The sequence below is a fragment of the Pelophylax lessonae genome (assembly GCF_965119305.1).
Source record: "Pelophylax lessonae genome assembly, chromosome: 8".
Taxonomy (NCBI): domain Eukaryota; kingdom Metazoa; phylum Chordata; class Amphibia; order Anura; family Ranidae; genus Pelophylax; species Pelophylax lessonae.
In genome coordinates, this window is record NC_138775.1 from 43,783,030 (window position 1) to 44,041,769 (window position 258,740).

The following is a 258,740-nucleotide window of genomic DNA, read 5'->3' on the forward strand; positions in this document are numbered from 1 at the left end:
AAGCCCGTCACCAAAAGTGTTGCGAAGCTCCAGTCCTGCCGCCATCTTGTTCCTCCAACAGAGGACACTGAGCAGGAAATGCAGACACGATTGGCCTGGACTGGTGTCTGAGGGGGAAGAATCTGGGGTGCTGCATGTGGGGGCAACCCCCGCTCTACAGGCACGCCAGCCAGAAGGTTGGCTGTGGCTAACAGGAACTAGCCTAGAAAATCGGCAGGGTCGCTTGCTCCAGGTGCGGTTTGGGGGGAGGGGGGGATGGTTGCATACCCCTCAGTAGAGGTGAAACCTCAGACGGGGGCCAGCTTGCCCCAATGTGCTGCACCTGACCTGCACTGCCAAAGGCTTGCAGAGCTGGATGGGAGGCTGACCAGGTAGCCTCCTGCAATTAAGCACAGAGGCTCCGGAGGAAACACAAACTGAGGCAGAAGGTATGACTGACATTTCAATAATGGTGGACTATTGGGTTTCCTGTTTCAGGTGGGAGAAGCCTCTCAGATGCTGCCCTGGAAGACTATTATGAAAGAAAGAAAGAAAGAAAGAAAGAAAGAAAGAAAGAAAGAAAGAAAGAAAGAAAGAAAGAAAGAAAGAAAGAAAGAAAGAAAGAAAGAAAGAAAGAAAGAAAGAAAGAAAGAAAGAAAGAAAGAAAGAAAGAAAGAAAGAAAGAAAGAAAGAAAGAAAGAAAGAAAGGACAAAATACTGATTTGAATTTCTCATTTACTTTCCATTCTGTCAATTGAAAAGTAAACTGTTTTCTATTTCTATAAGCATTCTTAATTTACAGCTCTTTTCACACCTGCCTAAATGTTTTGCACAGTGCTGTAAATCTTTATTTTTAGAACCAATTCTAATAAATGCTTAATAAAATGTTCATTTATGCACATATTGTTACCTTCTTACCTCACAATCAATCCCTTCCTTAGCCAGCACATTGGCAGCCTCTATACAGTGACCCACAGGGCGAGAGTGAGCGACCAGAGTGATCTGACTGCCTGTAGACACAGTAAAGACATGTGATACATACAATGTATACAGTTCTTTTCCTTAGTACTGCTAATGCTTAGACTTCCAGGCCACCAGCAACCTCCCACCTTCACAATGATCCAGATGAATTTGCAGCGGCGCTCTAAGCTGAGACAGCGATCTCCCTGATGATTGCAGGGAAGGACGCTAGTGCACCATTCAGGTGTGTAAGAGCAATATGAAAGAGAAAAAAAAATGTGCCCCTCACCACCCCAGTGCATTAGTATGTAGATGAATGTAGCCCCAGCCAGCGCCACTCCAGACAAGCACCTCTGTGACCAAACCTCAATGAGCAGGGCGAAACAAGTCAGAGGGCTTGGCTAGAGCCACATTCATCTACATGCTAATGCACTGGGTTTGTGAGCAGTGCCTTTTCTTCTCTTTGAAAATCCCACCACAAGACTGGAAGTGAATGCTACTGTAAATGCACACGGGACAGTGAGGTTACTATCCATCAGTTTTCACTTTTGATCTGGTGAAATTTTTCTACTAGCAGGAATAAGATGTAGGGTTCTTGGAGGGCAGCAGCTAAAGTCTGAGGCTAGAACACTAAGTGTCAAAAAACTGGACAACGCCTCTTAACAGCGCGCTACTTGAAATACATCTAGCACAGACTGCAATCATGCGCTTAGCAATCAGGGAAAAATATAGTGACAGGGTCTCTAAGGGTGCAGTTTATCCCTATTCCCTTCACAGTTACTGTGTCCCGAGTGACAGAAATGGCAACCATATTTAAGGATTTATGTACAATAATTAGTTACAGAGTTCATAACCCTACTGTTAAGGAAAGGTTTTATGAATCGGTAGCAGACACTGAATAACTTCCTATACAGGTATTGACATAAAAAGGGGGCAGCAATGCTATAAAAAAAAAATTACATCCAGAAAGAAGATGTGCATACCTGGCCGTTCAATCTTTGCTTTACCAATAGGAATAACAAAGTCTTTAGACTGAGCATCCTCTGACAGTTCAAATGGAACACCATACATCAGTTCATTCTCCATAAAAACCACTGTAAAAAAAGAAAACAAACATTACCTCAGAGTCTATCGTACTTGTCTGCCTGAATCCCTGTCAGTCTGCTCACCTGGGTTATCATCCCGGATTGCAGCTTTCAGCAGACCCTTAGCATCTTCGGCATTCCAGGGACTCAAGACCTTTAGTCCTGGACAGTGCCCATACCAGGCGGCGAAGCACTGAGAGTGCTGAGCAGCCACACCGGCCGATGCTCCGTTTGGTCCTCGGAAAACGATTGGGACAGGGACGAGCCCGGCTGACATGTAATGAGTCTTAGCAGCAGAATTAATGACTTGGTCGATGGCTTGCATGGAGAAGTTAAATGTCATAAACTCACATACTGGCCTCAATCCAGCCTGTAGGAATATAAAGAGTTAATATACAAATATCTGCACTAAAGCAAATGGAAGTCACTGAACTGGAATGGACACATACCATAGCAGCACCAACAGCAATACCTGCAAATCCCATCTAGCAAAAAGAAAAAAAAAAAAGTCAGCATTAATACATAACATAGAAGAATATTACTTTTTGGCAACATTTGATAAACCACCTACACCAACGCTATGACAGCCTAATTCAGCAGCTAACACAAATTATAGTTTTACCAAAAAGTATGAAAATACTTCTGCTGCAGACAGCTCTTGGTTATTCTACTTTATTTTAAGAAATTTAAAACGAACAATCTTTCCCTAATAATTTTCCAGGACGGCTGCCTAATTGATTCCTCAATCTACAAGAAACGTGATCAGAAAAGCAGATAAAAGCGCTTTCTGCCAACATCTTCCATTAATGCCAAGTGAAAGGAACTCCCACCAACTGAGTAAGAGAAACCAATGGCTGGGCTATAGGAATGCTGTCCTGGAACATTCCCGAAAAGACCTGTTAATGGTGAACTAAACGTTAAAGACCAAGTTTAGTAAAGAATAAATCAATCAGCACAAGGGACATTAGTTGCAATCAATAGGATGTGTCCCTTGTACTGCTGTCTGCTCGGTTAGCTGAAAAAGAATTTCAGCTAACCGAGCAGACAGCGATGGGGATTAATAGAACTGAAGATGCTGTGACAGTCACTCCAAGAGTCCATGACTACACCCCGTCCTTTCCATTCAGCTCTTTCATTCATAAAAGCCGTACTACAGCACCTGGGAATAAAATGTGATCTATGAATAGATGGAGCTTCCCATTAATTGCCCGTTCTCTATCGATCACTGTGACAGAAAGAAGTTCTACTTTAGCACAGGGAATGACATATAGAGGGGAATTATTATTACCTGTCTGAGACTGTCTATCTTGTATGGCGCCCCTACACATAACCACCAATGAGTTTCTTTAATTTCTTTAATACACAACTTAGAAAATGAAAAAGCTGATTGGCTGTGCTCCAGCTGAGAAAGTTGGTCGCAGACAGTTTTAATTTATTCCCTCCAGATATCTGTGAACATGGCACAAGGACAGGGACCCAGAAGTACTCAGATGGAATTTGACCTGAGCAAAAAAATGCATTATCTAGTATATTTTTTAACACAAAAGAATTACCTCAGATATAGGAGTATCCATAACCCGTTTGTCACCATACTTCTTCCAAAGCCCCCTACTGATCTAAAAAGAGAGGGAGAAACGTTACTGCATGGATTCTGAAAAATAATAAAACACTGGGCACCTTTTTAAAGTGAGCCTGAACTCAAAAAGTGCAGACAGAGGACATCTAGAAATGTTAATTGTGCCTTAAAAGATTTACCTTCGGTCTTAAATGACTCCTGAAAAAAACTTCCTGTGTCTAAACAAATTCAAAGCTGTATACCTGCAGCTTGAGATCATCAAGGCCTTACACAGAGAGTGATATATTTTAAGCATTTCTTTCTTTTAATTTTGATGATTATGGCTTACAGCTAGTGAAAACCCAAAATTCAGTATTTTAGAAAATGACACAAGACCAATGGAAAAAAAGGATTTTTAATACAGAAATGTTGGCTTACTGAAAAGTATGTCCATGTACAGTATAGTATAGTATGCACTCAATACTTGGTCGGGGCTCCTTTTGCATGAATTACTTCATCAATTTGGCGTGGCATGGAGGCGATCAGCCTGTGACACTGCTAAGGTGTTATGGAAGCCCAGGTTGCTTTGACAGCGGTCTTTAGTTGGGTCTGAGGTCTTATCTTCCTCTTGACAATACCCCAAAGATTCTCTATGGCATAGGTCAGCAACCCGCAGCTCTTTTAAACCTTTGCCACGGCTCCGGGGCGAATGAGGGGAGGAGGCGCACTGTGCGTCACGCAGAGCCGCCGATTGGCGGCCTTCTGTGTGTCATCGGTGCGCATAGCAATGCGCCCCGACACTCCCCCACTGTGGCGCTGTCCTGGCTGTGATTGGTCCAGGCTGGACCAATCATAGAGGACATCCCGGGTGATGTCGCGTGGGGGGGGGGGGGGGGGCGATGCGTGCATTAGTCACGCACCGTCCCGTCGTCCCCTTCCCGCCCGCCGTCAGAGAGGAGGGCAGCGGCGCAAATGCAGGTCGAGGAAGAAGAAGAAGAATAAGAAGACGTCCGCCCGAGACCCGACTCCAGTCAGCAGCATGCCAGGCACGGTGATGGCAGGTAAGTGAAGTGATGCTTTAAGGGGGGCACGCAAGCATGCTGGTCACTACCATTGAAAGGGGCATGTACGCTGGTCACTACCATTGAAAGGGGCATGTACGCTGGTCACTACCATTGAAAGGGGGCATGTACGCTGGTCACTACCATTGAAAGGGGGCATGTACGCTGGTCACTACCATTGAAAGGGGGCATATATGCAGTGTTATATTTGTTTTAAATGTCGCAATGGTTTTGCGGCTCCCAGTTTTTTTTTTTCCCTTCGGAAACGGGTCCAAGTGGCTCTTTTTGTCTTAAAGGTTGCAGACCCCTGCTGGGGTTTAGGTCTAGTTTGCTGGCCAATCAAACAGTGATGCCATGATAAACCAGGTATTTGTACTTTTGGCAGTGTGGGCAGGTGTCAAGTCCTGCTGGAAAATTACACCAGCATTTCCATAAAGCTGGTCAGCAGAGGGAAGCATGAAATGCTGTAGACCAACACCAGCAGATGACATGGCTCCCCAAATCATCACTGACTGTGGAATCTTCACACTGGACCTCATGCAACTTGGATTCTGCATCTCTCCACTCTTCCTCCAGACTCTCAGGGCTTGATTTCCAAATGAAATGCAAAATATTTCATAATCCTTGATAATTTGGGGAGCCATGTCATCTGCTGGTGTTGGTCCACTGTGTTTTATCAAGTCCAAAGTCATCGCAGCCCTCTACCAGGAAATTCTAGCGCACTTCATGCTTCCTTCTGCTGACCAGTTTTATGGAGATGCTGATTTCATTTTCCAGCTGTACTTGACATGTAGAGATTGCAATGATCAAACTTGATGTGTTACTTTTGGGTCGTTTCTGTCACAGAGCCCAAAACCATCTGTGTTTTATCCATCTTAGACTCTAATGTAGCAGCCCTTGACAGCGATTTTATAGGCAAGAGGCTGGGCCACCCGGTTACGTCACCCAGTGGCACCTCCCCCCTTTTGGCGTCACATGACGTAACCGGGTGGCCTCACTCCTTGCCTATAAGAGCTGTCAAAGCTCAAGAGCGGCATACGGCAGGACGCTTCTTTGAATTTTTTTCTATTTTTCTGGTGTGGCAAACGTTGTGATGGATGATGGATTTACATTGAGGGACACTTTTTTTAAATAAATGACTTGTTAAAAACGGACTTTTGGTTTTATTTTTGTACACTTTTTTGGTGAATGGGTACGATGTACCTGATACCCATTCACATGGGGAGGGGGGGGGGGGGCCTACGCTGTTTTTCCATTTTCTATCTGTATTGCTTGGAGCCGACAATACATCACAGCCCAGTTTAAATTTACACATTAATGGGTCCCCCCAGGCACAATATTTAAACAAATTTTTCATTTTTATTGTTTCACGTTAAGCATTTTTAAAATCTCTTCTCCTGTAAAACTGATCGTTTAAAACATTTTTTTTTTTTTTGCATTGATACATGTCCCCCAGGGCAGTACCCTGGATCCCCATACACTTTTATGGCAATAACTTGCATAGAAGTCTTTAACCACTTCAATACTGGGCACTTAAACCCCCTTCCTTCACAGACCAATTTTTAGCTTTCGGTGCTCTCGCACTTTGAATCACAATTACTCAGTCATGCTACACTGTACCTAAATGAAATTATCAGAAGAAGCGAAAAAAAATAAAAAGCGAAAATTAGAAAATGTTTTTTTTTTTTTGTTTTTATTGTCTGTCTTAAAAGAGATCCAATAAAATCTAATTTTGTCATACATTTTAGGCCAGAATGTATTCTGCTACGTCTTTGGTAAAAAAAAAAAAAATCCTGATAAGTGTATGAAAATAAATTTAAATAATGCCACGCAATATAAAGTGCTCCGAAAACGTGTGTATATGTGCAAAATATAATCAATGACTATAAATAAATAATTACATAAATGAAGTGCATTCAATATTAATATGGTGACAATAAATAGATACTAAAGTGCATTCAATATTTGTAGTGACAATTAATCAAATATAAAGTGCATAACGTGCCAATATAACCAACAATAAATAAATCTGGTGGGAATGGGGATCCTCTGTGTGCTGCTCCTTTCCTTCCTAGAATTGGCAGTGATACAGTCCGGGCCCCTCCCCTACGCGTATGACACAGGGTCAACGTGACTTCCAAGGGGGATAGAATATTATATGGAAAGGAGCAGCACACAGAGGATCCCCCATTCCCACCAGATTGCCATCACATTCAACCAATAGAGATTGCTATTAAAGATGTTTTATGTTTGGTGCACTTGAAGCACTCACTAAATGCGAATACAATACGTTTTTTTATTCAATAAATATTGTTTGAAAGTTATAAGCACTATTGGGAGTCCCCCCATTTATTTCATGTGACATTGCATGGTAATATGAGAGACATCAACTAAGGTGAAATAACCCCCGAGAGGCTGACATACCACCGACTCCGCGAAAGGCGACCCTAAAGCCTCGCACACACGTACCGATTGTGGGCCGTAAAGATTCGGCCGACGACCGATCAGCCGATTGTCGGCTTGTTAGTATGATGCTTCCGACAGCGCATTTTCAGCCGAACAGAATCTGTCGTGCAAGCATTAAAGTTTTTGTTGGCCAACACCAGAACGGCCGATTGTTTACCAGTCAGTACAGATTTCGGCCGACAGACAGCAGATTTGCAAGACTGGGCATGCTCAGAAAAGAAAAAAAAGACAAGGAAAGTTAACCATCACATGACATCACTTCTGCAGTCGGCTGTTGTTGGCCGACAAAATTCGTGTGCAGTCTTTTGCACTTTTCAACAGACAAGACAGCCCTTGGACAAAAGACGGCCGATCGTTTGGCCGACGATCGGTACATGTGTACGGGGCTTAAGAGGGTAATCTGCGGTGTATGACCTAGCTTAGCCCGCTAGGTCACAGGAGTGTAGGTGAGAACCCAGACACGCAGGGTGTTGCGGTGGAGGTCACTACAGAGGTTGTTATTGAATGCACAGTTTTAATGGACTATTCATAGAAGTCTATGGGAAGTGTAATATCCGGTACTGAAAATTAGCACCAGGCACTTTTTGTAGCTTTTATTTGGAATATGGTTTACACTTGGATAATTCACTTATATTTATTAGTTTTCAAAAAATGGATTTTTGTAAAATCTTACCGTAAAATCCTTTTCTCTTAGCTCATTGACAGACGTAGTCCTCGGTGATACACCACCTTCGGGTTATGTTGCCTCCACAGGAGCAGGACTAGACAGGAAATTAAAAAGCTCTGGCCACACCCCTAGGGGCAGTCCCAGAGGGTATATCCTCTCTCTCTCTGCCTCAGCAAATCAGTTATGTGAAAAAGCAGTCTTTAGAGATTTTAACCCAACTCAAAAAAACAGAGGGGCGGGGACTACGTCTGTCAATGAGCTAAGAGAAAAGGATTTTACGGTAAGATTTTACAAAAATCCATTTTTCTCTAGCGCTCATTGACAGACGTAGTCCTCGGTGATACACCACCTTCGGGACGTCCCAGAGCAGTATCACAACTGAGGGGTGGGAAAATGAAATCAAATCCCAATCTAGAAGGCCCAACCGGTGCCAACTAGAAGTTTACAATGCTCATCCTTAATGATGAGACTCAACAAACGAGAGAAAAAAATTTTTTTTTTTTTTCAAACAGAAAAAAACCCTCGAGGTAGACCACCGGTCTGCTCAAATTGCGGCCTGCAAAACCTTGCGGCCAAATGAGGCATCCGCCGATGCCGTCACATCAATTTTATAGAATTTTGTAAAGGTATGTACCGACGACCAAGTGGCCGCCTTACATACCTGGACCACTGACGCCTGATGGCGAAAGGCCCAGGAAGTACTGAGCGCTCGAGTGGAGTGCCCCCCCACAACAGGGAACGGAGGACTCTGACCCTTAATAGAATAAGCCTGTACCACCGTTTGTCTAATCCATTTGGCAATGGTCGCGGCAGATGCAGGCAAACCCTTTCTGGGGCCATCCGTGATCACAAAAAGTGAATCCGTCTTACGGAATGATTCCGTAGCTTTCAGGTATACCCTGATTGCCCGAACCACATCTAAGGAATGCAACGCATGTTCCCGATGATGCTTGGGCTGAGGACACAAGGAAGGTAGTACAATATCTTCATTCAGATGAAAATCTGAAACCACCTTAGGAAGAAAAGATGGCTTAGGATGAAGTACTACCTTATCCCTATGAATCACTAGGTATGGGGACTGGCATGATAATGCAGCCAGTTCTGACACCCTGCGAGCAGAAGTAATAGCCACCAAGAAGACCACCTTCTGGGATAAAGTAAGCAAGGGAATCTCCCTGATGTTTTCAAAGGGAGGTTTCTGTAGAACCGACAAAACCAAATTAAGATCCCAGGGCGGTAAGGGCGCGCGGACTGGAGGAGCCAGGTGCCGCACCCCCTGGATGAAATTCCGCACCAAGGATTTGGTAGCTAAAGGTTTCTGAAAGAAGATTGCTAATGCTGAAACTTGACCCTTGATGGTGCTCAAGGCTAGCTTCTGCTCAACCCCTTGTTGCAAAAAGGCCAATATTCGAGACACCGAATAGGTACGTGGGAGGAAATCCTAAAGATTCGCACCACGCAATATAAGTCTTCCATGTGTGATAATAGACTTTGCTGGAAGTCGCTTTCCTTGCTTTAATAAGGGTAGGAATGACTGAAGTAGACAAACCTCTGTCCTTCAGTACTTGGGTCTCAATGGCCAGGCCATTAAAACCAGCGACTGTAAAGCACGAAGGTAAATTGGTCCTTGAGACCACAGACACTCCCTGAGACGAAGTTCCCACGGAACGTCTGCGACTAACATGTCCAAGTCGGCCAGGCCGGCTTGAGGAGGCCAGCCTAGAATTTCTAGGACCACTGGCGCTGATTGGATCTGAACCAGGCGTCCCTAGAGCTATCTGGCCCCGACCATCCGAGAAAGTCTGGTCGTTTTCTGTTCCCACACATTTATCAGATACCTGATAGTTATCAGGAAAGGTGATCTTTTCTGGTTGAACCTCAGGGACCGAAGTCACCCGACTAGAGGCTACTTGGCCTATCTGGTCAATCAGATCCGATTCCTGTGAGGTATCGGGACTAGTCTTAGGAAAAGGTAAAGGAAAAGATCTATTCAGGGAACGGTAACTACCGCTTCCTGTGGTACTTAAATGTTGGAAGGGAAGAATCGCACCGGTAGTAGTGGTTGATGCTCGATCTAATGTCCTGAATACCGGTGAAAACGTCCCCCCACCCTGAAACCGGGTGGGGGCGCACCTTCAGGCTGTGTACTCCTTTACTTCGGGTTTGGCTGGGTTGGTCCTCTGCTTGTCCGACCAGCCCTTCTTGAACCCTCCTGGAGGAGTCTTGCCTTTGCCGGGAGTACCAGCCGGGCGCCCTTTATGGGCGGTAAAGAAAGGTCCTCGCTTGTTGCGAGGTCCCTTAGCTTTTGCAGCCTGTGGCAAAAAAGTGCTCTTGCCCCCAGTGGCATCCTTAATGATTTCATCTAGGTTGGCCCCAAATAGACGATTCCCCTGAAAAGGGAGATTGGTCAAGGTCTTTTTGGAACCTAGGTCAGCTGACCAGCATTTTAACCACAGCACACGTCTGAGGATCACTGCTAACTTAGATGCATGCCCTAACAAGGGAGTAGTGTCCAAGGCTGCGTCACAGATAAACCGTAGCCCTTGTATGATCTGTTCCATCAAATCAGATGTCTCCTGGGGAATATCTTTTCCCCTAAGATCTTGGCGTACCATTTTCGCCCATTCCGTAAGTGTCTGGGAAACTAGACCAATAACAATTACTGGTCTAAATGCTGACCCTATCAGAGAAAAGATAGTGCGGGACTCTGCTTCTATCTTTCGATCCACCGGATCCTTAAAGGACGAAGTGTCCTCCACTGGAATAACCGTGGCTTTATTCAGCCTGGAAATAGGCGGATCCACGACTGATGGTACCGTCCATTTCTTAATGATGGATTCCTCAAACGGATAGCGTCTAGCAATACGCTTGGAAATAGTAAAGGTACGTTTAGAATGCTCCCATTCTCCTTTAATCTGATTACCAAAACATTTAGGTACAGGAAAAGCCTTCGCCGTCTTGATGGGCTTATTAGTCCCAACAGGCCTCTCTGTTTCAGTTGCCTCTGCCGGTAAAGCCTCAAGTTTTAAGGTTTCTTGCACTGCCACAACTAGTGCGTCCACCAATGCTTCTTCCTGAATTATAGCAAGAGAAGAAGCGTCCTCCTCACTGTCTGAGGGGGCTTTACCTGGGATAACAGCCCTTGCAGAGGAACCTGCAACTGCCGTGACCATCTCTGAATCTGAGTCAGAGGTGTCAGATAGTATAGGGGTAGGCGGGGGTCGCTTCCTTGACCCCCGTCCCTGACAGGCCGCCTCCACTCGAGCCACCATAGACTCCAAAATTGCTGTAAATGACTCTATACTCTGTGCACCGGCGGGTCCCGAGGCCCCCTCGAGGGAAACAGGTGGGGGAATATGTGTGGCAGGGTCCATAATAACTCCAGTTACTTCCTGGATAATATAATTCAAAAGTAAAGAAAAAAACTTTTTTTTTTTTTTTTTCTTTCTGACCCCCAGCGCCACAAAAAGCCCCTTAGTGTTACCTGCTAGGGATCCCTATCGATCGAGAGAGAGAGAGAGATAGACCCCCAGGCTCACCACTTGATGCTCAGAGTTAAACTGCAACAGCTTACAGCGCTGTCTTGACAAACAGGAAGTCTTTTGGCTGGCTGCCCAGGAAGAAAGGAGGCGGCTCCGCCCCTCTGCACGCCTTCCGGCGCCTCCCCCAAGCTCCACGAGGTGTAGGATCACCTCAAACATGGCCGCCCCCATGCTGGAGACACGAGGCTACGCCAAAATGGCGGCTCGTGCGATCCAGCAAAAAAAATGGCGGCGGCCTATACTGAATAGCGGTGTGCTGCAGGGCACACAACACTCTCTCTGCATGGGGATATGGCGTGGTTGGCGGTACCGGCCCTGGCGGACCGCATGGCCGTTCGGGAGGCCTGCTAATAGCTGGAGATCCGATTTGGAAGGCAGTCTACATGTCCGTGGCTTCTGACTGGTAGGTAGCTTATACTTAACCCATAAGATTCCCAGAATGCCACAGATTACATCTTTAAAACATGTATACAATAGATAGTTAGCTCCCAAACCAAGCCTCCTGGCTTTTGCACACATAAAATCACACTCAAAGTAGGAGGATTTGTGACATGTTATAGGATAGAAAGGACTCTTTCTTACCATACAGAGAGGGGCCCGCGTTCACCACCAAACCCGTCAGGGAAAAAGGGGGAACATACTACTCACCATACCGGAACCAGGCGGGCACCAACTCCTGACAGTACCCCTCTCCACCGGGGCGGGAGGGCTGTCGACCGATACGGACGCCGTGACTCATGGTCTTTGGCGTTTCAGCGAGACGTTTAACTCGCGGGTTCAGTCCTTTTAATGGGACTTTGTCGCGGCCGACCCAGCGCGGAGCTATGGCCTGCACGCGCTCGTAGGCTGAACTGGGGTGACCACCGGATCTCAACATCCAGCCCGTCGCCCAGTTCAGCTTTCTTGCTTGAAGATCTCACAGGAACACTGGAGAAAAAAAGCTGTCTAAAAATCCTTTAAGAAAAAAAATTCTTGCCAGGACCTTAAGATCCCAGCAAGGTATCTAGGTCCTTACTCCTAACTAGACAGAAAATAACTGATTTGCTGAGGCAGAGAGAGAGAGGATATACCCTCTGGGACTGCCCCTAGGGGTGTGGCCAGAGCTTTTTAATTTCCTGTCTAGTCCTGCTCCTGTGGAGGCAACATAACCCGAAGGTGGTGTATCACCGAGGACTACGTCTGTCAATGAGCGCTAGAGAAACTATTTTTATATAATCACTTTATTGTTGGTTATATTGGCACGTTATGCACTTTATATTTGATGATTGTCGCTATAAATATTGAATGCACTTGATTATCTATTGTCACCATATTAATATTGAATGAACTTCATTTATGTAATAATTTATTTATTCTCATCGATTATATTTTGCACAAATATGTTTTTGGAGCACTTTATATTGTGCAGCATTATTTAAATTTATTTTGATCATATACACTTTAGAGAGAGTGCTGTGCTCGCTGCAATACCCATAGGAAAGTGCTAGACCTGTTTAGTTTGCAGGAATAGCAACTAATTTGAAGTGTATGAAAATAGGTTTGTGTGTAAGTTATAGAGCCTACAAGCTAGGCTATGTATAATTGAAAAATTGATCAGTCCTGATGTACTGACTACCCATCTCATTTCTTCAGGCCCTAAAAATGTCAGGAGAGTACAAATACCCCACAAATTACCCCTTTTTGTAAAGAGGACAGTCCAAGGTATTTAGTATGAGGCATAGTAAGTTTTTTGAAGTTGCAATTTTTTGCCCACAATAGTTTTGGTAATGAAGAAGTTTTTATTTTTCACAAAATTGTTAAATTAACAAGTTATTTCTCACACATGGCATACATAAACTTACAAATACACCCCAAAATATATTCTGTGATTGGACACAGCCATCATATGATCAGGAGGGCCCTCCTGCCAAAACTTGTTGCTATGTGTCCGAGGGACACAGGCACAGAGATCGCGCTACTGCGCGTACCCGCGGCGGCGTGATCTCGTTCCTTCCGCAGGACGTTCGGGAATGTCCGATCAGAAGGACGAGACTCCCACCCGGCCGTATATGTACAGTGGCCGGGTGGGAGGTGGTTAAAATTAGGACTTATGATTTTTCATGTTCCATAGACTTTAATCGAGTTTGTATGTTTGTTTGTTAGAACTTTTTCCCTGTTCAAGATGTTCTGGTGCGAACCAAACAGAGGGGTGTTCAGCCCATCGCTATTCCCAAATCCTAATACTGCCAACATCAGGAGGTTTTACTCACCTTCACTTCATTCACTTAATTTTCATTAATCTTTTATAATAAAGAATTGAACTGAAATATAAGTAAGGCTCTGAAATTGCAGAGCTCTCGTATATACGAGGAAAAGGGAGGGCTTGGCTATACCAATTTGGGACTTTTAACGGTACCAGTAAGAAAAATTTGATAAAGACAACAAAAATATAAAAAATTATAAATTTTATTCAAAACTTTAAAAAGTTCATCTTGTTAAAGATTTTTTAGAATGAATGTTGGTTGACAAAAAGACATACAAAAGACATAAAAAAGAGAGACCACATATATCTATGGACAATGAAAATATATCACATGAATGAATGCTTGTACATATATAAGATCAACTGGCTGATAATTGCTCAGAGTGAATAAGCGGAGGGTTCATCCACTATGGCAAAATTCAGCGCCCGCCCGACATGTTTCACCACAGGGGCTTCTTCAGGGGCATAGCGTACAATATATTGATGGTTATATTGCTATATGAGACATGGAACAAAAACAAACAAAAAGAAAATATATTAGCAACAAACCAACATCAAAAACATTCACATTGCTTATGGTGGTGCATGCCAAAGGTCCGTGCAAGTCTCCAGGGGAACAAGATTTCCTCTACTGCTAAAAGGGGCCCCAGACAACAAAGGAGACACCAAAGCATAGTGCGCATGCAAGGCAGCCAGGGGTGTGATACATACTGGCGGGGGACGGGTGCGGGAGCAGACATTGATAGACAAGAAACATGAAGATGTACGGTATAGGCTTTGTATAGAGTATCTTGGCTGCATGCAACATGCAAATGAGCCTAAAGAGAGCATATTATACCTCAAAAAGAACAACAACAGGACATCTTCATATGTAGTAGATATAGAGGTATTTAACATGTATGTTGAGGGTTGTGGGGAGAACAGTTGCGCAACGCCTGCTGCTCAGGTAGCCTCTCCATAAGGCAATTTATAATCGCATTATCTAAAATGGTAATGCCAGAGACAAAGCCATTAGATTGGATCCATGGAATCATGCTAGAGACGCATAAAAAATATAAAAAATAGTAACAGCTCCAAAATGCGGAGGATTAGGAGACTATATTGTATATATACCTGAAAACAGCTATATAAAGCTAAAGTAAGTATAGCGGTGTACCGTGCCATATATGCAGGTAACCTTGGGTCAGACTGCGCCAAATTTGCAGACGGTCCAGGTTCCTAGTTAGGGCAGTTATATACTGAAAGGAGATAAGAAACACAAAGAGTAGTGCTTAGAATTATCTCCAAGTTAAGTTAAGTATGTTCAAAGGCTGAAAGATGTGTAGAATTACTCACCGTTGCAGGCTATGTGTCCGAAATCCCCACAAACTAGCGCCATACTAGATGGCGTGGGTTTAAAATATCCGCTTCAACCCGACAGACATACTTCCGGGGAAGTGACGTCCATCGGGCCTGGTCTCAAACTGCGCAGTTTGAGACCGGGCCCGACGGACGTCACTTCCCCGGAAGTATGTCTGTCGGGTTGAAGCGGATATTTAAACCCACGCCATCTAGTATGGCGCTAGTTTGTGGGGATTTCGAACACATAGCCTGCAACGGTGAGTAATTCTACACATCTTTCAGCCTTTGAACATACTTAACTTAACTTGGAGATAATTCTAAGCACTACTCTTTGTGTTTCTTATCTCCTTTCAGTATATAACTGCCCTAACTAGGAACCTGGACCGTCTGCAAATTTGGCGCAGTCTGACCCAAGGTTACCTGCATATATGGCACGGTACACCGCTATACTTACTTTAGCTTTATATAGCTGTTTTCAGGTATATATACAATATAGTCTCCTAATCCTCCGCATTTTGGAGCTGTTACTATTTTTTATATTTTTTATGCGTCTCTAGCATGATTCCATGGATCCAATCGAATGGCTTTGTCTCTGGCATTACCATTTTAGATAATGCGATTATAAATTGCCTTATGGAGAGGCTACCTGAGCAGCAGGCGTTGCGCAACTGTTCTCCCCACAACCCTCAACATACATGTTAAATACCTCTATATCTACTACATATGAAGATGTCCTGTTATTCTTTTTGAGGTATAATATGCCCTCTTTAGGCTCATTTGCATGTTGCATGCAGCCAAGATACTCTATACAAAGCCTATACCGTACATCTTCATGTTTCTTGTCTATCAATGTCTGCTCCCGCACCCGTCCCCCGCCAGTATGTATCACACCCCTGGCTGCCTTGCATGCGCACTATGCTTCGGTGTCTCCTTTGTTGTCTGGGGCCCCTTTAGCAGTAGAGGAAATATTGTTCCCCTGGAGACTTGCACGGACCTTTGGCATGCACCACCATAAGCAATGTGAATGTTTTTGATGTTGGTTTGTTGCTAATATATTTTGTTTTTGTTCCATGTCTCATATAGCAATATAACCATCAATATATTGTACGCTATGCCCCTGAAGAAGCCCCTGTGGTGAAACATGTCGGGCGGGCGCTGAATTTTGCCATAGTGGATGAACCCTCCGCTTATTCACTCTGAGCAATTATCAGCCAGTTGATCTTATATATGTACAAGCATTCATTCATGTGATATATTTTCATTGTCCATAGATATATGTGGTCTCTCTTTTATGTCTTTTGTATGTCTTTTTGTCAACCAACATTCATTCTAAAAAATCTTTAACAAGATGAACTTTTTAAAGTTTTGAATAAAATTTATAATTTTTTATATTTTTGTTATCTTTATCAAATTTTTCTTACTGGTACCGTTAAGTCCCAAATAAATTGGTATAGCCAAGCCCTCCCTTTTCCTCGTATATACGAGAGCTCTGCAATTTCAGAGCCTTACTTATATTTAAGTACAGGGATGTTGGTACCGGATATTCTAAACATACTTACAATTAATTTATTTCATGACACACCTTAAACTTATAGAAAGAATTGAACTGAACTGTAGGAGTGAGACTTCAACACAGACATGAAGAAAAGTAAGAATTGTTAGAGGATGTGTTATTGGTTTACAGAAACAAAAATAATCCACAAATCCACTCTACCTTATAGGCTCCATCGTATTGTGCAACTTCCTCTCCTAGCATAAACACCCGCTCATCTCTCTCCAGCTCTTCATCCAGAGCCTGGTTCAGAGCATCCCGAACAGTGATCTAAAACAAAAATATGTTTTTCATGAAAATGATTTTCATCTATAAATGGGGGGACACCAGTTTCAGAGAGAAAGAGGAGGGTGGGGGGGGGGAGGGGAGGACACCGGTGTCAGAGAATGAGGGGGGGGGGAGGGGAGGACACCGGTGTCAGAGAATGAGAGGGGGGGGGAGGGGGGCACCAGAATATGAGAGGGGGGGGGAGGGGGGCACCAGAATATGAGAGGGGGGGGAGGGGAGGACACCAGTGTCAGAGAATATGAGAGGGGGGGGGGGGGGAGGACACCAGTGTCAGAGAATGAGAGAGGGGGGGGGGAGGGGAGGACACCAGTGTCAGAGAATGAGAGAGGGGGGGGGGGAGGGGAGGACACCAGTGTCAGAGAATGAGAGAGGGGGGGGAGGGGAGGACACCAGTGTCAGAGAATGAGAGAGGGGGGGGAGGGGAGGACACCAGTGTCAGAGAATGAGAGGGGGGGGCACCAGTGTCAGAGAATGAGAGGGGGGGCACCAGTGTCAGAGAATGAGAGGGGGGGCACCAGTGTCAGAGAATGAGAGGGGGGGGGGCACCAGTGTCAGAGAATGAGAGGGGGGGGCACCAGTGTCAGAGAATGAGAGGGGGGGGCACCAGTGTCAGAGAATGAGAGGGGGGGGCACCAGTGTCAGAGAATGAGAGGGGGGGGGGGCCACCAGTGTCAGAGAATGAGAGGGGGGGGGCACCAGTGTCAGAGAATGAGAGGGGGGGGGGGCACCAGTGTCAGAGAATGAGAGGGGGGGGGGCACCAGTGTCAGAGAATGAGAGGGGGGGGGGCACCAGTGTCAGAGAATGAGAGGGGGGGGGCACCAGTGTCAGAGAATGAGAGGGGGGGGGCACCAGTGTCAGAGAATGAGAGGGGGGGGGGCACCAGTGTCAGAGAATGAGAGGGGGGGGGGCACCAGTGTCAGAGAATGAGAGGGGGGGGGGCACCAGTGTCAGAGAATGAGAGGGGGGGGGGCACCAGTGTCAGAGAATGAGAGGGGGGGGGGGCACCAGTGTCAGAGAATGAGAGGGGGGGGGGCACCAGTGTCAGAGAATGAGAGGGGGGGGGGCACCAGTGTCAGAGAATGAGAGGGGGGGGGGGCACCAGTGTCAGAGAATGAGAGGGGGGGGGGCACCAGTGTCAGAGAATGAGAGGGGGGGGGGGCACCAGTGTCAGAGAATGAGAGGGGGGGGGGCACCAGTGTCAGAGAATGAGAGGGGGGGCACCAGTGTCAGAGAATGAGAGGGGGGGCACCAGTGTCAGAGAATGAGAGGGGGGCCACCAGTGTCAGAGAATGAGAGGGGGGGGGGGCCACCAGTGTCAGAGAATGAGAGGGGGGGGGGCCACCAGTGTCAGAGAATGAGAGGGGGGGGGGGCACCAGTGTCAGAGAATGAGAGGGGGGGGGCACCAGTGTCAGAGAATGAGAGGGGGGGGGGCACCAGTGTCAGAGAATGAGAGGGGGGGGGGCACCAGTGTCAGAGAATGAGAGGGGGGGGGGGGCACCAGTGTCAGAGAATGAGAGGGGGGGGGGGGCACCAGTGTCAGAGAATGAGAGGGGGGGGGGGCACCAGTGTCAGAGAATGAGAGGGGGGGGGGGGGGAGGACACCAGTGTCAGAGAATGAGAGGGGGGGAGGGGAGGACACCGGTGTCAGAGAATGAGAGGGGGGGGGGAGGGGAGGACACCAGTGTCAGAGAATGAGAGGGGGGGAGGGGAGGACACCAGTGTCAGAGAATGAGAGGGGGGGAGGGGGGCACCAGTGTCAGAGAATGAGAGGGGGGGGGGCACCAGTGTCAGAGAATGAGAGGGGGGGGGCACCAGTGTCAGTTTAGGGGGGGCACCAATGGCAGAGAAGGAGAGGGGGGGGGACGCCAGTGTCAGAGAATGAGAGGGGGGCACACCAGTCAGAGAGGGGGAGGGGGGGACACACCAATGTCAGAGAAGGAAAGGGGGGGGGACACCAATGTCAGTGTAGGGGGGACACCAGTATCAGAATGAGAGGGGGAACACCAATGTCAGAGAAGGAGAGGGGGGGGGGGGGGCACCAATGTCAGAGAAGGAGGGGGGGGACACCAATGTCAGAGAATGAGAGGGGGCACACCAATGTCAGAGAATGAGAGGGGGGCACCAGTGTGTGGGGGGGGGGGGGGGGGGACACACCAGTGTCAGTGTAGGGGGGGGCACCAATGTCAGAGAAGGAGAGGGGGGCACCAGTGTGTGGGGGGGGGGGGGACGCACCAGTGTCAGTGTAGGGGGGGCACCAGTGTCAGAGAATGAGAGGGGGGGGGGGGCACCAGTGTCAGAGAATGAGAGGGGGGGGGCACCAGTGTCAGAGAATGAGAGGGGGGGGGGGGGCACCAGTGTCAGAGAATGAGAGGGGGGGGGGCACCAGTGTCAGAGAATGAGAGGGGGGGGGCACCAGTGTCAGAGAATGAGAGGGGGGGGGGCACCAGTGTCAGAGAATGAGAGAGGGGGGGGGGCACCAGTGTCAGAGAATGAGAGAGGGGGGGGGGCACCAGTGTCAGAGAATGAGAGAGGGGGGGGGGCACCAGTGTCAGAGAATGAGAGGGGGGGGGGCACCAGTGTCAGAGAATGAGAGGGGGGGGGGCACCAGTGTCAGAGAATGAGAGGGGGGGGGGCACCAGTGTCAGAGAATGAGAGGGGGGGGGGGCACCAGTGTCAGAGAATGAGAGGGGGGGGGGGCACCAGTGTCAGAGAATGAGAGGGGGGGGGGGGCACCAGTGTCAGAGAATGAGAGGGGGGGGGGGCACCAGTGTCAGAGAATGAGAGGGGGGGGGGGGCACCAGTGTCAGAGAATGAGAGGGGGGGGGGGCACCAGTGTCAGAATGAGAGGGGGGGGGGGCACCAGTGTCAGAGAATGAGAGGGGGGGGGGGCACCAGTGTCAGAGAATGAGAGGGGGGGGGGCACCAGTGTCAGAGAATGAGAGGGGGGGCACCAGTGTCAGAGAATGAGAGGGGGGGGGGCACCAGTGTCAGAGAATGAGAGGGGGGGCACCAGTGTCAGAGAATGAGAGGGGGGGGCACCAGTGTCAGAGAATGAGAGGGGGGGGCACCAGTGTCAGAGAATGAGAGGGGGGGGCACCAGTGTCAGAGAATGAGAGGGGGGGGGGCACCAGTGTCAGAGAATGAGAGGGGGGGGCACCAGTGTCAGAGAATGAGAGGGGGGGGGCACCAGTGTCAGAGAATGAGAGGGGGGGGGGGGGCACCAGTGTCAGAGAATGAGAGGGGGGGGGGGGCACCAGTGTCAGAGAATGAGAGGGGGGGGGGGGGCACCAGTGTCAGAGAATGAGAGGGGGGGGGGCACCAGTGTCAGAGAATGAGAGGGGGGGGGCACCAGTGTCAGAGAATGAGAGGGGGGGGGCACCAGTGTCAGAGAATGAGAGGGGGGGGCACCAGTGTCAGAGAATGAGAGGGGGGGGCACCAGTGTCAGAGAATGAGAGGGGGGGGGCACCAGTGTCAGAGAATGAGAGGGGGGGGCACCAGTGTCAGAGAATGAGAGGGGAGGGCACCAGTGTCAGAGAATGAGAGGGGGGGCACCAGTGTCAGAGAATGAGAGGGGAGGGCACCAGTGTCAGAGAATGAGAGGGGAGGGCACCAGTGTCAGAGAATGAGAGGGGGGCACCAGTGTCAGAGAATGAGAGGGGGGCACCAGTGTCAGAGAATGAGAGGGGGGCACCAGTGTCAGAGAATGAGAGGGGGGCACCAGTGTCAGAGAATGAGAGGGGGGCACCAGTGTCAGAGAATGAGAGGGGGGCACCAGTGTCAGAATGAGAGAGAGGGGGACACCAGTGTCAGAATGAGAGAGAGGGGGACACCAGTGTCAGTTTAGGGGGGGCACCAATATCAGAGAAGGAGAGGGGGCACACCAATGTCAGAGAATGAGAGGGGGGCACCAGTGTGTGGGGGGGGGGGGGGACACACCAGTGTCAGTGTAGGGGGGGGCACCAATGTCAGAGAAGGAGAGGGGGGCACCAGTGTGTGGGGGGGGGGACGCACCAGTGTCAGTGTAGGGGGGGCACCAGTGTCAGAGAATGAGAGGGGGGGGCACCAGTGTCAGAGAATGAGAGGGGGGGGCACCAGTGTCAGAGAATGAGAGGGGGGGGGCGCACCAGTGTCAGAGAATGAGAGGGGGGGGGCGCACCAGTGTCAGAGAATGAGAGGGGGGGGCACCAGTGTCAGAGAATGAGAGGGGGGGGGGCACCAGTGTCAGAGAATGAGAGGGGGGGGGCACCAGTGTGTGGGGGGGGGGGGGGACGCACCAGTGTCAGAGAATGAGAGGGGGGGGGGGCACCAGTGTCAGAGAATGAGAGGGGGGGGGCACCAGTGTCAGAGAATGAGAGGGGGGGGGGCACCAGTGTCAGAGAATGAGAGGGGGGGGGGCACCAGTGTCAGAGAATGAGAGGGGGGGGGGCACCAGTGTCAGAGAATGAGAGGGGGGGGGGGCACCAGTGTCAGAGAATGAGGGGGGGGGGCACCAGTGTCAGAGAATGAGGGGGGGGGGCACCAGTGTCAGAGAATGAGGGGGGGGGGGCACCAGTGTCAGAGAATGAGGGGGGGGGGCACCAGTGTCAGAGAATGAGGGGGGGGGGGCACCAGTGTCAGAGAATGAGGGGGGGGGGGCACCAGTGTCAGAGAATGAGGGGGGGGGGGCACCAGTGTCAGAGAATGAGGGGGGGGCACCAGTGTCAGAGAATGGGGGGGGGGGGCACCAGTGTCAGAGAATGAGAGGGGGGGGGGGCACCAGTGTCAGAGAATGAGAGGGGGGGGCACCAGTGTCAGAGAATGAGAGGGGGGGGCACCAGTGTCAGAGAATGAGAGGGGGGGGGGCACCAGTGTCAGAGAATGAGAGGGGGGGGGCACCAGTGTCAGAGAATGAGAGGGGGGGGCACCAGTGTCAGAGAATGAGAGGGGGGGGCACCAGTGTCAGAGAATGAGAGGGGGGGGCACCAGTGTCAGAGAATGAGAGGGGGGGGGGGGCGCACCAGTGTCAGAGAATGAGAGGGGGGGGCGCACCAGTGTCAGAGAATGAGGGGGGGGGCGCACCAGTGTCAGAGAATGAGGGGGGGGGGGCGCACCAGTGTCAGAGAATGAGAGGGGGGGCACCAGTGTGTGGGGGGGGGGGGGACGCACCAGTGTCAGTGTAGGGGGGGCACCAGTGTCAGAGAATGAGAGGGGGGGGGGCACCAGTGTCAGAGAATGAGAGGGGGGGGGCACCAGTGTCAGAGAATGAGAGGGGGGGGGCACCAGTGTCAGAGAATGAGAGGGGGGGGGCACCAGTGTCAGAGAATGAGAGGGGGGGGCACCAGTGTCAGAGAATGAGAGGGGGGGGCACCAGTGTCAGAGAATGAGAGGGGGGGGGGCACCAGTGTCAGAGAATGAGAGGGGGGGGGGGCACCAGTGTCAGAGAATGAGAGGGGGGGGGGGCACCAGTGTCAGAGAATGAGAGGGGGGGGGGCACCAGTGTCAGAGAATGAGAGGGGGGGGGCACCAGTGTCAGAGAATGAGAGGGGGGGGGCACCAGTGTCAGAGAATGAGAGGGGGGGGGCACCAGTGTCAGAGAATGAGAGGGGGGGGCACCAGTGTCAGAGAATGAGGGGGGGGGGCACCAGTGTCAGAGAATGAGGGGGGGGGGGGCACCAGTGTCAGAGAATGAGAGGGGGGGGGGGCACCAGTGTCAGAGAATGAGAGGGGGGGGGGGGCACCAGTGTCAGAGAATGAGAGGGGGGGGGCACCAGTGTCAGAGAATGAGAGGGGGGGGGGCACCAGTGTCAGAGAATGAGAGGGGGGGGGGCACCAGTGTCAGAGAATGAGAGGGGGGGGGGCACCAGTGTCAGAGAATGAGAGGGGGGGGGCACCAGTGTCAGAGAATGAGAGGGGGGGGGCACCAGTGTCAGAGAATGAGAGGGGGGGGGCACCAGTGTCAGAGAATGAGAGGGGGGGGGCACCAGTGTCAGAGAATGAGAGGGGGGGGCACCAGTGTCAGAGAATGAGAGGGGGGGGGCACCAGTGTCAGAGAATGAGAGGGGGGGGCACCAGTGTCAGAGAATGAGAGGGGGGGGGCACCAGTGTCAGAGAATGATAGGGGGGGCACCAGTGTCAGAGAATGATAGGGGGGGCACCAGTGTCAGAGAATGATAGGGGGGGCACCAGTGTCAGAGAATGATAGGGGGGGCACCAGTGTCAGAGAATGAGAGGGGGGCACCAGTGTCAGAGAATGAGAGGGGGGGCACCAGTGTCAGAGAATGAGAGAGGGGGGCAACAGTGTCAGAGAATGAGAGGGGGGCAACAGTGTCAGAGAATGAGAGGGGGGCAACAGTGTCAGAGAATGAGAGGGGGGCACCAGTGTCAGAGAATGAGGGGGGGGGGGGCACCAGTGTCAGAGAATGAGGGGGGGGGGGCACCAGTGTCAGAGAATGAGGGGGGGGGGCACCAGTGTCAGAGAATGAGGGGGGGGGGCACCAGTGTCAGAGAATGAGAGGGGGGGGGGCACCAGTGTCAGAGAATGAGAGGGGGGGGGCACCAGTGTCAGAGAATGAGAGGGGGGGGGCACCAGTGTCAGAGAATGAGAGGGGGGGGGCACCAGTGTCAGAGAATGAGAGGGGGGGGGGCACCAGTGTCAGAGAATGAGAGGGGGGGGGCACCAGTGTCAGAGAATGAGAGGGGGGGGCACCAGTGTCAGAGAATGAGAGGGGGGGGGCACCAGTGTCAGAGAATGAGAGGGGGGGGCACCAGTGTCAGAGAATGAGAGGGGGGGGGGGCACCAGTGTCAGAGAATGAGAGGGGGGGGGGGGCACCAGTGTCAGAGAATGAGAGGGGGGGGGCACCAGTGTCAGAGAATGATAGGGGGGGGGGCACCAGTGTCAGAGAATGATAGGGGGGGGGGGCACCAGTGTCAGAGAATGAGGGGGGGGGGGCACCAGTGTCAGAGAATGAGGGGGGGGGGCACCAGTGTCAGAGAATGAGAGGGGGGCACCAGTGTCAGAGAATGAGAGGGGGGGCACCAGTGTCAGAGAATGAGAGAGGGGGGCAACAGTGTCAGAGAATGAGAGGGGGGGCAACAGTGTCAGAGAATGAGAGGGGGGCAACAGTGTCAGAGAATGAGAGGGGGGCAACAGTGTCAGAGAATGAGAGGGGGGCAACAGTGTCAGAGAATGAGAGGGGGGCAACAGTGTCAGAAAATGAGAGGGGGGCAACAGTGTCAGAAAATGAGAGGGGGGCAACAGTGTCAGAAAATGAGAGGGGGGCAACAGTGTCAGAAAATGAGAGGGGGGCACCAGTGTCAGAATGAGAGAGAGGGGGACACCAGTGTCAGTTTAGGGGGGGCACCAATGTCAGAGAAGGAGAGGGGGGGGGGGACAACAGTGTCAGTGTAGGGGAGGGGGCCAGTGTCAGAGAATGAGAGGGGGGCACACCAATGTCAGAGAAGAAGAGGGGGGGGGGGGACACCAATGTCAGAGAATGAGAGAGGGCACACCAATGTCAGAGAAGGAGAGGGGGGGGGACACCAATGTCAGTGTAGGGGGGACACCAGTATCATAGAATGAGAGGGGGCACACCAATGTCAGAGAAGGAGAGGGGGGGGACCAGTGTGTGGGGGGGGGGGGGCACACCAGTGTCAGTGTAGGGGGGGCACCAATGTCAGAGAAGGAGAGGGGGACACACCAATGTCAGTGAAGGAGAGGGGGGGCACCAGTGTCAGTGAAGGAGAGGGGGGGGCACCAGTGTCAGAGAAGGAGAGGGGGGGGCACCAGTGTCAGAGAAGGAGAGGGGGGGGCACCAGTGTCAGAGAAGGAGAGGGGGGGGCACCAGTGTCAGAGAAGGAGAGGGGGGGGCACCAGTGTCAGAGAAGGAGAGGGGGGGGCACCAGTGTCAGAGAAGGAGAGGGGGGGGCACCAGTGTCAGAGAAGGAGAGGGGGGGGCACCAGTGTCAGAGAAGGAGAGGGGGGGGCACCAGTGTCAGAGAAGGAGAGGGGGGGGCACCAGTGTCAGAGAAGGAGAGGGGGGGGCACCAGTGTCAGAGAAGGAGAGGGGGGGGCACCAGTGTCAGAGAAGGAGAGGGGGGGGCACCAGTGTCAGAGAAGGAGAGGGGGGGGGCACCAGTGTCAGAGAAGGAGAGGGGGGGGCACCAGTGTCAGAGAAGGAGAGGGGGGGGCACCAGTGTCAGAGAAGGAGAGGGGGGGGCACCAGTGTCAGAGAAGGAGAGGGGGGGGCACCAGTGTCAGAGAAGGAGAGGGGGGGGCACCAGTGTCAGAGAAGGAGAGGGGGGGGCACCAGTGTCAGAGAAGGAGAGGGGGGGGGGCACCAGTGTCAGAGAAGGAGAGGGGGGGGGCACCAGTGTCAGAGAAGGAGAGGGGGGGGGCACCAGTGTCAGAGAAGGAGAGGGGGGGGGCACCAGTGTCAGAGAAGGAGAGGGGGGGGCACCAATGTCAGAGAAGGAGGGGGGGGACACCAATGTCAGTGTAGGGGGGACACCAATGTCAGAGAATGAGAGGGGGCACACCAATGTCAGAGAAGGAGAGGGGGGCACCAGTGTGTGGAGGGGGGGACACACCAGTGTCAGTGTAGGGGGGGGCACCAATGTCAGAGAAGGAGAGGGGGGGGGACACCAGTGTCAGTGTAGGGAAGACACTAGTGTCAGAGAAGGAGAGGGGGCACCAGTGTGTGGGGGGGGGGGGGACACCAGTATCAGAGAATGAGAGGGGGCACACCAATGTCAGGGAAGGAGAGGGGGGCACCAGTGTGTGGGGGGGGGGACACACCAGTGTCAGTGTAGGGGGGGGCACCAATGTCAGAGAAGGAGAAGGGGGGGGGGACACCAGTGTCAGTGTAGGGGGGGGCACCAATGTCAGAGAAGGAGAGGGGGGGGACACCAGTGTCAGAGAAGGAGAGGGGGGGGACACCAGTGTCAGTGTAGGGGGGCACACCAATGTCAGAGAAGGAGAGGGGGGGACACCCATGTCAGTGTAGGGGGGACACCAGTATCATAGAATGAGAGGGGGCACACCAATGTCAGAGAAGGAGAGGGGGGGCACCAGTGTGTGGGGGGGGGGGGGGACACCAGTGACAGTGTAGGGGGGGACACCAGTGTCAGAGAAGGAGAAGGGGGGGGGGGGACACCAGTGTCAGTGTAGGGGGGGGGCACCAATGTCAGAGAAGGAGAGGGGGGCACCAGTGTGTGGGGGGGGGGGGGGGAGGTCACACAGAAACACACAGTACCTGTAGGGCGGCGGGCGTGCTCCTGTGGAAGTCTCTTTGGAAGCGGACGGACAGCCGGCTCTGCAGAGACAGAACACACTGAGTATCCCTCATATTACCACATCCCGCTCCCACACCGTACGGCTCCCCGCCTCACCTTCCCGGTACACAGCAGTCTCCTCAGCGCCGCCATCTTGCCTCTGTCCTCTGAGTAACGTCGCCCTTCGCTGAGCTTCCAGCCTATCACAACACAGAACACGCCGGTGTAACGTGAGAATTACCTACCCGTGAGAAAAACCTACCCTCGTCACTTCCGGTTCACGGGCCCGCCAGCTGACTCATTGCCACCAATCAGATGCAAGCGAATAACGCACGCCTTGGTCACACCCCCTCACGTTCAGCCCGCATCCAGGCAGTGGGCGGGATGCGGGATGGGTTGCTGTGCGACCACCAATCAGCGACGGCGGACGGCAGACGTGTACGGAAAGCGAAAGGGCTCATTGGTGTGATCCGCGCGTTGTAGTGGGAGGAGATCCGGGAAGAGGCCCGCTGTGCTAATTACACTGATCGGATACCGAGCCCGGGGCGGATAGCAGGTAAGGGTGCTGGGCCTGGCTGTGCAGCATCATAAACACGGGCTGAGGCCTGACACCGGCCTCTCACATCTGTCACTAGGCTCCTACCAGGGGGCCTCACCTGCTGAGGAACCACAAGACCCAGCAAGCCCAGACAACCAGATTGTACATGTGTGCATTTAGGGATGGAAGGCTGCCATCTCTGGCCTCCATGAACATACCGGGTGCCTGGCTGTCACTCCGATCGAAATCTATTCAAACTGCAAAATACAGAAATCTCCTACATAGAGAGGAGGGGCCTCCCCTGCCAAAGGAGTCCCATTTATGTCCATCCAGTCCTGAAATTTACACAGCACAGCTCTGTCTGCAGGGGAGGAGACCTGATATTATCTGTGCTGTATTTCACTAACACTTCCGGGTCTTGTCCCTCCCCCAGCCTGTGATTGGACAGTGAGAGGAGAAGCTGAACACTGATGAGCTCATCTCTCTATCACTCTGCTCTCTCCTCCCATCACCTTTACACAGCAGCACATCGATTGGTTCCTTGTGCTGCTGTTCCCTTCCCCAGCCTGAGTTCTGCTGCACCGGGATTGCAGGAGGATACCAAGTTAAATCCAGGTCTTCATTTTGCATAAAAATGTATTTGATGATTTATTAACCACTTAAGCCCCGGAAGATTTTACCCCCTTCCTGACCAGGGGGTATTTTGCGATTCGGCACTGCGTGACTTCAACGGACAATTGCGCGGTCGTGCGACGCTGTATCTAAACGAATTTGGCGTCCTTTTTTTCCCACAAACAGAGCTTTCTTTTGGTGGTATTTGATCACCTGTGCGATTTATTGATCATGCGCTATTAATAAAAAAAGAGCGTCAATTTTGCAAAAATAGCAATATTTTTCACATTTTTTTAAATGAAATTCCCCAAAAAAATGTAAAAATCAAAATTTAACATTTTCGGCCAATTTGTTTTATGCTACCTATGTTTGGTAAAAAAAAAAAAAAAAAAATCGCAAAAAGCGTATTTTAAATGGTTTGCGCAAAAGTTATCGCGTTTACTAACAAAGGGAAAGATTTTTGTCATTTTTGTTGTTTTTTTTTTTTTAATGCGTAATGGCGGCGATCTGCGATTTTTTTTTTTTTTTTTTTTTGTGGTACTGCGACATTGCGGCGGACAGATCGGACCCTTGACTGACATTTTTGGGGTTACCAGTGACATTACTACAGTAATCAGTGCTATACATATGCACTGTTACTGTAAAATGACACTGGCAGTGAAGGGGTTAACTTTTTTTGAGAGGGAGGGGTTAAGTGTGTCCCTAGGGGCGTGATTCTAACTGTGATTGGCTGTGGCTTGAGGTGTAGGAAGAGTGATCAACGGTCCTATATAGTAGAACCGTATGATCACTATTCATACACAGGGGAGAATGACAGGCGGCTTGTTTACATTAGCCGCCTGCCTTTCTCCTGCTCTAACGGACAATCGTGAGTGACCGGCGGACATCGGGTCCACTGGGCACTCGCGCAGGGGGGTCCGTGACTGCACAGGAGCAGGCCCGCTCCCTAGACCCTCACAGGCTAGCGACGTAGCCCTACGTTGCTTTGCCTGTGAGGGGCTGACTGCCGACGTAAATAGTCGTGCGGCAGTTGGCAAGCGGTTAATGACCAGGCCATTTTTGCAATACAGCAATGGAAAAACGTTAGTGCATTAATCCGTTCAAAAAAAAAAAAAAAACTGATGTTGACAAAAGCAGATGTAAAGGATGATGATCTGTTCACATGTGTTTTTCCATAGAGATGCATTGATGCCGGTTTGTCATCCATCAACAGATGGATGAAAAACAGACAAACGGTCCGCATGTGTGAAAGGAACCGGAGTCGATTGTAATGTGTGTTGTCATTGGACAGTTTTACAGAATGTCTGTGGATGGCAGTTGGATTGTAAAAGGCAGTTGGGGTGGAGAGTCAAATCTTTGTGCCGGATGATCATACTGTCTTCTATAGAAAACTGCCATCAGGATGTACAGTTATTTTTTATAAGCATTGTGATTCAGGAAAAGATCTTACTGGCATAATAGAAAAGATTGGGATTTGTCAATGAAAGTTGTAGTATGTTGATGGAATTTATCATTGGGTTGCTTTTTGTTTCTTTTATTAGATTTAAACCTTTTCCTGACAGGGATCAGTGAACATATTGATGCGCAGGGAATCGCAGACACCATCCTGTAACCCTATTCACAAGGTAAGCACAATTTCTGATACCTGTCCCAGTATTTTGGCACCTTTATGCACAGGGGGAAGGACCACATTTTGACTGACACAGCACACAGGTGGGTTGAAGTGAATGTTTAACCACGTGCCTACTGGGCACTTTCACCCCTTAGGCCCCTTTCACACTAGCGGACCGTTCAGATCCACCTGTCAGTTTTTTTTGGCGGATCTGAACGGATGCCCCATGCATCTCTATGGGGCATCGGATATCAGCGGAGACATGTCCACTGACATCCGATCCGTCAAATCTGGACAGATGGAAACCCTATTTTCCATCCGTCCAGCGGATCAGATGAGAACGGACAGGCGGTCCATTCTCATCCGATTTCCCCATAGAGAACAGCAGGGACCTGACAGCTCTGTCTCTGCACACAGCGCAGAGACAGAGCTGCCATCTGCCTGCTCAGTGGGGGGATCGACGGATCGATCCCCCGCTGAGAAAAACGGAGTCCGCCAACAGACTCTACAGTGTGAAAGGGGCCTTAACTTACCAGGCCAATTTTCAGCTTTCAGTGCTTTCACACTTTGAATGGCAATTGCGCATTAATGCAACACTGTACATACAGTATATAACATTCTTTATCAGTTCAGACAGATAGAGCTTTCTTTTGATGGTAGTTAATCACCACTGAATTTTTTATTTTTTGCTAAACATTAAAAAAGACCAAAACATTTTTGAAAAAACCCTTTTCTTCACTTCTGTTATTAAATTTTGCAAATAAATAATTTTCTTCTTCTGCACTGGTGGATACCAATAGGCAGCACTGATGGGCACCCATAGGCACTCATGGACACCAATTGGCACTGATACAGCTGCACTGATAATCAGGGCACTGATGATCAGACAGTGACGGCGCTGAGGAAAGGCAATCCCGCTAATCGTTTGTTTAGATATGATGAGCTGTGATTGGACACAGCTGATCAGATAGTAAATGGCCGCTGTGATTGGCCCTTTACCTCGATCTGTGATCAGCTGTGTCCAAAGGACACAGCGATCACAGAGCACACCAGATGCACGCCCCAGGGCAATGTTCTGAGAGGGAGTCAATAGCCACTCCTTGGGAAATGTGGGACTGCGCTGTAGCCATCATTTGGCTATAGTGTGGTCAGCAAGAGATTAGGCTGAACTCCAGCTAAACAGCTAAGGGCCCATTCCCACTTGTGCATTGTCGCAACACACGAGTTACTGCCTGTTTGTGCAAACAAGGCATGGGCAACACACCTCTATGTGTGGTGCCATTTATTGTAAATGGGAACCCAATGCATTGTACAGTACAGCGCATCACAATGCACAATTGCACGTGTTATTGTGCGTTGCCAAAAAAGAATCGTATTCTTCTTCTTTTTTTTTTTTTTGTGTACATTGGACAGCCCATTCATAATGAATGTGCTGTCATAACACAATGCATGCTAACATGTATGCATTTACACAATCAAGGGAACACGGCAGTATTAAACCTAAAAACGGTTAAAAAAAAAAATATATATATATATATATATATATATATATATATATATATATATATAAATAATAATTATTGTAGCTTAAAGCGGTACTAACCCCTCCAATCCTTTTCAGCCAAGGAAGCTGCCATCTTGGCCTCTGATTTGCAGATGCCATGGTGCTGAACTTGTGATCAGTTAGGGCAAATTCACACTGCAACGCAGAGCAGCAGAAGCGATTCACCACTCCACATTGCCGGCTGTGTTGCAATTCATCGCATCACACAGCTCCCCTTTTTTTTTTTTTTTTTGTATGAGCTTTGTTTGAAGTGTACAAAACACACATTCATTGCAATGTGGGGCAGAACGTGTTTGCATTTTATCGCAGCACACTGCAGTACAGTGTAAATGGGACACGTAGAAAAACAATTGTTTCCTGTGCGTCCCTGCGGTGACAGACGTTTTACCGTGTGGTAAAACATCTGTCACCGCATCTAGAGTGAATTGGTCCTTGTGACTCCAGCCATTTGATGGTTTGGCATTTGTGTTTAAAGCACAATCAAATGTGACTGCTGGCATTAGCGGCTTCCTGGGAATGTACCTTTTTTTGTTTTTTAAACCATTAAATTGATGGGTTTAGTTCCGATTTAATTAGTAAATGGGTGGGTGCATTTGTTTTCACCTTGGAATCGAACCAGTAACTCTTATTTTTCACCTTTCTCTAATGCCCCATACACATGTGCAGATTATCTGCAGACTTTTGTCTGCAGATTTACCTTTTCTATGTAGTGCAAGGGCCTGCCGGATTGCATACAAATTGAAAGTGTTTAGGTTTGACCTCATATTATATGGTTTTGGTAAGTCTGCAGACAAAAGTCTGCAGATAATCTGCACGTGTGTATGGGGCATAACATACCATGCTGTCCAGACAAAGTGTCAGAGCAGTGGTCCTCAACCCTGGCCTACAGGGCCCACTAACAGGCCAGGTTTTAGGTATTACCTTGGGAAGATGCAGACTAGAATACTGCAATCACTGAGCAGCAAATGATATCACCTGGGATGTATTTCAGTTATCTTGCAAACCTGGACTGTTAGTGGCCCTGTAGGCCAGAGTTTAAGACCACTGAGTTAGAGGGATGAGACAAACTATTTGCCTCTGGCAGGGGTGCTTACAATGGTCAGCTTTTATATATTTATGAAAAACTTTTATCCCAAAAGGGAAAGGAGTCTTAAAGTCAGAAGGTATTTTATCTCAATGCATTCTATGCATTAAGATTAAAAGCCTTCTGTGTGCAGCGGCCTCCCTCGGCCCTCCCTAACACTTACCTGAGGTCCCACTGGGAGACCCGAGCAACCAGCTGGCTTGTCCGCCGCCTGGCAGAAGACCCGAGCAAAGCCACACTCGGCTCTGATCGGGTCTCCCATACAAAAACCTGCAAGCCATGTAAGGACATCACTTCTGGTTACCGAAACCTTAAAGGTGCCAGATTTAAAAAAAATACAGCATTCAAAACAGCCAAACTTGGAATTTGGAATTCTTTTAAGTTCAGAGGAGGGGTTTGGGGTCTTCCTTGTGACCACAATAAAAGTGATAAAAAAAAAAAAAAAATATTTTTAAAAGGACTGTAAAAAAAAAAAAAAAAAAAAAAAAAAAAGAAACTTTAAATGTGCAGAATATCGGCTATCGGCCTGATGGGTGGCCGGAAAATCGGTATCTGCCCTGAAAAAATCATATAGGTCGATCCTTAATACAGGTAGCACCAACACCTTGATCCAGTCACTACCGAGAAGCAGACACAGAGTCATCCATTGTATATATGCTGGAATGTCAGAAGGATCTGTAACGAATATCACATTTCTGTGTCCTTCAAGACCAGCAATACACACCTAGACCAGGGTTTTATGGAACCCTGGGGTTCCTCCAGAGTTTGCTAGGGGTTCCTTAAAGCGGAGTTCCACCTAAAACCAAAAAAAATACATAAAAATACCCCCGGGACAATCAGGGCTAGTGCATTCCACAATGGATAGCCTCTGAACTGTCCCGGGTTGCACTTACCTGCAAGAAGAAATACTTACCTTGAAAATGTATTGTCCAGCGCTGCCATCTCAGTTGTGGGCAGCTTGAAGCCAGCGCAATCCTCTTCTGTCTCCTCTTCCGTCGTCTTCGGTCCCACGATGCACTGCACCGGCCCCGCCGTCACTTCCGGGGGGCTGCAGCGTCATCCCTGCACAGCTTCTGGGCATGCCCAGAAGCTGTTTAGCAAGGTATGATGCGCCTGCACCGGAACTGACCTCGGGGCCGGTGCAGGCGCATTGATTCCTGGGAGCGATGACGTTCAGCTCCCAGGAATCATTGCAAGCCAGGAAAGTGATAATGGGCCGTGGCCGCTGAGGGAGGAAGAGGAAGTAAGGTAAGTATACTATCTTCTAAAACAAGGAAAGTAAAAAAAAAAAAAAAAATTGCTATAATCCATTTGTTTTTCAGGTGACCCGGAGCAAGAAGATGGACGGAAGTGTAATTTTAGGGTGGAACTCCACTTTAAGCAATGAGCAACTTCTGCCTCTAGAATAGGTTCTCACTGTCACCATTAATCTTTTTAACTATCTGTAAGGGGATAATTATTCCCAATCACCACAAGTGTTAGGATCATTCTTCCCACTGACCATCACTCTGTTTAATGATTTGCATATATAGTAAATATTAGCAGGGGTTCCCTGAGACCAGAAAGGTATTTCATCTGTTCCTCTGTGTAAAAAAAAAGGTTGAGAAAGGTTGACTTCGACATAAGCTTGTACGTGCAAAAGACCCACCACCCAAGCAAACTAACTTGGGCATACAAAACAACCTCTCGATAACGAATAGCCCAACATAGGAGAACAAATTCCAAATACTCAACAGTTTTCCTTCACTTTAGGGAAAGGGGACATTCTTTCAAGGACGTGGAGGTGCGCATTTTGGACAGAGGAAAACTGGTTGGCAAGAGGTGTGAAAGAGGCTATCCTATGTTAAACTGTAACAACTAGGGATGCATTAACACCAGATTTTTAATCGGCAAGTATGAGTACTGATACTTTCAGTCAAGTACTCTCCGATATGGAGTACCGATACTTTGCGATGCAAATTGCTTCCATACAAAATGAAGGCAGTTATTTTCCTGTCTGAATTGCATACAGTTTCCCTACCGCTCCTGTGTGAACCCAGGCTTGTCATTGTGATTTCAGCCTGGGAGCAATGCGGGTAATTCCCCCCCCCCCCCCCCTTCCTCCTTTTTCCTCCTTCCCGTATTCCCCTCTGGCCCTCACCCTAAAGCTGGATACACACTATACAACTTTTGTTGTTAGATTTCCTTTAGATTTACCTTCAACTATGTAGTATAAGGCCCTGCCTGATTACATACTTATTGAAAATGTTTAGGTTTGACCTCATATTATGAGGTTTTGGTAAATCTAAAGACAATTGTAGTGTATCCAGCTTTACACAGTGGTGGCTGTGTATCTATGCTATACCCTTCCTACCTGCCCCCCCAAAACCCCTTTTGGCAATACCTTCACTCCCGATACCCCCCCCTCCCACTGATGATGGAATACTAAACGCGGATAATCTGCAAAATAGTAATGGTAACGATGGGAAATGCACAGTATGGGAATCCAAAAAGCAGCACTGTAAAACCAGTTCACTATGCACACACTGAGGTGAGCCTGCTGTATGCGTGGGTGAGTCCTAAGTAACTACGGTAACTTGCATCCAGATGAATGTTAGGCTGGATGCAGCAGATGGTTGTGAAATGACACTTGATAGTACAAAGTTCATTTGCAGCTGATATGTTATCTGACTGTCTGGGACCCTGGCAGCTCAATGCTTGCCTGTGTGAGCCTGGCCATGTTAAAGTACCTTGAAAAGTATTCATACCTCTTGAAATTTTCCACATTTTGTCATGTAACAACCAAAAACGTAAATGTATTTTATTGGACTTTTATGTGATAGGCCAACACAAAGTGGCACATAATTGTGAAATGGAAGGAAAATGATAAATGGTTTTCAAAATTTTTTACAAATATCTGAAAAGTGTGGCATGCATTTGTATTCCGCCCCCTTTTACTCTTAAACCCCCAACTAAAATCAATTGCCTTCAGAAGTCACCTAATTAGTGAATAGAGTCCACCTGTGTGTAATTTAATCTCAGTATAAATACAGCTGTTCTGTGAAGCCCTCAGAGGTTAGATAACCTTAGTGAACAAACAGCATAATGAAGGCCAAGGAACACACCAGACAAATCAGGGATAAAGTTGTGAAAAAGTGTAAAGGAGGGTTAGGTTATAAAATAAAATATCCCAAGCTTTGAACAACTTACGGAGCACTGTTCAATCCATTATCCGAAAATGGAAAGAGTATGGCACAACTGCAAACCTACCAAGACATGGCTGTCCACCTAAACTGACAGGCCGGGCAAGGAGAGCATTAGGCCCCTTTCACACAGACGGACCGTTCAGATCCACCTGTCCGTTTTTTTTGGCGGATCTGAACGGTCCCCCCATGCATCTCTATGGGGGATCGGATGTCAGCAGAGACATGTCCGCTGACATCCGATCCGTCAAATCTGGATGGATGGAAACCCTATTTTCCATCCGTCCAGCGGATCGGATGAGAACGGACCGACGGTCCGTTCCCATCTGATTTCCCCCATAGAGATGCATGGGGAACTAACAGCTGTGTCTCCGCACACAGCGCGGAGACACAGCTGTCATCCTTCTGCTCAGCGGGGGATCGGCGGCTCGATCCCCCGCTGAGAAAAACTGAATCCGTCCGACGGACGGATAGTGTGAAAGGGGCCTTAATCAGAGAAGCAGCCAAGAGGCCCATGGATGAGCTGCAGAGTTCCACAGGACAAATATTAGTCATGCACCACAAATTTGGCCTTTGTGGAAGAATGGCAAGAAGAAAGCCATTGTTGAAAGAAAGCCATAAGAAGTCATGTTTTCAGTTTGTGAGAAGCCATGTGGGGGACACAGCAAACATGTGGAAGAAGTTGCTTTGGTTAGATGAGACCAAACTTGAACTTCATGGCCTAAAAGCAAAATGCTATGCGTGGCGGAAAACGAACACTGCACATCACCCTGAACACACTGTCCCCACCTTGAAACATGGTGGGGGCAGCATTCATGTTGTGGGGATGCTTTTATTCAGCAGAGACAGGGAAGCTGGTCAGAGTTGATGGGAACATGGATAGAGCCAGATACAGGGAAATCTTAGAAGACAACCTGTTGGAGTCTGCAAAAGCCATGAAACTGGGGCGGAGGTTCACCTTACAGCAGGACAACGACCCTAAACATACAGCCAGAGCTACAAGGGAATGGTTTAGATCAAAGCATATTCATGTCTTAGAATGGCCCAGTCAAAGTCCAGACCTAAATCCAATTGAGAATCTGTGGAAAGACTTGAAAATTGCTGTTCATCGACACTCTTCATCCAATCTGACAGAGCTTGAAGTGATTGTAAAGTCTTTTTTTTTTTTTTAGGTAAAATAACAAACATGTTATACTTCCCTCCTCTGTGCAGATGGTTTTGCACAGGGCAGCCCAGATCCTCCTCTTGTCGGGTCCCTCTTGCTCCTGGCCCCTTCCTTCTGTTGAGTGCCCCCACAACAAGCAGCTTGCTATGGGGCACCCAAGCCGAGCTGCAGCTCCATTTGTTCATTCAGACACGGAAGTGCGGTTTGGCCCTGCCCCCTCTCTGTACTGATTGGCTCCCGTTGCTGTCAAAGTCAGTTAGCCAATGGCGCCAATCAGGAGGGAGAGTCCCAGACGGTCGAGGGACTCATGGACATCGCTGGCTAGACATGGGGCTTAGGTAAGTATTAGGGGGTGCTGGGGAGGCTGCTGCACACAGATGGCGTTTTATCTTAGCGCATTTAGATAAAAACCTTCTGACTTTATAAATCCTTTGAGCTATTTTGCAAAGAATGGGCAAAATGCCACTCTTTAGATGTGCAAAGTTGGTAAAGACATCACCAAAAATACTTGCAGCTGTAATTGCAGTGAAAAAGGGGGTTTCTACAAAGTATTGTATCTGAATATAAATGCATGCCACACTTTTCAGATATTTATTTGTAAAAAAATTTGAAAACCATTTATCTTTTTCCTTCCACTTCACAATTATATGCCACTTTGTGTTGGTCTATCACAGTGATGGTGAACCTTGGCACCCCAGATGTTTTGAAACTACATTCTAGGGCTGCACAATACTGTAAAAAAAGTTCATTGCAATATTTTTTATTCAACTATATATATTGAGATATTGAGAGGAAATCATGGAAGTATTGCAGCAGCGCAGCCTTCTTCTGATTGTAATTGCAGATTGCACCATACAGCCAGGGCAGGCCAGGGTTAATGTTATTGTAGAGATTGACAGTAACAGTTAGTGTGGATTAGGCACAGTCGGGACTCAGTGGTGGCAGGAGGTAGAAGAACACAGCCTGACATGACATCCGTCGAGTCCCACACGTACTGACTCGACTCTTCACTCTGAACTGTTACAATACAAGCTTGTTTCCAGTTCTTCAGTGTCAGTGAGCTAGGAGCCGCTGATTGGTTACAGGGAGGAGCTGAGCTCCTCACTCTAGGATCATATTACCATCAGCTGGAGAACTGGCTAGCTGCAGGCAGGCAGACTGAACGTGTGGGACGGATGTCGGGCTGTGTTCTACTACAACCACTGTGAGTCATCCCGACTTCTCCCTGCCTAATGCCTATGCCTTACATTGTATCTTCGGCAATGTGACTATCGTCCACGCCCACAGCAGGATAGTCGATATCACATCGACTATCGTTCAGCCCTACTACATTCCCCATGATGCACATGTACACTGCAGTGTAGTTGAGCATCATGGGAAATGTAGTTCCAAAACATCTGGGGTGCCAAGGTTCACCATCACTGGTCTATCACATAAAATCCCAATAAAATACATTTAGGTTTTTGGTTGTAACATAACAAAATTTGGAAGATTTTAAGGGGTATGAATACTTTAAGGCATTGAATGTCTCCTATGCTTTTTACTAAATACCTTGAACTATCTATTTTCCAAAAAGCGTTCATTTGGGGATATCTGTGCTGTCCTGGCATTTTAGGACCTCAAAAAATGAGAGGCCGTCATTACATTAGGATAGATCAGTTTTTAAATCTATATACCATAGTTTGTAGATTCTAGAACTCTCACACAGGCTAAATAATATACACTGGTTTGCGTTCTTTTACCAAAGAAATGTAGCAGAATACACTTTGGCCTAAATTTATGAAGAAATTCAACATTTTATAACCAATTTTATACATTTTTTTATTTTTTTTTAAATCTAAATTTCTGGTATTTTTTAGTTTATAGCAATAAAAATAAAAATCCAGTGGTGATTAAATACCAAGCAAAAAAAATTATATAAATTTCATTTGGGTACAGTGTGGCATGACCGAGCAATTTCCAGTTAAAAATAGTACAGTGCCGAATATCAAAAATGCCCGGTCATGAAGGGGGTAAAACTAGGGCTGCACCGATACTGGATTGTTATTGACGAGTACCGATACTTCAGTCAAGTACTTGCCGATACCAAGTACTGATACTTTGGGGTGCGATTTGCGCCTATACAAAATGAATGAGCGCAAATCGCACTGCAAAGAATTGCATGCCATTTGAACAAGAATGCAGAGTGATTCCTGTCTGTATTGAATAAGGTTTCTCCACCAGGAAATTGAATGCGATTCAGACAGGAATCACAGCACATTCCTGTTCAAGTTGCATACAATTCTTTGCAGTGCAATTTGCATCCATTCATTTTGTATAGGCGCAAATCGCACCACAAAGTATCGGGAGTATTTTCACGCGTACTTGTGAAAATACACGGTATCGGCACTGAGACCGGTATCAGTGCATTCCTAGGGAAACCTTCCAGAGGTCAAGTGGTTAAGCAGAAACAACTCCATGAAAAGCAACAGTGTTCCTCCCACATTTTATGAATGCAGTCCTGAAGTAAAGGAACACTGCTGAGTCCTTTTGAAGAGCGGACAGTGGTGTCCCCCCTCTCTGGTGTATAAATAAGGGGCAGTATTTAGTGCAATAGGAAACCCAGTAAACTTTCTTCCAATTTCCTCCCAAAATAATGCATGGCTGTCAGGCTGAATCATGTCTTCAGTTCTTTGTCACTGACCCCGAAAAAAATGCAGATCATGCTCAGACTACACTTGTTATATATTCTTTGGAAGGAAGTCTGAAACAACATTTTAGCGTAGCAGACTGCGGGCAGAATCACCGCGATTTTGCCCGCGATCCGGAAATCATTGCAAATCGCGGGACGCCTGTGCGTTGCCGTTGATTTGCAATGGCACCCCAAACTCTGTGCGATGTTGCCGCGATTTCCGCCTGCCGAATCGCGGTAACATCGTGCAAACAAAATAGCGGGTCGCATGACGCCCCAAAGAAGCTCTTGTACCTTTTTTGGGCGTCATGCGACCCGTGATTTTGTTTCGGCAGGCGGAAATCGCAGCAACATCACACAGTCCCGTGATTTGCAATGATTTCCGAACCGTGGGCAGAATTGTGGCGATTCTGCCCGCGGTCCGCTACGCTAACATGTGAACGTAGCCTAAAAGAGAAGTATGGGGTTTTTGCAGATTTATACTTGCCTAGCTGGATGCTGCATCGCTCCGAAGCCTCCAAGACTGAGAACCTAGCGATCGAACACCGCCCCGAACAGAGAGCTGCTGAATGTCAGTCACCGGCTCTCTGCTCCCTCCTCGCTCACTGGAACGCTGGGCTGTGGAGGGGGTGGTAGTGGCCGGCTCAGGCTCTCAGCGGCTCGCTGAGAGGCTGAGCCGGGCGCCTGTCCAGGCATGTAGGCAGATCCCGACTCCATTGTTGCAATCTTGCCTGAGCCTGGACTGACCCTGTGACGTCAGCAGACAGCGGACCTCAGCCCCCTGTCTGCTGCAAACGGGTCAAAGGAGTGCAGAACAGACGATCCCACAGGAGAAGTACAGCCAAACGAGCTTTGGCTGTACTTCTCCTTTAAAGTCAGGGGACCGACATAGCAACTACCATTTTTAGAAGAGGTCAACTATAGCAACCTGTGTTTTACTCTTACTGTTAAGTATTTTAGATTTCCTATGTTCCCCTAATTTATGTTGGCACATTGTATTTACAGAAACGGGAGAACGCGATCAGTGTATGCATTCCTCGGCATTCAAACGTCGTATTCACTCCAAGCATCAGTCGTTGGATCAAATGGACAATGGAGACTGGGGATACATGGTGCGTGGGATGTTTAGCTCTCTTCTAATATTTATAGCAGGCAAGATGCATAGGGTAGATTGTGTATCTTCCAGCTGGATATTGACTTCCGCTGCATTAGAGTAGATCTAAGCCAAATCACCGAAATCTCTGATAATGTAATTTCAAAAGTAGATTGCAATCTTCTGAAATGGGCAGCTTTTCATTAAAGTAATACCTGGTGATCCTGCCATGAGGATCCTTGTTCAGACACTTCCTGTTATGGAGTGACAACTGTCTCCCAGTCGTGCTGCTGTGTTGTCACCCGGTCACCTGAGCCCCTGGTGGACACAACAAGTGGCCAAGCTGATACACTTTGCACAGGCATGGTCCACTATTATCACTATCGGGAAGATGGTCCAGCACAGGGCTATTCAGCCGATGCAGGAGTGGGTACAGAACACAGAAAATGGCTAAAAAAGTCAAGAGGGAATCAGCAGCACTGCGTCACATAAAAGGAGGCGTAAAAAGGTGAAAGATTGTTTTTATGGGGAAAAAAAAAAATGGCCTGTGTCTCAGCCGCCGATAATACAAGTCCAATTGTGGCTGGAGGAAATAAGGCTAGTTTGAAAGTCTAAGCTTTTACCTTTAATGCATTTAAAAACACACTTTTACATGCAGTATAAATGCCACTGCAGTGCTTCAGATGCCATGAAAAAAGTACAGCATGCTGTATTTTTTTTTGCACTGAACACACCACAAATGCTGTGTGAAAAAAAAAAAAATGCATCGCAGTTTGATTTACTAAAGGCAAATAGGCTGTGCAAGTGCAGTTGCTCCAGAGCTAGGTAAATGAGGTAAAGATTCACTTTATAAAAAATACCTAATCCCGTGCAAGGAAAATAAAAAGACAGCATTTTTGCTTGCACATGATTTGATGATGGAAATCAGCAGGGCTTCTGCTCATTTACTAAGCTTGGGAGTAACTGCACTTTGCAAAGTGCACAGTCTATTTGCCTATAGTAAATCAACCCCTAAAGCTGGATACACACTATCCAACTTTTGTTGTCAGATTTCCTTCAGATTTACCTTTTCTATGTAGTGCAAGGGGCCTGCCAAATTGCATACAAATTGAAAGTTTTTAGGTTTGACCTCATATTATCTGGTTTTGGTAAATCTAAAAGGGAAAAAGTCTTCAGAAAATCTTATAGTGTGTATGGCCCTTAAGGGTCCATTCACACCAGGTGCATCAGGACTGTTTTGGGGCAAGGCAAAATGCCTTGTCTCTGGTGTGGCAGATTTACACCACTGCATTGCGGTGGTACACAGGAAGTGTGCACTGAAAAAAGTACTGTGGGGAGTACTTTTTTTCCAGCGCAGAGCAGGTCATTAAATGCCAATCGATAGAACACTCTGAAAAACACTCTGAAAGGTCACAATTTAAAAAAGAAAAAGAAAATGAACTTTGGGAAGTGTCGGTACTGGGGCACCAACACTGAACTGGCCCAGCCAGTGTGCATTGCTCACCAGTCGCTGTGTTGAAATGCAGTGTCTGTTGTGAACAAGTCCTGAAGACAGGGTTTTGTCATGTAGATGAACCCTAAGGCTGGCCATACATTATACAATTTTCTGTACAATTTTCTTTAGATTTACCTTCAACTATGTAGTACAGAGGCCTGCCTAATTGGATGCAGTTGAAGGTGTTGTTTAGTTCTGACCTCATATTATATGGTTTTTGGTAAATCTAACAGAAAATTGTACAAGAAAATTGAACATGTATGGCCAACCTTAGTTTGCAGTAAGGACACTGCAATAAGATGACCATGGATGCATCCTGCATGTTTTTCTACCTAAAAGAGATAACCTATCTCATAGTAAAATTTCAAAGTAGCCCCCCTCCCCCTTTAATACTTACCTGAGCCCGATTCAGCGTAGTGCATGGGAGCAGCTGCTGTCCTGGCTCTCTGGCTCCCGCTGCTGTCAATCACAGACAGTGAGGAGGGAGTAGCGGTGAGGCATAGCCCTGCTTTGTGTGTCATAAGGACACAGAGCAACTCAGGAGCGAGCACACACGTGTGCAAGGGGGAGGAGCCCAGAGTGCAGGTTGGAGACCCGAGAAGAGGAGGATCGGGGCTGCTCTGTGCAAAACCTCTGCACAGAGTATGGCAAGTATAACATGTTTGTTATTTAAAAAAGAAAAAAAAAATCTATGCCTTTAACCTCTCTGGCGGTATGATTTTTTCCGATTTTAGGTGCTGAAAGGGGTACAATTATTTTGCATGTAATTCTTAAGGACGAGCAGCCCAAACCCACTATTTACAATGATTTTTTTTTTTTTACTGTGCGTTCTTCTTTATAATATCTCGGGTATGATAAAGTTTGAAACACAAAATCATAAATTATAATAATAATAAATAACACACACACACACACATATATATATCAGTAAAACTGCAGGCAAGGGCACTGGGGGGCAAACTAATGTCAATTTATTTTATTTAGTAATGTAATCCAATAGGATTACAATATATCAGTGTGTTTGACTTTTTTAATTTGCCGCCGGTTCCACCCCCTTGCGACGTGACGCTCGCAGGGAACGGAAGACCCAGCCGCTGTATGCTGCAGGGACACATCACGGGATCCCGGGGACAAGGTAACCTCTTCCAGGATCCAGCGATGCTCCCTGGTGGTACCCCGAGTGTGGCTCGGGGTTACCGCTAATGGCACTGAAATTCCACCCCGAGCCACACTCGGGAATACTGCCAAGGAGGTTAATATCACTTTAATGAATTCAAAGCTCCATTATTTTTTCTCTTCTATATATACCTGAGATTTAGCTTCAGTATACTCTTTATTGGTCTTGGATCATTTGCTTGCTCTGGAATAACTAGAACTCTTCTTCCATTTAGATGACTGACCCAGTCACACTCAATGTTGGGGGCCATGTATACACAACATCACTGTCTACGCTAACCCGTTATCCTGACTCTATGTTGGGTGCCATGTTTCGGGGTGACTTCCCCACTGCTAAAGACTCGCAGGGTAACTTCTTCATCGATCGTGATGGTTCCCTTTTCCGCTACATTCTAAACTTTCTTCGGACATCAGAGCTAACTGTTCCTGTAGACTTCAAAGAATATGACCTGCTTCGGAAAGAAGTAGATTTTTATCAGATCGAACCTTTAATACAATATCTAAACGATCCCAAACCTTTGTACCCCACGGACACCTTTGAAGAAGTCGTTGAGCTGTCTAGTACGAGGAAACTGTCTAAGTACTCCAATCCTGTGGCCGTCATTATTACCCAACTCACTATCACGACCAAGGTGCATGCATTACTGGAGGGGATCGCCAACCACTTCACCAAGTGGAACAAGCACATGATGGACACTCGGGATTGCCAAGTCTCCTTTACTTTTGGGCCTTGTGATTACCACCAAGAAGTCTCCCTCAGAGTCCATCTGATGGAATACATCACTAAGCAAGGCTTTACAATCCGGAATACCCGGGTCCACCATATGAGTGAACGGGCCAATGAGAACACAGTGGAGCATAACTGGACTTTTTGCCGACTAGCAAGAAAGACCGATGACTGAGGAGTTTTGACCATTGCCATTGATGTAGGCATTAATCGGAAGCCGTGTTCTCGAATAAACAAAGTGCTGTTTTGGGCACCCACTGTATTTATTGATAGTGACTATGACTGAATAGAACTGCTAAATTTACTCCTTAGACCTGTAATCCAGCACGCATGCATGTGCTTAAAAATGGAGGTCACCCGTTCAGTAATGTTCTCCATGCTTTCCTGTAGGCTTCCAAACCCTTAATGTACCATTGCCCTACTCTATTCATACCGAATGTTGATGTTTAAGTGGCTTGTGCATGTGTCGTGTAGGGTGAAGCTTAACGATTGTATGCTACAGGCATAAACTGGACTTCCAATCTCAAGTTGCTGATGAACCATGGCCAGTTTTTAGTTTGGTCGGTTAGTAGACTTGATGATTTATTCTGTAAATATTTTATCTTGCTATGCTAAAGTGAAAAGGACTGGAAGCCAATGGGTTGTGTATTGATTCCCAGGGTTTGTTTACTGATAACGTGCTAATGTGCAGTAACTTCTAGCGGTAAATCGCACAGTCCGGTTGATAATATGCCAACATCATGACTTCTGGCAATGCAACACCATCCTCTAAGCTTTAAATGGTGGCTCTGCTCTCTCAAAATGACCTCTAGGGCAGTTTAAAGTGAAAGGATGGTGTTTTTTCACTTAGTGGATTTTTTAAATGTATTTATTGCAGTGTTACCTTCACAGTTTACGTTTGCCCTCTTTTTTTGTATACTGTAAGGCCCCCTTCGCATTTGTGATTTGATTGGGTCCGTCCGTCAGTTTTTCAGGCGGACTTATTGAGATCCTCTATTTTCCTCTATGGCGTTGCAGATGGACACTGACTTGTGTCCATTGACACCCCCCTACCTCCAATCCGACCCCTCAGATCAAATGTAGAGGGATCCATTCCCCTCCGTCTGGGCGGATCAGGCCGGAGGGCAGTCGGGTATAAATGGACAGCTGGTCCAGTTACATCCTACTGCCTGTAGAGGAGAGAGGGGCTATGTCTGTGTCTGCTCTGCATAGGTGGAGCATCACAGACCTGTCATCTACCTGCTCCACACTGCTCAGCGGGAGATGAGCGGACTGATCCCCCACTGAGAAAGCGGCCTAATCAATATAGAGAGCTTTATTATCCACTAGAGGGAGCTCTCATTAGCTCGGTTTACAGCTATATTCGTGGATCATTTTAACCCCCCCAACCTTTCTTGCCATGCTTTTTGTTTCCTTACATTGTAAAACCAGCTAAACTTGCCTAAGCCCAGGTCCCTTAACACCACTGTTTCCAGATTTTTTTTTTTTTGGGGGGGAATACTAATCCAGAGCTATGATGGTGACTGAGACCACTAGTCCCCTCAACTCCCTTTTGGTGACATCAGTCCTCTCCTGGATCTTGACAGGACCCTGCTGCTGGACATCCAATAGGAAGTGTCCACCACACACAGGCAGTGACATGGACACTCTAAAGGAGGACCTATGCAGAAAGTAAACCGGCGAGGAGACAACTTGGGGCTGGATCATCAAGTCACTGCGGGTTTAGGTAAGTAAAAAGAGCTTTTAGATAGTTTTCTTTTTTCCATATTTAGCAATCAGGGGTTGGTTGAAAATGATCCCAGAGATGGGCTTTAACACATAAGAATATTTACATCAAGCTGATCTATCTGACCCTATTGTGGAATAGAGTTGTATCTGGACTAATAATTTGTGGTGATGCGCTCCAATCCTAGATTTGCTGATTTTGCATTACAAAGCAAGGAAATTGCAGGGATTGTTAGGAATGTAAAAGCTGCCAGTCCGGTGACCAAACAAACTTTACCTACACCATCATAATACACGTTCACTGACAACTTTTATCACATTCCAGCTCCTCTATTCAGTCATAGGTGGTGGTGCTTCTAGGATCTTTCACCCCTCTTCCTGATTAATGTATAAAAATAAGAAGCTGCACTCCATTTTTCTTTTGTTCTAAAAAAAAAAAAAAACAACTTTATTGTTCATGTTTCAGCACAAATATTGGCCATTCAACATACTCCTTACTGATGCATTTCACCCCCTTTTCTTCATCATCTTGCTCTACCTTTAAAGTGGTTGTAAAGGCAAAAGGGGTTTTACCTTCATGCATTCTATGTATGGAGGTAAAAATCCTTCTGTGTGCAGAAGCCCTATCAATGCTTACCTGAGCCCCCTCTTGATCCAGCAATGTCCATGAGAGCCTTGCCTCTGCTAGGACTCACACTCCTGATTCAATCCTGTCAATACAGCCAGTGAACCAATCGGGAGACAAAGGGGATGGGGCCTCACCACCATGGACACACACAGCGCTAATCAGGACTGCGCCCATTCCAAGCTGCTTGCTGTGGGGACACCCGGCAGGAGGGAGGTGCCAGGAGCACAGGCTTAGGACTCGAGAAGAGGATCGGCGCTGCTCTGTGCAAAACCACTGCACAGAGCAGGTAAGTATAAGGCTCCATTCACACTGCCGCGACTTGTCAAGTCGCGGTCACTCGCAGTCCATTGACTGCTACAGGACCCGTTCTAATAGGAGCGACACAAATCGCTCCGACTTAGAAAAAGGGTCCTGTACTACTTCGGGGCGACCTGGGAGCGACTTGCATAGACTTCCATTATGTGAAGTCTGTGCAAGTCGCACCGAAGTCACGGTGCACTGGACTTCACAGGTCGCCCCCGAAGTCGTGCAGGAGTCGTGCCGCTTCAGTGTGAATGCGGTCTAACATGTTTGTTATAAAAAAAAAAGAAAACACTTTACAATCCCTTGAGGCTCCACTCCCCTTAACGGAACTTAATTGTAGAGCAAGCTTATTAAGGAATGGGGGTGAAACGCGTCAGAGGTAAGGAGTTGGAGCTTGGGTGTTCATGCTGGAACTTAAACAATAAAGTTGCCTTAAGCTCAGAGGAGAACACAGTGCGGCCTCGTAATACCATCATAATATTAGTGGATAGCAATACTAATAGGACAACCCTAAGGTCTAGTGCTATCTTGCTGCTTTCCCAAGTACCTATTAGGACAGGAGAACTTGTTGAGTCCTCTGCAAGTTCTCACCTTCCTGAAAAGTCAAAACTTCATCAAACCTTTTGGGGCTTTAGCGACATGGGATAAGGCCTTATCTTTTCTCACTACAGAGCCATTTTAAATATTCCTTATTCAATATGGAGAATAGTCTATTCAAGGCAAACCTCTGACTTCAGTAAGCTATTGCACATTAGCACTTTTTTGTAAATATTTTTTTCCTCCAGCTGCACCCCTTATTTCCAGCCAAACTATCACAAAAACAGGTACAAGTCTCTATTGTGCACCCACCAGAATTCCTCCCTTCCTTTTGTGTAACTGGCTGTCCCCGATTGAGTTAAAGAAAAAATTCTGACCGCTGAACACTGGGGATATCCCATTTTATTTTCAGTGTAGCTGAAAACAAGGAACTACCCCAAAACTTGCTTTATTTGGAAAGAGACTTGCATGTAAAGATTTACTCTGCAGCACCATCTGCTGGTAAAACCTGGTATTGTTCTGCGACAACGGAATACGTTCATACTCCAAGAACAATTACAGGTCGGTAGTCGGACTTCAGCCCACCCAGCACTCCAGATGGTGTAACAAGGAACACACGGCTGTTTACACGAGGCCTACGGGTGATGAAGACCCCTCCTTGTTGGAATGCAGAAAGAGTCTTGATCAAGTTGAGGATTGCTATTTTTCTGCAATTTCCCTTTATATTTTTACAAGTCTTCCCAAATAGATATGAATAACATTTTATGACCAAATACTCTTCTCTTTTGCCAAGTTAACCAGATTCTTCCCCTTCAACTTTCCAGAAAGTTTTGATTTGCTTAGGTTAGTGACCTATAGCTTGCATGGGATATTTGTGTATCATATGCCATACTGTCATCTTATCGCTGTGTATTAACTTATTTAGGAATGTAAACATTTTATGGGTAGAATTATATCCTCTGTACATGACATGAATCCTGTATATTTATTTTCTTGTTTCTCCTTCCAGGGTATACGTTTTTAGCACTGTTGATAGCCCAGAAAAGATATAATGCATATATGGTTAGATTTGGGAAATGTTTGTTTACAGATTACTGTGGTCAATGTTGTGCATTGTATTCAGCCATGGGGACCCTTTATGATAATGAAAAGGCCTCATCCATGGTGATACCTTTATTACAAATGGGCCTCATTCAATCTCTTTGAATGGGAACCACATTTTAAACATTCCTAAGCACCAACTAGCCCATGGAAGAAAATGGATCTATATTTGATTTTGCTGTTTAGAGTAATAAGTTGTGATAACAGAATCCCAAGGAACTCCCTGCTTATGGTGAGCCAATGCACTGAAGTTCTTTGTTATTGGTAGTCATTGGAAGCACACATTGGGGGAGATTTACTAAAACTGGAGCACTCAGAATCTGGTGCAGCTGTGCATGGTAGCCAATCGGCTTCTAACTTAAGCTTGTTCAGTTGGGCCCTTTTCACACATCGATCTGATCAGGTCCTCTTGTCTGTTTTTCAGGCGTCCCATTCTCCTCTATGAAGCAGCGGATTTAAACGGACTTGTGCCTGTTTACACCCACCTACCTACCTCCAATCTGGCAAAAACAAATGGAAGAGGATTTGTTCCCCCTCCCTCTGGCCGGATTTGTTCCCCCTCCCTCTGGCCGGATCGGAGGGCAGTCAGGTTTAAACTGACAGCCGGTCTGTTTACATCCAGCTGCCCATAGAGCAGAGCGCGCTGTGTTTGTGTCCACCCTGCATAAGCAGAGTAGTCACCGACCTGTCATCCGTCCGCTCAGCTCAGCGGACATATCCCCCCTACTAAGAAAAACAGATTCGGTGTGTAAAAAGGGGCCCTTAAAGTGATACTAAACCTTCCATTTTTTTATTAAAAAAACAACACGCTATACTTACCTGCTCTTGGCAATGGTTTTGCACAGAGCAGGTCCTCCTCTTTATCGGGTGCCCCCATGGAAAGCCACTTTCTATGGGTACCCATGTGGGCTCGCTCGAGTCCCGCTGCTGCATCCATTAACACAGACAGTGGGACTCTGCCTCGCCCTCGCCCCCGCTCGGGTGCCACTAGATTTGACTGACAGCAGCGGGAGCCAATGGCTCCTGCTGCTATCAATCTGTCTAATGAGGAGAGTGACAGTGGCTGGAGACGCTGCGCTTGTGCACATCGCTGAATTGAATCGGGCTCAGGTAAGAAAAAAGGGGAGAGCTGCAACACAGAAAGTTTTGCACCTTTACAACCACTTTAAAGGAGTACAGCCTAAGCTTGGTGACTTTCACCTGCTCTCTTCTCACGGAGCACTGAGAACTGAGCGATCAGCTTGGTTTGATCGCTCAGTTCTCAGCCTTAGAGCCAGCAGGGGACAGACTGATGCTGCATCCACCTAGGCAAGTATGATTCTTATAAAAAAAAAAAAAAAAATGTATAATATATATACATACACACACACACCTCAGATTTTCTTTTAAAGTGGAAGTATAACAGTTTAATAAAATGACTAACCGCTGTCATGTTCACTGAGCCGGGCATGCGCAGCTCAGCGAACATTTACGACTCAATTGGCCCCTGATCCATGCCGCGGTGATATGACTCCTGTGTGAATGTGCGGGAGTGACGTCATCGCGGCCTGGTCTATCAAGTGGCTGAAGGCATGGGAACCGGAAGGAAAACCAGGCAAAGATGGAAGTGTCGTGGGCCCGCCAGATCGGTTTCAGCACTGCGCTGGAGGACACCATATGACAAGTAGGTATGCTATAGTGTACGAATATGCTGTCCATACTAGTACATTATTGCATAACCCACCTGGGGGGACTTTAAAGGAAAAAAAAAAGATAGCTGACTTTACTTTCGCTTTAAGCTTTGACAATAACACCCAGAAGCTAAATGGTTTGTATGCAAAGCTGCACCAGATTTTGCACTCCAGTTTTAGTAAATCTCCCGCCATTGTACACAGTAAGGGGATGAGCACAGAATTGTTAGCATCATGTTTAGATTTTTGCCAACTGTAAAGTTGCCGCTTGCTGCGGTTTTCTTTTAATACTGCAATCGGGAGTATTTTTACATTCCATTTTATTAAGCTTTCAGGGCTTGTTTACACCAAGTGCGGCACAGGAAGGTGTGCAATATTGTGCATTTTCCCACACCGCAAAAAAATGTGTTGCATTTTGCATTCGTTTGTTAGTTTCCTATAGGCACCCTCAAGCATCTAGCAAAGGAACATGCATTCGTGTCCACCAAAATACACGACACTATGACACTGCATTACCATTTGGTTTGGAATTTAGCAATTGTATTGGACTGTTTTTTTTTTTTTGCACATTTCTTACACATAGGGCTACCCATTGCAATAAATGGTTGGCCCTAAAATGCGACCTACGGGAATGCGCAAAAAGGCATGCACAGTCAGATGCACTTCATGGTGTAAAAGAGCCCTTCGTCCTCTGAGATTTGTACAGTGACCAATAAGCATCTAAAACCTATTTAGAATGCAAAACTTACATTTCAGTTTAAAATATTCTGCACTTTTTTCTAATCAAACATGACCATGCACACTGCGGTTGTCTGTACAAGTCCTAAAATGACTATTGTCCACAGCAGCCAATCAAATTCTTTCAATATGCAGAGTATAGAACAAAAAGATCTGCTTGGTTGCTGTGGCATCTGTACTTTTATTATCCTAACCGTTACGATTTCTGGACATAACACTAATTAGTTTTAAAAGCTGAACACCTTTTAATTAACTCTGAAGTTTTAGATTTAAGCTGGACATACATGGATCAAAATTCAGCTAGTTCAGAAGGGATCGGACTAATTTTGATCCATGTATGTGTCGATCTGTTGATTATTTGTGTACAACCTGTTGGGTTTTTCCCTGAACGATCGGTGACGCTGGCTATAGCCGGCAACACCGATCATTGTATTCTGATGGTGGGGACTGTCAGAATGCAATACCATAGCAGGAAGAATTCCCCTTTCCACATTGAATATGTGGATGGGAGAATCAAGGCAGGTTTTCGCATTAAACCCGCTGGTTGAAAGAGAGAGAAAAAAAAAATGAACATTGTAAGGGCTGCCTTAGTTTTAAAAATTTAACCGAATACATTAGATTAGTGATAATGTTAGTAAAAAATTACATACATGGTAAAAAGTGTTTAATGCGTTTGAAATATAAATTTTCCTTGCACATGAATCAGTGTTAGTCTAAAAAAGCTTTTATTGAGCTCTGTCAAGTTTGAGAGCTGTATCTATGCAGATAAATCCGATGACCAAAACTTTTAGTTCTTCTCAATTCATAATTTTTTTTAAATTTTTTTCTGTTGTTGTTTAAAGTAAAACTATTAAACCTATGGTGCAGTTATTTTTAAGTCTGAATAATTATTGAACAAAAATGTATTGCCTGCTTAAAGTATTCTAATAAAAATGATAAAACAGTTAACTTTTCCATCTGTTTATTGCGAATAACAGCAACAATAGTAACCACTCAGTAAATAAAAACTAGCAAAATGGGGAAAGGTGCACATGGACAGAGCAGTACAAACGTTCCTCAAGCTAGCCATCCAAAAAATTACATTGATTAAAATAGTCAAGTTTTTTTGCATCAATTGGCAGTTACATGTGAAGCAACATTTCCATATCAATGCACATCTGTAAACTATGGTGTGATTTTGGAAAGTTTAAGGTGAATTTAGCCACTTTTTAAAAAGTGAAGGCACACTATGAGTTGAAGCGGAGTTCCGGCCACAAAATCGACAGTCGATTTTGGGCCGTCCGCTTGCTTTTGGTCACCTGTAAAATAAATGGATAGTTACGATTTTTTTTTGTTTACTTACCTTGTTATTGAAGAAAAATATACTCCCCTTTCTTCCACTTCCTCCCTCGGCGGCCGCGGCCCGTGCCGTCACTTCCTCTTTGAGATGATTCCTGGGAGCTGAACGTCATTGCTCCCAGGAATCAATGCGCTGGCCCCGCTCATCCCTTCCGGTGCTTCGCCGCATTCCCTGTGAAACAGCTTCTGGGCATGCCCAGAAGCTGTGGAGGAATGCGGCGCCACACCGGAAGTGACGAGCGGGGCCGGTACAGGCACATTCTGGGAGAAGAGGATGCAGAAGAGGACGCGCTGGCTTCAGCTGCCCACATCCGAGATTGCAGCGCTGGAGAAGAAATTTTAAAGGTAAGATTTCTTCTTTGCAGGTAAGTGTGACCCGGGACAGTTCAGAGGCTATCCATTGTGGAATGTACTAGCCCTGACTGTCCCGGGGGTATTTTTATTGAAAAATGTTTTTTGTGGCCAGAACTCTGCTTTAAGTCCAAGGAGCTGCAGGACATCTCCTGGCTTATCTCTATTATTTATATTTGACAGTTTTTTTTGGCTCCACCTGAGTCTCTCCGGGGATCGGAGAAGAGAGAAACACACAGCAGCTATGCCCGCCCCTCCCCTCCCCATTCACAGAAACCTTTGTATTTTGTGAATGTGTTCACCTAATACCAAGACTTCTGTGATTGGGCAGGAGGAGGGGAGGGATGGGCATAGCAGCTACAGTGACTCTCCTGTCTGTTCAAGATGCAGAGCTCAGAAAAATCAGCATCACTTTTCTGGAACTACAGCCATAGCTGTATTCTGGGAGTACTATAAAGCGGTCAGATTTAAATAACAGAGTGAAGCCCAGGAGGAGTCATGCACCTTGATGGACTTAAAGTGATTGTAAAATCAGAAGGTTTTTTTATTTTTATGCATTAGGATAAAAAGCCCTGTGTGCAGCAGCACCCCTAAACTTGAGGTCTCTCTCAGTGATGATGCAGGAATGTCTCGGCTGCCCGGTACTCCCCCCCTCCTCATGGGCTGAGACAGCAGCATGGCTCCTTTGGCTCCCACTGTCGTCAAAGTCAGTCAGCTAATAAGGAGAGAAAGGGGACGGGATTGGGCCGCTGCTCCATGTCTGAATGGACACAGGGAGCTGTAGTTTGGCTCGGGTGCCCCCATAGAAAGCTGCTTGCTGTGGGGGAACTCAACAGGAGGATGGGGCCAGGAGCACCAAAGAGTGACCTGAGAAGGAGGATCTGGGCTGCTCTTGGCAAAACCATTACACAGGGCAGGTAAAAGTATAACATGTTTGTTGTTTTTTACAAAAACGAGACTTTACAATTATTAACTCGTACTGTGCTTTCATTTTTTACAAAGGAGCTGAATTTCTGGAATTCAGCTTTAGCGCAATGGTGTAGAGCTTTTTAGTGAGTTCCCACCAACTAGGAAGTGCATTTTCAGGGTTTAATGGTCTACTTTTATTTAAAAATAAACATAAAGTTCCTTACATCATGATTTCTCAAGCAGGGGTTTCAGCTTCATAGAGCATTGCAAGCAGAAACAAGAAAAAGGTCAAAATATTACCAAGCCTCCTGGCAGCAGTATTGCTCAGGCCTTATCCATTGGTCCCCCAGACTGACTAAGAGCATACATGTGCTCCCATATGACAGCCTTTATCAGCTTTCTTTAGTTCCAGTGTCCTGCTGCATGGGCCCACTCCCTGGCCTCACTCTCAGCTCACCTCAGACCTCTAAGTTGTCTCGGTCCTCTGGATTTCACTCAGCCTTCGACACCTTTCAGTCCTTTAGGAACAGAACCTCTCAGCTCCAGCATGGAGTATGGTCTCCTGAGTAGAGCACATCTGTCTCTTAGCAGGAGTCCTGTCCTGCTGCCAGGCCTTGAATTATAAGGGTGGTGGACACCTGCACACACACACACACACCCTGCTGGTCTCTGCCAAGACCTGGATACTGGATTATTTGGACTCCTGGTCCCAATCGGAGAATTACAAAACCCGGAGAAATGTCCCGTGAAGTAAAACCAACATCAATCACGATGAACGTCTAACCCGCACGACATTAAAAACCCTGCTGCCCGCCAAACACGACCATCCCATGTCCCATCACTCACCGAGTGGCAGGTAAATATGGGGGCACCCACCGGTTTTGTGCATTCATTGTGATTAATGTTGGATCTACTTCAGGGGACATTTATTTTTTTGGAAAAACTGTCTGTGTTTGTACTCATTCACATGGGGGGTCCGATAAGTCACCCTTCTGCACTGCCACAACCACCGGGCCAGGGTTGTGGGAAAGAGTCCCTTGTGGCCTGGTATGGTTCAGGAGAGGGGGGGGGGGTGCTCGCTCATCCCCCCCTCCTTTCCTGGCCTGCCACGCTGCATGCTTGGATAAGGGTCTGGTAAGGACTTTAAGGGGGGACCCCATGCCATGTTGTTATTTTATTTTGGTGTGGGATTCCCCTAAAATCCATACCAGACCCCCAAGGGCCTGGTATTTTTGGAGGGAACCCTCTCGCTGTATTTTAACCCTCCTCTTATGTTAGAATTCTGTTACTATCCATGATGTTAGGGTCGGTTTTGACCCGTGTTTTAAATCGGCCATAAAATACCCTATGAATAATTATTTATCATCAAATTTGTTTCTTACCTCTTGGTTACCTTGTTAGGCTTCTTTATCCTTGAAAAGATTGGTTTTAATATTTTTGGTGTGACCCCTTAGACCTTTCTTTTGATTGCATACCTCTCATTTTCAAATTTAAAAAAAATGGTAAAATAAAGTCAGCAACTCTGAAATGTATTGGTCCTATGTTTCTTCACTTTATTTAGAGAACCAGACAAGCAGGAAAAGAGATAGGCCCCTCCCTAACTACAGCTCACAGGGTTGAGAGGGGATTGGCTGTCAGTGTTACTAAGCAGAGAGAGTGTTTATGATTTCAGTTTTGAAACTTATTAGTGTCCTAAAATCCTATATTATAACTGGGTCAGAATTGACCCTAACACCATAAACGTCTTAATTTTCACCACAGTATTTTATAATTTAGTGAAAAGGATTCTTTTTCTATTACATTGTTTAAATAGAGGTTCCTGACAAAGTGAAAAAAATCTTGATGCAATAAACAAATTTATGTGATACTTATAGACATTCAAAACCTGAAAACGGGTCGGTTCTGACCCTAACATAAGAGGAGGGTTAAATTGTTTTGTTTACATTCTGCTGTCAGCAGGAAATCCCTGCTGTGTCATAGTTGTTAAGGACGCGGCGGACACCACAGCTATTAACAATTAATTCGGGTACATCTAAAGTTATACCAGTTTGATTAGAAAATGTTTAAAATGCATCCGTATAAAAAAATATATATGAAACGAATCCTGAAAACAAACAGGACCTAAAATGATCAACCTAATGAATGCATCTGAAATTAAACAAAATTTTCCAGGCATGCAAACATCTATTAAAGGGTAACTCCTTTCATGGGAAAAAAATAGCAAATAAATAAATATAGCATATACAATTGTGAGTCATTTTGTAATTGAATATTAAAACTGACATTTCCTTTCAATCTACAGTGCTATAATTTTCTGTAAAATGCAATATGGCTACCTGGAGGACTTCTGTACAGATTACCCCCAGATATGTCATTTCCTGCTTGTATGATTGGCTCACTGATTTTCCTAGAAGTCTGCACTAAGATACAAATTCAATTTTGAACATTCCCTGCAACAAAAATGTCATTTTTGGTGAGATACTCCCAAAGGGAAATCACATCTAAAAGGGATACAGACCCTGCAATTGTCCTCTTTAAAGCCCTGCAAGTGAAGTGCAGCAGCTTTTTGATAATTCTAAAACGACTCCCATACAGGTTTATTCTACACATGGACACAGACAAACAAACAGCTATTCCTTCACCATAACAAAAGGTAGGAAACTGCAACAAAGTTTGTTAAAAATCCCTACAATGTACATAGATCACCCAGAGGGGAATGTTTTTTTTTCTTTCAATAAAAGTGGATTTAGTGCCGGTTCACACTAGTACGACTTGTCAGGCGACTTGGTCAGCCTGACAAGTCGTGCACCGTCGCGGTCCATTGTGTGGTACAGGAACGGTTCTAATAGGAGCGACACAAGTCGCTCCGACTTAGAAAAAGGTTCCTGTACTACTTCGGGGCGACCTGGAGCAACTTGCATTGACATTCATTTTATGAAGTGCGCGGAAGTCGCGGTGCACGCGACTTCACAGGTCGCCCCCTAAGTCGGATCGCCATAGTGTGAACCGACACTTACGCTTTAAGGACTACATATTTCAGAGGTACAAACACACCTTAAATGTGCCTTTTTCTGGAAGCCCCAACATAGGTGCATTTCTTTAGTGCATTTGGGCGTCATTTAAAATGGTTGTAAACCCTTACGTATACCCAAAAAAAGGGGGGGGGGGGGTTTTGCTGCGCTTTTGAAAAATTAGACTTAATGTAATACAACAAAAATGATCCCTGTGAGGGGAATATAATAAACAGTATCATAAACAGTATCATAAAAGTTCGATCATATAATATGATAAAGTTCATGGGTATATCCCGTTGTAGATGGTAAGAAAGAGTTCATAGACGTTGATGTATCCACCACCAATGAATGAAGTGACCAGAGCCAGGTGCTGTCTAAATTATAGGACAGCCTTAGGGCTCTTTCACACGGGCATTCCGTATGTCCGTTTTTCATCCCATCAGTTTGCGGATGAAAAACGGACATAATGCATCTCTATGTAAATACGGATGTCAGCGGATGACCATCCGCTGACATCCGTTTTTCGTCCTTTCAGTTCAGTTCAGTTTTTTGGAACGGAAGAGAAACCTATTTTTTCTTCCGTTTAAAAAAACGGAACGGACGCAACAACGGATGTCAGTGGTGTCATCCGCTGACATCCGTATTTACATAGAGATACATTATGTCCGTTTTTCATCCGCAAACGGATGGGATGAAAAACAGACAGACGGACCGGATGACACAAGTGTCATCCGTGTCCGTTTCAAAAAAAAAAAAAAAAAGGACCTGATCGGGCAAAAAAAACTGAACGCCCGTGTGAAAGAGCCCTTAGGGTATGGTTCAGCAAGCCTCGTCGTTTTTGGACATAGAGCTATTATCTCAAACGCATAAGGTCCAGCCATCACTCCATCTTTTAGTGGTGGCTTTTGAAGGGAGTCCTTAAATTGTTTGAATGTCATTTTATTCCATATCTTCATGTACACTGTTTTTCATGTCAGTTTTACTTTTATTTTCGCCCATTAAATTTTAAAACACTTTTTCATACTGCACTATGAGCCTCTCCCCTTTTTTTCTATTCAAATATCACATGATGTGTTGAATGGATAATCTTTTTGGAGTTCGTTCCTTAGACCGGATGTTGCGGTTGCAGAATATTTTGATGTCCAATAACTACGAGGCTTGCTGAACCATACCCTAATGCTGTCCTATAATTTACACAGCACCTGGCTCTGGTGAGTGTGCACTTCATTCATTGGTGGTGGATACATCAACGTCTATGAACTCTTTCTTACCATCTGCACCGGGATATACCCATGAACTTTATCATATTATATGAATGAACTTTTATGATACTGTTTATTATATTCCCCTCACAGGGATAATTTTTGTTGTATTACATTTGTTTAACTTTTCAAAAGCGGCAAAAACCCCCCCTCTATTTGTATACTTTAGTGTATGTATATTTACGCTTTTTTTTTTGCTAGCAGCTGATACATTAGATCATTAGTGCTGAATCACAACTTTTGTTTTCCATTTACGTATACCCAGCAATGTAACTGCCTCAGGGGAAATACGGAGATGAAACAAATACTCCTGCCTGTTAATCTGCAGCCACATCTACAGCCCCTCAAAGTACAGAATTTACACAGCATTTGTGAGCTTCCATAGGCAAGGGGTGGAGATTTGAGGTCACACATTGCACAATATAGAGCAGGGAGCTGAGTGTAATCTGAGACCTGAATGGAAGGAAGGAAAAGCCCCCCCCCCCCGCCACACACACACACACACACACACACTCTCTCTTATAGAGAAACATGCATGGCTGAGGCTGTCAATCAACTGCTGTGCGCTGAAGTGGGGCTGAGCCGTCTCCCCAGATTGTCTAGTGTCGCTATAGACATAAATGACTCATGCAGATAGCAGAGGAATGGGAGAACGGACAGAAAGCAGACTAGGTGCTTTGGGTTGAGGAAAGTACACACTATAGACGGCTATGCTATGTTAGTTTTTCATTTCAGGGACTTATAACTTTTTTTTAAATAAATGGCACTGCAACAAACTAATGGTTGCACTGTATATAACATGTGAAGTAGACCTAAAAGGAAAGAATTCATGGGCTGCCAATAGCTTTATGAATACAAATGGCTCAGTTAAAGAGGTTGTAAACCCATTAAAAAAAAAAAAAAACAAACCCTGTAAGACAAAGGAATAATAAGCTAGCACGCATTGCATACTAGCTCATTATGAAATACTTACCTTAGATCGAAGCCCCCGCAGCGGCACCCGCACACCGCTGACACGTTCAACATCTTCCCCAATGTTTCTTCCGGGTTCGTGGGCTTCGGTGCTGTGATTGGCCAGAGGCGCGATGACGTCACTCCCATGCAAACGCCCGGGAGCCGCCGTTCAGGACACAGGGCTTTGAAGGAACGGCACAAGCGGCCATTCCTTCAGAGCGCATGCACCAGTGATGTCACTGGCTGCATGCAAAGTAAATATCTCCTAAACGGTGCATTTATCATAGGCTTACCTATAGATACAAGTTACAGAGGGAGCTTTACTTTCTCTTTAAAGAGTTTGTTACCACAACACTTCATATTCCTGATATGTGGCTGCTGTACCATGTACTTGTATGATAAAGTATCCTGTTCTCTCTGTATTGCTTCCTTTATGTGAAATCCCTGGGGTTCCTGCCAGTCCCCTTGCTTTCCTATTAAAAACTGACCACTCTAAGCAGGAGAGCACAACATGGTCAGTTCTCTAGCTATGTTGGAAACTCAGTTTACTCTCCTCCAATAATCAGACTTGTCCTGACACACCTCCTCTGCACAGCCATTCACTGGCAAGCTCAGTGTCCTGCTGCTTCTCCTCCCCCCAGCTCTTATGCAGTTAAGAACAGAGGAGATTTAATCACTTGTATTAAAAAAAAAATTATAAAATACCTTTTTTTCCTTTTTTTTTTTTTTTTTAAAACCGATACAAAAAATGTTTGCCCTTCATTTCTATTTTAAACTGATTGGGTTGTTTTACAAGGTGATCATTTACAATCACTTTAAGCCAGTAGCGGAACTATCAGGGTCGCAGCGGTCGCGGTTGCGACCGGGCCCTGGAGTTCCGCTACCTGAGGGGGGGCCCGCCAGCCCCTGTTTTCTTACAGCGGCCGCGGCGTGAGGGGGCCCGTCCGTCCGCCTGATGACTGTTCGCTAGTGGTGGCTGAGCTGAGTGAGTGAGAGACTAGGCTGGATGCAGCCTTCCCCGATCGTTGTGCGGGGGGGGGGGGGGCGGAGAGGAGAGGTACAGGTATGTCATGTGTGCAGTCAGTGTACTGTAAAGCAATCTACGAGTACCTGCATTCTGTGCATCCTGCTGCTGTGCTGCCTGCACCGCCCTCAGAGGTAGTGGTGACACCACATCCCACCCCTCCTCCACCCCCCCACCATTGCCCCCACTGATCCCTCTCTACCATCAACCCTTCACCACTGCCATTGATCCCACCCCCTCCAATCCATCACCCCCTCTCATAACCACCATTGATCCCACCCCAATATCCACCCACCCCCCTCACCATCGCCGCCACTAATCCCACACCCCTCCCCACCACCATTACCGCCCCCGATCCCACACCCCTCCCCACCACCATTACCGCCCCCGATTCCACACCCCTCCCCACCACCATTACCGCCCCCGATCCCACACCCCTCCCCACCACCATTACCTCCCCCGATCCCACACCCCTCCCCACCACCATTACCGCTCCCGATCCCACACCCCTCCCCACCACCATTACCGCCCCCGATCCCACACCCCTCCCCACCACCATTACCTCCCCCGATCCCACACCCCTCCCCACCACCATTACCGCTCCCGATCCCACACCCCTCCCCACCACCATTACCGCCCCCGATCCCACACCCCTCCCCACCATTACCTCCCCTGATCCCACACCCTTCCCCACCACCATTACTGCCCCTGATCCCACACCCCTCCCCACCATTACCTCCCCTGATCCCACACCCCTCCCCACCACCATTACCGTCCCTGATCCCACACCCCTCCCCACCACCATTACCGTCCCCGATCCCACACCCCTCCCCACCACCATTACCGTCCCCGATCCCACACCCCTCCCCACCACCATTACCGTCCCCGATCCCACACCCCTCCCCACCATTACCTCCCCTGATCCCACACCCCTCACCAGAAACCAGAAACATAAATGTTTTACTTTGTTATATTGCAAAAAAAAAATAGGGTCAAAAACATGCTTTTTCGGGGGGGGGGGGGGCCCTTCATGATTTCTTGCACCGGGGCCCTGAGAAATCTAGTTACGCCTCTGCTTTAAGCCTTTTTGTCCTATTAGTAACAGAACTATCTGCCTTTGCCCTGGTTTTATAGATGGTCACATTCAGATCTATGCATATACATAGAGGTAGGTTATTGTGTAGCTTTAGGCAGGTGCACTATCATGCGTCACCGCGCCTTTACTTTGTGTGTCAATGTGTTTTGACTCTTTGGAGTCAAAACAATTTCAATGTGTTTTAGAATTTGGAGTGGATAGGGTTAACAGCCATTGACAAGGCTTGTTAATACTGGCTGCCAACACTTTAAGACATGTTATGTGCACTGAGATGGGAACAGACATCGTTATTATGGAGAACCTCAACACTTGCTTTTGTGTTGGAATGCATGCATTAAAATGTAACAGTTGAAATGGTCCTTTAATCACTTCTGGACCAGAAGGTTTTACCCCCTTAACCACTTGCTGACCGCCCACCCGCCGCAGATTTACTGCGGCAGGCTGGCTCTGGTGCACAAAACGACGTAGCCCTATTTTTCCCACAAATAGAGCTTTCTTTTGGTGGTATTTGATTACCTCTGCAGTTTTTATTTTTGGCTCTATAAACAAAAAAAGAGCGACAATTCTGAAAATATATATATATATATATATATATATTTATTTTGCTTTCTGCTATAAAACATCCAAAAAAAATTAAACATTTTTTTTATATCATTTTAGGTCAATATGTATTCTACCACATATTTTTAGTAAACAAAATCCAAATAAGTGTATATTGATCGGTTTGTGCAAACGTTATCGCGTCTACAAACTAGAGGATGGATGTCTTTTTTTTTACTAGTAATGGCGGTGATCAGCAACTTTTAGGGGGATTGTGACATTGCGGCGGACAGATCTGACACTTTGACATTTTTGACACTTTTGAGGGAACCAGTGACATTACTACAGTAATCAGTGCTAAAAATATGCAGTTACTGTAATAATGACAAAGGCAGTAAAGGGGTTAACCTAGGGGTGATCAAAGGGTTAAGTGTGCCCCCCTAGAGAGTGCAGACAGAAGGTTTTTTGCATAGAATGCATTAGGTTAAAAAAATAAATAAATCAATCTTTTGCCTTTAGATACACTTCAAATAATGACTTTTGTTTTTGGTCCTGACTAGAATTAATATGTAACAAACCAATATACATTTATTTGAAAGTGGACATCTACTTAACCACTTGACCATTGGAAGATTTAAAACCCCCCCCCCCCCCCGTCCTAAACAGGTAATTTTTTGCGATACGGAATTGCAATAATTTAACTGACAATTGAGCAGTTGTGCAACACTGTACCCAAATAAAACGCATGTTTTTTTTTTTTTTTTGCGTTATAAACAAAAAAAAAGACAAATTTTGAATACATATTTTTTACTTTCTGCTATAAAACAAAACATTTAAAAAAAATCTAATTTCTTCATAAATTTAGGCCAATATGTATTCTGCTACATGTTTTTGGTAAAAAAAAAAAAAAATCCCAGTAAGCGTATATTTATTGGTTTGCTCAAAAGTTATACCGTCTACAAATTATAGGATATTTTTTTTTTTTTTTTTACTAGTAATGGCAGCGACAGCAACTTCTAGCAGGACTGTGATATTGCTGCTAACAATTTGAACACTGACACTTTTTGGGGACCTGTGACACTAATACAGGGATCAGTGCAAAACAAATCTACACTGTCACTGTACTAATGACACTGGTTGGGAAAGGGTTAACATCAGGGGCGATCAAAGCATTAAATGTGTTCCTAGCCAGTGCTTTTGTAATGTGGGGGGGGGGGTCCTTTTACTAAGGGAAGGCATAAATCCATGTCTCAGGAAAACAGGATCAATGCCTTACCTACTGAAAGAATGGCGATCTGCCTTGTTTACATAGGCAGATCGCTGTTCTGCCTGTGTACTAAATAATCGGTGGGTGACGGTGGACTTCGAGTCTACGGAACTTGATGCTGGGCTCCCGCTGTGCGTAATCAAAGCCGGATTGCGGGCACCCGAATCAGAAGACTCGGATCACGTATATATTTATATATATGTGATCCGGTGCACAGCTGCTGCCCTGTAGCGGTAAAACTGCGAGCAGTAGCTAAAGTGATTGTAAACGATCAGCTTGTAAAACAACTCGGTTTGAAATAGAAATTAAACGCAAAACGTGTATAGATATAAAAAAAAAAAAAAAAAAAACACAATACCTTTTTCCCCTTTTTAAAAAGTGATCACATTCCCTCTTTTCTTAGCAGGATAAGAGCTGGGGGAGAAGCATCAGTACACGGAGCTTCCCAGTGAAAGCTTACGCGTTTCAGGGGACAGACCCCCTTCCTCGGAGGCCAGGGATCTGTCCCCCGAAACGCGCATTCTTTCCCACCATGTGGCATCAGACGAGGTACCCATTTCACATTCTGGAGCTGTTTGAGGAGTTTGATTTTATTCCCATTTTGTTAGTATAACACTGTTGTGTCTTAATGGTTTTGGGGGTAATGCACTAGGCTTTTGTGCCCTCTTGTGTATGCTTTTACAGTCTGACTGCCCAGTCTGAGGAGGGATGCATCGTTAAAATCATTGCCTACTATTGTCTTCTTTGGGGATTTCACTGAATTGAGCGCAGGGTGGTTTCTATATATTTTTATAGATTTTCTGGTTAGAAAAGGAGGAGCATTTCCTCACATATGACTTTGCCAAGGTACACTTTGTTATTCTAGTCTCACAAGGTGCCAATCAGACATTTCATGTGCATACCCAGCCCACTCCTGCTTCCGATTACACAAGTCACATTTTAATTGAATGTTATTAAAACTACTATTCCTTTTCAATCTGCAGCTGCTGTAAAATTTCTGAAAATGCAATGCAATATGGCTGCCTGGAGCTGTTCTGTACACAGAATGTATACTGACTACATCCCAGAAACATTTCCTGCTTGTGTGATTGGCTCACTGATTTTACCAGAAGTCTTCACTAAGATATGTCAGATCCCTGCAACAAAAATGTCATTTTTGGTGAGATACTCCCAATAGGAATGCTTCTAAAGCAGTGGTTCTTAACCTTGTTGGAGGTACTGAACCCCACCAGTTTCATATGCGCATTCACCGAACCCTTCTTAATTGGAAAAATAAAATATGATTTTTTCAAATTCAAAACATAGGTATATATTTAGGACGGTATATATTTATACATAGGTGCACAAAATAAACAAAACCATTAAAGAACAAAACCATTGCATTAATACTGACTGCTGACCATTTGCATTAACACTGACCGCTGACCATTTGCATTAACACTGAGCACTGACCATTTGCATTAATACTGAGCACTGACCATTTGCATTAATACTGAGCACTGACCATTTGCATTACCAACCAACTAACCAAAAAAAAAAAAAAAAGGCTCTCCTAACTTAAAAAAAAAAAAAATGCCATACCAATACTGCACACTCACTCACTGTGTATAACTGTTATACACAGTGGGGGGGGCACCTTTTTAGTAAAACACTTCTCTGCAGAGAACACTACACCACCACATCTACCTACCTTAGTCCTCCTGATTCTGGGCTGGCTGCTGCGCTGGCCTAGTAGTGCGTGGCCTGCTCTGGCCTGGGTCTGGTGCCAGACTGGTGTCAGACTCACTCAGTGAGTCACTTGAGTGAGCCACCACTCACTAAGCCTCCTCCTAGGCCTAGGACTTGGACCTCTCTCCCCTCTAGTCTCCGAGTCCCCGCTCTCACTCTGCTCAGTCTGTCCTTGTCCTCGCCGTCAGTGCACTGACTCACAGTGTGTCAGTGTCACATGACATGTGAATCACTCTGCCAGGTCCGGTCTCTGTACTGTGGGGATGTTGTGTGTTTCCACGATGACCTGAAATTGGAGAAATAGTCCCTGACAGCGAAGTGGTACTAGCGGAGGGTGTGCGTGTCATCACGAATCATATGAGTCCTCCGCCGAACCCCAGAGACTTACTCACCGAACCCCTGGGGTTCGATCGAACCCAGGTTAAGAACCACTGGTCTAAAGGGATGCAGGCCCAGCAGATTTCTTCATTAGTGCTCTGCAGTTGTACAGCTGATTGATAATTATGAACCCACTCCCATTAGACCCCAGGTGCACTGAGGAACAATAGGATTTCTTCAGAATACTAAAAGGTAGGAATCTGCAACAAAGTTTGTTATAATCCTTGCAATGTACATAGATCACCCAGAGGGGAATGCTTTTTTTTCTTAACAAAAGTGGAGTTTCGCTTTATGGAGTGGCCAGAGCTGCGATGACGTCACTCCCGCGCATGCGTGCGGGAGTCACTTTCTCGCAAGTAGCCGGCAAGGAACTCTGAAGGTCCGCCGGACCTTCAGAGAGCATGTGCCGCTAGTGTCAGCGGCTGCATACAGGGCGAATATCTCCTAAACCGTGCAGGTTTAGGAGATTATTTGTATCTACAGGTAAGCCTTATTATAGGCTTACCTGTAGGTAAAAGTAAAAACATTGAGTATACTACCGCTTTAATTTGCCAGGTGATCTATTTTATTGCCTCCTTGCAACGTTTTCTGCAAACTCCCAAACCTCCCTTTTTCCCTTCTCACTTGACTTTGAAGGGAATAAGCAGTGCATGTCAGTATCCTATCCTTGCGTCCGGCCCCCTAATCTACATGCAGGGCGCCAGACGCATGGATTCCAATAGGGGTTTTTTTTTTTTTTTTTTTTTTTTAAGCACATGATTAGAGCCAGACGCTCTAATAGGCTTCTAAAAAAGGGTGGGCTCGGGGCACAGAGCACCACCCAATTGTGTCACAATAGCGAATAAATATTCGCTATTGTCACACGGATTCTCCTCTTGGCCGATCAGGAAGCGGGTCCTGAGACCCGTTTCCCGATTGGCCGAAAGGAGAAGCCATGCTATTGGCCAAGGAGGAGGAGGAGGGAGGAGACGCAGCGGAAGCCCGACCCACGGAGGAGACTGAGGGGGCAGCCGCCACCGCCGCCTGCCCTCCACATGTCAGTCCAGGGTGAGTGAGTCGGCAAAGGGGGGGGGGGTATGGTGTGCGGGCTGGAGCTGGTGTGGTCCGTCTACCGCTCCCCCCGGCCCATGGAGCATCAGCCGCCACTGGTAATTACATTCCTACTTACTGTGGGACCATGGAGAGCAAACATGACAGGGGCAAAAAAATAAATACATTTGGAGAGTTGGAGGAGAGAGCAATAGAAGGGATTTTTTTTTTTTTTTTTTTTTTTTAATAGATGCTTGAAAGGGATTTTATTAGGTCATTGACACATGCCCAAAGGCCATTGACAGCAGACCCCAATACTGTGCAATGGATGAAAAAGTGGGTATGGGCAAAAGAGCAGCTGCAGAATTCCTACTATAACAGCAGTATCATCCACAGCGGACTTATCTCAGACTGTTGGAAAGTTTCAGCTTTAATGCCGAACAGACCATACTATTGAGAAGGCATATCAAGTTATCCTCAATCTCATTGGCAGTGATTGGATTTGAAAGCTGCTATTGGATTGAATAATGGTTATTGATCCACCCGCTGCCATTTAAAAGTAAAGTAGACCTGATGGGGAACTAGTCTCAGTACCCCATCAAGCTCTGCCCACTCCTAGTACAAGACTCCCCGGCCATGCTTCTGTCTGTGTGATGGATGCAGTGGCCAGGAGGGCGTGCACTGAGGATGCAGGATCCAGTATAGATGCTCTGACCCCTGTGCAGGCACACACAGATGTATGTACCCATCACTGACACTTGTCATGTACCCCAGTAAGTCTCTTCTGCTGTAAAAAAAAAAAAAAAAAAAAAAAAAAAAAAAAAAAAACACAATCCTTCCAGCTCGCAATTTTTGCAATTAAAGGGCAAGTTTTATTTTAAGTTATAAGACAGTGTCATGTTATATAATACCAGCACTAAACTATGCTCCATTGCACCTACAACTTTCAGCTGTGCCCACTGCTAGAAAAATATTGTATTGCATTTGTTATAACCCATTTTTTTTTCAGTTCAGTATATGTACAATTTGTGCTTTCAATAAAAGTGTAAAGGTATTGTACACTTTCCAATTTTTTTTAAACTTGATAAAAGGAGTAGTTATATTCCCTGTATCATGTGTTTGCCTTAATTTATAAAGATGGGCTCACATGTTGCAGTTTGTAGTGTCATTGTTGAACCACGTCCATGTATTGCTGCAGCTAGCCTGTCCCCATTCACTAAAAAGGAAAAGGCAATGTCTTGTTTTGAGTCACACAGTGTCAAATGCAGGGTTTCTCAACCAGGGTTCCTCCTGAGGTTGCTAGGGGTTCCTTCAGCAATGGGCAATTTCTGCCTCTCAGATAAGTGCCCAATGGCACCATTGTTCCTTTTAGCTGTCTGTAAGGGGGTTATTCTTCCCAATGATGACAAGAGTAAGGGGCATTCTTCCCACTGACTGTCACACTAATGTGTCATGAGTTGTAGATTTTTAATTTTTAGCAAGGGTTCCCCGAGACCAGAAATTTATTTCAAGGGTTCCTCTGTGTTGAAATGGTTGTGAAAGGCTGATCTAATGCATGACTCGCCATTTCCTCTGTGTTGCATCACAAATGGGGGAGTACAAACTAGTGACCGATATTGGTTTTTCGTTGCCGATACTGATATTTTGGTCAATGCATATCGGTATCGGCCGATATGGGCCGATATTTTCTTACATTTAAAAATGTATTTTTTTTTTCTTTGACAGGTACTCTTGTGAAGGGATCTGGGGGTCTAAAAGAAGCCAAACCCCTCCTCTGCACTTAAAAGCATTCAAAACGCCAAGTTTGGCTGTTTTGAATGCTGTAATTTTTTTCATCTGGCACCAGTACCTGGAAGTGATGTCATGACATCACTGCAGGGTTTTTGCATGGAGACCCGATCAGAGCCGAATGCTGCTTTGATCGGGTCTTCGGCGGCCATGCAGGCTGGTTGTCCGGGTCTCCCGGTGGGACGGGAGACCCGGGCGAGCCGTGGAAGGTGGGAGGGGGACGTCCCCTCCCGCTCCTTGTAATGACAGCCGAGCGGCTTCTCAGCCGCATTAGTTGTCATTACAAGACAGCCGATCATCAGCTATGGATGCTGGTACCGGGGTCATGACTCTAGCTGCAGGCATCACTCCGGTACAAGCACTTTCCCGAAATATTGGCAATATCAGTCACCTTGGTGGCCAATTCCGATATATCGGGGAAAGTGCGGATCGGCACTCGATATATTGGCTTTGCCGATAATTGGTCGATCCCTAGTGCAAGCTATATAAAACACTGAATTGTGCGTTATGTGCTCTGCCTGTTTGTGGTTGTATCAGATCTAGTTACTGTATAGCTCTCACCTGCTGGACACTAGGCTGAGACTCAGGGATTGTGGGAGATGTAGTTTCTTCACAGGAAGTGTCAGTTATTAGACCAGACAGAGGTCATGCATTAACCTGTGCAGTGCCATGCTGCATGCCTCATGTTTGAACACAAACAGAAGCTTCTGACAACCGAATGTGATGACTACATCTACTATAGACTGTACAGGGCAGCAAATGACACCATGAAACTACATAATTAATGCACATCTTATGCTGGTGAAATACACAAGGTAAAGATAGGAAGGTTTATAATGCCTTTAGGAAAACGCCAAGTACACGCCTTGAGGTGCAAGAACTGGTGTATACATTTTTGGGCTAATTTACCCTTCTGCAAAGGGGTTTTGGTGCGTTTCCTGCATGAATGGTAATGTATACTGTGCATTTATGTATATTGCACCCATGCAGCACACAGCCCTATGTAATGATCTAACACTGGGCATGTTTTTCTCTGTTTCAAGAATGTTAAAACAGGATTACAAATGTGTGACAGTTTCAGTCTCATAGAAGTGCACATCTTAAACAATGTATAAAGGGTTTAAGGGTAGTAAGGCAATAGACCGTTATAACCAATCAAAAATTGGGTTCTGACCCCCTTGAACCATTCCACAATACATCCCCACTAAGTGGGACAGTCGGGGGAGTGAGGTACACCCAGGGGGTTTATGACGACTAATAAGGCGTGTCCCCTCAAATGTTTAAGTAAAATATTAGGGCTACACTCATCGAGGTGAGCGTCCAAAAGTCTGTTGGGAAGAACCCATACTGTGAGGGTACCAACTGTAAAATCCGAAAATCGTATAGGAATGAAAAGAAAAATATAGGGAACATAAGAGGGGATGCGCTGAAGAGGTGCAGTTGAGTCGGGCGCATTTTTTTTTTTATTATTTTTTTTTAAAATGGACCCCACCACAATGTGTCTGCTGAAACCCACATGGTGGGTTGTGGTGCCATTTCAAACTAATGGCATCCCAATGCACCAAAGATTTTGCCATAACACACAAAATAATGTGCGTTTTACTACACACATTACCACAATGCATAGGTGTGAGCCAGCTTCAATTTTCTCTGTTAAACATTATGAAAAAAGGGTCCTATAGGAATGGAAAAATCTAGTATGTTTACATCCATACATTTGTGTTGGTGCCTGCCTTCACATTAATCACTTTCCCTCTAAAAGGTTTTATTCCCTTCATGACCACAGCATTTTTTTGTGATTCAGCACTGTGCTTCTATTCTGGAATAAATGGAGCTAGAGATGCTATATTGTAATGGCGGTGATTAGCAACTTATAAAAAGGGACTGTAATAGTGTGGCGGGCTATCCGGCACAAACAAACACTGGCTGGGAGGGTCCCTGACAGTCACTAGTGACACTAATACAGGGATGAGTGATAATACTGTACACTGGCTGGGAAGGGGTTAACATCTAGGAGCAATCAAGGGGTTACCTGTGTGTCTAAGGCTCCATGTACACGGGACGCTGGAAATGGCCGTTTAGGAGCAGTTGGGCGTTTTTTTCAGAAGCCCCTGAACCCATCTACATTTTATCTTATCTGTCCATGTACACAGGGTCGTTTGCGGTCGTTTGTGGGCAGTTGCGTTCAGGGACTGTTTTTAGAACGCAATTATTTGCGTTCGAACGTGTGTTTCCCGGCGTTTCAAACGCACAAACGCGTCCGAACGCGTCTGAACGCGATGACCCGCGTTTAGCGTTCGCGTTTTTCCATTTTAAAGGGGAATCATTTTTTTGACCTCTAGGAGCGCTTCTAAACGCAAACGCCCGCAAGCGCTGCTAAGTGCCCGCTAAACGCGGGTACAAACGCGACCGAACGGACGTTTCAAACGTCCTAAAAATTCCAGCATTCAAAGGGACTTTTAACAACGTCCCGTGTACATGGAGCCTAAGTGTAAGGCCCCTTTCACACACTCCGTCCGTCTTTCTCAGCGGGGGATCGATCCACCGATCCTCCGCTGAGCAGGAGGAGGACAGCTGTGTCTCTGTGCGGGGCACAGCTGTCAGTTCCCCATGCATCTCTATGGGGTAAATCGGATGGGAACGGACCGTCGGTCCGTTCTCATCTGATCCCATCCGATCGGCTGGACGGATGGAAAATAGGGTTTCCATCCGTCCAGATTTGATGGATCGGATGTCAGCGGACATGTCTCCGCTGACTTCCGATGCCCCATAGGGATACATGGGGGGACCGTTCAGATCCGCCAAAAAAAACGGACAGGCGGATCTGAACGGTCCGTCTGTGTGAAAGAGCCCTAATGTGTGCTGCTTTTACTAATCTGGCTGTTTTTTCTCCCTGCACACAGATTTCTCTGTGTTTGTAAACACAGAACTCTGACTGGACATGGCCGGTTAGCAACTTACTGCGCATGCGCCATGCGTTCCAAAAGGTTTCCTAATGTGACAGAACACGAAGCAGAGGCGGACATCTTCTTACACCCACAAAAGTCTTGAATTTTACATTTATTTTACCAGTAAACTCACCTTATATACTGAATCACAGTATTAAATTTGTATTATTATATTCTACTAAGTATAGCGAGCAACCTGCAGGTAGAAGGTGGCGACGGCTATCTTGCTACACCCCGCACTTCTCAGCGACAAACTGATTATACAGTAAAATAGACTATTTCACTCGGTCGCGGTGAAATATTCTATTTTAGTATATAAGATGAGTTTACTGCTGAACTAAATGTAAAATTGAAGACTTGCGTGGGTGGAAGATGATGTCCGCCTCTGCTTCGTGTTCTGTCACATTAGGAAACCTAATGGAATGCATATATATGTATAGTATGGTTCCTGCCATAGGCGTGCGCACAGGGTGTGCCGGGTGTGCCTGGGCATACCCTAATCACCTAGGGCACATTAGCATTATCGCTCTGTTTGCCAGTAAGGAGATGGGAAAGATCTCCCTCGGACCTGCTCTGCCATAAGAGAAGTGCCACACACTTCTATTTCACTTTGCCAGCAGGGAGAGTAATGTACCGGGGCCATATACATGTAGGCAAACACATGCATGTGTATTTAAACTTTGGGGTGCACACCCTAATGCAATAGGCTGCGCACACCTATGGTTCCTGCGCTATCTTGGATTTATTCCAGTCACCCTGATGCTGCACCACGATACTGGTGCTGTAAAACCGTTTTAATTGCCAATAATTTAAAGGGGGTTGTAGTGCGCTTCTGGGTGCTTAAAATATATATATTTATATTAAAAAGCACCCAGAAGCGCACTACAACCCCCTTAAATTATTGGAATGCATAGCGGCCATGTACGGCACTTTCGGTAGCAGAATCTGATAGGTAGCTGTATTCTGACAGAACACATGCACCTGCCGCCCCACTTGCAGTATCTTTAGTGAGAGAAGTCGACAGGAGTTTTAAAAAGGGAATACCCATCACCTTGCAGAGATATTTTACTTTCTGTTGCATCAGCGGAACAGGTAGTGAACGCAGATCCCCATAACTGGAGACAAAATAGAGTTTTTAACCTTTCCCTACTCTATCCAAAATGACAAAACAAATGGTTTTATTGCAGCAAAATAGAAAAGTATCTTTATTTCATATGTAATTTATCAAACCTCTACCAAGTCATGGCAGGTATTGCACATACGTGAACATTAGATTTTTTTTTTTTCTCAGATATTTCTTTAGGTTTACTTTTAGGCACTTGTGGTTTCCAGGCACTGACCAATCTGTATGTAAAATAGGTCCCCAAGAAGTCTGTGTTCATAATTTGGACTGGTTGCTTTGTAAATATGGCTTCAGGTATTTCTCAAACACTGGGCTCACCTGTGAAAAATCAAGCAGTGAAATGCAAAACATCAAGTAAAACTGATTTTTGGTTAAAACGTACAAAAACATTGTAGAAGACATTCACGGCTACATGACCAATAGAGTTCTGTGCATATTGCTGCATCCAACTTACACTATATCACCAATAGGGACGGGCTGTGTGTTCGAGTTGAACGTAAGTTCGACTCGAACATCAGCTGTTCATGTGTTGGCTGAACGCACGAACATGTGTTTGCTGAACGCTCGAACAAACGGGGCGCTCGGTGGGACGTTCGCCCTCTGATGAGTGCCCCATAATGTGCTGTGCTCTTGCAGTGCACTGGCTGATGATTATTGGCCAAAGCATGCACCTGACCTGTATGCTTTGGCCAATCACAGCACAATGTACTGTGAGAGCTATGATTGGCCAAAGCCAGAGTGTGTTTCAAATCACCTAATGGATCAATCAAGAGAAAGAGCACACACACCTGTCACCTGTACAAATTTTTTTTTTTTTTTGTTCCACACCGGAACAATCGGTGACATGGTTACATCTCAGGGGTAATTTTAGGTGTGGGATTAGAGACTACTCGTAAATTGCGTGAATGTTTCCGAGAACATTTGAGTGATGTTAGAACAAAGAAATCAACCAATGTAGCAAGACATTTTAATAATCATCATGATGGGGATATGAGTTTAATACACAAGTCCAGGTAATAGAGAAGGTACATCTCCCAGCTAGAGGGGGGTCATTTATTCAGACTCCTGTGTAAAGGTGAAGTATACTGTATATTTTGCCTAGGTTCTCGTATTCCCCATGGCATGAATTATGAATGGGATGTGTCCCACTATTTTGAGTAGAGATTCGCAATATATGTGTGTCTTTATGAATGGTTTCTATTGTTCACAGCCCACATCTTTCCACCGGCCATTTTGGACAAGGATATAGCTCCTTTTTTCTATATATACCCATCTTTTTGATTCTTCTTTTGTTTAGTTAAATATATATATACATACATACACACACTTTTATCCTCTCAGAGGTTATATGAGTGCAATGGTGCTTATACCTTGTATTTTTTTGCATTATTGGATTGGTGTTTCTTGTTATTTTTTCACTCGATTAATAATTGATATCATGCATACATATGTGACTATTATACACTTTGTTTTTCATGATTTTTTTCAAGAGCACCATCCTATATGCAAAAATATTTTAATATGACATCGGTGACAGCCGAGAATTAGTGGTGATTGAACATGTGCAAATATACACATGTCTTTGCATGGGTTGTTCTCCCTCTATGGTTACAAATACGTTTTTCTGGTTTATGCTGACGTTTTTATTTTATATGTTTTTCCTTCTCTTCTCCTTTTTCATTTTTTCACTTACTACTGCAGTGTATGTTTGTTTTTTATGTTCCATTGTCAGGGATTCTAAAAATAATTTTTTTTTTATATTTGTCTTTGTGTATCCTTTTACGAGGTAATAGCTCAGATTGTATTGCATCTGTTTTCCTGATCAACTGAGGCTGACAACTTGGAACCTCTTCAAACATATGCTGGGGATTTGTACAGGTGTGTGTGCCCTCTCTCTTGATTGATCCATTAGGTGATTTGAAACACACTTTCATTGAGTTTATTCGTGCACCTTGACCTATAAGGCCCCTTTCACACATGCTGTCCGTTTGTCCGTTTTTCATCCATCTGTTGACGGATGAAAAACGGACATCAATGCATCTCTATGTAAAAACGGATGACCACGGATGAAAAACGGATGACCACGGATGAAAAACGGACGACAACGGATGAAAAACAGACGACAACGGATGAAAAACGGACGACAACTGACAAAAAATGAACAACAACTGACGAAAAATTAACAACTGACGAAAAACGGATGAAAAATTGATGAAAAATGGATTGAAAACTGATACATTTGACGTGACTGAACTGATGAACTGAACAGACCGTATGGCCACTTTCACACAGGCGGACCATTCAGATCCGCCTGTCCGTTTTTTTGGCGGATCTGAACGGTCCCCCCATGCATCTCTATGGAGTATCGGATGTCAGCGGAGACATGTCCGCTGACACCCGATCCGATAAATCTGGACGGATGGAAACCCTATTTTCCATCCAGTGGAATCGGATGGGATCGGATGAGAACGGACCGACGTTCCGTTCCCATCCGATTACCCCATAGAGATCTATGGAGCCGTGTCTCCGCACACAGTGCGGAGAACAGCTGTCATTCTCCTGCTCAGCGGTGGATCGATCCCCCTCTGAGAAAAAGTGGAGTCCGTTTGATGGACACAGTGTGTGAAAGGAGCCTATGTCTGAAAGGGGCCTAAAAGAGCACACATACCTCTCTAAGATCAGCAATGATTAAGCACTTTGTGTGAAACGTGTCTGCTGAACTGTGTGCTCCTGTTCTATGTCGATTTTTGGACCTGTGATTTTTCAATAAAATATAGTTTCTTTTATCGCTGGAGGTGCCACTTTCTTTGCTTTGACCTATGGATTTCGTGGGCTATGGACCCTAGCGAGCACCCAGCTGTGAGGAATACTGCAGTTCTTCATTGGAATTATCCACTACAGGCAGCCTCTGAGCGGTGTGTACCCCCTTCTCCTTCCAAAGGCAGAGCGCCCTTGGCCAATCATGTCTCAGGGGCTAAGTCCACACCCCACACTATATAAGGGTGCTGCTTGCAAGGCAGCCGTGTATAGTGTGTGACAATAGAGATTAGGCAGGTAGTTAGTGTAGTGTGTTCAGTAAGTGTAGTGTACAGGTTATACCCCACTTCTAAAATGTATAGATATGTTGTAGTCTTGGGTCCCCTCTCTGTGCTCCTCAAGTTTGGTTTCTCTGTCACTTATGGTTCGGGAGCATGGTTAAGCTGACCAATATTTCCCACAGACGCCAATGAGCACTGAAAGCCGAAAATGGGTCTGGGCAGGAAGGGGGTGAAAGCGCCCTGTATTTAGGTGGTTAAGGGTAACCCTATAAGAGAATAAAAAAAAAAGTATGTGGGATCCTCCCCAAAATCCATACCAGACCCTTATCCGAGCATGCAGCCTGGCAGGTCAGGAAAAGGAGGGAGACGAGCGCGAGCGCCCGCCCCCCCCCCCTTTGAACCATATCAGGCCACATGCCTTTAACATGGGGGGTGGGTGCTTTGGGGCAGGTAGGGCTCTGCCCACCCCAAAGCCACTCTGGTCCATCCTGGTGGTGCTGCACAGAGATTGGTGATTTCAAATCCCTTGACTGCCTGCTTTGGTGCTGGCAGCTGAGCATCCTTAGTGATAAGTACAGAGGGGACAGTGTACGATGTTGGTTCACCTTTTAATTTTTCTGCAAAAATGAGCACTTTAGAATGCCAATTTTATAGCTTGTGAGGGACCGCTGGTGGCCTTGGGTGCATTTCACATGTATGGATGCGTACTTGCAGTCCATTGGCTGAGCTGTGGTGGACTGTTCGGCCTTCGCTAGGTATGTGCCTTGGTGTCCACATCTCGGCCTTCTCCTTCCTTTCCCCTCTTTTTCCCCCCTATTCCTTCTTGTAACTTCCATCCCTTCCTCTCCCCTCTTCCCCTCCAGTGTCTTCCCACCTCCCCCTTTGTTCTCACGATGCTGTATATTCGTTGCCAGTTATGTTACCTGTCAATCATTGCTGTGTCAGGACTCGCCTCTCCTAGGCGATGTGTAAGGTGCCCACTGATAGGGGTTGGCGACACGTCTTCGCGCCTCCCCTGGCATGCATATGCACCGTCTGCACCTTCCTTTGCTATATTTTTGAAAATTGTTCTTATACAGCACCTGAATATGTCTGTACAAGGTCACTACGTGCCTGTCCTCACCAAGCGCACTTTCGTGCCTGACTGCTGCTGTATTTAACTGTTGACTTTTTCTGTTGACTGGAGTGACTTTGTGCTCGTCCTCCTACTGCCTTTTTGTACGGTGCTTTGTTCTCAATAAAGAAATGAAAAAAAAATATATATTTTTTATAGCTTGTGTATCATCCTTCGAGGCAAATTTAGCTTCCATTTGAGATGCTTATGACCTTCTTTGGAGCAGATCTTAGCTACTTTTGCATGTTTCGGCACTTATTTTGTGCAGAAAAGTAGTTCTGCTAAACCAATATACAGTGCCTTGCGAAAGTATTCGGCCCCCTTGAACTTTTCGACTTTTTGCCACATTTCAGGCTTCAAACATAAAGATATAAAACTGTAATTTTTTTTGAAGAACCAACAACAAGTGGGACACAAGCATGAAGTGGAACGAAATTTATTGGATATTTCAAACTTTAACAAATAAAAAACTGAAAAATTGGGCGTGCAAAATTATTCAGCCCCTTTAAGTTAATACTTTGCAGCACCACCTTTTGCTGCGATTACATCTGTAAGTCACTTGGGGTATGTCTCTATCAGTTTTGCACATCGAGAGACTGAAATTTTTGCCCATTCCTCCTTGCAAAACAGCTCGAGCCCAGTGAGGTTGGATGGAAAGCGTTTGTGAACAGCAGTTTTCAGTTCTTTCCACAGATTCTCAATTGGATTCAGGTCTGGACTTTGACTTGGCCATTCTAACACCTGGATATTTTATTTGTGAACCATTCCATTGTAGATTTTGCTTTATGTTTTGGATCATTGTCTTGTTGGAAGACAAATCTCCGTCCCAGTCTCAGGTCTTTTGCAGACTCCATCGGGTTTTCTTCCAGAATGGTCCTGTATTTGGCTCCATCCATCTTCCCATCAATTTTATCCATCTCCCCTGTCCCTGCTGAAGAAAAGCAGGCCCAAACCATGATGCTGCCACCACCATGTTTGACAGTGGGGATGGTGTGTTCAGGGTGATGAGCTGTGTTGCTTTTACGCCAAACATAATGTTTTGCATTGTTGCCAAAAAGTTAGATTTTGGTTTCATCTGACCAGAGCACCTTCTTCCACATGTTTGGTGTGTCTCCCAGGTGGCTTGTGGCAAACTTTAAACTACACTTTTTATGGATATCTTTAAGAAATGGCTTTCTTCTTGCCACTCTTCGATAAAGGCCAGATTTGTGCAGTATACGACTGATTGTTGTCCTATGGACAGAGTTTCCCACCTCAGCTGTAGATCTCTGCCGTTCATCCAGAGTGATTATGGACCTCTTGGCTGCATCTCTGATCAGTCTTCTCCTTGTATGAGCTGAAAGTTTAGAGGGACGGCCAGGTCTTCGTAGATTTGCAGTGGTCTGATACTCATTCCATTTCAATATTATCGCTTGCACAGTGCTCCTTGGGATATTTAAAGCTTGGGAAATCTTTTTGTATCCAAATCCAGCTTTAAACTTATCCACAACAGTATCTCGGACCTGCCTGGTGTGTTCCATGTTCTTCATGATGCTCTCTGCACTTTAAACGGACCTCTGAGACTATCACAGTGCAGGTGTATTTATACGGATACTTGATTACACACAGGTGGATTCTATTCATCATCATTAGTCATTTAGGTCAACATTGGATCATTCAGAGATACTCACTGAACTTCTGGAGAGAGTTTGCTGCACTGAAAGTAAAGGGGCTGAATAATTTTGCACGCCCAATTTTTCACTTTTTTATTTGTTAAAAAAAGTTTGAAATATCCAATAAATTTCATTCCACTTCATGATTGTGTCCCACTTGTTGATCCTTCAAAAAAAATTACAGTTTTATATCTTTATGTTTGAAGCCTAAAATGTGGCAAAAGGTCGAAAAGTTCAAGGGGGCCGAATACTTTTGCAAGGCACTGTATGTGTAGACCAGCCTTTAGAGATCAAATACAGTTTCCTTTATTGCAATCAAACCCAGTTCTATTCAGGTGTAATTGAGCATCAAGTAAGCCAGAAGGCCCGTACACACGTAGCGATTGTCGGCCGTAAATATTCGGCCAACGTCCGATCGGCCGATTGTCGGCTTGTTAGTATGATGTTTCCGACAACCGACTGCGACTTTTCGGCCGAACAGAATCTGGTGTGCAGGCTTTATAATTTTTGTTGGCCAACACCAGAACGGCTGATTGTTCCTCAGTCAGTACAGAATTCGGCCGACAAACAGCAGATGAGCAAGACTGGGCATGCTCAGAGAAGAAAAAACCATCACATGACATCACTTCTGCAGTCGGCTGTTGTTGGCTGACAAAATTTGTGTGCAGTCTTTAGCACTTTTCAACCGACAGGACAGCAACGGACAAAAGACGGCCGATCGTTCGGCCGACAATCGCTACGTGTGTACGGGGCTTTACATCCTAATTCTGCAATGATATAGCTAAGCAAGAGCATGGCTCAACCTAAACTGCCAAGATCTATTATACGGACATTACAGGTGCAGCAATTTTACCCTAAGACTGGACTACAGAACACCTCCCCTATTTTCTGTTACCTTAATGGAGGGCGGTGTTGGGTAGTTCATAGATTGCTTTGAACAATGTAACTGCAATCTAGGACCAGCATTAGAATTTTTTTGTCTGCTGGGGAATGTTTTTTTTTTTCAGATTTCCATTTCCACATCATAACTGACGTATTTCCTACTGACCTCCTTTATACCTACCTTTTTGTTGTCAGGATTCCTCTGAGCCCACTCAAGCAGATTGTGATACACATTCCCATCATAGGTCCCAAGAGCAGATATTAGCTGTTGATCTGTGTAGTCAAAAGCGTCAACCAACAAAACTGCATCTTTCCTGGAAGACAAACCCCATCATTGTAAAATCACACTACTGTGCATAATGGGGGTGGGGGGTCAGTGTCAACAAGAACTACCTACTGACAACACTATGGCCTTGTAAACACAATACTGGTGCAATCCACAACCACAGTTACCTCCATAGCTCCGCTTGTCTGCCTCTCCTCCCACCCCCCGCTACATTTGGCACCTTTTGTGGAAGGAGGGGGGGGGAGCGGGCACCTGGTTTTCACGTGGCAAACGTGGCGTCCTTTCCCCGCAGCCAGACCATTCATAAAAGCACAGCCCGCTTCATGCATTCGCAGTAGGTTACCAGCAGTGAAGCCTCGAAGCCCGTTTCCCTTAGTCAAGATGGCAGTGCCAGCACCTGATAGATTAAGGACACCACCCCATTTCTGTAAAAGTAAACGCCCCAATATTAAAAGTCAGCAGCTACAGAATTTGTAGCTGCTGACCCAACTTTTTTTTTTTGGGGGAGGAGTCTGGAGCGGTTTTGTTCGCCAACGTAATCTCCCATACCAGGATTTCCTGATCTTTGGCTATTTGTGCCCTCATGGCAACCAATGCACAGATATTGTATAAGTCATTAATTTAGCACGTCTCCTCCCTTAAGCTATACAGAGAAAGCAGTGTGAATTATATTTGTGATTACCAGTAGATTAAGTTAATCTAATATCAATAACTCCAGCATACAATTAACGGGAATGCAAAAGTTTCAACTTTTAAAGAAGAACTCACAATGTCACATTAACACAACTTAATGGGCGGCCCCCTCCGTTGAAACTTCCAGTATATATGAAGACACAGCAGGTTGTACGTCAACCTGACGAAGCTACGCTTGTACGTAAGCAAAACACGTTGAAGTTACAGACCCATTTCGTGACATCTGAAGTCAATGCCCCCTTGCGCCTACACTGTCAGCGGGGAATCCTTGGAGCCCATACCCAACCACCTCAGGAGTTTCGTGGTGTGGAGCGATGCTTTGCGGGCCCACAAGTGAGGAAGCAGCAGGCAGACAAGGAAGACCTGGGAACTTCCAGAGACTACTGCTTATGCCTTACAGTCTGGTGCATGGTCATCGGGTGCATTGTCTGTGTATATTTGGAGTGGGAGCTGATTGAGGACATAATTTCCTCTGGCCAACGATACAATCAGCAGTACCTCTGGTGGATCTATATGGGTATGGGAAGATTGGCTCGATCCCCCTGCATCGGCCATAATGATGCCTAGATTTGCTATTACTTGCATGGCCAATAAGGGATTATGCATGACTTTTCTACCATGGTACAGGCGGTCCCCTGGTTACGAACACTATAAAGGACTGTAGGTTTGTTCTTAAGTCGAGTTTGTAAGTTGAACCAGTGCATTTTTAAGTGCAACTACAGCCTTTGCAGGGATGTGGGATGTTCTGAGTGCTTCTAGGCATGCAGTCATGTTATCTGGGGCTCTTGTGGCCATGCAGTACTGCAGTGTGGGATGTGTCCGGCGCTGCAAGATGGCTGCTCTGCAGCATCCAGGACCAGTGTGAAGCACAAGCGGCCGGCATTGGTGTCAGTTCGTATGTACGAGACATTTGTAACTCGGATGTTCGTAACTCGGGTGCTGCCTGTATAGCACTTTTTTTTTTTCACTTAGCATTGCAGCTGGATAACCGGTGCATTTTTATATGAACTGTCTGTTACATGGCTCATGGATCATCATGGCACTGTTTTGTGAACATGGAGTTTCACCTCATAGCCTGGGGATATTGCAGTGGCCATGCATTTGATTTCAGTAGCAGTCCGACTATTACCATTAAACAGCCCATCTTATGAGCTTTGATGACAAACTACTAGTGCTACCTTAGGGGAACATTCCTCCGACAATTGCCAAACCCGCCTCCAAAGGTTTGTTTCGCCACCCAGCCTATATCACTTCCTACGGTCATGCATCTGACTTCTTGTCTCTTGCACTCTGGAGCTAGTCACAGCCCACTTTGCAAATGCAGGAAGGTTCAAGAGGTTCCAGACTATACAGTGTCTTGATAAAGTATTCATACCCTTTGAAGTTTTCCACATTTTGTCAGATTACAACCAAAAACATAAAAATGGATTTTTGTAAAATCTTACCGTAAAATCCTTTTCTCTTAGCTCATTGACAGACGTAGTCCTCGGTGATACACCACCTTCGGGTTATGTTGCCTCCACAGGAGCAGGACTAGACAGGAAATTAAAAAGCTCTGGCCACACCCTAGGGGCAGTCCCAGAGGGTATATCCTCTCCCTCTCTGCCTCAGCAAATCAGTTATGTGAAAAAGCAGTCTTTAGAGATTTTAACCCAACTCAAAAAAACAGAGGGGCGGGGACTACGTCTGTCAATGAGCTAAGAGAAAAGGATTTTACGGTAAGATTTTACAAAAATCCATTTTTCTCTAGCGCTCATTGACAGACGTAGTCCTCGGTGATACACCACCTTCGGGACGTCCCAGAGCAGTATCACAACTGAGGGGTGGGAAAATGAAATCAAATCCCAATCTAGAAGGCCCAACCGGTGCCAACTAGAAGTTTACAATGCTCATCCTTAATGATGAGACTCAACAAAAGAGAAAAAATTTCTTTTTTTTTTTTTTTTTTTCAAACAGAAAAAAACCCTCGAGGTAGACCACCGGTCTCCTCAAATTGCGGCCTGCAAAACCTTGCGGCCAAATGAGGCATCCGCCGATGCCGTCACATCAATTTTATAGAATTTTGTAAAGGTATGTACCGACGACCAAGTGGCCGCCTTACATACCTGGACCACTGACGCCTGATGGCGAAAGGCCCAGGAAGTACTGAGCGCTCGAGTGGAGTGCGCCCTAACAGGGAACGGAGGACTCTGACCCTTAATAGAATAAGCCTGTACCACCGTTTGTCTAATCCATTTGGCAATGGTCGCGGCAGATGCAGGCAAACCCTTTCTGGGGCCATCCGTGATCACAAAAAGTGAATCCGTCTTACGGAATGATTCCGTAGCTTTCAGGTATACCCTGATTGCCCGAACCACATCTAAGGAATGCAACGCATGTTCCCGATGATGCTTGGGCTGAGGACACAAGGAAGGTAGTACAATATCTTCATTCAGATGAAAATCTGAAACCACCTTAGGAAGAAAAGATGGCTTAGGATGAAGTACTACCTTATCCCTATGAATCACTAGGTATGGGGACTGGCATGATAATGCAGCCAGTTCTGACACCCTGCGAGCAGAAGTAATAGCCACCAAGAAGGCCACCTTCTGGGATAAAGTAAGCAAGGGAATCTCCCTGATGTTTTCAAAGGGAGGTTTCTGTAGAACCGACAAAACCAAATTAAGATCCCAGGGCGGTAAGGGCGCGCGGACTGGAGGAGCCAGGTGCCGCACCCCCTGGATGAAACTCCGCACCAAGGATTTGGTAGCTAAAGGCTTCTGAAAGAAGATTGCTAATGCTGAAACTTGACCCTTGATGGTGCTCAAGGCTAGCTTCTGCTCAACCCCTTGTTGCAAAAAGGCCAATATTCGAGACACCGAATAGGTACGTGGAGGAAATCCTAAAGATTCGCACCACGCAATATAAGTCTTCCATGTGTGATAATAGACTTTGCTGGAAGTCGCTTTCCTTGCTTTAATAAGGGTAGGAATGACTGAAGTAGACAAACCTCTGTCCTTCAGTACTTGGGTCTCAATGGCCAGGCCATTAAAACCAGCGACTGTAAAGCACGAAGGTAAATTGGTCCTTGAATGGACCTACGGATAAAAAGCTGTGCTGTGGATGGGATCCAGTGGCCTTAAGGTCAGTAAATTCTGACCTTATTGAAGCATACCCATACGGATAATTTGATCCGGGAACCCTACGCAACCAGGCATGTAACCAAAAACACAGAAATAGAGAGAGGGAAGGTACCCTCTCTGGAAGGTTGCTAAAGAAGAGCTCACAGGGATTGGTTTGTGCAAAAACAAAATATAACCTTTATTAAATTTGGGTGCAGTACATACAAAAAGTAATATGGAAATCAATAAGATAGATACAAAAAATAAATAAAAAACTACCTAGTTACAGATTGAGACTCGGTAGCTGATGGCCGACCCCTCGGGTCGGTGTCGGTTGTGCATGAAATGCAAATGCATCAACCTTGCCTGGCACCTGTGGCACCTACTGGGGTTCTGTTTTAGGAGCTTACTATGGGGAGCGGGTGACGTATGATAAATTCATTTGAGTCACCAATTTACTCAACCCTATGTGTAGAGGTGTCTACTGCTCTGTATCCAGTTTATGTAAAAATGGTGTGTACCTTGGAAAAGCTTAATGGTGAGTATGGTAATGACCGGCAGTGGGCAAACGGACCTGCTTAAGGTAAGCAAGGACTGTCCATGTTCGGGTGATATAGAATGCACATAATTGCAACCAATCTAAGATTTAAGGAAGTATATGGTATATCACAAATCTAAATATACACATAAAAAGGGTGGCCACCCGACATGTAAACAGTTGCTGATTCCCTGTGGAGATCTCAGGGACTGTTCGGCACTTCCATAGTCATAGGGACAGAGAGTCCAATCATGTGATGGGGGTGGTGTATGTATCACCCGGTAGATATGGGACACGGACAAGATCTTACTGGATCTACAGTTGGCGGGGGCAATGAAGTATTGATGGGACTTCAGTCTCAGCCCGTGGTGCACGGAGGGAGCAGGCCAATCCGGAACTGGGGAGGTATTACCAAAGCAAAGATAGGGATACAGGATATATCTGTCTTAAAGTGTGTGTAGTGATACTGATCAGGGATGGGGCCCACCTAGTCAGAGGAAAAAGGGTTTAATAGCGGTGATCCATCCATAATCCTGGGTCAGTCCATCAAGGATATGTAACATACAGTGTCTGTGTGTGGGGATCGTATCGCTCACCTTACCTCTCTGATTGACTCAAATGTGGGATGAAGAAGTCCAGTACCTCTGATCAGTCATCTACTCACAGTGGATGGTGTGTCTCCTCTTGTCCCTTGCAATGGGATGCTCACCCTGGCCGGTGCTCAGACCTCCGGAAGTGCAGCCGGGAAGCTCTCTCACTCCGATGCTCTGTATCAGGCAGTAAGATGCCGCCGCTCCTGCGGCGCTGCTTGCTTCTGGCGTCCCACGTGGGTGTGCCGTGCTGGCCGTGCTGGTCCTCTAGAAGGTAGGTAAGCTTCCTACTGTGCCTGTCAGGTGCTGGCGTCGACCAGTTGACTAGTTTCGCGTGCCCTGCGCACGCTTCTTCAGAACTTAAAATGGTGTAGTCTCTTTGGGCAGAATAAATAATAGTCCTGATTTTTTTGGCAATTGATTTCAGCTGTCCCATAATGCAGACTATCGCCATCTTGTGGTCAGACAATGATATCACATTTGTAAGTGCTCAGTGGCAAAGAATATTTAAAAACAAAACGAACATATAAAAACATATGTACAGATCTTGATGAGAGTATTCTGACTTTGTGGCTTGTCAATTTACAAAGATGGTAACATAGCTATTTATGTACTACGTATGCCGTCATTGATAAGCTGATAAAGTGCAGTCCCCCAGAGGGGATCAAATGCTTGACATTAGCATGGAGGATCGGTGGATCGAGTCTCTGTTTTTGGAAAAAATATATATATTATTAAGGAAATTTATTATTTTGCGAAATTCCCTATATTCTTTGTGGGAGGTACTTATACATACATGGAAAACAGCCTGAGGAAAATATACCATAGAGGAAGGAATTGTTAGAGGATATATAGGGACTAACCGAAGTATCTGACTTTGTGGCTTATCAATTTACAAAGATGGCAACATAGCTATTTATGTACTACGTATGCCGTCATTGATAAGCTGATAAAGTGCTGTCCCCCGGAGGAGATCAAATGCTTGACATTAGCATGGAGGATCGGTGGATCGAGTCTCTGTTTTTGTAAAAAATATATATATTATTAAGGATTGAGACCACCTTGAGACCACAGACACTCCCTGAGACGAAGTTCCCACGGAACGTCTGCGACTAACATGTCCAAGTCGGCCAGGCCGGCTTGAGGAGGCCAGCCTAGAATTTCTAGGACCACTGGTGCTGATTGGATCTGAACCAGGCGTCCCTAGAGCTATCTGGCCCCGACCATCCGAGAAAGTCTGGTCGTTTTCTGTTCCCACACATTTATCAGATACCTGATAGTTATCAGGAAAGGTGATCTTTTCTGGTTGAACCTCAGGGACCGAAGTCACCCGACTAGAGGCTACTTGGCCTATCTGGTCAACCAGATCCGATTCCTGTGAGGTATCGGGACTAATCTTAGGAAAAGGTAAAGGAAAAGATCTATTCAGGGAACGGTAACTACCGCTTCCTGTAGTACTTAAATGTTGGAAGGGAAGAATCGCACCGGTAGTAGTGGTTGATTCTCGATCTAAAGTCCTGAATACCGGTGAAAACGTCCCCCCACCCTGAAACCGGGTGGGGGCGCACCTTCAGGCTGTGTACTCCTTTGCTTCGGGTTTGGCTGGGTTGGTCCTCTGCTTGTCCGACCAGCCCTTCTTGAACCCTCCTGGAGGAGTCTTGCCTTTCCCGCTAGTACCAGCCGGGCGCCCTTTATGGGCGGTAAAGAAAGGTCCTTGCTTGTTGCGAGGTCCCTTAGCTTTTGCAGCCTGTGGCAAAAAAGTGCTCTTGCCCCCAGTGGCATCCTTAATGATTTCATCTAGGTTGGCTCCAAATAGACGATTCCCCTGAAAAGGGAGATTGGTCAAGGTCTTTTTGGAACCTAGGTCAGCTGACCAGCATTTTAACCACAGCACACGTCTGAGGATCACTGCTAACTTAGATGCATGCCCTAATAAGGGAGTAGTGTCCAAGGCTGCGTCACAGATAAACCGTAGCCCTTGTATGATCTGTTCCATCAAATCAGATGTCTCCTGGGGAATATCTTTTCCCCTAAGATCTTGGCGTACCATTTTCGCCCATTCCGTAAGTGTCTGGGAAACTAGACCAATAACAATTACTGGTCTAAATGCTGACCCTATCAGAGAGAAGATAGTGCGGGACTCTGCTTCTATCTTTCGATCCACCGGATCCTTAAAGGACGAAGTGTCCTCCACTGGAATAACCGTGGCTTTATTCAGCCTGGAAATAGGCAGATCCACGACTGATGGTACCGTCCATTTCTTAATGATGGATTCCTCAAACGGATAGCGTCTAGCAATACGCTTGGAAATAGTAAAGGTACGTTTAGAATGCTCCCATTCTCCTTTAATCTGATTACCAAAACATTTAGGTACAGGAAAAGCCTTCGCCGTCTTGATGGGCTTATTAGTACCAAAAGGCATCTCTGTTTCAGTTGCCTCTGCCGGTAAAGCCTCAAGTTTTAAGGTTTCCTGCACTGCCACAACTAGTGCGTCCACCAATGCTTCTTCCTGAATTATAGCAAGAGAAGAAGCGTCCTCCTCACTGTCTGAGGGGGCTTTACCTGGGATAACAGCCCTTGCAGAGGAACCTGCAACTGCCATGACCATCTCTGAATCTGAGTCAGAGGTGTCAGATGGTATAGGGGTAGGCGGGGGTCGCTTCCTTGACCCCCGTCCCTGACAGGCCGCCTCCACCCGAGCCACCATAGACTCCAAAATTGCTGTAAATGACTCTATACTCTGTGCACCGGCGGGTCCCGAGGCCCCCTCGAGGGAAACAGGTGGGGGAATATGTGTGGCAGGGTCCATGATAACTCCAGTTACTTCCTGGATAATATAATTCAAAAGTAAAGAAAAAAACTTTTTTTTTTTTTTTTTTCTTTTTCTGCCCCCCAGCGCCACAAAAAGCCCCTTAGTGTTACCTGCTAGGGATCCCTATCGATCGAGAGAGAGAGAGATAGACCCCCAGGCTCACCACTTGATGCTCAGAGTTTAACTGCAACAGGTTACAGCGCTGTCTTGACAAACAGGAAGTCTTTGGCTGGCTGCCCAGGAAGAAAGGAGGCGGCTCCGCCCCTCTGCACGCCTTCCGGCGCCTCCCCCAAGCTCCACGAGGTGTAGGATCACCTCAAACATGGCCGCCCCCATGCTGGAGACACGAGGCTACGCCAAAATGGCGGCTCGTGCGATCCAGCAAAAAAAATGGCGGCGGCCTGTACTGAATAGCGGTGTGCTGCAGGGCACACAACACTCTCTCTGCATGGGGATATGGCGTGGTTGGCGGTACCGGCCCTGGCGGACCGCATGGCCGTTTGGGAGGCCTGCTAATAGCTGGAGATCTGATTTGGAAGGCAGTCTACATGTCCGTGGCTTCTGACTGGTAGGTAGCTTATACTTAACCCATAAGATTCCCAGAATGCCACAGATTACATTTTTTAAACATGTATACAATAGATTGTTAGCTCCCAAACCAAGCCTCCTGGCTTTTGCACACATAAATCACACTCAAAGTAGGAGGATCTGTGACATGTTATAGGATAGAAAGGACTCTTTCTTACCATACAGAGAGGGGCCCGCGTTCACCACAAAACCCGTCAGGGAAAAAGGGGGAACATACTACTCACCATACCGGAACCAGGCGGGCACCAACTCCTGACAGTACCCCTCTCCACCGGGGCGGGAGGGCTGTCGACCGATACGGACGCCGTGACTCATGGTCTTTGGCGTTTCAGCGAGACGTTTAACTCGCGGGTTCAGTCCTTTTAATGGGACTTTGTCGCGGCCGACCCAGCGCGGAGCTATGGCCTGCACGCGCTCGTAGGCTGAACTGGGGTGACCACCGGATCTCAACATCCAGCCCGTCGCCCAGTTCAGCTTTCTTGCTTGAAGATCTCACAGGAACACTGGAGAAAAAGCTGTCTAAAAAAAAAATCCTTTAAGAAAAAATTCTTGCCAGGACCTAAGATCCCAGCAAGGTGTCTAGGTCCTTACTCCTAACTAGACAGAAAATAACTGATTTGCTGAGGCAGAGAGGGAGAGGATATACCCTCTGGGACTGCCCCTAGGGTGTGGCCAGAGCTTTTTAATTTCCTGTCTAGTCCTGCTCCTGTGGAGGCAACATAACCCGAAGGTGGTGTATCACCGAGGACTACGTCTGTCAATGAGCGCTAGAGAAATGTATTTTATTAGGATTGTATGTGATAGATCAAACACAAAGTGGCACATAATTGTAAAGTTGAAGGAAAATGATAAATGCTTTTCAAAATTTTTTATAAAAAAATTACCTGAAAAGTGTAGCTTGCATTTGTAGTCAGCCCCCTTTAAGCTGATACCCCTAACTAAAATCTAGTTGAACCAATTGTCTTCAGAAGTCACCTAATTAGTGAATAGAGTCCACCTGTGTGTAATTTAATCTCAGTATAAATACAGCTGTTCTGTGAAGCCCTCAAAGGTTTATTAGTGAACCTTCGTGAACAAGCAGCATTATGAAAGCCAAGGAACACTCTAGACAGGTCAGTTATAAAGCTGTGGAGAAGTTTAAAGCAGGGTTAGGTTATAACAAAAATATCCCAAGCTTTGAACATCTCAGAGCACCGTTCAATCCATCATCTGAAAATGGAAAGAGTATGGCACAACTGCAAACACAACCTACCAAGACATGGTCGTCCACCTAAACTGACAGGCCGGGCAAGGAGAGCATTAATCAGAGAAGCAGCCAAGAGGTCCATGGTAACTCTGGAGGAGCTGCAGAGATCCACAGCTCAGGTGGGAGAATCTGTCCACAGGACAACTATTAGTTGTGCTCTCCACCAATCTGGCCTTTATGAAAGAGTGGCAAGAAAGCCATAAGAAGTCCTGTAAAGCTTGTGAGAAGCCATGTGGGTCAGATGAGACAAAAAATTTACTTTTTGGCCTAAAAGCAAAACACTATGTGTGACAGAAAACTAACACTGCCCATCACCCTAAATACACTCCCCTCACCGTGAAACATGGTGGTGGCAGCATCATGTTATGGGGATGGTTTTATTAAGCAGGGACAGGGAAGCTGGTCAGAGTTGACGGGAAGATGGATGGAGCCAAATACAGGGCAATCTTTGAAGAAAACCTGTGAGTCTGCAAAAGACTTGAGACTGGGGTGGAGGTTCACCTTCCAGCAGGACAATGACCCTAAACATGCAGCCAGAGCTAGAATGGAATGGTTTATATCAAAGCATATTTGTGTGTTAGAATGGCCTATTCAAAGTCCAGACCTAAATTCAATTGAGAATCTGTTGCAAGACTTAAAAATTGCTGTTCACTGGCAATGGGCAAATGATTCACTCTCTAGATGTGCAAAGCTGGTAGAGACATACCCAAAAAGTCTTGCAGCTGTAATTGCAGCAAAAGTGGTTCTACAAAGTATTGACTCAGGGGGGCTGAATTCAAATGCACGCCACACTTTTCACATATTTAAAAAAAAGGTTTTAAACAATTTATCATTTTCCTTCCACTTCACAATTATGTGCCGCTTTGTGTTGGTCTATCACATAAAATCCCAATAAAATAAATTTAAGTTTTTGGTTGTAACATGCCAAAATGTGGAAAATTTCAAGGGGTATGAATACTTTTTCAAGGCACTGTACCTTTAGCAACGTCTACAAGGCAGTCCTGACCATTACATACAGAGCCTCACTTAGTAGCACCCACAATGAGATGGATTCTATTGTTGCACATTTTTGGAAATGTGGTCCTGTAGTAGAAGATTCCAAGTATTCGACTTAACACATCAGATTTCCCAACATAAAGCTATACATGAGGGCAACTTACTCCTGTTTATCAGCTTCGACCAATGTAACTACAGTGCATTCGGCCCCCTTGAACTTTTCGACCTTTTGCCACATTTCAGGCTTCAAACAAACAAAGATCTAAAACTATAATTTTTTATGAAGAATCAACAAGTGGGACACAATCATGAAGTGGAACGAAATTTATTGGATATTTCAAACTTTGTTTATGTATATAAAAAAACTGAAAAATTGGGCATGCAAAATTATTCAGCCCCATTACTTTCAGTGCAGCAAACTCTCTCCAGAAGTTCAGTGAGGAAGTTCAGTGAGGATCTCTGAATGATCCAATGTTGACCTAAATGACTAATGATGATAAATAGAATCCACCTGTGTGTAATCAAATCTCCGTATAAATGCACCTGCACTGTGATAGTCTCAGAGGTCCATTTAAAGCGCAGAGAGCATCCTGAAGAACAAGGAACACACCAGGCAGGTCCGAGATACTGTTGTGGAGAAGTTTAAAGCCGGATTTGGATACAAAAAGATTTCCCAAGCTTTAAACATCCCAAGGAGCACTAATATGGAAATGGAAGGAGTATCAGACCACTGCAAATCTACGAAGACCTGGCAGTCCCTCTAAACTTTCAGCTCATACAAGGAGAAGACTGATCAGAGATGCAGCCAAGAGGCCCATGATCACTCTGGATGAACTGCAGAGATCTACAGCTGAGGTGGGAGACTCTGTCCATAGGACAACAATCAGTCGTATACTGCACAAATCTGGCCTTTATGGAAGAGTGGCAAGAAGAAAGCCATTTCTTAAAGATATCCATAAAAAGTGTCATTTAAAGTTTGCCACAAGCCACCTGGGAGACACACCAAACATGTGGAAGAAGGTGCTCTGGTCAGATGAAACCAAAATCGAACTTTTTGGCAACAATGCAAAACGTTATGTTTGGCGTAAAAGCAACCCAGCTCATCACCCTGAACACACCATCCCCACTGTCAAACATGGTGGTGGCAGCATCATGGTTTGGGCCTGCTTTTCTTCAGCAGGGACAGGGAAGATGGTTAAAATTGATGGGAAGATGGATGGAGCCAAATACAGGACCATTCTGGAAGAAAACCTAATGGAGTCTGCAAAAGACCTGAGACTGGGACGGAGATTTGTCTTCCACCAAGACAATGATCCAAAACAAAGCAAAATCTACACTGGAATGGTTCACAAATAAACATATCCAGGTGTTAGAATGGCCAAGTCAAAGTCCAGACCTGAATCCAATCGAGAATCTGTGGAAAGAACTGATAATTGCTGTTCACAAACGCTCTCCATCCAACCTCACTGAGCTCGAGCTGTTTTGCAAGGAGGAATGGGCAAAAATTTCAGTCTCTCGATGTGCAAAACTGATAGAGACATACCCCAAGCGACTTACAGCTGTAATCGCAGCAAAAGGTGGCGCTACAAAATATTAACTTAAGGGGGCTGAATCATTTTGCAAGCCCAATTTTTCAGTTTTTTATTTGTTAAAAAAGTTTGAAATATCCAATAAATTTTGTTCCACTTCATGATTGTGTCCCACTTGTTGTTGATTCTTCACAAATAAATTACAGTTTTATATCTTTATGTTTGAAGCCTGAAATGTGGCAAAAGGTCGAAATGTTCAAGGGGGCCGAATACTTTTGCAATGCACTGTATGTATATACCATACCCGGCCAATCACCCCAGAAGATAGAAATCACTGCTATTACAAAGATCGCCTCTATCTTTTGGGTCCAGTGCCCACTTGGCATTGGTGCCAGAGAGTGCTTTGCGTTCTCAGTGAATAAAAAGCATTCTCTGTTTGGATGAGGTGGAGAGATGGAGTAGCGTTGCCCCGATCTCCATCCCATCCAGAGAATGCTTTACATTCATTGAAAAAATGCAAAACCTTCTCTGAATGGCACCTGTGTCGAGGAAGCAACCTTCTATGTTGAAGTATGCAGCAGGGCAGCTGCTCGGCATGGGACCCTGAAGCTAGTTAACATTCTCCCAGTAGATAGGGATGGGGGGGGGGGGGATTTGAAGTTTATGAATCCTAAATATTGTAAAAGAGAAACACAGGAAGTGAGAAGGACAACTAGCTCCATCCTCCCTCCCACCTCCTTGGCTATTGGTGAGTATACAGCAGGTCTTGTGACATTTGGCTGCCCTATAGTGGCTGAGAGCTACAAGGGTTCAACCAGAACTTGTGCAGGAAAAAGTTTCTGAAGCAACGGCTGCACTTACATATCCACAGGAAGTATGCAAAACTGCACCAATGTACTCTACTAATTCCTCAAAGTACAGTCCTGTATTGTCCTGGCACGCATTACCGCCATCACCCACTGCCAGTGCTGAATGTATATCTGTAGTCAGCCCTTTTATTGAAAAAGCTCACTTATTAGCTATTTGTAAAATGCAGACTGCATTGTAGAGCAACAGTACAGCAGTGTACAGTAGATAGCGGTATATGCTTGCCACTATATATAGGGAATTAGTATAATTACTTTGGATTGCAATCAGCAGCAGGTAAGATCTTCACTTTTTACTCACCGGAGGTCTGCTAGGAGGCCAAGGTAGGCTGTAGTGGCCAGGTCCAGCTGTTTCCCTGATAAGTAGCCATGTTGTAGAAAGTCGCCAGCATTCGTGAATATTCCATGCAAAGCATACAGGTCACAGAGGCGCTTGAGAACAGTTTTAATTTCAGGTTCAGTTGACAAGGAGCTCACAGCAGAGGTGAAAGTCTTCACAATGAAGTAATGTATGTGGGCCTGAAAGACAACACACCATGTTCTACAAATTTTTACTGTCAATTCCTATCATTAACGTTAGCAGTTAACACAAACCAATAAACGCTTCCGCATTATTTAATTTATGTAACCTAAAGCTGAGAGAGACATATTACATAAAGAGGTTAAAGAGATAGATCAATATTAGAGAGAGACGCTGAAGTGTAGCTGGGTGGGCTAGCATTTTTCATTGTTTGTTGGAGAAAAGCCCTGCATAGGAAATGTTTTGTTTTTTTTTTTAATTTTGTGTTGCCTTTATTAAAAGTAGGGCTACCAAGCCATTAAAAACCCCAGTTCGGACTGACACATCTCACAATGCATCTGCCACTCTAAACTAACCCTATGTCACAGTATATATATTCTGGTGTGTTAGCTTTGTATATTGAGCCTATTGTGTGTTGACCTCGGAAATCAGATGAATAAGCTAAGGATAGTAGATACTAACTATTGATGCCTTCACAAGCTCTACGGATGTGCTGTTCCATGCCACATATCGCTCAGTTCCAGACTGTACTAAATGGTGCAGCTTGCCAGCTGCAGCTGCGATAAGCCTGGGGGAAAAAAAAACAATTATTATATATATATATATATATATATATATATATATATATATATATATATATATATATCTATCACACACACACACACACACACAGTAAACCCCCCTCCATTGCGGGGGTTACGTTCCGGACCCAGCCACGAAAAGTGAAAATCCGCGAAATAGAAAAACCCTATTAAAATGCATTGTAGGCATGTTTTTTTTTTACTGTCACTGTACGTGTAAAATAACATTACAAAAAAAAAAACAATATACCGGGACCGCAAAAACTGAACCGCGATGGAGCGGAGGTTTACACACACAATTATAGAATACATTGCTACCAATCAGGTTTCAAGATAATTCACTTTGAATTAGCTAAACTCACCACGCATGTTAGTTTGTTTTACCTAAAATTCTGTGGTTCAACATTCATTACAGTTTAATACTAACACTAATAGATTGCCAGACAGAATGGAAGAGATCAATGCACAGAAGTGCCTTTAAGCAATGGCAAGTCTAATTTTACAATGAACCTGCTTCCATTGCCCATTTTGGCTAGAGAGATTTTTTTTTTTTAGTCCCAGAATTCATTGCCTCTGCAGAGAAGATGATATTAAAATAAGTTAGATTATATAGTAAGTTGACAGGTGGCAGGCTACCTCGCACATGATCCAAATGAGCAGCCGAGCTGACCCTCAACACAACACTGACCTTCTGGGCAATACAGAACCTTCCTTGACAACTTTCCCTGATGTGTCAGTGGCGGGCCAAGACTGATCCCCAGTCCACCTTCCTGATTGTGTGCTTCCTCCCCTTTACTCCCAGGGGTTCAAGACACTGGGCACCTTCTCCAGGCATGACAGCCAGGGGACACCAGTAAAACTCACTCTCACTCTGTTCAGAGCAGCATTCTTACCAAATAGAAAAGTTACCATGAGGCTGGATAAGGTTTATGTTTTTTATTGAAAGCCTCAGTCGATACATTGCCTCAATGGATCAACACAGTTCCAATAATGAATACTGTATGCAGGCGCTTGGTCCCAGGCCCTGACGGTTGCTGCTTGTGTCTCTGGAAATGGTACTTTCTCTAGGCCAGGTTCTTCCTTGGCTAGGATGGGAGGAACAGAGGGGTAAACCAGCATCAAAGTCCTCTATTCTCTCTTGGGGCAAGGATGGAAACCCCCAGGGCATCCTGCCCTCCCCGGTCTCACTCTACTCCCTCCCTGGCCAAGCCTAGACTCCCAGCTTTCTCCCAGGGGGAGGAGGCACCGTAAAGGGGATCTGCTCTACCAACTGCCCACAAGGTTACAATGGAAACCCAACATTTGAAGACATTTAAACACATTGGCATCCAACTCAATAGTTTTCCTTTTATCAGCTTCAATAGCAAGGTAGGACAACTGCTGTCTGTAAATTTTCAACCTTTTTACAGCAATGCTATGCAGCTCTGTAGGAATATTAAAAAAAAAAAAAAGGGGGAGGGGGGAGGATAAAACAGCAACAGTCCCCACAGGATCTGTCTCAGGCCTTTACCTACTGTGTCCCTGTATGCATGGATGCCTCCTTCCAGTATCAGCCAGACCTTGTACCGTAATGCCTGGTACACACTATCAGTTTTTTATTTTCGATTCAACCCAGCGGGCTGAACAAAAAAAAAAAAAAAAAAAAGGAGAAGCTCAGCAGGAGCTCGCTGTACTAACTATCCAAAGTTAGTAGAGTGATGTCTCCACTGAGCTACTGTGTTCTGACCGGAGGACTGTCCCCCCACCAGAATACACCGGTCAGCGCTCGCAGCCATTGATGGGATGCTGGTTTTCCAGCATACCCGGTTTCTGCCAGACTGGCTGGGGCATATACAGGCCGAATATAAGCCAGTTTTTGTTAAACCTGCCGATATTTGGCCTGTGTGTATAGGACTTTAGTCCCAAGGCAAGATTCATAGTAGAATTTACTCCAGACTGTGCTTTTAGCTTTAGGAGTCCACCCCCAGCTCTCCCCGAGCTGGGACAGGGTTGAACCGCTTGCAGGATCCAACCGGATGGCCCAGGCAAAAAAGGACCCTGCTGTTCTAGGTCCCAGATTATTTATGCACAGCTCATCCCCCTGCTGGTCATCCTCTTTACCAGGGATAGGCAGAGTCAGCATAAACATATTCATCCTGCACATTTGCTTATGTCATCCCTATGCTCCAGAACAACCCAGAGAGTTTAGTAATGCAGGGAGGAGCAATCAAATCTGCAGCCTGTGAAACCCAGAACAGCCAAAAGCAAACAACCTGCTCCACTGGCTACAGAGGAGCCAAAACAAAATTTGCCTAAATCTACTAGCACCGAACTAGAAGGGTGCCACAATGATCAAAAATTAGTGCAGTCTCGGACTCCAGCACAGCTGAATTGTGTTAGCAGTTCACACAGGGATTCTATTTGTTCTTTATGAATGGTACTTCACTGAGGATCTCATGCTGTGGAAAGTATATTTAAACCCTAACATTAAACTTCTATTTGTTCCCTATAGTTCCATCAAATATACAAGTGAAAGTGTTTTGGTATATTTCTCAATATATGGAAACAAATACCAGTTATTCCTGCCAGGACTCTAGTGAGATAACATCTTGTGCTCTCTGCCTATGCTGCACTCTTAGCAGTTACAATTTTTCTAGCATCTGTTAACTCCAGAACACCTCCTTTACTATGGAAAGAAACAGAGAGGGAGATCTTCTGTAGTCAAGGGGTGGGCAGGAGGGATGGCTTCCCTGGGCACTGTGGTATCATAAGTGGGAGGGCGCCATAAGGAGATTGAAAGGGAGGGGACTTGTGTTGGAAGGTAGAATTTGGAGGGTGGCATGCAGTAAGAATTGTTTGAGGAGGGGGTAATCTATGAGTGGTGATTTAGGGGATCTGTGTTGGGGGGGGGGGGGGGTGGAGGAAGAGGATTTGTGCTAGAAGAGGGGATTGGAGAGTATTGTGCTAAATGAGGATATATAGTGGGGGGTTTATGTGTTAGGAGGGGACATATTTTGTGGAGATTTGTGCCAATAGGGATGGTTGGGGGGGATTTATAGGGAATGTGTGCTGGGAGGGGGAGGGGGAATTGGAGTCGGGGGGGGGGGGGGGAAGGTGTACTTGGCGGGGAAATTTTAATGTTAGAGGATTTATGCTAGGAGGGGTGATTTTTTTTTTGGGAGTGCATTCACGCAGGGGGGGACTTAGGGAAAGGGAGTGCAAAGATTTATTCTGTGAGGGGGGGGGGGGTTCAGCAGAGGGGTGGATTTGTACTGGGAGGAAGGGGGATTTATGCTTAGGGGTTAATCATTTAAATTAGTGCTCATTTTTTTTTTTTTTGGGGGGGGGGGGGGGGGGGAATTGCAGACACTTAATGCACATACATCTTGCATGTTCCCCCTGGGCTCTAGATGAACTTGTACTGGCATTGCATGCAGGGTGAGTATTCTTACCCTGGGACAGGTAGTGTGTTGCTAGCATAATCATAGGGTGAATAAAACAGAAAGGAGATATATATTATGTATACACAGACACACATATACACACACAGTAGCTCACAAAAGGGAGTACACCACTCACATTTTTGTAAATATTTTATTCTATCTTTTCATGTGACAACACTGAAGAAATGACACTTTGCTACAATGTAAAGTAGTTAGTGTACAGCTTGTATAACAGTGTAAATCTGGTGTCCCCTCAAAATAACAACACACAGCCATCAATGGCTAAACCGCTGGCTACAAAAGTGAGTATACCCCTAAGTGAAAATGTGCAAATTGGGCTCAATTAGCCACTTTCCCTCCCGGGTGTCATTAGACTCGTTAGTGTTACAAGGTCTCCAGTGTGAATGGGGAGCAGGTGTGTTAAATTTGGTGTTATCGCTCACAGTCTCTTATACCGGTCACTGGAAGTTCAACATGGCACCTCATGGCAAAGAACTCTCTGAGGATCTGAAAAAAAGAATTGTTGCTCTACATAAAGATGGCCTAGGCTATAAGCTTGCCAAGACCCTGAAACTGAGCTGCAGCACCGTGGCCAAGACCATACAGCGGTTTAACAGGACAGGTTTCCGCTCAGAACAGGCCTCGCCAAGAAGTTGAGTGCACGTGCTCGGCGACATTTCCAGAGGTTGTCTTTGGGAAATAGAACTATGAGTGCTGCCAGCATTGCTGCAGAGGTTGAAGGGGTGGGAGGTCAGCCTGTCAGTGCTCAGACCAATATGCATCAAATTGGTCTGCATGGCTGTCGTCCCAGAAGGAAGTCTCTTCTAAAGATGCACAAGAAAGCCCACAAACAGTTTGCTGAAGACAAGCAGACTAAGGACATGGATTACTGGAACCATGTCCTGTGGTCTGATGAGACCAAGATAAACTTATTTGGTTCAGATGGTGTCAAGCGTGTGTAGTGGCAACCAGGTGAGGAGTACAAAGACAAGTGTGCCTTGCCTACAGTCAAGCATGGTGGTGGGAGTGTCATGGTCTGTGGCTGCTTGAATGCTGCCGTCACCGGGGAGCTACAGTTCATTGAATGCCAACATGTACTGTGACATACTTTGACACACTGATACAAGAGCAGGATCCCCCTCCCTTTGGAGACTGGGCCACAGGGCAGTATTCCAACATGATAATGACAAACACCTCCAAGATGACCACTGCCTTGCTAAAAAAAAGCTAAGGGTAAAGGTGATGGATTGGCCAAGCATGCCTCCAGACCTAAACCCTTTTGAACATCTCTGGGGCATCCTCAAACAGAAGGTGGAAGAGCACAAGGTCTCTAACATCCACCAGCTCCGTGATGTTGTCTTGGAGGAGTGGAAGAGGACTCCAGTGGCAACCTGTGAAGCTCTGGTGAGCTCAATGCCCAAGAGGGTTAAGGCAGTGCTAGAGACATTTTCACTTAGGGGTGTATTCACTTTTATTGCCAGTGGTTTTAGGCATTAGTGGCTGTGAGTTATTTTGAGGGGACAGCAAATTTACACTGTTATACAAGCTGTACACTCACTACTTTACATTGTAGCAAAGTGTAATTTCTTCAGTGTTGTCACATGAAAAGATATAATAAAATATTTACAAAAAACTTTGAGGGGTGTACTCACTTTTTTGAGATACTGTGTATACAGTGCCTTGCAAAAGTATTCACCCCTTTGCATTTTTCATGTTTTGTTGCCTCACAACCTGGAATTAATAAAAAAAAGTTAAGAAAACCCAATCATACCATCTCATATACACAATCCTATACCCGCAGTTGATCCAGAGGAAGACGAAAAAAACTCCAGCAAAGCATGATCCAATTTGCCACAGCAGGGGAAAAAAAAAAATCCTTTCTGATCCCCCGAGAGGCAATCGGAAATTCCCTGGATCAACTTTACCTATAAATATTAGTACCCATTTATTGTAAAATAAAAGAGTACCCATTTATATTCTATAAACCCAGGAAAGAATCTCTTCCTTTTTCACCCCACCCTTCCCCCCCCCCCCTTTCCCTCCTTCCCTCACACCATCACGACACCTCTGCACCAGCACTTCCCTCCACATCCCTCACTCCCTCCCTCCCTTCCCTCCCCCTTTCCCCCCCCCGCACCTTTCCCACCCATTCCCACCCATCCCCCCCCCCTTTTCTCTCCCCCCCCCATCCACTCCTTCCCCCCACGCCCTCCCATCACCCAGTTTGCCCTTCCCCTATCCCTTCAGTCATCCACCATTAAAATTGTTTCCAATACATACCCATAGGTTCGCATAATTCGTGGAAGGAGAATTCCCTCCAGTACCTATTTCCCTATTTCTTCGATATTACCTCTTCGACACCATAAAGAACCATATGCGAATCTCAGGTATTTGGTACTATGACATAATCACTTTAACTTCTACTATTACCTTCCATTAACTATAACCTCTTATATTAGAAATATTTTTACCCCATTCCATACATTTTATTCCCACCCAGATATCCATAAAAAACCTTTTGTCCACCTACTCTGTAAGATCCTTGCGGGATAGGCTACGGAGGGCTCCAGTACAATATCTTCCAATCAAGCACTCCAACTATTATTTGGCTTCAATAATATTGATCCCACCCTTCTCCTTCCATATTTTAAGGATGATGGGGGGACTTCCATGTAACAGCCCTCTCTGAACCTCTGGAAAACTGACACATGGTATGTATATACACTTTAATGCTTACCACCTCAGAGACAACATATATAATGTATATGCACACATATATTTTACTGTTACATTGTACTGTAAAAATGCTATTGCTATTATATATTTTGAACTAATTTATACTCTCTCTATTTACTATCAGAAGTGAACCCCAATTGACCTTTCAGATAAAGGGTTGTACCCGAAACGCGTCAGGTCTTTGTTTCTTTGGGAGATCCTTCATGCCTTTGTGGTTAAGTCTTTTTCATTCTTGATGCATCACTACCGCATGTACCATTATTGTTTTTAATCTCACATAGTTTGTAACTTTACATGATTTTTCTATACTTAAATAAATTGATACAATTAGTTTTTTACAATGTTGTATATACTCTTACTTTTTTGATGGTTCTTTGCCTATAAAGTCCCGCCCCCAGGGGAATTCTCGCTTCTCAGGAAAGAATCCAGGCCTTTTTAAATCAATCTAGTGAGCTGGCCAGAACCACATCTGAAGGGAATTTATTCCACAATTTCACAGCTCTTACGGTGAAGAAACCTTTCCATATTTGGAGACAAAATCTGTTTTCCTCTAGACCTTAAGAGTGACCTCTTGTCCTCTGTGTTGACCTTAAAGTGTTGACTCAACACCAAGTTCACTATATGGACTTCTTACGTATTTTTACATGTTGATCATATCCCCCCTTAATCTCCTCTTTTCAAGAGAGAATAAATTCAGTTCCTCTAGTCTTTTCTCATAGGTGAGCTTTTGCAAGGCAATATATATATATATATATATATATATATATATATATATATATATATATATATATATTATATTACACCTTTGTTCCTTGCTCTAGATACACTTTAATTCTTCATAAAAAGGAGCTAGACACTAATAATAAATATTGCAGAAAAAAATAATAAATCAATAAAAGTCCATAAGCAGCCACCAGGTATCTCTAACCAAGCTTAGATGGAATCTTATAAATTCCATCACCAATAAGTGAATATTTCTGTGTCTTCTTTCACCAACATTAGGTCACACATCCTACTCACCAGAACTGTATGACCCCCATTACAGGTAGTAACAGAAAGCAAGTTTGGAATATGAGAAAGCCACTCTCAATGGTCCTTTCGCCAGGCTCAGAAGCCGGTCATATCAGCCACCAGTAATAATAAACCCTCATGGTTCCAGATTCGATTTCATACAGAGAAGGAAAAGCAAATGCAAATGCAGTACAAAAGGTTTATTGAATTACATGCATAATAATTACACTTCCAGTATTGATGATCAGTAAAGCTTGTTTAAAATAGCAAGGGCGCCGATTTGTGTCCTACCTGCGTTCCTGAGATGGGAACAGTGACGTGTCATGCAAAACCCACCCAATGCGTTTTGTCAGCAGCATCTGACGTCATCAGGGGTCACATGATCGGACACATCCCTTCTTCGTTTATATTCTACCGCCATTTGCAGATACCCAATCTGGATCAATCCTCTCATAACTTCATTAAAAATCATTAAGGACTCCCTTACTATTCTTTACTTGATACCAATATTTTACAGCCTATGTTAAAAATGGGTTTTAAAAATAAGAATGAGTTAATATATTATTGAGGACTAATTACACTGCCCCCTATGGTATATTAAAAGATTTCACTGAATGTCAAGGAAAAACACACACACACGCACACACACACACCTCCCTCTTGTGGTGCAACTAAAATTATTATATTCTTGCACCATCTTGTGGTAGTTTATGATACTGAAACCATACATAACCAATGAGGGATTAAAAGGAATTGGCACACCTCCACATGGCTAATACAATCAATTTAATTTAAAACAATTTTAGTTGATATCCACGTTAATACCCGCCAGATTCAAAGTATTCAAATCGAATATCCATTCTGTTTCATTCCTTGGACCAAACTGTCTTTTTTTTATTTTTGCAAAATATGTAAAGCGTGTAGAATGAAAACGAAAAAAGGAAGTTAGACACATATAAATCTAATAGCACGGGAAGAGAGTATAAATTAAATTAGGTTTATTACTTGTAATTCCACCCATGTCATACACCTCATATCCTTCCCTTGTGTAACGCTCCTGCGTCTTTGTACTAGTGTGCTGGATTTGCAGCTGCAGAATCTCCACTCAGTAGTCGTGTAGAGATGTGTTGGATTACCAGATCCAACTCTCCAGACTCATCATTGTGGCCCGGTCTACTTCAGCATGCAAATATACATACACTCAATAAGATGTTCCTGGAGTGATAGGATGTATACGATAGTATAGAGGTGATGTGCTGAAGGACAGGCGTGAGCAGTGATAGCAATGATAAGCACTTGATAGTAATGTTCAGGAGAGTAGTAGATGGTAATAGGTAGAATGCAGATAGGTTAATAATCACGTATGGTAACAGGTGGTAGGGGACAGCAGATGATATATACAGGAGAGATTAACCTAGTGCAAGGATATAGATGGTAGTAGACTCAAGAGCTAGCAATCTATGTAACAGTGCAGATGATAGAATAGTAATGCATAGATAGTAACAGTCCTTAGTGTGCAGAAGTAGATAGTGTAAGTTTGTTATGGAGGAATCCCCTGTGGGGTACTTATCACTAGTGAGGTTAGTAAGCAGAAGGGTCCGGTAGTAAGAGAGTGATCCGGTAGCGAGATACGGGATCAATAGCGAGGTTCCGGTCTGTTCCAGGTAAGGGAATTAGCTGGAGGCTCCGGCAGCATAAGACAAGGCTGTTAAGCATGCGGTTTGAACGAACAACCTGTGAGAGAAAGCCGGCGATTGAAATAGCCGCTCAGAGCGGCGCTCAGTGATGATGTCATGCGGCTTAAAGGTATATGCGTTCCACTTAACTAAAAAGGTGGGACGCAATATGCAAAGGAAAATGGGCAATAAGGGTACCGAAGGTACCAGAATCTTACACCTTGTGGGCTACGGTATGTCAGTCACACAACAAGGAAGCTGGGAATTAGAATCAATAAACATTTAAATAATATTAAAAAAGGGGTTCTCAAAACAGATTCTAAATTGGTCGGAAAGACTATCGTAATAGAGACCCCAGTCTAGTGTTCTTTTGTGGGACTGATAGGGTTGAGCCGCATTGGAGAGGAGAAAATATGAAACAGAGGATATCAAGGAATGAAACAAAATAGATATTTGAGTTGAATACACTGAATCCGGCGGGTATTAATGTGGATATCGACCTAAAATAGTTTTATATCAAATTATTGATTGTATTAGCCACGTGGAGGTGTCCCAATTAGTGTTAATCCCTCAGTGGTTATGTATTGTTTCAGTATCATAAGCTACCACAAGATGGTGCAAGAATATAATAATTTTAGTTGCACCACGTTAGTTTCACCACTAGGAGGGAGGGGTGTGTGTGTTCCTTGACATTATGTGAAATATTTCCCCACATAGGGGCCAGTGTGATCAGTCCTCTGAAAAACAATATATTAACTCATTCTTATTTTTCAAATACATTTTTAATATAGGCTGTAAAATATTGGTATCAAGTAAAGAATAGTAATTGGAGTTTCCTATTAAAGTTATTCGAGGATTGATCCAGAATAGATATCTGCAAATGGCGGTAGTATATAAATGAGGAAGGAGGTGTCCGATCACATGACCCCTGATGAAGTCAGATGCTGCTGACAAAACACATTGGGTAGGATCTGTGTGACACGTCACTTTCTCTATCTCTGGAATGCATATCTGTGTCCCTGCTATTTGAAACAAGCTTTACTGATCGTCCATACTGTTAGTGTAACTTTTATGTGTGTTATTTAATAAACTTTTTGTACTGCACTATGAGAGGCATTTGCTTTTCCTTCTCTGTATGAAATCAAATCTTGAACCATGAGGGTTTATTAATTACCGGTGGCCGATATGATCAGCTTCTGAGCCTGGCCAAAAGTATCATTAATTCCCCATATTCCAAACTTGCTTTCTGTGACTACCTGTAATAGGGGGTCATACAGTTCTGTTGAGTACGATGTGTGCCTTAACGTTGATGAAAGAAGCCACAGAAATATTCATTTATTGGTGTTGGAATTTAATATTTTTTTCACTGTAATAATAAAGTAGAATAAAGCTCAGCCTATTTACTAACCAGTAAGCCCTGCTTTCATAGGCCTTTATATACACGTCTGAATTCAGGAAGTCCAAATGTGTGTTTGCTTGGCATCCACTGGAGAGCGGGGCCGACAGATAAGATATAGTGTGCGGTAATGGCTTTCCTAATTGGGCCGCACCAAAACACTTCATCAAAAACCTGAAAAAGTACAAACAAAAAAAATGTTTGCTAAATGAGCAGTATAAAAAACTACAAGCTTATAGGAAAAAATATATAATTTAATATTATATAGGAGTAATGTATCAAAAGTATAACCACACTAATATCTGCAAACTGCAGCTTATAGTGAGACAACACCAAAAATCAACAAAAATAGAAAAGCTGCGGTAAATGTGACCAAAATACAAAAAAAAAAAAAAAAAAAAAATCTATCTGTAAACTATATAAACATACAAAAGTGAAGTAATTAAGTGAATAATTCCAACTTAATAAATAGTCCCAAAGATAGTGATAAAAATTATGATAGTCCCCAAGAATAAGTCACAAAAAATGATGAAAAATATATAATAAAAAATGCTGAAAGGTATAAAAGTGCAAAAGTGTCGTCCTCCACCACGGTGCATCGATCACCAAAGCATGCCAATATGCTTATGAGATGCCGTAAGTAATGTGCCAACAAGCAACCACTACATATGCGTCCGGATGGCGATTCCTGCAAAGGATCCAGGCAGCAGGGAGACACCAATAGGCAGGCACAGAACCACAGAGCAGCTAGCACTCTCAAGGCACACTCAAAAGCACCGGTCTGGGATTTCACCATAAAAAAGACAAAGGTAGCTCCATAGTGCAAAATGTTTTAAAATTGCTTTATTAAATAAAAGAAAATAACTCGCATAAAAAGTAGAACAGTAACCGCTAAAAATCACAAACAAAGCCGGCCGCCTTCCGTATTAGCCCGTCCTTCCGGGTTGAGTGGTGACGTCAGCACGCCGGTCCCGATGCGTTTCGCCACGCAGCCCAGAAGGACGGCTTTGCTTGGGATTTACTTGGGGTTACTGTTCTACTTTCAGGTGTTATTTTCTTTTATTTAATAAAGCAATTTTAAAACATATGGAACATTACTTACCGGCATCTGGTAAGCATATTGGGTTGTGGTGATCGATGCACCGTGGTGGAGGACGACACTTTTGCACTTTATACCTTTCAGCATTTTTTATTATACATTTTTCATCATTTTTTTGTTACTTATTCTTTGGGACTATCATTATAAGTTTTTATACACTGAATATTTTTATCACTATCTTTGGAACTATTTATTAAGTTAAAATTATTCACTTATGTATATTTATATAGTTTATAGATACATTTATTTGTATTTTGGTCACATTTAGCGCAGCTTTTCTATTTTTTTTCTTTTATATTATATAGGAACCTTTGTTGATTAAACTGTGAAATTTTCAGAGATTCTTAGAACTGATAAGATCGAAGCTAAGGGCAAATGGGAAAATTTTACCATAAACACAGCTGACCCTCTACCTAGTACTATTGTAGAGGACTATGCCATTTGTAGCCTAAACTGGTTGGGCATTGCAGCAACTTAAAAAAACAAATGACAATTAAATATTTATGCCAGTATATAGAGACTTCTAAATCTAAACTCCACTGAAATCGCTAAATACACAGTTAATCACTTGACTACCAAGCCAATTGTGACATCTCAACAATGTGACATGTAAACATTTTTTTTTTAGAAAAATAAAAAAAGGACAAATGAAAGAAAGGAGAAAAAGAAAGGAAAAAACTTTCTGCAGTCATGATTCTAGTAGAATCACTTAAAACTATAGAAAGTAAGGAAATATCCATGTGAGTCAGGTGGATAACCATATATGGGAGTGGTTTTACTTATGAAAGGATTTGTGTTTCTGTCTAATCCGTCCTGAGTGGTGCACAGAAAAACCATCCTGGTAACCGGATTTCCCCAGTCGTCTTCCAGGACAGCCCTTGAGAGATGGAGCTCCTCCTACCAGACTGGAAACACATTGCCATCAGCTCTTTAAAAGGCGGTCCCTCAGGCACCTGGTCAGTTTTTTGTGTTTCCTCACTCCGAGGAGACATGTTGCCAGGAGGAACCACCTTAGAGGGCTGGATGAGCTCCATTTCTCAGGGCTGTCTGGGAAGACAACCACAGCAGCCTTGGACCCTCACCTTCCAGGATCCTTCCAGCAGGAGCAGCATGGCCTCGGGTTCCCTCCACAGACGTTGGGAGTTCCCCGTCTCCCCTCTCTCCAGGGTCCAGCGAGGGAGAGGGCAGCGATGACCGCACACCAAGCGGTGGATGCGGCGGGGCCGCTCGGCGGCCTCACTGTATGCAGTCGTAAACCGGAAGACGCGGGGCGTCACTTCCGGCGGCGGTGACGTCATCGCTGTGCACCGGAGGTCATAGTTCCGGCCTCCGGGCGCAGAGAGGAAGGGGAGGGCCGGAGCCGGTGTTAAAGGACACAGAGAAGCCTGCAAGAGATGCCGACTGCAGCAGTGATCCCACGGAGGTCCCTGACAGGATGGAGGCTCCACACACCGCAGGGGAAACGAACACCGGCTCAGCACAGGTAGGCTGGCACCTGCCAGTATCTTTTTCCTGTGAATGCTATGCAGCATAGTGGTGGTTGAAGGGGGTGAAGCACTGAAGAGTCCTTAAAGGACTTTTCAGGGAGGCACAGAGAGGACTTTTTATTTAAAAAAAGGTTTTTTTTTTTTTTCTTTTTCTTATTGTTGGTATCATGTGAATCAATTCCTTTTTGCCTATGTACCCCTTTCTTAGAAGGAACCCTCTAAAGGAACTTCTAAAACTGAAAGAAAAAGTGCCCCTCCTATGCCACAAAGCTTTCCTCCAATTATTCCAAGAACCTATGCCCAGCATGCATCTCGGCTGTATTAAAAGCCGAGGAGGATTCACCTTTTTCAAAGTTTCTCTCCTCATTTAAGGACGAGGTACAATCTACCTTTGCGTCCTTCAGGAAACTAATTGCAGATGTGCAAATACCTACCCCTACCCCACCAGGGTCTTCCTCCCCGCCTACTCCCGTAGCTTTGGGTTCAGGGGAACCAGTGATGAGCAGGGAAGACCCCTCTAGGGTCACGGACCCCGACTCCTTCCAGTCAGGTTCTGGGCAGGAAGAAGGACAGGGAGAGGCCGTCAGACTCCCCGGATACAGGCTCTCCATAGAGGAAGTCGATGACCTTTTGGGAGCCATTTATGATACTCTGGAAATAAAAGGAAGAGGAGACCCCCTTATCTAGACACGATAAAATGTACCAGGGCCTGAACAAAAAGAAGGCTAGGGTATTCCCAGTACATACGATTATGTCAGATTTTGTACTGAAAGAGTGGTCAGAATCTGAAAAGAGACCATTCTTTTCAGGTTCCTTGAAGAGAAGATTCCCCTTTGACGACGACGAGGAATCAGTATGGAACCAGTCACCAAAGTTGGATGCACCCTTGGCTAAAATTTCCAAGCATTCGGGCTTGGCCTTTGAAGACATGGGACACCTAGGGGATCCCATGGATAAAAGAAGCGATGTCATCTTGAAACGCTCATGGGACACGGCTATGGCCAATTTAAGACCAGCCTTAGCTACAACTTGTGTGGCAAGAAATTTTGAATTTTGGCTAAAGCAGCTACAAGAGCACCTAACGGCAGGTACCCCGAGAGAAGAGCTGCTAAAATCCCTCACTATGCTTTTTAAAGCAGTAGGCTTTATTTCGGATGCTTCAACGGAAGCAGTAAAGTTGTCAGCCAGATCAGCGGCACTTTCTGTCTCAGCCAGAAGAGCACTATGGCTCAAAACCTGGTCTGGAGACAGCCTCAAAACTGCGATTATGCAGCGTCCCCTTTTCGGGAAAATTCCTTTTTGGCCCACAATTGGACGAAGCATTAGAACGGACGGCAGATAGAAAGAAAACCTTTCCGTTCAAGAAGAGGGCTTTTCAAAGGAAGACTTTTCGTCCCTATAGGGGACAAGCCAGGGAGGACAGAGGTCGCCCGGATACGGGAAGGCCGAAGAAGCATTGGACAGGTCAGAAGGGAAAACCAAGGGCAAATGTGCTCTTTAACCCTCCTGGCCAAAATCCCAAGACCCAGTGACCCTGGAGGCCGGGTGGGAGGGAGGTTGGAGAGATTCCTCCCCCAATGGCTAAAACTAACCTCCAACAGTTTTTGTCAGGGGAGTCATCGAGAAGGGTTATGCTTTGGAATTCAGCAAAGAACCCCCCTCGAGATTGACGATTACCCAACTACCCAGAGACCCGGCGAAGGCACAGGCCCTGCCACTACTTATAGGAGAAATGGTAGACCAGACGGTCTTAATTCCTGTACCAAAGCAAGAGGAAGTTAAGGGTTTCTATTCACATGTGTTCCTAGTGCAGAAACCCTCAGGAAAATTCCGCTTGATATTGAACCTGAAGCCTCTGAACACCGCTATAAAAAAAAAGGTACAAAAAATTCCGCATGGAGTCAATTTACTCTAAGGAATTTGCTCCAAAAGGATTGTTTTATGGCAACTATGGACCTAAAAGATGCCTCTCTCCACATCCCCATAAGGGAGGGATCCCAGAAGCATCTACGCATAGCAATAAAGATTGGGGAAAAAAATCCACCATTTCCAAAGCAGAGCTCTTCTGTTCGGACTCTCGTCGTCTCCAAGAATTTTTTCAAAAATCCTAGCAGAGGCTCTGGCTCCCCTAAGACTCAGGGCCATAACTATAATCCCTTATCTAGACGACCTGCTGTTCATGGCTCCCACCAAGGAAAAGCTGATCAAGGATCTAGTAGTGGCTCAGGAATGGCTTACCCATCTAGGATGGATAATCAATATCGAAAAATCAAACCTCATACCTTCACAGGAGATAGTGTTCCTGGGATATATCATCCGCTCAAAAGAACAGGTAATGATACTTCCAGAGGAGAAGATCAGGCGCATAGATCAAAGAACAGCAGAACTGAAGACCAACCTTCCAAAGTCAATAAGAGAGATTATGTCGGTACTTGGGCTCATGACAGCTTCCATCCCAGCAGTTGGGTGGGCCAGATTCCATCAGAGGCCACTTCAAGCCTTTCTCCTACAGAACCTCGGGAACAGAGACCTAGAAGACAAGGTCCTTCTCCCAGTAGGAGTAAAACAAGAGCTATGGTGGTGGAGGAACCAGACCAACCTAAGCAAGGGACTGTCATGGACAGTTCAGATTTCATGCATCCTACCAAAGGATGCCAGCAGCTGGGGATGGGGAGCCCATCTAGGGAGTCAGTGGACACAGGGAGTCTGGTCTTCTTCAGAGAGACACAGTTCGTCCAATTTCAAGGAATTGAAGGCCATAGAGAAGGGAATCGCAACCTTCCAGGAGCAACTCAAAGGCCAGCACGTACAAGTAAGATCGGACAACATAACTTCCGTGACATACCTAAACAAGCAGGGAGGAACCAGAAGTCCCACCTTAATGAAGGTAGCACAGGGAATCTTTCTCTGGGCAGAGAAGAATTTGGAGTCCCTCTCAGCGGTACACCTCAAGGGTACTCAGAACAACCTTGCAGACTTTTTGAGCAGACAACTGATCTCACAGGAGGAGTGGTCTTTAGACCCTGGAGTCTTCTCACAGATAACATCCAGATGGGGTTATCTGGAGATCGACTTATTCGCCAACAGAGCGAATGCCAAACTGCCAGATTTTTGCTCGCTCAATCCTCGAGATCAGCCGAGGGCAGTAGATGCGTTTCAGACAGCATGGACTATCAGACTATGCTACGCCTTCCCCCCAATCCCAAGGGTCCTAGCAAAATTCAGGACATAACACACTACGTTAATCCTGATTGCGCCATTTTGGCCAAAGAGGGCTTGGTTCTCACTACTATTATCCCTGACGGATCAACAACCATTGATGTTACCCTTCAACCGGAACCTGCTGTCGCAGGGACCAGTAATTAATCCCAGGCCAGCCATGCTAAACTTGGCAGCTTGGTATCTGAATCAGACATCTTAAAATCTAGAGGGCTCTCTGACAAAGTGATCAAGACCTTGCTACAGAGCCGAAAGCCGGTCACAAGAGCGATTTACCAGAAAGTCTGGAGGAGGTTCAACTTGTGGCTGGGACAATCCAAAAAGGAAGAGTAAGACTCGCCTACAATTCTAGAATTTCTACAAGAGGGTATCAACAAGGGCCTGTCCTTAAGCACTATTAAGGTACAAATTGCTGCCCTATCAGTTTATTTACAGTTTTCCTTACAACAGGATCCCCTCATTAGCAGATTCTGCAAGGCAATCTCTAGACTTAGACCAGTACCTTGTCGTAAATTTCCGACTTGGGACTTATCTATTGTATTAAGGGCACTTATTAAGGAACCCTTTGAGCCATTATCAGAGGCTTCCTTAAGATCGATTACCCTGAAGACAGTTTTTCTTGTTGCTATAACCTCCGCTCGCAGATTTAGCGAACTACAAGCCCTTTCCGTTAGAGAACACTTCCTACAGATTCTTGAGGATAGGGTCATTCTCAGGACCGACCAGACGTTTATACCCAAGGTCGCCTCTACCTTTCACAGAAGCCAGGACATAATACTACCCTCCTTCTGCAATAGACCATCCAATGACAAGGAAGAACAACTACACCATTTGGATGTCAGAAGGTGCCTCATTGCCTATCTAGAAGCGACAAACGGCTTTAGAACATCAGAGTCCCCGTTTATCCTGTTCTCAGGAAAACGCAAGGGGAAGCAGGCTTCCAAAGGGACCACATCCAGATGGATCAAGATGGCTATTTCAGAGGGATACAAAATCTTGCACTTAAACCCACCAGACGGACTCAAGGCACACTCCACAAGGGCATTAGCCATATCTTGGGCAGAAAGAGCCGGTGCTACCCCTGAGCAGATTTGCAAGGCCGCAACGTGGTCAAGCATCTCAACATTCATCCGACACTACCGTCTGGATATTTTGGGTAGCCAGGATCAGGTGTTTGGAAGGAAAGTCCTCCAAGCAGTGGTCCCCCCTTAAAAGGAACTAGGGTGAGTACTTGTTAATCCTCTCAAGGGCTGTCCTGGAAGACGACTGGGGAAAAATCAGAGTTAGAACTTACCAGTAACTCTGTTTCCAGGAGTCTTCCAGGACAGCAGGTTCCCACTCTTTTTTCTCCATTAATAAAATGAATTGATGTACTGTTCCGTACTATGTTTAACTGTTTTTCAGCTCTGTCCTTCGGTTCTTGGATAAAACTGACCAGGTGCCTGAGGGACCGCCTTTTAAAGAGCTGATGGCAATGTGTTTCCGGTCTGGTAGGAGGAGCTCTATCTCTCAAGGGCTGTCCTGGAAGACTCCTGGAAACAGAGTTACCGGTAAGTTCTAACTCTGATTTTTCTCTATGCCCCAGATATGCAATACAACTAACCCACCTAACCTCAGCCTGTGACCGGACAGGTAATGAGTAGCAGACTGAAGAGGTCATCTTTCTGCTCTCTCCTGTCAGCATGTTCCTAATCAGGACATGTGAATGCAGGACACCTGCCTGGTAATAGGTTCTGACCAGGGGCATACCAAGGGGTTGGCCAGATTGGCGCCCGCCAGGGGCACAGGCCGAGGGGGGGGGGGCGCAAAAAAAAATTGGAAGTGTTAGCAGTGATTGTTGCGCCCTCCCCACAGCCTGCTCCCCCAGGCAGCATGTGGCTTCAATCCCAGAGCCCTGTGTCCACTCCAAGCGGCAACAGTGTGGGCTCTCCGGAGCTCTGTCTCCGTCCACACATGAGAGCGGTCACATGACCGTGACATCATCAATCGGCTCAATCAGATGGGGATTACACTGAGGCTGTCAGAGGAGCACATACCGCCGACCAGCAACCTCCTTTCCACTCCCAGGACAAGCTGACCAGGGGACACCTCTCTCTCCCTGTCACCCCCCAATCTTATTCTCTCCCTGTCACCCCCACTCTCTCCGTCACCCACCTCTATCTCCCTATTGCCCCCCCTCTCTCTCCCTGTCGCCCCCCCACCTCTCTCTCCCTACCACCCCCCTCTCTCCATGTCACCCCCCTTCTCTGTCTGTCACCCCCTCTCTCTCCCCCCCCCCGTCACCCCCCCTCTCTCTGTCACTCTCTGTCTGACACGCCCCCTCTGTCACCCCCCCTCTGTCTCTCTGTCACCCCCCCTCTCTATCACCTCCCAATCTCTGTCATCTTCCAATCTGTCACCTCCCCCTCTGTCTCTGTCACCTACCCTCTCTCTCCCTGTCACCCCCCACTATCATTCTCTCCCTGTCATCCCCCCACTCTCTCCCTGTCATCCCCCCACTCTCTCCCTGTCATCCCCCCATCTCTCTCCCCGTCACCCCCCATCTCTCTCCCCCCGTCACCCCCCTCTCTCTGTCACTCTGTCTGACACGCCCCCTCTGTCACCCCCCTCTGTCTCTCTGTCACCCCCCCTCTCTATCACCTCCCAATCTCTGTCACCTTCCAATCTGTCACCTCCCCCTCTGTCTCTGTCACCTACCCTCTCTCTCCCTGTCACCCCCCACTATCATTCTCTCCCTGTCATCCCCCCACTCTCTCCCTGTCATCCCCCCACTCTCTCCCTGTCACCCCCCCACTCTCTCCCTGTCACCCCCCCACTCTCTCCCTGTCACCCCCCCACTTTCTCCCTGTCACTCTGTCTGACATGCCCCCCTGTCACCCCCCCTCTGTCTCTGTCACCCCCCTCTCTCTCTGTCACCCCCTCTCTCTCTCTGTCTGTCACCCCCTCCCCCCTCTCTCTCTGTCACTCCCTCTCTCTGTCACTCCCCCTCACTCCCCTACCCCCTCTGTCTGTCACCCCCTCCCTCTCTCTGTCACCCCCCTCTCTCTCTCTGTCACCCCCTCTTCTCTCTCTGTCACCCCCTCTTCTCTCTCTGTCAAACCCTCTCTCGGGGGGGGGGGGGGGGGCACCGATACAGCTCCTTGCCAAGGGCGCTGGAGACCCAAGGTTCTGACACCATGCCCCCCCCCCCCCCACACCCGAGTACAGCTACACAGAAGATTTTATGAAGTCAAAATCAAGTATTTAAACTAAATAAAAAATGAAATGTAATATTTAAAAAAAAAATAATTTAGATTAGCATTCACTGGATGTTTTTGTTATTATTCTACAGCCATAAAGCTTTAAGATCTCTTTAAAGAAAATATTCTAAATTTGTAATGCAGCATTTGTTTTCAATTTCAGGAGACAATACATGGTAATACCTTGCAGCTTGTAGGTGTAGGATGGTGGTTTCCCCTTCATAAGTACATGAAGCAACAATCCAGGTGTAAAGTGTTGGTAGTCCGCTGTACAGAGAGTAGCCGTGACCTCCGCAGGCTTTGCGGCACACCTCCACACCACTGGAGCAATGCTCTGTAGCAAAACCTTTAAGGCCTGAAGCTATAGCGTGGAGCTAGAATGAAAGACACCGAGATGGTTTATTTATCATGTGCATGTTATAAGCAGAACATATCCTAGAAAAAATTACTGTATAATTTATAATAAAGACATTCTAATACAGCATTAAAATTTAAAAAAAAAGTTTTCTGGTTTGCCAGAAGCTTAAGTGTAAGTGATAGAATGTACTAATGTACTTATGTGATTAAACTTCTACTTACAACAAAAGATATGCATGTCAGTCATTCAAGTACATTATAATGTGTATTTTCTGCATTAACTGAATTAGGCAATATAAAACAGAATATCAATCATGTATAAATCCTCATTATAAATATAACCAAAATTATTATATTACTGTAGCCCCCCCAACCTCAAGAGGCCTGGTGGTGACCCCCAGAGACGGGTAGGACTGACAATTTTCCCTAGGGTGCAGGTTACTAGCCATTGTGTGTGGGGTACAAGGTGGAAAGATGGGCGCCAGTCACTTTTATGCTTGAACAAAGAAGTTTATTTCTCACAACAGGAAAAATGTGGCAGAAATTCAGGAGGAATTCCACCTGCCAGTAAACCGCCTGATTTGTGACATGCCCACCAGGTGGAACTGGACTTGGCAATGCTGCAGCTGCTGCACATGCAGCAGAGGGCCGTTAACGGTATCCGAGTATGGCATTACAGGCTCAGGCTGGCTCGGCTTTTTCCCCCACGCCAATGGCTGCTGATCAGGGATGCATGTACTGTACTGTCACCATTTGAGGAGGCTACAAGGATGGTAAGCCGTTAAAATGCATGCATCAGTGACACAATCCCTGTTGTCTTCCTGCTGGAGCAGACTCTGCGTGGCATTATGGACAGGGCACTCGAAGCAGAGCAGTGGAAGGAAGACTTACACCTACCTACACCACAGAACACACAAGAGGAGGGGGGGGGGGGGGAGGAGGTGGTTTCTGGCAGTTTTCTAGGGGCGAAAACAGATGGGAGAGCTTTCCAGTTGACCATCCACTGGGTTATTGGGTCATGAGAATAGACCACTAGCCAGAACTTGCCCAGTATGCAATTGAGCTACTGGGCTGCCCTGCATCCAGCGTGCTTACGAATGGGCATTCAGTGCTGTTGGAGGTTTTTTTACTGATAGTAGAAAGCGTCTGTCCACAGACTCTGTGGACCGTCTGACATTTATCAAAATGAATCAGTCCTGGATTACCAGCAGCTATGAAGTCTCTGATGTCGATGTCTCTGATTAAGTATTTTTGGGATATGGAATCTCTGCAAGACTTCTAGGCTGCCTAGAGTTGTGGGTTTTAATTTCATCTGGAAGAATTTTTTTGTGTGTAGGTTTCATGGGCACAATTAACACCCCAAGACCAATTTTTCTGCACCTGTTTGACAGGTGCATATCATTTAAATTTTTTACAGCAAGGCCAATTCTTGCTTTCATCAAGGCACCTCCTTCATGAAGGCACCTCCGACACCCAGAGACAAATTTTTTCTGCACCTGTTACTTCTATCCAAAGTCTGCCAAAGAGACACCAGAATTTATCTCTAATCTTGTTCCCAGTGCACTACATTATGGCCTCATCATACAGACTGGCTCCCCAAGCCATTGTTTACAAAATAAAGAAAGCTTACAGGGACAATGTCACTTTTTTTGGCTTTATAAATGTAAATATTGCTGCAGCAGCTTCTATACACTGTACAGATGTTCCACTTTACAGGTAGACTAAGGGGACCTCCCAGGCACTATATTGAAAGGAATTTCTTTTTCATTGTTATTTCACATTTTTATGCTTTCACTTTAAGCAAAAAAAATTGTGTTTTTTTTTCAAACTTTTTTTTTTTTTTTAATTGATACATGTCCCTCAGGGCAGTACCCAGACCCTCAACCATTGTATGCCCAGTTACTTGCATATAAGCCTTCAAAATGGGCACATTTGATTTTTACAGTTCGGGTCCCATAGACTTTAATGGGGTTCATTTTACGGTTCCGACCTTTCGTGATGTTCAAAAGTTCTGGTGCAAGCCAAACAAGGGGTCGTTCAGCCCATCTCTAGTGCAAATATTAAAAGTCAGCAGCTACAGTATTTGTAGCTGCTGAATTATTTTTTTCTGAAGGAGCCTGGAGCTCCGCTTTAAAGTTTCCATCAACTATAAATTTTATGTACTTATGTACTGTTCATACACAACATCCTAAAGCTGTACCTTGGCACATGAATTGATAGGCACACCTGGCAACAGCTTTGTGATCTCAGAACATAATTTGTCTGGCGGTCAGGTGAATGGCATGTTTAAGAATGGAACAACCATATACTTACCTCCGCTAGAGAGTTAAAATTCCCCACCCGAATCTCTTTGAAGGCCTCGTTGTAAAATGCAGTCATCTGTTTGGCCATAAAATGAATGGAATAGCAAGTTGCCAGGACAGGCAACAGCTTTTGTTGCTGGGTTTGGTAATCAAGGACTTTAGCTTCTTGGACTCTATAAAAAAAAAAAAAATAATTAAATTTAAATGATTTGCGGTTTTCCTTCTATTTGAAGAGCTTAGCTGGTTTGCACATGACCCCCCCCCCCCCACCCAAGTTAGTAAATACAAACATGGGAAAATAAAGCAAGCCCCCACACCTTCCTCCATCACATGGTGATCTAACCAGTAATACACATTCCCATCCTTGGGGCAGCGTTGTTACTCAAGAACAGGAAAGTTTTAGAAATACAAAACAGCTCCATAAAAAAGTTGGGTTGGCTTCCCTGTAGTCCACAGAGAAGAAATATTACTAGATAGTCTGTAAAAATCGGTGTTGCATTTATTTGGTTAGGCTTTGTGGCAACACACATTGCTTAGTGGGATTTCTCTTTAGAAACCACTTCCCAGCTGCAGGACATCCGTAGGTTGAAGTGGACTCCTTTTTTGTAAAAGTCATCCTAACGGCTGGATTGCTTTTACAGTCAGGGGGTGCGATCCCGCTCTTCCACCGGGTTAACAGAGCCGGCCATGGACCAATGGTCCCCAGGCCTTCTCGGTGTTCCTGGGAGGCCAGGAGCGACATTTCCGGTTTTGGCAGATGTAAACACTGCAATTATTTTTTCTGAAAAGCAGAGATCAATTTTTGTTTTTGATCTCATGGTTTGTCAGAGGAAAGATTGTGAGATGTTATAAATCCCAGATGTCTCCATAAAAAAAAAAGAGGAGGACTTGTCTTTCATTATTTCTATCACAAGGGATGTTTACCATTTCTTGTGATAGGAATAAAAGTAATTAAAAAAAAAAAAAATTTAAAGCGCCCCATGCCCTCGTGCGCAGAAGCGAACACCTATGTAGACTAATCGCACCACACGTGAGGCATCACCGTGAACGTTCTAGCGAGAGCAATAATTCTAGCACTAGACCTCCTCTAACTCTAAACTGGTAACCTGTATAAAAAAATTTTAGGCTTTGCCTATTGAAATTTTAAAGTACCGTAGTTTTGCACCATTCCACAAGCGTGCACAATTGTTGGATATTTTACTGCCTAACGTCTTTTGTATCCCTTACAAAAAAAAAAAATGTATATTCACACACACACACACAATATATATATATATATATATATATATATATATATATACACATACATACATACATACATATACACACACACACACACATACATACATACATACTAAGCTAGTACTGAGTTGGACCCCCTTTAGGCTTCAGAACTGCCTTAATTCTTCGTGGCATAGATTCAACAAGGTTTTGGAAACATTTCTCAGAGATTTTGGTTTGTCGGCTGCACATCCACGCTGCGAATATCCAGTTCCACCACATCCCAAAGGTGCTCTATTGGACTGAGATCTGGTTACTGTGGAGGCCATTGGAGTACAGTGACCTCATTGTCATGTTCGGTAAAACAGTTTGAGAGGATATGAGCTTTGTGACATGGTGCATTATCCTGCTGGAAGGAGCCATCAGAAGATGGGTACACTGTAGTCATAAAGGGATGGACATGGTCAGCAACAATACTCACGTAGTCTGTGGCGCTTAAATGTGCTCAATTGGTACTCAGGGGACCAAAAGGGAAAATATCCCCCACATCATTACATTATAATCCCCCACATCATTACACTACCACCACCAGTGTGAACTGTTGATACCAGGCAGGATGGATCCATGCTTTCATGTTGTCTCCGCCTAATCCTGTCCCTACCATCTGAATGTTGCAGCTGAACTCTCAGACCAGGCAATGTTTTTCAATTTTCTATTGTCCAATTTTGGTGAGCCTGAGCGATTTGCAGCCTCAGTTTCCTGTTCTTAGCTGACAGGAGTGGCACCTGGTGTGGTCTTCTGCTGCTGTAGCCCATTTCTTCAAGGTTTAATGTGTTGTGCATTCAGAGATGGTATTCTGCATATCTTGGTTGAATTGAGTGGTTATTTGAGTTACTGTTGCCTATCATCTTGAACCAGTCTGCCCATTCTCCTCGGACATCAATAAGGAATTTTCGTCCACACAACTGCCTCTAACTGGATATTTTCTTTTTCGGATCATTCTCTGTAAACCCTAGAGTGGTTTGTGTACCTGCAAATCCCAGTAGATCAGCAGTTTTTTTATATATTTAGACCAGCCCGTTTGGCACCAACAACGTTGCAACATTCAAAGTCACTTAATTCTCCATTCTTCCCCATTCTGATGCTCGGTTTGAACTTCAGCAAGTTGGCTTCACCAGGTCTAGATGCACAAATGCATGGAGTGGCTGCCATGTGACTGGTTGATTAGCAATTTCTGTTACCAAGCTATTGAACAGGTGTACCTTATAAAGTGGCCGGTGAGTATATTATTTATACAGTGGCTATAAAAAGTCTACACACCACTGGTAAAATGTCAGGTTTCTGTTATGTAAAAAAAAAAAAAAAAGAGAAAGAAATAATTTCAGAACTTTTTCCAACTTTAATGTGCCCTTTAAACTGTAAAACTCAGTTGAACAACCAACTGAAATCTTAGGTAGAGGGAAGTAAAAACTAAAATATGGTTGCATAAGTGTGCACACCCTTAAACTAATACTTTGTTGAAGCACCTTTTGATTTTTTTCTACAGCATTCAGTCTTTTTGGGTATGAGTATCAGCATGGCACAGCTTGACTTATCAATATTTGCCCACTCTTTGCAAAAACACACACAAATCTGTCAGATTGTGAGTGTATCTCCTGTGCACAGCCCTCTTCAGATCACCCCACAGATTTTCAAATCGGATTCAGGTCTGGGCTCTGGCTGGGCCAATCCAAAACTTTAAAGCGGCGTTCTGGGCACAAAATCGACCTGATCGATTTTGTGCCCATCCGCTGGCTCTTCTTCACCTGAAAAGGAATTGGATAGTTAGGTATATTTTTTTTTTTTACTCACCTTGTAATTGTAGATAGAAAATACTCACCTATTCTCCACTTCCTCCCTTTGTGCTGCGGCTCCGCCGTCACTTCCTCTTTGCGCTGATTCCTGGGAGCTGAACGTCATCACTCCCAGGAATCAATCCGACGGGACCGGCCCCGCTCGTCACTTCCGGGGCGACGCCGCATTCCCTGCTAAACAGCTTCTGGGCATGCCCAGAAGCTGTGAAGGAATGCGGCGCCGCACCGGAAGTGACGAGAGGGGCCGGTCTGGGAGAAGAAGACACAGAAGAGGACACAGAAGAGGATCGCGCCGGCTTCAGCTGCCCACAACAGAGATGGCAACGCTGTAGAAGAAATTTTATAAGTATTTCTTCTTGCAGGTAAGTGCGAACCGGGACAGTTTAGAGGCTAGCCATTGTGGAATGTACTAGCCCTGACTGTCCCGGGGGTACGTTTATTTAAAAAAAACTGTTTTTGTGCCCGGAAACTCCGCTTTAATCTTCTTCTGTTAAAGCCATTGCTTTGTTTATTTGGATGTTTGCTTTTGGTAGTTCTCATGCTGAAAGAGGACGTTCCTCTTCATGTTCAGCTTTCTAGAAGAAGCCTAAAGGTTTTGTGCCAAAATTGACTGGTATTCAGAACTGTTCATAATTCCCTCTACCTTGACTAAGGTCACTGTCCAGCTGAAGAAAAACAGCCCAAAAGCATTATGCTGCCACCACCATGCTTCACTGTGGATATGGTGTTCTTTTGGTGATGTGCAGTGTTTTTGTGCCAAACAGATCTTTTGGAATTATGGCAAAAAGTTCAACCTTGGTTTCATCAGACCAGCATCAACTCTTCTGGGAATGCTGTCCACAAGGTTTAGGAGTTTGTCTATGGGAATGTTTGACCATTCTTCCAGAAGAGCATTTGTGGGGTCAGGCACTGATGTTGGAGAAAAGACCTGGCTTGCAGTCTCCTCCATAATTCATCCCAAAGGTGTTCTATCGGGTTGAGCTCAGGACACTGTAAAGGCCAGTCAAGTTCCCTCACATCCATGTCTTTATGGAGTTCGCTTTGTGCACTGCTGCGCAGTCATATTGGAACAGGAAGGCCATCTCCAAACATTTCCTACAAAGCTGGGAGCATGAAATTGTCCAAAATGCTGACGCCCCAAGAGTTCCCTTCACTGGAACTAAGGGGCCAAGCCCAACGCCTTGAAAACAACCCAACGCCATAATCCCCCCCCCCCCCCCCCACCAAATTATTTGGACCAGTGCACAAAGCAAGGTTCATATAGACATGAATGAGCGAGTTTGGGGTGGAGGAACTTGACTGGCCTTCACAGAGTCCTCAACTCGATAGAACACCTTTAGGATGAATTAAAGTGGAGACTGAGAACCAGGCCTTCTTTCCAACATCAGCGCCTGACCTCACAAATGCGCTTCTACAAGAACGGTCAAACATTTCCACAGACACACTCCTAAACCTTGTGGACAGCCTTCCCAGAAGAGTGGAGAAGCGGTTATAGCTGCAAAGAGTGGGCCAATTCAATATTGAACCCTACGGACCAAGGCTGGAATGCCATTAAAGTTCTTGTGCGTGTAAAGACAGGTGTTCCTATAATCTATATTTTTTTTTAATTTTTGGGGTTTCTTAATAATTTTCAAGTAAAAAATACAATTATTTTTACATGTAGGAAAGAAATGCCACAGTCCGTCAAGTAGGTTAGTAGTTAATATAGTCTCTGTAAGCAGCATGGTAATGTACATACCCGGGTTTCAACTCTGATTGGCGTCTAACTGCGGAGTACCTCACCGCAATAGTACATGCTTTCATCAGGGAATCCAAAACACCACCGATCATTCTAACCCGGAACTCAATCATGACAAAATAATTCATCTTGTCTGTCCCATGTTTCACATAGGAGCCATCGGGCAGAACCTGTCATAGAAGGATTCAAACAGTATGGCCTATCAGTGTTATGCAAGTCAATATTTAACCTCAACTGCAGATAACAGTCTAGTACAATTCTGAAAATTTTACCTGCCAAAAGATTTGTAATTATTTTGTCCTGAGATTTGCACAGCACAACCCTGTCTAACAGGGTATGGACCTGATCTTGCTCTGCTGCTTTTTCACTTTCACTTACACAGACTTCTCAAGCCCACCTTGTGACTAGGCAACAAAAGAAGCAGCAGACTGACAAGCTCATCTCTGTCAGTCTGCGCTCCTCTAATCAACATGTTCTTTGCACTGTAGCACGCTCTATTGGCTCCTTGTGCTGCTTCTTCCAGCTGTTATATCTTTGCATCTCAACACAAAGGGCGGGGCCAGAAGTGCCTAGTGAGCTTTGAACATAGGAGTATTTGAGCAACTGTAGCAGTCTGCCTTTGTGAACTCCTACTCCATTTTCAGGAACAGCCTCTTCTGGGGGACAAGTTTATTTTAATTTTGCTACCAGGTCTATTATGGACTTCATGGCCAAGCTTCATTAGGCAGCGTATGAAAGGCAGTGGAGCTTAGCTAGGTTATCTAAAATGCTTAGCCCAGCTAACAAAATAAAATCAAATCAAGGTTATGTCTTTCAGCTTGATTTTCTAGCCTGGATATATTTAAAGTGTTCAAAACTTGTGTTTTTTGTTAGCCGTGTAGTCCTTGGGAGACTTCCCACCACATCTTGTTCCATACACAGAGCCAAAGTAAGATGAAAACTCTTCAAGGTAAGAGAGATGCCCTCCTGGAATGAGTTTACCCATTGGAAGAATTGTCTCATTTCCAGTTTTGGCGACAACCCAAAATTTTGGATCTCTCCACTTTTTGTCCCCATAACAGAAGGCACATGGACAGGGGTTCTTAACCTTCCCTACACTATTCAACATGCACAGGGCAGATTTGTTTTGTGTAGTTTAATTTACTTGTGTATGAAATATAAGATGGGATCATCGGGAGCATAGATTATTAGGAGAGAAGGTCAAACCCAAATTTCCAGGATTGAAGAGTAAGACCAAAATTTATGAAGTAAATCTCTTATGCTATGCAGGGTAATTTTTTTTGTGGAGATTATATTATATATATATATATATATATATATATATATATATATATATATATATATATTGTGTATCTGGTAGTTCACAGTACCTATTAAAAAATCATGTTTATGAATTTCTACAAGGCCCCACTTAATCAGGGCTTAAAAGCCTTACATCAAGGTGTTCTGAAGCCCTGATGAGGACAGGCCCTCAGAACACCTAAAATGCATTGACTTAACACATCTTTTGAAAAAGAATATCTGGATTCCAATACCCACCCAGTGCTGTCCTTCCTAGATTTCCAATACATCCATCAAAGAGCCAAGGAGTACCTGAGAGATGCCTCTTGAATGCCTTTACAAGACTATGCCTCCCCCCTATATTCCCACTGGGGAGCAAACCTATATGAGCTTGTTCCTCTCATTCTTAACTGTAAGCATGGTTTTTAAGGTGCAAGGCAGCCCCCCTTGCTCTTTTGCAGCTATAACAGTAGCCATCACTCTAGGAAGGTTTTCTACAAGATAAGGAATGTGACTGCGCACAATCTTTCAACAGATCTTTGTGAAGTCAGGTTGGCTGAGAAGACCTCACAACTGGCATTCAAATTCATCCCAAAGTGTTGAATAGAGAGAGGCCCCTTTCGCAAGGGTGCTTCTGTGTAGCGGATTCCGCTTGCTCAGCAGGGAATAGCTCCGCTGATCACCGCTGAGCAGGCGGATGACAGGTCCTGTCCGCTTCGCTGTGCAGACCAGATGCAGACACAGTCCCACTCTTCTCTATGGGAACCGCCTGTCTTCCATCCATCTGGCGGATCACATCGGATGGAAACAAACAGTGGCGGCTGGTGCGTTGGGGGCGCAGGGGCGCCGCCCCCCCTATCCAATGCGTCCGGCCCCCTAATCTGCATGCAGAGCACCGGACGCATGGAGCTCAATCGACAGGGGGGCACACTGGTCACTCTGCATCGACAGAGGGGCACGCTGGTCACTCTGCATCGACAGGGGGGCACGCTAGTCACTCTGCATCGACAGGGGGGCACGCTAGTCACTCTGCATCGACAGGGGGGCACGCTAGTCACTCTGCATCGACAGGGGGGCACGCTAGTCACTCTGCATCGACAGGGGGGCACGCTAGTCACTCTGCATCGACAGGGGGGCACGCTAGTCACTCTGCATCGACAGGGGGGCACGCTAGTCACTCTGCATCGACAGGGGGGCACGCTAGTCACTCTGCATCGACAGGGGGGCACGCTAGTCACTCTGCATCGACAGGGGGGCACGCTAGTCACTCTGCATCGACAGGGGGGCACGCTAGTCACTCTGCATCGACAGGGGGGCACGCTAGTCACTCTGCATCGACAGGGGGGCACGCTAGTCACTCTGCATCGACAGGGGGGCACGCTAGTCACTCTGCATCGACAGGGGGGCACGCTAGTCACTCTGCATCGACAGGGTGCACGCTAGTCACTCTGCATCGACAGGGTGCACGCTAGTCACTCTGCATCGACAGGGGGGCACGCTAGTCACTCTGCATCGACAGGGGGCACGCTAGTCACTCTGCATTGACAGGGCCACCGTCCATCTGGGTTTTGCGGGCAGGATCGGATCAGATAGCTGACAGATGGACCTGATCGGACAGCCCATGTGAAAGGATCCTTAAGGTGAAGGCCCTGTACAGGCTGCTCAAGTTCCAACCCACCAAACCATGTCTCTTTGGGCTTGGCTTTGTACACAGGGGCACAAACATAATGGACAGAAAATGGCCTTCCCCCAAACTGTCAAAAGGCTGGATGTAAACAATAATCCAAGGAGGTCTTTGCATGCTGTAGCATTAACAATGCCCTTCACTAGAAACACCTGAACCCAATTTGGAGGTGTTTTGGACATGTGCAGTATTTAGGTGTGATGGTCAGACGACTATAAACATTTGGCCATACAGTGTAAACATTTAAATTAAGTAAAGTCCTTAGCAAAAGATGCCCTGCTGGGAACCATTTTGATTTCTAACAAATAAAACTACTAACACTTTCAGTACCTCAGAGAATCTGCTTAGCATGTTTTCCTTTGGAATACGAATGTTTCTCATCATGAGGTATCCATTGTCAACCTGTTGAAAGGCCATCTTGGGCCCAATGTCACCAACGGTTATTCCTGAAAGGAAGTGGCAACAGCTAAATATTTGGAATTCATATACATTTTCATACATAGCATACATAGCAGAGAGGACCTTATTGATCAAAGTGGTTCAAAAGGAGGATTATCTGTGGTGCTTAAAAGTCACCCGATTCAAATCTACACTAGAAACAGACAATTGGGGGGAATTTTACTAAACCTGATGGTTGCAAGTCAGCTTCTAACTTCAGCTTTGGCAACAATACCTGGAAGCGGATTGGTTTCTGTGCAGAGCTGGACCAGATTTTGCAATCTCTAGTTTTAGTAAATAACCCTGATGTAGACTGTGGGTGGTTGATCTACTATAGGCAAATAGGCTGCAAGGGGACTACACTTCGCAAGGCAAAAGAAAAAAAAAAGAAAAGAAAAAAAAGGAAAAAGGGCAAAAAAAAAAAAGTATTTTGCTTGCGCACGTAGCACGGTCCCAATAAGGCTTGCTGTGTGATGACTTCTTAGGCCTCCTCTGATTACCTGCAGACAGCCACTTAGGGGTTTATTTACTAAAGCTAGAGAGGGCAAAATTTGTCACAATTCTGCAGAAAAACGAATCAGTTTCCAGGTTTTATTGCTAAAGTTTAATTAAACAAGCTGAAGATAGAAGCGGATTGGTTTCTCTGCAGAAATGTGACTGATTTTGCACTCTCTATCTTTAGTAAATAAACCCTTCACTCATCCATCCTTACTCCCAGTTGCTCGTTACTCAATAAACAGTCCAGGGGTTTTGGTTTTATATTTATTATGGAACTTGGATGGGAGAAGGGAATAGTGGGATACTCCAACTTGAACTATTTACAGTCAAGGACATTTCTCAGTTGGCCTCACCAGGTTATTTCTGGAAGCAGACACACTGCTTTAAACATACTGCCACTTGTATGGAAGATTTAAGGATCCTTGCTCTCTCTATTGCAGTAGACTTGATGCAACTACTTTATCATTAGGACACTCTAGCATCCCCTTGACTGACACACATCCACTTACTCTTCCACAGAATGGGTGGCCCTCTCAGAACAGGCCCCACGACACAGATCTGTACTCACTGTAGGCAGAATCAGATCCTCTCCAGTGTCTCCCTTCCAGTCAGCTCTGCAGGACATCTGGGTTCAGCTCCTTTCTGCCTCTCAGGTCGACCACCTGAGGCACATGGCAGCTTATACAGAGCGGCAGCCGCCCCCTCCCTCAGAGACCCCGGTCTGCAGCTGAAAGACCCTGAGCACATGTGCCTTTGGTATTTATACAGTATCCCAGCATGCATCAAGGCACTTTCCTCTGCCAATCACAAGGGCTGTACCAAACGCCTGTGCACTGATTTGTCAGGTTTCCTCCCACTGTCCAATAAGCCTTCCTATTGGACCAGTGTGAAACACTTCAGGCAAACTGAGCTGCACCTGAGCACCAAGAGCAGACCTCACTAGCAGATCCTGCTCTCTGGTAGGCAGAGAGCAATATAAAATGTACCTGGCAAAGGGTAAACTACCCCTCCTAGGGCTACCTAGGAGGGTGCTACATGCATGATTGGGTGATGGAATTCAGCAGAACTTCACCTCATTTTTTAAGGGAATGGAAAATTCCAATGCAACGTAAACAGCCTATTTGCCTTTATTTATTTAATCCCTGAAAGTCTTGCAGGTGTCTATGAGAATAAAATAACTGTATAAATCCCATGCTTAGACAATGATAACTGAGTACTGATGCTCACGCCAAACCTTCTGTATAAAAAAATCGGTTTAAATAAAGACTGTTCTGGTTTATTCTGGCATGCACTGGAATGATGGAAGGGGAGTGTGCTGGTTTTTTGGAGAAAAATTAATAAAAGTAAAACTGCTAGCATATATAAAAGGGCAGGCACATGTCTGCAGTAACTTTCTATACACTTGAATTCCAAGCCATGGTACATAGAGCTCACCTGTTCCATCCATCTGCCCCAACCATTCCTATTGGCCCATGATTATGATGGGTTCATCACTGTGTGCAAGGAGGGAGGATGCAGGCAACCTTCTTTATTAGCAGCAAGTGTCAAAACTTTGCCCGATTATGGCCAGTGGAAGTGTAAATGAAAGCTGCTGCATGTGTCAATTTAAAAACAGATTTATAAATTAAGCAAACAATGCTAATAAAAAAGGAAAAATAGAGGCCAATTTATATTTGAGAGCAAAGATTCCCATTCGCTATCTGCCCTCTGTCATACTCTGCTAACTCAAACAAACACACACAGCATTTTACAGCCCATTCATAAAATACAGGCCACGGTGTGGATGCATGGGGCCTTCTGTTTATGGTGGCTAGTCATGTGACCAGGCTCTCCTTCAGGCTTCTTTTTCTTCTATTCAGTTTTATTTCACTCTGCCACTCCGGACTTCCAAAGCCAGCACAGCACAATGCACATCACTTTGTTGTGCTTTTTAAATGGGCAGTAGTTTTTGTTTTGTTTTTTTAAGCACTAATATGGTTGAAGTCTAGCCATTTTGCGTTTTTTCTTTTTTTTTAAAATGAACCCCATAGTGACTTTGAATCTGAAGATGTAAGTTGTTACCTGGAAGTGGAGAGTGGTCCTTCAGACTCCGGATGGGAACAATGAAAGGATGCATGCCATAATTCTTTCCATTGCTACGTAATTGGGCCAGGACAAGAGCGTGAGTGCTGGTCTTTCCTACTGCGCAAGTCATAGAACATATAATACCATTATATAACATATTTCTTATCATTTGTTTAAACATTACGTAACATTGCATAGGAGAACATATATGCACCAGCTATGGATTAATAATACATAATAATCTTGGTTTTCCTTTTGGAGAGCCATTTATTTAAAGCGGAACTAAACCATCCTAGCCTTTACAGCCAAGGAAGCTGCCATCTTAGCTTCTGTCTTATCTGCTGTTGCCTTGGTGCTGCACATATGATCAGTTATGACGCCAGGCACACTAGTAAACTGTAGGGGCTTAATTTGCACCGGCAGAAAAAACGCTGTGTTTAGCTGCATTTAGATGCATACTTTGTGCATTAAAAAGATTCTGTGTAAAATATGCATCTTAAGTTTCAGACCTATGCATGCAAAACCTGCTGCAGTGTCCTACGTTTTTTTTTTGTGTGCGACTAAACACAACGCACAATTTTGTATGTAGACACAGTTGTGTGTATGAGCTCATTGATTACTTTAGTGCTGCATTTAGATTTGTGCAAATCTGTTGTACACATCTAAAGGCAGCATTTTTTCTGCCCACATGAATGAGTCCTAAATGTGCACAAAAGTGCATGAACATGAGTACTTTAGAAGCGCATTTCTCAAGCTCAGGATCTTGTAGCTCAGCAAGAACCTTCATGATAAAAAAGGTACTACAGGTGCATACCCACCATATTAACCAAGCTGCTATCTAAAAACCCTAACCATGGACAAATAACACCAGGCTGGAAGAAATTTGGCCGGGTCGGCCATTTATTACAACTGAACAACAAACATTTCTTAACCACTTTAGCCCCGGAGGATTTTCCTGCTTAACGTCCAGGCCACTTTTTTCAACTTGGCACTGCGCAAATTTAACTGACAATTGCGCGGTCATGCAACCCTGTAGCCAAACGAAATTTATGTCCTTTTTCCCCCCTCAAACAGAGCTTTCTTTTGGTGGTATTTGATCACCTGTGCGCTTTTCATTTTTTACGATAATAAAAAAAAAAAAAGCGAAAAAAAATTGACATTTTCTACTTTGACAGTTAAAAAATATCCAATATATTAAATTTTTGTCATATTTAGGCCAAAATGTATTTAGCTACATGTCTGACAAAAAAATTCTCAATGAGCGTATTTTTAACCACTTTAAGACCGGAAGATTTTACCCCATTCCTGACCAGGCCATATTTTGCGATTCGGCATTGCGTTACTTTAACGGACAATTGCGCGGTCATGCGACGCTGTACCCAAATTACATTTATGTACTTTTTTTTCCCCACAAGTAGAGCTTTCTTCTGGTGGTATTTGATCACCTGTGCGATTTTTAATTTTAGAAAAAAAGAGCGACAATTTTGAAAAAAAAAATATATATATTTTTCCCATTCTGATATATAACATTCCCCAAAAAAATGTACAAAAATCAAAATTTTTTTAACATTTTAGGCCAATTTGTTTTCTGCTACATATTTTTGGTAAAAAAAAAAAAAAAAAAAAAAAAAAGTGTATTTTGATTGGTTTGCGCAAAAGTTATCACGTTTACCAACTACAGGAAAGATTTGTCATTTCTATTGTTTATTTTTTTTTTTACTAGTAATGGCGGCGATCTGCGATTTTTTTGCGGGACTGCGATGGGCAGATCGGACCCCTAACTGACCTTTTTTACACTTTTGGGGGGGACCAGTGACATTACTACAGTAATCAGTACTATAAATATGCACTGTTACTGTAATAATGACACTGGCAGGGAAGGGGTTAACACTGTTGATGATCAAGGGGTTAAATGTGTGCCTCATGCTTACTGACGTGTGTGGGGGGAGGGGGTTGTGTGACACAGACGCAGATCGTAGGTTCAGCTATGCTGAATCCTGTGATCTGTCCCTGCCTGTCACAGAGGAGATCCGCCTGCTTTGTTTACACAAGTCGGCGGATTTCCTCACTCTTTCCCCGACGATCGGGGAAGAGCGGCGGGGATCACCGCCTCTCCTCCCCTGGCCCGACTCCCTCTGTGTCTGAATACAGCGGTAGCGCGCTGCAGAGAGAGGGAGGAATCCAGCGACATAGGTCTATGTCGCTGGACCCAGTCGAGCCGCTCTGCTGCAGTAGCAGCAACGTGAGCGGTCGGCTAGTGGTTAAAACAGAAACAAAACCTAAATCAGTACCCGTAATAAACAGGTTGCCAGTCTTGGGAGGCACCGAAACCAAATTAGAATTGTGTACCAGCGTTAATACTCAACGGTCCCCAGCCACGCAACACCATCTCGGGGACAAACTCACATTTACCAGTGATACCTCAATTGGTACCACTTTCCCGTTAATCCCCATTAACTGGGATCCACTAGAGGGCTCCATACCTTAGATGGGTCACCCCCCTCTGAACTTTGCAAGAATCTTAACGCTTTCAAAGACCCCAACCACCACAGCGCACAGGTGTAAAACCTTACACCTGTGGGCCCCTTCACAATCGCTGTGCTCTTTGAATACCATCCTGAATGCCCAGAGACCACAAATCTGTCCCAACCGCATTCAAGTGAACTCCTTCACTACAAAGGTAGCGCCAGGTATCAACCTCCAGGTCCTGGTGCAAAACCACGAAGTCACCGTTGCGCATAACAAAACGACTCCCTTTCTTGTTGACCTTGATTCTTACTTTGTTCAGCTTCTCAACCGACCTCGCAAAATGCCAAGAAGTACGGCCGACTATCTCTGACCAAATCACTATCTTGTCCGGTAAGGTCGTGCGCAATCTAAGGAAGTCAAATTTAATGTCACGTATGAGGTGACGCATAAACCGGACGCCTAAATCGTTACCACCGCGTGCAGCACCAATTTGTCTGGGGCCCTGTCAAGCCAGGCAAAGCGGTGCACTTCTGGAAGAACCTGACGCCAGAGCAAGCCCGGAACACCCAACTACGGCTTCTGATCTAGGAAAACCCAGCTGTAGCCCATTGGTGCGATCCTCTCCCCATTTGGCCCCCTAAAACACAAAAGAGTTCCCCAGGATCGATACCAGGCAACTAGCAGCATCTGTAAAGAAATAGCAAAAGGCACATAGCATAAAAGAAACAAAAACCCACAACATAAAACACAAACTGACCAGACCAAACAACCCATTAGGAAAACTTACAGCAAGTCAGGAGTCGGATGTACATATATCCGAAAGTGGTTAGATTCCCATCTCCCAATACGCTTCAAGACTGACTCCTCTAAATCCCATCTCGCGGCCTCCGTAGCTGCTCCGGTACAAAAAGAGTGAGAGGAGTAACTGAGCCTCATGACCCAGGGCTGACAGACAACGCCTGAAAAAAGTCACAAACTGAAATTTAGACATCGCTGATCCATCCTGATGCATGAGAAAAGACCCTGGTCGATGAGGATGAACACGCTCAAATTCCCCCACAACCCCCACCGGGCATGTAGGAGATCCCTGGATTAGATACAGACGAACATACATACCTCTACCCGCTACGCACGCCCGATGAGCTCACTAGCTCGCTGATCCTGAAGGCGCCATAAAAGGCCAGAACCAACGCCCTCTTGAACAGAAGGGACTCGTACTCCGAGGCACATATAAAACTCACCTGAAGGCATAACTCCTGAAGCAGACCAAACGACACTGGACGGTGCCTGTCCAAACTACGGGAACCCTTCCTGTAACCTTTCAATGACTGCCGAACTGCAAAGTCTTCGGTAACATCCTGAGCACCTGTCAATTTGAACAAGAACGCCAAACCCGCCAACTTCCGATTGGTGGCAGATACCGACACAAAAGAGCGAAAGTCCATACTCACCATGCCCGCCTCCCTGCTTGCTAAAAAATCCCACCAGTCCTGCCATACCTTCGAATATGCTGACCAAGTGGATGCACTCAAGGAGTTCTTCAACAAGCCAGTGACAACCCCGACGCAATTCGCCACAGCTCCAGCGGACAAGGCTCTCCATGTTTACCTGCAGCCGGTGCCAACTCTCGGAACCTGTCCAACTAAAAATGAGACAACGAATCAGCCAAGGTGTTAGTCACCCCTGGCAAGTGTACAGCGTATAAAAACCACATTAAAAACTGTAAACAATGCAGAACAAGGGGACGCAGCAAACGAATAGCTGGAAGTGAAGCAGCCAAAAGCCGATTGACGACCTGAACTACTCCCATGTTGTCACAATTCAAAACGAATCTTCCTGTTACGAAAGGAATCCCCGCAAAGCTCCACTGCCACAATCACTGGAAAAAGTTCCAAGAGCACCAGGTTCCGCAAGAACCACGCTTCCTGTCAGTCATCCGGCCATCGCTCCGCACTCCACCCCCCCCCCCCCCCCCAAAGACAAACCATAGCCCTCAGAACCTGCTGCATCCGTGTATAGGTTTATGTCAAAGTTGCTGACAGGGCCCTGTTGCCAGAGGAAACGCCCATTAAAAGGAGTCCAAGAAAATTTACCAAACCTTTAAATCCTCCCTAAGTTCCAAACTCAATGTGATAAAGTGACGCGGCGACTAAACCCCCGAGGTAGCAGCCGACAAGCGGCGACAGAAAATTCGACCCATAGACATAATGCGGCATGCGAAATTCAGCTTGCCCAGGAAAGACTGCAGCTGCCGAAGCTGTATTTTCCTTTTGCCGACAGCCGGACTGATATCCGCTTTAAGGGCGTGCAGCTTGTCCTCAGACAAGTGACATTCCATGGCTAGCATATCAATAATGATCCCTAAAAAAATAACTAACGTTCTCTTTAGGACCCTCGGTCTTATCCGCCGCCAAGGGGATGCCACAACGCTCAGAAATGTGCTGGATTGTGGCCAGAAAAATACAGCACAGGTTGGATGGAGGGGGGCCCACGCACAAGAAATTGTCCAAATAATGGATGATAGAATTGACCCCCGACACATCCCTGAACACCCATTCAACAAAAGAGCTGAATGTTTCAAAAAAATGCACACCAGATTGAACAACCCATGGGCAAACAGCCGTCAACATAAAAAGGAGTCCAACCCCCTACAGCCCAAGCGGTGAAAACACTGTGGAGGTACCGGCAATAACCGAAAGGACGCCTCAATGTCCGTCTTGGCCAAGAGAGCGCCACGCCTGTAATGCCATACCCAAAATAATGGCCATATATCAAAGGAGGTGGAAGATACCGCACAAGCCCCCGGGTCGATCGCATCATTGACCGAACCACCTTTTGGGAAGGACAGATGATGGATAAGACGGAACTTGAAGGGCTCCTTCTTGGGAACCAGGCCCAAAGGTGACACCACAAGCTCAGCAATGGAGGGTTGAATGAAAGGCCCAGCCATGCGCCCCAAAGCCACCTCTTTGGCTAGCTTACCTGAGACTACTTGGGGGTGCAACCTGGTCAAACGCAAATTATCAGCCATTGGGGGATTGAGGCCAATGAACATGGGATAACAAAACCCTCAGAAAAGCCAGATTCCAAGAACCGAGCAGCCACCTAATCAGGATACCCATTTAGGAAAGGCCGCATCCTTTCCACTTTCACTGGTGTTCTCCCTTTTGTTCGCAGTATCTCTGGAACGACCCTTGATCTGTTTAAAGCAACGGGAGAGGGGGTAGGAACCTCCACATCCGAACATTTGTGTCTGTAGCGACACCCACGTTCCATCATTGAATTGCCAGCAGAACCCCCTGCACTTTGCGGCCGACTATCCCCGGGTGTTCGGACCACCAGCCCTGCTTGGAAAAAAAGGACCAAAAAGCCCACGCCAAAGTCATGAGATGCATCCATAAGCTGATGTCCTTATGATCCCATCAAGGCTGGGCGGATAGCTTTCCGCTGACAGAACTGCTCATCGTAACAAAGCCAAGCGACTCCCCCATACACCCTGTGGGCCTCGCTGATGACATCCAAATAGCAGAAAAGCACTGAACAGTGATCTGGGTGCTTCTCCCCAATCACGCTAGCTAAGATAGCGAACGCCTGCAACCAGTTGCTAAATGTTTGCGGAATTAACCGAAATCGATGCTTCTCCTCGTCCTCCTTTTGATTCCTTCGGCTTTAACCTGTCTAAATTACATTTTTCCAGTGGGAGCAACGTGAATATCTCCATTTACTCATCCTTCCAAAGCTTCTCCCGCACCTCCGTCTTGAGATGCGCCCCCAACAGGCTCTCAAAGCACACGTATAGCTCGCATTTCGCGGAATCCGCTAAATGGATTGCCTCCGCCAACTTATCTCCATTCCCGAGGGCGTCCACCTTGTCCCCCGCCGTTGAAGCCTAAGAGGGAACTGCCTGAGGAGCCACCTGGCCCACCCCCTGGGAGGACCCCCCAGACGCCACAGGCATAGCAACAGCCCCGGGTCCCGCATCCTAACACTGCACCAGCGACTAAGCCGGAAACAGGTCAAGCAGGCCTTGCACCCCAGACGCAGCGGACCGCTGGTCCACCCCATCAGAAACAGAGGGGCCAGTAGGCCCCAACACTGGACTCCCTGACCCCACACAAACCCAAATCCTGCACAGCAGTTGCAGCAACATTTTTAGCAAGCACATTAAGGGACTCACAAGGCTGACAAGAGAGGTGCCCCTCAGCTGCCGATCTGGACTCCACTGCTGGCGATGGACCCGAGCCTTCTCCTTCCTCCGAGCTGGTTAGTTCTCCCTCCGATCGGCCAGGGGATGATGCCTCACTGCTGTCCTGAAGAGTGTTGAGCGGCACCCAAGGACCCGGGCACGTGCCCGACCTGTCCCGGCGCAGTGAAGACCTCGACCCACCACCAGACGTCCTGGGGGTCTTCCTCCCTGCTTGCAGGGCTCTGCCTCCGGAGACATCATACGAAGGGGACACCTGCATGCGCAGTCTAAGGCCGCCGGCAGCTCCACTTGACTGGCTGGTGCCCGCCGAAGTCTCTCTCACCCGCCAAGCTGCCCTCCTAGCCGGAGACAAACAGGCAGGCGCAGCTGCACATCCGGCACTCCTGCAACGAGCAGGCGGACCTGGGGACAGAGGAGAGTGTCTCCGCCTGCCAGAGCTCCGCCGACGGCGGGGAGCCGACAACAGCAGGAGAATACTGTGTTGGCTTGCCTGGAGGGTCCAAGCCTGGGCTCCCTGTTGGCGCACAGCTCTGGGGGACATTGAAGGGCTAAACCGCTCCAGGGGCTGTGACCTCTGAGCGTGTGGTGAAGGCTGTGGCCCCCCCCCTCGCAGAGGGCTCACCCCTCATTATAGCGGCAACTTGGCGTCGGAGCCAGGCCTTACCCCGAGTGGCAGTGGCCGCCCGGAGCTGCCCAAAAATGGAATCCACGTCCCCCATGGGGAAACAAAATGACCGGGGGCAAAAAAATAAAAAATTAGAAGGGATACCTGGAAAAGGCAGATTCTCTCTCTTTCACTCTTCTTGCGACCTGTCTCACTTTCTGCTCCGCCCACAGTTACTCGAGACAGCCACCCCCCCCCCCCTTGCCTGCTGGCCAATCCAAACCCCTGACCTCTGAGTGATCCCCACTAATTAACCCCTGCAGCTGAGTATGCACAGCACACCTGATCATGAGGCCCTGCGCTTATTTTTATTTTTTTCATTGCTTGTGGCGACTTATGAGAAAGACAGGCCCGGAGCAAAACAGTATAAAGAGTATACTTACAATCTCCTGGCCACCATTTTGTTGCTGTAATGGTTGGAGTGTCAATGATAAATTCCTGGGTTGTAGAATCAAAGGTGGCAGTGGTTTCTAAACCTCGAAGAAATGTGCCTGAAACAAATTAACAAGCTAGGTGAATGAACTTGGATCTTTGGTTTTTAACTCATCCGCTTTACAACACTTTCCTTATTCCCTATAAATGCACCTGGTGTTGACCTGTATATTGAACTTAACAGCTGTCAAAGTTCTTTGTTTAAAGGGCAGAAAATCAAAAAGTTTCAAATATCAGTTCACAAAACATAAAATTTTAAAATGATCAACTGAGAAGATTTCTGCACCTGACCGTCCAAGAAGTCCACCAGTCATGGAGATTGCAACGAGATCAGCAGTCTCCACTTTTTTCTAAATTCTTGGGCTTGGTGTCCGCTGGTTTACAGCAAAGATACAGCCTAATACTTTAGAGCCATTTATTTCAAAGACAAAAAGAATGATTTGCTGGACACTGCTTATTATCTTAGAATTGGGAATAAACCCATTATTTTTTGGATTACGGTGGAAGCGATGGCATGCAAATACTTTGTAACCCTCCCTCCCCCCACCCCTCAATTGTGGATTTTAGACTTCTAGAAAAATAATAATATTTATCTATAGTAACACTTTTTGTCCTAAAAATATGCTTTTTATGTTCATACCAAAGTTTTCACTGAATAAATCAACCAGCTTGACCAAAGCCAAATAAAAAAAATAAACAAACAAACATACATACATTTACTGCCGGTTCACACTACCGCGACTTGTCAGGCGACTTAGTCGCCTGACAAATCGTGCTCCATTCTGTGCTATGGGAAGCGTTCTAATAGGAGCTGCTCAAGTCGCTCCAACTTAGAAAAAGGTTCCTGCACTACTTTTGACCGAAGTCGGAGCGACTTGCATTGACTTCCATTATGTGAAGTCCGTGCAAGTCGCGCCGAAGTCGCGGTGCACAGCGACTTCACTAGTCGCCCCCGAAGTCGTGTCGCCATAGTGTGAACCGACTCTTAAGGGAGCCAGGTGGAAAATTATACACCAAGCAGTGACTGTATCCTATCAGACACAGGATAGAGGAATTGATTACATTTTCTTGTGTTCAGCCTGTGTTTGGCCCAGCTTTAGTTTTTTGGACATGATCCCATTCCCCCCTGTGCTGATAGACTATAATAGATATACAGTACGTTTATAGATATACAGTACTTTTATACAGCATTTCTGATTTCGTATATATTTTATATAAATTAAAAGCGACTTAGGTGATAATACAATAGATAGAATTGTACATTGTACACAATACAACCAATTTTGGCAAAAAAGTAGTACCCTGCTAGGTAAACGTTAGCCATTAGCTCTACTGTAATCAGTTTCCTGGCTTGTGATTATTTTGGGCTGTTCTGTGTCTCACTGGTTGCAGGACTGGCTGCTTCCCCCAGTCTGTCATAGTGTTCTAGTATGTGGTACATACCAGCACATTATGGCATTAACCACCTAGGGGCCCAGCCAGTTATTTTTACTATGGGTTTAAAAGAAGAATAGTTACATTTGTCTAGCTTTATGTCACTGCCCCACCTTTCTACTTTGTCCAATCAGAGAATGCTTTGCATTTATTCAGAAAATGCAAAGTGGCCGACCTATGTTCACAATGCATCCCAGCCTTCCCAGAAGAGCTGAAGCGATTAAAGCTGCAAATGGTGGGCCAACTCAATATTGAATCCTACGGACTAAGACTGGGATGCCATTAAAATGTATGTGCGAGTAAAGGCAAGCGTTCCAACACTTTTGGTAATATAGTGTGTATACTGCACAACAGATGTACATGTTGAGCGGAGGAGGGGGTGTTAGCCGTGCATCTAACTATTTCTTTACAGACAGACCATTAGCGCTCTGTGTATGGTCAGATTTAGATCTTACAAATCACTATAGATGGTGGTCAGATTTAGATCTTACAAATCACTATAGATGGTGATAAAGTGCTAGGTATTTTTCCACAGACACAAAATACAGAATTATTATAATAAAACATTACGCAAGTAATTAATCTGTAATAACATACCATGTCCCAGCTCAGTCTGAGCGTAGGTTCCTAAGATTTGATAGTTGTTGGCAAGTGGCACCCACTTGGCGATTTGCTCATCTGTACCCAGTGCATTGAGAGAATGTATAAAGACACCATGGTTTTTAAGAGAAAACTCGTCGCTGAGTGCCCTGAAAGAAGAAAGCTAATGTGAGTACCCAAGTTCTTGGAGAATTGCCTGAAATGGGAAAAGGATAATATTTGCAGTTTTAGCAATCATTTAAATACTCAGACTGCATGACACCAATGAGCCACCAGCAAACACACCATTCTAGGTCTTACCAGCGAAAGAGGAGACAGCTAAATTTTGTAACAAATTTTAATTTGAAAAGCTACTAGTGTATGGCTAGCCTAACCCCATAAGCAGACCTCCCCTATGTTAATGGCAGCAATATATTGGACAGTCCTCTAAAGGCCATTGTTGGAAATCAGAGAGGTCAAACATGTAGGCACATTAACCACTTGTCTGCCAAGGTACATTTATAAATGGCATTGTAGACAAAAATGGTTAAATTAAGCCCACAGCTGGGTTATAAAAATATAATAAAAATTACATTTTTTTAAAGCATCCCCTGTCACCCTCATACACACCCTATTGTCAGGGTCATGTTCAGAGACCAGTAGCTATAACAGTAGAGAAGGTCCCATAGACTAGCAGGATTAGTGCATGAGCAGATCACCCTGGCAGATGACGCAGGCGCAGGGTCTAAGCACTAACAAGTATTCACCAGTCCTGATGAAGATGGGTTTTGCTGCGTGCTAGTACCAGGTCGTGGTCCTTAGGATCACCTCTCTAGGAGATGAGCAAGGCATGGTCCAGTAGAAGATATACAGTCAGGTCCATAAATATTGGGACATCGACACAATTCTAATCTTTTTGGCTCTATACACCACCACAATGGATTTGAAATGAAACAAACAAGACGTGCTTTAACTGCAGATTTTCAGCTTTAATTTGAAGGTATTTACATCCAAATCAGGCGTAGGAATTACAGTTTGTATAATGTGCCTCCCACTTTTTTAAGGGACCAAAAGTAATGGGACAGATTAATAATCATAGATCAAACCTTCACTTTTTAATATTTGGTTGCAAATCCTTTGCAGTAAATTACAGCCTGAAGTCTGGAATGCATAGACATCACCAGACGCTGGGTTTCATCCCTGGGGATGCTCTGCCAGGCCTCGACTGCAACTGTCTTCAGTTCCTGCTTGTTCTTGTAGCATTTTCCCTTCAGTTTTGTATTCAGCAAGTGAAATGCATGCTCAATCGGATGAAGGTCAGGTGATTGACTTGGCCATTGCAGAACATTCCACTTCTTTCCCTTAAAAAAAACTCTTTGGTTGCTTTCGCAGTATGCTTCGGGTCATTGTCCATCTGCACTGTGAAGCGCCGTCCAATGAGTTCTGAAGCATTTGGCTGAATATGAGCAGATAATATTGCCCGAAACACTTCAGAACTCATCCTGCTGCTTTTGGCAGCAGTCACATCAATAAATACAAGAGAACCAGTTCCATTGGCAGCCATACATGCCCACGCCATGACACTACCACCACCTCGCTTCACTGATGAGGTGGTATGCTTTGGATCATGAGCAGTTCCTTTCCTTCTCCATACTCTTCTCTTCCCATCACTCTGGTACAAGTTGGTCTTGGTCTCATCTGTCCATAGGATGTTGTTCCAGAACTGTGAAGGCTTTTTAGATGTTGTTTGGCAAACTCTAATCTGGCCTTCCAGTTTTTGGGGCTCACCAATGGTTTACATCTTGCGGTGAACCCTCTGTATTCACTGTTGACTTTGACACACATACCTCCTGAAGAATTTTATTGATCTGGCCAACTGTTGTGAAGAGTGTTTTCTTCATCAGGGAAAGAATTCTTCGGTCATCCACCACAGTTGTTTTCCGTGGTCTTCTGTGTCTTTTGGTGTTGCTGAGCTCCCCGGTGCGTTCTCTCTTGTTAAGGATGTTCCAAACAGTTGATTTGGCCACACCTAATGTTTTGATATCTCTCTGATGGGTTGGTTTAGTTTTTTTAGCCTAACGATGGCATGCTTCACTGATAGTGACAGCTCTTTGGATCTCATATTGAGAGATGACAGCAACAGATTCCAAATGCAAATAGCACAATGGAAATTAACTCTGGACCTTTTATCTGCTCCTTGTAAATGGGATAATGAGGGAACAACACACAGCTTGTCATGGAACAGCTGAGCAGCCAATTGTCCCATTTCTTTTGGTCCCTTAAAAAGTGGGAGGCACAAATACAAACTGTTATAATTCCTACACCATTCACCCGATTTGGATGTAAATACCCTCAAAACTAAAGCTGAAAGTCTGCAGTTAAAGCACATATTGTTTGTTTCATTTCAAATCCATTGTGGTGGTGTATAGAGCCAAAAAGATTAGAATTGTGTTGATGTCCCAATATTGATGGACCTGACTGTAGCACGTATAGATCAAGCAAAAGCATAGTCTGTAAACAAGCCAAAAGGTTCATAACATGTGGTTGTAGGTTAGGATCAAGTAAAAGCATAGTCAAGGAACAAGCCAAAAGGTCGGTAATGTATGGTAGGGAAGATAAAAACAGCTACAGGTACGCAAAAGGAGCAAGATATTGGCTGTAGAGAGCACAATATTTTGGCAAACAGAAAGTGCAAAGGCATGGCGGAAATAGGAAGCTCCTTGGAGACGCAAAGAGTTCAAGGTTCACAAGAAACAAGGTGTGAGACCTGATTGTCTAAGGGAGGGGTGTCAAACTCAATTTCATCAAAGGGCCGCATAAGCAGTATGATTGCCCTCATAGGGCCAGTTGAAGCTGGGGTGCGCTACATATAGAGTGCAGGGTTCAGGAGTGCAGAGTGCAGGGTTCAGGAGTGCATTATGTACAGAGTGCAGGGTTCAGGAGTGCATTATGTACAGAGTGCAGGGTTCAGGAGTGCATTATGTACAGAGTGCAGAGTTCAGGAGTGCATTATGTACAGAGTTCAGGAGTGCATTATGTACAGAGTGCAGGGTTTAGGAGTGCATTATGTACAGAGTGCAGAGTTCAGGAGTGCATTGTGTACAGAGTGCAGAGTTTAGGAGTGCATTATGTACAGAGTGCAGGGTTTAGTAGTGCATTATGTACAAAGTGCAGGGTTTAGGGGTGCACTATGCACACCGTGCAACCCACTCCCCCAAAGTTTTCTCGCATTTCTCTCTCCTACCTGGCCTGGCTCTAGTACCTACCTGTGTAGGCGGCTCTGCCTCGCCTTGCAAAGCGGTTACTCATTCACTCAGATTCCCGAGATCTGTCCCTGTCATGAGTGTGTGCAGCGATCTGTTACTTCCGGGAGCCGCTGTGCTTGAAAGTGACAGCAGGAAGTGGAGGGCCAGAGCTGGAGGTGGTGGAATGGAGATTTCACCATGTTCCGGCTTCAAAATAGGTTACGAGGGCCACTTGACAAGGCCTGGGGGGCCATATTCAGCCCGCGGGCCTTGTGTTTGACATGTGTGGTCTAAGGGGTTCCATCTATATCTATAAGCACCTAGCCCACCCACACAGGGGCTATGACTGGCGACATGAAAACATATTCACACTCACAGTAAAAAACGAAGGAGGGAGCGTCACCTTCTCAAATAATCACATTAAAAACTTAAAACATTACATATGTATTTTGGGGAAAACCCCCACATTTTGCCAAAGTAGCCAGGAGGTATGGTCAAAAGACCCCCTGTGGGTAGTCCTGGACAACTAAAGAGGGCTAACAAACCCATCAAAGGAGAGGAAACAAAGAGCAAAGACAGGAAAGAAAGATTAAAGCGAAGTGAAGGGGAGAAAGGGAATGTAAGGACCCGGGATCGCCTGAGACACCTGTTAAGTTGACCCACGCTTGTCAGGGGAGAGATTAGGGAAGGCATACGTTAACTACGGTTCCCAAATTTTTAAGAACTTAGCGTGCGAGTCGCAAAGGATACTAGACATTCGTTCATTAGGCATCATGGCCATCAAACGATGTCTCACTCCCTAGAATGGGACTGTAGGTTTCTTCCAGGCCTGAGCAATCGTCCTTTTGGCTGCTATGAAGAAAAAAAAAAGATGGCAGTTTTTGTGACGACCAAATAAGCCAGGGATGGGACAATGCAGCAAAGCAAATTTAGCCTCCTTTCAGATATTGAGGTGGAACAAGAAATACAGCAGAGGAAACAGTCGGGACCAAAAGCCCAGGTTGAGGGCAGGTCCACCAGGTAGACAAAACATCCCCTCCCCCCGATGGCCACACACCAAAAAACAGCGATCATTAGAGGTCGGGTTAGTATGGGCGATACGGGGTGGAACCCAATACCACCGCAACAACACTTTATGCTCCGTGTCTAAGGTGGCAGTATTAAATGAATATTTAGCAACTGAAGACAAAGCCTTGCTCAGATGAGATTCATGTTGGTGGGGACAGAGCAGTCAAAAAATGTCGCACATATGTAAGGCCACGGGAAGGCCACCAAGTGAACATTTGGAGCTGGTCAATATCAGGGGGAAACAAGGGGTTGTTGGTAATAGGCAGCAAGGGTAGAAAAGGGAGACATGAGGGAGCTCCAGTACCTTACTAAGTGCCGGTTCACACTATAGCGATGTCAGACATTACATGTGATTCACACCGCACTGCAAGTTACATGCGATGTCTGTGCGATACCGAATTCAGATATATAAAGATCGTATGGCTGAATTCGCATTGCATTTGAACAAAGTCGTGCAGGACCTTTTTTTGGTGCTCACCAGAATCAGATTGCATGGGTGTTCAGTTCACACCTATGTGATCGGATTCCTGTCCGAATTGACAGTACGCACTGCGATATGCAAACTAATCTGGGGGTGTGATTAACTTTGAACTGACACTACCAGCAGTTTGCTTATGGCAATGTGAACTGCCTGCGAGTCGGGTGCGATACAGGGGATTTGCAGGGTGAACCGGCCCTAAATCACATAGTTCCAAGCTTTGTTGCAAGAATGGGCTTAAAAGGCAGCAGTACGTAGTTTATGTGGAAGCCATAAAAAAGAGCCTGTACAGAAAGAGGAGCGCAGTTAGGGAGCTCCAAAAACACCCATAAGGGAACTTTGGATGAGATGAGGCGTGAAACACGATCACTTGAGAGATCTAGGCAGTCAGATAATATCTGGAGACATGGGGAACCAACAGTGTAACAAAAGGGGGACAGTCTTGTGTAACAAAAGTGTAGTGGTGCCACTGAAGTGTTGGTGTATATACAACACAACACGTCTGTCACCCCACTGATCCCATTTTTTTTTTTTGCATCATCAGGTTCTGTTGCTGCATTATTTAGTACTCCCCCTTCTGTGTTGCAGGTGCTATTCCTTCTGAGTCAGTAGTGATAAAAAAAATAAATAAAAAAAACCTTAGTTACTTACCAGTGACGGTATTTCTAAGAGCCTTACAGGACAGCACCTGGAGAGAGCGCAGCTCCACCCAATCCACAGGAAACACTGCAAATAAAAACTCCTCCTCTTCCACCATGCCTCAGTCATAGAGTAGCCTCCGACATGCTGGAAAACAAACTACCACAGGTTAAACATTTACAAATTATATTATAAACAAAACCAAGGGGGGGTAGCTGCTGCTGTCCTGAAAGGCTCTTAGAAATACCGTCACCGGTAAGTAACTAAGGTTTTCTCAGGTCGCCTTTCAGGACAGCACCTGGAGAGGATAAGCGAGTAACTTACACTTAGGGTGGGACCACTGCCTGCAGAACCTTTCTGCCAAAGGCTTGATCCTGAGCTGACAACAAATCCAACCTGTAGTGTCTAATAAAGGTTGAATAGCTGGACCAGGTAGCTGCCTTGCAGATCTGATCAGGCGAAGCACCGGCCCTTTCAGCCCATAAGGTTGCCACAGACCTTGTAGAATGCGCCAAGATGCCTTCTGGAGGTTCTTCTCCTTGAGCTACATAAGCCTGTTCAATTGCCCATCTGAGCCATTTGCCTAAAGTGCTCTTTGATGCTTTTTCTCCTATACGGGACCCTGAGAAGATGACAAATAATGCATTTGTCTTTCTAAATTCCTTAGTTACCAGGAGGAACTGAAGCAAGCATCTCCTCACGTCCAAGGTATGAAAGGATTCTTCCCGAGTATTACTAGGAGTTGAGAAGGTTGGTAAGACAATTTCTTGTGATCTATGAAAAGATGAAGCAATCTTTGGAAGAAAGGCTGGGTCCATTCTTAGGACTACTCGATCTGCAAAAATTGTCAAAAAAGGGTCTGAAACTGAGAGGGCCTGGATCTCACTGATCCTTCTGGCCGAGGTTATTGCTATCAAAAAGATAGTCTTCAAAACTAAATTCTTCAGAGAAGCCTCTTTTAAAGGTTCAAAGGGAAACTTAGTCAAACCTTGTAACACAATGGTCAAATCCCATTTGGGAAATACCTTAAGGGCTATTGGCCTATTGCGGGCTAATGCCTTGAAAAATCGAATGATTAGAGTCTCTTGGGACAAAGTTTTTTCGAAAAAACCTGAAAGTGCTGCAACTTGCGTTTTTAGAGTGCTCGCTGCTAGTCCTTTCTCCATTCCCTCATGGAGGAACTCAAGCACTGAAACTAAATTTTTTAATTCAAAATTTTTGCTGGAACACCAGAAGTTATATTTTCTCCAGACTTTTAAGTAAATATCCCTAGTCACCTTCTTCCTGCTGGAGAGAAGGGTGGAGATCACTTTTTCTGACAGGCCTCTGGCTCTTAAGAGGTCTTCCTCAGTAACCACGCTGTCAGTTGTAAGCGGTCCAGTTCTGGAAACATTAGGTTCCCCTGTGTCAAAAGATCTCTCCTGTACGGAAGTCTCCAGGGAGGTTCTGAGGCAAGATTCAGCAGGAGAGCGAACCAAGGTCTCTTTGGCCAATAAGGTGTGATCAGAATCAAGTTGGTCTTTTCTTCTCTGAATTTTTTGAGAACCAACGGAATCAGCTGGAATGGAGGGAATGCGTAAGACAGATGGAAGTCCCATGGATAAGCTAGAGCATCCAAGCCCCAATCCTGATCCTCCCTGTGTAGGGAAAAGAATCTTTGGACTTTGGTGTTCTGTTGACAAGCGAACAAATCTATTTGGGGAAGACCCCAAACTTCCACAATCTGCGAAAATACTTCTTGGATCAGACTCCATTCTGATTCCAACACCTTTTTCCTGCTCAGCAGATCTGCTAGAAGGTTTTGTGACCCCTTCAGATGCACCGCTGTCAAAGAGGCTAGATTTTTCTCCGCCCAGGAGAGTAGCTGTATTGCCAGGTCTGACAGTTGTCTGCTTCTTGTGCCTCCTTCTTGTGCGCTGTCATGTTGTCCGACAGAACTTGCACATGATGGCCCTTGACTGTCTGTTGAAAGGACCAAAGACCCAGAAGGATGGCTTTCAACTCCCGCCAGTTGGATGATTTCCTGGACTCTGCCTTGGACCATGTTCCTTGCATTGTCCGACCTTCCAAGTGGGCTCCCCAGCCCCACGAACTGGCATCCGTGGTCAGACGTTTGCTCGTCTGGAAAGTCCATTGCAGACCTTCCTCCAGAGTTCTGGAATTTCTCCACCACCACAGAGATCTTTTTGCTTTTGTGGCGATTCTGATTGATTTCTCCAGATATTCCGGGTATGACCAATTCTGCAGAATGTCTCTCTGGAGAAGACGGGAATGCAGCCTTGCCCACTGTACTGCAGGGATAGCGGCTGTGAGCAAGCCCAGAGCTGCCATGGCCGACCTAACAGTAACCTGATGATTGGTTTGTAATCGAGCAACTGCGTTCTGAGTTCTCTTGATCTTTTCTTGAGGTAGAAACACCTTCTGGAGGACCGAATCTATTCTGTATCCCAGAAATTTTATCTGCTGAGATGGAATCAAGCTGGACTTCTCCAAATTCATGAGCCACCCCAGACTTTCTAGGTGGTCCTGAGTCTCCTGAAGGTGTACCAATGCCTGGCTCTTGGACTCTGCAAAAATTAGCAGATCGTCCAGGTAAGGGACAATTGAAATACCCCTCAGCCTTAACGGCTCTAGGGCATCCGCCATTACCTTGGTAAACACCCTTGGAGAAGATGAGAGGCCAAAGGGGAGGGCCCTGAATTGTAGATGCCAGACCGATTCCCCCAGATTGACCGCCAGCCTTAGGAATTTCTGACACTCCTGATTTATTGGGATGTGCAGGTAAGCGTCCCTCAGATCTAAGGATGCCATGAAACAGTTTGGGGACAACAGTTTGGTCACTGAATAGATGGTGTCCATCCTGAAGTGCTTGTACCGAATTGATCTGTTCAGGATCTTTAAATTTAGGATCATTCGGTACTTGCCTGAGGGTTTTTTCACTAGAAAGATTTGAGAATAAAACCCACAGCCTTGTTGCCCCTCGGGGACTTGGATAATCACTTCCTGTTGAATAAGCTCTTGTAAAAGAGACATCATTGAGGAAGCCTCTTTCGGGTCCCTTAGAAGGGGAGTAACATGGAATCTGCTTGGAGGTGTCTCTGAAAATTCCAGTCTATCCTTGAGCCACTATATTCCTCACAAAGGGGCTTGCGGATACCTCTTCCCAACGTGGGAGGGACCATAACAGTCTTCCTCCCACTGGAAGACTGTTGTCACTTGCTTTTATTGGCCTGGTCAGGTGGTCTGAAGAGGACTCCACCTTTCCCTTTGCCTTTTTGGGAGGCCCATCTTGATCTCTGATCTTGTTCACGACCTCTGTTGGTTTGCTGAACAGAACGAAATCTTTTTTTAGGAGGCGATCTCTTTTTTGACGGAAAGGCCTTCTTATCCGCCGTCCTGTCAAGGATTGCTTCCAATTCTGGCCCAAAAAGCAAGTCACCGGCAAAAGGTAAACTACAGAGTTTCACCTTAGAAGCTGAATCACCTGACCAGGTTTTCAACCAGACCGCCCTCCTGGCAGAGTTGACAAGGGCTGCTGACCTGGCGGACATTTTAATGGATTCAGCAGAAGCATCGGCCATATACTTTACTGCCTTTAGGAGCAGCGGAAACGAATCCAGGAGATCTTTCCTTGCTGTTCCAGCCTCCACATGCCCTTTAAGTTGTTCGAGCCAGCACTCAAGATTTCTGGCTACCACAGTGGAGGCCATGGCCGGCTTAAGGCTGGACGTAGAGGAATCCCAAGCCTTTTTAAGGAGAGAATCTGCCCTTTTATCCATGGCGTCTTTCAGAACACCCATGTCTTCGAACGCCAAATCCGTGCGGCGAGACACCTGAGAAAAAGCAGCATCCACTCTGGGCTTCTTGTTCCATAGATGCGCCGTATCCTCTTCAAACGGAAATCTCCTTCTTAGGGATTTAGAGAAAAAAGGGGCCCTCTCTGGGTCCTTCCACTCTTTTTCAATAGATTCCGTAAGGACTTTATGAACAGGAAAAACCCTGTGTTTTGTCTGTTCTAGGCCTTGGTACATTTTGTCATGAAGTGAAACTTGCAACTTTTCTTCTGCGATTTCTAACGTGGTGTGAATCGCCTTCAGCAAATCATCAACTTCTTCCAAGGATAATTTGTATCTGGAAGATCTAGCCACCTCTTCCTTTTCTTCCTCCTCTGAATCCCTGAGGGAACAGAGAGCACTCTCCCCCTCATCTTCTGAATCACTTGACACTGCAGACTTAGAAGTAGACGGCTGGGAAGATGTTCCACCCGTTTGTTGGGAATCTGATAGAACTTGTGGCGTCCTGGATAACAGGGAACAAACTAAGGACAGGGTGTCTGTGAGTTCCTTGAATGAGGATATGAAGTCACTATTCTGCTGACTAGACTCTTCCTTCACCAGATCAGCAATACAGGATTTACAAAGTGGCTTCACCCAGGAATCTCTGAGTGGATTTTTGCATTAAGGGCATTTCCTTGATGCTGGGGCTCTTGTCTTCACTGTGGCTTTAACCTAGTAAAGAAAAAGCCACCATGAAACCCCAATAACCACTAATAAAAACCACCACCTAGTGATTTTTTGCAAGGGAGAAACAGTGACCCACACCAAAAAAAGGATCAGAAGAAAGACTCCCAGATGCATACATATCCTGTCAGGCTGGGAACAGTTACTCAGTCTACAGGGCAGGCTCCAAAGGAGGGAAGGAAGAAAACCCCAAAATAAAAGCTCACATGGTAAAGAAAAAGAGGCACCACTGCACCTCTCCTACCTGAGCTTGGCCGGCGCTGGCGGTGCCTGCTTCCACCGTTGCTGCAGACCTTGCCTCCATGCTTGTTTGAAAGCGCAGCTTGCTGGCAGATCTCTCCGATTTAAATACCGCTTCCCGCGTCCTCCTCTGTGGACCAGAAGCGCCGACCTTGCGACCTGCCTCTGACCCCTGCATGCAGTGCGGTTGGAGCTATCGCCGCCACGCCCCCACCGAAAGTCCCGTCCACCGGAAGTGACGCCGCGCGTCCCCGGGATCAGAGTCCGAAAGTGCGGGAGATTTGAATGCCAAAAGCGACTCCCCGCCTGCCGACCGGCCGAAGCGCGGACCTCTGACACCCGGACCGGACCTCCGATGGGTTTCAGCTCCCCTGAGCGAACGAGGTGAGATGGCTCCGGAGCATACCCCCTTTGACACTCCAGGGAGGGGAGCTGGGATGGTCTCTGAAACAGCAAACAAAAAATGGGCAACAAATCCCTCTCTCCCCCTGGAGAGAGTGCAGCCCTTCCACATCGCTCCTGCAATGCTTCCACCATGGCGGAGGAAACACAAATGACTGAGGCATGGTGGAAGAGGAGGAGTTTTTATTTGCAGTGTTTCCTGTGGATTGGGTGGAGCTGCGCTCTCTCCAGGTGCTGTCCTGAAAGGCGACCTGAGAAAAATTTGTGTCGCAGCAGCACTAATATTTAGGGCATAATTGCTGCCCCCCCTTCTGCGACGCAGGTGTTGTTCCTTTTGTGTAAGCAGTCATTTTATCATTCTTTTTGTGGTGCAGCAGCACAAATAATATTTAGGGCATAATTGCTGTCCCCCCTTCTGCATCGCAGGTTCTTTTCCTTCTGCGTCAGCAGTGTTTATTTTGGCTTTATTTATATATATATTTTTTTTTTTTTGTTAAATAACACACACTATAATAAAATTGTTTATAGTGCGCAAAGCACATAAGTATTGCACCCAAGCACCATATTTCCATTCCACGATCTATAATAAAACATTATACAAATCTTCCCAAAAAATCCCCATAATGTCTGAAAGGCCAACAATGAGAGGCAGACGCTCACAGGCCACTAAAAGAGGGCAAACAGCCTCTGTGCCCACAGTGAAAAGTGGTGGTCACAGACATGGTGCATCCTCTACAGGCAGGGCACACTTGACCCTTTTTTTTCCAGTGCTGGCCGTGTCATTAAGCCACAACATGCAGAAGAGTTGGTGGAGGGGATAACTAAGCTGTCCTCATACTCTGTCATCCAGGCTCATACTAGTTTGCCTTCCACTGCAGCTGCCAAAGCGGCCTATTCCACAGGCTTCTTGTCCACAGCTACTCCTTCCATAGCCCCACCATCATGCACCGAGGAGTCACCTGAATTATTTGATCATAGTGTCAGTTACATGCTGCTGGAGAATGCGCAACAATTTGAATGCTCTGATGTTGGTTCCCAGGTTGAGGAAGTGCGTAACGTGAGCCTAGAGAGAGGGGGTGCCAATGACGGACAAGAAACTAGCAGTCATGCTCCCCCAGCTGCAGCATACTGCCAAGTATAAATAAATTATATATAAATATATAATAGCCGCGCTCTCCAGTGAATAATTCTCATAAATAAATTAAAAGCCCTAAATCTTATTGAATTAATAACAATCAAGTGAATTTGGTGGATAATTGAATTCCCAATGTGTAATTTTTTTCACTTATGTCCAAGTGCCACCTTAAATTAAATGCAAATAAATTATCAAAAATTAGGCCTCAATAAGTGGCTTCTAACGGATCAAAATTAAATATATCGAATAAAATAATAGATTAATTAAAAATTAAAGTTACTTACTGGCAACGTCTTTTCCAGTAATCTTTCAGGACAGGCACTTCTGAAAGAACCTGGCTCCACCCTTCATAGAAAACATCGCCCCAATCAAATAGATTTAAGCCTCCTTCCAGCTGGCTGCCTCAGTTCTTCAAGAGTACCTCAGGCCACTGGGGAGACACAAAGATATATCATACTAACCTCCATCATCTTATATTCAGACCTTCTTCGGGTGGGTATTAGTGCTGTCCTGAAAGACTACTGGAAAAGACGTTACCAGTAAGTAACTTTCATTTTCCCTTGTCGTCTTTCAGGACGGGCACTTCTGAGAGGATAAGCGAGTACTTAACTTTCAGGGTGGGACTACCGCCTGCAGGACTTTTCGCCAAAAAGCCTGATCCTTAGCAGATAGTAGGTCCAGTCTATAGTGTCTGGAGAAGGTTGTGTAGCTGGACCAGGTTGCTGCCCGACAGATCTGCTCCGGGGTAGCTCCAGCTCTTTCCGCCTGAGAGGCCGCCATTGCCCTAGTAGAATGTGCCCTGATACCCATAGGAATCTCCTCTCTGGAAAGCCTATAAGTCTCACTAATGGCTAGCCTTAGCCATCTGGCTATTGAGCGTCTGGACGCCTTGGTACCTTTCTTTGAACCAGTAAATAAAACAAAAAAGGAATCCGACTTCCTGAACTCCTTCGTGCTGTTTAAGTATTGCAGAACACATCTTCTGACATCTAAATTTGTGAAAATTTATTTCCTGTTCCCTCACAGGATCTGAACAAAAACGTTGGTAGTACTATCTCCTGGTCTCTATGGAACTTTGAGACCACCTTGGGAAGAAATGCTGGATCGGTCTTAAAAAAAATTTGTAAGAAAGGTGCTTTAACTGAAAGGGCCTCTAGCTGACTTACCCGTCTGGCGGTAGTGATTGCCACAAAAAAAAAAAAAAAAAAAAAAACAAAAAACCTGTCTTGAAGGTTAAGGTTTTCACCGAACAAAACTCCAATGGCTCAAGTGGTTCTTTAATGAGAGCCTGCAAAACTAAGGATATATCCCACATTGGAAATGGGAGACGTCCTGCTGGTCTTTGTCTATTCAAAGCCTTAAAGAAACGGATCACCCAGGGATCCTTTGCTAAGGGAGTTTCTAGAACACGCTAATGGCTGACACTTGGCTTTTCAGGGTGCTGATGGCTAACCCCTTGTTTGCCCCCTCTTGCAGAAACTTGAGTACTGACACTGTGCTTCCTGTGTCTAAAGAGCTTGCTTTGCACCAACCTCTGAAAAACCTCCAGGTTTTTAGGTAAATGCTCTGCGTCTTTCTTTCTGCTTCCTAGCAGAGCTAGCACCAGTTGGCCTGAGAAACCCTTGCTCCTTAACAGTTCTTCTTCAGAAGCCAGGCTGCAAGGCTCCAACGTTGTGCCTGAGGACAGAGTACTGGGCCCTGATAGAGGAGATCTTCTCTCACTGGTAATAACCAGGGGGGTTCTACCGCTAAGTGTTTTAGGGTCGAGAACCACGGCCTCCTTGGCCAGCTCGGCGCTATAAGGATTAGCGTCGTACTTTCCTCTTGAAACTTCCTCAGGACCGCTGGTATTCGCACCGGCGGAGGGAAGACATAAGATTTGGGGAAAATCAAAGATTGAGCCAGAGCATCCATTCCTAGAGCTCCGTCCCATCTGTTCAGGGAAAAGAATTGAGGTGTCTGTGTTCTGCCGTGAGGCAAATAGGTCGATGGTTGATGTTTGGTATTCCCCATCTCTGGGTAATCCCATTGAACGCCTCCTGATTTAGTGTCCAGTCGCCTTCTCTTACAATTTTCCTGCTGAGAAAGTTGGCTAGTTTGTTTAACTCTCCCTTGAGATAAACTGCCGAAAGAGAGAGAACTTTGACTTCGGCCCATTGAAAGATCCTTTTTGCCAAACCCCATAGGAGATTGCTCCTGTTTCCCCCGTCGGTTTACATATGCAACCACTGTGGCATTGTCTGACCGAACCTGGATTCGGCGTCCCTGCAAGTCTTCCTGGAAGGCTCTGAGGGCCAGCTCTACTGCCCTCAATTCCCTCCAGTTGGAGGATTGTTTCGCTTACTCCGGTCCCCAAGCCCCCTGAGCTAGCTTGGATCCTAGATGGGCTCCCCAGCCTGTGCCGCTTGCATCCGTGGTAATAATGGTGGAAGCTATCTGAACCCAACAGAGACCCTGCCATAGATTTACGTCTTTTCTCCACCACCACAGAGATCTTTTTACTCCGATTGGGATGTGGATTAAAGTATCCAGAGAGTCCTGGCTGCAGTCCCAAGCTTCCAGAATGAATAGCTGCAAGGGACGAAAATGCAGACCTGCCCACTGAACTGCTGGGATGGCGGCTGTTAGTAACCCCAGTATAGACATGGACTGTCCGACTGAGATTGCTTGGTTGGTTTGTAACTGCCCTACCGCTTTGTTTATCTTCTGTTTCTTGTCCAGAGGTAGGAAGATCTTTTGGACCGTGGAGTCTCTCGTAACCCAAGAACAATATCCTTTGTGTTGGTACTAGGGAGGATTTTTCTAGATTCAGTAGCCAGCCCAGACTTTCCAGAATCCGTGTTGCATCTTGGAGGTCCCTGGACAATTGTTCTTGGGAGTGAGCGAACAGTAGCAGGTCGTCTAAGTACGCAATGACCGACAACCCGACAACATAAATGCCAAGGTCTCTGCTATGACCTTGGTGACTATACGGGGGGGAAGAGGAGAGGCCGAATGGGAGGGCTTAAAATTGCCAGTGCCGAATGTCCTCCCTTGTTCTTACAGCTAACCTCAGGAACTTTTGGCTTTTCTCTGCGATGGGAATGTGCAGGTAGGCATCCTTGAGGTCTATTGACGCCATATAACACTGTGGGGGGAGGATAGCCCTTATCGAATAGATAAGAGTCCATCCTGAACTTCCTGTATCTGATTGAACGATTCAGGGGTTTTAGGATCAACCTGTAACTGCCTGAGGGCTTTACTACCACGAAAATGTGGGAGTAAAACCCTTCTCCCACTTCCCCTGGTGAAACCCTCCTGATGACCTTCTGTTTTTTTTAGGTCCTTGAGGGAGGAGAATATAGCCATGGCCTTCTTTTCGCATTTTGGCAGGATGGGTAATTAACATTCTGGCAGGAGGGGGGCTTGAGAACTCCAGCTGATAACCCCGTCTTATGATCTGCAGGATAAAGGGGCTGGAGGTGATCTCCTCCCACCGTGGGAGAAAAGCCCCCAGTCTTCCTCCCACTGTGGTGAGGTTGTCATTGTGACTTCCTGGGCTGTTCAGGAGGACGAAAAATAGCCCCCCCCACGGTCCTTTCCTTTTTGACTCCAGGATTTCCTCTGCCCTTCAGATTTTCTTGGAGCCAAAAAATTATTTTGGGGATAAGACCTTCTCTTGAACCCCGTCTTTTTCCCCTGTTTTACCGGAAAGGATTTCTTCGGATCTGCCGTTTGATCTAGGATGGCATCTAACCCTGGACCAAATAGGTGGTCCCCTGTAAATGGGATCCCACACAGCTTGGCTTTAGATCTCCCGTCTCCTTGCCAAGTTTTTAACCAGAGGGCTCTCCTAGCCGAATTGGTTAAGGCAGATGACCTGGCCATCATGTGCACCGACTCTGCGGAGGCATCCGCAATGTATGCTACTCCCCATAGCAGCATGGGAAAGGAGCAGTGTTGCCAACCTACCAGACTAAAATTCACTGACACGACACTCAAAATTTACTGGCACAGCCAAGTTTTTACTGGCATTTTCCAAAAGTTACAAAATGACAGGTTTAATTGCAAATTTCAGTGCATAAGCTACAAACAATTACAATATGCAATTAGCAATGTGGTTTAGGATAGACATTAAGGTAAAAAAACATATTTCTTATGTTATTTTTGATATAGTAAGGGCGGGCTATTATAACCCATCAGATTTTGTCACCTGTGTCAAACTGGAGAGATTTCCCCTTCATTTTCCATTCCAACATTCTTCATCTGTTCCATAGACAACACAGAAAGTGAGGGGAAACCCCTGGAAGCCACCAGGATCACCCAAATATGTCCCCAATTCTAAGGACCGCCTGTCTCCTTCCCTCCATCGCCCCTCCATCACCTCCTGTCTCCATCCCCCCCCCATCACCTCCTGTCTCCATCCCCCCCCCCCATCACCTCCTGTCTCCATCCCCCCCCCCATCACCTCCTGTCTCCATCCCCCCCCCCATCACCTCCTGTCTCCATCCCCCCCCCCATCACCTCCTGTCTCCATCCCCCCCCCCGTCACCTCCTGTCTCCATCGCACCTCCATCGCCTCCTGTCTCCATCGCCCCTCCATCACCTCCTGTCTCCATCCCCCCCCCCTCACCTCCTGTCTCCATCCCCCCCCCCCATCACCTCCTGTCTCCATCGCACCTCCATCGCCTCCTGTCTCCGCCCCTCCATCACCTCCTGTCTCCTTCCCTCCATCACCTCCTGTCTCCTTCCCTCCATCACCTCCTGTCTCCTTCCCTCCATCACCTCCTGTCTCCATCCCCCCCCCCCCATCACCTCCTGTCTCCATCCCCCCCCCCATCACCTCCTGTCTCCATCCCCCCCCCCATCACCTCCTGTCTCCATCCCCCCCCCCCCCCATCACCTCCTGTCTCCATCCCCCCCCATCACCTCCTGTCTCCATCGCCCCTCCATCGCCTCCTGTCTCCATCGCCCCTCCATCGCCTCCTGTCTCCATCGCCCCTCCATCGCCTCCTGTCTCCATCGCCCCTCCATCGCCTCCTGTCTCCACCGCCCCTCCATCGCCTCCTGTCTCCACCGCCCCTCCATCGCCTCCTGTCTCCACCGCCCCTCCATCGCCTCCTGTCTCCATCGCCCCTCCATCGCCTCCTGTCTCCATCGCCTCCTGTCTCCATCGCCCCTCCATCGCCTCCTGTCTCCATCGCCCCTCCATCGCCTCCTGTCTCCATCGCCCCTCCATCACCTCCTGTCTCCATCGCCCCCCATCACCTCCTGTCTCCATCCCCCCCCATCGCCTCCTGTCTCCATCGCCCCTCCATCGCCTCCTGTCTCCATCCCCCCCCATCGCCTCCTGTCTCCATCGCCCCCCATCGCCTCCTGTCTCCATCGCCCCTCCATCGCCTCCTGTCTCCATCGCCCCTCCATCGCCTCCTGTCTCCATCGCCCCTCCATCGCCTCCTGTCTCCATCGCCCCTCCATCGCCTCCTGTCTCCATCGCCCCTCCATCGCCTCCTGTCTCCATCGCCCCTCCATCGCCTCCTGTCTCCATCGCCCCTCCATCACCTCCTGTCTCCATCGCCCCTCCATCACCTCCTGTCTCCATCGCCCCTCCATCACCTCCTGTCTCCATCGCCCCTCCATCACCTCCTGTCTCCATCGCCCCTCCATCACCTCCTGTCTCCATCGCCCCTCCATCACCTCCTGTCTCCATCGCCCCTCCATCACCTCCTGTCTCCATCGCCCCTCCATCACCTCCTGTCTCCTTCCCTCCATCACCTCCTGTCTCCTTCCCTCCATCACCTCCTGTCTCCTTCCCTCCATCACCTCCTGTCTCCTTCCCTCCATCACCTCCTGTCTCCTTCCCTCCATCACCTCCTGTCTCCTTCCCTCCATCACCTCCTGTCTCCTTCCCTCCATCACCTCCTGTCTCCTTCCCTCCATCACCTCCTGTCTCCATCCCCCCATCACCTCCTGTCTCCATCCCCCCATCACCTCCTGTCTCCATCCCCCCATCACCTCCTGTCTCCATCCCCCCATCACCTCCTGTCTCCTTCTCCCCATCACCTCCTGTCTCCATCCCCCCATCACCTCCTGTCTCCATCCCCCCATCACCTCCTGTCTCCATCCCCCCATCACCTCCTGTCTCCATCCCCCCATCACCTCCTGTCTCCTTCTCTCCATCACTTCCTGTCTCCATCCCTTCATTAAACTGTCCATCCGGCCATCCCTCTGTTGTAGGTCCCTCCCACCACTTCACCCTCCATTATTTTTATTTTTTCATAACTCCATCGTTTTATCTCTTGCTCCATCCGTGCCTTGCGTCATTTGTCTGCCCCTTGCTCCATCTCTCCATCATACTGTCCATCCAAAAATCCTTGTGCCCTATATCCCTCCCCCTTTTCTACCCACCATCACTTTTATCCTTCTATTATTCTGTCTCTCACTCGATCTTTCCATAACTCCATTCCTCCATCCCTATATCCTTTGCTCCATTTCTCTGTGTCTCTCACCATCCCTCCATCTATTCCTCTCTCTGTCACCCAATCTATACCTCCATCCCTTCTCACTCTTTCCATCTCTCTCTCCATCTCTCTCCCCCATCACTCCACCACTCTGTCTTTCCATTATACACTAAAAAATACTCCAGAGCACTTCCACTGCAAATGTGCTCTCTACTTACTCTGATATGTATATGAATAGTAAGCACCTTAAGACCACCAAGCACAATAAATAAATAATGATCATACAGTATACATACACACTATACACGATGCACATTTCATCTGAAAATCAGTCTGGATCAGTCATTGCTGCTGCCTCCCCTCTCCTGGCATGCTTGGATTTGTAGTGCCACAGACACATGAGGTAGTAATGCAGGAGGGGAGTCTGTGCCTGAACTGGACTGATGAGCAGGTAATGGATAGGGATTCTAGGGAGGTGTATTAGACATTGGGGGTAGAATTTAGAAAATATCCTCCCTTCAGTAGCAGAGTACATCTCACAAAAAAAAAAAAAAAAAAAAAGGATCCGACAGCAGCCTGCTACAGAGAGCCCACTCTCTTCCCCCCTCCCTCCCTCCTCCTCCTCCTCCTTCCCACTAAGACAAGCCACCAACATAACATGTTGCCGAGTTTAGCCAGCTTACCTTCTGCTAGGCTAACAAGTTTGTCCTCCACTGCAGACTGTGCACTTCTCCCCCCTCCAGGCATCTCTTCTGGTTTAGGTCATATAAGGCGCGCTGGAGAAGGGGGAGGGTGCAAGTAGCATCAGAACTCTGACTCAGAAAGATCATTGGAGACTCGTCACGCCAGGCTCCGAACTGCGCATGCGCAGTTCCAAGACAAAAGCGTCACAGGCTGACAGGCTATTTTTTTTACTGGCAGGCTTTTTACCTTACGGGCATGAAAAAAAGTGCCCGGTTTTTACAGGCTGCCCGTAAATCTACGGGCGGTTGGCAACACTGGAAAGGAGGACAATATGGTCTTCTTAGTAGTACCCGCCTCAATGTGCGCTTTTATCTGTGTTAGCCAATACTCCATGTTTCTGGCTACCACAGTAATTGCCATAGCAGGCTTTAGGTTTCCTAGAGATGAGTCCCACGCTTTCTTAAGGAGGGAGTCTGCCCGCTTTTCCATGGGATCAGGAAGCGACCCCATATCCTCGAAAGCCAAACCCGTATGCCTGGAGACTCGTGAAAAGGCTGCGTCCACTTTAGGTGATTTGTTCCAGACCGCCGAATCATCCTCAGAAAAAGAAAATCTTCTCTTTAGAGCCCCTGAAAAGAAGGGTTTCCTTTCTGGGTCCTGCCATTCTCTCTTTACGATGTCTACTAGGACCTTGTGTACTGGAAAAACCTTTTTCTTAGGTTTGCCCAGACCAGCATACATCTGATCATGTAGGGATAAGGCTTTCTTTTCTTCTTGGATTTCCAGAGTGGTGTGGATAGCCGCTAGAAGGCCCTCCACCTCTTCCAGAGACAGTTTGTACCTAGAGGTTCTGTTGGATTCCCCATCCGACCCCTCTGCCTCTGATTCCCCTTTGGAATTGGGGGGTGTGCTATCGCACTCTTCCCCCTGATGTTCAGAAACCGCAGGTACCTCCCCACTTGTAGAAGGTAGTACCTGCGGTGCTGGAGCAATTTCCTGCCATGCCGACTGGGGGGGAACTCTGCGGAAGCTGGATGTTAGCAAACAAATCCTTAAAGGACTGGAAAGTGCTAGTAAGCTCCTTGACAGATGTGGCTAAGTCTGCGTTTTTACTTTCAGTGTGTTCTCTGACTAAACTATCCAGACACTCTCTGCATAAAGGTTTAGTCCAGGATTCCCCAATGTTTTCCTTGCAGGAAGGGCATCTCTTCTTAGCAATATGGGCGGTTTTGTTTTCTCAGAGGCTTTCTGAAATTTAACATAAAAAAACCATAGTAAAAACATACTCCTACTAGTGCCCCCAGCCCGCACAGCTTGCTTCAACAGTGGGTGTTACTAGGGACTACCATCACCAAAAAGATCCCACAGTGTGACCCTCAAGCCTCCCTGATCCCCTTAAAGAGCCTCTAGGGGAAAAGAAATGGAGCTAGTGGGAGGAAAGTAAGGGAGTACCTCCCCAGGTCTCCTTACCTTATGGTGGCTGGTGCTGTTCTCCCCCGGAGCAGTCCCTGAGACCTGTGCCTCTGACATGGCTCTTGGAGTGGCTCACGAACACCTTCAGGCAGCTGTCCCTCAGCAGTTTGAATGCACCAGTCTTCATATCTGGCCCGCTCACCGCCGCGACCCGGAACCGGAAGTCGCGGTTGCCGACGGAAGTGCCCGCCTCTACCGGAAGTGACGTCCCCCGTCATCCGGCCCGGTTGCTCCACACCAGCCCTACAGTGGGGGGGAAGTGCACAATTGCCGGACGTTCTCCCCGAGCGTGGAGAGCAGGCCCTCCAGCCTGAACGCTCCCCTTAGCGAGGCTGGGGTGATACATGTCCTTCTTGCGGCCGACAGGTAAGCGGGTCCCCCCCCCCCCCCCCCGCCCGGTGCTGTCTTTCTGGCTGCTTCTGAGAGTACCTGACTCTTAGCTTCAGCTTCCCAGCCTCAGCTATGGCTCCTCTTTGGACGGTGTCTCCCCGCTGGAGGAAACACCAGAACTGAGGCAGCCAGCTGGAAGGAGGCTTAAATCTATTTGATTGGGGCGGTGTTTCCTATGAAGGGAGGAGCCAGGTTCTCTCAGAAGTGCCTGTCCTGAAAGACGATAAGGGAAAATAAATTATGCAGTAATACACCAATATAGTATAAATTGTGCAAAATGGCAAAAATTGTACAGATAAATTTGTGCGTATAAAGTCCCAACAACAATGTTGAATGAGCCAAAGATAGTCCATAAAACACCATCCAATGAATGGAAAATCAGAGGGATCCTGATCTGGACTTGTTGAAGTAAAGACACCTTCACCATACACACAGATCACCCGGTGGGTCAAGCCTCTTACCAGAGATGGTAGACCCTCAAGTTATAGGGGGTCAGTAAGAGCCTTTATGAGACCGGATTAGGATAGATGCCCTCTGAATGTCTCCAACCAGGGATGAACCGTCCTCCTCTAATGCTTGAAGTCCAAATGCTGGACTCAATTGCATCATGCAAACAAAAAGGACTCCATGGTGAAGTAGATCAAATAAAGGCGATTTATTTAAAAGAGTAACACTTACAATGTAGATGAATCAAATGGACAGTAGTGACAACCGTGGTCTCGGGGAACGCCACTTCCGCATTCCGGCACCTGCGTTCCGCCCGGAAATGACGTAATCCGCAAGGTAATGTGATCAGACATCCCAACGCGTTTCATCACTTCCGGTGACGTTATCAAGGGTCATATTATTATTAATTATTCAATATATTTAATTTTGATCCGTTAGAAGCCACTTTTTGACTTCAAGCATTAGAGGAGGATGGTTCATCCCTGGTTGGAGACATTCAGAGGGCATCTATCCTAATCCTGTCTCCACCCCTCAATAACTTTACTTCCCTCATTTTCATAACCAAATTGGCTAGGTGCTCATAAATCTCTTGCCTACACAGAAGTCAATGAGACCGAACTGTGAACATGCAGACTTCAAGTGAAGAAGCTTACAGGAGGAATGCCACAACAATGCTGCGGGCCTTTGCCACAAAAACAAGATAAAATATAGAGATTTGAGTGGACTACATTTGCTTAGGGAGGTGTGGAAAAAGGGAAAAGGAAACTCTATAGAAAAATCTGCCATGAGATAATCATGAAGGCTGCTAATGCAGACCATTACTTCTGCAAAAAATTGGTTGCCAGGCCATCATGCTGATGCTTTGGCTTTTATACTTTATGTCACTAACCTGAAACAAGTATAAAGATAAGGAATTATGACACCTGTTCCTTCTTCACAGTATGCATGTCTTGGGCCAAAAATGTGTTGATGCAAGACACAGCCAGGGGGGGGGGGGGGGGGTGAAGGAAAAAGAAGGAAGAATTATGCTTAAGCTGTAAAAAAAAAAAAAAAAAAATCCTGGCTGATCCTGCCTGTTTCTGCCCTCCCCCTTTAAACTGACCATGGTTGATCATGGCTACTGAGCCCTGACCCAGTTGTCAGTTTACATACCTCCGACATCCACTGCTCTCCTCTGTCGTCCTCCCTCCTTGCCTGTCAGCTCCGTATGTCTGTGTGTGGCTTCTCTCCACCCCCCTCCTGTGGCTATTAATAGTATATACAAGTTAAAAAAAAAGGTCACTGCCTGCCTCTTTCCTTTACCCAGCGATAACACACTATGCAAGTTTAAGAAACCAATACCTCTAAATACCCTTTTTTCCATTATCTTCCGGCCAGTCATGTGACTACCAGCTGCTCTGCTTCTCCAAACCAGGGCTACAGCAGGAGATCTCTGCCCCTCCCGCTGTAGCCCTGGATCAGAGTTGGAGCGGCAGGGAGTCGTGTGACCGATGTGAAGAGATCTGAAAAAAAAAAAAAAGGCATAGATTTCAATAAAACCCTTACACTGTGTGTTATCGCTGGGTAAAGGTGAGGGGCTAGCAGGGAAAGGTGTTAACCTTACAAACACTTTAATGTTTGAAGAAAGATATGGGCATTTTTGCCAACTGCTATACCCCAAACAATGTTCATTCTTCTGTACAATTCTGACTTAAAAATTAGTGTCCTCTTAAAAAGTAGACTTAAGCCATTGAAAGCCTGCGTTTTATTTTACACAGTTCTACCCTCACATTTGCCATCTACGTGAAATCCTGTTCCTGCCCCAGGATGAAAATTAAACAAACATAGTAGCCCTTTCCAATGATCAGCTGCAGATTCATTATAAATGGATGCGTTATTTTTCTAATACCTGTGGAGTGGACGCTTATCCCCAAATTGTATTTTATGAAGAATTAAGAAGAATTCTCATATTCTAATATGGTAAAATTTACTTTTGCTAAGTGGCCCTGTGCAAAAATATAAAGGGGAGATTCATAAAAGTCTAGAAAGTCCCCCTGGGCGGCCCATTATCAGCAGCCATGATTCCATCGCTGTTCAAGCAGGCAAGTACATATGATACTACCTCCAGCCACTGGTGATGGGCACTAAGGATGATCGAACGGTTCGGGTCGACCATCGGTTCGACCCGAACATTGGATGTTCGATATTCGGCCGAATACCGAACTTTTTGCGGCAAAAGTTCGGTATTCGGCCACCAGAACCGCCCAAAATGCACTGGGACAGGAACTGGGCTTTAAAAGCCAGTGATTGGCCCAGAAACGTCTGCAAAAGCCAATGAGGGGGCAGGAGTCTCCTAGGAACGTGATTGGAGTGACTACGGGGACCAGAGGCCAATCAGGAGTGAATACGCCCCACACTATACAAGATGGCCCCGCCTAACCCCTAGCACAGTTATCCAGAGCCTGTTGAAGAGAGTTGAAGCAGTTCTGTCTGACTCCTGCTTGCTACACTACATTTCCTATATATCGAGTGGTTCTAAAGCTCCATATAGCAGAATTGTATTTAGCTTACAGCCAGTGTAGATAGATACAGCGATTGTGCTGGTTCTTAGAGTTACAAAAAAAAAAAAAAAAAAAAAAAACTTAAGGGACAGTGTCAGTCTTCTGCTGTATGGAGCTTTCTATTTAGTGGAAAGGGATATCTAGTGTAGTTAGGGAACTTTGTACTACATTAGTTAGATTTGAAAATGGAGTTTCTGTAGGGAGAGTGTGAGGGTTCTGTTTAGTGAGCACGTGGCACAGTGCTGCTCTATCACAGCAGGTGTACGTGCTTGCTAGGCAGCAAAATACAGTGACAACTTAACGCCTGTTGTTCAAAGCGTTAGGTGCACTGTACAAAAGCCTTTGCAACTGTGCGTGACACGCAACTGCTGTGCTGTATCCAGCGACAACTGTGGGTCGCATAGCAGTGTGCGTTTTTCACCGCACACAGTTGCCAACGCATCAGTGACAACCTAACGCCTGTTGTTCAAAGCGTTAGGTGCACTGTACAAAAGCCTTTGCAACTGTGCGTGACACGCAACTGCTGTGCTGTATCCAGCGACAACTGTGGGTCGCATAGCAGTGTGCGTTTTTCACCGCACACAGTTGCCAACGCATCAGTGACAACCTAACGCCTGTTGTTCAAAGCGTTAGGTCCACTGTGCAAAAGCCTTTGCAACTGTGCGTGACACATCTGCTGTGCTGTATCCAGCGACAACTGTGGGTCGCATAGCAGTGTGCGTTTTTCACCGCACACAGTTGCCAACGCATCAGTGACAACCTAACGCCTGTTGTTCAAAGCGTTAGGTCCACTGTGCAAAAGGCTTTGCTACTGTGCGTGACACGCAACTGCTGTGCTGTATCCAGCGACAACTGTGGGTCGCATAGCAGTGTGCGTTTTTCACTGCACACAGTTGCCAACGCATCAGTGACAACCTAACGCCTGTTGTTCAAAGCGTTAGGTCCACTGTGCAAAAGCCTTTGCAACTGTGCGTGACACATCTGCTGTGCTGTATCCAGCGACAACTGTGGGTCGCATAGCAGTGTGCGTTTTTCACCGCACACAGTTGCCAACGCATCAGTGACAACCTAACGCCTGTTGTTCAAAGCGTTAGGTCCACTGTGCAAAAGCCTTTGCAACTGTGCGTGACACATCTGCTGTGCTGTATCCAGCGACAACTGTGGGTCGCATAGCAGTGTGCGTTTTTCACCGCACACAGTTGCCAACGCATCAGTGAGAAATATGCCTGGTAGACCAAGAAAAGGCATACGTGGCCCTGCTGCGGAAAGGGGCACAGCTTCTAGGGTGTCTAGAGGCAGGGGTGGACGTGGTGGTCAGTCCTCAGCCAGGCCACCATTTGGATTGTTCTCCGGCAGTGGCCAAGCTATACGTCCACAGTATGTACAGGAGGTGGTGGACTATATGACCAAACCCTCATCATCGGCATCATCTGCAACTACAGTGACCCAGGCAGAGAAAAGTGGTCAGTCTTCTGCAGTTGTCAGAACAAATACAGATGAGTCCATGTCCACCTCATGTCCTCCCTTAGACCCAACTTCAGACATGGCAGAGGAGTCAGCTGAGCTGTTTGACCACAGTGTCGGCCATCTACTCCAGCCTGATGCTCAGTCCTTTATGGAGTCTGATGTTGGGTCTGAGTTTGAGGAGGCAGAGCAAACAAGAGGGGAGAGCAGACGGCCCGCTCCATCTAAGGCCGCACCTGTTGTCTCCCGGGCCAGGCCTGATGCTCAGTCTTTGATGGAGTCAGATGTTGGGTCTGAGGTTGAGGAGGAGGCAGAGCAAGCAAGAGGGGAGAGCAGACGGCCCGCTCCATCTAAGGCCGCACCTGTTGTCTCCCAGGCCAGGCCTGATGCTCAGTCTTTGATGGAATCAGATGTTGGGTCTGAGGTTGAGGAGGAGGCAGAGCAAACAAGAGGGGAGAGCAGACGGCCTACTCCATCTAAGGCCGCACCTGTTGTCTCCCGGGCCACTATACACACCTCATCTTGTTGGGCCTTTTTTGAGACATCCCATGCAGATAAAACAGTTGCGATCTGCAAGATTTGTAAGAAGGGTATAAAACGTGGCAAAAATGTCAACCACCTGGGTACAAGCTGCCTAAACAGGCATTTGACAACCCACCACTCGGCCCGTTGGCAGGAGCATTTTTTTTTTTTTTTTCAAATTTTTTATTTAAAGAATACAATACAGGCAACAGGCAAATATGTAGATTCATGAAACAACAGGTTTGTCATTACAACACAAAAGTGCGGAGAACCAAAAGCGGACAGTATGAGAAAATATAAAAAGGTGATCCGCTACTTTAAATTACATTTACGCAGAGAACGCGCCATTCCCAGGTCCTCCGTGTAAGGGAGGCAAACTTACCCCGGGAATGACGCCCCTAAAGTCAAACCAGCAAACCAGCAAGTGAAGGAGAACAAGAAACCGTACTCCAGGTGGGCAGGCGCCTGAGCCTGTGTGCATCCTGAAATTTTTTACTTTTTTTCACTTTAAGGTTACCAGAGTGAAAAAAAGAGAGAACGTTGTAGGAAAGATAGAAAGAAGGATTAAACAGAGGGAAAGGCAAGGGGGGAAGAGAGAAAGAAGAAAAAAAAAAAAAAAAAAAAAAAAAAGGGTGCAAATCCCCCACGCCAACCCGGACGGGAATTTTCGAAGGGATCGGACTGGCCAGAAGGGCGCCCAAAAAGGGCTGCAAAAGTTGCTACATCTCAAGCGGCACCAACCCCCTACAGTGGGTCAGAGTATGGCAGGTACTCCTCGGAGACTCGAAATAGGTTCCAATGTATCCACCTAGTCCTGTGCGCCTCTCTCGTCCCTCGGAGTTCGGACGTAAGTTCCTCCATATGCTCGAGTTCGCTCACCCTGGCAAGCCATTGCGAAACCGTGGGGGCAGATTGCTGTTTCCACATAGCTGGAATGCAGGCTCGCGCAGCGCTTAAGAGGTATTTGAGTAGGGATTTGCTGTATCTCTTCTTAGACATAGGCGTGAGGTTAAGCAGCACTGCCTTAGGATCCCCCTGCAAAGCCACATCCGTGAATTTCTGAATGAATTGCAGTACTGGGTCCCAAAAGGAGGCAAGGACGGGACAATCCCAAAAAGTGTGCAAGAGAGTGCCCTCGGAGGAATGGCACCTCCAGCAACGGTCACTCTGTTGAGGAAAGTATTTGGCCAACATCGATGGCGTTCTGTACCATCTGGTCATCAATTTATATGTAGTTTCCTGATATCGGCCGCTGAGTGCGGACTTGTGCGCAAAATACAATATGCGCTCCCGCTGAGGGACAGAGAAAGTAGCTCCAAGCTCCCTTTCCCATTTAGCAAGAAAAGGGGGCTCAGATCCCGCCCTAAGCTCCAAAAGGAGCCTATAGGAGTTGGAAAGGGATCCACGGATCGGTCCCTCCCCCAGGCACAGCTCTTCAAAGGCGTGTAGATCACGCTGGAAAGACGAGTAATGTGGCTGTGAGTGCAGGAAATGCGAAAGTTGATGAGAGCGCCATTGGTTAAGGAAAGAGGGGGGTTGGCCAGGAGGCAGAATACGATCTACGCGCCACCCCCCGGGACTCAGTAGTTGGGAAGCGCGAACCAACCCAGTGGCAGATAAAAGACTAAAATGCGCATCCGCAAGCCCGGGCTGGAAGCCCAGATGTCCAATAATAGGAGACATAGGAGAAGGATGGCCCTCCAAGGAGGCCATGCGGTAGAATCTGTCCAACTCGGCCAGGGTGGCACCTATCAAGGGGTGCTCCGAGACGGTGGCCAAGTGATGACGCCCTGTCCAGGGCAATCCCGCGAGCGGTGCATCACATGCCTCCTGTTCCAACTGGACCCAAAGCTTAAGGGACTTGTGTCTGCACCAGTCCAGGACCCTCGTCATGTGGGCAGCAGTACAGTATAAGGCAGGGTCCGGAAAGCCTATACCCCCCCTGTCCTTGGAACGTACCAACACGTCGACTCCAAGACGGGGATGCCGACCATGCCAAACAAATTTGATAAACGCTGAGCGGACCGAGTGTAAAAAGATACGAGGCAGTCTTATCGGCAGTGCCTGCAAGAGGTAAAGCAACCGGGGCATCGCATTCATTTTCAAAACATTACAACGACCAAACCATGACAATGCCAGCGAGTCCCATTTCTGTAAGTCTCCGGACAGAGTGCCTAGGAAGGGCTGAAAGTTCAAGGAGAAGACCTCAGACAAGTTTGCAGAGATCTTCGTGCCTAGGTACTGAATGTAACGCGTGGCCCATCGGAACGGGAAGTGTGGGCGCAGGGCCGAAATAGTCGCCGTGGGAATCGAAACGTTCAAGGCCTCCGATTTCTGGAGGTTGATCTTGAAATTGGACAGTGAAGAGTAGCGGCTCAACTCAGCAAGTAAAGAAGGAAGGGATATGAGAGGTTTGGTGATATAAAAAAGTAAGTCGTCTGCGTAAGCAGCCACTTTATGATGGCAGTCAGTTGTACGTACACCCTGGATCGAGGGATTATCCCGGACGTGTTGGAGGAACGGTTCCAATGTCAGAACAAATAGCAACGGAGACAGGGGACATCCCTGTCGGGTGCCGTTGGCTATAGGAAAGGGGTCCGAGCTAAACCCGTTGACGCGGACCGTCGCAGTGGGGGTAGAGTATAGCGAGGCTATCCAGGACAGCATCGGGGGCGGCAGGTGCACATGTTGCAGCGTGGCATGAAGAAAAGACCAGTTCACCCGGTCAAACGCCTTTTCGGCATCTGTAGACAGGAGCAATAGCGGTGTGCGAAGCCTCAGTGCTCTCTCTATAATGTTAAGGGAACGAACAGTATTGTCCCTAGCCTCACGTGTCTGAATAAAGCCAACCTGGTCCAAAGAGACAAGACGCGGCATCAACGGAGCCAGTCTAGTTGCCAGGATCTTAGAGAAAAGCTTGACGTCGCAATTGAGCAGGGAGATCGGCCTATAACTCCCACACAAAAGGGGGTCCTTGCCTGGTTTGGGGAGGACCGTTATGCTGGCTCTCAGCATATCCGACGGTACCTGTTTGTCGTCCGTAATGGCATTGAAAGCTTTAACGAAATGTGGCGCGAGAACATCCTGGAAGGTCTTATAATACGTTCCCGAGAAACCATCAGGGCCAGGTGCTTTGCGTAGAGAAGTGGACGCAATTGCCGCCCCAAACTCTGCCACCGAAATGGGCTGAGAGAGGTCCTCCACTTCCTCAGCGGTGAGGGTTGGAAGGTTAGCCTCGCGAAGGTAGGAGGCCAGACTTGGAGGGATCTGAGGCTCCAAGGGCGAGGCCGGCACTCTATCAATGTTATATAGCGAAGAATAAAAATCGCGGAAGGCCTTCGCCAGGTCCGGGGTGGAATGAATCCTCGTGCCCGTCGGAGTAGACAAGGCAGACACGAAGGTAGAGGACCTCCCCGCTCTCAGGGCGTTAGCGAGCAAGCGGCTGCACTTGTCCCCGTATTCATAAAAAGACCGTCGAACCTTCACCAAGACATGTTTTGCCTCGTAGAGGGAGTGTTCCCGTATAGCTTCTCGAACCTCCAACAACTCCACGGCCGTGCCCGTATCCGAACCCGCTTAATGGCTACTCTCCAACCGCCGAAGGCGTGACAGGAGCCCAGAGAGAGTCTCCATTCTCTTTTTTTTTACAATGTGGCCGTGCTTAATCAAGATTCCCCTAATAACGCACTTATGAGACGCCCAAACTGAAAGGGGATTGTCTACCGAGTCCATGTTGGCAGCAAAAAACGCCTGTAGTTCTGCAAGGACATCCGTGACTATGGCGGGGTCCTGCAAGAGCGCTTCATTCAGCCTCCAAGAAGGAGTGGTTGGATGGGAGTTTTGGATGTTGAGTTCCAACACCGTGGGGGCATGGTCCGACAAGGCGATATGCCCAATCTCGGCTTTGGAAGTCAACGGAATGGACGAATGTTGAAGCAAGAAAAAGTCGATCCTGGTATAAGAGTCGTGTACCGCGGAATAAAAGGTGTAATCCCTCTCCCGGGGGTGAAAGATCCTCCAGATATCCACTAAACGATGGGAGTGCAATAATTCGTGCAAGCGGCGTCTCACGCCGCTCGACATAGAGGAGGTACCCCCAGAGGAGTCCACCCGTGGATCCAGGCAAAAGTTGAAGTCCCCTCCCAAGATCAAAGTACCCTCGAGGAAGGAATCTAAAGTGGCAAGGAACTTTTCCAGGGCAGGAAGTTGGCTACTATTGGGTAGGTAAACAGTAGCTAGTGTGACCTTATGATCATAGATCGAGCCTTTAAGCAAAAGGAAACGCCCTTCCGGATCGGACAGCACGTCCTGGAATTGCCAGGGGAGAGAGCCCGCTAAGAGGATACTGGTCCCTTTGGATTTAGAGGACGCTGAAGAACTATGGTAGACCGTTGGAAACCGTTTGTTGCAAAGTTTTGGTATTTTGTCGCTCCGAAAATGAGTCTCCTGTAAGAAGACGACCTGCGCCCTGACGCCAGAGTTCCGAAAGGCAACTCGTTCGCTTTTCAGGCGAGTTCAAGCCCTTTACGTTCCAAGAAAGAACTTTCAAGGCCATGATCTCCAACACAACTGAGGACAAGAACCAGTCCAAGACAGCGTGGGGGAAGGGGGGTAACGAGGAGGGAGGAGAAAGAAAAAAAAAAAAAAAAAAACACAAAGAAGGGGGAGTAGAGGAAAAGACTGAGGGGGGCTAGGCTGAGAAAAAGTGCAAAGGAGCAAGAAATGAAAGAGAAGAAACGGGAAGAAAATACTCAAACTATCAAGAAATCTCTATCGAGATATTCGTCTACCACCAGGGTAGAGGCGGCCTAGAGAGGGAAGTGGCAAAGCACGGGTATGCTCAGAGCCCCGGCCATGTGGCTCCCCCACCATAATAAAAAAAATAAAATAAAAGAAAAAGTAAAACAGCAAAAATAACCAAAGGACATGCCACCCAACAGACATCGGAAGGACCAAGTCTTATACAGGACAGTGGAGAAAAAAAAAAAAAAAAAAAGTCACAGTAGAAAAACAACACAGGGGCAAAAGAACCTGGAGAACAGCAAATAAAGCTACAGTCCTGAAGGAGAAAAAGAAGTCCCCCACCCATAGCACAAATCCCACCAGAGGAGCTCAGCCAGAGCCGGGGGGCCCGGTCATCTCCAATCGCCCGTCCCCACTAAGACTCATCCCCGGAACCGGCCGAGCCACACCCTATCCCCACCCACTAACAATACTGAGAAAAAAAAAAAAAAAAAGTCAAGTGAGGCCTTCAAAACAAGGGAAAAAGAACCTCATATAAAGTAAAGTAATGTGTAGCCAGCCCCGAAACCCGAGCCGGCTGTGGGCAACTTTTGGCAAAAAAAAAAAAAAAAAGTGGGTGGAGAGATCAGTCAAATGTACAAAAAGAAAAAAGCGGGTGGAGAGATCAGTCAATGGTAACATCTAACAGTGGCGGGTACGGACAGTCATTTCCCAAGAACTCATGGGAGTCGCTCAGAAAAAGCGAGCGAACAGGAACTTGCAGACCCCATGTGAGTAACCAGGAACCCTTCACGGTGTGGGCCGTCTGGAGCCTCGGCGCCTGCCCCTCCGTGGGCGGCGGTTGTAGCGATCTTCAGGAGGGTCCCCTCTGGAAGCAATGGTGCGCGGCTCCGGGGTGCCCGCTGATGTAAGCCAGTTCGGCACCTGCATGGGTTCCATTGCAGCGAACTGAAAAAGGTCAGGAAGGCCAGAAGGGTGACGCAGGTAGAAGGATCTGTTGCCATTTTTCACAATGACATGAAAGGGGTGTCCCCATTTGTAGGTGAGACCCTGTGCCCCCAACCGCTCCAGCAAGGGTTTAAGGGATCTGCGCATTTGCAGTGTTTTGCGGGACACGTCAGGCAGCAGGTGGACCGCGGCCCCATCAAACTCCAAAATGCCCACCTGCCAGGCCCTCTGAAGGATTTCCTCTTTAAGATTATAAGAATGTAGGCGGCACAGCACATCTCTGGGTCTATCCGAAGTTGTGGATTGAGGACCCAGAGTCCTGTGAACTCTGTCAATGACCATGTTCGTCTCAGGGGGACGATCCAAATACCTGTTGAAGATGGAAGTCACTGTAGCTCTAAGCGCCCCTTGTTCAAATGACTCTGGGATCCCCCTAAGTCTGATGTTCTGTCGCCGGCTACGGTTCTCCAGGTCGTCGAGAAGTAAGTGCAAGTTGGTAACCTGATCAGCCAGATCTGTATGGGAGGATTGCAAAGCTTGGACAGCTTGGGATGTGGTCCCACACTCCTGTGTCACAGCAGTAACCTTAGCATCCAGATCCGTGACCTCCTGTTTAAGGGTCATCACCTCACCCCTCAAAGCTGTCTCGACCCTGTTAGCCAGGGACTCAAAGTCTGCTCTTGTGGGGAGCTGCTGCAAGAATGCCCAGATGGCCTGTTCTGACTGTGGGGCGGAAAGGGGCACATTGGTGCGAACTGCAGTCTCAAGGTTACTCACTGTGTGGTGTGAAGCAGGCACCTGGACCAAGCAGGCAGGAAGAGAGGTCTGAGTGTGTCCTGCATAGGAGAACTCGGCCGGGGAGCCAGAGAGATCCATCCCCCTCGCGATCTCCTCTTCATCTAAGCCCAGGGAGAGTGATCTCGGCAGGCAGGGAGACAGGTCACTCGGCGGAGAGAAAGGGGGCAGTTGATGGTCGTCTCCCTGTGTGTCCCTTTGGTCCGCCATGGCAGCACTCCGTGGCTGTGGTAAGGGAGCAGAGCGCGCCGGCGCCATCTTGACCGCATCTGGGGTGGAGGCCGCGGGCTGGAGCGGCCGAAGAAAGCGATCCATACCGCAAAACACCCCCGCTGTGCACTCCTGATGCCGGGGGGATCGCGGATCCAGTATCGGCGGCAGGTAATGCAGGAATCGCTGTTGCGGTAAGCTGAAAGGGAGCCTCTGGCCGGGAGCTCTGAAAGGAAGCGTCTTCACGCGGCCATGCTCAAACCACGCCCTCTTTGGCAGGAGCATTTAAAGAACCCACAAAAGGGCCAAAGATCGGTCAGTCGGCCTCCTAGTTCTCCTCGCGCTCCTCCTCATGCTCCATCTGCTCCACCTGCACATCAGTCTGTTCCTGGCCCTGCTATAGTCACTCGTCACCTGTTGGCAGCCTCCACTGGCAGGGATGATGATATAGCAGGCAGTGTCGCATCTACCTCCAGCACACCACCAGCTGTAACATCTAGACGCCAAATTTCGATTCCACACATGCTGGAACGAAAAAAAATGTATACTCCCCGCCACCCACATGCCCAGCGTCTAAACAGTAGTTTGGCTAAACTACTGGCTCTGCAACTATTACCATTTAACCTGGTAGAGTCTGCTCCCTTCCGTGACTTCGCAAAATGTGCAGTTCCACAGTGGCAGGTGCCAAGTCGGCATTACTTTTCCCGTAAGGCCCTGCCATCCCTATACCAACATGTGGAAGGCAATGTAGTGTCGTCCCTGGCCAAGTCAGTAAGCCGTAAGATACACTTGACGGCTGACACTTGGTCAAGCAAACATGGGCAGGGACGGTACATTTCTGTCACTGCTCACTGGGTGACACTGTTTGCCAGCGGAAGGGATTGTAGCCAGGGCTCGGTGCTGCAGCCAGTGTTGCCCCAACGTCTGCAAACAGCTGGTGGTGTCGCTGATCCGGGTAGATCGATCACTTCTACCCCCTCCTGCTCCTCCTCCTCTACCTCCTCCATGCCCTCCTCTGCAGAATGGTCCTTTGAATATGATGAGGTACCACGTAAACGTTCAAAGGGCTATTCTGTCTCAGGCCAAAAGGTGTCACGCAGTGCTGCAGCTTGTGTGTCTAGGGGACAGGCAGCACACTGCCCCTCAGATTCTTGGGGCTCTGCAGGCACAGGCCCAGAGGTGGTTGACACCACGCCAGCTGCAGCCAGGGATGGTGGTTACTGATAATGGGTCAAACCTCCTGGCCGCCCTTCGTCAGGGAAAGTTAACCCATGTGCCATGCCTGGCGCATGTCATGAATCTCGTGGTACAGCGGTTTTTGAACTCGTACCCGGGAATGCAGGATGTGCCAAGGATGGCAAGAAGGGTGTGCAGTCACTTCAGGCGGTCGTACAGTGCCACTGCACGTTTGGCCGAAGTGCAGCGCGAGTTTCACCTGCCGGTACACCGCCTCATCTGTGACATGCCCACCCGCTGGAACTCCACCTTGGCTATGCTGCAGCGCCTGTACACGCAGCAGAGGGCCCTCAATGAATACCTATGCGAGTACGGCACCAGCACTGGCTCTGCGCTCCTGGGCTTCTTTTCACCACGGCAGTGGCTTTTGATTAAGGATGCATGCGCTGTCCTCTCTCCATTTGAGGAGGCCACAAGGATGGTCAGCCGGGACAGCGCATGCATCAGTGACACCCTACCGGTACTGTTTTTGTTGGAGCACACTCTGCGTGGCATTATGGACAGGGCACTGGAGGCAGAGCAGCAGGAGGAAGAGGAGGACTTCCTTGCCTCTCTTATCCTGAGAATCCTGACCCCATTATGCCTAGCTCCCAGAGGCCCGAGCAGGATCCAGGGGTGGAAGAGGAGGAGGAGGACGATTCTGCGGGAACTTTTGCAGGGTTTGAGGAGGAGGAGGAAGACATGCGGCAATCTGCAAGGCCTAGTTTGACTCCCTCGGGACACTTTGGAGTAGTACGTGGCTGGGAGGAGGAGGAGCCCGTTGAAGATAATGTCGTTATGAGTGACCCCGAGGATTCAGCTTCTCAGGCCTTCGCTAATTTGCGACGCATGGGAAACATCATGCTTCAGAGCCTGCGAAAGGACCCCAGAATCAAGGCCATTAAAGAGACTAACCACTATTGGTTGGCCACCCTACTTGACCCCCGGTACAAGTGTAAAGTCTCAGAGCTTTTCCCATCCACCCAGAGAGTCCACAGGATCAAATCCCGTGAGGACAGTCTCAAGAGGAATCTGGTGAACATGTTCCCCGACTCCCGTAGGGTGCAGGGGCGGGGACAACCTACCACGGATTCTACTGGTGGTCACGAGAGGAGCGTTGGAGAAGGCGTGCGGTTGACGGATGCCTTTCGGTCTTTTTTAAGTCCTCACCGCCCAGGCCTCTCAGCTGCCACATCGCATCGACAGAGTCTGCATCACATGGTGGACGATTACGTGAGGGCACAAAGTGACACAGAGGGCTTTTCATGTGACGAATCAGATCCACTGGCATACTGGGTCTTAAGATTAGACCACTGGCCAGAACTGGCCCAGTATGCCATGGAGTTGTTGGCCTGCCCTGCTTCCAGTGTCCTATCGGAACGGGCATTCAGCGCAGCAGGAGGATTCGTCACAGACCATCGAACGAGACTCTCCACCGACTCAGTCGACCGTTTGACATTCATTAAGATGAATCAGTCGTGGATATCAAGCTTTGATGCACCTGATGCAGACCTTGTAGACTAGGCTATCGTTGTGATGTGGCAGTTGAGCCTCAGTTTAAGCATGGACCATAGTGCCACCCTCAAACCCTTCTCTCATTCTCTTTACGTTCACAGAACCTCATTTTGGTTAGAACAAAAACTACAATGTTTGCGCACCTGTTCCACAGGTGCACACCTTTACAATTTTTGGGCCTCCTTCAACACCAGCTCTTTGGGGTTAAGGTGGGGAGGCTATGCTAAAACAAAAACTACAATGTTTGTGCACCTGTTCCACAGGGGCACACCTTTACAATTTTTGGGCCTCCTTCAACACCAGCTCTTTGGGGTTATGGTGGGGAGGCTCCGCCAACACCAAAACTACCATGTTTGCGCACCTGTTCCACATGTGCACACCTTCATAATTTTTACGCCTTCTTCAACACCAGCTCTTTGGGCTTACAGTGGTATGGCTCCGCCAACACCCAAACAACAATTTTTGCGCACCTGTCACACAGATGCATATCATTGTAATTTTTTTCCTTACAAAGGCAATTATTGCCTTCATTACCAGCACTTTCATAGGGATATGGTGTCAAGGCATCGTCCGCACCACCAAATGCCCAATTTTTAAGCATCCTTTACTTCTATTCAAAGTCAAGAGACAACAGTATTCATCCAAAACATCTCTAATCTTGTTCACTGTGCACTACATTGTGGCCCCTACCCCTAACCCTCAATGTATCCGTGCATATATGTCTGTTTCTTGTGAGAATTCAAGTTAAAGTGCACCAAACACCATTTTACATGAAATAAAGTGCAATTACATACATCTTTGGACTTCTTGAAACATTTGGTAATAATAGCCCCATTGTGGAAATACACCCGTTAATTATATGCACATTTAAAGAGACAGCACCTTTTTCCAAAAAAAAATCTAATCTTGTTCCCAGTGCACTGCATTATGTCCCCATCATACACATTGGCTGAGCCGTTGATTAGGAGCAAAAGAAGGGTGCGGTTAAGCAAAAAAGTCATTTTTGAAGGTTTGGTATGCTGTAATTCTGGTTCTGGACATGCTACAGAGCTGAAACTTCACAGATACACCTTTTAGACCCCCCAGACACTAAATCCAAAGAAATCTCTCTTTTTTTTTTTTTTTTTTCAATAATTGGCTCTCTATCAAAAACGACAATTTTTGAGAACTTTTTTTTGTGTGATTAATAGTACCTGGGGCATGACCCAGAACCCTAGGCACTTTTTAGGGGCATTTATTGGGTTTTAGGGCTTAAAAATTGTGTTTTTTGATTCCAGAAGTTCGGGTCACATTGATTTCAATGGGGTTCTGAAATCCGAACCGAACTTTCGGGAAGTTCGGGTGTTCTGGTCGAACCGAACTTTTCAAAAGTTCGATCATCCCTAATGGGCACCCCTTCTTTTCTTAAAGACACCAAACATGTCATCAATGTGTTGGGAGATATACAGTAGAGATCTGATTATCGGTTAATCATGGCCGATGCAGCATCTCTATATACCCCCATCTCCCTTGAATTGGTAATGGAAGAGTTACAGGATTACCTGGATCAGGATGATACTATTTCTCAAATCCAGAGCCAGTTCTTGTTGGACCTTAATTTTCTATGACCCATAATTATTTCTGGAATCAGGGGAGCGAAATTTGCCCCTAGTATGGCCAATCATTTCATGGCAAAATGGGAGGAGGATGTGGTATTAAGTGAATGCATGCCGTAATGTGGAAACGATTTGATTACATTTTGTTTATATGGGCAGGGGATAAGGACTCTGCTATTTTATTAATAAAAATACAGACATAACCAATATGAAAACAGAAAAGACACAAGCAACCTTCAAATGTTGTGTATTTCTGAAGGTACAGTCACATAACTAACAGAAATGACACTAAAAAACTTCAATGTTGTGCATTTCTGATGTACCAAAAAATAAGGTAATAAATATAGGAAAAAAAAAAAAGAAGACACTAACAACCTTTTAATGCTGTGTATTTCTAATAAGCAATAACCAAAATAAACAGACAGACAAACAAAACTTAAATGTTGTGTATTTACGATGCTCAACGAGATACAGTCAGGGCCGGTGCTAGACTATTTTGCGCCCTAGGCAAGACCAGCTACTTGCGCCCACCCCCCCCCCCCCCCCGCCCCCCTGGGAAAAAATAATATTTCTCTTACTGTCAGTTCAATTTCAGACACAAACTTTTTTTTTAACTGCCCATATAACACCAGAAGTGCCCATATGACACCAGAGGTACTCAGATCACACCACTGGTGCCAATATCAAACCAAAGGTGCCCATATGACACCAGTGGTGTGCACATCACATTAGAGGTGCCCACGTCACAGCAGAGGTACATGTATGACAACAGAAGTGACCATATCTGATTGGAGGTACCCACACATCACATCAGCATGCCATATTCACACCAGCAGTACTCGAATCACACCAAAAGTGTCCAGTCCAGACCATATCACACCGCAGTGCCCATATTATGTTCTAGGCTAACACACATCATGTTGACATTGAACACTGATGTCAGCAGCCTCATCATCTGATAAAAATCAATATATCAATAAATGAGATCTTACAAAACGTGCAGATTAAACAAAATGACAATAATTCTAAAAATTAATAGTACAGTGCTGGTGAAAAAGTTCCAATTGTGTGTGGTAATCGCAAAAATCACGATCACCACAGACACACAATTGGGACTTTTTCACTACTGTCACTTTTTATTGTTATAACACCAGCACTGTACTATTAATTTTTAGAATTATTGTCATTTTGTTTAATCTGCACGTTTATGCAAGATCTCATATTGATTTTTATGCACTGTGCACATCATTTGTATGGTCTAACATTTTGTCGTCCACATGTTTTAAGTCATAAGTACCCAGGCCATGAGGCCGAGGCCATGAGGCCGAGGCCATGCTTGATGATCATAAAAAATATACAACTGCGCAAGTGAAAAAATATATTATATATAAATATAATTTCACAGGAGCAAGAAAGAAACAATAATTCCTTATCCCACCCACTCAGCGCTTATGTATTTGCAATGCTCAAAGGATCAAAACGTATACCCCTAGCAACTCTGCAAAGTGTAAGTTCTCATGTGCCTATATCCCAAATAAAGCAGCCGCTATAACTCAGATCATAACATAAAAAGGTGCGTATAAGAGCAACAGCCCACATAAACACTAGCAGTGCTAAAACACAGCCTCTATCGAGGTTACGGGTATGTGGCACAATATAAATAATGTGAGTGAATCAAAATGGTAGATGTTATAAAGCCAAAAGTTCACAAGTCCATGATACTCTCAGGGTGAAGTCACATGAAAGACTGGGTGCATAGGAAACTTGATGTGTAGTGAAACAAGACTTCTTTGCTGGTCACTCTGCAACCACCAAATCCTTCACCTCACCACTGTGCTCCCCCCCTTGAGAGTAAACACGTACCCTTAAACGCTAGGGTATAGCGCTATGTTCAACAGGTGATCCTCCACTCCCGGATGGCGATCCCCTCAGGATTCCACTCCAACTGGTAGAGATATGAACAGCACCTCCTCCTCTCCTCTCACATAAAAGGGGAATAATAGGGACCCATAGCGTAATATGTACATACAAGGCTTTATCGAAAAGTTAAAAACAAATTAACTAAAACGGCCGTCCAAATGGCCAGAACAACAAATGTTTAAACATCATAACCAGATAAAATGGATAAATCCTATAGAACAGCTGGCAGCAACCTGATCAAGGCGTGTATCGTTCAATACCACTACTATAGGAGCTCAAATGGGACCTACCCTCCAGGTGCCCATGAGCTGTTAGACATACAGTACTGATAAAACCGGGAGAGAAAAAGGAATATTACAAAAATAATACTTTTATGGACCAAATAGTCCTGATTACAAAATGACTGGTACTGATCCTTCTGGGCTAGTAATCGCTGATGAAGCAGTTGATATCCAACTCCACGTTCATACCATTAGGGGCTAATGCATTAGTTTGGTAGATCCAGAAGGTTTCTCTTTTGGAGAGCTCCACAGTGTTTCCCTACATTTTAAGTACCATCATAATAAGGACCCCTCAGGGTTGCGTTTTTGGGGAATCAAGAGGGTGGAACAGGTATGGAGGGGCTCCAATAGGGTCAGGGAGCTCTCCAAAAGAGAAACCTTCTGGATCTACCAAACTAATGCATTAGCCCCTAATGGTATGAACGTGGAGTTGGATATCAACTGCTTCATCAGCGATTAGGATATAGGATTTATCCATTTTATCTGGTTATGATGTTTAAACATTTGTTATTCTGGCCATTTGGACGGCCGTTTTAGTTTGTTAATTTATAGTACGCCATCACACGTGGAGTCTTATTTAAAGCGGTTGTAAACCCTATAAAAAAAAAAAATAAAAAAAAAAAAACCTGCAAGACAAAGGCATAATGAGCTAGTATGCATCGCATACTAGCCCATTATGTGTAACTTACCTTAAAACGAAGCCCCGACACGGACCCCCGGACATCGCTGCGGGCGCTGCCATGATCCCTCGTCGTCTCTTCCAGGTTCGGCGGCTCCGGCGCGCTGATTGGCCGGAAGAGACGGCTCCGGCGTGATGATTGGCCGGAGCCGCGATGACGTCAGTCCCGCGCATGCGCGCGGGAGTGATTTTTCCGGCAAGCTCCCGGCAACTTAATTGAAGGTCCCCCCGGACCTTCAGAGCGCATGCGCCGCTGGCGCGAGCGGCTGCATGCACTGTAAATATCTCCTAAACCGTGCCGGTTTAGGAGATATTATTTGTACCTACAGGTAAGCCTTATTATAGGCTTACCTGTAGGTAAAAGTGTCAAAAAGCGGGATACTACCGCTTTAAATTTGAGAATGAGTGGTGACAAATAGGACCTAGTTGGTCTGATACAATAATCATTCAAATTGTGTAACTTAAGTCAGAGAGCCCTGGTTTTGATATTGGCACATGCTGACTGATTGGTGCTCCCTAGGGGAGCACCAATATAAGGCGATAGCGGAGGCGATATCCCCATTATATGGGGTATAGTATTTAATATCGTTTTACTGCATAGATCAGTTTTCATGAAACTATTTAGAGAAATAACAAAGGGAATTTAAGACCAGTCAATCTGTATATTATCCCTACACTGATTTATATATAACACCCATGTCATAGGGCTTTGCGGGCAATAGCAGGTTCTTGGTGGGAATCAGTGACTGTAATCATTCTTTTAGTTTCATATCTGTTATGGGATATCTGAGGTGTGCATTTTTAAGCATGTGTTAATTGTACTTAATGTTGGGAAATCAATGAGGGAATATATGTGTACAGGCGATGTCCCCACTGGCCGTAGGGACGGTCATGAAGCCGGTGTTCCGTGAGAATTACCTACCCGTGAGAAAAACCTACCCTCGTCACTTCCGGTTCACGGCAGTGTGTGTAAGGCGAGCAGTTACATTAAAACAGCTGTGCTGCACTATGAGTCATCTCCGCTCCTGCCCCTGTCACTTCCCTGATCTTGGCTAGTAAATATAAAAGCGGCGGCGGCTGTATGAAAAGATAAATCACGGAGCCCAGAGCCGCTTTTATATTTACTTGCCAAGATCAGGGTAGTGACAGTGACAGGAGCGGAGATGACTCATAGTGCAGCACAGCTGTTTTAATGTAACCCCCGCGCGGGTAGGTTTTTTTCACGGACACCGTGATCGTTTCCTACTAGTGCGCATGCGCACTAGTCTGATCCTCAGCTCTTCCATTAGGTATCCGGGGCTGTGAGCATGCGCACTGCTGCGCTGCTCAGCTGTTCCTGGCAGGAAGTGACGAGGGTAGGTTTTTCTCACGGGGTAGGTAATTCTCACGTTACACCGGCCTTATCGATTGTTTTGGTTGCGGCGGAGGTGGGACTAAGATGTGGCCTAATTTATTTGGGTATTCGCATTGTATTCATGTGGGGTGTGACGTCGTTCCGGTGTGTGTGTGGGGTCGGACGGGGTGGCTGCGAGCTCCACTTCCGGTTTTCGGCTTCGAGAACGAGGTGGCTGCAAGCTCCACTTCCTGTTTCCAGCCTCGATGGCAGGGCGGGACGCATGACGCCATTTCCGGTTTCTCTGATGTCCGGATAGGCGGACACAGAGAACGGCGGAGTTTACAACGTCATTTCCGGTGTCTCCAATGTCCGGATGAGCGGACACAGAGACCAGCGGCGGAGTAGCTTCCGGCCGCCAACGCAAGTGATACGCTAATTAGTGGCGGATTAGCTTCCGGCCGCCCACGCAGGTGAGGACCCTGCCCAGTATCTAACACCACCCCCCCTCCCAAAAGGGTATAAAGGTGAGGTGATGATGCCGCGTGCTCACGCCCTCAGTAGAAGTCCAGTGCCGACGAAACGCGTCAGAGCGTGAGCACGCGGCCATTCAGTTTACACCAAGGACATCCCAGAGGATCCCCAGCTATAACGCCAATTGAGTCCGGGCAACATCGCGATTAGGTGGCTGGATCACCCGCACCGTGTGGCTCAGTGGGGACAACGTTAGCAGTGGGAGGACCGGGTCTTGTCCCTTGGATATGTTTCTTGCTTAACTACATCCGATTCCATGTGAGTGTGATTTTAACTTTTCGATAAAGCCTTGTATGTACATATTACGCTATGGGTCCCTATTATTCCCCTTTTATGTGAGAGGAGAGGAGGAGGAGGTGCTGTTCATATCTCTACCAGTTGGAGTGGAATCCTGAGGGGAATCGCCATCCGGGAGTGGAGGATCACCTGTTGAACATAGCGCTATACCCTAGCGTTTAAGGGTACGTGTTTACTCTCAAGGGGGGGGGGGGGGGAGCACAGTGGTGAGGTGAAGGATTTGGTGGTTGCAGAGTGACCAGCAAAGAAGTCTTGTTATTTCACTACACATCAAGTTTCCTATGCACCCAGTCTTTCATGTGACTTCACCCTGAGAGTATCATGGACTTGTGAACTTTTGGCTTTATAACAACATCTACCATTTTGATTCACTCACATTATTTATATTGTGCCACATACCCGTAACCTCGATAGAGGCTGTGTTTTAGCGCTGCTAGTGTTTATGTGGGCTGTTGCTCTTATACGCACCTTTTTATGTTATTTTTATTATATATAAATATAAGCTGCAAGTTTCAGTGTAATAACAAAACAATATATAAATTACGTACGGTCTATGTTATGTGCACATGGCAGCATGTCATATTAGCCAGGGGGTAATCAGACACCTGTAGGTTAACAAGCAATTATTAAATACAGGTTAGTATATGTAGCTCTTGCATAGAGGTTTGCACCAGAAACCTAACCATTAAGGGTTGCAGGATAACATTTTATGCTTTTAGTCCAGCCAAGGGGTATAGTCCAAACCACAAGAGATCCTGAATAACTTACAGTGCATCCAGAAAGTATTCACAGCGCTTCACTTTTTCCACATTTTGTTATGTTACATTACATTACATTGATTCAATTCATTATTTTCCTCAGAATTCTACAAATATTACCTCTTAATGACAATGTGAAAGAAGTTTGTATGAAATCTTTGCAATTGTATTAAAAATAGAAAAACAAAAAAAAAAATCCCATGTACATACATACGGTAAGTATTCACGGCCTTTGCTCAAAACTTTGTTGAAGCTCCTTTGGCACCAATAACAGCATCAAGTCTGTTTAAGTATGATGCTACAAGCTTGGCCCTCCTTTTTTTGGGCAGTTTCTCCAATTATTCTTTGCAGAATCTCTCAAGCTCAACCAGGTTGGATGGGGAGCATCAGTGCACAGCCATTTTCAGATCACTCCAGAGAAGTTTAAATCGGGTTCAAGTCTAGGCTCTGGCTGGACATTCACACTGTTTTCCCATAGCCACTCCTTGACTGTGTGCATAGGGTCGTTGTCCTGTTGGAAGACGAAACTTTGCCGCCAGTATGAGGTCCAGAGTGCTCTGGAGCAGGTTTTTTGTCAAGGATGTCTCTGTACATTTCTGCATTTATATTTCCCCTCAATCCTGACTAGTCTCCCAGTTCCTGCCTCTGAAAAACATCCCTCACAGGATGGTGCTGCCACCACCATGCTTCACTGTAGGGATGGTATTGGCCAGGTGATGAGCGGTGCCTGGTTTACTCCAGACATGACGTTTGCCATTAGGACCAAAAAATTAAATCTTTGTTTTATCAGACCAGAGAATTTTGTTTCTCATGGTCTGAGAGTCCTTCAGGTGCCTTTTGGCGAACTCCAGGTGGGCGGTCATGTTCCTTTTACTGAGAAGTGGCTTCTGCCTGGCCACTCTACCATACAGGCCTGATTGGTGGAGCACTGCAGAGATGGTTGTTCTTCTCGAAGTTCTCTCTCCACAGAGAAACGCTTGAGCTCTGTCAGAGTGACCATCGGGTGCTTAGTCACCTCCCCGACTAAGGCCCTTCTCCCCCGATTGCTCAGTTTGGCCGGGCGGCCCTCTCTTGGAAGAGTCCTGGTGGTTCTAAACTTCTTCCATTTACGGATAATGAAGGCCACTGTGCTCATCGGGACCTTCAAAAAATCCAGAGTGACTAGCAGACAGCCTTTCTCCTTATAACACTTTGCCTTTTTCTGAGCTCCCCTCAGGGAAGGAACTTACTGACTTGCTCTTGCCTGCAGCCACTGGCGTTGCCTTTCCTTCCATCTGAGGTGGTAAGGCAGACACTTGCTTTGCTAAATCACTTTGCTAAATCACACAGTAGCAATCTGGTCCGGTGTCTCCTCCAGCGATTCCCTCTCTTCTGGGCTGCGCTTCTGTCCTCTCCTTGTCACTGACTTTACCAGAGACTGGTAATCACACTCCCCTGCAGGCAGGAGGAGGAAAAAGAGGAGACCGAGAGGCTGAGACTGCTGAGTGGTATACAGTAACGGTTTACAGTCCCTTGTGACCTGACCGCTGGTACAATTTTTGGGCTACCTGTGAGAAGGACTGAGCTTGCAGGTTAGTTCATTCCTCCCTGGCTTCTCTATGCCTGCCTCACAGGAGTACCATCCGACCCTCCCAGGTCTTCTGGTTAGAGGAAAAACAATCGTTTCCCTGTGTAGGGAGAAACACAATCAATACTAGGGAGCAGGGGGGGGCGTTTAGACTTATAGCTTATAGCAAGCTGTTAATTCATTCTGTTTCCTGTAGAGAGGAGCCCCCCCCCCCCCCCCATCTCTCAGGTGTGCCGTCCAGGAAGGTGATAGGAGAAATGTGGAAAATGTCAAGGGGTATGAATACTTTTTCAAGTTCACACATCTGTCAAAAATGCTACACAAACCAATGTGTAAACCCAAGCCAAAAACACGTTAGCCCTTAGTTGTTCCTATTCAGGGATGGCCCAAGACATTGTGCTGCCTGGGTCCAAGAATAAAATAAGAATAAATGCTTCCCCTCCACTCCCCAAAAAAAAAAAAAAAAAATCACGCTCCCCAAAAGGCCCTCACAGCTATTATTTTATATCATGATAGTTACAACTAAAATTAAATTTATCAGGAAGTCAGATTTACATGCAACAGCACCTTGACTATATACAACATTTTTAAAGGGCTGCACTGTGTGTGTGAGGGGGGGGGGGGTTAAGAGGATGCTTTGTGGGGGTGGGGGTTGAGGGTCTATTTTGTGGGGTATAGGACAAAAAAAAAATGACAGTAATAGCATTATTAAATTAAAAACTTAGAAAATGTTATATATACTGTTTTCTTCCATAACTCACCACTGGATCGGTCCACCGAACACCCACTGTCTGTCCTCCGTACTCCTGTCAGTCCTATGTCTGCTGCGACCACAACCCTAGAAGATCCAGCCTGCCCTGCGTGAGATGAAGTGCGCTGATGTCTGACGTCATTGCGCACACCACAATCACACGAGGGACGTTCCCCGGGGGAGATGTTTCTGCCTCCTCATACTCATCAGTTTGCACTGCGGATGGCAGTATGAGATGGCAAAATGCCGCCCGTAACGCGCGGCAAACTGAGGACACACAAAACTGCTGGAAAAAAAACTTGCTGGACCCAGCTGAACCCATGGTAGGACCGGCCCTGTTCCTATTTCTACCCAAAAAAAGTGAAGAACAGAGGGATTTGTACATGGTATATTTAAAAACGTGCTTAACACTGTCTATATCATGGTTTCTCAATCAGGGTTCCTCCAGAGGTTGCTACGGATTCCTCAAGCAATTTCTGCCTCTGAAATAAGTTCTCACTGACCTTGATCTTTTTAGCCATCCGTAAGGGGGTCATTCTTTACAATGACCATAATGTAATAAGCATCCTTCCCACTGTCCATCACACTAAAGCAGGGCTCAACAAACCCCAGGCGCCAGGTTGCATTGGCGACTAGAATTAGCGGCCTGGGATACACTGCGTTCCCCCACCTATGCGCAGACTATACCGCTGCTTTGCGGCCTCCTGTAGGGAGACGCTTCCATCGGGGAACTGGAGCCCTCTTGTGGCGACCTGGCGCCCTCTTGTGGTGGCTGGGGCTGCAACAAGCAGTCAATGGCAGTGCTGAGCAGAGTAGACAGAACCTTTCATCCACCTGCTCAGCAGGGATTAGCAGAGAAATCCCCGCTGAGCAAGCAGATTCCGCTTAGTGGAGGTGCACTTGTGAAAAGGGGCCATGAAGTACTGCATCGCCTATCACCTCCAACTTGCTGCACTGTCCTTCCCTAGTGAGCCACTGCTCATCACACCATCAAGCCAAGTACACACGGGCAGAATGCCAGGCAACATCAGCTGGTTCATTAAAAACTGGCCTCCATTCGGCCCGTGTGTATGGCAGCCAGTCTGACAGAAGCCAGGCATTAGGCATGCATGAAAAAATAAAAATAAAAAAAACTGCCCCCTAGCTTTGTTGACGGGCTTCTAGATTTCAAGCAAATTTGTCAAGGCCTGCACTAACGCATCATGAGATGTTGGTACAGTAATTTTTAGCAGGGATTTCCTGAGCTCAGAAAGCTATTTCAAGGATTCCTCTGTGTAGAAAAGGTTGAGAAAGGCTGCTCTATATAAAAGGAAGTTTGCAGATGAAGGAACATGTTTATTTAGAAACTTATCACCAGCTATTAACCACTTTTGACACAAAATTGGGCAGGGCAATAACTGCACAGCATGAAGCAGATATCCTACAGAATGACCTGGACAAAATAACGGAGTGGGCAACGACATGGCAAATGAGGTTTAATGTTGAGAAGTGTAAGGTTTAGCACTTGGGGACATAAAATCACAATACACGTTAGGAGGGGAACCCTTGGGGGAATCAAAAATGGAGAAGGATCTGGGAGTCTTGGTTGATGATAGATTAGGCAATAGCATGCAATGTCAAGCAGCAGCTGCCAAAGCCAGCAGAATATTAGCATGCATAAAGAAAGGGATGTACTCCAGAGATAAGACTATAATCCTTCCACTTTATAAAACTCTGGTCCGACCGCATCTGGAGTACTCTGTCCAGTTCTGGTCACCAGTCCTCAGGAGGGATGTGTTGGAGCTGGAGAGAGTCCAGAGAAGGGCAACTAAACTGATTAGGGGATTGGAGGACCTTAATTATGAATTGCGTCTGCAATCGCTTGATTTATTCTCCCTGGAGAAGAGACGCCTGAGGGGGGACATGGTAGCAATTTACAAATATCTCAATGGGGATCTCAGCTTAGAAAAAAAGCTGTTCAATCGAAGGGATTGCACGAGGATTCCAGGGCATACAATGCGATTAGAGGAGAAGCGTTTTAACCTCAGGCAACGTGGGGTGTTCTTTACTGTGAGGGCTACAAGATTGTGGAATTCTCTACCACAAGAGGTGGTTTCTGCGGGAAGTATGGTGGCTCTCAAAAGACTCTTAGACGTACATCTCAAGGATCAGAACATTCAGGGCTATATGAGATGATTACAGCCACACACACCTACACAGGTTGAACTGGATGGACTATTGTCTTTATTCAACCTCACCTACTATGTAACTTGCCGACCGCCGCACGACTATTTACTGCGGCGGTCAGCCCCTCACAGGCAAAGTGACGTAGGGCTACGTCGCTAGCCTGTGAAGCTCTAGGGAGCCAGCGCGCTGACGGACCCCCCCCCCCCCCCCCCGCGCGTCTGCCCGGCGGACCCGATGTCCGCTGGGCACTCGCGATTGTCCGTTACACCGGGAGAAAGGCAGGCGGCTAATGTAAACAAAGCCTCCTGTCATTCTTCCCTGTGTAAGAATGGAGATCATACGGTTCTGCTATGTAGGACTGTTGATCTCTGTTCTTACACCTCAAGCCACATCCAATCACAGTTAGAATCACGCCCCTAGGGACACACTTAACCCCTCCTTCTCAAATAAAGTTAACTCCTTCCCTGCCAGTGTCATTTTTACAGTAACAGTGCATATGTATAGCACTGATTACTGTAGCAATGTCACTGGTAACCCCAAGTGTGTCAAAAATGTCAGACAAGGGTCCGATCTGTCCGCCGCAATGTCGCAGTCCCGCAAAAAAAAAAAAAAAAAAAAAAAAAGACAAAAATCTTTCCCTTAGTTAGTAAAACGCAATAACTTTTGCGCAAACCAATCAAAATATGCTTGCTGCGATTTTTTTTACCAAACATATGTAGCATAAAACAAATTGGCGTAAAATGTTAAAAAAAATTGAGATTTTTAAAAAATTTTTTGGGGAATTTCATATAAAAAAAAAAAATTTGAAAAATATTGTTATTTTTGCAAAATTGACGCTCTTTTTTTGTTTATAGCGCATGATATCGCACAGGTGATCAAATACCACCAAAAGAAAGCTCAGTTTGTGGGGAAAAAAAAAAGGACGTCAAATTTGTTTAGGTACAGCGTCGCACGACTGCGCAATTGTCTGTTAAAGTCACACAGTGCCGAATCGCAAAATAGGCCTTGGTTAGGAAGGGAATAAAATCTTCCGGGGCTTAAGTGGTTAAAATGACCTGAGGGCATATTCCATCTCTCGTCCATTGTCTTCCCATCCCAACTCCTTCATCTTCTTCTTTAGATGGAAAGTATTCCGGATAGCTCCTTCATATCTGTCTGGTTGGGTCTTGAAGTACAGGTTCTCAAGGTTGAACACTGGGTCCTTCTGAATGGTAACCACTGGAGGAAGGACAGAAGATAAAATATTGTTTTACACAGCTTTACTAATACATCAAACCATGCACACCAGCTTACAATCAAACATCCCCACCAACACCCAAAGATACAGAAAATGATCCCATCCTTCTCTTACAATAAATAGATAATGTATATAAATGATTTTAACAGGAAAGTGAGTGTGGAATGGAGTATAGATTAAACATACACTAATGGAGTGACTCAGGGTATCATCCCGATATATATGGTGGAGGAAAGGGAAGCTTTGGGACTTTAAATATACCCCTAGTGTCACTTATGTAGGATTCAACTTCTTGCCATCACCATTTATGGGACCGATTGAAACTTTGTGATTTAATTTATGTTTGAGCACTTTGCACATTTGATATTTGTTCTAGTTTTAGTGCATCACTTATTTCTTAATTTTGTGATCAATATCTCACATTTGAGATTGCAGCTTCACATTAAATTATTAATTGGTGCTGAGACAAGTGCAGTCTTTTTTTTTTTTAATGTGATGTGATTGTTTCCGCAATGGAAGTGGTCTAATCTGCACAAATCCATCGGAGTCGCACTGATTTTGAAAGTTCAGGTGCGACTTGCACAGACATCTTGCATGAAATCGAACTGATAGTTACATAGTAGTTAAGATTGAATAAAGACAATAGCCCATCCAGTTCATAAAAACAAAAGGTTTCTGTATAGATCACAGAGAAAAGGAGGTTATTTAGTCAGCAATAACATGGCGGGCTCTGAATGAAGTGAACATAGACATTTATTGGTAAAAATCTTGGGGTAGAATTACAACCGTGCAAGGTAAAAAAAAGTTGGTAAATACAATCAGTGCAGTGACAAGAAACAAGACAAACAAAACATAAATAAACATACAGTGACAAAAACCGGCCGGCTGATATATAAACACTTCAAGTATATTAGTTATATATTCAATCGAATGCAATTGCAGTATTAATGTTCTTGAAAGGACTCCTTCATGGGCGATCGGTCGCCACTTGGTCTGGTAACGGTATTGAGCCGTTAGCGTTGTGCATTAAATCCAGTAAAACCACTTGAAGTGGTGTTGTTGGCACACTTATTGTGGAGGGAGGGTTAGGGAGTATTCCATCCGGGAGGCAGTTAGGTGAGACAGAAACTGTTTTAATGTGTTGCCACTTGCCATATGATGATGTACCAATCATGGGTTGGTGTGGCTTAACGGGGACTTACGCAGGGATCTGACATTAGTGTCTTGATCGCTGACGGTGTATTGCCGTTACTTCACCCCTATGTGGCAAGATGTTGCTCGTTGTTACAGACAAAGTTTTTATGCCTTTGTGGTGTGGGGGTACAAGTACTTTCTACCTTTCTAGTGGTCCATGGAGCAATATACACCTACCTATCCGGGGACTATGCAGAGATCTGACAATGGTGTCTAAATCACTGACGGTGTAATACCGTTTCTTCACCCCTGTTGTTGGTAAGGTGTTGCTCGTGGTTACAGGTAATGTGTCTTATTTTAGTTGTGTGGGGGTATAAGGTAGTGCCAGGGACTTTTGCAGAGCCTGCAGTATTCTGGTGTGTACCTATGTTTCCCGCTGACCGCATGTATTGTATGTCGGTTCAGTACGGTTTAGGTAAATAGTGTTTGCTCTGACGGCTTGAAGCCGTTTCTTCACCCCTGTTAGGCAAGTACTTTTTACCTTGTCGATGGTCTGTAGAGCAGTGCACCTGCCTCCTCCGCCACCTGTCTCGTGCCGCCTTCGGTCTCCGCTCTCCCTGGCAGTCCTGGTCGTCCGATGCTTGATGGGAGTGATGGAGGGATGTGCCGCCGGGCTATGACGTCGACGCGTTTCGCTTCCTGTTGCGTAGCTTCGTCCAGAAGCGAAACGCGTCGACGTCATAGCCTCGGCGGCACATCCCTCCATCACTCCCATCAAGCATCGGACGACCAGGACTGCCAGGGAGAGCGGAGACCGAAGGCGGCACGAGAGAGGTGGCGGAGGAGGCAGGTGCACTGCTCTACAGACCATCGACAAGGTAAAAAGTACTTGCCTAACAGGGGTGAAGAAACGGCTTCAAGCCGTCAGAGCAAACACTATTTACCTAAACCGTACTGAACCGACATACAATACATGCGGTCAGCGGGAAACATAGGTACACACCAGAATACTGCAGGCTCTGCAAAAGTCCCCGACACTACCTTATACCCCCACACAACTAAAATAAGACACATTACCTGTAACCACGAGCAACACCTTACCAACAACAGGGGTGAAGAAACGGTATTACACCGTCAGTGATTTAGACACCATTGTCAGATCTCTGCATAGTCCCCGGATAGGTAGGTGTATATTGCTCCATGGACCACTAGAAAGGTAGCAAGTACTTGTACCCCCACACCACAAAGGCATAAAAAAACTTTGTCTGTAACAACGAGCAACATCTTGCCACATAGGGGTGAAGTAACGGCAATACACCGTCAGCGATCAAGACACTAATGTCAGATCCCTGCGTAAGTCCCCGTTAAGCCACACCAACCCATGATTGGTACATCATCATAGGGCAACACATTAAAACAGTTTCTGTCTCACCCAACTGCCTCCCGGATGGAATACTCCCTAACCCTCCCTCCACAATAAGTGTGCCAACAACACCACTTCAAGTGGTTTTACTGGATTTAATGCACAACGCTAACGGCTCAATACCGTTACCAGACCAAGTGGCGACCGATCGCCCATGAAGGAGTCCTTTCAAGAACATTAATACTGCAATTGCATTCGATTGAATATATAACTAATATACTTGAAGTGTTTATATATCAGCCGGCCGGTTTTTGTCACTGTATGTTTATTTATGTTTGGTTTGTCTTGTTTCTTGTCACTGCACTGATTGTATTTACCAACTTTTTTTACCTTGCACGGTTGTAATTATACCCCAAGATTTTTACCAATAAATGTCTATGTTCACTTCATTCAGAGCCCGCCATGTTATTGCTGACTAAATAACCTCCTTTTCTCTGTGATCTATACAGAAACCTTTTGTTTATATGCCGTTTTAGGTTAAGCCAGCCTAACACACACAGTTAACACGGGCACATACATAGACCTTTTGAAAAACTATACTCCTCACAAACCACTTTTTAAGCCCATCCAGTTCAACCTGTGTAGGTGTGTGTCAGTGTCGATAATAATTTCCCAATCATTTTAACTGTATCTTGTGTTCTTAAGGATGCACATCCAAGAGTCTTTTAAAAATATCAAGACTTCCTGCTGACACCACCAATTGTGGCAGAGTTCCACATTCTTACCGCCCTGTCAGTGAAAAACCCCCTGCCCAGCTTAAGGTTAAACCGCTTATCCTCCAGTGTCATTGTGTGGCCACGCGCCCTCTTGCCCTCCCTAAAACTGAATAGCTTCTTTCCTATGCTGGGATCACCATTGAGGTGTTTGTAAATCACTATCATGTCCCCTCTCAAGAGTCTCTTCTGCAGTGAAAATATTTAGTGCTTGTAGTCACTCCTCATAATTGAGGTCCTTCAATACCCTATATTAGTTTAGTTGCCCTTCTTTTGACTATCTCCAGCACATCCCTTCTGAGGACTGGTGACCAGAACTGGACAGAATACTCCAGATGTGGTCAGACCAGAGTTTTATAAAGTGGCATGATTATAGTTTTATCCCTGGAGTATATCCCCTTTTATATGCATGCTAATATTCTGCCTGCTTTTGTAGCTGAAGCTTGACTTTGCATGCTATTGCTCAGTCTGTCTTCCACTAGGACCCCCAGATCTTTCTCCATCCTTGATTGCCCCACAGGTTCTCCCCCTAGCAGGGCCAGACTGGGAATAAAATTCAGCCCTGGAAATAATTTCATACCAGCCCCATAGCATTGTTATTATAATACCAGCCCAATGTCATTATTTTCTTGTTCAAAAAAAAAAAAAGGGGGAAAACCCATACATTTTAAAGCACATTTGAAGAGTGTATTAAATATAGAGAAGACTGATATGAAAGCTTATAGGGCTATAGCAATATATATGCAAATTCCAGTTAAAAGTGGTAAAAGTGTGGACATGGTACAGGAGATGGCAGGGGCTGCCTGCATGGTACATAGGGTTGCCATCTCACCCCCTTAAACCAGGGCACACATTAATTACACAGGTTCTGTGGCTGATTAAGGTGATAATTATACTTAGTGCCCATATCTGCATTATATTAGCCTCAGAACCTGTGTAATTCATATGTGCCCTGGGTTAAAAGGATGAGGTGGCAACCCTAATGGTACAGGAGGTGCAGAGGGTGTGGGCATGGTAGAGGAGAGGCAGAGGCTGCGGAGGTCTTACTGATCTGGGAGGTGCCTTACATTTAAAAATGGCGCCGCCCAGCGCCATCAAGTCACTGCGCATGTGCTGTCTGCCCGAGATTGGTCGAGCGTGTACAGGCTTTCCCGAGCAACAGCGGTGGCGCATGCGCAGTTGACATGTTGGGCCGGCCGCAGACATTTTTTTTTTTACAGGTGCCACTGCCCTTTAAGCAGCCCCAGGGCAGGGGCACTTGCCGGCCTACTGGGAAATATCCCGGTAGGCCAGTGTGGCCCTGCCCCCTAGTGAGTAATTTGTGTTTGTTTTTACATAAAAGTACATTACTTTACATTTCTCCACATTAAACCTCATTTGCCATGTAGTTGTTCACTATATTATTTTGTTCAGGTCTTTCTGTAAAAGGTCTATATCCTGATTTTAAGTTAATGCCCTGCTTATTTTTTTTTTCACCCGCAAAAACGGAGATTGAGTGATTTATCCCGTCCTCTACATCATTTATAAATAAATTAAACAGAATTGGTCCCAAGAGAGAGCCTTGGGGTACCCACTTTCCACTCCAGACCAATTTGAGTACACGTTATTTATTACCACCCTTTGGACGCGCCCCTGTAACCAGTTTTCTATCCAAGAACAAACCTTCTGGTCCGTGCCTGCAGACCTCAGTTTGTAGATTAAGCATTTATAGGCAACTGTATCGAATGCTTTTGCAAAATCCAGATACAGATGTCTTCCAAGTCACACCGATATGCAGTTTAGAAATTATGCGATTACAAGTAAATTCACTCAATTTCAAAAACGCATTTGGTGCAACTGAACTGTTAGGGCTCTTTCACACGGCCGCTCCGCTTGTCCGCAAATCATCCTATTTATTTGCAGATGATTTGCGGACATAATGTAAGTCAATGGCACTGCGGATGTCAGCGGAATACCGTCCGCTGACATCCGATTTTCTTCCTTTCAGTTCTGTTCTGTTTTTTGGAACAGAACCCTATTTTTTCATCCGTTCAAAAAACGGAAAGGAAGGAAAATCGGATGTCAGCGGTGTCATCCGCAATGCCATAGACTTACATTATGTCCGCATATCATCCGCAAACGGATGGGATGATATGCGGGCAAACGTCATCCGCTCCGTGAAAAAAAAAAAAAAAAATCTTGCAGCGGACAGAAACAGCGGAGCGGCCGTCTGAAAGAGCCCTTAGGGAAAATCCAAAAATGTAGCTTGTCACCAACACAGGAATAGGGGGATATATTGCAATGGGGACACCTGTTGTGTTGACAACGATTCAAAAAAATAAAAAATAATAAATAAATCTCCTTGGCTTTGGGTAGTTTTCCTTTTACTTCTGGCATCTATGGGACAATACGTCAAAATAAAAATCTTTCGAATGGGGAATAGAGGTCAAAACAATAGGCCAAAACATAATAATAATAAATATATAGTGTAAATATATAGTGTGAGGCACTGGCTGGCAGGGTTGTGGATGGTGTATACAGTATGGGTCACCAAGGTTTCTTGCTCCAGGATTTGTATCGGCGATATGCTATGTGTTATCTGGGCCTAAAGCAAATTCCTGATAATTTCCTATTTAGTGAATAAATTCATACTAGAATCATAAGCTGTAAATTGGGTTTCACAAAAGAAAAAAAAAAAATTCAATCATTATCAATAAAGTAGCACCAGTTTCTGCAGTGTTGAACATTGTCTGCTGGGAGGGAGGGAGGAAAAAGGAAGGGACACCAACAAAAAGACAGTGCTAATTGAACATGCGCAATCAGTGTTTAACAAAAAAAACAAAAACACGTTTTAATACCTTAAGAAATGTATACATTTCTAAGAACATATTGGGGCGCACACCCCAATGCCATAGGCTGCGCAAACATATACAATATTCCAACACTGAGAGCTACTTGCACCTCTTTCATTGTCCAATCACAGGCTGGGGCAGATCATAGACCAGGCTGCATTCCTTTTTTGCTGCATGGCTGGGCTGTGCTTGTTGTTGAGATCACATGCTAGGAATCATTGTCGTCACTCCCATATACCCTATATTACCAAAAGTTTTGGGATGCCTTCCTTTACCTGTAAATTAACTTTTATGGCTTCCCAGTCAGTCCTTCGGATTCGATATTGAGTTGGCCCACCCTTTGCAGCTATAACAGCTTCAACTCTTCTGGGAAATCTGTCCACAAGGTTTAGGAGTGTGTCTATTGGAATGTTTAGCCATTCTTCCAGAAGCGCATTTGTAAAGGTCAAGCACTGATTTTGGAAAAGAAGGCCTTGCTCACAGTCTCCACTCTAATTCATCCTAAAGGTTGTCAAGCTCCTCCACCCTAAACTCGCTCATCCAGGTCTTTATGGACCTTGCTTTGTGCAGTCATATTGGAACAGAAAGGGGCCATCCCCAAACTTTTCCCACAAAGTTGGGAGCATGAAATTGTCCAAAATGTCTTGGTATGCTGACGGCTCAAGATTTCCCTTCACTGGAACTAAGGGGCCAAGCCCAACCCCTGAAAAACAACTCCACACCATAATTCCCCCACCACCAAATTATTTGGATGAATGCACAATGCAAGGTCCATAATGACACGGAGAGAGTTTGGGGTGGAGGAACATGATTGATCTGCACAGAGTCCTAAACTCAACCCGATAGAACACCTTTGGGATAAATTAGAGCGGAGGCTGCGAGCCAGGTCTTCTCATCCACATCAGTGCCTGAATTCACAAATGCCAGACATCCCAACCTGCAAAAACTAAAACCCCCACGCACGCGCCGCACCCCCCCCCCCCTTTCCAATTTAACACTACCAGAGAATAATGAAATGAAATGTAATCAGTATACCTGGTCACTGGTGCTGGTACTGGTCACTGGTGCTGGTACTGGTGCTCGTACTGGCCTGGCCACTGGTGCTGGTGCTGGCCCTAGTCACTGGTGCTGGTCACTGGTGCTAGTGCTGGTCACTGGTGCTGGTACTGGCCTGGTCACTGGTGCTGGCCTGGTCACTGGTGCTGGTGCTGGTCACTGGTGCTGGTGCTGGTGCTGGTCACTGGTGCTGGCCTGGTCACTGGTGCTGGCTCTCAGGTTAGGTCACTGTGTCTGTCACAGAGTGGGGTGTCACGATGATTGGTCTCCCGCGCGCCAAAATGCCTCCTGGAGTATAAGATGTGGCTGTAGTAGAGAGCAAAGCCTCTGCTTGCTCTCTGCAGCTCCTCCCACAGGCGGAGTGCATGACTCATATCACTCCGCCTTTGAGCCGGATCTACTTCGGCTCCGTGCAGGCTTGCTGACACACTCTTCTGCCTGCATCGATGAGTCATCTGACTCACACACAGAGCCGGGATATTGCCCTGAGCTCGCAGGTGTCCGTGAGCTCAGGGCGGAAAGCGGGAGTCTCCCGCGACTTGCGGGAGACTTGAGATGTCTGAAATGCGCTTCTGGAAGAATGGTCAAACATTCCCATAGACACACTCCTTAACCTCGTGGACAGCCTTCCCAGAAGAGTTGAAGCTGTTTTAGCTGCAAAGGGTGGTCCAACTCAATATTGAACCCTATGGACTAAAGCTGAATACACACAATATAAACTTTTGCTGTTTGATTTCCTTTAGATTAAAGGCCCGTACACACATAGCGATTGTGGGCCAACGTCCGATCGGCCGATTGTCGGCTTGTTAGTATGATGCTTCCGACAACCGACTGGGACTTTTCGGCCGAACAGAATCTGGTATGCAGGCTTTAAAATTTTTGTTGGCCAACACCAGAACGGCCGATTGTTCCTCAGTCAGTACAGAATTCGGCCGACAAACAGCGGATGAGCAAGACTGGGCATGCTCAGAGAAGAAAAAACACACGGAAAGTTAACCATCACATGACATCACTTCTGAAGTTGGCTGTTGTTGGCCGACAAAATTCGTGTGCAGTCTTTAGCACTTTTCAACCGACAGGACAGCAACGGAAAAAAGACGGCTGATCGTTCGGCCGACAATCGCTATGTGTGTACGGGGCTTTACCTTCAACTATGTAGGGCAAGGGCCTGCCTGATTGCATACAAAATGAAAAAGTGTTACATTTATCATATAGAATGAGGTCAAACGTAGGGATCGACCGATTATCGGCACCACCGATATATTGGGGGCCAATATATATCGGATTTGGCCCCTGAGGTTACCGATATTTCGGGAAAGTGCTGTACCGGAGTGATGCCTGCAGCTAGAGGCACCACCCCGGTATCGGTGTCCATAGCCGACGGTCGGCTGTCTTGAAATGACAACTGATGCGGCTGAGAAGCCGCTTGGCTGTCATTATAAGGAGCGGGAGGGAACGTCCCCCCCCTCCCGCTGCCTTCCGCGGCTGGCCTGAGTCTCCCATCACACTGGGAGACCTGGGCATCCTACCTGCACGGCCGCCGAACAGAAGACCTGATCAAAGCCACATTCGGCTCTGATCGGGTCTCCATGTAAAAACCAGGAAGTGATGTCATGACATCACTTCCGGATACTAGCGCCACATTAAAAAAAATGACAGCATTCAAATCAGCCAAACTTGGCGGTTTGAATGCTTTTCAGTGCCGAGGAGGGGTTTGGGGTATTTTAGACCCCCAGATCCCTCCACAAGTAATACCTGGAAAAAAAAAAAAAAAAAAAATGTTTACATGTCTGAAAATATCGGCCGATACCGATATTCGATGACCAAAATATCGGGATCGGCATTAAAAAAACGATATCGGTCGATCACTAGATAAAAAGGTAATTCTAAAAGAACTAAAACACAGAATGCAGATTTCAGGGGTGCGCTACACATAGAGTGCAAAGCTCAGCCTTCTTCCACAGCTGCTTACCTCTGTACCCCCCCTATCCACAACTCACTTTCACCCCTCTTCTTCTCTATTACCTCTCTGCACACTGTGGGTGGCTCTGCCACTCTCATTTGCAGGGAGATCATCCAGTAGGAGTGTCAGCCTCCCCACTTGCACCCCAGGTACCTGCATCTCCCTTGTCCCCATCCTGCACTCAGTGGGAGCCGCTCAGGAGATCAGATCTATGGAAGCCGTTAGGAAACAAGCTGTAACTTGTAAACACAGCTGCCGGACCCCTGTGTTTACAAGTGATGGTGGTGATCGGGGAGCAGAGGGCCTGAGCCAAAGGTGGTGGAACTGAGTTCCACCAAGTTCCAGCTGAAAAAAAGCCCTGCTTATATAAACTTTGTAGGCATTTGAGAGATTGGAGTGCATTCGGATCTGTGCAATCCTTTCCCACTTCATGCACCACACATTACAATACTCAGTGAGGCAGAGTTGCAGTTACCCAAGGCAGGCAGCTGTATAGGAACTACAAGTACCAGCATGTCACGTTAGTGTATGGAGTTCCTCTAAACTGGAGATATACTGCACCCTGCTAAAATAATCCCCATGCATAGACCCAGCATATGTCACCACTTACCCACTGATCTCCTACGTTGGGTTTCCTCTGCCCCTCCATCCAGGAGGTTAGTGAGGGTCTCCACATTGAAGGAGGGGGACAACCTCTCACTGGCCAGGTCAGGATTGACATCTTTTCCAGCAGCGCTGACTTTCCACCAGGCCATTGTCACCGATCAGGCTTTGCTCCTGTGTGTGAAGCCTGCAAGGAGGATTGGAATCACCCTGATTGTGTCTGAAGCAATCTCATAGAGGCTTGTATTAGCTTGGAGGGTGGATCAGCTACTGTTAACTCTTTTTAGACCAGTTTGTGTATTGTGTAGCTGGTTCAACTGGGAGGGAAAGATCTCACCCCCCCCCCCCCTCGTTATGTGTTTTGATAAGTCACATCCTATTGGCAACAATCCCACTGTTCAAATCGATAAGACACTGACTTTGCGCTGATTTGACAAAATAGTACATGCACTACATTTTTGTCTTTGCCATTTTTCTTTAAAGTCGCACCCGAAGTTGCACTGAAATGCAGCTTTGAAATTGTGCGATTTCAGATGAAGTCGCAAGATTTCAAAGCTGCAGTCAATGTGAATGGGGACTGAATAGAATAAACAAAGCATCTCAGTGCTGCTAAGCTATGCAACACAAACAATAACTTCCTGTCCTGGCTGATCAACTCAGCTTGATTGAATCTGATTCAAATCCAATCGAGATAAACGGGAAGGGAAGTTATGGCTGTTTTTTTGTTTGCTGATTTAAGAGCTTTGATTGAATCACACATTGATCGGATAATATAATCAAAGCATTTATGGCCACCATTATGGAGTGTTCGTGGTTCATGATCATTTAACCCCGCATCAAACGATTATTTTTAGAGATCAACCGATTATCGGCAACACCGATATATCGGGGGCCGATATCCACTTTCCCCAATATATCGGAATCAGCCTTTGGATTTACTGATATTGCCGATATTGCCATGACGTCATCGCGTATGTTGCACCACGCATCTCCGCGCACTGGACAGCTCTTAGGCCGCCTCCCTCAGCCTTGTTACAATGTGTATTACCTGCTGCGGCCACACTGGAGTCTGCATGCTGCACAGGCGGTCGGTCGGGACAGTGAGTTCTACATCTAGTGAGTTATAACAGTGACCAACAATCTGACACACGTTCTGTATCTGTTCTATGAGTGATAACAGTGACCAACAGTCTGACGCATGTTCTGTATCTGTTCTGTGAGTGATAACAGTGACCAACAGTCTGACACAAGTTCTGTATCTGTTCTGTGAGTGATAACAGTGACCAACAGTCTGACACACGTTCTGTATCTATTCTGTAACACAGCCACCGCCCAGGGTTGCCACCTCATCCCTTTAATCCAGGACACATATTAATTACACAGGTCCTGAGGCTGATAAAATGCACATCAGGCACATAGTGAGTTTAATTAGCACCTTAATCAGCCACAGAACCTGTGTAATTAATATGTGTCCTGGTTTAAAGGGATGAGGTGGTAACCCTACCACCACCGCCACCCACCACCCACAGCTGCCCGGTGCCAGCCAGCCACCCAGTCCCACACACCCACTGTGTACCAGCCAGCCAACCAGCCACATGCCCTGCTTGAGTCCTGAGACTCCTGAGTCCTGACTGTACCAGCTAGCCAGCCACAGGCCCTGGGCCTATATGTGCCAGCCACCACACATGGTGCCAGCCAGCCAGCCACAAAAGGGTGCCAGCCAACCAGTCACCAAAGGTTGATAGCCAGCCAGCCATCAAAGCGGTGGCAGCCAGCCACCACAGGGTGCCACTGCCAGCCAGCCATCAAAGGGTGCCAGCCAGCCAGGGTGACACCCAACCACCCGGTGCCAGCCAGCCAGCCACGAAAGGGTGCCAGCCAGCAATCAAAGCGGTGCCAGCCAGCCAGCCACCACAAGGTGCCACTGCCAGCCAGCCACCAAAGGGTGCCAGCCAGCCAGGGTGCCACTAATGCCAGCCAGCCATGAAAGGGTACCAGCCAGCCAACCACCACAGGGTGCCAGCAAGCCAGCCACCCACCCACCCACCACAGGGTGCCAGCCAGCCACCCACCACAACGTGCCAGCCAGCCAGCCACCCACCACAGGATGCCAGCCAGCCACCCACCACAGTGTGTTAGCCAGCCAGCCACCCACCACAGGGTGCCAGCCAGCCAGCCACCCACCACAGTGTGTTAGGCAGCCAGCCACCCACCCACCACAGGGTGCCAGCCAGCCACCCACCCACCACAGGGTGCCAGCCAGCCACCCACCATAGGGTGCAAGCCAGCCAGCCACCCACCCACCCACCACAGGGTGCAAGCCAGCCACCCACCCACCACAGGGTGCCAGCCAGCCACCCACCATAGGGTGCAAGCCAGCCAGCCACCCACCCACCCACCACAGGGTGCAAGCCAGCCAACCACCCACCACAGGGTGCCAGACAGCCACCCACCACAGGGGGCCAGCCAGCCATCCACCCACAACAGGGTGCCAGCCGGCCACCCACCACAGGGTGCCAGCCAGTCACCCACCCACCACAGGGTGCCAGCCAGCCACCCACCACAGTGTGTTAGCCAGCCAGCCACCCACCCACCACAGGGTGCCAGCCAGCCAGCCACCCACCATAGGGTGCAAGCCAGCCAGCCAGCCACCCACCACAGGGTGCAAGCCAGCCAACCACCCACCACAGGGTGCCAGCCAGCCACCCACCCACGACAGGGTGCAAGCCAGCCGGCCACCCACCACAGGGTGCCAGCCAGCCACCCACCCACCACAGGGTGCCAGCCAGCCAGCCCCCCACTACAGGCTGCCAGCCAGCCACCACAGGGTGCCAGACATTTTGTTTAAGCCTATATTAGTGTCTGACTTTTTCTTGTTTCAATGGAGATGGATGGAGATAGAAAAATTAAAAGTGTGGTCTGTGACTATTTCTCTTCTCCATCTCCAGGAAAATCAGCAGCACTGTGCATCACTTGCAAGAACAATGTGAGCATGGGATCAATAACTGCAAAAACCAAAAATACATCTAATCTTTGGGCCCATCTAAGAGTTCATCATGTTGAATTGTGTAATGCAGCACAGAAAAACAAAACAAAATGAATCACAAGGTTAATTATCCCTATCCCAAGCAACAATAACAGATATGTTTCAGAAAAAAAACAGGTGGCTAAAATTTGATGGAAGATCCCAACTGCTGGACAGAGTAATCACAGAGATGATGGTGACTGATAACCAGCCATTTACAATAGTGTCTGACTCTGGATTTAAGCGGATGATGTCCATAGTTGAGCCAAGGTACACACTGAAGAGTGACAAATTTTATCGGACTGAAATGCTACAGAAGATTCACCAAAAGGTCCTTGACAAAGTAAAGACTATGCTGCAACCAGAGAATGCTGGCAACTCACTCTCATTCACAACGGACTGCTGGTCAGGACAAACGGATTTACTAATGAGTCTTACATGCCACTTCATTGACAGTGGATGGACAAGAAGGCATTTGGTGTTGAATACAAAAGTGATGCAAGGATCCCACACTGGGGAGTACATTAAAGAAATGTTTCTAGGCATGCTAGAAGAATGGGGAATCACCAAAGACCGAGTGATGCTTGTGCTGTGAGATAGTGGAGCGAACATACTTAAAGGTATGAGACTTGCTGAAGTGTCAGACCTCAATTGCATGGCACACACCCTCCAACTAGTGGTAAATGATGGTCTGTCAAACCTGAAAGCTTTGCTGGACATTATTACCATGCTGAAGAAGTGCGCAGGCCATTTCCACTATTCTGTTCTTGCCAAGCAGCGACTGAGGTGCATTCAGGAAGACCGTGGCCTACCAAAAAACAACCTGATACAGGCTGTTTCAACACAATGGAACTCAATGCTACACATGTTACAAAGGATGCTGGAGCAGAAGCGAGCTCTCACTATATATTCTGGTGAATATGGACTTGTAGGACATTCTTGTCCTACTGCAGATCAGTGGGACATTGTAGTCAACATTATAGAGACGCTCGTACCCATTGAGGAAGTGACACTGGAGGTGAGTCATTACGACTAGGGTTGAGCGAACACCTAGATGTCCGTGTTCGACGGGTTCGGCCGAACTTTAAAAAAAAGTCCGGGTCCGTGTCCCGGACTTTTACCGAACTTTTCCCGGACACCGAACCCCATTGAAGTCAATGGGGACCCGAACTTTAAGGCACTAAAATGGCTCTAAAACACCAAAGGAAAGGGCTAGAGTGCTGCAAATGGCAGCAAAACGTAATTAAGAGCATGGCAAGTGCTCTGCAAACAAATGTGGATAGGGAAATAACTTAAAACAACAAAAAAAAACAGAAAAATAAAACAATGTTCTTCTTCATCTCTGAAGGACGAGGCCCATATGGAGTAGGAGGGAGGTTAAGGTGGTGGTGGATGTGGCGGTGACATAGGCGTGCGCACAGGGTGTGCTGGGTGTGCCTGGGCACACCCTAATCACCTAGGGCACATAGCATTGCCAGTGAGGAGATGGGAAAGATCTCCCTGGGACCTGCTCTGCTCTATTTCTCCTTGCCTACAGGTACATGGCCCCGATACATTACTCTCCCTGCTGGCAAACACATGCATGTGTATTTCAACTTTGGGGTGCACACCTTAATGCAATAGGCTGCGCACACCTATGGGCGGTGTAGGTGGAAGCGGCGGTGGAGGAGGACCAGGGCCGGATTAACAGCATCATGGGCTTGGTGCTGAGGATTTTGAAGGGCCTTAGGGCCGTGCCTTGCCATGCACCCAGAGGAGGAAGGGTGCAGCCATGCATGCCTAATTCAATATGGGATGCTGTCTCTGAAGCCCATAAACACATCCATGCATCGCCAACTGTCCCTCCTTGTCCGGCCTTCACGCTGTGTGGGGAGGTTCTGAGGGTGCTGCCTGGGGAAGCGAGCATAGAAGCCAGACTTCTGTGTTTACAAGTGACAGAAGAGCGGTAACAGTGAATATGGCCAACCCGGGGCCTATATAAAAGGTAGGGGCCTGGAGCTGCAGCTCCAATAGCCCCTACATTAATCTGGCCCTGAGGAGGAGGACGAGGTAGCCAACACTGCTTCTTTTCACAAATTTTAAATGAGGGTACACCCCAAAAGAGTGAGAAAGAGCAAAAATGGAACAATGGGTGGGTAAGGTCGGTATCCATTGCTATTCTGCATAAGGTACGGAAAAGTCCCGTGGGATCCATGCCTGGTTCATTTTAATGAACGTGAGCTTGTCCACATTGTCTCTGGACAGGCGGCTGCGCTTGTCTGTTATAACGCCCCCAGCCGTGCTAAATACCCGTTCAGATAATACACTGGCTGCAGGGCACGCCAGCACCTCCAAGGCGTAAAGGGCAAGCTCAGGCCATGTGCCCAATTTGGAGACCCAGAAGTTGAAGGGGGCAGACCCGTCATTCACTACATGTAGGCGTGTGCACACATACTGCTCCACCATGTTGGTAAAATGCTGCCTCCTGCTAAGACGTTCCATCTGAGCTGCTGGTGCTGCTGTTTGTTGTGGCGTGCTGACAAAGCTTTTCCACATTTCGGCCATGCTAACCCTGCCTTCTGAGGTGCTGGCGGTGCCCTGGTTGCGTTGGCGACCTCCTCCTCCTCCTCCTCTGCCTTGTGCTTCCTCTGTGGCCCCGCTGTCAGATGGGAATGCCAGCAGCATGGCGTCTACCAGCGTGCGCTTGTACTCGCGCATCTTGCGATCGCGCTCCAGTGAGTGAATTAAGGACGGTACGTTGTCCTTGTAACGGGGATCCAGCAGCGTGGCCACCCAGTAATCAGCACAAGTTAGAATGTGGGCAACTCGGCGGTCGTTGTGGAGACACTGCAGCATGTAATCGCTCATGTGTGCCAGGCTGCCCAGAGGCAACGAAAGGCTGTCCTCTGTGGGAGGTGTATGGTCCGTGTCCTCTGTATCCCCCCAGCCACGCACCAGTGATGGCCATGAGCTGGCCTGGGTGCCACCCTGCTGTGAACATGGTTCCATCTCCTCCTCCAGCTCCTCCTCCTCCTCATCCTCCTCATCCTCCAGAACTGTGCCCCTGCTGGACAATTGCGTCCCTGGCGTTTGCGTGTGCAGGAACCCACCCTCGGAGCCCCTTGCGAATGACTGCCCTGAAAGCCTTGGAAATGTTACCTCTTCATCCTCCTCCTCCTCCTCATCCTGTGCCACATCCTCTTCCATCATCGCCCGAATTGTTTTTTCAAGGAGGCATAGAAGTGGGATAGTTAAGCTGAGAACGGCGTCATTGCCACTGGCCATGTTGGTGGAGTACTCAAAACAGCGCAACAAGGCACACAGGTCTCGCATGGAGGCCCAGTTAAATTAAATAGCGGAATAGAAAATATGATCCAAAAAAAGTGTATGTATATCACACGTACACAACCACACTAGGCCCCAATTACTATTGTTTGTACCCCTAAAAGGCTAGATGAGGAGTAGGGGGAGTATGGAACAGGCAGCACCCTCAAACCTTCAGAAGTATGAGATGAACCCCAACAACTTGGAAAGGTGGATCTCTCTCACACGTACCGACACAGACTATCCCGCAATTCAATTGATCCTCAAAGGTTTTTATTGAATAGCGGAATAGGAAATATGATCAAAAAAAGTGTATGTATCTCGCACGTACACAACCACACTAGGCCCCAATTACTATTGTTTGTACCCCTAAAAGGCTAGATGAGGAGTAGGGGGGGTATGGAACAGGCAGCACCCTCAAACCTTCAGAAGTATGAGATGAACCCCAACAACTTGGAAAGGTGGATCTCTCTCACACGTACCGACACAGACTATCCCGCAATTCAATTGATCCTCAAAGGTTTTTATTGAATAGCGGAATAGGAAATATGATCAAAAAAAGTGTATGTATCTCGCACGTACACAACCACACTAGGCCCCAATTACTATTGTTTGTACCCCTAAAAGGCTAGATGAGGAGTAGGGGGGGTATGGAACAGGCAGCACCCTCAAACCTTCAGAAGTATGAGATGAACCCCAACAACTTGGAAAGGTGGATCTCTCTCACACGTACCGACACAGACTATCCCGCAATTCAATTGATCCTCAAAGGTTTTTATTGAATAGCGGAATAGGAAATATGATCAAAAAAAGTGTATGTATCTCGCACGTACACAACCACACTAGGCCCCAATTACTATTGTTTGTACCCCTAAAAGGCTAGATGAGGAGTAGGGGGGGTATGGAACAGGCAGCACCCTCAAACCTTCAGAAGTATGAGATGAACCCCAACAACTTGGAAAGGTGGATCTCTCTCACACGTACCAACACAGACTATCCCCCAATTTAACTGATCCCCAAAGGTTTTTGATTAAATAGCGGAATAGAAAATATGATCCCAAAAAAGTGTATGTATATCACACGTACACAACCACACTAGGCCCCAATTACTATTGTTTGTACCCCTAAAAGGCTAGGAGTAGGGGGAGTATGGAACAGGCAGCACCCTCAAACCTTCAGAAGTATGAGATGAACCTCAACAACTTGGAAAGGTGGATCTCTCTCACACGTACCAACACAGACTATCCCCCAATTTAACTGATCCCCAAAGGTTTTTGATTAAATAGCGGAATAGAAAATATGATCCCAAAAAAGTGTATGTATATCACACGTACACAACCACACTAGGCCCCAATTACTATTGTTTGTACCCCTAAAAGGCTAGGAGTAGGGGGAGTATGGAACAGGCAGCACCCTCAAACCTTCAGAAGTATGAGATGAACCCCAACAACTTGGAAAGGTGGATCTCTCTCACACGTACCAACACAGACTATCCCCCAATTTAACTGATCCCCAAAGGTTTTTGATTAAATAGCGGAATAGAAAATATGATCCCAAAAAAGTGTATGTATATCACACGTACACAACCACACTAGGCCCCAATTACTATTGTTTGTACCCCTAAAAGGCTAGGAGTAGGGGGAGTATGGAACAGGCAGCACCCTCAAACCTTCAGAAGTATGAGATGAACCTCAACAACTTGGAAAGGTGGATCTCTCTCACACGTACCAACACAGACTATCCCCCAATTTAACTGATCCCCAAAGGTTTTTGATTAAATAGCGGAATAGAAAATATGATCCCAAAAAAGTGTATGTATATCACACGTACACAACCACACTAGGCCCCAATTACTATTGTTTGTACCCCTAAAAGGCTAGGAGTAGGGGGAGTATGGAACAGGCAGCACCCTCAAACCTTCAGAAGTATGAGATGAACCCCAACAACTTGGAAAGGTGGATCTCTCTCACACGTACCAACACAGACTATCCCCCAATTTAACTGATCCCCAAAGGTTTTTGATTAAATAGCGGAATAGAAAATATGATCCCAAAAAAGTGTATGTATATCACACGTACACAACCACACTAGGCCCCAATTACTATTGTTTGTACCCCTAAAAGGCTAGGAGTAGGGGGAGTATGGAACAGGCAGCACCCTCAAACCTTCAGAAGTATGAGATGAACCTCAACAACTTGGAAAGGTGGATCTCTCTCACACGTACCAACACAGACTATCCCCCAATTTAACTGATCCCCAAAGGTTTTTGATTAAATAGCGGAATAGAAAATATGATCCCAAAAAAGTGTATGTATATCACACGTACACAACCACACTAGGCCCCAATTACTATTGTTTGTACCCCTAAAAGGCTAGGAGTAGGGGGAGTATGGAACAGGCAGCACCCTCAAACCTTCAGAAGTATGAGATGAACCCCAACAACTTGGAAAGGTGGATCTCTCTCACACGTACCAACACAGACTATCCCCCAATTTAACTGATCCCCAAAGGTTTTTGATTAAATAGCGGAATAGAAAATATGATCCCAAAAAAGTGTATGTATATCACACGTACACAACCACACTAGGCCCCAATTACTATTGTTTGTACCCCTAAAAGGCTAGGAGTAGGGGGAGTATGGAACAGGCAGCACCCTCAAACCTTCAGAAGTATGAGATGAACCCCAACAACTTGGAAAGGTGGATCTCTCTCACACGTACCAACACAGACTATCCCCCAATTTAACTGATCCCCAAAGGTTTTTGATTAAATAGCGGAATAGAAAATATGATCCCAAAAAAGTGTATGTATATCACACGTACACAACCACACTAGGCCCCAATTACTATTGTTTGTACCCCTAAAAGGCTAGGAGTAGGGGGAGTATGGAACAGGCAGCACCCTCAAACCTTCAGAAGTATGAGATGAACCTCAACAACTTGGAAAGGTGGATCTCTCTCACACGTACCAACACAGACTATCCCCCAATTTAACTGATCCCCAAAGGTTTTTGATTAAATAGCGGAATAGAAAATATGATCCCAAAAAAGTGTATGTATATCACACGTACACAACCACACTAGGCCCCAATTACTATTGTTTGTACCCCTAAAAGGCTAGGAGTAGGGGGAGTATGGAACAGGCAGCACCCTCAAACCTTCAGAAGTATGAGATGAACCCCAACAACTTGGAAAGGTGGATCTCTCTCACACGTACCAACACAGACTATCCCCCAATTTAACTGATCCCCAAAGGTTTTTGATTAAATAGCGGAATAGAAAATATGATCCCAAAAAAGTGTATGTATATCACACGTACACAACCACACTAGGCCCCAATTACTATTGTTTGTACCCCTAAAAGGCTAGGAGTAGGGGGAGTATGGAACAGGCAGCACCCTCAAACCTTCAGAAGTATGAGATGAACCCCAACAACTTGGAAAGGTGGATCTCTCTCACACGTACCAACACAGACTATCCCCCAATTTAACTGATCCCCAAAGGTTTTTGATTAAATAGCGGAATAGAAAATATGATCCCAAAAAAGTGTATGTATATCACACGTACACAACCACACTAGGCCCCAATTACTATTGTTTGTACCCCTAAAAGGCTAGGAGTAGGGGGAGTATGGAACAGGCAGCACCCTCAAACCTTCAGAAGTATGAGATGAACCTCAACAACTTGGAAAGGTGGATCTCTCTCACACGTACCAACACAGACTATCCCCCAATTTAACTGATCCCCAAAGGTTTTTGATTAAATAGCGGAATAGAAAATATGATCCCAAAAAAGTGTATGTATATCACACGTACACAACCACACTAGGCCCCAATTACTATTGTTTGTACCCCTAAAAGGCTAGGAGTAGGGGGAGTATGGAACAGGCAGCACCCTCAAACCTTCAGAAGTATGAGATGAACCCCAACAACTTGGAAAGGTGGATCTCTCTCACACGTACCAACACAGACTATCCCCCAATTTAACTGATCCCCAAAGGTTTTTGATTAAATAGCGGAATAGAAAATATGATCCCAAAAAAGTGTATGTATATCACACGTACACAACCACACTAGGCCCCAATTACTATTGTTTGTACCCCTAAAAGGCTAGGAGTAGGGGGAGTATGGAACAGGCAGCACCCTCAAACCTTCAGAAGTATGAGATGAACCCCAACAACTTGGAAAGGTGGATCTCTCTCACACGTACCAACACAGACTATCCCCCAATTTAACTGATCCCCAAAGGTTTTTGATTAAATAGCGGAATAGAAAATATGATCCCAAAAAAGTGTATGTATATCACACGTACACAACCACACTAGGCCCCAATTACTATTGTTTGTACCCCTAAAAGGCTAGGAGTAGGGGGAGTATGGAACAGGCAGCACCCTCAAACCTTCAGAAGTATGAGATGAACCTCAACAACTTGGAAAGGTGGATCTCTCTCACACGTACCAACACAGACTATCCCCCAATTTAACTGATCCCCAAAGGTTTTTGATTAAATAGCGGAATAGAAAATATGATCCCAAAAAAGTGTATGTATATCACACGTACACAACCACACTAGGCCCCAATTACTATTGTTTGTACCCCTAAAAGGCTAGGAGTAGGGGGAGTATGGAACAGGCAGCACCCTCAAACCTTCAGAAGTATGAGATGAACCCCAACAACTTGGAAAGGTGGATCTCTCTCACACGTACCAACACAGACTATCCCCCAATTTAACTGATCCCCAAAGGTTTTTGATTAAATAGCGGAATAGAAAATATGATCCCAAAAAAGTGTATGTATATCACACGTACACAACCACACTAGGCCCCAATTACTATTGTTTGTACCCCTAAAAGGCTAGGAGTAGGGGGAGTATGGAACAGGCAGCACCCTCAAACCTTCAGAAGTATGAGATGAACCCCAACAACTTGGAAAGGTGGATCTCTCTCACACGTACCAACACAGACTATCCCCCAATTTAACTGATCCCCAAAGGTTTTTGATTAAATAGCGGAATAGAAAATATGATCCCAAAAAAGTGTATGTATATCACACGTACACAACCACACTAGGCCCCAATTACTATTGTTTGTACCCCTAAAAGGCTAGGAGTAGGGGGAGTATGGAACAGGCAGCACCCTCAAACCTTCAGAAGTATGAGATGAACCCCAACAACTTGGAAAGGTGGATCTCTCTCACACGTACCAACACAGACTATCCCCCAATTTAACTGATCCCCAAAGGTTTTTGATTAAATAGCGGAATAGAAAATATGATCCCAAAAAAGTGTATGTATATCACACGTACACAACCACACTAGGCCCCAATTACTATTGTTTGTACCCCTAAAAGGCTAGATGAGGAGTAGGGGGAGTATGGAACAGGCAGCACCCTCAAACCTTCAGTATGAGATTGTGTTCACTGTACCCCACAAAGATTGAGTTCACTGCACCCCACAATGATTGTGTTCACTGCACCCCACAAAGATTGTGTTCACTGCACCTCACAAAGATTGTGTTCACTGTACCCCCCAAAGATTGTGTTCACTGCACCCCACAAAGATTCTGTTCACTGTACCCCACAAAGATTGTGTTCACTGCACCCCAAAAAGATTGTGTTCACTGCACCCCAAAAAGGATGTTGTTCACTGCACCCCAAAAAGGATGTTGTTTACTCCACCCCAAAAAGATTGTGTTCACTGCACCCCACAAAGATTGTGTTCACTGCACCCCAAAAAGATTGTGTTCACTGCACCCCAAAAATGATTTTGTTCACTGCACCCCAAAAAGGATTTTGTTCACTGCACCCCAAAAAGGATGTTGTTCACTCCACCCCAAAAAGATTGTGTTCACTGCACCCCAAAAAGATTGTGTTCACTGCACCCCACAAAGGATTTTGTTCACTGCACCCCAAAAAGATTGTGTTCACTGCACCCCAAAAAGGATGTTGTTCACTGCACCCCAAAAAGGATTTTGTTCACTGCACCCCAAAAAGATTGTGTTCACTGCACCCCACAAAGGATTTTGTTCACTGCACCCCACAAAGATTGTGTTCACTGCACACCAAAAAGGATTGTGTTCACTGCACCCCAAAAAGATTTTGTTCACTGCACCCCAAAAAGATTGTGTTCACTGCAGCCCAAAAAGATTGTGTTCACTGCAGCCCAAAAAGATTGTGTTCACTGCAGCCCAAAAAGATTGTGTTCACTGCAGCCCAAAAAGATTGTGTTCACTGCAGCTCACACACAGAAAAATGGATGTGGATCACTGACACCTGCCTATCTCCAATCCCACACCACACAGCAATATCGATTGTAGTTTGTAGAACACAGTTTCCCTAAAATTCAGCAGACTCTGTCCCTAACAGGATTGAGAAGAGATCGTAGATCAGGATTGAGTGCAGACCCCACCCCCCACACAGCAATATCGATTGTAGTTTGTAGAAGACACTGACCCTATATAATTCAGCAGACTCTATCCCTAAAATGCCTACAACTCGCCCTGCCTAAACACTCCGACCTGTCCCTCAATTCTATCCGGACACAAATGGTTTTTTCCTGCCTATCTTTCCCTAATCAGCAGCCAGCACGTTGATGTGTGCTCTGTCCCTGAATCTAAGCAGCATAATGACGCCGCTGCGGCTGCCTCGAACTTATAAAGACTTGGTCACATGCTTCAGACGGCCAATCACAGCTACTGAGACATTTGCAGGCATGGCTGGGATGGCTTAAGGCACACCAGTTAAACGATTGTTGATTGGCTGTTGAAAGCCCGCCATGAAAAGAGCGCCAAAGCATGCAAAACCCGGAAATAAAACGACCGAACACGGATTTTTACCCGAACATACAGTAAAGTGTCCGTGTCCGTGTTCGGGTACAAAAAATCCAATTATTCGGTACGAACACGAATAATACAGTCCGTGTTCGCTCAACACTAATTACGACTCATCTGTTTCCTCTGTGATCCCATGTATGAGAGTCCTGAAGGTGCTTCTTCAACAGAATGAAGGACCCAACACACGTGGCATCAAAGCATGTAGGCAGGCCATGAGGGACAGCTTCACCAAAAGGTTTGAGAAGCATGAGGAGAATAAAACTGTTGTGCTTGCATGTCTTTTGGATCCTCGACACAAGAACCATCCTTTCTCTTCTGATGATGTATTGGCCAAGGCAAAGCAATGGCTGACAGAAGATATTCAACAGAAGGTGCAGGAGGTTCCTCCTGGCAAAAAGAAAAGTCAAGGACAAGAAGACAAGGTTTCTGATGTGGAAGAGCAGGATGCAGGATGCAGGAGAAAAATGTCCCAAAAGACAACGGACAGAAAAAATTCATTGTGGTCAAATAGATGCAATGTTCAGCGTTTTATTGGGGCCTCATGCAGAGGATTCATCAGAATCGGCAAAAACGAGCCTGGATGATGAACTTCATCTCTATTTGAAGGAACCAGTAATTGACAGAAGAAGTGATCCTCTTCAGTGGTGGAAAGAAAATGAGGCACGCTACAAAAGACTTGCTTCTCATGCTAGAAGATACCTTTCTGCTCCTCCTTCCTCAGTACCAAGTGAGCGTGTTTTAGTGAAGTGGCAGCAATTTATGAAAAGAAAAGAAGCCGTTTAACTGGTGAACATGCTGAAATGTTATGCTTTCTGCACTATAATATTGTTCTACTTAACTGGGAGTATTGATTTGAAAGTGTATTAGTAGTGTCTGTCCACCAGTCCACTGAGTCTGCCTAATCCACTGTCTAGCTTGTGTCTATTGTCAGGTTATCGATATATGAAAATTTTAAATGATGAAATATACTTGCGACACTTACACTGACCTCAGCCTGACACATCAACCTCTGTAAGGAAAAAAAAATAAAATAAAACTGGCCACACACACACAATAGTATTGACCAAACCTTCAACAGTGCAAATTAAGACAGGTTTGTGTAATTAGTCAGAGACAATTGGCCATACAAAAATGTCCCCATTTCTCAAGGTTTTGTACAAAAAGAGGTGATAAAAACCTGAAAATCAAAGTTTGAAGAAGAAACTTAATCAACAGAAGAAAAAGCAATAGACGGTCCCCATTGTTCTAGGGTGAAAACTAACTCTTCCTAAGACGCAATAGTATTGACTCAGCTGAATACATAAGCCTCTTCAACAAAATAGTGACTAGGATGTGTGCATCTGTGTATGTAGATATGTTTATATATATATATATGTATATATATATATATACACATATATGTATATATGTGCGTGTAGGTGTGTAGGTATATGCATGTATATGTGTATGGTACATATGTACATGTGCGTATGTGGATATGTGTGTGTACATGTATGGGTATGTGTGTACACGCACGTGTATTAATATATCTGTGTGTGTATGTGCATGTGTGTGTATCCAGTTATCACCATATATTGAACTTTGTTGTTATATGTAGGGGATAGTGTTTCACAAGAATAATTCATCAATAGAGAAGGCTCACCCACCAAATCACAAATAATGTTCAATGATGCTATAAACTACACTAGCATAAATCTCTTGTACTTAAAAGAATATTACACAAGGATTATGGAATTATCCCTACAGGAAATGAATACAGCTATTAATAATGACACTACCAGCAGAAAACATAATCTTGGATCAAAATATTGAAATGTTATAAAAAGCAGAAATCACCAAATCCCCAAAAATATAATTCATATATGGTTTATAGCAACTTCCACATCACATTATAGGACAATCCCATTTGCAATGATGCAACTAACTGTTAACCAATGGGCAGGTGACAAATGACCAGTCACTGCCCACTTCTGGAAACCACCACTGAGAAGACAGTCAATATTGGTTGGGGAGTGGTCATTTCAATCAATAGTTTCTGATCATATAAATAAGGACCCCTGGGAAAACAAGAGACTCTGAAAAAAAAAAAATCCTAAAAAAACACGCCTAAGGAAGGACACAGGAAAAGACTGCTGCCATTTTGACCACTGCCCATTGGCTGATCTCCTGCTGAGAGACAAACTACTTTACTTTGAACATTTTCCTTGGAAGGAGTGGTGAGAGATAGACTTAATAATTTAACCCATTTACTCCCAAGATAATAGGAATTGTATGACATTGTCTGAAATTATACATATATGGTCATTTACATCGGGTAGAGCAACTCTATATGTTAATTTTTCTTTTCACTGAATCAATTGATTTTATGAATTTCAAGTGTTTGTCTAGAGTTAAGGCTGAATTTAAGTGTGTTGGGTATAATAGGGTGTGACTCTAAGATAAGTTCCTTTCTTTCCTACGGCCGCGGAAAGTGAGAAACTGCCTTAAGAGTGGTCAGGCATTTTGTTTTTAATATTTTAATTCACAGTTAATTTTACTTTTATCGGGTTATATTTAATTCTGTGTCTGGTTTAAAAAAAATTTAATTCTAATCACATTGTATCTGTGCAACATATTTTGATATTGTGTGTGGAATATTAATCACCAGTAAATTTAGTTTTGTATGTAAATATATAATTATACTCGTATCTTAATAAATTATATTTATTGATTTAATTGGGAGATATTTATATATTGGTAAGAATTCACCGTAAGCGCCAAGGGCTCAGGAAAATTGTTGTGGTATATTATTGGAGGTCTGAACAAAATTGATTGGGTTTTTCTTAGTTATTAAATTATTTGCCGTAATCGGCTGAAGGCACTGCGTCATAATTCTATTGATAGTTCAGACATTGCCTTTTAGTAATAAATTAAAAATAGTCAAATTTTATACCAAAACGCACAACATATTAATTGGAGGCACGTGCTGAGATCGCTTATAAGGAAATCTTACCATATAACAAAACATACTGGTGATTGTATCTCCATATACATTGTCAAAAATATCTATTGTCCTAGCATGGCAGGAAATCACAGTGAATCAAGTCCATCTAGGCACAGCCAGGAAGGTGAAACCATCCCAACAATGGCCACTACCCCCGCTAAAGATACTGATAAAAATCGAGAAACATTACATAAATTTGTTGATTATGGAATAGTTGAACACCTTTGTAGAAGATTAGACATAGGATGCAGTTTAGAGAAGTATGTCAAGGATGAAAAAGAGCAAGCTCAGAGTTTAACTGATAATTTGTTTATTGAAGGCGGCCGGGTTTACTAACTTATAAGGGCCTATGCTAATGAGAAGGACACGAAAGTCCAAGATCGTCTCACTATGAAGACATGGCCTACTCTGTGGTTTTTGTGTAATGAATTTATCACACAAATGCCCGCCTTAAAGAAAGAATTATTGGAAACCCGCTCCCTCTTGATAAACAAAAACCAAGACATAGGATCCCTTTTAGAAAAACTCCAATGGGCTGAGACTAGAATTAACCAATCTAAGGGAATTGAGGAGGAATTACTTATCCAGGTTCAAAATAGTAAAACCTTATATGAGGAAACCCGTGTCCAATTTAGGAAGCTAAAAGAAAAATATCAAACACTTAAACAAGAAATAGAATCTTATAGACAAGAAAGAGAAACCCCTAAGAAACATAACTCTATTACTGAGGATGAAACAAACAACACAGAAATTGAGATTATAAGATCAGAGCAGAAAGTATTGGAGAAACGGATAGGGGATTTAACATCCATGATAAATCACAAATTAATGCATCTGGGTGATAATCGTGAACAGGAAATAAAAAGAGGGGGATCTCCATATCAGCGGGAGAGACAGGTAAGGTATAGCCAATCAGAGTCTGAATATGGGTCACCCCCTAGGCTTCAAAGGTACTCCCCAGAGTATACAGATGAGGAAATGGATAGGGCTTCATATAAACAGGAAAGGAGGCCCAGGGTCCTTTTTAAAAGATATGACACCCCCAAAATCATCCGATTTTTAAAAGAAACTGTTCCTGTCTTTTCTAAAAAAGGATCCCCCGCCATCACTGACCATCTAGGAACATACGAACGTACCTTAGAAATCTTAGGCATTGAGGACGATCGTACAAAAATTGATTTGCTACCTTGGGTATTTGAAAGTAAAAACAGACAATTCTTTGATTCATTAAAAGCCCTGTATGGTCAGTCATGGAAGGAGGTTAAACATAGGTGTCAAATGGAGTTTGGACCATATAAAACTACAACGTCTGCCAAGGCTGCGGCCTATAATCTAAAATGTGGTCAGAATCAGAGCCCTACAGAGTTTCTGGCCTTACTGAAAAATGCCTATTTTCTGGCTGAAAAGGATCCCAATCCTGATCAGTCTGAATTCAAGACCTTATTTTATGAAGCATTACCTGCTTATATAAAATTAGGTCTCGCACAAGACTTTAAGAAAGGACGCTCCCTGGATTGGTTAGTAAGGGAGAGTGACTACCTTTTCTCAATCCAACAGTCCAGTGAAAGTGGGGTAAAAAGAGAGGCCCAGCAGATCCCTAAAATAGTAGCGGCCACTACCATGCCCCCTCAACCTTCGGGTGCGCAGACAGAGAGAAAATCTTATGCAGAGGCAGTCCGAGATGGAAGGCCCATTAGACCTCCCGGAGTCACACCACGACCCCAGCCAGCGGTGGGGGACAGACAGAGGCCACGTGGGTACAGTAGTGAAAGTGAAAGGGGTCCACAACACAGAAAGGGCAAGAGGGAATATTCCCAGGGGTTCCAACCTGATTTCAATCGAGACTCCAATTTCAATAGGGATCCCGATTTTAATAGGTACCCCCACTTTGACAGAAACTCCAATTTTAATAGATACTCCAACTTTCACAGAGACCCCAATTTCCATGGGTATCCCAGATTCCAAAGAAACCCCAACTTCCGTAGATACAACAGATTTGGCAGAAACCCCAACTTTAACCAGGACCCAAACTTCATGAGAAACCCTAATGTTATTGAGAACCACAATGACCATAGGTCGCCTCCTGACCAGGAACGAGAGGGAGCACCCCGGATTGGTGCAGTTCCCCAAGTTCCCCAAGGTCAAGGAGAAATACGGGGACCTCCGAGAGAGAGTTCCCAGCATCGGGGCCTGAGGAGTGGTTATGAGTCTGAGACATCTACCCAGTCCCATCCGGAACGTAATAGGGTCAGACAAAATAGGGCAACGTACCAAAATACCCTCAACCAACGTATAGGACAAATCGAGGAGCAGGTGAATCAAATGGTTGGACAAATGACACAATTCATGAACACCCAATCTAACAACCCATCTTTTTTAGGGGCAACTCCTGTGACCAACCAAGGGTCACAGAATGCATAGACCTCCCCCCCGATAGGCCCAGAGGGGATAACACTGTATGCAGCAAAAGGGGGCGCATGCTCTACCCCTGATGTGCCCACAATTGAGAAACATAGTCATAGGGCCAGGGAGGATCAAATGTTGGTTGTTAATTCCCCTCCTGCCTTGCAGTGTTCACTTAACCCCTCTAACCTAGCCGAGCCATTGGGGATAGTCATAAATGACCAGTCTGACGGAGCGCACCCCACTCATTGCGCTTCCGTCTTGAGGAAGTCCAACAGGCAAACCAGAAGGAATAATAAGCGCACAGAATCTGTGACGTGTGGTGAGATCAATGCTGATTGTAAATTATTGACAGGTTCCCAGATCTTCAACCATGCCAATTTCATGTGTGAGTTGAACGAATCTGATGGGAGATATTTCACTACGGTGAAAATACAGGATGCCAGTGATCACCCAATTTTAGGCCTAATTGACACTGGGTCCCAAGCCACAATCCTGTCAGAGGAACATTTTAATCGAGTAACAAACTCAATGCCCAAGAAACCAAAACTTAGGAGCTTTGATTGTTCCCTGGTAGGGGTAGGTGGAGAACCACTAGAAGTTAGGGGTACTGCCTGGCTTAAACTTAAATTAGGTAATAAGGAACTTAGGCACCCTGTTATTATTGCCACTCTCCCACACCATCACATGATCATTGGAATAGACCTTCTTAAAAGGCTCAACACTATTGTTGATTGTGTGAACAAGGTATTGTGGTCCCAAGTCAATACACCAATTAAATATGAGAGACTTCTGACTTCCCATTCCCGGCAACACTGCCACCTGGTGGAAGAAAGGCCTGGTTCCCTGGAAGTTCATTTCAGAAATAGTCAATTACCTGATGTAACAGTCATCCAACCTGACCACAAAAGCCTTGAAGTGGGAGGAGATGACCATGTGTTTAAAATCCCCTGTGATAAAATAAAAGAGATCTCCCTCCTAGATAATGTACTGACCATGTCTTTCCATCAGGAGAATAAAATTAGGAAAGGGGGAAACCACGCTCAGTTCCTAACAGGAGTGGAAAGGGTTAGCAGTGATCTATTTATCCCTATCCAGATAAATGGTCTTAGTAGGTCAAAATATGCCAAACTTGATTTAAAGCAAGAGCATAGCTTTGTGAGCCATGGACTCTTAAAACACATGACTGAGATAGAAATGATCCATTTATCCACTCCTCAACGTCATTGGATTTCAGACGCCATTGATGATTCGGAGGATTATAATTCCATTGCTAGATGCCTGTTAAACATTACCATAGGTAATAAGACAACCACTCACGTGTTCATAGTCTTGGATAATCCCCAAAACCAAATATATATTGGCAATGACTTACTGCATCGGTTTGCCACTCAAATTGACTTAATCAATGACTGTTTATGGAGTCGACTAAAGGGGGACCCTGAGGGATACCAGGATGTAAATTTAGCCCTGAAATTCCAACAGCAGATGCCTTATGCTGTTGAGGTTCAGGTAGCCCAAGAAATTATCGTGCCCAAAGGTAGAAATAATTTTCTACTCCCCGTAAAAATAAAAAGGGGACAAAGATTAAAAGGGCCAGATGCGCTAGTATGCCTATCCCAGAGAATGCAGGGGGAAGGATTAAAAATTACCCACACGCCTCTGATCAACACGCATCAATCCCCTATATATATCTACATACACAACCTCTCAAATCAGGACCTGAGCCTACCCAAGGACACCCTTATCGGTCTTGCGGTAGAGACGGGGTATTACACATTTGGAGTCACTAACCAAGTGATTGGACTCATACCTGAGGAATATTTATCTGAGGAGCAATTAGTTGAACAATCGTTCAATTCTTTACCCGAAGGTATGTTCACCATTGAGTCCATTTATCCCTTTGATTCTAAGGATGGTACCTGTAGAATTGAAGAGACATTCCTTGTCTTTGATCAACCGATTAAAGAACAAGAGTGCCCCAAAGGACATGAATGGGAGGAAAGTGCCCGATATACACCTAGTGATTTAACCACCAGACTTGAAGAGGCATATGAGATAGGGCAGCCTGAAAGCTTTCCTGGATTCAAAGAGATAGTTGAAGAGATAATAGCACTAGCAGATGCATGCTCCAATGATCTCGAGCGACAATTGCTCCGCGAACTCCTCTTTGAATTCCAGGAGATCTTTGCCAAGGATTCTTACGATTGTGGGAGTACCGAACTCCACTTCGCCAGAATCCAGACTGACCCAAAGGCCCCACCAGTGTTCGTCAAACAATATAGACTTTCTTTGGCCTCCTATGAGTCTCTAGCCGAGATTATTAGGAAGTTAAATGAACGGGGTATAATTAGGCCAATCCACAGCTCCTATAATCACCCCATCCTGGGTGTTTTGAAACCCAATGGACAGTGGCGCTTGTGCGCTGACCTCCGACAACTAAACAAGCGTGTTTACATGTCAGGATGGCCTGTACCATACATAGACCAGTGTCTTGCCCAACTCCAAGGGTCCCAGGTATTCACAGCCCTTGATTGTGCCCAAGGTTACTGGACCATTAAAGTCAGTGAAGAAGACCAGTATAAACTAGCTTTCAGTTTTGGGAACCAGCAGTTCTGTTGGGTTCGTATGCCTTTTGGGTTTATCAATTCTGGCCATGAATTCGCTGTGTTTATGCATAAGGCTATGCCAGATGCCCTAGAGCGAGGAACACTGGCGTATGTTGATGACATCCTAATCAAGAGTACTGACATGACCAAACACCTTACAGAACTGCGACATGTCCTAGGCCAGTTAAGATCAGCCGGGGCGAAATTGTCTCTACAAAAAGCCCAGTGGTGTCGCACACGTGTAAATTTCTTAGGCCATGAAGTTACTTCGGAAGGTCTAAATCCCCAAAAGAAAAAGGTTGAGGCCGTGCTAAACTGTAAGGTCCCTACTAATCTGAAAGAGTTGAGATCGTTTCTAGGGATGGTAAACTATTCCCTTAAGTTCATTGACAACTACGCCGAAATAAGCAAACCGCTCCTTCATCTGCTAAAGAAAGACACTGGATGGTCGTGGGGTAAGGAACAGGAAGACGCTGTAAAGGAAATTAAGGTTCGACTCACCCAGGCGCCTTGCCTTGCATATCCAGAAGGAGGTAAACCCTTTTATCTTGAGACAGGGTACACGCAGGTAAGTATGAGTTCTGTTCTTTACCAGAAACAAGAAAATGTCAGTAAGGTTATTGCTTACGCTAGCAAAACATTGTCCCCAGTAGAGTTCAACATCCCTGTTAATCTTAACACTCCTGCTACTTCTAAACTTTTGAGCTTAACCTCCTCTTTTGACCTAAAACAATGGACACATGCTTCTACTCACTCTAATGGCAACAGCCTTGACCTCATGTTCTCCTACCTATGCACCTCTCACAACCTCTCCAACATTCCATTCCCTCTCTCTGATCACCACCTCATTAGTTTCAGTCTCTCCTTGTCCTCCTCCTTACTTTCCAACTACCGAACAATTACCCGTAGAAACCTTCGCCATCTGAACCCTTCACTTCTTTTTTCTGCTACAGATGGTCTCTTCAACACAATCTCATCCCTCTCCTGCCCCAACATGGCCACTTCTGTCTACAACAGTTCACTGTCATCTACCCTGGATGCTTTGGCCCCCCTCACTACACACAGAATCAGGCCCCGACCGCTTCAACCCTGGCAGACAGACAATACCAGAAGCCTCAAAAAACGTAGTCGTGCTCTTGAGCGTCTGTGGCGTAAGACTAAGTCACAGCAAGATTTCAGTCAATATAAATCTGCCCTACTTTATCACTCTCATTAACACCCTCTCACACAGTCCCCGTCAACTCTTTTCTACCTTCAACGCTCTACTTCGTCCTCCATTGCCTCCACCCACTAACTTACTCACTGCCCAAGAGATTGCCAATCACTTCAAAAATAAGATCGATACAATTCGTGAAGAGATTTTTACACTAAAGATATCTCCCTCACCTTACACACCTTGTCCTCCTGCACAATCAATACTTCCCTTGTTTAACCCAACTACTGTAGAGGAAGTTACTAAAATTTTTTCTAATGCCCACCTAACTTCCTGCCCCCTGGAGCCTGTTCCTTCTCAAATACTACGGTCACCCTCTGACTCTATCCTACACTCTTTAACTCATATCTTCAACCTCTCCCTCTCCACTGGGATCTTCCCCAGCTCTCTAAAACATGCGCTAGTAACTCCCATACCAAAGAAAGCCTCGCTAGACCCCTCCAATCTTAATAACTTAAGACCCATCTCCTTACTCCCTTTTGCTTCCAAGCTCCTTGAACGTTTAGTCTACAACCACCTGAGCAAGCACCTCATTGAGAATAACCTCCTTGATCCCCTTCAGTCTGGATTTCGCCGGCAACACTCCACAGAAACTTCTCTCCTAAAACTTACAAATGACTTACTAACAGCAAAAACCAATGGTCACTACTCGATACTCTTACTCTTGGACCTCTCAGCTGCCTTTGATACTGTTGACCACCCCCTCCTTCTCAAAAAACTCAGTTTGCTCGGTCTCCGTGACTGTGCTCTCCACTGGTTCGAATCTTACCTATCTCACCGCACCTTCAGTGTCACTTACAATTCCACTTACTCCTCTGCAACTCCTCTTACTGTTGGGGTCCCCCAAGGTTCTGTCCTTGGACCACTACTATTCTCAATCTATACCTCCTCCCTGGGTCAGCTAATAGCCTCCCATGGCTTCCACTACCATTTCTATGCTGATGACACCCAAATCTACCTCTCTACCCCTCAGCTCACCCCATCAATCTCCTCCCGCATCACTGATCTACTAACAGAAATATCAGCCTGGATGTCTCACCACTTCCTCAAACTGAATCTATCTAAAACCGAGCTCATAATATTTCCTCCTCTACGTGTCTCTTCCCCAGAATTCTCTGTCAAGATCAATGGAATAACTATTAGTCCTTCCACACATGCCAGGGTGCTAGGGGTAACCCTGGACTCTGCACTGTCCTTTCAGGCTCACATCCAATCCCTGTCCAAATCATGCCGCCTTAACCTCCGCAACATCGCTAGAATACGGCCCTTTTTAACCAATGACACCACCAAGCTCTTAATTCACGCCCTGGTTATCTCTCGCCTCGACTATTGCAACTCCCTCCTCATTGGATTACCCTTACATAGATTATCCCCCCTTCAATCCATAATGAATGCAGCTGCAAGACTTATCCACCTTACCAACCGTTCAGTGTCCTCCAACCCTCTCTGCCAATCCCTTCATTGGCTTCCACTCACCCAACAAATAAAATTCAAAGTGCTAACAACAGTTTACAAAGCCATCCACAACTCTGCCCCCAGCTACATCACTAACCTGATCTCAAAATATCAACCTAGCCGCTCTCTTAGGTCCTCCCAAGACCTCCTGCTCTCTAGCTCCCTTGTCACCTCTTCCCATGCTCGCCTCCAGGATTTCTCCAGAGCTTCTCCCATTCTTTGGAACTCTCTACCCCAATCTGTCCGACTGTCCCCTAATCTATCCATCTTTAGACGATCCCTGAAAACCCTTCTCTTTAAAGAAGCCTACCCGGCTACTAACTAATAACGCTGTTTCTCTTGCTCCATCAGCGCATCCCCCACAGCTATTGCCTTTTGTATCAATTGACCCTCCCTTTTAGATTGTAAGCTCTAACGAGCAGGGCCCTCTGATTCCTTTTGTTCCAAATTGTAGTGTAACTGTAATGTCTGCCCTCATTTTGTTAAGCGCTGCGCAAACTGTTGGCGCTATATAAATCCTGTATAATAATAAAAAAATAATAATAGAGATGAAGTTTACAGACTGCGAAAAGGCTTTATTATCCACGGTGCGGGCATTACAGAATTTCCGCAGTTATATTCAAGGTGAAAGAATTATTGTTGAGACCGCACACCAACCTTTACAGTATTTACAAAGTGAACGTATCAGGGATGGAAATGTGTCTAATAGCCGCATCACTGCTTGGACTTTGTCCTTGCAAGGATGGCCTCTGGAAGTTCGTTATAAACAGAACAAGAAAAGTCCAGTAGCCCAGGGCCTTGCTGAGCTCCATGACTGTTCAGTCCCCAATCCCAGTAAGGGAGACCCGGACGCTGACTTTTTGGAAGAACAACTGTTGTCTCCCTATAAAGTTTATGATGAAGAGTACTGTAAACGGTTGCCGTGTGTATATGTAGATGGTTGCGCCTATCATCATAAGGATGGAGAACAGCTTCAACTAGTGGCAGGTATCAGGATTATATGGACCCAAGGTGTAGCCCCAACCTCTGTGGGATACAAGCTTGGATCCAAAAGCAGCCAAGTTGCTGAACTCGCTGCCATTCTAAAAGCTGTCAAGATGGCCATAGAATATAACTTAAAAGAATTTTCCATAATCACCGATTCCAATTATGTTAGGAACAGTTTTGTTGAATATCTTCCTAGGTGGAAAAGGAACCACATGCTAAAAAGCAACCAGAAACCCGTTAAACATGGTAGGTTATTTTGCCAAATAGACCAGCTGGTAAGGGAAAATGACATCACCTTGTATTTTAAGAAGACCAAGGGCCACTCTAAAGTCCTAGGTGCCGAGAAGGAAGGTAATGATCTGGCTGATTCCCTGGCCAAAGAAGGGGCCATAACAGGTGAATCACTAGATATTGATAAATTTTTGGGGGCAGTACAGTTAGAAGCTGTAACTAGACAACAAGCCAGGGTGAGCAAAGATGCAAATGTGTTACAATGGAGTCATGATGCCCCCAGTGAAGATTTAATTACAGCTCAAAAAGAAGACCCAATAATTGGCTTATTTTATAGACACCTAGAAAATTCTGACCAAAATCCCATTAGCCAAGGGGATGGTACCGGTAAAGAGGATTTACGCATTTTAATGAAGTCCAAATCCCAGTTTGCATTGCATCAGGGATTGTTGATACGCACATCAAAAGGGGGTATCCAACAATGGGTAGTTCCACTTAAATTTAGAGGGTTAATGTTGCAACACGCCCATGACGCTCCCACTTCCGGGCATCGTGGGGAGAAGATCACCTATGAGATCCTTCGGGATTATGCCTACTGGCCTCATATGCTGCGTGATGTGAAGGCATACTGCCAAGGCTGTTTAATATGTCCCCAATTTCAACCGGCTTCACCAACCCATCGGGCCCCCCTTCAGAAAAGGGGGATCTGTATGCCTTGGTCAGACCTTCAAATGGACTTCATTGGACCTGTCACTAAATCTTCACGAGGGAATCGGTATATGTTAACCGTTACATGTTTATTTACCAAGTATGTTGAATGTATTCCAGCGCCAAACAATAGCTCTGATACATGCGCTGCCTTATTAATTAATCACATTTTTTCACGGTTTGGTCTACCCCAGAGGATAGAATCTGATAGGGGTTCACATTTCACTAGTGAAGTGATGACCAAACTGTGGAAAATATTGGGCGTGAAAAGGAAATTGCATATCGCATATCGGCCCTCCTCTAGTGGTGGAGTAGAACGGTACAATCAGATAATTGTCAACATCCTAAAAAAAATTTGTTAAGGAGACAGGCAAAGACTGGGATGTCAAACTTCCCCTAGTCTTGATGGCCTTAAGGGCAACTCCGAGTACGGTCACAAAAATGTCCCCTTTCGAACTCATGACCGGAAGGCAGATGGTACCGCACTACAGATCACAATTTGGTCAATGCCACCACAACACACCAATACATAGAGGATCTGCGAAAACATTTACAGTATGCTTTTGCCTTTGCCCAGCGAAACATTGAAAGAGCCGCAGTTGGCGCTAAGACCTACTATGACCTTAAAACCACCAAGAAGGAGTACGAGATTGGGGACAAAGTCTACCTATACAATTTTGCAAGAGACCAGGTCAAGGAACGGAAATTCCTTCCATCTTGGAAAGGTCCGTTTAACATAGCTGATAAGATTTCCCCCGTGGCATATAAATTACACATCCCTCGGAATGGTGAAATCAGTGAGAGATGGGTGCATATAAATCAATTGCGTGCTTGCCATCCCAAATCACAATTACAGCTGTTGGGAGACTGAACCACGCACTCCTCTTGGATTATGGAAAAATCATAAGGGCAGAAAAAGAATTAGGGTGAATCCACATTTTGCTTTACAGGGCTATTTTTATATATATATGTATCTGATACTAAAACTGTTTATTTACCTACTATAGTGTATATAATGATGCCCCAGATGACAGCCAAACTGGTGATCGGAAGTGCTAGCGACCAGACCCTAGCAGGAAGCCCTGATGATGATCTGATGTATCAAACCAGAAACATGTCTGCCAGCGATCACTCAAGGAAGGAGGACCAGATATCCCGAAGGAGAGACCTTCCCACGAGAATGTCCTGGAGTCCTGCTATGTGGAGCATCCTGGGTATCCTGCTGTGGATATGTCTACCAGGCCAGGCCGGCCACATCACCCGACCAGGACCTTCATCGGGAATACTTGTCCAAGAAGCACCCGGATTCATCTTGACTGACAAACGAATCATCACCCAAAAAGTTTGCACAAGCGTGGATCCAAGGACCTCCACCGAAAAACGTTTTAACCCTCAGAATATCCAATCCCCTGAAATCAAGGAATGGTACACTCTACACTTGAAGGCAGTACAGACTCGTGCAGAGGAGATCCTTATCCAAGCTCGCAAACCATTTGTGCCAATAGCTACGGCACATGAGAAAAGACCAAAGAGGTTCATTGGGGCCTTGATAGCCGGACTAATCTTCACGGTCCTAGGGACTATTGTGTCAACCACCATATCGGCCGCCAATTCTATTTCAGTAAAGACTCTCGCAACCGAGATTGAAAATTTACAGATGAATATCAGAGCCATTCACCATGAACTTGAAACACAAAAAGCAGGGTTAATGGACTTGATCACTGTCGTTAACGACACAGTTGTCACTGTTAATTTACATTCAGAACTACTCGCCCGGTCTATAGACTTACATCAAACTCATGAACTGTTCAAAAGAGAACTACTTTTCATTCAGGAACCAATTTTATTCCATACCTCAGCATTTCTGAATGAAATACAAAACGGAATGAACGACCTCTCCCATGGACACATTCCACTATACTTTGTGTCCTCCGAGATGGTCAAAAGCCTACTCAATCAGGTCAGTGGAGGTGAAGTAGAGGACTTTCAAATCAATTTAGCATTTGAAACAGGAAGTGCTATGCCCCTATATATTAATACAGAAGATCTTGAAGTCTGCTTCCTGTTGGCTATACCCTATGTCTCCTCGAAGAATGTGTTTCAGATGAAGACCATTCATAATGTTGGGACTTGGAAAGGAGATATCCATGTACAAATCAAAACCCCTGACCTGATCGCCTATCAACCTTGGATACCGGACTTATATGCCATACCCATTTTGAAGGAATGCACACGGTTTAAAGACATCAACTTCCAATGTAACGGAAACCCATTTGTATATGACACAACCCACGCACTATGCGGCATGGAATATGATAAACATGGTTCTGAACAATGCGAAGTACAAATGCGAAAAACCGCAGATCCCTCAGAAGTCCAAGCAATACTTGTGAAGGACGAATGGCTTGTGAGCTCAGCATTAAAAAACATGAGCATATTTTATGAGAAACAAATAATGAGCCGTATTATAGCCTTGCCCGCTACCGTATCCATTATCAAGGTTCCAACCAACGCCAGAATCACTATCGGAAAAACCACCTTGTACCCAGTCGGAACTGAAGTCTGGGAAGGGGTGGTCGAAAGTATTGATGCCTTCCAACATCAGGACATCCCAATAAATCCAGACCTGAAATTCTTATTAGAGCATAAACCCAACCATACCATCCAGATGTCTATCAAAAAAAGACAACCTGTCCATTGAAGATTTCGACTATACAGAGAAAGACCACATGTTATTGGAAAGCAGATCGTATTTTCCATCAACAGACATAATAATACTCATCCTTATTGGACTAGTAATACTGTGGCTAGTGATTTTAACAATACACATGGTGAAGGTATAACGAAAAGTTCATTAAGAATTACCGATGGTCAGGGGCAGACTGGCAAATTTCAGCCCAGGGGGCAAGTACAAACCAGAGGCCCATGGTGCAGCAAATCGGCCCCTCCCACTCTCCCTCACCCCCCCCCCTCCACTCCTCCTCCTGACCCCCATTCCAAGCTGAAGCCCTGCTCCAGATACTCTCTTCTTACCGGCTGAATCCGGGTTTCCAACCTGGCCAGCAGGGGGAGGATGGGGGGAGCTGGGACAGCTCGGTTGGGGAAGGCCGGGGCAGAAGAGTCTCCAGTGGGGCATGGAAATGGCCTCTGCTCAGACACAGTTTACACCATCCATGCTGGGGGGGGGGGGGGGGTGGCGAGGAGGCCTGTGCTTTGTCTTCATCCCGCACTCAGTAGGTCAGTGGCAGGGAGTTTTTTTACTTCTCTTCACCAGGAATTATTTAGGCATGTCTGTGGCAGGAGCTGTGCAGCCTTTTTAATGGGGCATCAGGGCAGCCCAGGGGGCAATTGCCCCCCTTCCCCCTGGCCCAGTCCTCCCCTGCCGATGGTACTCCGACTTGTCAGTGGAGTGTACCATAATGATCCATAACCTGCCTACCAGTTGATTTCCCTGTATGATGCTGACATACATGCAAATCAAAAAGGGGGATATGTCAGGTTATCGATATATGAAAATTTTAAATGATGAAATATACTTGCGACACTTACACTGACCTCAGCCTGACACATCAACCTCTGTAAGGAAAAAAAAAAAAAAAAAAAAAAAAAACTGGCCACACACACACAATAGTATTGACCAAACCTTCAACAGTGCAAATTAAGACAGGTTTGTGTAATTAGTCAGAGACAATTGGCCATACAAAAACGTCCCCATTTCTCAAGGTTTTGTACAAAGAGAGGTGATAAAAACCTGAAAATCAAAGTTTGAAGAAGAAACTTAATCAACAGAAGAAAAAGCAATAGACGGTCCCCATTGTTCTAGGGTGAAAACTAACTCTTCCTAAGACGCAATAGTATTGACTCAGCTGAATACATAAGCCTCTTCAACAAAATAGTGACTAGGATGTGTGCATCTGTGTATGTAGATATGTTTATATATATATATATGTATATATATATATACACACATATATGTATATATGTGCGTGTAGGTGTGTAGGTATATGCATGTATATGTGTATGGTACATATGTACATGTGCGTATGTGGATATGTGTGTGTACATGTATGGGTATGTGTGTACACGCACGTGTATTAATATATCTGTGTGTGTATGTGCATGTGTGTGTATCCAGTTATCACCATATATTGAACTTTGTTGTTATATGTAGGGGATAGTGTTTCACAAGAATAATTCATCAATAGAGATGGCTCACCCACCAAATCACAAATAATGTTCAATGATGCTATAAACTACACTAGCATAAATCTCTTGTACTTAAAAGAATATTACACAAGGATTATGGAATTATCCCTACAGGAAATGAATACAGCTATTAATAATGACACTACCAGCAGAAAACATAATCTTGGATCAAAATATTGAAATGTTATAAAAAGCAGAAATCACCAAATCCCCAAAAATATAATTCATATATGGTTTATAGCAACTTCCACATCACATTATAGGACAATCCCATTTGCAATGATGCAACTAACTGTTAACCAATGGGCAGGTGACAAATGACCAGTCACTGCCCACTTCTGGAAACCACCACTGAGAAGACAGTCAATATTGGTTGGGGAGTGGTCATTTCAATCAATAGTTTCTGATCATATAAATAAGGACCCCTGGGAAAACAAGAGACTCTGAAAAAAAAAAAAATCCTAAAAAAACACGCCTAAGGAAGGACACAGGAAAAGACTGCTGCCATTTTGACCACTGCCCATTGGCTGATCTCCTGCTGAGAGACGAACTACTTTACTTTGAACATTTTCCTTGGAAGGAGTGGTGAGAGATAGACTTAATAATTTAACCCATTTACTCCCAAGATAATAGGAATTGTATGACATTGTCTGAAGAAACCGACTGTCTGTCAGTAAAACGCGTCAGCGTTGGTGTCGTGGCACCCCGCACATTGTGTCCCCCTGTGCAACATTATCCACATTGCTTGCTATCCCTATGGTCTTGGCCAGCGGCTGTTCCCCTTACCAGGCACCCGGCGGATCGTACTAACCGGAAGTGACGTTTCCCACTCACACCAGGAAGCTATTGAATCCTTCATGCCGTGGTAGCCGATACCCGGGTTGAACGCCGCACGGAAGAAGCCAGTGGACTGGACTGCACAGTACAACAGGACTGGGACGGAGCTTTACCCCTCAATGGATCCCGTCTAGAGCCCAGACGGACTGCACATCCATCTAAACACCTGCAGGTAAAGCTGTATGCACCCGAATACCTGTGGAACATTCCCCATGCTTCCTGCACGTAAGCTTGCCCTATGAGGATACTCTTCCCTTACCGGCACATGCAGCAGCGAATCCGAGGTTACACGGGACTTTAGCAGCTGACCATCACATCCATTCGCCAACTCCCTGTGATCAATCCACTGTCCCCTTTCCTTTGGAGCCCTCAGCCCCCTTACATCTCTCCCTTGAGAGGACTGCATGATCCACAGCTATTTCCTGTTTCATGTGTACACCCATACAGGAATACTGTGAGCTATTGAGGTGACAGCGGGTTTATATCCCACTGGATTTGGTTTTCAGGTTGTACATTGGATGCATCCATAGTGTTTACCACATACCACCCGGCAATTGTGCCGACCTTATGGTTCGACATATGCCGCGCGGTATGTCAGGTCATTTTGAGTGGTTTACCTACTAGCTGGTCTTGGGCCCATATCACCCCCCTTGGGTGTGTCAGTTATCTCAGCTAATACATTGGTTTACTCTCACGTTTCATGTGACATGCTCCAGTCCTACTTTCACATGTGTTCAGTGCCACTTTTTATGTTTTGGTTTTAAACAGTGTTATTGCAGTATGCCTCTCCATTGCCCTGCATTGTGTCTTATTTTTTACCTATAGGCACACGTGCCTCAATAAAATTTTCTTTTTTTCATTACTTCATTGCTTGAGTATCCTTAGTTGGTTTTTCGGTGGGGGGGTTCCAATCTGGACCACCCCCACTATTTGTGTTTTTTTCATTTTGTATCCCCACCCAACGGCTACTCTAAGCTCTTTCCTAGCCCACAAGCTGTGTCCATATACACAACACTGTGTGGCTAGGTACTTCATTTGCTCTCGCATTTTTGAGGCCCATTACGGATTACCACCAATTCCGTTTATTCTTATATTGTCTGAAATTATACATATATGGTCATTTACATCGGGTAGAGCAACTCTATATGTTAATTTTTCTTTTCACTGAATCAATTGATTTTATGAATTTCAAGTGTTTGTCTAGAGTTAAGGCTGAATTTAAGTGTGTTGGGTATAATAGGGTGTGACTCTTTAAGATAAGTTCCTTTCTTTCCTACGGCCGCGGAAAGTGAGAAACTGCCTTAAGAGTGGTCAGGCATTTTGTTTTTAATATTTTAATTCACAGTTAATTTTACTTTTATCGGGTTATATTTAATTCTGTGTCTGGTTTAAAAAAAATTTAATTCTAATCACATTGTATCTGTGCAACATATTTTGATATTGTGTGTGGAATATTAATCACCAGTAAATTTAGTTTTGTATGTAAATATATAATTATACTCGTATCTTAATAAATTATATTTATTGATTTAATTGGGAGATATTTATATATTGGTAAGAATTCACCGTAAGCGCCAAGGGCTCAGGAAAATTGTTGTGGTATATTATTGGAGGTCTGAACAAAATTGATTGGGTTTTTCTTAGTTATTAAATTATTTGCCGTAATCGGCTGGAGGCACTGCGTCATAATTCTATTCATAGTTCAGACATCGCCTTTTAGTAATAAATTAAAAATAGTCAAATTTTATACCAAAACGCACAACACTATCTATTTTTTCTAGCAGTTTTGCACTGACTGCAGCGCTAGAAAAACAAAATAGACATCGTAGATAGTGGATTGGAGTCAGTGCCAGTGGACTACTGCTGCAGAAGAGCGCCACTCACTGCTGCAATAAAATCACTGCTGCAGTAGTGATTTAAAAATATTGCAGTGAGTGCCCTACTGCAGCGGTAGTCCACTGACTCCAATCCAATCCACTGTGTAGCTGTTGCCTTGCTTTTTTTCTTGCAGTATTGCACTGACTGCAGTAGTTGCAGTGAGTGCCATACTGCGCAGACAGAGGTAGTCCTCCACTGACTCCAGTCCAATCCACTGTGACATGTGTAGCTGTTGCCTTGCTTTTTTTTCTAGCAGTATTGCACTGACTGCAGTAGTTGCAGTGAGTGCCATACTGCGCAGACAGAGGTAGTCCTCCACTGACTCCAGTCCAATCCACTGTGACATGTGTAGCTGTTGCCTTGCTCTTTTTCTAGCAGTTTTGCACTGACTGCAGTAGTTGCAGTGAGTGCCTTACTGCAGAGGTAGTCCTCCACTGACTCCAGTCCAATCCACTGTGTAGGTGTTGTGTAGCTGTTGTTGTTGCCTAGCATTTTTTCTAGCAGTTTTGCACTGAATGCAGTAGTTGGAGTTGCAGTGAGTGCCATGCTGCAGAGGTAGTCCACTGACCCCAGTCCATTCCACTGTGTAGCTTTTGCCTAGCTTTTTTTCTAGCAGTTTTGCACTGACTGCACTGCAGTAGTAAATTAAAAATATTGCAGTGAGTGAGCCCATTATGGCAGCACTTTATTATGCATTAATGCACAATCAGATGATGTGAAATGCAAATGTCCCTGCAAGTGCACTTTTCATGTCAGTTTTCATGCAGTTAAGGTGTGAAGAATGTTAAAAATGTTAATAAATAAAGATTAACATGTTTATTAAGAGATTTGTGTCGAAATTTGTGTTTTTTGGGCAAAATTTTACATGTGTGAAAATATCGGCCAATATCGGCCGATACCGATATGCGATCGGCAACATATCGGTATCAGCAACGCAAAACCGATATCGGTCGATCACTAGTTTTGATATACTGTAAGTGTGACTGCCTAGGACTTGCAAGCTGCAATGCTCCACGTAGATGTAATTTAGTACAAAAGGAACAAAAAACGTAATTTTGTACTTTTTTACACTTTTATACTTTTTTACTTTTATAATATTTTTATACTTCTTTATAGGCATTGATTTCTTTTCACAGACTTGTGTATACCCCTTTTAGTACAGAACACCTGTACAGAGGGGTTAGTAGCCCTGCCATCCCACTGACCTCGGCAATGCCTTGCAAATTTGTCTGCACCAAATTTCCAGCAGTTTGTACATTCGTTGTATCTTCCAACTACTGATCAACATCCACTTCCCCTATATGTTCCATTTAAATATTCCTATAAGGAAAGATTTAATGGAGAAGAAATTGATGAGTTACCAAGGCATGTAGGACTCCTTCACACATGCATTGCATTTTAAAGCAGTCTTTAAAGTAGAACTATTGGCAAAACTTTTTTTTCCCTTTTGGATAAAGTAAGGGAGGGTGGATAAAGTAAGGGAGGGGGCTGGATAAAGTAAGGGGGGTGGATAAAGTAAAAGGGTGGGGTCCCAACGGGGGGGGGCCCACCCAATGATTAAGCCCACGTTCACTTTGGTACAAATTGACATGCAATTTGACATGTCAAATCAGAGCAAATTGCCCGCAATTGCGCCGTCCGAATCTCTGCAACGCCGACTTTGTGGCGCTGCACCGATTCCCAAAAGTAGTTTCTGTGCTACTTTGGGGGGGCGATTCCCATAGACATCTGTGCAGGAATCCGCACAGATGTCTGTGAAATTGCCCCCAAAGTCGGACTGAAATGCCGGCTTGAAGCTGAACTCACACAATTTCAAAACAACTTAAGTGTGAACCTGGGCTCACGGCCAGGACCTTCTGATCAGCTTTGTACAGTCACAGCCTAGAGCTCTGTGTTGAAAATCACAGGGAGGCATCTGTCAGTTTCTCATTCCTGCAAAGCATCATTAGTAAAAAGCAGCACACTTTAAACACATTACACATAGTTAGGCACATATTTAACCTCTTGATCTCCCTAAATATTAACCCCTTCCCAGCCAGTGTCATTAGTACAATGATAGTGTATATTTTTAGCACTGATCACTGTATTTATGTCACTGGTGATATCAGTGCAGTTAGTTCCTCCCAGCTTCAGTTAGTGTCAGATTGCCTGCCGCAATATCACACTCCCTTTATAAGTCATTGATCACCGCCATAAGTAGTATAAAAAAAATTAAAATATGTATAACATAGTTTGTAGGCGCTTTCGTTTTCACGCTAACCAATTTTTTATTAAAAAACGTAGCAGAATGCAATTTCATCAAAATTTTTAGAAGAAATTAGATTTTTACATTTTTTTATTGGCAATGTTATATAGCAGAAAGTTAAAAAAATATTTTTTAATTTTTGGTCTTTTTCGTTTATATTGCAAAAAAATAAAAAACCCAGAGGTGATCAAATACCACCAAAAGAAAGTTCTATGTGTGGAAAAAAAAAATGATGTTAATTTTTCTTGGGTACAGCATTGCATGTCCATGCAAGTAGAGCAGTACCGTTTAGCAAATAATGGTCTGTTCATTAAGAGGGTAAAATCTGCCAGAGCTGAAGTGGTTAAAGGGATCACATCATAGCAGAAAAGAGCATCATTTTGGGGTGACGTAGGACTCCTTTATCAGGCATGTGACGCTCCTCAAACACTGTGTGAGGGTTTTATTTTTGCTGTTGTTTTTTTACCAGGCTAAAATGGGTAATGATCACTTTTGACGCTTTGCAGTTGCACCGGAAATGAGCTGTAAATGCCAAAGGTGCATTTATAGTACGCATGTGGCACATTTCAATAGAAGTAAATGAAGGTGGTTGCAAAGTGTTGATGGCTACTGAACTTTGCATTATTTTTGCAACGCTGTGACGCTAGGCAATGCCAACACTGCAGAGTGTATATTTCCATCCACTTCCTATTTTAACAATTTTGAATGGGGTTGATATGCGGTCAGGCAGCGGTAAAACACGACCCATGCCTATTCAATCAGTCATTAAATGCAAATAAAATGATCTAATTAAATAAGAATTGTAACCCCACAACCTCTCCATATGATTCATTTGGTGGGGCTTTTGATTGATTCTAGCAGTGGCAGATCAGTCATCTGTGCCGGAAGTTTGGATGAGCCAGAGTTGGACAAATTAATTAGCTTTTAAATAGAGAAAAACCAAGTTCTGGCTGAACTCAAAAGTTAACTCTTTCTTCCAGATGATAGCTAAGATTGATTATTCCATTTACAGTACATGCTACATATGCTGTCTATGTTCACTCTTTCTATTCATTCCTTCCATGTTCTGTTGTGTCTTTGTGGCAGGAAGCAACCCAAAGCGACACACACAAAAAAACCTTTCCTTTTATTTTACAAATCTTTTAAAAGAAAGAAAAAAATGGGGCCTATCTATAAAGTGTGAGTATCCTGGTGACCACTCTAACAGAGGAGCACAGCTGGGAGACACGGACAGAATGTTGTCACACTATTATTTCAGAGTTCCTGAGCAAGAACATTCATGATAATATCAACAGGTTTTATTTTAATAAAAGCTTAAAATGATTAAAAAACGCTTCTGAAATTTCATTACGTCAGAGTTTAAATCTACTTTAATGCTGGTCATGTAACAAAAAATAAAAAATATATGTGTATATATATATATATATATAGATAGATAGATAGATAGATAGATAGATAGATAGATAGATAGATAGATAGATAGATAGATAGATAGATAGATAGATAGATAGATAGATAGATAGATAGATAGATAGATAGATAGATAGATAGATAGATAGATAGATAGATAGATAGGTATAGACAACAAGACACCAGCTAAAAACTATCAATAATTAGAAAGCAATCCTGCCCCTTGTCAGTGCAAAATAATATCAGCTGGATCAGTTTCAACTAACCTATAAAAAGGTGTCTCATTGCCAAGGTGTCACACAAGAAGCACCTCATGATGGGTAAAAGCAAAATGCTCTGTCAAGGCCTTGGCAGCCTTATTGTTGCAAAGCATACTGATGGCATTGGTTACAGCAGTGTTTCTCAACTCCCCTCCTCAGGGCACACTAACAGGCCAGGTTTGCAAGAAAACTGAAATAAATCACAGGTGATATAATTTGCTGCTCAGTGATTGCAGTACTCTAGTCTGCATCTCCCTAAGGTAATACTTAAAATCAGGCCTAATAGTGTGCCCTGAGGACCGGAGTTGAGAAAAACTGGGCTACAGAAGGATTTCTAAACTTTTGAATGTTCAAGTGAGCACTATTGGGGCCATAATCCAGAAGTGGAAAGAACATCATAAACCGGCCATGACCAGGTGCTCCTCGCAAAATTTCTGACAGAGGAGTGAACAAAAACTATTAGAAGAGTTGTCCAATAGCCAAGGACCCCTTGTGGAAAGCTTCAGAAAGACCTGGAATTAGCAGGTTCAATTGTTTTAAAGAAAACAAGTAATGCACTCAACCTCCATGGCCTGTATGCACGCTCACCACGCAAGACTACATTGCTGAAGAAAAAACATGTTGAAGCTCATTTAAAGTTTGCTGCACAACATTTACAAAAGCCTATGAAATACTGGGAGAATATAGTCTGGTCAGATAAGACCAAAATTGAACTCTTTGGATGCCATAATACACACTATGCTTGAAGATCAAATGGCACATCACCCCAAAAACACCCCAATACCAACAGTGAAGTATGGAGATGGGAACATCAAGGTGTGGGGTTGTTTTTCAGCATGCGGTACTGGGAAACTTTATAGTGTTGAAGGAAGGATGAATGGAAAATGTATATAGACATTCTTGATAAAAATCTGCTGCCATCAACCAGGACACCACCTTGGTCGACATAGATCAGACGGGTTTCATTCCCCAGATGTCTACAGACACTAACATTCACAGACTATTTACACACATACAGATTGATCATACTAATCCTGGAGCAAGGGTGGTGGTGTCACTCGATATGGCGAAGGCTTTTGACTCGGTAGACTGGAACTACATCCTGTGTTATTCCCATACCCTGGGTCTCAAGATTTAGGTATCTTGGTATTAGCGTCTCACCCAGAGTATGTGACTATATGTCACTATATTTACTCCCTATACTCTCTAAAGTCAGGATGCAACTTGAGGCATGGCGACACACACCTCTATCACTAATATGCCGGGTAAACCTCATCAAGATGAACATTTTACAAGTGTATCTATACCTTTTGCGTAACTCCCTGACTTGGGTTCCTTGATCATATAGAGTCTCATCCCAGGATAGGGCTTCGTACCCTCCTTGTGCAGGGAGGTCTGGCACTTCCGGACCGCTTCAAATATTTCCTGGCTGGCCAGATGATGGTCGCAAGGCGTTGGTTGCTGCGGGATGATGGTGAAGCAGCGACTGTGCTGGAGGCCGCTCTCCTGGGATCATATGAGAGCCTTTACTTCATAGTATATAGAGGCCCCCAGGCGGTGTTCCCCTTGACCAGGTCGATGCGCGTTACTTTATGTGCTTGGGACAAAGTGCAGGCATTGATGCAACCTGAGGCCTTGGGTTGTTCACCAGATGCCCCATTATGGTTCAAACCTAAACGTTCTCATTTTGACGCTATTCCAGACTTGGTGGTGTGGGCACGAGTGGGTATCAAACAATTCAAGGATATCATGGGGAGGGGAAGAGGGAAGACTTCTTACTTTTGACCAATTGAAAGCCAAATATCACCTTCCAAATTGGTATTTTTTCCATTTCTTGCAGTTGCGACATGCATTCTTGGCTCGGAAACCGTAGTGTTCAAATCCTCTTCCTTGGGGAGACTGCAACGAAATGAGTTTATATGGAAACCACTATCTGATGTTTATAAAAAAAACTGTTTAGTGAAAGACCAAAAGCATTAGTTAAATGTAGGGACAGATGGTCCATGTCTTCAACATGACACTCAACCTTGCTGCGGTGACTGCAGCTGAGAGATCAAGCCTTGGGATGCTCACGATCTTCGTTGGCGCAACTGTTGCCTTAGCCATTAGAAGCTGAAATGGACTTGACCTCTGTCATTCTTGTACCTAAGGTATGAACAGGCACCATATTCTACATTGCCGGCATCGGAAAAGTGGTGTAGTTCCTTCTTCACTCTGTTACCGAAGTCTGGAGGATGGTAGCATCTGGGTATCTTGATTTCCCTTAAAGTTTTCAGACTTCCAGGCCTCCCACCGTGTTGCCCCTATGGCAAAACTCTTGAAGAATGCACTTGTCCTTCTGATGTTGATTATGGGTTAAGTTTTAGCGATTCACTAGTTATTGCTCTTTCTGATGGAGCTATAAAAGACAGGATGTCCTTTTTATTAGAGTTGTACTTATGCAGTCGTAGGCCAGCATTTTTACATAATTCTTGCGCTTCGAGGATTAGATTTGAAGCTTCACTGACTGTTGAAACACTGGTTAGGCTGTCGTCGACATAAAAGTTCTTTCCATGTACACGGGTTAGAAAAAACGTCCTGCAAAGCTATTTCTGACGCCGGGAAAAAGCAGCTGTTAAACGTGCTTTCAGTAGCTTTTTCCATTTGCGTTATTGCACGTTTGGCCACGTTGCTTTTAGCAGCGTTTTTCTGCCTCCATTCAAAATCAATGGTTCCCTATGGGAGCCTATTGATTTGAATGGAAGTCGCACCGCAAGTCGGATCCGACTTGCGGCGCGACCTGCACTGTGAGAATCTTGAGGGGGAACTCCACGCCAAAAATGGAAAAAACTGCATGGGGGTCCCCCCCAGGTTCCAAACCAGGCCCTTCGGGTCCAGTATGGAATTTGAGGGTAGCCCCACACGGCGTGGGGTCCCCCCCAAAATCCATACCAGACCCTTATCCGAGCATGCAGCCCGGCAGGCCAGGAAAGGGGACGAGCGAGCAGCCCCACCCCCCCTGGACCACACCAGGCCACATGCCCTCAACATGGGGGGGTGTTGGTGCTTTGGGGCAGGGGGAGCTCTGCACCCCCCACCTCAAAGCACCTTGCCCCCATGTTGATGAGGACAAGGGCCTCATCCTCACAACCCTGGCCGGTGGTTGTGGGGGTCTGCGGGCAGGGGGCTCATCAGCATCTGGAAGCCTCCTTTAACAAGGGGGCCCCCCAGATCCCGGACCCCCTCCCTATGTGAATGGGACTCTGTGTACGAAGCTCTGGTTACTCTGTCTATCAAGATGTGGGTTTGCTAACCCTATAATGCTCCAGCCAAACATAGTTTTTTGAGCGAAGGGTTCATTTTCAGAGCCGGTAACGACCTCCAAGGGAGCCAGTGCTGATGGGCAGTCGTAACCGATCAGCAGTCCAACTTCGCAGTCTTGAAGTGGCTGGAACTTGTTTGCCAAGTGCTTGAGGTGTGACCACTAGTCTCTTTAGTGGGGATGTGAGACTTATCTACTGGAATGAAGTCTCTCGTATAGGCTTGATGGAGTTGGACTTGAGCCTTAGAGTTGAAGCGACAGAACTGGAACAATGCAGGATGTGACAGAAGTATGCCTTGTCAATGTATGGGACATAACTTTTGGAACGTTGTCATTAACCTTATTTCCCGTGGTTACTGGATCATTGTTTGGTGTTTTGACTCAGTGCTTCTCTGTATGTGCAAACAGGTTGGATGACGTTGACTACATATGGTACACGTGTCTTCCTTTGCAGTTTTTTGTAGTGTGGCCCTTTCTTAAGCAACCAAAGCAGAGGTGGTTTTCATGAATGAAGGCCTTCTTTTCATCTATGTTCTTTGCTGCAAAAATCTGACATTTAGCGACACCGTGTGTTTTGTCTTTGCAGACTAGGCAAGATGGTTTTGGTCTTGAAGCTGAGATCCTGGGAACGTGGGAGGTGGAGGGCTTAATTTGAGTGCTTGTGTTGAGCGCCTTGGCTCTCTTGGGAATTTTCTCATCTGTAGTCTTGGTACTGAGCAGGAAGGGGGAGGCAATGGGATTGCCTGCAATCTTGGTTTCCCTTTGCAGGAACTCTGTGAAATGAGCAAAGGTTGGGTATTCTTGAGACTTGTCTAACTCGTCCACAATGATGCAACTCCATCTCTGCACGATCCATTAAGACAGTTTCTTGAGAAGCTTTTGGTTTTCTTCACAATCATTTAGAATAGCTAGGCCTTTAACATGAGGAATGGCCTTCACACAACCTTGAAGGAAATCCGCAAACTCTCTTAAAGCTACAGGGTCTTTTGCTGATATCTTTGGCCATTTAGTCAACCTTTCTCTGAAAGCTCTTTGCACTATGAATGGACCTCCTTACCTGTCCTGTAGGATTCCCCAAGCACCTAGATAAGCGTCTTCTGAATTTCGATAGAAGAAACCTTCCACTGCCTTATGAGCTTCAACACCGATATACCTCTTTAAGTACAGCATTTTTTTGCACACAGGGAGTGGTTTCTGATCAATCAGTGCTATAAAGAATATCTTCCAATCTATGAACTTTAAAGGATCACCTGTAAATACAGTTGGTTTAGGTATAGGGAGACGGTTGGCGATGAGCAGACTTGCAAGTCCTGGAGTTAGACTAACTTCTTCTTGTGGTCTTGACACCTCAAGTGGTGTATTTTAAGGTTGAAATGGCACAGCTTTTGATTCAATGAGGTTTGACGTTCATTATTTTGGCAGAGGTATTGCACCTTGTGTTCTGTCTTATGTTCACAACTTTCAAGACTGTCATAGGTGTTGTAGGCTTTCACTCTTGCTGCAGCTACCTTGACTTTATTTTCTGCTTGTAGCTGTTGTAGCCTTGTCTTTTCCTCATCCAACTTCAGTTTAATTTCTGCCTCCGATTTGCTCAGCTTAGCTTGTTGCTCACACATCTGTTGCATCGCTCATGCCTGTTCTATCTTGGCTGCAAGGTCGACTTCTGTGTCTGCGTATTTGCTAGATCTGGAAGTGGCTCTCGAGTTTGAGTTGGAGTCTGGTAATGACTCTGAGGAGGTAGTTTCTGTTTCTGTGTTTCCAAAGACTGACACATGCTCTTCTTTATTAAGTACCATCCTCACTCTTTCCTTCTCAAGTTGATCATTAAAGATTCCGTCTACATTTTCCAGCCGTTTGCTGGTGAAGTTTTAGATTTCAACTGTTAACACGGTGCATGCATCCATTCTCTTAACAACATATGAGGTAGTGGAATGATTGCAGCAAATGGACTCATACTGTTGTTGTACGAAAGCTTCTTTGGCTTTAATCCTCTTCAATATTGTATCAAGGTCTTCAGTTGAGCAGAAATTCTTTAACTTCGTCCTAATTTTTTTTGCTAGCTCCTTCCAAAAACCGTACGCCTTGTTGAAAGCCTTTTCATTTTTCTTACTGTAACTGTTTCTTTGTTAATTTCTTGGCCTTTTTCTGTTAAGCTTCGCTCTCTGGAGCTGGACCGCACCTGTTGCAACTCTTTGGGTTTGTCTGTTTCTTTAGCAGGTGACAACATTTTGTTCTAGTGTGCCTTTGCCTTTCAAGTGTGTGTGCCTGAAACCTAATTTGAATGAGTGTTGGCTCAAACTTGCTACTAGGGGGTACGACAGAAAATAGGCATTTACATTTGTAACTTATAAAGATTAGCAAACAATGCATACAATACAACAAAATGTTTTAAATGAATATACTGCTAAAACTTTCTAACCAATTTACCCTTTAGGTAATTAACAGAAGTTTAGTGGATTAGGAACTTGGGAGATAGCGTTGCTTACAATTTGACACTAGGCCTCGGAACAATAGGCTCTCATACAACATATATAATAACAGTGGCGGCCGGCCAATAGGGGGCACAGGGGCGCTGCCCCCCAAAAAAAAAGAAGAAAGTAAAAGTTTAAAAAAAAAAATGTGTCTATTTTTCGCCCACTAGGGGCGCCGGACTTACTGCTGGGTATGGGGGGGGGGGTTTGACCCCACCCTCGGCTGGCAGAGGCACCAATTGGCGCTCTTCTGCGCCCCGACACTCCCCACTTTTCTGATGTCCGGGCTGTGATTGGTCCAGGCTCCAGCCTGGACCAATCACACAGGAGGAAATCTCGGGATACATCACGTGACGCGTGGGGGGCGGTGCGTGCGCCAGTCACGTGATGATCACCTTCCTGCCGGACCCGCCCGCACCTCCGGTCAGAGCAGAGAGGAGAGCCGCACGATCGGATCAGAAGGAGAGTTCGTCACGTCTGCTGCTGGAGGAGATCGGGCAAAGCAGGAGGGATGCTGAGGGCGGCATGAGACAAGTAAGTGAGACCTCAGGAGATCACAGCACAGAGGGGTCATGGGGTAATAGTGAGGAATTCCCAGAGGGGTGACACATCCCTTTAAGTGACTGCTGCTGGGGACCCCCAATGACTGCCTGCAGTATGAAGACATGAGACATGATGACCCCACATTGAGACAACGAGGACCTACAGCTGGCCACAAAGGAACAATCCAGCGCAGACTTGGGCTGCTGACTGCATGGTGCTGCTGGCTGGGTGGTAGGTTGCACCAGGGCAGTGCCAGGCTCCCCTCTGGATTATTATTAGACATCTGGGAAGCAGAGCTTGCACTCAGGTAAGGTGGATGAGCTGCCAGTGCAGGGATCTGTCACACAGCTGCTGCTGAGCTTAGTGTTGGTTTTTTCTATCGTGGTGCTGCAGAGGGACAGGGCTGAACACTTGTGCTGGGCATTTATGTTCTCTGTCATTATTGATACACCTTGGTGGGGGGAATTAAACTTCACTCTGCAGGATGGTGGCAGCAGTGTGCATAGGGCATGGCAGAGGCTTGTCTTCCAGAGACTTGCCCTGGTTTGGTAAATGTACCCCTGGAGATGGCTCAGTTTTATGAGGCTATAGAGTGAGAGTAAGTTCTTCTGCATGCTGGTAGAAGTTATTGTAATTATCATCTTTCAATAGCTTTTTTTATTAAATTATTTGCATGAAAATATTGCATGATCTGAAGTAAAATCTACGGGTTTGTGGTCCTATAATGCAGAACTAAGGGTCTGTGGTCCTGTGATGGGTTACTGTGGGTCTGTTGTCCTGTGATATGGAGCTATGTGTATTTGGTCCTCTTGTTGTAAGGAACCATGGATCTTCAGTCCTGTGATGGGGAACTATGGATCTGTGATGGCAAACTATAGGTCTGTGGTCCTGTTGTATGTAGGGAACTATGGGTCTTTGGTCCTGTGATGGGAAACTATGGGTCTGTGGTCCTTTTTTAGGGAACTATGGATCTTTGGTCCTGTGATGGGGAACTATGTCTCTGTGTTCTTTTTCTGGGGAACTATGGATCTTTCATCCTGTGATGAAGAACTGTGGGTTTGTTGTCCTATTGTGGGGAACTATGGGTCTGTGGTTTTATTCTGAGGAACTATGGATCTTTGGTCCTGTGATGAACTGTGGGTCTGTGGTCCTATTGTGGGGAACTATGGGTCTGTGGTCTTATTGTGGGGAAACTATTGGTCTGTGGTCTTATTGTGGAGAACTATGGGTCTATGTTCCTGTGATGGAGAACTATGGGTCTGTGGTCCTGTTGTAGGGAACTGGGGGCCACCTCCTGTACCATGACCTGACACTTGCCTGTACCATGACCTGTGCCATGCCCTTACCATGACCTGTGCCATGCCTATACCATCTCCTTTACCATGACCTGTGCCATGCCTGTACCATCACCTGTGCCATAACCTGTGCCATGCCTATACCATCTCCTGTACCATGACCTGTGACATGCCTGTACCATGACCTGTGCCATGCCTATACCATCTCCTGTACCATGACCTGTGCCATGCCTATACCATCATCTGTGCCATGACCTGTGCCATGCCCTTACCATGACCTGTGACATGCCCTTACCATGACCTGTGACATGCCTGTACCATGACCTGTGACATGGGAACTTGGGAACCATCTTATACCAGGCCGCTGTGTGCCATTTACTATTAATAAATATATAGTGCCAGCCAGGCCAGCAGCCTGCTTAGCAGTGTACACAACATAGGACAGTGCAGGCCAGGCCAATTACATTGTACACAGGTAAAGTGCTATGCTAAGTGGGATTTGTGCTAGGGGGTCTGTACTGTGGGGTTAGTGCTAGGGGGTCTGTACTGTGGGATTAGTGCTAGGGGGCCTGTACTGTGGGATTAGTGCTAGGGGGTCTGTACTGTGGGATTAGTGCTAGGGGGTCTGTACTGTAGGATTAGTGCTGGGGGGGGGGGTCTGTACTGTGGGATTAGTGCTAGGGGGCCTGTACTGTGGGGTTTGTGCTAGGGGGTCTGTACTGTGGGATTAGTGCTAGGGGGCCTGTACTGTGGGGTTTGTGCTAGGGGGCCTGCACTGTTGGATTAGTGCTAGGGGGTCTGTATTGTGGGGATTGTGCTAGGGGGCCTGTACTGTGGGATTAGTGCTAGGGGGTCTGTACTGTGGGATTAGTGCTAGGGGTCTGTACTGTGGGATTAGTGCTAGGGGGTCTGTACTGTGGGATTAGTGCTAGGGGGCCTGTACTGTGGGGTTTGTGCTAGGGGGTCTGTACTGTGGGATTAGAGCTAGGGGGCCTGTACTGTGGGGTTTGTGCTAGGGGGTCTGTACTGTGGGATTAGTGCTAGGGGGCCTGTACTGTGGGATTAGTGCTAGGGGGCCTGTACTGTGGGGTTTGTGCTAGGGGGTCTGTACTGTGGGATTAGTGCTAGGGGGCCTGTACTGTGGGGATTGTGCTAGGGGTCTGTACTGTGGGGTTTGTGCTAGGGGGTCAGCACTGTTGGATTAGTGCTAGGGGGTCTGTACTGTGGGATTAGTGCTAGGGGGTCTGTACTGTGGGGTTTGTGCTAGGGGGTTTGTGCTTGAGGGGTTTGTGTGGGGTTTGTGCTGGGGGGGTCTGTACTGTGGGGTTTGTGCCACTCTCAGTCAGTGTATCCCATAATAGGGTGTCTCTCACAGTATATCCCATAATAGGGCCCCTGCTCCCTATTATGGGATATACTAGTACTGATGGACCCCTTAATATGTGATATATTGGGAGAATTTGTTCACGCAAGCAAAATACAGGGGACAAAATGGGTGGAGTCTATAAGGGGTGGGGCTTCTGAGAAATGGGAGGGGTCAAAACTTCACCAGCCGCCACTGTATAATAAACGTAATCACTGCTTTAGCAAATTAATAATTATTTGGCTCGCATACTAATTAAGGGCAGCTTCCGGACCACGTATAAAACAGCCCGCTATATTTAAAAGTCCACGTGACACGTTTACTTTTCAGCCGATTCTCTGCTGCCAAGATGGTGTCCGCACGTGTCCTGAGAGGCGTTGGGAAGCCTTTACTCACAGTTTGATGAAGACAGCGACGCAGCCGGTGATGGCAGAGATGCAGTGTCGAGTCTCCACCGCAACGAGGCGAGTTTTCACTGTAGTGGCCCCTTTGGCATCGAGTAAATAACAATAGGAGAGCTTCTGACGGGTGCAGTACTTTTATTCTTTTGCATCAAAGGTGTGCAGGAAGATTGAGCACCTCTCTCCTGCTGCGGACTGTTACAACAGGGCTTTAGTCTCCTGGCCAAATCCTTAGTATAATTTAATCTAGACTGTTCCTTCTACCTTTAGGAGTCAACCCCCAGCTCGCCCAGGCAAAAAGACCCCACTGTTCTAGGCCCCAGACTATTTATGCATAACTCAGCCCCCTGCTGGTCCCCCTCTTGACCAGGGATTGGTGGAGTCAGCATAAAAATATTCACCCTGCCCATTTGCTTACTTCACACCTATGCTCCAGAACAACCCCAAGAGTTCTGGAATGCAGGGAGGTGCAATCAAATCTGCAGCCTGTAAAACCCAGAAGAGCCAAAAGCAAACAACCTGCTCCACTAGCTACCGAGGAGCCAAAATGAAATTTTCCTAAACCTACTAGCACCGAACTAGGAAGGTGCCATAATGATAAAAAATGCAGTCTAACTTCAGCACAGCTGAATTGTTTTAACAGTTCACTGAGTAATTCTATTTGTTTTTTCAGAATGGTACTTCACTGAAGTTCTCATACAATATAGAATGCAGCGCTCAAAGTGTTACTTTAAGTCCATGATATCAATCAATCAATGAAACTGAAGGAATCTTCCACCGCTTAATGTAAGAAAGACAGATCGACAAAACGTGATCCTGGTAAGCCTACACCACCACCACACGGAGCACACTGCCTTTTACCAAAAGGTTGGGATCACTGTTTGCACAATGATCAATAGCGCTTGTTACAATGTAGCACAGAAGGACACAGCGTGAGGTGTACTTGATAGGCTTCACTCCATAACTCCATATGCAGGTGAGTTGGTCAGTGTGGTCCAATAGAGGGGAAGATATTGCCAAAGCATAAAAGAAGATAGCTCATGGTGCAGTATATCTTATAAGTGATGTTTATTGTACAATATGAATGCACTCACCAAAAGCTTGACATAAAACAACATTTAAAAACAGACATCCATTATTTTCACGGCAGCCAAAATAACTATAGCCCGTTCCTGGAGGTCGCCAGTGATATTGATGGAGCTGCTTAAGGCTAAGCTGACCTGGATCATGGTTAACGAGCGGATGGTGGCCATCCTCCAAGATAAAATGCACCTCTTTGAGAAGACTTGGGACCCCTGGATGAGATATCTGGTGGGCTCCCCATAAATGGAAGGGTATTGCCTCCGTATCCGGAGAGAGGACAGCTTTCTGGAGCTATCTGGACCCCTCTATCGTGGACCTGGACACCAACTTCTTACCACTTCTGTCCCTTACTCTCTCCTTTCCATTCCCCATTTCTTCTTCCTTCCCTCCTTCCTTTTCTCTCCTCTTTTACTTTCACACACTTTCTTTCTCTTTACTGCAAAGGGATTTCTGCAGACGTGGTCCTCATAGGATCATTATGGATCTTTTAAGGCCACCTAAAGCGGCTCTTAGGCCTTAATTATCCTTGCTAGTTACTTTGGTATACCAGTGCTGATGGCTCGGCTCCCCGGAGTTGGAGATGCGGTGGTGGATTGGGGCTTGGGCGACCGCTTCCCTCCTTGGGGCGCAGTGTGTTCCCCTGGGGGCGCCGGAGGGAGGAGGGGGGCGGGCCCGGGCCTGGTTGGCGTCGCCCCGGTCCTGGGGACTCCCGGAAGGGAATTCTTTAGCCATGTATGCCATTGCCATGCGCTCCTTCGTGGGCTATGTCGACTGTTCAATATTGTTATGTGTTATTTTTCATTGCAGATGTTCACTGTACGCATTCTTGTGTATTTTTTTCTTTGCACATAAAATTAATAAAAATATTGAAATCTAAAACCAGACATCCAGTAACGCTTATAATCGTGGCGGACCTTCCTGGTGTGTGACGTCAAAGGCAAAGCCAGGTCCCCTGATGACGTATTCTATCACGAAATGCGTAGGGAGGAGCTGGCTTTGCGTTGAGTACACCTCAGTGTGCTCCGTGTGGTGATGGTGTAGGCTTACCAGGATCACGTTTTGTCGATCTGTCTTTCTCACATTAAGAGGTGGAAGATTCCTTCAGTTTCATTGATTGATTGATATCATGGACTTAAAATAACAGGAGGGAGGCGGGCCCGGGCCTGGTTGGCGTCGCCCCGGTCCTGAGGACTCCCGGAAGGGAATTCTTTAGCCATGTATGCCATTGCCATGCGCTCCTTCGTGGGCTATGTCGACTGTTAAATATTGTTATGTGTTATTTTTCATTGCAGATGTTCACTGTACGCATTCTTGTGTATTTTTTTCTTTGCACATAAAATTAATAAAAATATTGAAATCTAAAACCAGACATCCAGTAACGCTTATAATCGTGGCGGACCTTCCTGGTGTGTGACGTCAAAGGCAAAGCCAGCTCCCCTGATGACGTATTCTATCACAAAATGCGTAGGGAGGAGGTGGCTTTGCGTTGAGTACACCTCAGTGTGCTCTGTGTGGTGGTGGTGTAGGCTTACCAGGATCACGTTTTGTCGATCTGTCTTTCTCACATTAAGAGTTGGAAGATTCCTTCAGTTTCATTGATTGATTGATATCATGGACTTAAAATAACACTTTAAGCGCTGCATTCTATATTGTATGATTTACATTACTATCTGGTAATTGATACTGGCTGCTATTTTTATAATATTTTTTTGGAAGAGCGGTTTTCTTAATTTTATTTTACTGAAGTTCTCATGCTGTGGAAGCTTTGTTAAAGTATATTTAAACCCTAAGGACCCTTTCGCATGGATATGTTTTTCCTGAGTTTTTACCTTGCAAGAAAAACACAAGAAAAAGGTTTCCCTTTAAGTGCCGGTACGCACTGATGCAAATGTTTTGCAAATTTGATGCGCTACAAAAAGCCTAGATTCGCATGTCTTCCAAAAAAACATTGTGTATAATGACGGTCGTTCACATCTAAGTGTTGCAATTGCAATGCGGCAACAAAAAAGGGTCCTGTGCGAGTTTACTGCAGTGCGATTTTCCTCTCTATAGGGATCAAAAACCTCATCTTGTGTTCAGATGTGTGCGAATACCGCTTTTTCTGTGTAGCTTTTTACATATTTTTCCCCCTCCTGCTCCTCCCCTCCTCAGTTCCTATTTCCTGTCTAATGTCTGAAAACGCATTAAAATCACACTGTCTTTAGCACAAATTGCACTGAACTCCAGCAAAAATCTGCATGAGAATTGCACGTATTCACATCGCATCAGTGTGAACCCAGACTAAATCCTATTGGACGCTTACACCACTGCATTATGGGTGGGATTTAAAAAGTCCTGCATGCTGCATCTTTGGTGCGGTTTTGAAAACACACCAAAAAGGCAGCTTCCTATTGAAATAAATATAATTACAGTAAAACCAGACAGCATTTGAGTCACATGTCCATTTTTCACAGGTGCAGGTGACAAAATGCACCATAAACGCATCTGAAATAGAAAAATCGTGATAAAAATGCATATGTGTTTTTACTGCGATCTTGCTACATAGCAGTGTGAAAGGTCCTGAACAGTAAACTTCTATTTGCTCTTTATAGTTTCATTAAATATACAAGTGAAAGTGTTTTGTTATATTTCTCAATACGTGCAAACAGTTACCTAGTAGGATATCATCTTGTGCTCTCTGCCTATAATGCACTCTATCAGTTACATTTTTTTTTAGCTTCTGTTGACTTCAGAAGTCCTCCTTTGCTATGAAGAACAGAAGAGGAGATATTCTGTAGTCTGGTCCTAAGGTGACCATGCTGCTTTTCTATAGTTCATGTAGGTAATGAGTGTTGATACCCCAGGAAATGAAGGAGCTAGGCACTGTAATAATGTAGCACTGCCCCCTTGAGGACTGCTGGATTGTTCCCCTTTGGATCACCCTGGGTTACCGATAGCAACTGCAGCATGCACAATTTAACTCTTTACACTCTGGCTCAGTCAATGTACAGTCTAGGGGATGTAGTTGTTTTTGTGGTTTTATTTAAATTAGGGATTGGAGAAGGGAAGAGTGGGATACTCTAACTTGAACTATTCACAATAAATGAGGACTCCTGTCTGAAATTGCAGCCAGGTTGCTGATTCACCTTGTCACTTAGATGAATTTACAATTAAGTCTCTATATAGATGACTTGTTAGAAAGAATTATCTTCGGGATGCACACCTAGTACCCCCTTTCACTTCAATTGCTGACACCCGTCCTCTGACTATCCGACACCGGGGTGGCCCCCCTCAGGTCAGGCCCCTAGACACGACCCTCTTTACTCACAATACTGTTTTTCGAGGGTCTCCAGTGTCTCTTTCCCTACAGTCAGCTCTCATGGTTCCCTGAGTTCAGTTCCTTCCTTCTGGTCCCCAGGCCGACTGCCTGTGACCGCGTGCCACTGCTACAGAGGAGGAGACAGCCGCCACCCTCCCTCTGGGACTCTGCTCACCAGCCAAAGACCCTGCAGAACATGTTCTCCTGGCTTTTATACCACACCCCACAATACACCAAGACAATCAGTCTGTGCCAATCACTGGGGCTGCATTAAAGCCTGTGTACCCATTGGTTAGATTTCCTCCACTGTCCAATATGCCTCACTATTGGACCAGTGTGAAACACTCCCTAGATCAGATGAATCACACACTGAGCACCATGAGCAGACATAACTTACAGATCCTGCTCTCTGGTAAGCAGAAAGCAATATAGAATTTCCCTGCTGCTCCTCTGATAGGCAGACAGAGCCAAAAACTATCCTCTATCACTAGCACCTACCTAGGAGGGGGCTACAATAATAAAGTAGAATATAGATTAGCCTGTTTAATGACTTGTATGCCCTGCTTTTATAGGCCTTTATATACACATCTGAATTTAGCATGTCCAAATGTGTGTTTGTATGGCATCCACTGGAAAGCGGGGCAGACAGATACGATATAGTGCATGGTAATGGCTTTCCTGATTGGACAACACCAAAACACTCCATCAAAAACACAACAAATACAACACCAAAACACTCCATCAAAAACACAAGTATAAAATAATAATGTTCAATAAATGAGCAGTATAAAACTACAAGCTGGTTGAAGAAAGAAAAAATAAAATAAATTGAAATTTTTGTTGGATAAACTAATATTTTCCCGAGATTCTTAAAACTGATGGGGCTCATGCACACTGCCACTTAAAGCGGTGTTCCACTCGTTTTTGTGTTTATTAAAAGGCAGCAGCTACAAAAAGTGTTGCCCACAGTTCTCTCACAAGGCGATTGGGGCTATAATCAATAAGTCCACTGTAGTTGCTATGAACTTCAAATAAAACCAATTTATTAGTCACAAATAGGGTTGAGCGGACACCTAGATGTCCGTGTTCGACGGGTTCGGCCGAACTTTAAAAAAAAGTCCGGGTCCGTGTCCCGGACTTTTACCGAACTTTTCCCGGACACCGAACCCCATTGAAGTCAATGGTGACCCGAACTTTAAGGCACTAAAATGGCTCTAAAACACCAATGGAAAGGGCTAGAGTGCTGCAAATGGCAGCAAAACGTAGTTAAGAGCATGGCAAGTGCTCTGCAAACAAATGTGGATAGGGAAATAACTTAAAACAACAAAAAAAAAAACAGAAAAATAAAACAATGTTCTTCATCTCTGAAGGACGAGGCCCATATGGAGTAGGAGGGAGGTTGAGGTGGTGGTGGATGTGGCGGTGTCATAGGCGTGCGCACAGGGTGTGCCTGGTGTACCTGGGCACACCCTAATCACCTAGGGCACATAGCATTATCGCTCTGTTTGCCAGTGAGGAGATGGGAAAGATCTCCCTCGCACCTGCTCTGCTCTATTTCTCTTTGCCAGCAGGGAGAGTAATGTATCGGGGCCATGTACATGTAGGCAAACACATGCATGTGTATTTCAACTTTGGGGTGCACACCCTAATGCAATAGGCTGCGCACACCTATGGGCGGTGTAGGTGGAAGCGGCGGTGGAGGAGGACCAGGGCCGGATTAAGAGCATCATGGTCTTGGTGCTGAGGATTTTGAAGGGCCTTAAGGGCCGTGCCTTGGCATGCACCCAGAGGAGGAAGGGTGCAGCCATGCATGCCTAATTCAACATGGGATGCTGTCTCTGAAGCCCATAAACACATCCATGCATCGGCAACTGTCCCTCCTTGTCCGGCCTTCGCGCTGTGTGGGGAGGTTCTGAGGGTGCTGCCTGGGGAAGCGAGCATAGAAGCCAGACTTCTGTGTTTACAAGTGACAGAAGAGCGGTCACAGTGAATATGGCCAACCCGGGGCCTATATAAAAGGTAGGGGCCTGCATGGAGCTGCAGCTCCAATAGCCCCTACGTTAATCTGGCCCTGAGGAGGAGGACGAGGTAGCCAACACTGCTTCTTTTCACAAATTTTAAATGAGGGTACACCCCAAAAGAGTGAGAAAGAGCAAAAATGGAACAATGGCTGGGTAAGGTCGGTATCCATTGCTATTCTGCACAAGGTACGGAGAAGTCCCGTGGGATCCATGCCTGGTTCATTTTAATGAACGTGAGCTTGTCCACATTGTCTCTGGACAGGCGGCTGCGCTTGTCTGTTATAACACCCCCAGCCGTGCTAAATACCCGTTCAGATAATACACTGGCTGCAGGGCACGCCAGCACCTCCAAGGCGTAAAGGGCAAGCTCAGGCCATGTGCCCAATTTGGAGACCCAGAAGTTGAAGGGGGCAGACCCCTCATTCACTACATGTAGGCGTGTGCACACATACTGCTCCACCATGTTGGTAAAATGCTGCCTCCTGCTAAGACGTTCCATCTGAGCTGCTGGTGCTGCTGTTTGTTGTGGCGTGCTGACAAAGCTTTTCCACATTTCGGCCATGCTAACCCTGCCTTCTGAGGTGCTGGCGGTGCCCTGGTTGAGTTGGCGACCTCCTCCTCCTCCTCCTCTGCCTTGTGCTTCCACTGTGGCCCCGCTGTCAGATGGGAATGCCAGCAGCATCGCGTCTACCAGCGTGCGCTTGTACTCGCGCATCTTGCGATCGCGCTCCAGTGAGTGAATTAAGGACGGTACGTTGTCCTTGTAACGGGGATCCAGCAGCGTGGCCACCCAGTAATCAGCACAAGTTAGGATGTGGGCAACTCGGCGGTCGTTGTGGAGACACTGCAGCATGTAATCGCTCATGTGTGCCAGGCTGCCCAGAGGCGACGAAAGGCTGTCCTCTGTGGGAGGTGTATCGTCCGTGTCCTCTGTATCCCCCCAGCCACGCACCAGTGATGGCCATGAGCTGGCCTGGGTGCCACCCTGCTGTGAACATGGTTCCATCTCCTCCTCCAGCTCCTCCTCCTCCTCATCCTCCTCATCCTCCAGAACTGTGCCCCTGCTGGACAATTGTGTCCCTGGCGTTTGTGTGTGCAGGAACCCACCCTCGGAGCCCCTTGCGAATGACTGCCCTGAAAGCCTTTGAAATGTTACCTCTTCATCCTCCTCCTCCTCCTCATCCTGTGCCACATCCTCTTCCATCATCGCCCGAATTGTTTTTTCAAGGAGGCATAGAAGTGGGATAGTTAAGCTGAGAACGGCGTCATTGCCACTGGCCAAGTTGGTGGAGTACTCAAAACAGCGCAACAAGGCACACAGGTCTCGCATGGAGGCCCAGTTATTGGTGGTGAAGTGGTGCTGTTCCGCAGAGTGACTCACGCGTGCGTGCTGCAGCTGAAACTCCACTATGGCCTGCTGCTGCTCGCACAGTCTTTGCAGCATGTGCAAGGTGGAGTTCCACCTTGTGGGCACGTCACATATGAGGCGGTGAGCGGGAAGGCCGAAGTTACGCTGCAGCCCTGCCAGGCGAGCAGCAGCAGGGTGAGAACGCCGAAAGTGCGCACAGACGGCCCGCACTTTCTGCAGCAGCTCTGACATATCGGGGTAGTTTTTAAGGAACCTCTGCACCACCAAATTCAGCACATGCGCCAGGCAAGGGATGTGCGTCAAACCGGCTAGGCCCAGAGCTGCTATGAGATTTCGCCCGTTATCGCACACCACCAGGCCGGGCTTGAGGCTCGCTGGCAGCAACCACTCATCTGTCTGCTGTTCCATGCTCCTCCACAACTCCTGCGCGGTGTGTGGTTTGTCCCCCAAACAGGCAAGTTGTAAAACTGCCTGCTGTCGTTTAGCCCTGGCCGTGCTGAAGTTGGTGGTGAAGGTATTACGCTGTCCGGATGAGGAGGCGGTAGAGGATGAGGTAGCGGAGTAGGATGAGTTAGGAACAGGAGGCAAACTGAAGCGCCCTGCAATCCTCGGTGGTGGAAGGACATGTGCCAAATTGCTATCCGCCTCAGGCCCATCCGCCACTGCATTTACCCAGTGTGCCGTTAGGGAGATATAACGCCCCTGACCGTGCTTACTGGTCCACGTATCGGTAGTTAGGTGGACCTTGGCACAGATGGCGTTGCGCAGTGCACACCTGATTTTTTCCCCCACTTGGTTGTGCAGGGAAGGGATGGCTTGCCTGGAAAAGTAGTGGCGGCTGGGCACGACGTACTGTGGGACAGCCACCGACATAAGCTTTTTAAAACTGGGCGTCTCCACCAGACGGAATGACAGCATTTCAAAGGCCAATAATTGTGAAATGCTGGCATTCAGGGCCAGGGATCGCGGGTGGGTAGGGGGGTACTTCCTCTTCCTCTCAAGTGTTTGGGAGATGGAAAGCTGAACGCTTCCACGGGACATTGTGGAGATGGTTGTTGGTGACCCAGGTGGTGGTGTTGCTGACAGATCATCTGTTTGCGGGGTGGCAGGTGCCGGTATGACTACAGAGGTGGCTGGAGCGGCCGAGACTGCAGCAGAAGAGGAAGCAGGATGAGCCAGAGACGTTTCTTGGTTTTGAAGGTGTGTACTCCACTGCAGCTCGTGCTTTGCACTTAGATGCCTGATCATGCAGGTTGTGCTCAGGTTGAGAAGGTTTATGCCTTGCTTCAGGCTCTGATTGCACAGGGTGCAAACCACTCGTGTCCTGTCATCAGCACATTTTCTAAAGAACTTCCACGCTAGAGAACTCTTTTGAGCTGACTTTGGTGCGCTCGTTCCCTTGCTGCGTTGGGCAGTAGCAGGCGTAGTGTCTAGGGCACGGCCGCTCCGCTTCTGCACCCTGCTCCCTCTTCTGCTGTGCTGGTGGCTCTGTGCGACCACCGCCTCTTCCTCCAAACTACTCAGGTCACCTGCATGACCTTCATTCCATGTGGGGTCGAGGACCTCATCGTCCTCCACATCATCTTCCACCCAGTCTTCACCCCTGCCCTCCCTGTCGGTCTCCACAATGCTGAACGCCGCAGCAGTTGGCACCTGCGTTTCGTCATCATCGGAGACGTGCTGTGATGGTCCTTCCATGTACTCATCTTGAGAAATAAGTGGTTGGGCATCGCTGCACTCAATCTCTTCCACTTCTGGGGCAGGGCTAGGTGGATGGCCCTGGGAAACCCTGCTGACAGAGTCCTCAAAAAGAATAAGAGACTGCTCTATGGCTTGGGGCTCAGACTGCTTGCCTGATTTGCAAGGGGGTGAGGTGAAAGACGGTTGGACATTGGCTGCAGGTGCCAACTCTGACCTTTCTGCAGTAGACTGGGTGGGAGACAATGTGAAGGAACTGGAGGCACTGTCAGCAGCAAACCAATCTACTATCGCCTCTCTGTGTTCTGGCCTCATCACTTCTAGAGGCGTATGATGCCCTACCAAATACTGATGCAGGTTCTGTCGCCTACTCACACTTGAGGAAGGTGTTTCACTTGTGCATGTAGCTGGCACAGATCGACCACGTCCTCTCCTTGCAACAGGAGCTCTAGCAGCAGCACCACCACGACCCAGGCCACGGCCCCTATTTGACGCTCTCCTCATATTTCTGAAATTTAAGATCTTGCCCTAGAAAGGTCTTTATTGAATAGCGGAACAAAAGAACAACAGTATCGCACGGGTGTATCTCACAGTCAAATATGCAAACTATGCCGCAATTTAATGTTTTTTACACCAAAAGGGTGTGTATTGAATAGCGGAATAGGATAAACACAGACTAGGCCCGATTAAATTTTTTCCTACCCTAAAGGGAGGATGAGGAAGAGGAGTATGGAACAGGCAGCACCCTCAAATCTTCAGAAGTATGAGATGAACCCCAAAAACTTGGAAAGGTGGATCTCACACGTACCGACACAGACTATTCCGCAATTTAATTGAGCCACAAAGGTTTTTATTGAATAGCGGAATAGGAAATATGATCAAAAAAAAGTGTATGTTTTTCACACGTACAGAAGCACACTAGGCCCCAATTACTATTGTTTGTACACCTAAAAGGATGGATGAGGAGGAGGAGGAGTATAGAACAGGCAGCACCCTCAAAGCTTCAGAAGTATGAGATGAACCCCAAAAACTTGGAAAGGTGGATCTCACACGTACCGACACAGACTATTCCGCAATTTAATTGAGCCCCAAAGGTTTTTATTGAATAGCGGAATAGGAAATATGATCAAAAAAAAGTGTATGTTTTTCACACGTACAGAAGCACACTAGGCCCCAATTACTATTGTTTGTACACCTAAAAGGATGGATGAGGAAGAGGAGGAGGAGGAGTATAGAACAGGCAGCACCCTCAAAGCTTCAGAAGTATGAGATGAACCCCAAAAACTTGGAAAGGTGGATCTCACACGTACCGACACAGACTATTCCGCAATTTAATTGAGCCCCAAAGGTTTTTATTGAATAGCGGAATAGGAAATATGATCAAAAAAAAGTGTATTTTTTTCACACGTACAGAAGCACACTAGGCCCCAATTACTATTGTTTGTACACCTAAAAGGATGGATGAGGAGGAGGAGGAGTATAGAACAGGCAGCACCCTCAAAGCTTCAGAAGTATGAGATGAACCCCAAAAACTTGGAAAGGTGGATCTCACACGTACCGACACAGACTATTCCGCAATTTAATTGAGCCCCAAAGGTTTTTATTGAATAGCGGAATAGGAAATATGATCAAAAAAAAGTGTATGTTTTTTACACGTACAGAAGCACACTAGGCCCCAATTACTATTGTTTGTACACCTAAAAGGATGGATGAGGAAGAGGAGGAGGAGGAGTATAGAACAGGCAGCACCCTCAAAGCTTCAGAAGTATGAGATGAACCCCAAAAACTTGGAAAGGTGGATCTCACACGTACCGACACAGACTATTCCGCAATTTAATTGAGCCCCAAAGGTTTTTATTGAATAGCGGAATAGGAAATATGATCAAAAAAAAGTGTATGTTTTTCACACGTACAGAAGCACACTAGGCCCCAATTACTATTGTTTGTACACCTAAAAGGATGGATGAGGAGGAGGAGGAGGAGGAGTATAGAACAGGCAGCACCCTCAAAGCTTCAGAAGTATGAGATGAACCCCAAAAACTTGGAAAGGTGGATCTCACACGTACAGACACAGACTATTCCGCAATTTAATTGAGCCCCAAAGGTTTTTATTGAATAGCGGAATAGGAAATATGATCAAAAAAAAGTGTATGTTTTTCACACGTACAGAAGCACACTAGGCCCCAATTACTATTGTTTGTACACCTAAAAGGATGGATGAGGAAGAGGAGGAGGAGGAGTATAGAACAGGCAGCACCCTCAAAGCTTCAGAAGTATGAGATGAACCCCAAAAACTTGGAAAGGTGGATCTCACACGTACCGACACAGACTATTCCGCAATTTAATTGAGCCCCAAAGGTTTTTATTGAATAGCGGAATAGGAAATATGATCAAAAAAAAGTGTATGTTTTTCACACGTACAGAAGCACACTAGGCCCCAATTACTATTGTTTGTACACCTAAAAGGATGGATGAGGAAGAGGAGGAGGAGGAGTATAGAACAGGCAGCACCCTCAAAGCTTCAGAAGTATGAGATGAACCCCAAAAACTTGGAAAGGTGGATCTCACACGTACCGACACAGACTATTCCGCAATTTAATTGAGCCCCAAAGGTTTTTATTGAATAGCGGAATAGGAAATATGATCAAAAAAAAGTGTATGTTTTTCACACGTACAGAAGCACACTAGGCCCCAATTACTATTGTTTGTACACCTAAAAGGATGGATGAGGAAGAGGAGGAGGAGGAGTATAGAACAGGCAGCACCCTCAAAGCTTCAGAAGTATGAGATGAACCCCAAAAACTTGGAAAGGTGGATCTCACACGTACCGACAAAGACTATTCCGCAATTTAATTGAGCCACAAAGGTTTTTATTGAATAGCGGAATAGGAAATATGATCAAAAAAAAGTGTATGTTTTTCACACGTACAGAAGCACACTAGGCCCCAATTACTATTGTTTGTACACCTAAAAGGATGGATGAGGAAGAGGAGGAGGAGGAGTATAGAACAGGCAGCACCCTCAAAGCTTCAGAAGTATGAGATGAACCCCAAAAACTTGGAAAGGTGGATCTCACACGTACCGACACAGACTATTCCGCAATTTAATTGAGCCCCAAAGGTTTTTATTGAATAGCGGAATAGGAAATATGATCAAAAAAAGTGTATGTTTTTCACACGTACAGAAGCACACTAGGCCCCAATTACTATTGTTTGTACACCTAAAAGGATGGATGAGGAGGAGGAGGAGGAGGAGGAGGAGGAGTATAGAACAGGCAGCACCCTCAAAGCTTCAGAAGTATGAGATGAACCCCAAAAACTTGGAAAGGTGGATCTCACACATACCGACACAGACTATTCCGCAATTTAATTGAGCCCCCAAAGGTTTTTATTGAATAACGGAATAGGAAATATGATCAAAAAAAGTGTATGTTTTTCACACGTACAGAAGCACACTAGGCCCCAATTACTATTGTTTGTACACCTAAAAGGATGGATGAGGAGGAGGAGGAGGAGTATAGAACAGGCAGCACCCTCAAAGCTTCAGAAGTATGAGATTGTGTTCACTGTACCCCACAAAGATTGTGTTCACTGTACCCCACAAAGATTGTGTTCACTGTACCCCACAAAGGTTTTGTTCACTGCACCCCACAAAGATTGTGTTCGCTGTACCCCACAAAGGTTTTGTTCACTGCACCCCACAAAGATTGTGTTCACTGTACCCCACAAAGATTGTGTTCACTGCACCCCAAAAGGATTGTCTTCTCTGCACCCCACAAAGATTGTGTTCACTGTACCCCACAAAGGTTTTGTTCACTGTACCCCACAAAGATTGTGTTCACTGCACTCCAAAAGGATTGTCTTCACTGCACCCCACAAAGATTGTGTTCACTGTACCCCACAAAGGTTTTGTTCACTGCATCCCACAAAGATTGTGTTCACTGTACCCCACAAAGGTTTTGTTCACTGCACCCCACAAAGATTGTGTTCACTGTACCCCCCAAAGATTTTGTTCACTGCACCCCAAAAGGATTGTCTTCTCTGCACCCCACAAAGATTGTGTTCACTGTACCCCACAAAGGTTTTGTTCACTGCACCCCACAAAGATTGTGTTCACTGTACCCCACAAAGGTTTTGTTCACTGCACCCCACAAAGATTGTGTTCACTGTACCCCACAAAGATTGTGTTCACTGTACCCCACAAAGGTTTTGTTCACTGCACCCCACAAAGATTGTGTTCACTGTACCCCACAAAGGTTGTGTTCACTGCACCCCACAAAGATTGTGTTCACTGCACCCCACAAATATTGTGTTCACTGTACCCCACAAAGGTTTTGTTCACTGCACCCCACAAAGGTTTTGTTCACTGCACCCCACAAAGATTGTGTTCACTGTACCCCACAAAGATTGTGTTCACTGCACTCCAAAAGGATTGTCTTCACTGCACCCCACAAATATTGTGTTCACTGTACCCCACAAAGGTTTTGTTCACTGCACCCCACAAAGATTGTGTTCACTGTACCCCCCAAAGATTTTGTTCACTGCACCCCACAAGGATTGTCTTCACTGCACCCCACAAGGATTGTCTTCACTGCACCCCACAAAGATTGTCTTCACTGTACCCCACAAAGATTGTGTTCACTGCACTCCAAAAGGATTGTCTTCACTGCACCCCACAAAGATTGTGTTCACTGCACCCCACAAAGATTGTGTTCACTGTACCCCCCAAAGATTTTGTTCACTGCACCCCACAAGGATTGTCTTCACTGCACCCCACAAGGATTGTCTTCACTGCACCCCACAAAGATTGTGTTCACTGTACCCCACAAAGATTTTGTTCACTGCACCCCACAAAGATTGTGTTCACTGTACCCCACAAAGATTTTGTTCACTGCACCCCACAAAGATTGTGTTCACTGTACCCCACAAAGATTGTGTTCACTGTACCCCACAAAAGTTTTGTTCACTGCACCCCACAAAGATTGTGTTCACTGTACCCCACAAAGGTTGTGTTCACTGCACCCCACAAAGGTTTTGTTCACTGCACCCCACAAAGATTGTGTTCACTGTACCCCACAAAGATTGTGTTCACTGCACTCCAAAAGGATTGTCTTCACTGCACCCCACAAAGATTGTGTTCACTGTACCCCACAAAGGTTTTGTTTACTGCACCCCAAAAAGATTGTGTTCACTGTACCCCACAAAGGTTTTGTTCACTGCACCCCACAAGGATTGTCTTCACTGCACCCCACAAGGATTGTCTTCACTGCACCCCACAAGGATTGTCTTCACTGCACCCCACAAAGATTGTGTTCACTGCACCCCACAAAGGTTTTGTTCACTGCACCCCACAAAGATTATGTTCACTGTACCCCCCCAAAGATTTTGTTCACTGCACCCCACAAGGATTGTCTTCTCTGCACCCCACAAAGATTGTGTTCACTGTACCCCCCAAAGATTTTGTTCACTGCACCCCACAAGGATTGTCTTCACTGCACCCCACAAGGATTGTCTTCACTGCACCCCACAAAGATTGTGTTCACTGTACCCCCACAAAGGTTTTGTTCACTGCACCCCACAAAGATTTTGTTCACTGCACTCCAAAAGGATTGTGTTCACTGCACCCCAAAAAGATTGTGTTCACTGCAGCCCACACACAGAAAAATGGATGTGGATCACTGACACCTGCCTATCTCCTATCCCACACCACACAGCAATATCGATTGTAGTTTGTAGAACACACTTTCCCTAAAATTCAGCAGACTCTGTCCCTAACAGGATTGAAAAGAGATCGTAGATCAGGAGAACTAAGTGCAGACCCCCACCCCACACAGCAATATCGATTGTAGTTTGTAGAACACACTGACCCTATAATTCAGCAGACTCTATCCCTAAAATGCCTACAACTCGCCCTGCCTAAACACTCCGACCTGTCCCTCAATTCTATCCGGACACAAATGTTTTTTTCCTGCCTATCTTTCCCTAATCAGCAGCCAGCACGTTGATGTGTGCTCTGTCCCTGATCTAAGCAGCATAATGACGCCGCTGCGGCTGCCTCGAACTTATAAAGACTTGGTCACATGCTTCAGACGGCCAATCACAGCTACTGAGACATTTGCAGGCATGGCTGGGATGGCTTAAGGCACACCAGTTAAACGATTGTTGATTGGCTGTTGAAAGCCCGCCATGAAAAGAGCGCCAAAGCATGCAAAACCCGGAAATAAAACGACCGAACACGGATTTTTACCCGAATACACAGTAAAGTGTCCGTGTTCGTGTTCGGGTAACAAAAATCCAATTATTCGGTACGAACACGAATAATACAGTCCGTGTTCGCTCAACACTAGTCACAAATTACAAGATGGTAAGAACCACTGAAGAATGATGTTAAACATGGGTACATTACCACAAAAGCCCGCCTGACACTGAGATGAAAGCCACATGCCCAGGTCAATAGATGGAGCCAATTTGGAGACCAATCCTGCGGCTGATGGACAGCATGTCAATGGCATGTATTGGGGGGGGGGGGAGTTGGGGGCCCGGTGCCCGCAGACCGGAGAAGGAGGATAGCCGCTTCTGTGTCACCTGCTGTTGTCTGTAAGCCGTAGGGTCAGTGGACCGGATGACAGGGGAGTCACAGTAACCTGCTGTCCTCAGTCTGGGCGGAGGAAGGTTCTCCACCCTCTATCCACTCCCTTTCCTTTAAATAGTAGTCTCACTAGTGGGTTGATCACATGACTTTATAAGGCTCTTTACAGCGAAACGCCTTGTCATGGTGACCACCTATAGGTCCTCCTTCCCTGCTTTGTTAATCCTGCACCACTAGCAAGCCCCCAGCCAGTGATGCCAACTCCAGGACTGTTCTTGCCAGCTCATACCACACACAGTGTTGGCTCCTCCCCCCCACCTCTCTCCTGGGCCCAGGATTGCAGTGTCTACGGAGATCGTCAGTGTTTTTTTTGGTTTTTTTTCACCATTTCCCGCCGGGACCTGCGCCAATGATGTCATCTCTAGGCTGCAGTGTAATTTGTGACTAATAAATTGATTTTATTTGAAGTTCATATCAACTCAAGTGGACCTATGGATTTTAGCCCAAGCGCCTTGTGAGAGTAACTGTGTGCAACTATTTCCAGCATCCTTGTTCCCTATGATGACTTTCTTTTGCAGCTACGGGCAAATTTTTTGTTTAAACCCATCACCAATCCTCCTTGGCGCCTAGTCGCAATAGTTGTGCTACAAAAAGTGTAGCTGCTGACTTTTAATAAACACACATTCACCTGTCCCACGCTCCTGCGATGCGGCCGCCCGAAGCCTCTCTCCTCTCCCTCTCCTTTCGGCAGCGCCGGCATCATTAGTGTGGGCACCCTAGTCATGCTGTGCGCCTTGAATGGGCGGGAAATCTTGTGGAACCTCTGACATGTCCCAGAAGATTGCAGGGAGGGAGGAGTAAAGGAGAACTTCAGCTCGAGATGCCTATGTCCTGTCAAATCTAGGTACCCGCTCCCCCCCCCGCTCCCCCCCCCCCCAAAAAAAAATGACATGCCAAATGTGGCATTTCAGGGGGTCAGGAGTCCTTAAAGCGGAAGTTTCACCCCTCACATTTTTATCAATATTTTATTATATTTTTCATGTGGCAACACTGAAGAAATAACACTTTGCTACAATGTAAAGTAGTGAGTGTACAGCTTGTATAACAGTGTAAATTTGCTGTCCCCTCAAAATAACTCAACACAGCTATTAATGCCTAAACCACTTGCAAAAAAAGTGATTACACCCCTCGTCATGGAGGAGTGAAAGAGGACTCCAGTGGCAACCTGTGAAGCTCTGGTGAACTCCGAGCCCAAGAGGGTTAAGGCAGTGCTGGAAAATAATGATGGCTGGCAAATAATGATGGTCACACAAAATATTGACACTTTGGTCCCAATTTAGACATTTCCACTTAGGGGTGTACTCACTTTTGTTGCCAGCGGTTTAGACATTAATGGCTATGTGGTGAGTTATTTTGAGGGGACAGCAAATTTACACTGTTAAAGTTCACTAAGTTCCTTCTGCTACAAAGGGACTTGATCATCCCATTCAGGCGCTGTAGGGTCCTACAGATAATCTGCTACAAAGTTTCATTGAAAACGTTGTCCCCATCTGTGAACAGTTTATTTGGAGTATCCTAAGAAATCTCTTCTCTTATTTAAGTTTTCCAAATAAAATACAAAAACAAATCATGGAAAATAACGAGTGGAAGAGTGTGTGCACCTGGCTGTGTGATAATACCCTGTATCTGGCTGTGGAGTAATCAGTGGAAGGCCCGGCAAACCAATATACAAGCGGCTCCTGCGGGGGTTCCGCTACACTCCCACTGGACCCTTTACAGGGCCTCTTTCTGCCTGTAGTGTCAAAACTCAAATTTAAGGTAAAAATTAAATACCTTGGGGTAATTATTTTTATCCATCCTAGAGAATATATTTCTCAAAACTGTCACCATTAGTTCAGAAATTCAAATCCCAGGGTAAAGCTGGACACACACTATACAATTTTCTTTAGAAGTTTTCCTTTAGCTGCACCAAAACCATATAATATGAGGTCAAACTCAAACACTTTCAATTTGTATGCAATCAGGCCGGCCCTTGCACTACATAGTTGAAGGTAAATCTAAAGGAAATCAAACAACAAAAGTTGTATTGTGTGTATCCAGCTTTAGGTATGGTGCAAGCTGTCACTTTCTGTGGCTGGCGGCACCAACCCTTTAAAAATTATATGGATGCCTCAGTTAATGTTCTATCTACAGAATTCGCCCTGTTGGATTCTGTTTAAGAACTTTAAAGAATTTACTAAGATTTTTCGGGACCTGATAAGGTGTAATAGGCCTGCCAAAATTAAATATGAATTTCTACAATATCCAAATGACAGGGACTATCAGCACCAAATCCTTGGGCATACTTTTTGGCGTCTCAACTCCAGTATCTTGCAGGCTGGGAAGGGGGCAGTCTGTAAGAATCTTCTTATAATATACCCACTCACTTATTTTGTAATGGCAACCCTTTGCTGGCTTTAGACTCCACTGTTCCACCTCTCAAACAAAGTACCTATCCAACACTATATTTGATATATATGGTATGGCAGTACACAAAAAAACAATGGGCATTTCACGTTTTACAAGATTTATACCATTATGGTCAAATAGAGCTTTTCCGAGAAATTATACAACTGGAAGGATTTTCCAGATGGGAGCGTGCAGGGATCACTTGCAACTGTACTCTGAGGGGTCTTTAAAACATAACATCTCTGTACTCAATATAAACTAGATCAAAATTGTTTTTTTCAATATTTACAACTAAGACATGCTCTGAAGACCCAGGGTTTGGCTTCAATGGTCTCCTTTTCCTTTTTTTGATACTATTTTGGACAGCATAGTTGGAGAAAATACTACGAAGGACCTTATTACTAAGGTCTATACACGATTATAATCTGAATTGCTTTTCAACGTTACTGTCCCATTTAGGCAAAGATGGGAGGCAGAGGTTGATGGGATATATGGGATCAAAAATTACAGAATGTACAGCTTGCCTCAATATATCCTACCCGCAGAGTGACTCTTTTTATTTAATATTGGGCTTGATTAGCTAAACTCTGTATATGATACCAGGCTGACTCCAGCTCCCGTTTTATGTCTTCTTGGATATGTACTGTATATTTTAATAGCATGGATCATGTGGCTATTTTGAGATCTCTTTTTATAGCATGCAAGCTGGTTTCACCCAACCCTGCTACCCTTGGGGATTGGATTAGGGAGATGGACAAATATGTAAGGTTTCAAAAACATACATATATTCAATGCAATAATTTATTCAAGTTTGAAAAAATCTGGAGAAAGTATTTTGATGCATCATCTTAATTTAAACAGTTAATAAATATTGGTTATGCATGTAGGGAGGGACCTGGTAAAGATGCACTTAGTATCTGCTACGGAGTATCTCTGAATGTTTATGAATATCTCTAAATATCTTTTTCGATTATATATGTATATTTTGGGAAATCTAGATGATGAGGTAGCAATTGCACAGGATATTGGAATTGTTGATTTTATTCACTTTTTAATGTTTTTTAATAAAATATATATATATTTTTTTTTATAAGCTATGTGGTTGTTCCTTACTGGTACCAGTAAAGTCCAACTTTTTCATATTTTCTTTTAGTATATTGTCTCAATGGATGCGGTACCCACTCAAACACCCATCAAAACTTCCCTTTGTGCTAGATGCATCAAATGGATCGATGCTGATACTGCTTGGAATGGTGTTTTGATCTTGGTCGAAATGTTCACTTATTCCTTTTTTCGGTTTTCTTTTTTATTGATTGGTTGAGTTGTCGTTTACTTGTTACAAAAATTTCTAAATAAAATCTGAATTAAAAAAAGTTAGAAGACAGGGTCACTTTATATAATTCCAGCACTAAACTATGCTCCATTTATTAGTACACCTAAGACTTTCAGCTGTGACCATTATTAGAAAATAGTATTGGATTGGTTATACCCCATTTTTTTTCAGTTGAGGAAAAAAAAAAAAAAAACACACCTGTGCAAACTGTAATCCATCTTCTGCTTACGTGACATACTGCAGAATTTGTGCTTTCAACAAACGTCAGGGGCGTAACTTCAGGGGTTGCAATTGCAACCAGGCCCCATGCTCCAGGGGGCCTGTGCGGCTCCCCTGTACACCTGGATAGGAGGGATGGCGGGGGCAGCATGTAAGAGAAATCACTGCAGGAGGAAACTGGAAGAGATTGGTTCCTCTGTATGCTGCCCCCGCCACTCCTCCTATCCAGTTCACTTGTGTTCTGCTGTCTCTGAGCCCGTGTGTGCTCCCTTGCCCCCCCCCACTGTGCTCCCTCCCCTCTCCTGCCAGCTGCTGCAGGGGATGTGTCACAATAGATACACCAGGAAGGAGTCGGTAAAAATGTAATTTACCAGCTCCTTCCTTTTCTGAATGGACAGAGTCATAGTCAGTGACACTGTAAAAAAATAAAATAAAATTATAAAAAATAATACATTTAAAATACCAAAAAATAAAAACTACTGACACCAGTGGGTGAACTGGATCGCAAAGGTCACACTTGCAACGGGGCCCTGGCATTCCACCACCGTGGGGAGGCCCCAAGATGGCAGGAAGGGGGCCCACTGCAGAACTTGTGAAAGGGTCCCACTGCGGCACCGTAATAAAGGGCCCTGCAATGGGAGTAAAGGGCCCCAGGATCAGTGGGAAGGCCCTTTATGGTTTCTTGCACCGGGGCCCTGAAGGTTCTAGTTACGACTCTGACAAACGTGTAAAATGTATTGTACCCTTTCCAATTTTTTTGTTGTTTTATTTAAATAATAAAGGTAATTATATTCACTGTATCATGCTTGCCTTACCTTGTAATGATAGGCTCACATGTTGCAGTTTGTAGTGTCATAACTGAACCATGTTGAAG

General features: G+C 45.9%; 4 protein-coding genes across 4 annotated transcripts in view; 1 reads left to right on the forward strand and 3 right to left on the reverse strand.

The window, feature by feature from the left end:
* Positions 1-26,204, reverse strand: part of PDHB (pyruvate dehydrogenase E1 subunit beta) — a 58,227-nt gene extending 32,023 nt beyond the window's left edge. The window contains exons 1-8 of the mRNA XM_082266650.1: positions 26,109-26,204; positions 25,973-26,032; positions 16,613-16,720; positions 3,578-3,640; positions 2,474-2,509; positions 2,109-2,394; positions 1,923-2,033; positions 898-989 (exon numbers count right to left, since the gene is read on the reverse strand). Of these exons, the coding sequence (XP_082122776.1) occupies positions 898-989; positions 1,923-2,033; positions 2,109-2,394; positions 2,474-2,509; positions 3,578-3,640; positions 16,613-16,720; positions 25,973-26,032; positions 26,109-26,144 (792 nt within the window). The 5' untranslated portion in view covers positions 26,145-26,204. The remainder of the gene's footprint in view (positions 1-897; positions 990-1,922; positions 2,034-2,108; positions 2,395-2,473; positions 2,510-3,577; positions 3,641-16,612; positions 16,721-25,972; positions 26,033-26,108) is intronic.
* Positions 26,205-28,677: 2,473 nt separating this feature from the next.
* Positions 28,678-43,805, forward strand: KCTD6 (potassium channel tetramerization domain containing 6). Its single transcript, XM_082265032.1, has 3 exons — positions 28,678-28,766; positions 39,425-39,531; positions 42,399-43,805. Exons 2-3 carry the CDS (start codon positions 39,448-39,450, stop codon positions 43,083-43,085), a joined length of 771 nt encoding a protein of 256 aa, XP_082121158.1. The 5' UTR covers positions 28,678-28,766; positions 39,425-39,447; the 3' UTR covers positions 43,086-43,805.
* Positions 43,806-70,596: 26,791 nt separating this feature from the next.
* On the reverse strand, positions 70,597-192,048 carry LOC309561237 (peroxisomal acyl-coenzyme A oxidase 2-like). Its single transcript, XM_082265031.1, has 14 exons — positions 191,862-192,048; positions 181,950-182,112; positions 133,919-134,070; positions 131,839-131,946; positions 124,113-124,232; positions 121,446-121,561; positions 118,151-118,320; positions 113,349-113,511; positions 110,862-111,052; positions 101,647-101,808; positions 91,275-91,380; positions 90,594-90,811; positions 77,229-77,361; positions 70,597-70,679 (listed from the first exon to the last, which is right to left on the reverse strand). The coding sequence occupies exons 1-14, from the start codon at positions 192,004-192,006 to the stop codon at positions 70,617-70,619; spliced, it is 2,010 nt and encodes a 669-aa protein (XP_082121157.1). The 5' UTR covers positions 192,007-192,048; the 3' UTR covers positions 70,597-70,616.
* On the reverse strand, positions 142,543-143,541 carry LOC309561239 (lamina-associated polypeptide 2, isoforms alpha/zeta-like; the record flags this gene model as incomplete). The annotated part of the gene is made up of 1 exon (XM_082265033.1): positions 142,543-143,541. The coding sequence occupies exon 1, from the start codon at positions 143,359-143,361 to the stop codon at positions 142,543-142,545; it is 819 nt and encodes a 272-aa protein (XP_082121159.1). The 5' UTR covers positions 143,362-143,541.
* Positions 192,049-258,740: the final 66,692 nt, after the last annotated feature.

Coding starts and splice junctions, on each gene's coding strand:
- KCTD6 (XM_082265032.1), top strand. CDS start 39,448: ATGCATTCCTCGGCATTCAAACGTCGTATTCACTCCAAGCATCAGTCG. Junction 39,532..42,398: donor ATGGAGACTGGGGATACATG/GTGCGTGGGATG, acceptor TCTTCCATTTAG/ATGACTGACCCAGTCACACT.
- LOC309561237 (XM_082265031.1), bottom strand. CDS start 192,006: ATGGCCTGGTGGAAAGTCAGCGCTGCTGGAAAAGATGTCAATCCTGAC. Junction 182,113..191,861: donor CCAACGTAGGAGATCAGTGG/GTAAGTGGTGAC, acceptor TCCTTCCTCCAG/TGGTTACCATTCAGAAGGAC. Junction 90,812..91,274: donor AGCTTGTGAAGGCATCAATA/GTTAGTATCTAC, acceptor GTTGTCTTTCAG/GCCCACATACATTACTTCAT.